The sequence below is a fragment of the Neltuma alba genome, unplaced genomic scaffold (assembly GCF_004799145.2).
Source record: "Neltuma alba isolate B1F8T4 unplaced genomic scaffold, ASM479914v2 tig00011239_pilon, whole genome shotgun sequence".
NCBI lineage: Eukaryota > Viridiplantae > Streptophyta > Magnoliopsida > Fabales > Fabaceae > Neltuma > Neltuma alba.
In genome coordinates this window covers 1-248,911 of record NW_021635958.1, presented here as the reverse complement: position 1 = coordinate 248,911, position 248,911 = coordinate 1, and the positions used below count along the sequence as shown (strand labels likewise).

The 248,911-nt window shown below is 36.8% G+C and overlaps 34 protein-coding genes and 3 pseudogenes across 58 annotated transcripts in view; 15 read left to right on the top strand and 22 right to left on the bottom strand.

Moving 5' to 3' along the window:
- Positions 1-66, bottom strand: part of LOC114762670 (vacuolar fusion protein MON1 homolog) — a 4,027-nt gene extending 3,961 nt beyond the window's left edge. The window contains 1 exon segment of the mRNA XM_028952209.1: positions 1-66. This exon segment is cut by the window's left edge and continues 531 nt beyond it. The gene's annotated coding sequence lies outside the window, so the exon portion shown is untranslated.
- A 2,403-nt stretch (positions 67-2,469) lies between these two features.
- Positions 2,470-3,295, bottom strand: LOC114762674 (uncharacterized). Its single transcript, XM_028952214.1, has one exon. It carries the CDS (start codon positions 3,175-3,177, stop codon positions 2,671-2,673), a length of 507 nt encoding a protein of 168 aa, XP_028808047.1. The 5' UTR covers positions 3,178-3,295; the 3' UTR covers positions 2,470-2,670.
- An 8,218-nt stretch (positions 3,296-11,513) lies between these two features.
- LOC114762675 (60S ribosomal protein L12-like) lies at positions 11,514-12,389 on the top strand. The gene has a single exon (XM_028952216.1). It carries the CDS (start codon positions 11,577-11,579, stop codon positions 12,075-12,077), a length of 501 nt encoding a protein of 166 aa, XP_028808049.1. The 5' UTR covers positions 11,514-11,576; the 3' UTR covers positions 12,078-12,389.
- A 7,553-nt stretch (positions 12,390-19,942) lies between these two features.
- On the top strand, positions 19,943-22,228 carry LOC114762673 (aquaporin PIP2-7). The gene is made up of 4 exons (XM_028952213.1): positions 19,943-20,340; positions 21,072-21,367; positions 21,468-21,608; positions 21,703-22,228. The coding sequence occupies exons 1-4, from the start codon at positions 20,028-20,030 to the stop codon at positions 21,814-21,816; spliced, it is 864 nt and encodes a 287-aa protein (XP_028808046.1). The 5' UTR covers positions 19,943-20,027; the 3' UTR covers positions 21,817-22,228.
- Positions 22,229-26,213: 3,985 nt separating this feature from the next.
- Positions 26,214-30,904, top strand: LOC114762671 (probable serine/threonine-protein kinase PBL28). 3 transcript variants are annotated; one of them, XM_028952211.1, is made up of 11 exons: positions 26,214-27,018; positions 27,700-27,778; positions 27,972-28,032; positions 28,259-28,346; positions 28,711-28,946; positions 29,034-29,236; positions 29,378-29,504; positions 29,732-29,803; positions 29,898-30,075; positions 30,170-30,293; positions 30,385-30,904. In XM_028952211.1, exons 2-11 carry the CDS (start codon positions 27,755-27,757, stop codon positions 30,625-30,627), a joined length of 1,356 nt encoding a protein of 451 aa, XP_028808044.1. In that variant the 5' UTR covers positions 26,214-27,018; positions 27,700-27,754; the 3' UTR covers positions 30,628-30,904. The 3 variants fall into 3 exon arrangements, with proteins under 3 accessions (XP_028808044.1, XP_028808043.1, XP_028808045.1); XM_028952210.1 differs by lacking the exon at positions 26,214-27,018 and having other exon boundaries at positions 27,466-27,778; XM_028952212.1 differs by lacking the exon at positions 26,214-27,018 and having other exon boundaries at positions 27,747-27,778; positions 27,885-28,032.
- Positions 30,905-31,241: 337 nt separating this feature from the next.
- LOC114762655 (vegetative cell wall protein gp1) lies at positions 31,242-37,917 on the top strand. The gene is made up of 2 exons (XM_028952188.1): positions 31,242-31,262; positions 36,976-37,917. The coding sequence occupies exon 2, from the start codon at positions 36,979-36,981 to the stop codon at positions 37,516-37,518; it is 540 nt and encodes a 179-aa protein (XP_028808021.1). The 5' UTR covers positions 31,242-31,262; positions 36,976-36,978; the 3' UTR covers positions 37,519-37,917.
- LOC114762654 (protein disulfide isomerase-like 1-4) lies at positions 31,371-35,325 on the top strand. Its single transcript, XM_028952187.1, has 12 exons — positions 31,371-32,027; positions 32,343-32,472; positions 32,831-32,996; positions 33,087-33,205; positions 33,329-33,409; positions 33,618-33,704; positions 33,846-33,920; positions 34,083-34,151; positions 34,310-34,390; positions 34,487-34,621; positions 34,758-34,814; positions 34,927-35,325. Exons 1-12 carry the CDS (start codon positions 31,471-31,473, stop codon positions 35,095-35,097), a joined length of 1,728 nt encoding a protein of 575 aa, XP_028808020.1. The 5' UTR covers positions 31,371-31,470; the 3' UTR covers positions 35,098-35,325.
- Positions 37,918-39,214: 1,297 nt separating the features above from the next.
- On the bottom strand, positions 39,215-45,801 carry LOC114762653 (4-hydroxy-3-methylbut-2-en-1-yl diphosphate synthase (ferredoxin), chloroplastic). 3 transcript variants are annotated; one of them, XR_003742272.1, is made up of 21 exons: positions 45,656-45,801; positions 45,072-45,300; positions 44,360-44,517; positions 44,129-44,235; positions 43,939-44,039; positions 43,778-43,854; positions 43,346-43,465; positions 43,040-43,270; positions 42,656-42,772; positions 42,476-42,553; positions 42,298-42,375; positions 42,111-42,170; positions 41,951-42,013; positions 41,649-41,793; positions 41,188-41,326; positions 40,615-40,692; positions 40,368-40,527; positions 40,154-40,252; positions 39,843-39,947; positions 39,521-39,677; positions 39,215-39,436 (listed from the first exon to the last, which is right to left on the bottom strand). XR_003742272.1 is itself a non-coding variant. In XM_028952185.1 (20 exons), exons 2-20 carry the CDS (start codon positions 45,277-45,279, stop codon positions 39,576-39,578), a joined length of 2,226 nt encoding a protein of 741 aa, XP_028808018.1. In that variant the 5' UTR covers positions 45,280-45,300; positions 45,656-45,801; the 3' UTR covers positions 39,215-39,575. The 3 variants fall into 3 exon arrangements, 2 of the variants coding, with proteins under 2 accessions (XP_028808018.1, XP_028808019.1); XM_028952185.1 differs by having other exon boundaries at positions 39,215-39,677; XM_028952186.1 differs by having other exon boundaries at positions 39,215-39,677; positions 42,476-42,550.
- A 1,962-nt stretch (positions 45,802-47,763) lies between these two features.
- Positions 47,764-50,495, bottom strand: LOC114762701 (yrdC domain-containing protein, mitochondrial). The gene is made up of 5 exons (XM_028952241.1): positions 50,255-50,495; positions 49,788-50,022; positions 49,031-49,206; positions 48,549-48,840; positions 47,764-48,169 (listed from the first exon to the last, which is right to left on the bottom strand). The coding sequence occupies exons 1-5, from the start codon at positions 50,331-50,333 to the stop codon at positions 48,103-48,105; spliced, it is 849 nt and encodes a 282-aa protein (XP_028808074.1). The 5' UTR covers positions 50,334-50,495; the 3' UTR covers positions 47,764-48,102.
- A 942-nt stretch (positions 50,496-51,437) lies between these two features.
- LOC114762633 (uncharacterized) lies at positions 51,438-56,267 on the bottom strand. 3 transcript variants are annotated; one of them, XM_028952153.1, is made up of 8 exons: positions 55,774-56,267; positions 54,163-54,657; positions 53,622-53,784; positions 53,135-53,432; positions 52,675-52,747; positions 52,511-52,601; positions 52,177-52,289; positions 51,438-52,020 (listed from the first exon to the last, which is right to left on the bottom strand). In XM_028952153.1, exons 1-8 carry the CDS (start codon positions 55,852-55,854, stop codon positions 51,772-51,774), a joined length of 1,563 nt encoding a protein of 520 aa, XP_028807986.1. In that variant the 5' UTR covers positions 55,855-56,267; the 3' UTR covers positions 51,438-51,771. The 3 variants fall into 3 exon arrangements, with proteins under 3 accessions (XP_028807986.1, XP_028807988.1, XP_028807987.1); XM_028952155.1 differs by having other exon boundaries at positions 52,210-52,289; XM_028952154.1 differs by having other exon boundaries at positions 51,702-52,020; positions 52,195-52,289; positions 55,774-56,266.
- A 4,961-nt stretch (positions 56,268-61,228) lies between these two features.
- On the bottom strand, positions 61,229-66,664 carry LOC114762660 (zinc finger CCCH domain-containing protein 24). Its single transcript, XM_028952193.1, has 15 exons — positions 65,955-66,664; positions 65,361-65,453; positions 65,208-65,283; positions 64,972-65,093; positions 64,771-64,843; positions 64,408-64,540; positions 64,187-64,340; positions 64,002-64,082; positions 63,681-63,803; positions 63,311-63,481; positions 63,091-63,225; positions 62,748-62,843; positions 62,241-62,528; positions 61,928-61,971; positions 61,229-61,845 (listed from the first exon to the last, which is right to left on the bottom strand). Exons 1-15 carry the CDS (start codon positions 66,507-66,509, stop codon positions 61,599-61,601), a joined length of 2,391 nt encoding a protein of 796 aa, XP_028808026.1. The 5' UTR covers positions 66,510-66,664; the 3' UTR covers positions 61,229-61,598.
- Positions 66,665-70,149: 3,485 nt separating this feature from the next.
- On the bottom strand, positions 70,150-72,404 carry LOC114762661 (F-box/kelch-repeat protein At5g60570). Its single transcript, XM_028952194.1, has 3 exons — positions 72,269-72,404; positions 71,990-72,055; positions 70,150-71,594 (listed from the first exon to the last, which is right to left on the bottom strand). The coding sequence occupies exon 3, from the start codon at positions 71,559-71,561 to the stop codon at positions 70,467-70,469; it is 1,095 nt and encodes a 364-aa protein (XP_028808027.1). The 5' UTR covers positions 71,562-71,594; positions 71,990-72,055; positions 72,269-72,404; the 3' UTR covers positions 70,150-70,466.
- A 9,469-nt stretch (positions 72,405-81,873) lies between these two features.
- Positions 81,874-87,514, bottom strand: LOC114762677 (serine/threonine-protein kinase GRIK2). 2 transcript variants are annotated; one of them, XM_028952218.1, is made up of 14 exons: positions 87,323-87,514; positions 86,917-87,108; positions 86,748-86,794; positions 86,305-86,653; positions 85,427-85,501; positions 85,300-85,344; positions 84,841-84,915; positions 84,186-84,273; positions 83,910-84,034; positions 83,605-83,700; positions 82,937-83,003; positions 82,730-82,845; positions 82,541-82,619; positions 81,874-82,419 (listed from the first exon to the last, which is right to left on the bottom strand). In XM_028952218.1, the coding sequence occupies exons 4-14, from the start codon at positions 86,620-86,622 to the stop codon at positions 82,292-82,294; spliced, it is 1,212 nt and encodes a 403-aa protein (XP_028808051.1). In that variant the 5' UTR covers positions 86,623-86,653; positions 86,748-86,794; positions 86,917-87,108; positions 87,323-87,514; the 3' UTR covers positions 81,874-82,291. The 2 variants fall into 2 exon arrangements, with proteins under 2 accessions (XP_028808051.1, XP_028808052.1); XM_028952219.1 differs by having other exon boundaries at positions 86,305-86,591.
- A 1,385-nt stretch (positions 87,515-88,899) lies between these two features.
- On the top strand, positions 88,900-92,046 carry LOC114762680 (probable pyridoxal 5'-phosphate synthase subunit PDX2; annotated as a pseudogene).
- Positions 92,047-94,274: 2,228 nt separating this feature from the next.
- On the top strand, positions 94,275-95,620 carry LOC114762678 (uncharacterized). Its single transcript, XM_028952220.1, has 2 exons — positions 94,275-94,745; positions 94,836-95,620. Exons 1-2 carry the CDS (start codon positions 94,304-94,306, stop codon positions 95,573-95,575), a joined length of 1,182 nt encoding a protein of 393 aa, XP_028808053.1. The 5' UTR covers positions 94,275-94,303; the 3' UTR covers positions 95,576-95,620.
- Positions 95,621-96,017: 397 nt separating this feature from the next.
- LOC114762676 (beta-galactosidase 8) lies at positions 96,018-102,852 on the bottom strand. The gene is made up of 19 exons (XM_028952217.1): positions 102,259-102,852; positions 102,076-102,171; positions 101,712-101,824; positions 101,561-101,627; positions 101,389-101,481; positions 101,128-101,277; positions 100,899-100,987; positions 100,690-100,795; positions 100,490-100,577; positions 100,176-100,294; positions 99,638-99,799; positions 99,187-99,389; positions 98,992-99,086; positions 98,780-98,880; positions 98,508-98,621; positions 97,905-98,006; positions 96,993-97,204; positions 96,581-96,917; positions 96,018-96,496 (listed from the first exon to the last, which is right to left on the bottom strand). The coding sequence occupies exons 1-19, from the start codon at positions 102,421-102,423 to the stop codon at positions 96,389-96,391; spliced, it is 2,520 nt and encodes an 839-aa protein (XP_028808050.1). The 5' UTR covers positions 102,424-102,852; the 3' UTR covers positions 96,018-96,388.
- Positions 102,853-106,155: 3,303 nt separating this feature from the next.
- On the top strand, positions 106,156-108,755 carry LOC114762682 (DNA polymerase epsilon subunit C). The gene is made up of 4 exons (XM_028952222.1): positions 106,156-106,672; positions 106,830-106,914; positions 108,197-108,238; positions 108,363-108,755. Exons 1-4 carry the CDS (start codon positions 106,220-106,222, stop codon positions 108,431-108,433), a joined length of 651 nt encoding a protein of 216 aa, XP_028808055.1. The 5' UTR covers positions 106,156-106,219; the 3' UTR covers positions 108,434-108,755.
- Positions 108,756-110,001: 1,246 nt separating this feature from the next.
- LOC114762679 (fasciclin-like arabinogalactan protein 12) lies at positions 110,002-111,212 on the top strand. Its single transcript, XM_028952221.1, has one exon. The coding sequence runs from the start codon at positions 110,069-110,071 to the stop codon at positions 110,831-110,833; it is 765 nt and encodes a 254-aa protein (XP_028808054.1). The 5' UTR covers positions 110,002-110,068; the 3' UTR covers positions 110,834-111,212.
- A 2,062-nt stretch (positions 111,213-113,274) lies between these two features.
- Positions 113,275-116,267, top strand: LOC114762649 (mitochondrial import inner membrane translocase subunit PAM16 like 2). Of its 4 annotated transcripts, none has more exons than XM_028952178.1 (5): positions 113,275-113,458; positions 114,306-114,402; positions 114,858-114,945; positions 115,636-115,769; positions 115,843-116,267. In XM_028952178.1, the coding sequence occupies exons 2-5, from the start codon at positions 114,400-114,402 to the stop codon at positions 115,942-115,944; spliced, it is 327 nt and encodes a 108-aa protein (XP_028808011.1). In that variant the 5' UTR covers positions 113,275-113,458; positions 114,306-114,399; the 3' UTR covers positions 115,945-116,267. The 4 variants fall into 4 exon arrangements, with proteins under 4 accessions (XP_028808011.1, XP_028808012.1, XP_028808013.1 ...); XM_028952179.1 differs by having other exon boundaries at positions 114,293-114,402; XM_028952180.1 differs by having other exon boundaries at positions 114,279-114,402.
- A 1,097-nt stretch (positions 116,268-117,364) lies between these two features.
- LOC114762665 (fasciclin-like arabinogalactan protein 11) lies at positions 117,365-118,525 on the bottom strand (annotated as a pseudogene).
- LOC114762663 (fasciclin-like arabinogalactan protein 11) lies at positions 118,405-122,513 on the top strand. 4 transcript variants are annotated; one of them, XM_028952197.1, is made up of 2 exons: positions 118,405-118,482; positions 121,371-122,513. In XM_028952197.1, exon 2 carries the CDS (start codon positions 121,406-121,408, stop codon positions 122,273-122,275), a length of 870 nt encoding a protein of 289 aa, XP_028808030.1. In that variant the 5' UTR covers positions 118,405-118,482; positions 121,371-121,405; the 3' UTR covers positions 122,276-122,513. The 4 variants fall into 4 exon arrangements, with proteins under 4 accessions (XP_028808030.1, XP_028808032.1, XP_028808029.1 ...); XM_028952199.1 differs by having other exon boundaries at positions 118,447-118,496; positions 121,438-122,513; XM_028952196.1 differs by lacking the exon at positions 118,405-118,482 and adding an exon at positions 118,500-118,564 and having other exon boundaries at positions 121,412-122,460.
- A 1,912-nt stretch (positions 122,514-124,425) lies between these two features.
- On the top strand, positions 124,426-125,804 carry LOC114762662 (fasciclin-like arabinogalactan protein 12). Its single transcript, XM_028952195.1, has one exon. The coding sequence runs from the start codon at positions 124,501-124,503 to the stop codon at positions 125,467-125,469; it is 969 nt and encodes a 322-aa protein (XP_028808028.1). The 5' UTR covers positions 124,426-124,500; the 3' UTR covers positions 125,470-125,804.
- A 2,127-nt stretch (positions 125,805-127,931) lies between these two features.
- LOC114762698 (zinc finger protein BALDIBIS-like) lies at positions 127,932-130,023 on the bottom strand. Its single transcript, XM_028952239.1, has 3 exons — positions 129,778-130,023; positions 129,248-129,644; positions 127,932-129,122 (listed from the first exon to the last, which is right to left on the bottom strand). The coding sequence occupies exons 1-3, from the start codon at positions 129,893-129,895 to the stop codon at positions 128,309-128,311; spliced, it is 1,329 nt and encodes a 442-aa protein (XP_028808072.1). The 5' UTR covers positions 129,896-130,023; the 3' UTR covers positions 127,932-128,308.
- Positions 130,024-135,942: 5,919 nt separating this feature from the next.
- LOC114762657 (NAC domain-containing protein 2-like) lies at positions 135,943-137,161 on the top strand. Its single transcript, XM_028952190.1, has 3 exons — positions 135,943-136,117; positions 136,231-136,523; positions 136,664-137,161. Exons 1-3 carry the CDS (start codon positions 135,943-135,945, stop codon positions 137,159-137,161), a joined length of 966 nt encoding a protein of 321 aa, XP_028808023.1.
- Positions 137,162-138,170: 1,009 nt separating this feature from the next.
- On the bottom strand, positions 138,171-140,790 carry LOC114762631 (syntaxin-71-like). Its single transcript, XM_028952146.1, has 8 exons — positions 140,610-140,790; positions 140,173-140,298; positions 139,319-139,481; positions 139,143-139,225; positions 138,956-139,024; positions 138,538-138,582; positions 138,372-138,434; positions 138,171-138,251 (listed from the first exon to the last, which is right to left on the bottom strand). Exons 1-8 carry the CDS (start codon positions 140,763-140,765, stop codon positions 138,171-138,173), a joined length of 786 nt encoding a protein of 261 aa, XP_028807979.1. The 5' UTR covers positions 140,766-140,790.
- Positions 140,791-142,036: 1,246 nt separating this feature from the next.
- LOC114762656 (protein transport protein Sec61 subunit beta-like) lies at positions 142,037-142,366 on the bottom strand. The gene has a single exon (XM_028952189.1). The coding sequence runs from the start codon at positions 142,364-142,366 to the stop codon at positions 142,037-142,039; it is 330 nt and encodes a 109-aa protein (XP_028808022.1).
- Positions 142,367-143,787: 1,421 nt separating this feature from the next.
- On the bottom strand, positions 143,788-148,096 carry LOC114762683 (MLO-like protein 6). Its single transcript, XM_028952223.1, has 15 exons — positions 147,919-148,096; positions 147,780-147,837; positions 147,452-147,696; positions 147,173-147,289; positions 147,016-147,076; positions 146,807-146,895; positions 146,037-146,111; positions 145,722-145,816; positions 145,506-145,555; positions 145,309-145,349; positions 145,049-145,222; positions 144,879-144,914; positions 144,719-144,786; positions 144,549-144,609; positions 143,788-144,443 (listed from the first exon to the last, which is right to left on the bottom strand). Exons 1-15 carry the CDS (start codon positions 148,042-148,044, stop codon positions 144,000-144,002), a joined length of 1,740 nt encoding a protein of 579 aa, XP_028808056.1. The 5' UTR covers positions 148,045-148,096; the 3' UTR covers positions 143,788-143,999.
- Positions 148,097-153,248: 5,152 nt separating this feature from the next.
- On the bottom strand, positions 153,249-156,815 carry LOC114762684 (proteasome subunit beta type-4). The gene is made up of 6 exons (XM_028952224.1): positions 156,685-156,815; positions 156,457-156,533; positions 155,764-155,893; positions 155,450-155,609; positions 155,171-155,356; positions 153,249-153,837 (listed from the first exon to the last, which is right to left on the bottom strand). The coding sequence occupies exons 1-6, from the start codon at positions 156,714-156,716 to the stop codon at positions 153,724-153,726; spliced, it is 699 nt and encodes a 232-aa protein (XP_028808057.1). The 5' UTR covers positions 156,717-156,815; the 3' UTR covers positions 153,249-153,723.
- Positions 156,816-164,958: 8,143 nt separating this feature from the next.
- LOC114762689 (protein disulfide isomerase-like 5-1) lies at positions 164,959-166,958 on the bottom strand. Of its 2 annotated transcripts, none has more exons than XM_028952231.1 (5): positions 166,792-166,958; positions 166,331-166,389; positions 166,071-166,246; positions 165,502-165,600; positions 164,959-165,355 (listed from the first exon to the last, which is right to left on the bottom strand). In XM_028952231.1, the coding sequence occupies exons 1-4, from the start codon at positions 166,903-166,905 to the stop codon at positions 165,509-165,511; spliced, it is 441 nt and encodes a 146-aa protein (XP_028808064.1). In that variant the 5' UTR covers positions 166,906-166,958; the 3' UTR covers positions 164,959-165,355; positions 165,502-165,508. The 2 variants fall into 2 exon arrangements, with proteins under 2 accessions (XP_028808064.1, XP_028808063.1); XM_028952230.1 differs by having other exon boundaries at positions 165,498-165,600; positions 166,792-166,952.
- A 1,344-nt stretch (positions 166,959-168,302) lies between these two features.
- Positions 168,303-170,204, bottom strand: LOC114762687 (vicilin-like seed storage protein At2g28490). The gene is made up of 5 exons (XM_028952228.1): positions 169,873-170,204; positions 169,612-169,793; positions 169,405-169,485; positions 168,890-169,309; positions 168,303-168,761 (listed from the first exon to the last, which is right to left on the bottom strand). The coding sequence occupies exons 1-5, from the start codon at positions 170,201-170,203 to the stop codon at positions 168,303-168,305; spliced, it is 1,473 nt and encodes a 490-aa protein (XP_028808061.1). The 5' UTR covers position 170,204.
- A 1,741-nt stretch (positions 170,205-171,945) lies between these two features.
- On the bottom strand, positions 171,946-196,637 carry LOC114762688 (tRNA ligase 1). Its single transcript, XM_028952229.1, has 27 exons — positions 196,407-196,637; positions 195,540-195,953; positions 194,771-194,821; positions 194,536-194,618; positions 193,033-193,132; positions 192,225-192,303; positions 190,538-190,661; positions 189,702-189,808; positions 188,889-189,017; positions 188,474-188,538; positions 188,193-188,357; positions 187,698-187,846; positions 187,512-187,555; positions 186,103-186,266; positions 180,509-180,588; positions 179,879-179,944; positions 179,374-179,663; positions 178,112-178,219; positions 177,761-177,858; positions 177,227-177,287; positions 175,752-175,828; positions 175,583-175,654; positions 175,309-175,385; positions 174,494-174,574; positions 173,582-173,684; positions 173,344-173,502; positions 171,946-172,629 (listed from the first exon to the last, which is right to left on the bottom strand). Exons 1-27 carry the CDS (start codon positions 196,587-196,589, stop codon positions 172,240-172,242), a joined length of 3,519 nt encoding a protein of 1,172 aa, XP_028808062.1. The 5' UTR covers positions 196,590-196,637; the 3' UTR covers positions 171,946-172,239.
- A 1,420-nt stretch (positions 196,638-198,057) lies between these two features.
- Positions 198,058-202,394, bottom strand: LOC114762692 (uncharacterized). 2 transcript variants are annotated; one of them, XM_028952235.1, is made up of 7 exons: positions 201,899-202,394; positions 201,286-201,486; positions 200,952-201,188; positions 200,215-200,432; positions 199,133-199,387; positions 198,612-198,878; positions 198,058-198,375 (listed from the first exon to the last, which is right to left on the bottom strand). In XM_028952235.1, exons 1-6 carry the CDS (start codon positions 202,212-202,214, stop codon positions 198,615-198,617), a joined length of 1,491 nt encoding a protein of 496 aa, XP_028808068.1. In that variant the 5' UTR covers positions 202,215-202,394; the 3' UTR covers positions 198,058-198,375; positions 198,612-198,614. The 2 variants fall into 2 exon arrangements, with proteins under 2 accessions (XP_028808068.1, XP_028808067.1); XM_028952234.1 differs by lacking the exon at positions 198,058-198,375 and having other exon boundaries at positions 198,406-198,878.
- An 11,111-nt stretch (positions 202,395-213,505) lies between these two features.
- Positions 213,506-215,077, bottom strand: LOC114762686 (LOB domain-containing protein 1-like). Its single transcript, XM_028952227.1, has 2 exons — positions 214,767-215,077; positions 213,506-214,216 (listed from the first exon to the last, which is right to left on the bottom strand). Exons 1-2 carry the CDS (start codon positions 215,022-215,024, stop codon positions 213,818-213,820), a joined length of 657 nt encoding a protein of 218 aa, XP_028808060.1. The 5' UTR covers positions 215,025-215,077; the 3' UTR covers positions 213,506-213,817.
- Positions 215,078-220,504: 5,427 nt separating this feature from the next.
- LOC114762685 (tetraspanin-3) lies at positions 220,505-225,279 on the bottom strand. The gene is made up of 3 exons (XM_028952226.1): positions 225,234-225,279; positions 224,640-225,197; positions 220,505-221,147 (listed from the first exon to the last, which is right to left on the bottom strand). Exons 2-3 carry the CDS (start codon positions 225,150-225,152, stop codon positions 220,803-220,805), a joined length of 858 nt encoding a protein of 285 aa, XP_028808059.1. The 5' UTR covers positions 225,153-225,197; positions 225,234-225,279; the 3' UTR covers positions 220,505-220,802.
- Positions 225,280-229,443: 4,164 nt separating this feature from the next.
- Positions 229,444-236,140, top strand: LOC114762703 (interactor of constitutive active ROPs 3-like). Of its 10 annotated transcripts, none has more exons than XM_028952248.1 (4): positions 229,444-229,649; positions 231,533-231,634; positions 232,599-232,770; positions 234,376-236,140. In XM_028952248.1, exons 2-4 carry the CDS (start codon positions 231,615-231,617, stop codon positions 235,936-235,938), a joined length of 1,755 nt encoding a protein of 584 aa, XP_028808081.1. In that variant the 5' UTR covers positions 229,444-229,649; positions 231,533-231,614; the 3' UTR covers positions 235,939-236,140. The 10 variants fall into 10 exon arrangements, with proteins under 10 accessions (XP_028808081.1, XP_028808083.1, XP_028808078.1 ...); XM_028952250.1 differs by having other exon boundaries at positions 231,528-231,634; XM_028952245.1 differs by having other exon boundaries at positions 229,444-229,658; positions 231,547-231,634.
- A 443-nt stretch (positions 236,141-236,583) lies between these two features.
- On the top strand, positions 236,584-239,020 carry LOC114762700 (40S ribosomal protein S23-like; annotated as a pseudogene).
- Positions 239,021-241,132: 2,112 nt separating this feature from the next.
- Positions 241,133-243,110, bottom strand: LOC114762642 (dof zinc finger protein DOF2.1-like). The gene is made up of 2 exons (XM_028952170.1): positions 242,786-243,110; positions 241,133-242,177 (listed from the first exon to the last, which is right to left on the bottom strand). Exons 1-2 carry the CDS (start codon positions 242,810-242,812, stop codon positions 241,317-241,319), a joined length of 888 nt encoding a protein of 295 aa, XP_028808003.1. The 5' UTR covers positions 242,813-243,110; the 3' UTR covers positions 241,133-241,316.
- Between the last annotated feature and the right edge of the window lie 5,801 nt (positions 243,111-248,911).

Sequence of the window (248,911 nt, the reverse complement as noted above, 5' to 3'; positions counted from 1 at the left end):
TTGATGTGGAATTACTTCGCGAATTTGAAATCTTGGGCTGCCAGTCGCAGGAGCTGCTTGGCTGGCTCTGAGCGCCTCTGACCAGTAGGTGGATGCGCTCGTTGTCACTGCAGCCAGGATCCGACTTGACCCTGTCTCGCTATTCCGAAAACCCGGTAACCCAGCAGACTAATGGACCCGGGCAATGGCTTTTGGGTTTTGAGGATATGGGCATCAAGTAGCCCACAATAGCGAATGGCTTTCCATTAATTCAGTTATTTTTCTTTTTTATAAAAAAAAATATTTTCCACATTATACTACTTCCCTTCCTTAATATAAAAATTATGATATTTTAGGAAAGATAACACATATTTATTACAAATAACTAGTTTAATCAGTCTCTCTATATTAAGGATCGGAGGGAGGCAGTATGTAGTATTTGATGCGTGATGTTTTTAAAATGTTTTATTAATTTTAATTCTGAAGCGTGGATTTTTAAAAAATTTTAAAAGAATAAGTAAAATGTAGTTTCTTATAATTCCGTACTAGTAAATTTCTTAATGAACAGTTTGGGCTTTGCCCCCGTTACCACCAAAATAAAATTAATGAATTATTAAAAACTAAAATGAACTTCACTGTCATGCGAAACAAATATGAGATTTACTTGAGCCAATATTAATATCAATTATAATTATAATGATAACTCATTTTTGACCGTCTAGACAAGAGAACTCAATGTAAAGGGGTGTTTGAAAAAAAACTTTTAAAATTTATTTTCATACCTTAAAACTTTTTTCACGTATTTACTTTATATATTGTAAAATCACTTTTAAAATTATATATATAGTTTAAGTGTACCAAGAGATATATACTTAAGAATTGGGTCTTATATTTATGATCAAAATCAACTCAAGAATTGGGTTCTATATTAAGAACCGGAGGAGTATTAAATATATGTAATTTGAAAAAGTAAAAAAGAAAAAAGAGAGAAGAGATGAGGGAGGAGGGAAGAATCATGTGATGACAAAACAGTCGTGAGCTCTCAGTCAACTAAAATTGGTCTGCCTATTTTGGCCCAACATGCTTGGATAAAGCTGTTTGTCCTTCCCTTCCATGTGTCAACCAGCCTTTTTCTACAACCGTTCAACTCAACTCATCGCGTGACTCCATGCTGCATCCGCATCAGTATTTTTCCAAAAAGATAACCCCTATTTGCAGTAAAACGATGCTCTGGATGCTCATTTTGTTTTCTCCGCTATGAATTCTATAGTTGCCCGCTATCCCAAACATCAGAAAGTTGTGCACGGTTGTTATTCTCCTTAATGTGAAACATATTTAACTAATTTTATTCGATTAAAAAAAAACTAAGTTAGCTAACTACAATAAAAATGACATAATATAATAGTCATTTGTCTTAATACTCTCCTTTTCTCTCATACTTCATTAATGTTCAGGAAGTAGCACTAAAAGTAATTTGAAAAAAAATAATAAATATGAAAAATAGGTTTTAAATTTAGGACTGAGATTAATTTCGCAATTAGATCACACATTAAATATTGACGGGGAATTATTTACATTGAAAACAAAAACTAAGCAATTTGAGCTTTGAAAGACTAAGCATAGCAATATGAGGTTTGGGCTAAGTGGATACAGCCGAATAACTGGCTTTAATGGTTGTGGTATGCGCAGGAGAGAGCGTCCCAAATTCTCTCTAATGACGCGGTGAGGCGAGGAGCCGTCAAATGCTGCGTCTGAAATACTATCTTCTCTCCTATTTATAAAATTTCGTTTGTGAAATATTATCTCCTGTTTTATTTATAAGATTTTGTTTGTAAACTACAAACAAGATTTTATAATTAAGATGATAATACAACGAGGGAAAGGAGCCGTCAAATGCTGCGTTTGAAATATGTTGTTATTGCTAATTTCTGCGTCAGAAACGCAACATCCTTATCCTTATTTTCCACAAAAGGTCAAGCTTCAAATTGTACACTTAGAAAAGGGGGGGTGCTTCCTGCTTTTCCTGTTTTCAATCCACTCCATAGACTTGGAATTCCTCAGTTGAGTTGTAGTGATATTAATAATAATAACCATCAAATTTAATTCCTCCCTCATCATCATTAAATTAAAAATAGGTAATCTGAAGCTTTCAAAGGAAAAGGGGAAAAAATCAGGGAACTATTTGTGAGCAAGTTTTGATCACGGAGCGGATCCCGTTGACAACGTTGTTTTATCAAAAGGAAGGGGGGAATTAGTTATGAAGTTGTGGGAGTAGTTTTCATGTAGCGATAGGCTTTGGTCCCAGACCTAAACTCAACCACTTCAAAGCCCCAACCCCACCAATCATTGAACCACCCAGCCCACACTTTCCATTTCTTTTCTCTCTCCTGCTATCAGGGCCCCACCACCCTCCTCCTTCTCTTTCCCCATTTCAGATTTCGATTCTTCAATACCATCACTGACTCACTCCTCACAAATTCGGGTGTGTTATTTGGATCCAATCGCACCCAGAATTTCTTCACTATTTCCTCTTGGAAGCCCAGTAAAAACTCAGATTTCTAATCAATCAATACAAATATTCAAAATTAAAACCTCTTTTTCTCATCGGGAATACACTAATACTCGCCAAAAAAAAACAAAATACAAGGAGGGAAAAAAATTTTAATCTGGACTTTGTTCTTGCGCGAAGAACTAGTCCTCGAACCCGGTTTTGGCCCAAATCGCATTTCGGACCCGGCTGAGATCTCGTCCCTTCAGAGTCCTCCCAACCCCTTCGTGCACCGAGAATGAGGCCATCCTCGTCCTTGCCAGAAACTCATGAGGAGGCACCCTCCCGCCGCCTCCGTCGCATCCATCTTCACTCTCGTCGTCGTCGTCGATGCTGTCTCTCCTCCGGTTCTGTCCGTACTCCTCGCCGAGGATCTTTGACCAGTCCGGAATGTTGACCGGGAGCGACGCCGGAGTCCCGGAGGCGCGACCTCCCGGATCCGATAGCTTGGACGAAGACGATTTCCTGCCCATGCGGGAGGCGTGAACGGGCTTGCGGAACTCGGGCGAGTTGTTGCGAGTGGAGTTATAAATGTCAGACTCGTCGAATTCAAAGATGGAATCGGAAGCCATGGGTGGGGAATCTCTGTCTCTGTCCCCAGGGAGGAAACGGTAGCTTGGTCTGGCGAAGTAGCCCTTACTGGTCGCCATTTCCAATCAGAGTCACGGATTTGTTTTTGGTGCAGTCAGTTTCACCGCGCCTTCCCTCCTTCCTTCTCCGTGTGAGTGCGCGTCTGTGACTGATATGGTGATCATTAATGGCTTCCTCGTTTGTATTGCATCTTCTACTCCGGGGCTCCATTATGCTTTTATAAAGGCCGGGTGGCCTTTAAAAAATTTTATTTTATTTTTTTCAAAAGAAAAGGTTGGGTCGCATTATGGATAAGGCTCCATCTCTCTCATTCTCCGCACCTTCATCGTTGCGAAATTACCATTACACCCAAATAAATACTTCTAAAACCCCGCGAATTTTGCTTTCTGGATAATATTTTAAAATAAGCTTACTTCTTGCTTTCTTCCATTAAATTAAATTGACGTCAATTTAACAGCGTTATTCTTTGTGCCTAACGTAACGCCGTGAATTAACGTAGCTACTTCAGTTCAATTAAATTTCCGTTACTTTATAAAACGAGGAGTTTAGATGGCAGTAAAAGGTCCCAAAAAAAAAAAGGTAAATCCAATAATATAACAGAAAAGAAAGCGCATCCACTTCCCCCATTTTAACAGGGGAAGCAGGCCTTGATATTCCGTGCTTTACTATCAACGGCGGGGATATGGGACACGTGGCGGGAGATACTGAACAGTGGGAGGGGAAGGGGAGGGTAGTTCAGGCAAAGCGAATTCGTCTCTTACGAGAAAGGATTGAATAGCAATGTACAAACGAGGGCAGAAATTTGTCGCGACGCGAGGGAGGGGGGGTTCGGTTCACCTGACCTGGTTCCAGGAAAGAGGGCAAAGACGTTCCTGTTTAGACGATCGAGGAGGTGCCACGTGTAAAGATTTTATAAGAAGGACACGTGGAAACCAGCATTGACGTGGGAGGGAGGAGGTAGGAAGGCACGTGAAATAGCCCCCCCCCGCACTCGGATCTAGCGAATGATAGCCCTTCCTGACAGCTGGTCCTGGCCTGATGATATATCTGTCCTCCCAAAAGAGACACGCGATGTTATCCCCGTTTTATCGTGCTTGAATTTACCGTGCCGCCATTTCCCATGCCCCGAGTTTATGAGTTGTATTCAAGTGTTAAACGCATACGTATCATCATGCTTTGCGAAGGAAAGTAGGAAACCCATCGTTATGGCGTAAATAATTGATACCACTATTTATTTATTTATTAAGAAAACAATTTTCTGCTGGCCTTATTTTTTGATCCCCATGAAGTATGTTCTGTTTATGAGAAAACGTATATAGATAGTCTCTTTGAATTACTTTGCATTCCCACGAGTATGGAACGCTAAATATTTAGAAAAAGCTGGTGAGAAGAACAAAAATAGTGAAAGTAATGGTTGCGAGGCATATGAGTTCAGGATCCCAGGGAAGAAGAAAGTGGCAATGGAGACTAGGGTGGACTCCACAACGAATATAAAATTAATGGTTACTGAGGTTTTAGATGTCAATTTTTCCTGCCCTGAAAAACGACATTCTAAAACTAGTTTTTTGGATTTCTCTAAAACGATGTTGATGAATTTCGAAAAGGAAATAAAGAGAAGCTCCCTTAAGAAATCCACGATTCTGAACAAAACGGGGGGCAACAATGAGATTTAAGTACAGGGTAAAACATTGACAATGAGAGCAATGGAGATCGAGAAGCATCAAATAATGGATTATTCGGCTATACAATAATGACAATAATATACTCAGGGTATACGAAGAGAGAATATATGCCATACAATCAATCCCAATACAACATATTTTAATTTCATGGGCATATATCCATTTCCAGGGTGAATGGTTATCTCTGCGTATTATAAATTAAATGTTATTGGGTGATGAGTTATGGATTCGATCCGTAAGCCTGATATATCAATAGCAGGAAAAAAAAAAAAAACTAAACATGACTGAGTGTAACGAAAAAGCTAATTTTTTGTAACACAACGAACTAATGTTTTAATAATTCTTGTTGAGAGATATGTTCATATTTAGTATTTAACAGTGTTTTGAATGGAATTATCTCCCACAAGGGAATACTTGCATTTAGCCAAAAAAATAGTACTCATCTGATCCTTAATACAAGATATATTTAACTAATTTAATTAGATTAAAAAAGTTAGTTAATTATACAAAATATGACATGTTTTTTCTAAAACACCATAATCATCTTTCTTAATATTTTCTTTCTCTCTTTTCCTTGATTATGGTTGAAGGAGTATTCATAGGGGTGATTTAGAAAATTAATAAATATTAAAAATAAGTCATATATTTAGAACCAAAATCAACTCAACATAGATTTTATATTAAGGACTGGAGGAGTATTATGAATGAACATTAATACGTTAAGATTATTTCTTCATTTTGTTCCATATATTAAATCACGACTCATGGAGTTAATTATAACAGGCCGTTGGAGCTTGGAGGGGGGAAATTGAGTAACCCGTGATGCCGTGGTTTGGCGTTAATTTTAATCGAATGATACTGGTTGCATGAATATATGGCAGATAACACGTGAAGGGTGATTCTACCTTTGCCTGTGTTGTGCCACTTTTAGGTCTCTAAAATGGAAACTGACGATGCATATATTTACACACAATTAAGAAGTAATGAAACGCATGCTTTCTCATGTTTCACGCTTGACCTTTCCCTAAAGGATCCACGCAATTCTTCCTTCTTCTTTTTTGAACTCTGATCACCAGATCGGCCCAATTTTCTGAAATTTGTACAGTTTTTTTGCTCATTTTTTTTAACGTTGTTTTCATGGGGGTGTGCTAACTGTTGTTAAACTTGATTATCTGAGTTCATTTCTAGTTAACAAAATTGCATGATGTGTCAGTTTGCTCTTAAACTCACGCTAATAATTATAAATCCAGTTAAACTCATAGATTGACTTTTTAAGACATCTGTTTTTATGAATTAAATAAGTTAAACATGCATTAAGTATAACTCATTCACAAAATGTGTAGGAAGACCCAATAAAAAAATTTAAAAGTTAGAAACTAATATTATCTTTGAACTTTAGAGAAATTTCACGTGGAGTATAATGAATTATGAATATTGATTTATTTAATTTTAATGATTTGATACTTTCGTCATGATATTTCTATATTTTCAAGGGACTATCTCCATGGTTGTAAACTTGTATTTTGAATATTTTTGTCTTTCACTTCATAATATAGTTGTTTTTTTTAATTTAAAATGTTTTCACTGATTTCATAATTTGAGATATATGTCAATCAAATTCTTGTTTTTTTAGTCATTTAATCACATACTTTTTGTAATTATTTGTTGTCCATGCGATCAAAGTTTATTATCTGAGTTTATGTTTTTATCATAAATTTGTGTTAAACTCGTGAATTTAATGACCTTTTTTCAAGTAATTGTTGAGCCAGGCAATTATTGCTATGTAACTTGAGACGTTGTTGCATATCCAGGTTTTAATTAATACTTTCTTCAATTCAGAAGAGTTAAACAGTAAGCTAATTTATAGAAACTAAAAAAGTTCATATAATTTCATTATTTGCAAAGAATGCGTGCCATGTTAAATATTTTGGATTTAAGCCTCAATCTAGAACTCTTGAATTTTGTTTAGACGAAAGGAGTTCACAACTACATAAAATATTACTATATATTGATATGCAATCGAAGATAAAATTATTAAATATTTAAATTACCTATTCAGTTTAACAGTGAAGAAATGCATGATAAATACTAAGGAAAGCAACCTGGTAAAAGGCCATACGACTCTCTGATCTCTTTTCATATTGCCGACAAGAATCAATGCTTGGAAATAATTTTTTAAATTAGGTAATGGTATCAGCGTTATCTAGAAAAAAATATTCCTCAACATTCCATCAAGAATATAAAATAAAAATTATTGTCGCTTTTCCTGCCCTTGATTTAAAGAGAAAATACTTGTAGATATTGCCCAGCAAATTTAAACACGGCTAAATAAAATCAAACCCTAACCACCTCACCCTCTGGAAAAAAAAGGAAATTCTTAACCACTATTTATAATTCTTTTTACCACCTGCGCTCTTGTGTATGACTAGTCATATCACACATACTTGTGCCTGCGTGCGTATACGACTGTATATCTTGCAGTTACAAGTATAATTGAATTTGAAATCTATTATTTATAAAAGAGTTTTTATACCATCAAACTACAAGGTAATTAACTCGAGTTTAAATTTATATGAGTATTTTAAAATCATCAGATCTGAATCGTTTATATCTAAGTTGAATAGTTTAGATTTTAAACATTTAATTAGTTATTTTTAAATATAAATTTTTTTAAAAAGAATGATAATTAAGAAATTATTTCTATTTTATATTCTATACATATTAAAATAATTATTTTAAATAAATAAAAAAAAAATCAAATCCAAGTCATCCAAATGAGATGTGGATAATCCAGATCTGATTATTTTAGAGTGTTCATCAAAATGATTTCCTATATAAAGGTGTGTGAAAGTGAAAGTGTGTGGTGGGTATATGGGATACGTGTGAGGGCAATATAATGCAAGTAGGAGTTTGATTATTGGGGGTTGCATTTCAGGAGGATTTGCATGCCACTGATGAAATAAGCATCTCAGGAAAAGGCCAAAGAACACTTAGACGTTGCTTGCAGCTTTTGATTTAGTGGGCTTTGTTTCAACCATTAAATTAAATAGTTAAAAAAAAGGCATCAAATTAGCTAGGATCATCTATCCATGTTGAACAAATTAAACCAAACTTATTCATATCAACTTCCAACTTATAATGGGATTCTTGCTGTTTCCCAGGACATCACCATATTGTAGTGGGACGCTCGTGGAGATTCCTATTACTCCATTATTTTACTTCCCAAAATCATTTCATCATTCTCATTCTCTCTTTCTCTGTCGTCCTGTTCGTTAATTATATCCACAAATTAACCCTAATTGCGCAGCTCTGTCATGCTGATTAATTAATTAACCAGCAAGTTTATGTGTTTTATTAAAAGGAAACAATCAGTGCTGGTGTTTCATATCTCCATGTGATTTGTACTCCTAATGAGGGAAAATTAAAGCTGAGAGATTATTAATGCGAAGAATTTGCATCTCGTAGTTTAAAATTTTGGGGGAGATGAATGTATCTGCTTATTCTATTAGAGATGAGGTACTTTTGGATCCAGCTTTATTATTTATTATATTTTCTTGACTTGTTGCTGATCAACGCATCTGAAATAATATCTAACATCAAATAATTACATCTCTCATTTTTTTGTCCTGCTCTTCAAAAAACAAAAACGGCTGGCACAGAGATGATCTAAAATAATAATAAATGATCTAAGTCTAAGCTAAATTAAAAAATTACAACTTTGACCCCTGCCCCCCGGCTTCTTTAATCTGTGCCTATTATCTTTTCCATTACGAGGCCTGCCTATCAGGTGCGTGCTTTATGCCATTCTGTATCATCCACTGATCCACAGGCTTACCCCATTCTCCACAAAAAGCTCCATTGTCCGTCACTATGCACTTTTTGTCGCCCATAGTTAATTTATTTGAATGTTGTTTTTTCCAATAGCAATCCATTTCTGCATGACACAATTAAATTGTACGATATTACAGTATATTAAATATAAATAGTAAAGTAACATGCACCTCATTCTCCGTCACGGTGCACGCACATCGGCATCTTTCCCGTACAATGATACAAGTGCATAATGACGAAGGGTTACAAGTCCAAGAGGTAAGTCCTCTTCAACTAGCCTGTATTCTAGGGAGATGAACGGTTTTATACTGCACTCATGTTATTTTTAATCTGACATCTAAAATTTGAAACCTATTATTCTGATTCTTAGGATTTAGTCTCATTTTGGTCTGCTTAAATTTTGATTCCTAAAATAGAATTTTTTTTTGGGGTTAATTTCAGGAATCAGAACTACTAGTTTCAAATTTTAGAGACAAAAATAGGATATGATAAAATTTTGAGAGATGAAGAACAAGTTCGCCTTTTTATATTGGGGATAGTTTGACGGGAGTTTCTTGTACTAAGGGAAATAATAACGAGGCTTTTCTAATTTTTGTGGTGAGGGGATAAGTTTGGATAGACACTACATTAAATGGGAATGTGTATTTTGTAAAAAGAATTGACAACACGCAAGTCCAGCTGGCCTTCTCCCCACAAACTCCAACCCATCATCTATCGTTTCACTCCACAGTGGAAATGCCTTTTTTTTTTTTTTCCTTGTTTCTTTTTTAATCAGGACAATGAAAATGCCTTTCAATACTGCCACTTGATTCACATTACGGTACTCCTCCTCTTATCTCTGATACTACCTCCGTTTTTTAATATAAAATTCTGTTTGATTTTTATTTTGATTATAAATATAAGACTCCAATCCATTTTGTCTCTCATATTTATACATTTTTTTCCTAAAATAGTCCTTCTAATAATAATAGTTATAATCAATACACTTGATTAGTAAGGATATTTTAGGAAAGACAACGCCTATTTAGGACAAATAACTAATTCAATTTATTTATTTAATCTCCTCAAATTAGTCAACTGGCTCTTATAATTAGGACCGGAGGTAGTATAAAATTTATTTAACTAATTTAATTAGATTAAAAAAGTTAGGTAAGTTAGTTGATTATAAAAAATATGAGATACTTTTTTAAAAATATCATAACCATCTTTCTTAACATCCTCTTTCCCTCACTTACTTAATTATGATTGAAGGAATATCTATAAGGATAATTTTAAAAAAATTATTAAAATATAAAAAATAAATCTTATATTTATGAATAAAATTAATTTAAAAATTAGATATATTAAGGACCGAGTATAATATACAAGTATTATTCATGGCATTAATATGAATGCGATATTAGCGTGACTCATTTTACATTTTATATTGCATGCCGCTGAATTGCCAAGCATCAAGCCGAGTACGAGTATTATTTACCTTGAACTTCTTGTGCCAGTCAAATGGCTGTGCTATTTTGTTTTTCCATGAATTAAACATTAATCAATTTTGATTTTTTATAGCAACTAATCTTATTTTCACCGCTGATAATTTATAAGTTACCTTGCAGATATAATTTTTATTTAGTTAAACTTCTTGAGAGTTCACCGCTTCTGCTTGATGACCCGCCACACCACCTTTGTCCACAATTATTTGATTTTCCTGGACTAACACGTCACCAATATGTGACCATTGTGAGCAGGGTGTGGAAGACACACTTCATATCTTTTGCTAGAAACTCGTGGAAACAGATTCTAAACCCCCAATTCCACACTTCCTTCTTTGGCTTTGCTACTAGTCTACAATAATGGCTTGCTATAAACCTTAAGCGAGATTTGGGATCTACTGTGGATGGGTCTCGGAACCTAATTTTGGAAGATATGGAAATGGAGGAATCAAGCTCTCTTCAATCTAGAATTTACACGGCGGCAGGGGAGCCCTGAATTATCATTCTACAGAGCCGGGAAAAACTTGTTCAATATCCTGGGAAATTATCATCTTTCTCCTCTCATATATGGAAACCTCCACCTAAAGAGTGGGCAAAACTGAATGTTGACGGTGCTGTCTCTTCGACACCTCTCAAAGCTGGATGGGGAGGAGTATTAAGGCATCATAATGGTCTGTGCATTGCAGGCTTTGCATATTTTATCGGAATCTGTGAAGTGGCGAAAGCTGAATTATGGGCGATCTATGAGGGCTTGCAATTAGCTTGGGACTTGGGTATAAAAAATATGATATTGGAGATAGATGCGCAGAATCTCACTCCTTCAATTCAGAGACATGATGTCTGCACTTTGGATAGTCTCCTAAATTGGCAGATTCAAAATCTTTTGGCTCGGCCTTGACATGTAGAGATTCAACATACTCCGAGGGAAAGGAACAAAGTGGCTGATTTACTGGCTAAAAGAGGACTAAACACCTCGGCTTTCTTGGACTCTTGTCCTTCATGGTCAAGCACTCTCGTTGCTGATGAGTCCATGGGATTCAATTCCCCTTTTGGTTAGCCGTTTGTAATTTCTGGGCCTAGCCCTCTCTCTTGTAGCAAAAAAAAAGGCCCGAGGCCGTTTCCTCATACTGCTCATCGCTCGGCCCAATACTAAATTGGGCTTCAGCCCATATGATAAATAACCCAGACCCAGAAATACACATGGACCCTAATGTTTTCATTACAGTAAAATGGTTTCCGCAGCTCCGCTCGAGGACCTGGACATGATCGTCCTTAAACTAGTTGACCAAAACACCCTCCTCTTTCACCCTAAAGACGCTTCCTTCAGGTAAAATCGCGGCCTCGCTTTGTGTTAAAACAGACATTTCAGGCTCTGTCTCCGCAAAACCCTACTCCCAATATATATCAACCTTGGCCATCGCCTCATTTTCTCTGAAACCCTAGCTCTTCCCCTCTGCAGCCATGCCTCCCAAGTTCGATCCCTCACAAGTCGTCGATGTGTACGTCCGCGTCACCGGAGGCGAGGTGGGTGCGGCCAGTTCTCTCGCCCCGAAGATCGGTCCTCTCGGTCTCTCTCCTAAGAAGATTGGTGAAGACATAGCGAAGGAGACTGCTAAGGACTGGAAGGGATTGAGAGTCACTGTTAAGCTCACTGTCCAGAACCGTCAGGCCAAGGTGGCCGTGGTGCCATCTGCTGCGGCGCTTGTTATCAAGGCCTTGAAAGAGCCAGAGCGAGACCGCAAGAAGACTAAGAATATTAAGCACAATGGCAACATATCCCTCGATGACGTGATCGAGATTGCAAGAGTTATGAGGCCTAGGTCGATGGCCAAGGACCTTTCTGGCACTATAAAGGAGATCCTTGGTACTTGCGTCTCTGTTGGTTGCACTGTGGACGGGAAGGACCCCAAGGACTTGCAGCAGGAAATCACTGACGGAGATGTTGAAGTCCCTCTGGAATGAGGTCAATTTTTTCTTCATTCTGTTAAATCAGTGATTTTTGATATAAAAATTTGAGAACAGTTGGAGACTTGTGCTTACAATTTCAGTAATCTAGAAGATTTGGAGATATTGTATTCGCTAGTTAAAGTTGCTTACGAGGACAATAATTTATTTTGTTATAGTGTTTATTTCATTTTCGTTTTCAGAATGTCATCCCTTTAATCGATGGATTATTTAGTCATTGTCCGTTTTAATCTTTCTCGTACTTATGCACATTGTCTCTGCATCTATGGATACTTGGATAACTTTTGAACCTGTGTTATACTTGTTTTTAATTCCCACTGTTTTCTGGTTTGCTGGATGTTTGTTTCTGCGTTTCTGTGCTTCTGGTATTGTGCCTGTCATTTCATATTTCATTCCTGCCAGGCTTTAGCTGGAACTCCGTTTTCCACATCATTTTTGCTGCTTTAGCCATTTGGCCGAAAGGTTTCTTTATGCATTGGCAATGACCTTGAGGGCTAATGGCAAGTCCTTATGAGAGCGAATATTGGAAAGAGGTTTTTCATTAACCATATCTGCCATATTCACTGCCGCCATTTCTGCTTTACAATTATAGAAGAACTTACAAATTTTTTGCCCGTTTTTTAAGAGCATATTGTAATCGATTTCCACTTGCACGTTTATTTGAGATTTTCCGTTCCGTTCTATTGAAGGAGAACATTAGCCATCTGTCTGCCAGGGCAAGGTCATATGATAATCCAGTTGCACTTCATCAAGAATGTAGATCAGTGAAGTTGTCTACTGATTTGAGCATTTCATTGTTTTAAAACTTTGGGCATGTAATTCTTTTGCCCCTTTTTTGGTAAAATACGGGGCAAACGCCCAATCAAGCTACTCTTTTTATTGATCTAGGGAACAAAGTCCTGTCAAGGTCACTGTACAAATGCAAATTAAGTTCCTGAGGTGGCACATCAAAAATATTCATTACCTCAGCAAGTCTAAAGCTATAATCTGCAAGAAAGTCAGCACAAACATTTCCTTTCCTATGCACATGTACAAAATTAACATCATCAAAATTAAACAACATTAAAAGAGAAGAGATGGTATCCTCCCCTTTCGCTATACTTTCAATCTTGTGTATTGCTGCACAGTGTACATGAATTGCATTCCGCAATAATTTTTTTTTATGTTTACATCATTTGCGATTTGTACTCCAGTGAGAATACCCTACGCATCAACTTTGATGGCCGGACAAGTACCCAACCTTGTGGAAAAGCCGCTAACCCGCCTTTCATTTGAATCTCTCAAAAGCCCACCAAACTAGCTGAGTTGCTAGCTTTCTTTGAAGCTCCATCCACATTAAGCTTAAACCACCCCTCAGGTGGAGGTTTCCATCAAATATGTATCCCTTGTCTATTCGATTTTGCACTAGTACAATTTCAACAATTCAGCAACACTTCCACCGCATAATTTTCTATCAACAGATTTGGTCCAGCAGGCATAACAAAATCAACTTCAAACAAACTTCTATTTCCCCAAGTGCAAAGGTACCAACATGTTATTCCAAACAAAGTATTACCATTTTTCATTCCCCCTTGACAGATTCCCCTTGAGCCGGTCAATACCCCTCAGCTGGAAAAACTTTCTCCACCACTGTTTCCCCCAGTTTTCCCCATATTTTCCTGGCCTCCAAACAATCCCTCACCACATGCATTAGATTCTTGACACTTGCCCTGCATTTATCGCATGGCCTTGAGTTGTTTTCAATTCCTATGTCCGAGACTAAATGGCACGGTGTTTTTGTCAGGCAACGAGTTTCGATCATGTTAGTTGACTTTTTGCTTGGCAAATGCATGTTGGAGAGCCGTGTAGACTTGGGCAATCAACTTACTATTTTGTGTTGTTATTGGGGAAAAATATAAAGTCTTAGTTAATCTTTTTAATTTCTTAATTTATTTAGATTTCGAGCTTAGTCCCTTAAATTGTCGGAACCTTCACGTGTAATTCCTCCTCAAAAAATTCAATAATTATTTTGTGAAAGCTTTGTTGTATTGTAGTGTCACGTTTTCCCCCCAGTGCTGTATTAGTTTTGGAGGCAGAATCTAGAGGCATAGTTTTATTTGTGTCGCTGCTTATCTCAAGTGTTCATACTTTTTTTTTATATAAGTTGAGACAAAATTTTTTTTGTATCTCTATAAATCATGATCTGCTTTTAAAGAAATTGTTTTTAAAGGTTCTGCGATTCCAAATAAGACAAGCCCTTTGTTGATGTGTGGCGTCTACAGTTCTGCTGCAACTCGGACCTATCATTATTGTTAGCAAATACCCTCACAGCTTCAAACCTCCCTCCTCTTAAGCTCTGCTTGCCTAATCCCTCTCTTAATCATTCGGTTGTTTGTGCAGTGAAGACATTTTATGCTTTCCTTAACCTCATCATTTGTTGAGGTGTTCTAAAATCAGATTTAGGCCGACCCCCATCGCGTCGATCATTTGTTGCATAAGTTGCGCGGGCATGTGTTTCTGTTTGAAGCTTTGAAGAGCAGACCGACACCTACTTGTTGAGGACTCGTCCTGTAAGCCCATCTGTATTGGGAGCAAGGCTGAGCATTCAACTAAACAAAAGCCATTTTCTTTATTCTTGATGGCGGACTCGTATAACTCACGAAACAGTAATGATTAATGATTAATAAATGATTGTGCCCGTTCTGAACTGGCCTGTTATTTAAGCTGCCTGAGGATATAGTCGGATGCCGCCCCTTGTTTTATGGTGATTTTAGGTGAAGCACGAAGTTGATACAACCATTATAGTCGCATGTTCATTTCAGTAATTTTAATGAAGGCCGACTGTTTTACCACCGCCACCAGTCCGAATTCGAAAAAGACAGAAGGAATGCGAGGAGAGCGATACAGGTTGAATTGCTTCTTATATAACAGAAAAATCTATTGTAATTTTACGGGATGAATGTTAAAAAGTGATAGCATCCAACCCCTGTACGTGGTTTCATTGTTTTAGCTGCGAAACCAAACTTTAGAACTGTGATTAGAATTCCAGATGATGCTTTGGCTCATGATAGAACATTTTCAAACTCAATCACCTGCATAAGCAATAATTCACAAGAATTGGAAGTTATATGATATTAATAGGGGTGGAATCTAGAAGATTCCCAGGCAAGGCAGGAACGGTAGAGGGTAATGGAGATGCAGTATGGAGGAAGCATATGGGACGAGTGATGACCAAGAAAGCAGCGAGAAAATGAGTGGGCAGTGTAAATGGAGGACCCGCAAACAAGGGTTGTCCGTTGCCTAAGCAAAGGGGCATCACTTGTCGTCCGCCAAGTCGCGTTGAGTGGGGAAGTCGGTGTGCCATCTGGCTGCGCAATCATTGATGATTATTGCACACGTGGTGCCCTTCGCCACCGCCCTTCCCTATCTCATTTATCACGCGGTCCCTCCGTTTGCTTCACGCCTTCCCTATATATACCCACGCGTCGCGCTCCCATTTCAGCGACCACCATTGATTCCGAGCATCCAAGTGTGTGCTCTCTCATCTCTGTGCCTGTCGATACTGTTTTGGGCTCACAGAGAGGGGGGAAAGAATTGGGATCAATCGTGGGTTTAGAAGAACATGAGGCGGGGCTTGAAGGTCTGGATGGAGGTGGCGCCTTCGCTTCTGGAATTCCCTCGGAGGCCTTCCGGCACTCCCAAGCTCGACACCATCCCTGAGGAAGATCTTGATTCTGAAGACGACTCTTCCGACTTTTGATCTCCCTCATTTCATTTCATTTCATCCATTCAAACGACCCACTCCTTCATTTTTGTTTTGTGATTTTGAACTTGCTGCTGAGGCTACGTGGTAGGCAGTAATTGCGTCCCCATTCTGAGATCATGAAATGGGAGACGTACGTTTACTCGTCAAGTTTATTACAAATTACGAGTAGTAGCGCTTCGTTCCTATACTTACCTATATATGTACTCATAGCTGTCAATTATTACAAATGAGCAGCTCAGATAATTATATTTGTGTTGATTATTTGTTGTGGAAGCCTGGAAGGGCTATGCGATTGTTTTGTGCTCACCAAGCAGAGGCGACCCTGCTTCTGACGTTTTTAAGAGGAAATACGCAGTAGATTAATGATAAGCAAATGCGCGTTACTTTTTGTCAAGACATTCTTAACACCAGATCCCACGGAATCACATGTCTTGGTGAAGTCACCCATCCTATAGTGAGTTCTCACTAAAAGGAGGGAATTCAAATTCTGTTCTGTCATTAAAAAGAGGAACTTGGATAGGTAGATTTCCCATCAGGTAAAGCACTTTGACTAGCTAAGCTTTTTATTTTTATTGATCTGCGTGCTCAAACCCTTGCCTAAACTGTCATTAAGGCTTTGTTTGGTTGGAGGGGAGGGAAGGGGAGGGGAAGGAAAATGAGTCCCTCCCTCCCCTCCCCCCTCCTATTTTGGCTCCCTCCAAATTGGGGGTTTTTGGAGGGGAGCCAAAATTTTGGACCATTATGCCCTTATATTTTTTTTTTAATATTCCACTTTTACCCATAAAATATATTATTATAATATTTATTTCAAATAAAAAAATATTATCCTAAGTAAAAAAAATAAAAAATCTATACATCATTATAATAAAAAATATATTATAAAAATTATTTAAAAATAAAAAATTATTTAAATAAAAATTATAATATTATAAAATTAATTGTTTTTTATAAATATATTATTTATTAAATATATTTTAAAGCTGGAAAAAAGGATAGCTTAAAGAAAATAAAATTTCATTTTTCTTAGAGCATATAAAATTTGTTAATTTGATTATTTTAAATATATTATTATATTAATTAGAATAAAAAATTACTGTACCGATTTTTTAATACACATATTAACATGATAAGACTGAATTTTTATTAAATTATATGATTTAAATTAAGATGTAAATTAATTTATTTAATATATCAATAAAAAACATAAACTAATATGTAAGGGTAAAATAGTAAATTGATTATTACTATCCCTCCCCTCCTTGAACCAAACAAGGGATCATTAAATACCCTCCCCTCCCCTCCTTTTTAATCAAACCAAACAAGGTGAGAATGAAACCTCCCCTCCCTCTCCCTACCCTCTCCTCCCTCCCCCTACCCTCCCCTCAAACCAAATAGGCCCTAAAAGAGCAAAGTTTTGGTCAAGTCATATCCCCATATTTGAGGTGTTTGGAAACAAATGTGCACTACTTATTATGGAATCACACATATTGCTACATGACCTTACTTTCATCAATATATAATCTATACAATAATTATATCGTTCATAGGACTCACTGTAAATTTTCTGTTTAGGAAAAAAGAATAATCTAGTTTAGTTTCCATCATTTAAATAATAAGGAAGTCAACAGAGCAAAACGAAAGAAGTGAATAATGGCGAAGATAAGTTTATCACAATTATAATATCAGTCAAGGCCACCGTCCAGTCCCCCGTCATTCTCAGAAGAGAGGACAAAAAAAACAGTGAGCTCATTCCGTGAAGCTTGGCGGCTCATTTGCATGCGTGGGCGTGGTGCTCTCTCACCCACAATATATCCCTCCAATTTCACAATTCAGCTTTCCCATGAACCCAATTTTACAAATACGATTGAACTGCGTGCCCTCATATTTCACGTGGCCGCCTATGCCATCTCCTTTCTTCTCGTTGTCACCATTTCATTCTCCGCTTCAATTTTTGTCGCCACAACCCCAGTGCTTTGCATGACTTCCATTTTCCTTGATAAAAAGTCTCTCATGGAGTGCCTCGGACTTAATTATAAAATTTTATTTATAAACTATAAACGAAATCTTATAATTAAAACTAAAAATAGTATAATATAAATTTTTTTACAAGCTTTGTTATTTATGATACATATGGATATGAGTTGCCCAATTTTTTTTTTAACAATGTCGAGATGGGGACATGCACCAGATATTAAGTAATATAAAAATATTTTTAAAGGGGAAACTTGGTAAAAAGTCCTTAATTACACAATTAATAGTTTTAGGCATTTGGCATTTGTCTGACGAGCACAGTATAAGTTATTTTTCTTTCTCAATTACGTGTAAATTAGAATATATTTTCACATGATTGACATGCACATAGATGAAGAAGAATTGTACCTGCTCAGGTATCTCGATTCTTATGCACATTTACACAGTTAATTTTCCAATCAAAGATTTTTAGCCAAATTTTCCTATTTTAAATTTTAAAAAAATAAGGTATATTCTCTCATTTTAATAGCGTATTCTTGGCCTGGACTAGAAAGAGCACCATTATTTCCGCTTCCACAATTGCCAAACGATGTAATTCTATGTTTAATGATTGGGGGTATGGTGGTCCTATTCTTGTTTTTAGGGCTGTGGTGTAGTAATAAAGCATTTGATTTTACAGCAACAAAGACAGACCTAGAAACATCTGCAACACTCATGATGAATGAACTGACGACGACGATGATGCAGAATGCATCCTCCACATCAAAGAAGCCACATGGGCCATAAAATGATCGCAACCCATAATCTACTTAATGAAGTGTTACCAGGCATCATTATTTAATATTCATATCTCTTAATTAGTCTTGATTGTTTAATTAAATCTTTTTTTTTTTTTAAATAAACTAGTTCAGTGGGATCAAATCCACTACCGCACCCTTATATTAGGGGGCAAATTTGTCACCACAACAACCTTCTGTTTTGGTAAATACCATTCCCTGAGAGGAAACGCATAAGCAAAAGCAAATTACTATCTCGCTTTCTTTGATCTTACCATTATTTCCTCAACCCGGGGAGCTCGATCAACATTAAGAGATAAGATTAATTAACACTTAAAATTTTAAATAAAGAGAAGTCACGAAACTTCTGGCTATCTCTGCTACATTAGCTCCTCCAGAACATTCGCTATTTTTTTTTTCTGGCTTAAATATTTATGTAGCATGGTATATTGGTGATTTCACTGATGTGATTAATTAGTTGAAATTAAGGTTATTATATTCCAAATGGTGGACTTCATAATTGCAGTGGGGATTATCTGAAAATAGATTCCCTACGTGTTTAAAATCCTTTTGACGATCCTATTAATCAGATGCATCCAGAGAAGTTCCCCTGGCATGCCTTCGTCATCCACCAATGATGACAACTACCTTTCCTCTTATTTTAATCACTTTCGTTTCATAATTCCCAATTTTCATCGTCACTGTGCCATTTTTTTAACATTATTTCAGGATAACATTTCTTAATCCCCTCCATTACTTTAACCCAACATATTTCTTGGCCACTAATTAAATAATTAACTTCTCGCCTCCACAATTATATCCCCCATTAACAAGTCAATATTCTCACAATAACAAACTCGAATTTTTTTTTTCTATAACAGAAATGTTTGGGCCAAGGCCTACTCAAAGTAAGTAAGAGGATGAGACAGACAGGACAAAAGCACATATGTATGCGTATCGAACGTTGCGTTGCTTTACCTGCTCCCTGCTTTGCCTTTCCATGATACGAATTAAAATTGTTACAGTTGGTCCCCAGCCACGTGTAGTCGTTAAGTGAACCCAAGCTTTCTAGGTCATGCTGGGCCACGTAATTAGAATATTAATCTTGATTGATTATTATAAAAAAAGTTACGGAGAGGGGAAAAAAATAGGGATGAGGGCGAGGAACCTTAGTGATCAGGAGCCGTTGGAGAGGCAATTAGTGGGCCAGTGCAAGCGAAGCCGAGCTAATAAGGGCGGCAAAATTTAATCACAAGAAAATACATGGGCACATAATTACAAAATTAGGGCGCTAATTATTTAATTAATTGTCAATACCCACTCTAGTTCTCTCTTTCCTTAAATACCCCTTTCTATTCGCCCCTCACTACCCACAATAGTATTGTGCTCTCTCTCCATCTCTCTCTGCTTACACACACAGCAAGGAAGTGGTAGTGAGGAACAAAGAAAGAAGAGATGGCGAAGGACGTTGAGGTGGCGGAGCAAGGGGAGTTCTCGACGAAGGACTACCACGAACCACCGCCGGCGCCGTTGATCGACCCGGAGGAGCTTGGGAAGTGGTCGTTTTACAGGGCGTTGATAGCTGAGTTCGTGGCGACGCTGCTTTTCCTGTACGTAACGGTGTTGACGATCATTGGACAAGGCAGCGTGACGGACACCACCAAGAATCCCAAAGCCACCGACTGCGATGGCGTCGGCACCTTGGGCATCGCCTGGGCCTTCGGTGGCATGATCTTCATCCTCGTTTACTGCACAGCCGGTATCTCTGGTACGTGTATATTTCTCATATTCTCCCTTCTCCGCGTATTCTCTCAGAAGCTACTCTGAATTCTCAGAGTTGATTCTGTTTTCTAGAGCTTTTCTAACATCACAAAACCACCACCTTCTTTACGCTTTCATTTTTAACTCTCGGTGGTTCATCTAAACGACAGCTTTGTACTTCAGTAACAGACAGACAAGTGAAATCACACACACACACGCACGCAACCCTTTTTTTTTTTATTTAAATAATTTAGATATGTGATAACACTTAATATTTTAAAGATAAAAAAAAGGGGTTAGCTTTACGTGAATTATTTGCTGTTATTTTAGTTTTTAATTGAGCTATATGCATGGGGTTAATCAGAGGGCCATGACTCCTTGTTTGGAATATTTAACTTGGATGATCACAGTAAATTGTTTATTTTATATTTTTGTGTATATAGTGAGAATGATGTAAAACATAAATAATTTAAACATAATTGTTCTCTTCTTTGTGAGGTTCAAAGAATTTGAATTCCTTTTATTCATAAGCAGCTTGAATGATATTGTTGTCTTTGTATGTGTTGATTCTGTTGTGAATTGTGCTCAGATAGATGAGTATCTTAGAAAGTGGGTGGTTAGTGAAGATAAGGAAAATGATTAAGATGTAAGAATTAAGAAATTTAAGGGAAAAAAATAATGGCAGTGGGGGGCGTAAGTTAGCAAGTGATGCTGAGAGTTTGTCTAACGTGAACGCAGGAGGACACATCAACCCGGCGGTTACATTCGGGCTGTTCCTGGGGCGGAAGGTGTCGCTGATTCGAGCGTTCTTGTACATGGTAGCACAGTGCGCCGGAGCAATCTGCGGCACCGGACTCGCCAAGGGCTTCCAAACAGCATACTACGACCGGTACGGCGGCGGCGCCAACGTCGTCCAGCCCGGCTACAGCAAAGGCACCGCCTTGGGCGCCGAGATCATCGGCACCTTCGTCCTTGTCTACACCGTCTTCGCGGCCACCGATCCCAAACGAAACGCCCGTGACTCCCATGTTCCCGTATGCCCCCTCCGTTCTTTTCATTTCTTCCCCCTCTCTCACATGTTTTTTCACTCGTTGGAGGTGACTGATCTTTTTATTTCTGGTAACATGATGAAAGGTGCTGGCTCCACTTCCCATCGGATTCGCCGTCTTCATGGTTCACTTGGCTACAATTCCGGTCACCGGTACCGGTATCAACCCTGCAAGGAGTTTCGGAGCGGCTGTAATCTATAACAGTGACAAGGCCTGGGATGATCACGTAAGTATTTTTACCAATCCATCTCTTTTCATCATGCCAGAACATTAGATTTATATAAATATCTCATGATGTTAATTGATGCTTTTGATTACAGTGGATTTTCTGGGTTGGCCCAGCAATCGGAGCTTTTGCTGCCGCAGTATACCACCAGTATATTCTCAGAGCTGGGGCCATTAAAGCTCTTGGATCCTTCAGGAGCAACAATTAAATTAAGCTCATCAGTTCTGTCATGTGTTACATGGTTTGTGGAAGAAGGGGATATTAATGGGTATGGTGTTTCCCAAAAGAATAACAATTTCATATGGAGGAGTGCTACTACTGCTAGCTAGTCTGTCTTCCGAGGGTCCCTTTAATGTTTGGCATTTCCCCCCCTCTTTATTTCCTTTCTGCTCTTGGAGGTTTTAATCTGGAGAGGGAAACAAAACCGGAAAGCTAAGGACCATATGAACTGTAGATATCGCATATCATATTGCCTGAGTCCAAGGGTGTATTTTGTATCCCTTTTGTCGTTTTCTGTTTCTGTGTATTCTCCTATGTGTTTGCTTTTCTTCTTCAATTTTTCGTCTTCACCTGGTTCTTCGTATATAATAAGTGCTGTATTCATCTGTTCTTGGTTTCCATTTCCGCCCATCATTACACAAAAAGGGGAAGAAAACATCTTTGTGTATGTCTTTTGACTTTGATTTTGGGACTCGAATTGCTTCAATACATATTAAATCAAACAATGAAACATGAACATAATGATATCATAATAGATATATACAGAGTTGAATGATTCAGCAACTGTAAGAGAATGAAGACCCCTTGAGAATTTTTCAGAATGGTGTAGAGACAAACTTGAATAGATGTTTCACCTTTTTTAATTTTTTTTGGCTGCCTTGACTACTATGTTCTAGAGTATTAGGTATGTGTCATTTTCCATCAGCCGATGATGACAAGTTAAATAAATATCCTTTCCAGATAGACTTCACTGTTTGAATAAACATGGAGCTCGAAGCTCAGAAAACACCAGTTTCTTGAATCTTCGAAACCGGAGGATGCCCACAGAGTCTGTGGCTCAAATTATGGTGCTGAGTATTATATTTTTAATTCGGATCCATGTCGTTTAGTGGGCTTTCCGGTAGGATGCTTATCTTAGGGGTGATTATTGGAATATAATATCGCGGAATGGATCATGATGGGAGGATGAATTAGTACCATATTCTTTAAACCAATGTGTAGTGCTCTCGAAAAGCTCCCACTTTATCCTCATTTATATGTTGTGAGTTGGCTTTTGTGGTAGTGGTTCATATACGTGATGTGAGGATCGATTTGTCCATTTCTTGAATGTAATTTCTGCTTCAAGGATTTTAGTTTAAAATAGATTTATACTATGAATTTTTGAATTGATCCAGAATACGAAGTCTTTAATAAGCACGATAAACATAAGCTAATTATTGTGTGATTTCTTCCTTTTATTTTGAGATGTAGATAGAAAAAAAGCTTTTGCATTACGGGGGCATCAAAATTTATACGTATGGACTACAGTTTCCAGAAAGATTAAGGAATGAGATAAATCATAGTTGAACTAGGGTTTAGTTTTATCCGAAAATTTTTGCATACAAGCTATAGATGTTTGCATTTTTTTTTAATTTTATGTTGCTCCAAATTCATATTAATTATTATACTTAGTAAGCACTCGAAAAGCAAATAATAATATATTTTTATAGTAATTTCTAATTTAAAATTTTAAAATTTAGTAGTTATTTTTTTTTTTTGAGATTTCTCCTGTCATCCTACTTAAAATGATGGACATGGATCATGAAACACGTGATAAACAAATACCCAAAAAAAAAGAGGAGATAAAAGTAAATGATATTAAACCTTCATTATATAGGACGAAACAAATTCTTTTAACATACCTATTTTATATTCTATAAATCAGGATTAAAAAATAGTTTTTAAGCTACTGTGCCTAAATCAAACTCTTAGTTACTATTGAAAAATAAAAAAGTAGTAGTATTAAATTTTTCTGTACGGTAGGATAGCCATGAAAACAGACTTTATTTCATGATCACCTAGGTAAAATTATTTCTCAACTTGGTACAGGCAATGCTTTTTTTTTTTTGGAGAAAAGTTCACTTTGCTCTTCATATCTTAAGAGAGGTTAATCTCTACTCCTGACAAAAAAAAAAAATCTCTACTCCCAATTAAAAATACTCATGATGTTTCAACCCCGCGGGGTTAGGTCCACTGGCTCGGGTCGTCCTAGCTTAATCACGGATCTCGGGTTCGAGACGTGTGAACGCAGCACTCCAAGGGGTCAGGGGGCGCGTCCGTATAGATCCTTGCAAGCTCCCGAATCCGGATTAGTCTGGGGACGTTGTCACGTCTGAAAGATCCCTATTTCCCTGGGATACTGGATGGAGTAATTCAAAAAAAAAAAATACTCATGATGTTTCAGGAGAAAAAAGAATAAATATTTTTTAAATTTGAATAATTTTATGTAGGTCCCAGACTTTTCAGTTTTTTCCCAATAAACTGCATGAACCTTTTTAATTACAACACGCATTTATTTAAAATGAAATGGCTGGGTGTCCTCCTTTTCTCGCCGCGGCATGCCTTGGGGTTGATTTATGCCTGGGCCCCTTATTTGTTAATTTGCATAATATTCGTAAGAATTAGTAAGATAACCACCTTATCTTGATCCTTAATTTATGTCTACGTCTTTTCGCTTTCACTTGGATGGCATATATTAGGTACAATTCAGGCTCCAGCTGTTTCTATACTTTTTTAAATCATGATTAACCTAATCGATTTTTTTTCAATAAATTAAATATTCCGTAAAAATTAATCTCTCCGTTTGATAATTTTGGTATTTAATATATACTTCTCATAGTCTCCCTTGCAGCATACAGAGTACAAATGAGCAATATAAATCTATATGGGGGTTGGCAACAATTTAAGGGATTTGCACTTATTTAATTGAGGGATATTCGTTATTAAATTATGATTTAACGGTGTTGAGGGAGGAATTACAAAATTCTTTTTTTAAAAAATAAATTAAAGTATCTAATTATGACTTCTTCCTCATTACCATTAAGTCACAATCGAATGGCTAATAATCTTCAATTGAGGGTATCTAAATCCCAGTTTAAGAAAACATTTATTTGAAAAAAAAATTGGACAACACCAACCCATCTTGAGACATCGGAGTACTGATCCACGAAACTAAAGAAGATAAGACTTTTTATTTTTTTCCTTTGTATAAAGAAATATGCAAGGTAAGCAATACCAATGATTTTACAACTTAAGAAATATACTGAAAAGGACGTCCGGGTTTATCAGAATCAATTTCTTCTCTCACAAGAAAGAATCCCAAAAACCAGATTGAAATGAAATAAAAATGATAAAGGACGATGTAGAAAGAAAGATAAGGAAGGAATAAGAAAAAGTTGAGCTTTAGCTTTGGCCGCATATTCTTCCTGTTAAAGGGATATCCAAGTGTCCATAGCTAAGGATCAATAAGGCAAAGCATCATGAGTTTACACTTTTGGCTCCCAAAATTAGTATCAGAACTTTTTGTCGTCTTCATATAATGATATGCATCTTAGAAAAATGAAAACAAAGTGAGATCAATGGGCTGAGACTCCTCGTTAGGAACTCATTATTCTTTGAGCCCATGAGCTGGGGACCATCATTAAAGCATTCCAAGCAGTGCTCCCATTGGCTTTCCTCTGTCCTTTCTCTTTTCTGGGGCTTTTCATTCCACTGTTATCACCCACCAAGAGCAACCTATTTACAAGGCTTGAATTCAAAATCTTGTTCAATTAATTACCTTTCATTTGATCTAACTCTGATTGGTATCTGATGTCATAGTATTGCTCTTTAACCCAATGCTTGATCGTGCATATTCTATTGATAAATTATGTAGTAATACTTCAAATCTTCACTGTACAATAGGGCTTACAACCCTTCCCTAATCACAACTCTTTTCCTTCTTCTTGGGTCACAGTTATGGCTGCTAAGTTATTCCACAGTCTGCAAACATAACCCAGAAGTTATCCGCCAAAGATAATTACTTCCAAATGCAGGGCACATGAGCCAACGTTGGAGGATCTTTCCATGTAGTGTATCTGGTCTCTCCCTCCCTGGACACCCAAACACATGGTGGTCCACCTCAGTACAATTTCGTAAATCATGCTTCATACATGATGTTTGAATTTATACAGCTAAGTTATGCGGAAAGGAAAAGCATACGCATAATATTTATTTTGACACAGAGCAAACTGGGGGTAAAATCAACAACAATAAACTCGTGCTAACGGATGAGATTCCATAAATAAGGGAAATGGGTAAGTAAACGTTAATTCCTTTGTTTGAAAAGCAATTGTCATTTTGAAATGACTTGAAGAAACTCACAGAAAGCCTGATAAGTTTAGAATTAGAATTTCACTGAAAGCAATTGCATGGCTCTAGAATGATGTGTGGTGTTTGTTTTCCAGTGGGAGTGTGAACATGCTAAGCATAGGTGTGGAGGTGACAGAGGAAGTACCTTCCTTCTAAGGACTTTATGACAGAAGGGGTTTGGCATGTGACTTGCCTGGGCCACTGCACAGCTTATCTCATGTGACCCTTTTTACTTGTGCTCTCAAGTCTAACATGTGGTCCCACCTTGGACCCTCTTGATTGGGACGCTTCTTTCTGCATCCCAATCCTCCATGAATTATATCCCACTGGTTCTTTCCCTTTTGTGCAGCACAGCATCATGGACAGCCCATTTCTCAGTTCTCACATTTTGTCATCAGACACACTCACCTCCTGATTCTTCACTTGTCCTCATCAGTCCAGAGAGGAATGCAGACAAAAAGTCTTTGATCATTCATTAGAATCGTGGCTTTAAGATTTCGTTTACAAACATATTCTAAGATTTGAAACCTATAAAACAAAGATATGCCACTGTTTCTAAGCCTCTACCAAACGCAATAATCATTCCCCATCCACCCCATTTCTCCTAAATACCTCTACATTATAATCTAATTAATTCTAGAAACATAAGATTGGAATGTTACGGGATGGAACATTCAAAATATGGTTTTTAAAATGTTGCATCTGTTCATTTGGACAAAACTTGTGAAAAGTGGAAATGAAATCAAGTCCAACCGTACGATGACTCTTTCCAACGACATGTGAAACAGAGGCGTAAATTCAACATTACAACTATTCACGGTGGAAATAATGATTTGGCTGGAGGAGCCATTCTTTTCAACGGCGAATGAATTGTTTGCATTCTGCACCATCATATGTATTTGTCATCTGAGAAGTCTTTGGTTCAAAAGCCAACGCAAAGGTAGGCATGTAGTCTTTTGGAACAACAAAGATGGAATCTCCCCTGTAAGCTAGCAGAAAAGAAAAATGCTGGCATGTAAATGTACTCTCTCTCTCTCTCTCTGCTCTTCACTATATATTTCTTTAACTTTGGGCAAGTAGTTATATGGCACCACAGTTGGTGACTTTCTCTGGGAATCTGTCTCTGCATCATTAAAATTCGCTACATTCTAGTTCTGATGTACTTGCCTAGTCTATAATAACTCCAGAGACCTAAAATTCTATAGGCCTATGTTTTTTGGCTTTCGTTGCATGCCTAACACAGAATTGTCACTTGTAGTGTATCCTTTTAGAGCATCAGTACAGTAAGGTGATAATCCTGCTTTTCGCGTAAAGGTTTAGGCTTTGAATGTATTAGTATTAGATAAGCATGGGTTCTTCCAAGCAGCGGAGAGTCAGTGACACAGGGCATCTATGACTCACTTTAGCTTCTAACTTTTGTGTTTTGGAAGTAGAACAGGTTTGGTCTATGTTCTGGCAGGCATTTGGAGATTCTTTTGGAATCTTTTGGGATTTGGAGTTTTCTCTGTCAGGAGAGTTTCTCGGGTTTAAGACCTTCAAAAGAAACTAGCAAGCAACTTACCTGTCCATTTCAATAAAGATAGCCTTTTAAGAGCAAATCTGCAACTTTTTCTCCTCCTTTCTTAGCTGGAATCATTCAAGAAAATCCACCGTTTGGTTTTCGAGATGCTAGAGTTTTAGAGTCTTACTTTCAAAGTTGCAGGTGTTCTGAACTCGTATGCTCACTAGGTACTGCTTCAGCTCGTTTGTAACAAACAATGCAACTAACAACCAGAGATATTGTAAGTTCCATCCGTCTATTATTAACTTCCGGTCATCACTCTTAACATTTATTCTTTGATATTACTGGCTGTTTTTGAGAGTTCCTCGTATTTTGATGGTAAATAGGAGCTAAGTATGCTTGTTTCGAAAGAGAATTTTATGTCTTCCTTCTGATAAACCCAATTAACAATGCGGTTGATCTGTTGGCAACAGTTACCTCTACTTATGGTGATCCAACTTCTATATCCCAACAAATCCAGCTCCACATTATATGGTAATCTTTACCCTCGTGTTACTGAACAAGCTTCATACCCTTCATGCTCAATTCCTTGATATTCCAGAACCATATACTATTGATCTTGGATTATTCTGTTTATCTGCATATCTATTGCAAAACTCGCTTCCTTATTAATCTTTGAACACCATGTGTTTGAAAATAGTCACGAGTGAGTCAATGAGAAGGACACTGGCTAGTTAACATGCTTGTCTGCTAACTGCAGCTGAAGCTCTGTTCACTTTCAAGATTACGCTTGGCAGTCCACAGCAAATCTCATGTAGTATTGCAAAATACCCAGGTGCTTTTCCTTTGTAAGATCCTTTTCTCTGTCTCTGACGATTTGTAGATGTAACTGCAAGTGTATGAATTTTAAAGGAATTATCTGGCATGAAATGATGATCCATTTGACATAAGACAAAACTGAAGTGCAGATCATAGGTTATCATCAGGTTCTCCAATCAATGCACAACAGATATTTTAACAAGATAGAAATATATTGGAGCTTAACACTAAATGATAAGGCCTTAAAAAAAAAAAAAAGTCTTCCCCTCTTACTATTTGATCGGAGAATTTACAGGAAACACTCAAGGAACTTTGCTTTTAATTCTTCAGTTCTAACATACTGGAAAATGTACAGCACAACAATAATCAGTCAAAATTTGTTTTGACTTTAAGGTCTAACGGGGTACCAGCAAAGATTGATGGGACAAATGAAGTTCCAACGCTTACACCTTTGCAAGAAGCTCAAGTTAAAAGACCTGGAGGAACGAGCGTTGCTGCCATTGTTGGTGGTGTTGCTGCTGCCGTACTTGTGATTGTCATAGTAGTAATTGTTTATGCCTGTTTGATGCGTGTTAAGAGATTAATAAGGCAAACATCTGACACTGCTTCTTCTTTTCCATCTCCAACTGGTAAAGTTTGGTAGATCTAGTGGTTCAATGTAGTTGACGCAACACAAGCACAAATTCTCAGATCTTATTTCTCTGTTTTTCGGACAGTTGAATTGGGAACACGCAGTACCTCACAGGACACAAGGCGGTTCACGATCATGGAACTTGAACAGGCCACAAGAAATTTCAGTGAAAGTAACCTTGCAGGTGAAGGTAGATTTGGTTTGGTTTACAAGGGTTTACTTCAAGATGGATCTATTGTTGCTATAAAAAGGCGCCAATATGCTTTGATTCACAGTTTCATCCCTAAGGTGAAACAAGGAAGGAGATGTCTCTGTATGCCACGGAAGCAGAGTTAGCTTCAACTTTTCATTAAAATTACTGTTAAGACCCCGCAACCAATTTGATCATTCTATTTCTCTCTTCCTTTTTTATTTTTAAATGGCGGGCAGGTGATGCAAATAGCTAACATTCACCACATCCATCTTGTCAAGCTTATTGGTTATTATGAAGATGGCTATCAACAGTTACTTGTGCATGAATATCTTCCCAATGGAAATGTAGGAAATCACCTATACGGTACTTTGACAATCTATCTTTCTGTATTATTGCATTCTCTTTAGCCTTATAATCCACCTAATCCTAATCAATGTTTTTTCACACATGTTGGCAAATATTTTTCCTTCTTTACTGGTACCTATTTCTCAATAGAATTAAAGAATGACGTAGTAAGTTAGGCTTAGTTAAGAAACATTCCAATCTTTGTCCACAATGCTAATATTTCAGCTCAAATGCTTGCTATGCAGACAATGAAGGTTTACCAATTGGAAGGTTAGATATGCAGCGAAGATTGTCTATAGCTTTGGGTGCTTCCAAAGGTAATTTCATGTTCTTTGTCGTAAGTTATAACTATTCTATGTTATAGTCAAAACAACATTATTTTCAACAAAACCGCTACTTAATTTGTCCCAGGAATGGAACATCTTCACTGCTTGGCTCCTCCAATGCTGCACACAAATTTTAGAACGAGCAATGTTCTTGTGGATGAAAGCTTCACCGCCAAGGTTTCTGATTATGGACTCTGCAAGCTGCTAGCTAACTCTGACCATGCTGGCTCATCCTCAAACACAGACTTCTTTCGTGACCCGGAGTACGTAGTAATTATATCTCCTTTGAAGGAATGGGCTTTGTTTTCCATCTTTCTCCCCATTCACTCGAGGCATATGGATCTTGTTTTTCCAAAGGTTGAATCAATCAAAGGATTTCTCAAAGACGAGCGATATATACAGTTTTGGGGTCTTCTTACTTGAATTGATTAGTGGACGAGAAGTGCATAAGTCAAACTCGGCAGAGAATCTGGTATTTCAGGTATTGAAACGCTCTTCCACGTTCAAAATTAGATGGACAAATGCCACGTTCATGTATGACTTAGATCTACTCTATGTCTTGGCTTTTGAAGGTTAACAACAGCCATGGCGTTTTGGAGGAGTTTGTGGACGCAACATTAGGAGGCCATGAAAAGCAAGCTGCGAAGAAGGTGATGAAGTTGGCGACGATGTGTCTAAACGAGAGTACTACAAGACCATCAATGGCACAAATTGTGCGAGAGGTGGAGCAGATTCAAAGAGAATTCAGCTCCTTACATTCTTACAACACTGAGGTGATTGGTGGGGTCACTCTTGGGAGTGATCTCTTCAAGTAGACCTCGGCTTGTTGCGATGTCAGTTTCACTAGTACCATTGATTTTTCCCCTTAAAATTATTGATATGGTCATTACTTGCGCACAGGCTATTGTAATAATCCTGCCGAGAATGGATATTCATTTGTAAAAGCATTCTTGGATCTGACTCTCTTAATTTCAGGCGCAAAGTTTCTAGCATTATTGAATCTGATCGCCTTGACTGACTTCAGGCGCAAAATATTCAAAAACTCCATTCCTTATTGTCAACTTAGCATTTACTGTACTTTGTCTTTTTTGATGTTCTCATGTCGGTAAATATTGATTATTTTTCGTCGCTGAATGCTACTCCGGTCCTAATTATAAGACCCAATTGACTTATTTGAGGAGATTAAGGAAGTAAGTTAAGTTGGTTATTTATAATAAATAAGTGTTGTCATTCCTAAAATATCATTGCTAATTAAGTATATTGGCTAAAACTATCATTATTAGAAGGATTATCTTGGAAAAAATACATAAATATAAGAGACGAAATGGATTGGGGTCTTATAATTAGGACCAAATAAAAAGTCAAATGGAGTCTTATAATAAGGACCGGAGGAGTATAATAATTATGGAAATGCTAGAAGGAAGAAATCAAGAAAATCTGAAAATGAGAAAAACCCGGGTTACTGAAGCTGCTGTGCATCTAAACGGCAATGAATGGCGTCGTTTGAGAACCCGGGAAGTTTTCCTACTTGAAGTCCAAAACAACAAAACAAAAACTGATACTCGCGCCGTTGGTTTACCAAGTCTCTGGAAAGCTGCGCTGCAGGTTGCTGAGAGAGAGATCTTACTCTCACACAGAGAAGCTTGAACACCTCCAGAATGCTACGTCGGCGACTCGTTGCTTTTCTTTTCCTCACTTCTCTTCTTCTCTTGTCCTCCTTCTCTCTCACTTTATGCAAGACCGTCGAAAACGACAACGATGACGAAGATCTCAGCTTTCTGGAAGAAGCTGATGATAGCTCTGCCTCCCACCATTACCCAGATCCGGATCATTTCGACGATGGTTCCGTCGGTGAAGATGATTTTGAGGACTTCTCCGGCTTCGACGAGTCGGATGCCGATGCGGAGGAATACAAAGAACCCGAGGTGGATGACAAAGATGTTCTTGTATTGAAGGAGAGTAATTTCAGTGACGTTGTGAAGAAAAATCAATTTGTGATGGTGGAATTTTACGCGCCCTGGTGTGGTCACTGCCAGGCTTTGGCTCCAGAGTATGCTGCGGCCGCCACTGAGTTGAAGGGCGAGAATGTGATTTTGGCGAAGGTGGATGCCACGGAGGAGAATGAATTAGCCCAGGAGTACGAAATTCAGGGATTCCCCACAGTCTATTTCTTTGTCGATGGGGTTCACAAGCCTTATAATGGCCAGAGGACCAAGTAAGTGCGATAATTTGACTTAGATTCGGCTATTTTTGTTTTCACGATTGCCATCATTTTGGTCTGTTTGATTGTTGAGTATCGTTCAGATTGGGACTTGGGATGGAATTGAGGATTTAAAAAAAATGAATTTTTTTTACTACAATTTCATGGCCAAGAAATCGTGAAACCATGAAATTGCTCTGCGCTAACGAATGGAGACATAATTTACACTGTAAATTTCCATAATTTTTAAATCTTGAGTACCTCGGCAAGTTTGAATTGAGCTAGTCTTACAATTATTTTACTGGACCTGAATTTCTTATTAAATTGCAGAGACGCTATAGTAACCTGGATTAAGAAGAAGATAGGACCCGGTGTTTCCAATATAACTACATTGGATGATGCCGAACGCATACTGACCTCTGAAAACAAAGTTGTTTTGGGGGTTCTCAACTCTCTAGTGGTAAGTATTCGGATTTCTTGAGCAGAGTTAATTTGTTCTCGGGTCTTCTATTTTTGTTTTGATTTTGTGTCACCTTTAAAACATGTCAACACGAGTCAGGATCATGCTGTCAGAACCAATCATGAAATGATATATTTTTGTAAGTAGATCTCTCAAGATGGTTTTGTCACTTCACAATGAAATATTATCATAATGTTGAATTGCATACTCAGCCAGTGAATATCTGTTTGAGCTGACAAACTTGTGTAAGCAGTCAACTCGTCGTGGTCGATTACTTGGGTCAAATTGGTGGGTCTGAGAATTGAAATCTTTGAATTTGTTAGTGTCTTACCTTATTTTATTCCATCAAATTATGCAGGGTCCTGAGAGTGAAGAGCTAGCGGCCGCATCCCGACTTGAGGATGATGTCAGTTTTTATCAAACTGTTAATCCTGATGTGGCAAAGCTCTTCCATATTGACCCAAATGTCAAGCGCCCTGCTTTGGTCCTGCTCAAGAAAGAGGAGGAGAAATTGAACCACTTTGGTTTGTTTATTTTTTTGTTTTTATCTCTTTTGGCTGAAGATCTGGTGTTTTTCCAAGAAAATTTGATATGTATTCATCATGTCTCTGCAGATGGCCAATTTGTAAAATCTGCAATAGCAGAATTTGTGTTCTCGAACAAACTTCCTCTGGTCACAACTTTTACAAGGGAAAGTGCCCCATCAGTTTTTGACAACCCGATCAAGAAACAGGTAATTGATGAATATAATATATTGTCGTTCTAGGAAGAAACATTTATTTGTATATTTTTAATTTGTAAAGAAGGACCCAGTGATCTTACTGACAATTTCATGCGTGCGAAACTCTTTCTTTAGCTGTTGCTCTTTGTGACTTCAAATGATTCAGAGAAGTTACTCCCAGTATTCCAAGAAGCAGCAAAATTTTTCAAGGGAAAGGTATATTTGTTTAAGGCTAGCCTTTTAAGATTCTGTAGAGTTCTTTTTCCGAATTGCAAATGTATCAGGTAAAAGAGGAAATAAGAAAATAATAACTTTGAATTCCTGTAATTTTTTACGTAAAAAACATAAATTTTAATCGTTTGCCCTAAAACATATTCTTCATTTTGGACAATAATTTATTTCAAGTTAAAATTATGTATTGCAGCTGATCTTTGTACATGTGGAACTGGATAATGAAGATGTTGGAAAGCCAGTTTCCGAGTTCTTTGGAATCAGTGGGAATGCTCCAAAAGTACTATTTTTCTCTCCCCCTTCTGCATTCCATTTCTTCGAAATTTCATTTCATTTCATTTAACTTGACATTAGTATTATGAAGGATTATATCCTTTGATTTATTCGGAAGTAAATTTAACCACTGAACTGCCCAATTCAGGTACTTGCATACACTGGAAATGACGATGGAAAGAAATTTGTGCTTGATGGAGAAGTGACTGTTGACAAAATTAAGGTACTTCTCTCTCTTCCTTGTCCCACTCCAACCCTGCTGGTGGTTGTACTGACATTCTGCAACATGGTGTGGAATATGCATATATGCTCCATTCTATGTTTATGGACACCGTGGTGGTAGGACTGTGGCTAAAACCAGTGGGTGATCCTTGTCTTGTTTCAGGCATTTGGGAACGATTTCCTTGAAGACAAGCTAAAACCTTTCTACAAGTCAGATCCAGTTCCTGAAAATGTAAGCCGTTACTTTTTCTCCTAGCCATCAAGTGCGCAACCATTTTGCATATTCAATAGTTTATTGAAAATTTTGGATGATTGCGCAAATATCAAGATGATAGTGGGGTCAACCTTTCCATCGACTACCTGTTAACATCTTCTTTGACTTGATGACAGAATGAGGGGGATGTGAAAATAGTGGTCGGGGATAACTTCGACGAGATTGTCTTGGATGAGTCTAAGGATGTTCTCCTTGAGGTACAATTCTGACACTTGTCGTTGCCAAGTCATGTTTGCCTCTGCTGTCTGCACCTTATCCAGGTTAATGTAATGGTTATCTGGGAAAAAAACTAGATTTATGCACCCTGGTGCGGCCATTGCCAAGCTCTGGAACCAACATACAATAAGCTTGCTAAACATCTACGAGGCATTGAGTCTCTCGTCATAGCCAAGATGGACGGAACATCAAATGAGCATCCAAGGGCAAAGGTAAACTCCAAATTTAACATGATGTATCTAGCACACTGAATCTGCTATGGCTTTACTATTGGAATGGCATCTTCGGCCCAACTTATATGCTAAGTGCCATGTAGCTAATGCATGTTTATTTATGTGTTCTCTGCAGACTGATGGATTCCCCACCATTCTCTTCTTCCCAGCTGGAAACAAGAGTTTTGACCCTGTATGTGTGTAGTAAAATCAGTGTATTTCCTTAATTCCTTTAGTCTGGTAACATATATGTATGCTCTTATCTTTGAATAATGATTATATGTGTGGTTCACTTTTGTGCACAGATTACGGTTGATACAGATCGTACAGTGGTAGCCTTTTACAAGTTCCTAAAGAAACATGCAGCAATCCCATTCAAGCTTCAGAAACCAACCACAAGTGCCAAATCCGCCAGTTCTGGTGCCAAGGAGAGTCAGAGTCAGAGTAGCAGCAACGATGTGAAGGATGAATTGTGAGGATATTTCAGTATCTTATTTTAGATAAAATCCAAGTTCCAATTTTCCCTCTCCTCTGTCCCAATATGAAGATGAAGAACAGGGTCCGGAAGGTGGAGAAAATAGAGGCGACATAGTTATATACTCTACACTTCCTTTTTCCTTAAATAGATGCCAACTTTAAACCTTTTAGATCCTTTTCGGGTGGCTTTTTTCAAAGAAGCCTCCCTATATTGTGGTTTAACAAAATCTTTTTTGGTAAAATAAATAATCAACAATTGAATCAAACTGCACAACTACCAGCGAGTTCCGAAAATCCAAAATGATCTGCATCCTTGAACCATGGCATCGAATATCAATACAACTTCAGCTTAATAACAAACTCATCGTCATCTTTGCGTCTATGAAACTTTATCTAAGTTGTGCTGTTCGTACTCATATGACTTCTATGTAATTTACCGGCGGCGTTCACAAGTGAATAGTCAGAATATCTACTGTTACGATTTGTTCATCGGTTTTTTCAAAAAACTTTTTGTGAATAAAAATTATATTGGATTCTAAGTAATTTGGTTTGATCTTGAAGATAACACAATGTGTCTTTTTATTATATTATATTATCATTTTATTTTCATTTTTTTCTACTGTTATCCATATGTTCATGGGGTAAACTCACGGTTTTAAACAAAAAGGATGATTTTTGACTCCTCAAATGAAGGGACGTTCGAAACCATAGAAAATCATTTGGTCTGGGAGTATGACGAAAAACCCAGCTTGAATGACATGACCTGAGAGAACGAATGGCCCAAAAAAAAAAGATGCGAGAAGGAGATGGAGAAAGACAGCTATGGGGTCTGCCGCCAGGTCATCCTCGCGTATAAAATAAGTAACTGACAGTAAATAAATAAAAGAGAGAACAATTAATTAAATGCAAAGATTTTGCATACAAATAGAGCAAAAATAATGCCAATTAAACCCTTGATTTTCACGGTCATAGTCAATATCATTAATATTGATATTAATATCAATTTAATACAAATTATATTTTACTGCCCACACTTTCTTAGATTCCATGAGATATATGAAAGATCCGCCTTATAAAATGCAAATTAATTTGAATATGTATGACACATTTTAGAGTTTATTTACACCAAAAGAAATACATTTTGATATAACTATCTGGTGATATCATTGTTCTAGATTTTTATACAACTATCATGTATAACTAAAGATATCTTTCCTCATATAATTTTTACATATAAAATTCGAACCCTAGAATTTGCCTAACTAAAGTCAAACAACTATTTTCCATCCAACCTAACTATATTCTAACAAAATAGATTGAGAATTTAAGCGAAGTAAAACTAATTGTTGGCGAAGAAGAGGGACTATAATTGTCAAAATCACTGTCCCTTCATGTTTAAACATTCTTCATAAAGTAATGACAGAAGAAGTTGACAGAGCAACAACGTGAAATCTCTCGGATTTGTGGCGTATTTAAAGCTCTGAGAGGCTCTTTTAATTTCATGAATTGATAATTCATAATCTTTCGCTACTCCCCATTCATTCACATTTCACATGCAACTTATATTTTGTTAGCTTGTTTTTCAAACCAGCATCTTATCTCTTTCGACGTGTCAAGATCTGAGTGGCCTGATATCCTAGCGTACCCCTCAATTTAGGCCCTCCGATATATGCCCCTCCCGCCTCCCCGAAGTCCTGCCTCTCCCTAACCGTCTTCTTAACCTGCGCGTTTACATTATATATATATATATATATATATATATATGATAGATAGATTCCAATTTCCCAGATCTACCTTCCGTCCTTCTCCTTCCAGTTTTGTTCTTCAATTACCAGATCTACATTCGTACTCTTGCTTCTGATTTTCAATTTTCTTCTGCAATGGCAGTTCCTGCTCGATTTTCTTTTCCTATGCTCTTTCTGCTTTCTTCGTTACTTCACATCAGCGTCTCCGCCGGTCCACCTCAGATCTCCCCCAGCCCTTCCCCCTCTTTGCCCGCCGTCTCTGCGTCTTCGTCTCTGGCTCCGTCTCCGTCTCCTCTCGTTTCCTCTTCTGCTCCTTCCCCTGCTCCTGCCAGTTCACCCTTGGGTTTCTCGCCTCCCGCACCTTCTCCCGACAATCAAAGTCCTACTCCCTCTCCCTCGCTCTCTCCCTCCCTGTCTCCGTCCCCGTCCCCGTCTCCGTCTCCTGCGCCGGAGCCTGCTGATGGTGATGTAGTTAGCCACACTGGTGTAGCCGACGAAGAAGGTCTAGTGGACAGTTCATCGGGAGGAATGAATGCTGGCAAGAAGGCCGGTGTAGCACTTGGAGTTATCGCGGCGGCCGGTGTGGTTGTGTTGGCGGCTTTGGTATACAGGAAGCGCCAGCAGAATATCCGGCGATCTCAGTACGGACACGCGGCTAGGAGAGAGATTCTGTAGGATGCTTTATACAATTGTATCTCATTGCTTTTGCCCGGAGGTTATGCTCTTCCAGCCGTCTCTATATTGTTACAATAGGTTCTTTTTTATACTCTTCTCCATGTTATATTCATCACATTGGCCCTACCTGATGATAGGAATTCATATTCATTCGAGATTCTTTATGTCGGTGATTTTGTGACTATTGAAACATTTGTTTCCGATCTCAAACTATCACTTTCTGATTTTTCGTTGGTACCGATTGTAATGGATGTGATGAAAATTCATTATGTTACGATCAATACGATTCCTCCATGGTCTCTACCGCAACTATGCTTTTTATTCACTCCTGGCAGTTTTATAGGACTCCTTATGTATCCTTTTATTATTGGAATCGAGCATTGAAAGAAATTGAAGTTGGTAGTACGAGCAACAGTGGCTCTCGGTTGGTTGATTGTAATTCTAAAATCTCACATCTCATTTTCATTTCATAGTTGAATTGGTTAATACATTCTCTGTGAAGTCGTCAATATGTTATGGATAGCAGCTGTAGGCGGCACGAATTTTAATGGCGGGGGTGAGAATTGGCACTCGCCAATTGGGGCCCCCTGCAGGCTGTATGCCTGGGTCATGGCCCACGGGTGATGCTGGAAACGATTCAGCCGAACTCTATGACGGTATTTACTATTCACGCTTTAGCGACATTTGTTTGGCGGGCAAAATCATAATCACCAGATATTTAAACTACAGTTTTCCCATAATAAAATTTATAGAGTAATTTATTATTCATTGTTGTCAATAAAAATAATCATTCTGTACTTGATATATGTTGTTTTTTAATTTATATTTTTAATAATTTTTTCCAATTGCTTTTGCTTTTGGGAGAATTTTCATCCTTTTATCATTTTGTATATTTTTTCTCGGTAGCTGGGTTTGTTCGTACTTAGAGAGTGACAAAAAAATTTAAAAAAAGAGACGCGTTGGACAAGTGAAATGAAAACTTTACGCATTAATTTTACATTCAATTTGATTTTAAATATAAAATTTTAATTCATTTTATTTTTTATATTTTTTCTCAAGTTAATTATTATAATAATTGCATGTGTTAAATGTTTCATTAAACGATATTTTTAACTGATACACATGATTAATAAAAGTATTTTGTAAAAAACAAAATATATTTACTACAAATAACTCATTTTTTTAATATACTTAAATCAATCAAGGGATAGCAATATCTAGTTGTATTTTATTAAAAGGTAAACAGCAATCTGCAACCGAAAGAAGAAACATATTCATCAACGAATCAAAATTCCCCAACGACTATATGAACATTAGCATTCTGTTTGGAAATGTGATTGAAAAAGTATCTGAAAACACGCAGTGCGATTCAGTGTTCCATGGCAAGCATGTGACGACACCTAAGATGTAAAGCCCCCAAGGCACGCCAATAGACCCGAGGCGCACAAAGGGCACCAGACTATATTTCAACATATATATGTAGTGTTTGTTTTGTGGGCCTCGCGCTCTTGAGGGACGTGTTGCCCTTCAGTGTTTTTTCCTACCGGTAGTTGACTCCCTGGTAGCTTGTTATTTTCAAGGGATCGTGTTCACCTTTACTTCTCCTTTAATTAATGTTGATAGCTTAACTATGATTTTATTTGACAAAAAGAAACTAGGTTCCTAAGGCATAAAGGCGCAGATCCAAGACCGCATATAAAAAAATCTGAATTATTGGAATGCATCCTAATTTATATATGTGAAGGTCGCACGTTCGTAGGATTCCAGGAATCAACATCAATAATGAGAGACCTGTATAACATGGAAACCTCTCATCGCTGTTCAGCTCAGCCTCAATTGGGAATGGGGAATCAATGGAAACTCCTCATTCTACTCCTATGTCGCTACTGCGTTTAACTCCAGACTTTTATGGCTCCAACTGGAAATGGGTACCACCCAATTGAGGTAGTCCAAAAAAAAAACAAAAGAAAAAAAAACGGATCTTATGAACTAAGAATCTCACTGTTTAATTTCCCATCAGCAAATCACTACCGTCGGTGTCTATGAGTTCAGTACTTTTACTCCTCTGCGGGTGGGTCCACCCAACGACCATGCTCTTTTATTAGATCGATCAGTGCATCGGTTGCTCCCTCCATTGCAATCCCACGCTTCACCACAGTCTGTATCAAGTTACGCTACGTCAATATCATCATTTAGCATGGATTTTAAGGTTTTACAACCTAAAAATAGCTCTCGTATCCGTCAAATTCTCAAATCAAGCTAAAATTTTAGAGACCTGAAATTGATGTATATAGAGTTTCAAAACCAAAGATCCAACGTGTTACCTTCCCAACATAAAGGTCAATCTTTCCAGGAGCACCTCCCACGTACCCGAAGTCTGCATCTGCCATCTCTCCAGGTCCATTCACAATGCAACCCATAATTGCAATCTGAAGAAGGAGAAATTTAAATTATGCAACATAGTATTTCCGTAACTTATCTTCTTCCCTATTATTCTAAGAGAATTGGAAAGAAGCTGTTTCTTGTTTTGTGCATAAGCAAGCAATTCACATTGTGTGGCGTAGTGCGTAGTCTAGTTACAGGAGACTCAAATATCAGCGCGGGTCCTCCAAGGACCAGATAAATAAGTAATTACCGAAACACCGGGCAGGTGTGATGTCTTCTCCCGAATTTCCGCACTTATTTCTTGAAGATCAAACAAAGTTCTCCCACAGGATGGGCATGACACATATTCCTGCAACACAGGTTAGGCAAATAATTTAAAATCAAGAGTCCTGCTTCTATAATCCAAAATAGGTCTTGTTTATGATGAAATACATACTGCCCTTTTTAGATAAAAAAAAACTTACCGTCTTAGTGTTCCTCATTCTGCAACCTTGCAGCAAGTTAAAAGACGTATCTCTCAGAAAATCTAAATCTTTGTCTGGAGCTTCCAAGAGAACACCATCTCCAAGACCATCAACCAGAAGGGCTCCGGCATTTGCACCGGCACCAATCACTAAGTCATCCCTGTAAGTAGAAAGGATAAAGTTTTACCATGACTATGTATTTCCGCATCTCAACTCAGAAGGCCACAATGCAAGTCTTAAAATATACCGGTGAATCCCGATGGGATAATTAATGTGATGAATGACTGGGAAGTTCAGAGAATTGTCTGCTAGGTACTCAAATAACCTGATGTCAATAGAAATGCCACTAATGAGAACTAGCATATGAGAAAAGAAAATATAATGATACAAAATCACAATGTAGAACAGAAGAATTGCCACATAGAACACTTGTTTGGATCTCTCAGTCTGTCAATAAGAAACTAACACATACAGTCCCAGGACAAAGGAGAAAAATTTGGCATTGATTTTGCCTATGTGCAATCATGTGATAACTTGGTCTGGACACTCCTGCATGTTCTTTACACACATTGATTTCTGCTGTATGAAAAAGGATTTTCAGCCAATGAGAAGCATATCAAGGACAGAAAGGCTTTGTGTGATCTGTAAAACCAAAACTGAGTCCTGTTTTCTTGCAGATTGGATCCATGTAAGTTACTCACTAATCAATATAATTGACTATTTAGAGTCTAGCACTTAAGTCATATGCAAGGAAGGCCCTCAAGAGATCGATTTTGTTCATGTTGCCAGATTTCTTCAACTAAATGAAGGACATTCTCACCTCCTTGCTGCATGCACTCTGCTAATTTTGTCTTCAGCATAAGGTAGGTCATGGAGAAGCATAGTAACATCAACACCTTTGAGGATTTCCAGCTCTTCATAAGACTCATCACCACGTACTGACACAACCAGACGTGTTCCTAAGAGGTCGTAAATGGCCAAAACATATTAGATGCATGCTTTGAAATGGGTGAGAACGATGTTAGAATAAATGTCACTTGTTACTACCCTAAGAAAATCAAGTTATAAAATTACATGGCCTCGCACATTTTAAATTTTAACTTGGTTTAGATCTCCCCTTTATTTTATGTTAAAATTCAAAATAAGGAGTGCACGCAAAAAAATCAAGGAGATCTATACTGTTTTCAAGACAAGGTCCAAGTTTTCTTATCAGAAAGTCCATGTCAATTAGTTAGACGTAATGATAATAATAATTAATTAGAAACTTAGGCTGAAGAACACCTTGTGGCAAAAGCTTGTGAGCACCAGTAGATAGTTCCTTCAGATTCACCAGAGCCATGGCATTGGGCAATGGCTTTGTTAACTGCTCTGACAAAGGAGTTATAACGCCCATACTTATATCTATCAGCCTTTCGAGAGCTAGTCGCTGATCACAATGCCATATGGAGGAAAAACAAAGGGAAATATATCACTCAAACTGTCATGATAAACTGACAGTGCAGCGAATTGTTTGAAAGGTAACGAGGCAAACTGGTATAGTCAGTGCTGCTCTTGCTAGTTGCTACCATAGCGAAGATTCTTACCGCTTCAGCATCATCTGCTGGAGGAAGTTCTCGCAACAAGATTGAATCTACTGTAGCCAGATCCTTAAAAAAAGTGCCAAATTTATCAATACCTTCCCATGTCACTCAAAAAAGCTAACATACCATATTTTTTTCATTTACAGAATAGTGGGAAAAAAACCTTAAATGGCATGCCAACAACGAGTTTGGCTGCAAGGGACTTGTAGAGGAGCTCTGGCATCTGCAGAAACCAGGGAATACATGCTTACCTCCTGAGAAAGAAGGAATAAAATAACATGCACCGCCATAGAAAGATGGACTGCCAGAGAGATAAGAGAGTAACAAGGGAAATGTAATGCAAATTTTACCTTTAACTGATCCAAGGAGACTGACATGAGAACAGAACCATCCCGGTGCAGCACGCCTCTGTAATCCACCTCCTCACCCTGTATCAGGATACAGAGACAATTACCTATTATAAACATATGGGAAGTGCAGTAATGAAACAATGATGTTAAAACAATTTCAGCAAGCTTAGAATCTAACCTCTTTTTGCGTTGGCAATTGACCAGATCGGCGCTGGAAGTCAAAATAATGTCTGTGCTTTTCTTCGAAAGGTTCCTGCTGGATGTAGCACCACACCATTAAGAGTTTGTTAGCTTTTCCAGAGTGACAGATTTTTGACTACTTAAACATGTTAAACTGAAGCATTATTTTGAATCATACCACCCCTTTCTGGAGTTCAGAAGCTTTCATTCCAAGATTTGCCAACCTTCTGCAAGGATCTATCTCCTTTTCTGGTGGTTCTGTGAGAGAAACCCTGATTGTATCACCCAATCCATCCTGCACATACAACGGTAGCGAATGGTATAACTTCATGCATATGATGCTCCTGAAAATGTCAAACTATGAAGAATAATGTTCCATAGAAGGGACAGGTCATGAATATGTTGTAAACCTCGTATCTACTGCAAATACCTTATTTCTGCAGAGGCTTCATGAACAGAATATTATCAAAACACACTATAATGGATGCTAAACAACATGGAGAAGGGAATCATACATCAGCACATATTTCTTCCTGAATATCCTTTTAATATTCAAGCATACCTGAAGAAGAGTTCCAATTCCAATAGCAGACTTCATCCGCCCATCCTCACCTTCACCAGCTTCGGTAACTCCCAAGTGCAATGGATAGTTCCAGCCTTGAACATGCATCTCAGCTACGAGTAAACGGTATGCCTGGACCATGACAACAGGGTTGCTTGCTTTCATAGAAAAGACAAAATTGTGAAAGTCCAATTTCTGGCATATCCTCGCAAATTCAAAAGCAGATTCAACCTGTCCAATGACTGTTTGGTAAGAAGGAAGCTTCTGTACAATGTTCTGTATAAAGAGAGAGGAAATAACTCTCACCATTCCCCTAGGAGAATCACCATAGTAGCTCATTATACGATCAGAAAGACTGCCATGGTTTGTCCCAATGCGCATTGCTCTCCCATATTTCTTACATTTCTCAACTAATGGTGTGAAAACCTGGCATTTAAAGTTTTTAATAGGTCAAAAAGCCGATATTTCATTTGCAGCGTAATCAATTTAAGTATCATATCGAGAGAGGACTTCAAAAAATTCAAGGTAACTACAGGCACACCGGTCACTCCTTAGCTTATATGTACTTCAACAGTATGAGCATTAACTCCCTGGAAAATTATAACTACTAGTTCTAACAGCTCACACACCTTCACAGCAAGGATGAATCATGAATGGAAGAACAAGGGCTCATAAAATAGCATACTGTAGCACTTCATCATAGAATGGGAAAGAAAACAACGAAAGATTAATTTTTACCCGTTCAATATGTTCAAGTTCTTTCTCGTAGTCTTCTTCTGTGTACTCAAGTTTTTCAAATTGAGCCCTTCTATCAGCTGCAGAAGACCACCATCATGAATTTAGAGCGCCTTAAAAGATGGGGGAAACTAAGACTAACAAACAAAGAAATAGAGGCATACCAAAATTTCCAGGGTTAACACGAATCTTGTCAAAGCATTCAGCAACACGCATAGCAACAGAAGGAGCAAAATGTATATCCGCCACCAAAGGAATATTATAGCTGGACATGGTTAAATAAAGACAATGTTGGACACTTACACAGTAAAGACTTGATAAATTGACATCCAAATAGCTAACACTAGTTCATACTTTTTCTGCACAAGTGAGTTTTTGATCTCAAAACATGCATCTGCTTCTTTCTTCCCCTGAACAGTTATTCGTACAAGATCAGCCCCTTGGTCTGCTATTTTCATCACCTAACAAGAATAAATAGAAGATTAATATACAACCCTGCTGTATCTAAGTGCAAGTTAAATTTTGGAAACATAAAAGAAAGGGATAGCCGTGCTAGAACAGAAACTTGTCTTGTAAGCATAAGACCTGCTCAACGGTTGCAGCAACATCCTTAGTGTCAGTTGTAGTCATTGTTTGAACTCTGATGGGATGCTGACTTCCGATGGCCACATTTCCAACCATCACCGTGCTTGTTTTCCTTCTGACAGTTTTGTGTAACGATTCGCAATACTTTTGCCTAGGAACTACATTCGAATCATGATCCATAGTCAGTTGAAGGTAAAATGAATAACCACTGAGAAGAAACACCTAAATGGCAACTAGAGATGTCAATATCTAATATCCCATGCAGAGGAATGAAAGTTTTAGGAGCAACACCATGTGGGAACTGAGGAATGAAAGTCCGAAGATTACAAAACATAAGGAAGGCGGTTATATTAGCGCCAAAACCCATTTAACGAAAATCCATGAAATAACAAGGACGGATTTCAAGTTAATATTAGTTAACTGCATTTTCGTAAGGTTTAATCTGTAAAGACAATGGAAATAGGTTTGCAGCCGTCACACGTCAACCTGTGGAGCAAGTCATCAACAATTGGATAGATTACTCAAAGACTGATTGACAGCGTTCGGTACAAATGAATCGGAAGTAAAAATTAAAAGCAAACCATTCTCCAATGCTGTAACCACGTTTGCAGAGAAATTGCAAGGGAAGATAATAGGTGAAGAGCGATGATTGCCGTTCAAACAAATTATCAGGTGAAGAGCAAAAAGCAGAAAAGCATCAAGAACAGTATACCTATGAGGCGAGTTCCTGGTGATGCGGATTGAAGTTCAGCAATATCCTGGCCAGGATTTGAGTTACGTATAACTGAGACCTTTGTCCTTCCAGATTTCATAATTTTCAAATCGGATATTCTTGCAAAATCCATGCCTTTTGCAAATCCTAAACTCGAATCTCTGCCCTTGAGGGTAGAAAACGAAGTTGGCGCAACTCCAGTAGCCATTTTTCAAGCGCAACACCTTACCTGCATCAAGATTAGAAAGAAGAGAAAACAGTAATTAATTGAACAATGAATAACTCTTTAGAATCTCGAAACCAATCTTCCATTGCTTTAGAGCATAAAACTTCAGAACAACTCACTATTCATATGTTCCAACTCGTTTGATAAAGTTCAACGTCACATGGCACAATAGATTAAACAAGAACGAGAGGGGAAAAAATCAGTCAACACTGAACAGGCATTTCATCTAAAAAACCAAAGACATGCATGATGAAGACTTCACCCAACACCTCTCAAATTGAAAATGAATACGTTAAAAAAGAATCAAACAAGAAAGGCAAAAAAAGGTGATCAAAAGCATTTCATGGGATTGCTTTACCGGAACTAACGGTATCGAGCCTTAAGATGCTAGTAGGGAGATATCGGTGATCGGGAGTGAAGAGGAGGATCTAAAGTGAGGAAGGAGAGTCAGAGGCCCCTGATCGCAACCATTTTCATCAAAATTATACAGCAATAAGAATGGAGGCAAACGGGACGAGTGGTGGAAGATGACAAAAACGTGGTCAGCGAGTCATAGCTTCACCTAAATTGCATTCAGCAGTCGCCATACGAAGATTGGGCGCGTGGAATTTTTTTTTCCCGCTTTAGGTCCTTGCATTTTCATTAATTTCTTCTGAAACCAACTAATCATTTATTTTTCGATCATTTTCACCCTTCGTCCTTATGAATACAATCTCATAATTTTTGGTACATAAGCCCACAGGCCACAGCCCCACATGTGGGAAACCAAACTAATTTATTTTACATTTAAATGATTTTAATGTGATACGTTGTTTGCATTACCTGAGTGTCTAAGAACATAAATGTTTTAAATAGATTAACAAAAAAATCACTGTATCCAAAATTAAAGCAAGTAATGAGCAAAATACTAAAATTGGATAATTCAACTTGGAGTAAGAATAATAGCTGTCAGTGAATACAACTGGAATTTCAAAATTAAATGTATAGAAGGTGGGATATGATTTCATACATGAACCCAGTATTATTGGGATGATTTGGTGCAATGAATCATAAACAAGGGAGTTGGGCAAAATAAATGAAGGGGGAGGGCTCAAAGCAGAAATAAGGAAAGTGAAAGGATGAGGGGCGCGAAAGAGTGAAGAAAGAGAAAACTTAAGCCGCCACCTTCTTCATGTGAGAAAAAAGTAAGAACGAAATATGTTTAAAAAAATGGAACGGTCAAGGGAAGATTTGGATTTGGAAAATAAGTAATCAGTGGAAATGGTATGAATCAACTATCAACGAAGAATAATTGATAATCGATCCGTAGGGTAATATGGAAAAACTCGAGGATTATGATAGGGTGGATGTGTTGGCCCAATGAAAAAAGGGGTGGGGGGAGATCATCGGATGACACGTGGAACACGAGATATTTAGGAAACAGAGGGACGCACGAGATTCACGACTATTAAACAATACATAATACTCCTCCAGTCCTTAATATAGGACATAATTTCTGAGTTGGTTTTGGTTCTAAATATAAGACCCATTTATCATATTTATTAATTTTTTCTAAATTACCTCTATGGATATTCTATCAACCATAATCAAGTAAAAGATAGAGAGGGGTATTAAAAAAGATGATTATAGTATTTTAAGAAAAACGTGTCACAATTTTTATAATTAACTAACTTATCTAACTTCCTTAATCTAGTTCTATATTAAGTACAGAGAGAGTACTAAATAGGCATAATATTCAACGAGTGATGGAGCCCACATGCCCACAGGCACATTGTTAACAAGTATTGGTGAGTACTGTTTATTTATTGGTATTATTTTAGTGATTTAGTCCGCAGTCAAGGATTGGACCTTGACTCGTACTCATCCCTTAAACCCGTCAAACTTTACCCGAGTCTATAAATTGATGAGTTGACAATCCGTGTTTTCTTTTATTTTTTATTTTTCCCTTAGCCCAAGCCCCTGTTATTCTGTTTTATTACGTACAAAAATCGTGGACGCAGTTTTTTTCTATTTCATTCTCTCTCCACTTCCGCTTTACTTTTCAGCTTAACCATGGAATTAAATTTTGAATAGTTGATATTTAATAGTAGTATTTTATGAAATAAAGTTGTTCAAATTCTTTTACTGCAACCTAAACCCATCAAATCAAATTTTAATGGTTTGACATCTCATCAGGCCAAGGCAGGGCGTTGAACTATTTTTTGTCATTATTAGTTTTATTCGCACTAACTTGATAAATAGAGTAAATCAGTTTTCCTCCTAATTTAATCTCCCAAAAATGATTTCTTCATGGAATAACCTCTAAGTTCGCTAAGAGATCATTTACAAGATGAATGGCACCCACCTAATGAGATGAATTATATGACCATCAGAAGGTAGTCATTTTTTAATTTCCCTCCGATCCCCTGAGTTGCTCGAAGCTTTGCGGAGGAGGGTACATGCCAGTGAGTCTATCGTAGCCTCTTATAATTATTTGGTGAAGTTATATTAAAAGTAGGCAAAGGCATAGTTTAAATAGTCACATAAACAATCAATAATAAAACACTCAATCATATGCTAACACTATGGTTGTGCTCAAACAACCCATCATTTATGTTGTAAAATTTTTTTAAAAAAACCATCATTTTAAAGATTAAACTCAAACATTTTTCACTGGCTGGATGGAAGGGAAAAGACCAAAAGGTAAATATCTGGAGAATAAAGGTACACTTTCCACGGGTTCATTTCTGGTAATGTAAAATGCGATTTAGCTAAAGGAAATGTGTGAATCACTACGTATCTCATGATGGAAGCACTCCACATCAATCACCGCTCATTTACTTCTTCAACCAGAAAATGCTTCTCCAAGATGGCCACTGTCTCTTCCTTTGCACTACACCAGAGTAAAATGAACATGGTTAAAGACGCTTGAATGTAACGCAACCCTCTTTCATAAGCATTTAACAGACTGCTTCCAAAGCTCAAGTTTTAATAACAAAATTAGCATGAAACCATGAGTCAAGTGTTACTTATTTTTCTTATCCCATCCTCAAACACACCAACATGTAAATCCCACCAATTCTATCCCGAATTTGACAGTGAAGCGTAAACACCGTCTAACTAAAATCCTATCTTTGGTATCATTACTATCTGACATTGAACATCCATTCTCTGGGGGGTAAAAAAAAAAAAAATGAACATCCATTCTGAAAGCACATTGACAAACTTGAAAGACAAGAAAAGAACTGTTCAATTATCCCAACAGAATGTACCTTCCAGCTCTGAGTATCTTGTACTTGGATGGTACGGTGAGGTCCACGATAGTGGAACCTGCGCGTCCTGATGGAAGCAAACCAGCATCATAGACGTAGGCACAGTGTCGCCAAAGGTCCTCAAAATCCTTGATGCAAACACTACTTGACTGTCCGCTTAGGTTTGCACTGGTAAGGGCCAAGGCAGTACCTGAACTACGAGCAATGAGCCGAATGAAATTGCTGTCAGGCACTCTGACCCCTATGCTATAAAATCCTGGGTTCAAAGATCGTTCAAGAAGGCTTGATTCTCCTGGAAGAAGTCCCCACTATACTATTAGACAAATACTTAGAATAAGATACAAACTAATTGCTGTTTCAAGGTCCAAATTCACCACTTGAACCGATCTAGTCTGGTTAAACAAATACGTGAAGCACTTGAAAAATAATGTTAGTGCCATATTCTTTTTTTAGTGTATGTATCGTGGCATGTGACTTCGCACCTCGTTTCAGTACAACAGTTACAGGACCTGGAAGGAGGGAATCAAGCAGATCGCGAGGCAAATAGTCAGTCACTGCAAAACGCTCTATGTCTGATACGTCCCCCAAACAAATTGCCAAGGGGCTTGTATGTTTACGTCCTTTAATCTCATAAATTCGGTTAACTGCTTCCAACGAGCTGCAAAATGTTCCGATAAAAGAAGTTCATTACCCATACAACAAAATCCAATTTTATGCAAAGAATTGAGATGTGCAGAAACTTATGAAATGCATATGATTTTTGTTCTTTAAAGAAGACTTTAAAAAGCAGTCAGAATAATGGAAATCATGTGGAGCCAACTTTTATAGCATCTGAGATATAAATAAGGAAATGATACAAGCACAACGTAAAACAATGACTTATAGCCTCTTGCTTTGATGGGGGATAAGGGAGTTTCACAAGGTACAACAAGAAGTCTGTCACTATTGTTCATCTTCCTTATTTATCTCTCATATATACAAATAGCTAGAACAGTAACTCAATAGTCTAAGTGCTTTAGAAACGTAACTTAAGGTTACCTTTATTTCCAAGAGTATAATTAATACGTTATGTTTCTTACAACGGGAAGAGGAAAGGGGGAGGGGAAATAAAACACAAGCACTCCATCAGCAACACATTAAAAGATCTGGCGGCCAGAATAAGAATAATAACAATGCTCGGAGTATTTTAAACAGACAGATTATGGGCAGAAGGAGGAAACATGAACTCAAATAGCATACCAAGCATCACAAGCAAACCCATAGAGTGTATCAGTGGGTACAGCAATAACCTTGCCAGCTTTCAAAGCTTCAACTGCTTCTGCAGCAAAAGCATCCTCTGCTGGACGAACGGCTTCAATCTTGCTTTCAACTTGTACCTCAGAATTCTCAACACTCCAAGCCATATTTATGGGCAATTTTCTGTTCAGCCTCCAACTCTGTTTTAACTGGGGCACAAACCCCAACTTGCGGACACCTAAAGCACAATTACAGTTTCCTCAGTCAGCCATTTCAACATCCAGTGCAGTGTTCGCTTAAAATATCTGAATGAAATGGACTACCACAAAAAAGTGATTTCTTAGGCCAATATTTGAGTGAAGTTGAATAAAAGCAAAAGCAAGAAGCAACAAAATCCGCAGAGGCAGAGAGAAAGAGAAAGATGGAGATGGGAAGAAAGGGAGTGAGTGACGACGGTAAGGAAAGGACACCTCGGAAAGAGAAGATGGGAACGGGACGAGCGCAGAGAAGGGGCGGTGCTTGTGCAGCTGTTCTGGTCGCAATATTCATTCTAGTTAGACCCTAGTCCTTCGTCAAACGACGGAGCCATTTCCAATGATAAGCGCGGTAATAAGATCACATGCTTCACCCTTTTTGGCTGCAACATGCGATGCAAGTAGCGCAATGGATGCTACGGTTCAATTCCCCCGAAATGTTGGAGGTGTGTTCGGAATCCATCGGTTCTTAGTCAGCGGAAGGAAAAGCTCCAACGATAAATTTCTGCTGAACGCTGATATTCAATATTTTTTGGATTTTTTTTTTTGCCGACGAATATTTTCTGGATATATGTATGTATGAAAAATAATTTAAATAGTTGAAAATTAAATACTTCTTTGCCACAAAAAAAAAAAAAGTCTATGCTGAAAGTAAATTATAACAACTCATGACCCCGTTTGGCATTGGGCTTATAACCATCGTTGCCAATTATTTTTTGGGCCTAAAGCCTTTTATATATTGGATGTAAGTAAAAAGAAGCTGCAACAAAACAAATTGGGCCTGCCAATAGTGTCTCAGCATTTTTTTATCATTTTATTATACATTGGACAAAAAAAATGCTCAGAACAGAACCATTTCTTTCTTTCTATTTTCCCAATATATTAATGTTTCCGTGCAACCCAAGAGGATATTTTCTAGTTTGAGATTAAGGTCAATGATATCCTTTGAAGTTTACATAGCGCTCAAATAAAGGAGAGTTGCAAAAAAGTAGAATTATACATTCAGTTTATATCTCCTCTCTTTTAAGTCCTAACTTAACTTCTATTGTATATTTATTTCTCTCTTCTAAACTTTTAAATTCCAGACCTACATATTCCTCTTTTTTTCATCTGAATTTATCAGTACCTAAAGAATTTAAAACTATTTATTTTCGGAAGAGTGAACTCTTAATTTTAATTGTCATCCCCCCATTAAATTATGAAGTTACTATAAACTTCTGAACTCTCAATTGTTTTCAATTATAGATGCACAAACATTAATGATTTAAAGTTATAACTGAGATTGAACATATGACTTTTTATTTATAAAGGCTTTCATACCAGTTGATCAAAATATTATTGAACTTGGTTGGTTCTTTTTTTGGCCGGAATATTGAACTTGGTTGTTAAATAATACTTGGCGTTAAATTTTTTTTCACCATGGATTAATTCCCTGTATATTTGGAATGCTTCACCAAATCTGGCATTAGCACATCATCATGCTATTCAAGTATGCCTCAATTCTTCTGTTGTCTTCTCCCCTAAGATTACAAAAAGACGGTCACAGGCCTCTTGATTTAACAAAGCCCAAAAGAAATGCTTACCAGCGATAACCACTATCCTGAGCCATTCTTTTCTCTGACAACACTACATTATCATTATCATTATCATTATGAGCTGTACAATCAAAGTCATGTGTAGTTGTTTCCGAAATACTGAGGGATGAACACAAATTTTTTATCTGCTCTATTAGCTTATGAAGAAGCATTCTCATTATTAGCTTGTGTCGGTATCTGACTCGAGTTTTGGTGATTCTGCGTCCTGGCTGTGGAAGAACCTGAATGAGGAGCCATCACTTGAGGACCAGTATTATTCTGCTCTGATGAAGCCTGCCATCTTCTTCTCCATCTGAAGAACTCCGCAAGAATTGAACTTCCACTCATTACCACACCAAACCCTGCGAAGGTTGCAAGAAGTATCGACATGATTGCCTGCACATGGATCTGCAAGTCAAACACAAATTAAAGTCATTCTTCCAGTAGGGTTCTCAGTTCCCAACAGTCTACATTTTGTTTCAACATATGGATATTGTCACTACTTGTTGAGGAAGAAACTACGGTCCTTTGAGCTTAACAAATAAAAGACCAAAAGAACTTAACATTATGGTCGAAGCGTACATCTTTCGCAATTACCAAGGAGTAAAATATATGAGCAAACAGAACCACCAGAGCAAACTGTGCTGATGCATAAATCCAGACGAACCTGCTCTTCACTGAACAACAATTTATGGTCAGGGTTTTGTAAAAATTTATAGCACAATTAACTATCATGAACTAAGCACCAAAAAAAGGGGGGGGAGCAAGTATTCATTATTAAAAACAATCTAATGACACTATCAATAGCCATATGATTTCAGATTATTACATAATGTAAAATGATGGTGTCAACCTCATGCAGCATGATGAAATTTCTCCAGACTATGTGCAAACCTACCCATTGTGGATGATGTCATGGAAGAGAGAACACCCAATACACATGAAAACGGAAGAGATATGGCAATTGCCTTAGTACCCATTTTCCCAACCTGCGCAGAGTCAAATAACTCAGAACACACTAAAAGTTTATAATTTCGACAGATCTAACTGCGCTGTTCTTACCAATAGCTGCTCAAGAAAACAGAAATAGGCAAGCATGCTGACAATGACTAGAACAGGTACTTCTTGCCAAACCCTACCAAAAAAAAGGCAGACAAAATGAAAACATCAATAAAGGTATTACTAGAACAATCAGCTTCAGATCTATGACAGGGCTCCAGTATTAGCTGCAGCGTTCAAAGGAAAATACTGACTTCGTTGCTTTCTAGGTTAGTTTAAGTGTGTAAGCCATGAGAATGAAGCTTCAAACATGGTTTTAATGGAATGAACTGTCATCACAGGCAACTCATACTTGATAGTTGTGGTGGCGTCTAAGTTTGATGTTGCAAATTCATGACTGGAAGTCCAAAACATATGATAAATTGACAAAAAGTCTATTGTATCCAGAGACTCCACAGTATCCATTTACTTCAAAATTGAAACATGTCATCTCACAGAGAGAATTGACCTATCATTAGCATACCTATATTCATTCACATCGTCCATCTGAGACCTGCTTGCTCCAGTATGTCGAGCCCGGACACTTTGGATCCGCAAAAGAGTGACAGGTAGGTTCCGAACCTCCTCTTTGCACACATCACATGTTTTGTTTCCTTTGATGCTAAACCACTTAATAGCACATTCTTGGTGTGCTAGAGCAAGTTCACCTTTGCAGCTGCATTCCAGCTTGAAAGTTTCACCCCCTTCACATAGATCAACCATACAAATTCTGCATACAGCCTCTTCTTCAGCTATGTCTTCACCATCATCAATATCGTTTTCTGAACCAAGACAAATATTTGAAGTTACTAACTGCATGTAGAATTTACAGACAATCTGCTTCACTGTTCATATTATTAATGCTTGGCATGTCATAATATGTCAATCGATGGATCTCAATATATATCTATGATATATAAAATTCTATTTACTTTTGAAGATCACATGACAGTGCTCATTATAAGATATACCAGAATCCTTTGTGGGGGATGCTGTCGATAATTCAACTCCATCCTTCACTCGTGGGGTGGAAGGAATAACACGGAAAAATGAATCCATTCTCCTTAAGCTTTTCTCTTTATTGTTGACAGGCACCGAAAGAGAGCGAACTATCTGCCTCTGAGCAGAGCTCCTCTGCAAAGTGCAAAAGACACTTAAAAGCTTTACAGCCAAGGGTAACTGGCCTCATGACATGGCTCAGGAATAACTGAATATAAAGAGGGTGCACTAGATAAAGACGGTTCATGATGAATTGGGTCTAAAGTACAGAAAAAACATTGAAATTTCTAAAACCTGAGGTTCCTTCATTCTTCAACCTATTGGCATATTCAAGACCAGGTGATAGTGGAAGAAGTCCATAAAAATTTAGAAATCATGTTCTAATCATTTGTCGATATGGATAAAAGCAAAACATTTTTCTTCCTAATCATATTGGTGAAAAGCCAAGATGACAATTCATCGTACATTGAAACAATCAAATTGAACTTAAGACTATACTGGTTGAAATGTTACCGGCAAAGGAGTGCCAACAGTTCCAGCGTGAGCAGATTCTGAATTTGAATGTGCAAATTCATCCACTGGCAATGATGAGGTCCTCTTAATCCTGGGAGTAAATATTTTAGTAAGGGACAAGGTTCTTGAGATTGAAGGCTTTTCTCGAGTGCCTGAAGAGGAACCTTCTGAAGCTACAGTAGAACCCTTTTCAACATCTGATGACGCCCGGGAAATGAAGTTCAGTTTTGGTAAGAAACTTCTTATGGATGGTCTTCCTCTTGATGTTAAAGGTCCCGGAGATTTATTAACGGAGGTATCAACAGAGAGAGAAGTCACCAGGAAATTCACTCTCTTGGGAGTTGGAGAAGGACTTGGAGTCTGGGGCATCTTGATTGTTACAAAATCTTGAGAAGACTCTTCTGATGTTCTTGAGGGTATTTGTAGTGAAAGATTATCTCGCTTCCAGCGACGAGTATGTGTGGACTCTTCACTTATTGCCATTGTATCATCAACCTATCGATCAAATTGTGATTTGATATTTATACGCAACGCAGCCCATGCATGCTAAAATTTTAACCATGAAATGTAATGAAATACGAAAAAGCAATGCAGAAATTATTATTGGAAAAAAAAAGATATTATGACTCATAAAAGCAAATGAATTACGACATGTAAACAAACAACCATTTATCATGCCAGAAGAATGGACCAACGTCACTTCAGATTATTAGCAATATAGCAAGCTACACATATTTTGCCACTCAGATTTTATGTAAATATAGAAAGACCCCGTGAATCTTGTTCGTTACAGAGAAGAAAAACATAAACACAAACACGCACGTGAAACAACTTTATTACGGTGAAATTCATCAATCTCACCCTGGGCAAATCCATCAGAATGAAAGTTAACAAGACTGTAAATAAGACAGCAAAGTGAATTCAAAATACAGAAGAAATTCAAGCACTTTTGATTAGGGAGAAAGGAGTGACTCTGGTTTTCATAAATTTGAGGCCCATGTTCTAGAAAAGTGTTTCAGGACTCCCAAATTCAAAGCAAATGGAAGGTAAAAAGACAGCTTGACCTACCTGCGCCTAGTTTGATCCACAAGCATTAGAAAGCAGGACAAACTTACCTACTGACGATTAAACGAAAAGGAAGATTCATGAAAAGAAAAATGTTATCACATTTTATCGTAGCGCATCCCACATACTCAGTTGACGAAATTCAAATTTACCTAGCCACGCTTATCATGAAGTAAGGGCGAGAAGGGCAATATCTTTCGGCATAAAAGCACTGTAGTATCAAAAACAATGTTTGTGAAAAAGGATAGCTGTACGATCATCGGGATTGTTTCGAGTGTTCAGACCTCAGACGAGGACCCATAGTAGAATTCGTTCAAATATGTCGACCATGGCTGTTAAATTACGAGACAATATTTGAAAGTTTTGATCGGAAAGAACAACTAAAACACGTAAAAGAGCATCAAACACATACATAACAAAGAAGAAAAGAAACTATTGGAGTCACAGATGGAACATGGAATACTATTCTGATCTCATGCCCTGGCATCACAACCTGAAATTAAGAAGAAGAAGAAGAGGAAGAAGGAGTTGAAAGAGCAGAGCTACCTTGTGAACTGGAAGAGAAGCTGTTCTCTGACAAGAAACCGCATCATGTACTTCACTCACAGGCTTTTTCTCTGTACTCATATTCTCGTAACAAATCACAAACACAACTCGGATATCACAGACCAACCAAAACACGAATAACGAATAAAGTTCAGTCCTTGCAGGCACGAAGCTTGACCATATCTTACTTGCTTACTGCTCAGCGCATTGCTTTAACCCCCCAAATAGAGAGGGACTGACACAGGCAGAGGGAAAGGGCTAAAAAAGGGATCTTGGGACGTCAGGAAGTGGATATGATGAAGACGACGACGACGACGAAACTTAGCATTTATGACAGAGGATGGTGGGAAGCCTGGCCTACTTACGCATACACAAAACCTCAGTCTCCCCCAGTGCGCACGCACTGTTTTTACACTGATCTGAGTTTTGCTAAAAGTACTAACTCTACTCAAATCTCAAACATGCGTCTCGTTCTGGAAGTTCCTTCATCGTCCCAATTTCTGCCCCACAATAATAAAAGGAAGGCCAGGATAAAGAGCAGTTAATCAAGTACGGATAAGGGTAATAAAACGCGGATTTGAAATTCTTGACAAATATAGTAATGTTTAATTTAATTATTATTTATGAATATGAATTTTGAGAAACAGTACACTTGAGTAAGCTCTCCACAAGATCATGTTAAAAGAAAATTCAAAGCGGCATACTTTCCCTTATTTTCTGCCACTTTTTGGGGTTTATTTCCTTTAAATCACTTTCGTTTCACGCAATTATGTGATTGTTAGTTTCCCAGCCAAATAGGGAATGGCCACAAATGAAATGATAAATTCTAAAATTAGGGAGAAGGACCTAAAAAAATTAGTATTTATTAAGATGGATCTTAAAAATTGTAATTAATTTGAAAGACCAAAAATTAAAATAAAATTTTACAATTACCAAATTATCCCTTATCAAATCCCTACATTATCTCCAACGCCCTCCTATTTCAATTTAACAGTTAATTATCAATTGAACTTGATTTCTCTATCTCTCTCTCTCTTTATCTCTTTTTGATGCACCTAAAGTTTTTACTAACAGCAATTATCTTCTTGTAAATCCAAAACAAAGAAGACAAATTAAAAGGAATCAACTAGCAGACTATTTATTGGACGGTATGTATATTTTGAACATTATTTTCTCTCCTTTAGTTTATTTGTACCGAATGTTTTCTAATTTTCTCATGGCCTCTATATAAAGACTTTTTGAATGAAAATAAAAGTATATATTTGTACCTTCATTCAATCCCAACCATACATACATATAAACACAATCACACTACCTATACAAAGCTTCTTAGATGAATATAAATATATTTCTTTGTGTTAACCAAAATATGAAAATCAAGTAAATAGTACCCCTTTGTAACCTAAGCTTCACTAATAATTTTTCCAACCACATCGGAATGAGGGGCAAAATCACAGTTGCGCAAGCTGGAAATTTTTCCAGCCATATTGGAATGAAAGGCTAGTAGATGCAGATATGAATGACTGAAAAATAGGACTCTAATTTTAGTTAATTGCTGTATTTAGTTTTTAATTTTAAGGGGGGGCAATTTAGTAATTATAAATTTATATTTCAATTGATAACTGATAGTCAAATATTGAGATGGGTCTTGGAGATAATGTAGGGATTTGGCTAGGGATAATTTCGTAATTATAAATTCATATTTTAATTTTTGGTCCTTCAAATTAATTACGATTTTTAAGATCCCTCTCCATAAATACTAATTTTTTTAGGTCCTTCTCCTCAATTTTCCCTAAATTCTTTTCATTATATTCAATCATTAAGAATCTCCACATTTCGTTACGCATCCGAACGGAATAAATTTATAGCCTTGTTTGGCGAATTTTTATCTCGATGGGGAATATTCATGGTTATTAACATTATTCTTATACTCTTCTGGTCATAAACATAATATCTCTTTTGTAGCGTGATTTTACACTATAAAAATGATTTTATATTTAAAACTAAAAAAGTATATAAAAAACTGAAATATTCGATTAAGAGATTTTAGTTCCAGTGAGACGTAACATATATTGGAAATAACTTGGGTTTTACTCCTGCAAATTTTCCAAAGAGAGAGTAAAGATTGTTAACTAGTGATTGTACGCATCGAAATTACTCATCTCACAAGAAGGTCAAAAGAACAAGATATTTGACTTGGTTTGACGAAGCTTTTGTGCACCCCCTGTCACGATACAGACGTAGATAATTGGGATTAGCGTAAGCATCAGGGGTGAACAACGCCAGATGTCCCCAGAAATTAAAAAAAGTGATAAACAACACAAAGACATATCAACTTCATGACCCCGCTTCTTTGATTTGAGTTTGTATTTTTGCACTGTCAAAAAAGCAAGTGTCAAGTGCCAGCAGCAGGAAACAGAGGGAAAAAGTGGGAAAAGGAAATCAACTTCAGATCTTTTACTTTAAAGGGGGGGAAAAAAAGAAAAGCAATTTGTGTCGAACGCCACACTGTGCTCACAGAGTTACAGTGAATATATAAAATTTGAATTATGATATGTGTGATTTAACTTGGCCACCACTATTAATCCAAAAAGGGCCGTACTTTGCTATAACCACTCGCCTTTTCTCTTTTATTCTTTCTTTATATTATATGCATGTCTGGTCGGATCAAATTCCAGTAGATCGTGCTGGTACATGCAGTTTTAGATTTACTGTCACTTCTTTTGGGGCGGCGAGGGGTTTAGCTTATTTGACGTGGATTTAATTTAAATATAGTTGTATTTCTGATAGATTAGGAACCGAGAGTTTTTCTTCCTTCACCTGAGCTTAAGAACTGAGATGAGGCAAAGTGACCGAAATGGCAGACATTTACATGAAGATTACAATATCCAGGAAAATTGATTAGAGACAGGCTCGATAGAAAAAAGACAGACCAGACCATACACAATGATTTATTTGAAAGCAGGCATTGACATTGACATTAACTTGGGTTGAGAAATTGGATTTTTTTTTTTTATCCTTCATTTGTTGAAAAAACCTCATGCATACCTGTTGAAAGGCTAAACCTGCAATGTCACATTTAAGATTTAAAAAAGAGTACTTAAGGTCATTGAGTTAAGAAAATTAAAACTGGACAGTATAAACATGCAAATGAACAAGCTTCAACTCTCACACATACACACAAATTTAAAAAAACAAGTCACATCAAGCAATAATAGATCATCAGGAACTTTTGTTTTACTTTTTTGAATGATAATAATAATTTTTTGTTGGGTGTGGATACATTACTCCATTCTCCATATGATACCCATATATAGGGAGTCAAATTGAAGAGGGGAACCAAAAGGAGATTTTATTTTCTTGTTCATCATTATGAAAGATGCTTGAGGAGGAGTTGAGGGAAAAGTTGTATCCTTTTTGTCTTGTCGCATACAGTTTTGAATTCAAGTATGGAATACCAGGCTGTGCAGCAAGCATCGAAAGTAGATAGCCAAACATGATCATGCAGAAAGTTAAAATCAAATATTACTCCTAGTCATACTACTTTGGGCGTCTTGCTAGGCAAGCCACAAGTCCACAACGCTTCCTATGTGGACATCTCATGAATGAATCATGGGGCCACACGATGAGGTGAGGATGGCGTATAGTAGTTGAGATTTCATGGAGATGGAGGGTCGCCATTAATGCTAAATGTTAAGAATTCAGTAGCAGATAAGCCTGTGCATGGATATTAACGGGATACAGTGGGAAGAGAGAAGTAGTAGCAGTAATGAATTAAAGAAGAGAAAGAGGGAGCAAAATAATGAGAACGAAGATCGAAAAATTAAAAGAAGGAATAGCCTTTTACACTCCCAAGGTGGTGGAGAAGCGGACCGATGAAATAAAGTTAGGAGTAGTAAATGATGAAAATATGGATCAATAACTCCAAACAGAAGTCAGAGATGGGTAGCCGCACAAAATGCATCGTTTCTTTGCTGCCAAAAAGTAGTACTATTTCTATATACTATGAAGCGCCACTAAATTTAGAATACGACCTTTCCTTCCACACCAGTCAAGGGACATCCTAAAACAAACTCCGACTGAAAAGAAAATCGTACAAGTTTTTCACTTTTTGATTCAATTGAGAGGAAGAAACACAGAATGGATAATTAAAATTTAAGGGTATTGTACATGCCGTCTAGTTAGCGTTTTGTTTCCTCAACAGTAGAATTATTGAAGACCAGAAAAAACACCGAAGGATTACCGTGCGTATTACTTCTCGTAGGAACCGATAAGAGTTACTGGGTAAATAAATATAATAAAGAGTAAATAATACTCCATCCGTCCTTTGTTATAAGATTTTTTTAAACTAAATTTCACAGTTTAAGAAAACAATTAAAATTAGTTAAAAAAAATTAATATGTAATAAATATAATTTTTTTTTCAAATATACCCTTTTATATAAATAACTAAATGTAAGAGAGTAATAATAAGATAAATGAAAAAAGAGAATGTATTAAATACATTAAATTAAAAATAAAATAGATAATAATGTATTAAATATTTAGACAAACTCAAAGAGGATTTTATAAAAAACAAAAAAATCCATCTAAAAAATTAGATTTTATAAGAAAAGACTGAGAGGGTATACCTAACCTCCACACTGAGGATAGAAGCAGGGAAACTGACTGGAAAAATGATGAGCCAAGGATATTTTTGATTATTCTACGACGAGCACTGCACCACCCAACTTTGATGTGGCTGCAATAAATTCGGGACACACCCTATGCAGCAACAACCCTCCCTCTACTTGTGCCACTTGTTATTTTTTAACAAGTCCAACCCTTCTTATCTTCCTGCCTAAAACCCTTTAAAGGGCCTTTTTTTTATGATTAAAAAACCCTTCTACCCCCCACCCCCCCCCCCCAAACCAGAGGAATGTCATAAGCAGGTTGAAAATTTTTGAGAAGGCAAAGAACTTCGAAATTAAATTTAAAAAAATTAGTCCAACAAATTATTTATCAAAAATACATATTTTTTAAATATCATTTTTAATCAATTGCATTAAAACTACTATTATTCAAAATGCAAATTAGTTTTTAAAAAAAGGTGAACCAAGATTACTTATTTAAAATCAAAATAAAGCCCATAACTAACTTTTATATCCAGAAACCGAGGTAGTAATAATAAAAGACGAATGGATTATACATATTTAGCATGGAGCCACATACATACTAAATTATTTTAGAGGGAATATATAAATTTAGTTTAAACCTGTCGGTAAATAAAATTGTGCGAAAAATGAGGTGGAAGCAGGTGTTCTTTTCATATCTAAATAAAATAGAGGTCCACCAACTACAGTTAGGTAAAGCGAGTTGGATGACTCGGTCTCCAACAAGGACTTGGTGAGGCATTATAGTTTGACAAAACATCCATGTTGACAGTGATATGCTAGAACTAAAACCACACATTGTGATACCCATCAATCACTACTGCTCCAAAGCCAAAGAAAACGTATCATCAATCAAACTATAAATATTTCCCATACAGTAGTCATTAATAAAATTAACCATTGAAAAAAGGCAGCAATCTCGATACTGATAAAACTTGATGCAGTGCGCTGCAAATATTATATGGCGGCTGAATCTTTTCAAGGTCATTTTACAGAATAACTCAACGTGCAAGATCAAAAGATCATTAGCAGCAATATCCATCAGTGACGAGTAGAAAGCAGCTAAAAAGGAACAAGGGGGTCCGCCACAAAAGTTTGAGATCCCACAAGATAAGAAGCCAGAAAATCTCAACCTGGCCGACGGACCAATCACCAATCAGCACCTTCTTGCTTCCTACCTCTCGAGGAGCATCACCAGTTCACAGTGGTCAGTATGTGGGAATAGATCAACAGCCATGGCTTTTATGGGCTGGAAGGCCTCCGAGATAGGCATGGACTTGGCCCTACGCCTTGCAAGGCCAGCACTGCTCATGTTTCTCCATCCTCTGTTGTCTATATTTCCTTTTTCCATTTTCACGGGAGATGGCGTGCAAAGCTCAATAGCATTTGCCAGCAAACTTTCGGGATTACAAGATATGTAGCTGCATATAAAAGCCTATCATTAGATCTCAAAGAATTGAAATTACCATAAACAGTGTATTGCGTTTCAGAACAAGGACTAACACAAGTCGCCGCAGTCCTTGATTAGTCCTCAGAGCTTTGATTACCTGCAATCTCAAATTTTTGATTTTCAGGAAAAGAAGGAGAAAGGAAAAATACAAACAGCAACTGAGCGGACAGGCGGATAAGTTAAGATAAGGTTCCAAAAGATGTGTAATATACTAATATAGCACTCGAGTCTGCGTATAATAGATATAACTAACCAAATCAAATTTCAACCGGGACGAGTATAATATAACACTAGTGCATTCATACTCACTGCGTCAGACACCTTGTCTTATTTTTTTCCAGATGTAATGAGAAAAATGATTCTTACAGTTGGATGGAGTCCAGCACGTGGAGGGTCAACAATAGCAACAACATTTTTAAATCGTTGCATCAAAGAATTCCCGTTTTCAGAATCGCTCCCTTTCTGAACCTCAATTTCATCTTCTTGCCTGCCATTTTCAGAACACCGAGATTCTCGTTCACCATTTTCAGTTTCGTGGCGTGTGCTCCCCTCAGAAATTTCGTCAACGTCAGTTCCACAGATACTGGGAACATTAACTTGCTCCTTCGGTTTATTTAGGTACTCCTTTAACAAAGATCCCATCACATCCTCCGCCTGTTGCCTCGTATAAATAGTCACCATGCAAAAGTTTGATTATCATAACCTGAGTCAACTAATAAACTAATTAAGTCGAATTAAACAACTTTACACCAGAGATAAGTTCTCTTGGTGTCATAAATTATGATACTATTACATTCTATTAATTTCTGACGACTTCTTGCCTGACGCCATAGCATAACTCAAATAGGAAGTAAACCAAAAAGTTGATCTCACCTTTGCACATATAAATCTACAATTCTTTATACCGTTAATCTCAGCATTCCTTTGAGCATCAGATACTGCAGAAGCATTCATTTCAACGCCAATCACCTAATAAAACCCACAAACAAATCAGGATAAGCCATTTCAAATCATAAAATTTTGGAAAATAAGCTAAGGCCATGCTTTATATGCAAATTGAACAATCAATCAATTCTCAGATAGTATTTGGAAAACTGAGTCATGTTCTATGCATTCATTTAATCTCACCGGGAGAAACCTTTACACACATAATCACTTCCAACAAGCTGCGATCTTAATTAATTGAGTCCATAGCATATTCAAAGATGATTATTACCATACCAACACGATGTGCTAAGGTCAGCCCAATTGTTCCTGTCCCACAGCAAATATCGAATAGCAATGTATCAGGACCTAAGCATGCCCAATCTCCAGCAAGTGAGTACAGCTTCTCAGCAGCTAGAGTGTTGACCTGCAGTAGAAATATATTCAATATTTTAACTACTGGGAAAACATGATTTTGCCGCTCTACGTACAACATCAGATGCCATCCTCACCTGGAAAAATGCAGTCGGAGATATAGAAAACTGGAGGTTACTAATATAATCATGGATCCGGACATCCATGGTACCATTTTTTTCATTTATTTGATCACCAACTGCCTTAGGAGTGAGAAGCGACCGCAGGGGGGCATCAGCTGGTGCTACATTGGATATTCCCTGGTGATCCTACATGTGAAGTCAAATTTCAGAATAGCAATCATTTAGAAAATTAAAGGGCAGATTAACTTGCGTTAAACATTGAAAACAGCATCACAACCTTCCAAATTCCAGGTATCTTTGCATGGGTACGCACACATAAGGCATTTAAGAGTTTAATGCATCAATCTGACCCAAAACATTAACTATAGACTAAAAAGATTCCTACCTGTACAACCAGAGCTGTGAGAGGCAATGGTGGAGAACATGCATTAGCTCCTGCAACAAATGCTTGAGCGAGTTTCTCAAGTTCACCAGTTACTAGCTCATTATCAAAGCCCATCGTAGAAACCTACATAATCAGTGTGGAAAAAAAAACCATGAATTTTAACAAAAGAATGACACATAAGCATGAGACATGATGCATAATCTATATATAATTAGGTCTTGTCTCCCTTTATAAATCATGTTCAATAAATAACACCACCATGAACCAGGCATTTCAATCCATTGAAGGTAGTTCTAAACATGATTACTCCTAAAAAGTAACCTGCACAATAAGCATGACCTCTGCAATACCATCAAAATCTTCAGCTTCAGCAACCTTTCCATTTGTCCTTCCTTCTCGAACCTTTAAGGAAAAGTTCAACAACCAATTAACGGCTGAACAGTTCTCTCACCAATGCCAATACAAACTTTTAGCAACATTCAATTCAAAAAATAGCAAAGTCATACCGTCAATTGACGCCAAAACCCTCTATTCTTGAATCTATTCCAAACCGGTAACTGTGAATGCTGCAGAAATTCCTGAAAGATAGAAGCATACCGGAGTGCAATTGTTGAAACATTGGGACAGTTCACAGCTTCCTCAACTGCTGTTACACCCTCCCTGCCGCAATACATTAGTAAACAGTTTACATGCCAAGAGCTTTATAAACAGAGTGAATGTAGTTTACCTGAAATTTCCAAGCATGAATCCTACTGTTATTTTTCCTTCTACAGAATGTCCAACAGAAAATTCACACTTGTTGCGATATCCATTGACCCTTGGTGATCCAATAATACCTTCTAGTTTGCAAGGAAGACCACCTGCGGATTTTTTTTTGGGGGGGGGGGGGGAGACAATCATATGAAACATTAAAATTACCATCTTGTGTTAGAATAAAACTAAAGAAACAGAACATCGGTAGTGAGGTAAATTATGGAGAAAAATACCACCGTATTAGGCAGTTTCTAAATAAGCCCCTCATAAGTCTTGAAAACCAAAATTACAGTTTTCCTGGGCATTAGGTTTAAACTTTCGAACATATATACACTACCTATGTCACTAGACTTGAGAATCCACTCAGGAAGAGAAACACCGCTTGGACAAGCTTTGCGAGCATTTCTAGTCTGCAACAAAATGCCTCATAGTTAATTTTCTGAAAAATCACTCTATACAAAATTAAGACATAGAATGCGGAGGTCTAACCCCAAAAAATTTACTAGAAAAGGCAGAATAGGAAACAGGTAAAACATACAAGTCTCTTGAGAATCTGCGTAAGATTGCCCTTTTTGTGCTCTAACTGATCAGCATAGGCCATATGAGCAAGAGGAGTCACCACATCGCGGAGGCTTCTTGTCTTTGACATGGAATCACCAACTGCCAAATTTGCACTATTTGTCTCACTATCTACATTCCCAACTGTATTCACTTTAGCTAATGCAGAATCTGCATTTTGGGCAGATTCTGCACAAAGAGTGAAACTTGAGTTACCTTTCTTATCAAATGATCGAGGAATAACATCTGCAACTTTTAAACTTTTGCTGCCAATTAATTTGCCTTCCAGCTCCTATTACAATGGCAGTCTGATCAATCACTAATTCCATTGCAGGTGAATTAAACAATGGATAACGGGATCATAATTACCTTTGTTGAGCTCTCCAACTGTTCTTGATCTTCAAAAGTGACAAATCCTACCAGCATGCCTATCTTTTTCTTTGCAGATTTAAAAGGTATACCCTGTATAGTACAAGAAGAATAAGAACCAAATATATCATAGTCTGTACATGCTACATAAATCATACCTCTGCCACCCTAAGCATAAGAAACCTTGATCACTGAACTAGCTTCTTTCTATATCTTTTTTTATATATTTTCAATTGAATAACATAAGTTTTGATCTCAGCAAAAAAGAGTCGGACACCTCTACAATATGGAATTTAAAAAAGGAAAATGAAAAAAAAGTAAATAATTATGAGTATTTATTAAGTTAGTTCAGAGTTTAGATCCTCATCCCCTCTGAAAGTTAACGATTTTATCACCAAAGTTACAACCATCAAGTCATGTTTGGAGTAGCTCAAATTAGCCAAGTACCTTATCTAGAGTTCAATTCAACAGACGCACATATACTACATTCAGTTTGTTCTTTGTACATTCCAACTACTTTCTCAAAATCGAAATCCAGAGAAATCTGGTACTGGTACAACTACAACTTCAGAACAGGTTTTAAACGAAGCTTGCCTCTTGATTGAGAAATTCCCTCAAGTTGTCCGAAGCCCACTTCCTCGGCAAATGCACCAAGCATTTGCTAAGAGCGTGATTGGAATCATCATTATCATCGCCATCAGCATCATCGTCCACAGCTTCAGTCATCATTACGCCCAATGAAACTGTACATTTCTCGCCCGTATCGGATTTCATCGCCTTCTTCGCCCGCTCTGACGTTGGGTCCCAGGTGTTATCGGGCCGAGGCCGAAGCTCCCCTTCGCCGTGGGCATAGCGGCACTCACTACCGTGGCTGCAGGAGCCATCATGTCGCCGGAAATAAGAACAGAGGCTGGTTTTCCACAAGGGGTTAAGGGAAGGATCTGAGACCCCAAAGTCTGAGTCCTCGCGCCTCCGTTTCTCGCCCGAGACGACATCGTCGGAAGGCTGGGCAGGGGGAGACGAAGATTCCTGATGGATTTGAGCGCTTTTAGCAGGCGATAGAGATGAATGAGGACCGTTGATTGGATCAGAAGGGTTTAGGGTTTTAGAGGTTGAAAGTGAGAGGTCAGTATTTCCAGGTTCCGCCATTGAGGGCCTCGTCTACTTTTGGGTTGTGCTTGTTGTTGTTACGGCTACTTAGCTATTCCCAAATATGATAACCAATTCCCGATTTTCCTTTTATGATCCTCTTCGTTAACCGCCTCCAAGGCCACGTCCCTCAAAATATAACCTAAATACCTCCCTCCCGAGCAAATCTGCTGATTGCATTGTACCAACCCTTTATATATGTATAGGGGGGCGTGTGCGTGCGTGCGCGCGAGCGACAAGGAAGGAGTGTTCCTTTTTTTGCTTCCAGAAGTAAGTTTATGGGAATTGACTTGAGGAGTACTATGTAAAGAAAATTGACATTTGACTTTTCATTGTGGTTAAAATTTCTTTTAATGGGAAGACCAGCGCCAAAGAGAGGAACAAGCATCTTACTCCCACATGCTCACTGGCATGCAAAATCCAGGCATTCATATTTTCGAAAACTCTAGTGTGTTCCCATCCCTTCATATTCCTACGTTGTCATGCAGTGAAAGTCAATCGTTCGTATGGAAGACTAAGCAAGAGATTGTGTATGATAAAGTGGATGCAGCATGAAAGTTTCTGTCCGCACGAATAGGCAACCAGCAAACTGCAGAGTCATAGACCACTGCGCCATAACGAGTTAGGTAAAGAGAAAAAGAAAAGAAAGGGTTCCATCCCGTATATAATCATATTATTTTACGAGTTTCTCTCTTTTATCGTATTCTCGATCTATAGTTAATTTACGAGTAGAGGGAAAAACGAATATATTAACTGGATGGGGTTAAACGTGTTTGGAAAATGGAAGACTTGATACATTGAGGGAGATTTACAGAGGTGGGGTGTGCTTTGAAGTTTGAACTGTATTCATATGATTTCAAAATCACATATCGTTCCCGTGAAGTATTCATATTTAGTGTATAATAATACTTCGAACAGCATTGTTTTTAATAGAAAGATGTTTGTGCTTAGTAAAAAAAAAAAATCACATATTGTCATATTGAGATAACAACCAAAATCACGTTGGGACACTCTCGAAACGTGCTTCCAATAATGTGCAAAAATAATCGTTTCTCTTGAACCTCTTTCTTTGTTAATTCGACAAGGTAGGGAAAGAAGAACAGCTTCTCTTTGAGCTAGGTTTAGGGATTTATTGGGCAGATGTCCTGGGCTAAGAGGCCCACAGTACACTGAACCTAGAAAGCCCAGATACCACAAGATAACCATAACCCATCCAAGTATAACATTCGTGATACATAATTGAGCCAACCATCCTCTAAGGTGCCCTGAAAAATTATCTTAAAAAGTTGAAAGTCTTTATTTGGACCTGCAGAGATCATGCTCTCTCTCATCCATCCACCCGTACTTTAAAAGTCTATCTTCTTATTGATTTATATAGGCACAGATCGAAAACATTCCTTTTTTTTTGTTTGCCTGAACAGGCCGAAAATATTCAGACATGTGAAATAAGCATGTTTTTCTTAAATTAAAATTCATTTAATTCAACGCAATACGTTTTGGATTGTATTTTTTCTAAAGTATTTTTAATTTAATGTAGGCTTAGAACGTTTTGTGCGTTTTGTATTATGCATTTCTCATTATTTTTAATAAATCAACAGATATAGGTGAAATATTTAATGGTTTGTGTACGTGTATAACATTAAAATGAATACACTAAACGCCTTCTACATATTTTCAAACGTAAAATTATAAGTTCAAACTCCCAAATATCATAAATACGTAAATTATGACTGAAAAAACTGTTTTCTCGTCCATCTTCAAATCAAAATATATTAGCTTCACACGCATGCGGAGTGCGTTGAATAGGAATACTTTACCCATCCCCGATGCATTATCTTGAAGAGCTGACATTTCTTGTTCCGTAGAGACAACAAAAACGAAGCAAAAAGGGTCATATTCTGATCAATGAGGCCCGCTGATCTTAAGAGACACGTATTCTGTACATTTGAAATAATTTTTTATGTTAATAATAAAAAATTATATTAATTTTCCGGGTTCTTTTTGGTGAACTAATATTCCGGTTTTTTTATTTTGAGAAGAATGTCAAGAATAAAAATGACTAAAAAAAAAAAAGATGAAATATTTCCGAATCCACGGGCAATCTCGAAAATCCAAGTTATATAGGTGGGGGTGAGGTAAATAAAAAGAAGTCCGATCCAATTCTAAAAGAGACCAACAGGAATAGTGCTGTCCCAGAACCAGGCACAGGTGGACCTATCATTTCAGCAGACAGAAAGGATCTTATTCCCACTCAATGTCTTTCTGGGAAAGCGTGAATCAATGTCACGGCACAAGCACCACAATCTCTCCAAGGAATCACACAACTAGGCACACTTATAAAAGCAGTTTACACCATGGAAGTAAAAAGGAGCAAGTAAGCCCAGTTTTGAACAGTTTCGATAAAGCTAGAATCAATCAAACAATAAACAACCAACATTGCTTGGATGTTTTCCTACGGAATTATGTTTTTTCGGTGGCAAATCCTTCGCCAATCCCCGCAGGTTCGATTGGTATGTATTTCATTCCCGAGCAAAGAATCGATGCATGAACAGTGTGCGGCACAAAATGGAACCCAAATCACAAACTGGAAACGGAAAGCAAAGTATTCCGTATTCCCTTCAAAACCTCCTGGACCTGGTTCTCCACTTACAGAAATAGTAGGCGAAGTGCAGTATCCATTATGATCTGAAAGTTACAGCTGGGTAACATACCTAAGTGATCGAGTACTGTTGTACAAATGAGTAAAGTGAGCTTTGCATTTGCACCTAACCTCCCCAATGATTCAATTCCTTATAATATTGATATGGGTAATTATCCTTGGTAGTAAAAATATGATTATTAAATGCGCCTAAACTTTGAGTTAAATGCGATGCCACCACAGTACCATTCACCAAACTCATTGGAGTAAAGCACAGAACAGAAAAAATAAAAAAGGGAACCTGCTAGGGATGATTAAGAGTGGTCCCCAACCTTGTTTAATCTTTCTTGATTAAAGGACAGAGAGCTTTTTATAGGTCTAAGTGCCAATAAAGCTTATATAACACACAATCAGAAAGAGAAAAACAAGATCTTAATCAAGGAAGTGCAGCTGGAAGCGTAGGCAAAGCCTATTAACACAACAAAGTTCCTGAGGGGACCTTAATTTCATAAATATCAGAGTATATCAGGAAGAAAACGACCTCTTAGGCTCCGCATACAAACATCTAAACTTTTAAGAAGTGCAAGGTCGACTTGGAAGTTCAAATTACCGACAGTGAGCTCATATGAGAAGTAATCTTTGTCATCATTTCACTCACCGCATGCATCAACAATATTATTATATAGAAACTCGACTGTGAAAGTTTCCAACCGGAGGACCAAATCATGAACAACCAAGAGTTCATTGGGTGCATTGGCAAGCCTAACTTAACTCTGAGGCTCTATAGTCTACGGAGTAATATACGGACACCGTCCTCATTATGACTTGAGCTTAAACTGTGGCTCCAACAAATCAAACAAAGATACATAATATCGGGAAATGGAACCTACAGAACAGACCCCCATTACATGGGAGTACTAGCATTTAGCATAGTATCATACCATTTGAATATTTCTCTCCGCATGAACAGTGGACATAAATTTTGACAAAGGCACAGAAACAGATCGGCAAACCATGAGCACCAAAATCATTAAACAATGAAAATCCTTGATTTATTGGTTTACATAGTTGGCTATTATGAAGAGAGAGAAAAAACATGACAGAAATATCTGTGTGAGCCTACTTAGTAATTTTAAAAACAAATGACAACCATCATAAAAAAGGGAGAAACACATCCAAATAAACCATGTTAAAAAGAAAGAAACCAAATTCTCCGCTAGAGCAAGCTCTCCCAGAGCGAAATGCACAGGGAAGCACCCTTGTAGGCTAAGTCAGACTGTAGATACCATCACCTTCTGTTGAGTCAATCTACAAACATCTCAACAACCCATAACAGCACAATTGTACACGAACACCCCAACATGCTCCTTCACAGCAAGAACTTGCCAATCTAAGGTGCCATTTTTTACCCCTGATGCAGGGCACCAGGAATTCAGCACAACAGCTTCACCTTCAGGACCTCTCTGACCACCCACGACCAGAAGGTGCTTCCCACAAGCCTTGAAAGCCAGACCCCATCCATTAGAAGAATCAGCCCGGACTGGAAGCCTTCCCAATTCATCCCAGACATTCTTTACCTTGTTATACTTCTTCACCATGTTGGTTAGATGCTCCACAGCAAATAACTGGTTATCCACAACTGCCACGAGTGGGGGTGCCTGAGCAGCCCCATTAACAAATGGATACATATCCTCTATTTTCCGCCAACTTCTTGTCTCAAGATTATACTCCTCTCCACAGGTCAATGAAACTGTAGGACCTGACATTCCACCAATCACATAGAATTTGCCATCCATGAAAAAACCAGAGCACAATCTACGTGGTGTGTGCATGTTTGGTAATTGTTCCCATCTACCAGACGAAGAGTCATACAACTCAGCTGATTTTAGAACATTTCCATTTTTATCACTTCCACCTGCAACAATGGCAATGGAGCCAAGACTACCAGATCCAAACAAACAACGCGGCCGATTCATCCCCTGGCATTTAACCCAACCATGAAGAATCAAGCTATACTTCCAAATAGCAAAATCCAACAATTCCCGACCAAATACCAATAGTTCACTGCCCACAGCCAAGGACTCCTTGTCTGCATGGTTGAAACATTCATCACACGGTATCTTAGGTAATGACATCCATTTCTTTTTCATGGTGTCAAATGCCTCCCACCCCCTTGGATCACACACCAAATAAACCCAATGCTCCACGAGTCCCAATTGTTTCCTCAACCCATATAAATACCCATTTTTAATCAGCTTATTGTATCTTTTATTTATACAAGATAGTGAAGCATAATCCGATCTACTAACCCAAGCAAGACAATTCAGGGCAACATCATCAATAAGACCAGGGAGAAGAGAATCATTTGGTTCAATTCTAGTTCGACCATCATTCACTCCTTCCCTTGAATTCATTTTCAAAAACTTTTTCACTTTCTCTTCATCTTCCTGCATAGAACAAGACAAACATATTTCCTTTGTCATACCAAAAGATCCCTAGTTCATCCCAACAAAACCATAGCAGATTAAAAGCAAGCTTCGACAGCAGTATCCAATATCCTATTATTGCCACAATTTTCTACTATGCGGCCTATGCCCAGAAAGTAAATTGCAGTATAAGCATACGACCGATTTCTAACTAGGTACTTTTTTCCAACAATTGAGAAACTTCTGTTAGGAGTCTCTACTTGTATTATCCTATTAATCAAATCCTCGCGGAACTTCTTCCAATTTGCATGTTACTATATTTACACACAAAACAGGATCTCGGAAAAAAAAAATAAAACAAAAAACGAGCACAAGATGAAATGAATCAGCATGAAAGCTTTAAATTCCAGTAGTACCAGCCAATTAGCGAGAACTCCCAGAAGTTTCCCTCGACCAAATTCCAGGTGTCGAGACAGAATAAACTGCAAATCCATGAGAACAAGAAATTAACATGAATTAAAAGAGTAAATGAAAGAAATATGCATGCAGCTGTAAAATATAAAATAATCCGATACTAGCAAAAGGGTATGTGATGATCCAATTCAAGAAAGAGAAGCCGGATACGGATCCAAATCGAAAGAATCAAATTCGCTTTTCAGAAGCGGAGATGAGAGTAAAAATGAATGCAGACATACCAGGAAGGAAGAAAAACGTTCGGATCTCAGACACAGAACCGCCGCATGATTGGACGAGAATAATGGTGGCGTCAGAGCATGATGCCGGTGACCGGCGATTGTAGGGAAGGGTGAAGGTGGGCTTTAAGATAACTTGGAACAGGGAAACACTCAAGTACTATATGGGTATATTTTGCCATCAAATTTGTTTAATTTGCACTGACGACCCCATGTTTGGGCGTATTTCTTGTTTTCCCCTTTGAATAGAATGATCATCAACAGTTAAGGTAATAGTGTGGTTTTCCCCGCTTTTCCTCATGAATTAGCACTCGGATTAGCAAGATTCAAATTCCCTTGATATTAGTAAAAACATACTACTCTCTTATTCTTAATATAAGACTTATTTAATTAATTTAATTAGATTAAAGAAGTTAAATAAGTTAGTTAATTATAAGAAATATGATATGTTTCTCCTAAAACACCACGATCGTTTTTCTAAATATCCTCCCTCCTTCACTTATTCGATTATGATTGAGAGAGTATTCATAGAGATGGTTTAGAAAATATTAATAAATATAAAAAATAAGTATTATATTTAGAACCAAATTAACTTAATAATTAGATCATATATTAAGAGGAAGAGGAGTATCATCTTGAAATTTTAAATTGCTAACATTAAATTGATATAAATAAAATTTCTTCTCTCTTTCTTTTTTTTTTTTTTAATTTGGCCGCCGTCTTCTTCCCGCTTGTCGCTGCTGTATTATAGCGCGTACATATTCTCTTTTCCCATGTGAAATTTCGTTGGGGCCAAAAGCAAATATTTCTTTCAAAAGTTCCTGTGCCTCAGACAAAATTATTTTAATACGGAATCTTATTAAACTATTTTTAAAAAATATAAATTTGCTTTGAAAATGTTCCAAGTGAGATTACGGGAGTGTTTGGATAGAAACCAAACCATGGTTTCAGAAGTGCTTTTAATTACGGATTACGAAATAAAATATGTGAAAGAGATTATCTCGTTTTGCGGAAAAGTGCTTCTAAAACCTAGTTTTGGTTTTGCTAAATTTCACCCCCCTACATATAAGGGTCTCATTGGCGTTTTTTCCCGATGGGTAGACGTAATTTTAATTCCTTATTTTTTAAACTATAACAACGAGACAGCATTCTATTTTGGATAGAATTTTTGATGGCGCGAGTAATGTCATAGACTGAGAGTGCTTGTTGTTGTCATTTCAGTGCCAGTTCTTGTACTTGCACAATTCATCCATGGGTTCTCAATTTTTCCATGGAAGTTTAGAAAATAATATTATATATTTTATTGGGCACAAGATAAATTTAAATATTAGGTAATAGCTGGTCGAAGATGACCCCCGACTTGTAAACGGGCAATGTTGATGGTCAAACTCCTTTTTCCTCTTGCTTGAAATGACAGTCAAACTTCTTAAAAATTATTACCTCCGGTTCTAATTATAAGAGTCAGTTGACTAATTTAAAGAGATTAAAGAAGTAAGTTAGTTAATTATTTGTCCTAAATAGATGTTGTCTTTTTTAAAATATCTTTACTAATTAAATGTATTGACTGGAACTATTGTTGTTAGAAAGACTACTGTGGAAAAAAATATATAAATATGAGACACAAAATAGATTGGAATCTTATCTTTGAGACCAAAATAAAAGTCAAACAGGGTCATATATTAAGGACATGAGGTAGTATATATATATTAACAGTATCGAATACGTAAGTTTTCTTCTTGAAATCATAGGTGAGCAAAATTGCGTCAGAGCTACAGAGGAGGACGCTAGAAAATTTAATGATGAAATTAATGACGATGATGGTAATCTTACAATTCAATCGTAATTTTATGCTCCTTGAGAACCAACTATGTCCTATTACTTCAATTGGTTTTTGGCCAAAAAGACAGATTATAAGCGAACATTTAATTACCGCCGTATTTTATAAATAAAATAATAAATAAAATACTTAGTATTATCGGGTCAAACAAAACTCCGGACGACCTTTGTTTAATTGTAAAGGTTCGTAGAAAATAATCACTTCACCATTTTTAATTAAATACAGACCATCACCGTCATCAATTCAATGAAGTATACAATTATATATGCATTATTTCTTTGGTCTGCATGATTATATGCCATTTGATTAATCAATAACGCAAAGAAGCAGGGATAAGTTTTGTTGCTCGACTCACATCACGTATTTTTTTAATTTTCTAAAAATACAAGATTGTCGATTTTAATATTTAATAGAAAAAACAAGATAGATGCGAGAGACAACCGAAGCATAGGGAGCATGCGGAGAGAGGGGGGAGAGACACGCAATAGAAAGGGTACTTAAATTAACTTTTTGAAAATATTTTTGAAGTAATTTTAAGAGTCCAACTGTCCAAGCTCTTTCAACCAGGCTTTTTACTGAGTGACCGTATCCGTTGATTGGCGTGGGCAGGTCATTAATCTGTCCGCCACATAAAATAGTAATAGGGTCACACCTATTACTAATTTATATTAAACAAGGTGACCATTTATGTGATGGGACTTGACACCGGACCGTTCTTATTAAATGCTTGAGGTTTTGCGGCTTTGATCCATCTTCATCAGAACTACCCAAGCTAACCTCATTAGGTTAATTTATTCGGAGTTACTCTAAGTACCAGCGTTGATTAATTAAATTAAAATTAATTTTTTTTAATTATTATGAGTTTTAAAAGTGAAATCCAGTCTCTTAATTCATTATAGAAAAAATTAAGGCTTGTTTGGGTCTCTGTTTAAAACGGACTTTTAAACGGATTCATGTAAATCGAGACAAAATTTTCTTTATATTTACCTCGTATTCTATAAATCATGTTTAAAAAACTACTTACAAGTCAGTCTAAACAAGCCCTAAATGTATGGAGAATTAAGAGTGAGTAGAAAATGCACATAACTTTGTCTTCGCACGAGTTACTCCCTCTTATTGTATATATAAAATAAAAATAATCAAGTTCCATAAATGTAAAAGTTGATTAAAAAAATTTTTATTTATAGAGAGTGGATGAGATACAGAGAGAACGAACAAGGAAAAAAATTAATTAAGACATTCATATAACAGGTAATTAATGAAAAAAGCTGGTTAAAATTTCAAATATCGTTTAAATGAAATTTGTGAGTATGATCATGACGACCTAAAAATTGTATTCATTGTATGTATAGGAGCAGAAAAGGGACACAAATAGTGGGAAAAGGGGAGGGTATTCACCGAGGGAATAAGGAAGCGGGAGGCAACCAATTGCGAAAGCGGACAAAAGAGAAAACTTGGTGGGGAGGAAAGAGCGAAGAAGGCGCCCAACTTGGGGGTGTAATTGTCACAATCGTTTTTGGCGCCGCGGAGAACAAAGGGCGTACTGCTCTTCAAACACGTGGGAATGGGAAGGCCCTTTTCTTTACGAAACACTGCGTATTAATTGGCGATCAACTCCATTTAATCAGCCAAACCTATGGCTTATCTTTCTCATTTTTTTTTATTTGGCCCTTGCTTCCTGCTGACGTGTTGACTTTGTCTTCGAGTGCGATTCCATCTCCACGCGTTTTGACTACGTGTCAGCTCTTCCCTCTACATCCGACCAAACCCAAGCTATTAGCCGCATCTAATTTCAGCTTACCCTTGCCTTCCCATCCACACAGGACAAATCTCTTTGACGGAAATTTCCTCAATTAATTCTTATTTATTAATTTTATCATAATAATAATGCTTGCTTAACTGTAACTCGTTATATGTTAATCTCTTACTTAAAACTTCATTTAACATGACAAATTTCAATTGAAACATATTAATGAGTTACTACTATTTATTGGTTCTGATAAATTAATTAAAATGACTTATAGAAAGTAATGTATTTTTATGTTTTTTTTCTCATAACTTACTTGCTCATCACTGCTTCTATTAAGAAATTAAACTCAAAACCGCATGTATGAAAATTGAAAATGATTTTAAGAAGCATATTTAGAAAGTATTTAAATACAAATCAAAAATAATTTAAAAAATAATTTTATGATATACAAAATAAATATATAAAAATTTATCTCAATTTGTAAAAAAAATTTTAGAAAGTACTTCTCCTAATTTCCAATCAACTTTTCATCGAGTTAGACTACAAAACCTAAATATATTATATATGTTTTCCAAGTTGATTTAGCCACTGTTTTCCTTTTAACTTGCTGTAGAATCAAGTGGTGTATGATGGTACCGAGTAACATTTATGGGATGGGAAGAAGGGTTTAACAAAATTGAGAATGGAGAGGAGGAGGGAGGAAGAGAGAGCTTTAGGCAATAAATGCAAATCTGAGAGGGGTGGATGCGTCAGGGTCTGCTTTCCTTTTTCCTTTTCAATCGACGGCACTCGCATGCAAAATAAGAAAGCAGCAATCATTTTATTATTAGAAAAAGAAGCAGAAGAAGAAGACGAAAAGAGACAGAGAGATGAAACAATATATAGAGTACATATACACACACACACATGAGCAGTTGAGAGAGGGAGAAGTACAAAGAAAAGGAGATACCAATGCTAACGAACAAGTACATGTACTCACCACGCGGTGCCTACCATCATCCCTCCTCTGACTGATTCCTCCCCCGCCCCGGCGCTTTTTTCTTTATTTATTTCACCTTTTCATGCCTCCTTTTTTCTTTTTGTGTTTTATTTTCCTTACATATGACGTCCCCTTCACTCCCAGTGCCATATAACTATGAATACATTTAATTGATTGATTTTAAAAAAAAAAAAAATTACTAAACTATTTAATAATAACATTTATTACATAATATTTTCAAAATATTTAGGTGTATGATTAAATTATCCAGTAATTTATAAAAGCGACAAATTAATTTAAAAAAATAATAAATATAAATATTTTAAGATAATTTATTAATTTTGTTAATCTTCTCAAATAATTAAGTTAACTTGATCTTATATTAATGAGCAGATGTAGTATAATTTAAAACCCTTTTTTTTTTTTTACTTTCTCTTCATTCAAAATAATAAATAGCTTTCATAATATTAAGGACAGAAACAAGCATGATGCCGTAGGCTCAAATGGGTATTGTAATAAATAACAAAAATTTTTAGTTAAAAGGGGGGGGGGGGAACCCTTTCAACAACCTTTCAGTGAAACTACATGCCTGGCAAAGGCTTGAAATCGACTCAAGGCCACCCTTTAGTAGTCCTAAAGCTTAACAGCTGAGTTATGTGTTCGTTGATGATAACCTTCATCTTCAACTTGCGCCTTTTTCTTTTTCTTTTTTTTTCCTTTTGGAAAATTAAAACACCATTTCTTCAGTTACTTATTAAACCATTATCTTGCTTAAATCACATTTTACATGATTTTAAAACTGGCTCTTCAACGGGCACCCAAAAAAATCAAACTTCTTGCCAGGTTTAAAAAAAAAAAAACTTAAACTTTAAGGTTTCGCAATCCATTGCGTTTAAGATACTATTTTTCTGATTCTAAATATAAAATCTATTTTATAATATAAATTATATTATAAAATGGATCTGATATATTTGGAACCGGAGTAGCATTGTCTTTTGGTTAAAACCTTAACGATCCTGCAACACTCTCACAGAATCAGCAAAGCTGTCTGGTAATTAATTAATCAAGGGCACACAGATATATATATATATATATATATATTTATACATAAAACAAGAGAGAAAATGGAAGAGAATCTAGTTCGCTTTTTTTATTCGATTAAAGTTAGACACGCATGTGAAACCAACCGATCAAAGAGATACCAGCGACCTGGTTATGCCACCTGTCCAGCTAAAAGAAAACTCCGACCTTTCTTTAGGGGCTATATTGTCATTTAAATTTACCTACAATATTACACATTTTTTAACACGCAGTTTTCAAAAACAAAGTTCCTTTTTAATTACTTGTCCGTCAGGACTTATGCGCGCAGACATAAATGCTGTGTCAATATGGTCTGGGGAGTGGGGATGCCTTTGATTTGGCATTTCAAAAATTGAAAAACACACACGCGCGCACACGCACACGCACGCGCGACTCTCCATATACGCCACCAAGACTGCCTTTTAGAGTGATATAAAAAAAAGTAAGTGAGCAGAGACCAAAATTGGTAGATGTCAGTTTTAGAAATGCTGACTAACCTTATCTTTTTGTAACCCAAGCTATGCTTGCCTTTCCACTCGAAAAAAAAAAAAAGTAAGTGAGCATAATTTTTATTTTAAATGCAGAATTTATAACATCAGGACGTATCAGTGAGGGAGGGAGAGAAACGATAACATGAAAGTGGTCAAATTCATTTAAGAAGGCGATAAGGACGAACAATATCACGGCTTGGAAAAAAGGTGCGGAACTTTTGAATATATATATAGAGAGAGAGAGAGATGAGATGAAATGAATAAATCAAATGTTTGTTTCATTCAAACTTTAGTTCGTAAAAGATACATTGTACCACGATGGATATATAGGCTGCGTGTTGAATTGTTAGGGTTGTCTCGCCACCCTTTATAGACCATCTAACCCCTAATATTAGCCACTCACGCCATCAATCCAACCCATTTTCACGTCTCAATACTGACATGTACATGGGACATAATTATTAAAACATTCAATGACAAAGTAATTTGCCAAATGCCAATAAGAATTAGTTTAATTGGTAAGAAATCATTATAATTTAGAAAATCATGAGTTTAAATTTCGCTACTTATATAAAAACTTTATTTATGGACAAAATCTGTAAGTAACTCTATAAATACTCTTTGATTTTAATAAACTTTTAAAACTCAACTCATCAAACTTTTTTATATAAAAATAGTTTTTTTTTTTAGGAATCTATGCTTCCCATTTTTTATTTGGGATAGTTTGGGTGAGGCAGAAACAGGAAAATCTACTGGGGTTTATATATATATCAGTATCAGGTGTCAGAAGACGAATTGTGTGGGAGCATCGTGCTCAGAGTTTTTCTTTTAGGTGTTTATGTCAGTGACTCACTGTTTGGCCTGCTCCGTCCTTCTTTTTTATGTACTTTCATTTCACCTCGCAGCCTAACAGCAACATGTTCAGTCAGATCCTGTCCATCCACTTTTATTCTCAATTACTCTCATCCTGGGTTTGTCAGAAAACCCCGTCTTCTGATCTCGACAATAAAATATAAGGGCCAAAAAAGAAACCGAAGGGATAAACATGAGGATCCATCTGCAACTACGTACTGTACAAATTGATGGGTGTGTGAGTCACGCAGGGATTGGTGCCGTATGAATCTTGAATAGACCAAAGTTCGGTTCTTGACCTAGTGGTTGCTGTGAAAAGAATTCAACTTTTTACAAATTTTCAACAAAGTGCCAATTCCTTCGCATGCCTTATCTACAGGGAAGGAGAGAGGGAGAGACGTGAGGAATTAGATGATGATTTGGGCAAAGAAACAGCTTCGAAATCGATGGGTCAAATATTATACCAAAAGAACAAGGTTAATATAATTTTATCCCAAAAATTTGAGTCTTTTTTATTTTAGTTACATAAATTTTAAATTCGTGATTTTAGTATCTGAAATTTTATCAATCTTAAAATATTAGTTCCTAAGATGCAATGGTATTAAAATCTGCTGTAGTATCATTATTGACGTTAAAAGTGATGACGTGGACTCACCAGATATCTAATTGGATCTTGTGTGAATAATAGAGTAGCGTATTGAATAACCATTGAAAATAAACAGTGAGGGAAAAAAAAGTTAAAGAACTGTGTTTTTAGAACCTGTTCTTGCTTTTTTTCTTTTCTTTTATCTATACAAGATCCTGCTAAGTACCATCTAATAAGTTTATATCACTACTTTAACGTTATTTATGACACTTAAATAGATTTTAATACTGTTACATATCTGAAGACTAAGGTTTGAAGATGGACTAAATTCTAGTGATTAAAATCATGAGTTTAAAATTTGATGAACTAAAATCAAAATAGTTCTAAATTTCAAAAACAAAAAATTATATTAATCCAAAAAATTAAAAAGAAACGGATATATGTTGTGCGGATGAACAAAGAAGGCTTTGGGAGGGTTTTTAACTTTTACGTTTACCACAGAAGACGCAACAAAGTGATGCAGACCAACACCCACTTTACGCCATCTATGCGTAACGAATTAGGATGTGTTTGGATTAGCGGTAGAAAAGTAACTTTTTTTTTTCAATCTGACTTTTATAGAAGTCAGATTGGATAAAAGTCAGATAGTATAATGTGATTTATGTTTGGATTGGATTTTATAAAAAAGTCAGTTTGAAAAGCTGAAACTTGTTTGGATGATTAATAAAAAAGTAAATTTGGATATAAAATGACTGAAAAGGATATAAATTTTATTATATGCAACAAATAAATATGGATAGTATGGTCATTTTCTATACAAATAGCATTTCTTTTGAAGTAAGAGAGAGTGTATCCCATTTTCATAAAGTTTATTTTTTCTCACCCCAACATGATACATCCCACAAGCAACAAAATATGACTTCATCCAAAAGCTACTTATTTTCATGAAGTTCATTTTGTTCCATGGTGATTCCAAACAAAAATTATAACCAGAAACTAGTTTTACTAGGGAAAAGTCAGTTTGGGATCACAAAACGTGATCCCAAACACACTCTTAGGGGGTGTTTGGGAAACCCAAAATCATGATTTTAGAAGTGGTCGGCATGTGCTGTTTCAGCTGGAGTCTCTCGCACCACCAAAAGCAGATTAAAGGCAAGCTGGTTATTTGGGGGAAAAGAAAGAAGAAAAAAGCTGGTAATACTCATTACCAGGCTCCAGTTTCCCATGTTAAAAAAGGTAGAACAACGACAATGGAAAGTTTCAGATGTGCGATAAAGGGAAGGAGTGGAGGAACAAGGCGGCATTCAATACAAAACAACTTATATTTCTTGCCATAACGAAAACACATAAATTCAGGGAAAAAAGGTCTAAACATCAGATAGAGATCTTTGTTGTAATTTTTTGTCACTCTTTCTGAATAAATAAATATAGTTGATTCACACATCCAAACAAACCACTTCCAAAACAGGGGCTGCAACGCACCAGCTTAACCTTCATAATTTGCGTCTTACACAGTATGACTGTGACGAAGGCAAATGCAAACATCAGTAATGACTCCTCATCTTGTTGGAAATGACAGTTAAATTGTGCTCATGAAAATTCACTAAACATATTGTTAACCACCACTAATAATAATACTGTAACTTGTCCTTTTGAGCAAATGGAAATGCGTAATTAGGGGGGCATATAACACAAGATAAAATCAATATTTCGCTCGGATACAGATAGTACTCGGAAAGTTTCAGATGTGCGATAAAGGGAAGGAGAGTGGAGGAACAAGGCGGCATTCAATACAAAACAACTTATATTTTTGCCATAACGAAAACACATAAATTCAGGGAAAAAGGTCTAAACATCAGATAGAGATCTTAGTTGTAATTTTTTGTCACTCTTTCTGAATATATATAAATATAGTTGATTCACACATCCAAACAAACCACTTCAAAACGCACCAGCTTAACCTTCATAATTTGCGTCTTACACAGTATGACTGTGACGAAGGCAAATGCAAACATCAGTGACTCCTCATCTTGGGGAATGACAGTTAAATTGTGCTCATGAAAATTCACTAAACATATTGTTAACCAACCACTAATAATAATACTGTAACTTGTCCTTTTGAGCAAATGGAAATGCGTAACTAGGGGGGCATATAACACAAGATAAAATCAATATTTCGCTCGGATACAGATAGTACTCGAACTCAAAACTTGACAAATGCAACAATAGAATCATGAAGTCTCTTATATACAAATTTCATAACAAAAACGAACAATCATTTCTCCCGTTCCTTCCTTGCCATTGCCAGCCAGAATGAGTCATATGAAGAGTTCCTGGAAGTCTGTCCCTCCAACCATAAAAGACTCCATAGAGTAAGAGGGCAAGTCCAGGCTTTTTCAATGTACATAAACGAGATAAAAAGTCAGTATAGGTCAGGCAAATATGTTGCTGCTATTTCAAGTCTTCTGCTCCTAATCTCTTGCGTTTGCACCAACACAAATATTCAGGAATTGGCCCATCATCTCCAATAACCCAACTATGCTGTGCAACATCATCCAATGTCATCCGATGATTTGGATCTGCAAAACACAAATTTCAATTGATACCCTATAAGAAGGTGAACCTCAGTTTTGGGGGGAAAAAATAGAATAACTACATCTTTAGAGCAGGAAACAACTGAAATTAGAATTTAAATTATACCTTTGCAAAGTAATCCTTCCAGTAAGTTCCTTATTTGGGGATTCAAATCATCGGGGAGCACTAAAGGATTATTGACAATCTGGATGAGAAAAGGCAACAGAAATGTAAGCTGAGGTTTCTATGACAGGAAAAGATAAATGAACCATGGAGACTGTGGGTTATTCACATATGAATACATGCATTGCATACTTTGTCATAAGTGTCTTGAAGTGTGTCTCCAAGAAATGGGTATTCACCCAAAATCATGCAGTACAAAGTAACTCCAACTGCCCAAGTGTCCGCAGCTTTACCATTATAGGTAAGGCCTATAAGGATATCAACCGACAAAACTGCAGTCAGAACATGTACTTTCATATATTAAGGTACATAAAGGAGTTTGGAAAAGAGAACTCTAACCTAAGCAACATTCTGGAGCAGTGAAAACAGGTGTCCCAGGTGACCGGCGAAGCTCATCATTGTCATCCTACATATGAAATCAATTAAAGCCTCCATACCCATCACTTACCTGTGTCTACCAACATACTAAAATTTCTCACAGAGAACCACCTGTGGGGAGGTGGGATATGTACAAAACATTACAGAGAAGCACCTGTGGGGAGGTGGGATATGTAGAAAACATTACAGAAGTCATAATACCATATAATTGATAGCTCCTTTTAAAGGGACATAGTATAACCTCCTGATCTTAAGTTCTCCTAGTCTTAAGTGGGCAGGGAGCCCTTCCCCCAGCCCCTTTAGAGGGGACAATTAGGATATAGTCCCAAGTTAGCACTTCAGCTGAAGTAAATGTCCAAGGAAGAAAATGTAGCGCATATACTTCTAGTAGCTAATAGCTATCAAAGAATACCCTCACACTGGATTACAGCAGAGATAGAAAGCCATGGACAGAATGAAGGATTGTTACGAGGGAGAGACATAACAATGGCTCTCAAGATTTAAAAAAGAAATTAATGGCAGAACCGCAGAATATATTCATTAGCTTTCACATCTTTTTGGTTTTTTGACAGCATCAACTTTCAGAAGGTATATCCTGTTTACACTAAAAGCTCAGTAATTAAAGTCACCTCAAAAGCCTGGCTGACACTGAAATCCCCAATCTTTACCGTACCATGACGTGTAACCAACAGATTATCAGGTTTAATATCCCCGTGCACTATATTCTGCATTTTAAACAATCCATGAAATAATGATCATCACATAACAAAGACAATCGATTTTAAAGCACATAACATAAACGTGAAAACAATTCTTACAGATAACTTTAGCCTTACACATCCATAATAATAATACCAAGGAAGGCATTAGTGAGAGTGCACGGGAGAGTTAGGAGTCAACAATAAGCACAAAAGGATTGGGTAAGAGATAATACATGAGCATGAAGGTATCTTAATCCTGAAACTATATCACGCAAGTATTTCCTAGCAGTCTCCTCACCCAAGCTACAAGAAGGACCTGAACCCTCACAAACCCATTTGCCTTCTACATATTCAAGTACTGTAGAAGAAGAAAATCAGCTGTCAGCCACAGAACTGGTAAAGGTTATTATCAATTCAGACTCGAGGAAACAATGCAGAGTGAGAATATTCAGCAACCGTTAATCATTTATTAACAAAACCAAAATGAAGAAGAAACAAGCTGTTATTACCCATGTAGAAGTGATCTGATTCTGGGTCATCAATCACCTCAATGAGATTGACTATGTTAGGATGTTCCAGCATTTTCATGATGAGTACCTGGAAAGAAGGAATTTATGTCTTTTAATCTACTGTAGGAAAAATAAGGAAAAAAGGCCCCCTTAAACAATTGAGTTAGCACAAATAATATATAATTTTTTTTGCGCAAAATAAGGAAGCAAATTGACACTCAAAACTATGCATAATTCCCAAAACTGGTCAATGTGCATGCTAGCGTACAATCAAACCCATAAAAAGGTGAATGTGATACAAGGGGAAATACATGCCTGGCTAGGAGCAGCAAAATAAATAGCAATGTCACAGGTGTCAGGAAGTTCTTATCTAACGGTGGGTTCGTTAGCATGGAGGAAAAGTCATAAGCAGGTAGGAGGTGGAATGAAGAACTCCCAATATACTGGTGAATAGAGATGAATGAAGTCATTTTCTAGTTTTCCTTCTATCCAAGTAATGTCCATAAGATTTATGCTTTAACAAACTCACATTTAGCTGTTACCAATAGAAAATAAGCAAGACACTTGGTCAAACTGGAAATCTTTACATTTGGTGTCTAATTTATCTGCATAGAATGTAAAAAAAGGGACAAAAATATATAGAGAAGAAATATACCTCCCGCAGAACATCAGTCATGGCAGTCTCTGAGGGTGCGACTCGAAGCTTCTGTAAATGAGACTTATGAAAGGCCTGCAGATCAAAAAATTTGAGCTCATTAAATGACTGACTGCAGCCTTAGCTAAAGAATGCCATTGTGCACGACTCTGCTAATGGTTTTTGGGGACTAGTACCATGATCATTTATCTTTGTTTTCTTTCTATTTCGACCTTTATACTTTTCACATATAACCATCAAGGCCACATTCTTTTCAACCTATCAATAGCAAACGAAGTCTATAAATTTTTATCCGCCACAGGATATTTCAATCCAGCTGCGTAGGTTACATTACACGTCCAAACTATAAAAATCAGAAGTAGCATCTTTTCAATCAGCTTCTATATTACAGAAACTGTGCCCAAATTCACTGCTATGCATTAAACTAGTATCCTCCCACACGAGAAAAAAGCCTCATACCTTGATTGCATAATGCCTTCCATCTACACGGCTTCGGTATAAAACCTATCATGCACGTAAAAGATGCTTTCAAAAACTAAACACAGTGATGACCGAGATAACACAATAGCACAAACAAAATGCTTACCACTTTCCCATAACTACCAGAACCAATCTTGTACTCCCGAACATATTCATTTACCATCTTGTTACCATTTTCATCCTGAAACACCAATAGAATTCACATAAAGCTTCTGACAGGAGATATGAAACACAGCAGAAGAGCTTCTCCTGAGACGACGTACGCAAATTAATACTGACAACCATTCAGGTGACCTCGAGTACACTGAATTTGACATTATCTAAAGCAAGCCCTAAGTCAAACTACTTCATGTCTAGCCATCAGATTGGTAAAGATAGTAACTAAGGGGGAAAGCTAAAACTATTTCAAAGTTCACCTGCAACTTCAGGGTGTTTCGATTAGCTTTTTGGAAGTGATTTTTTGGTCTCGAGATAAATGTGAGATGAGTTTTGCCACAACTTGTGTGAAAGCACTTTTTTTTAATTGCTTCTAAGGGTTCCCAAACTCCCCGAAAGTTGGTCACCAGATCGGTGAGAACAGTAACTTAGAGATCTATGAGTCGAACTATCAATATTAAAACTATCCCCAACACTATCTAGCAAGTTCTACGTCAAAGAAAAACAGATATCTTAATACTATTAATAATATATATATAAATACATAATCTCAGTTCATATACGGCATCATCAATACTGGTGTGATAGTCATCAGCAAATATGATGCCAGTTGCCATCATTAAAAGAAGATTTCTAAAGCAGCTGTTTTACATGATATACCATATATAGGACAGTTCCTAAGACACAACTATTGCAGTTTTGACAATAATGCCATCATGATAACCTCACTTTAAAAATCACTAATAGCTTAGCTAGTCTTGATTTTTCCCTTTTTATCAAAAATAAGCGTAGCACAACAGAAAACTACAAGACTAATATACCGATTACCTCTGCGCGAACAACTTTGTGAGTTTCCTTAACAGGAAACTGCCTACAAATCATATCTTTCTCTTCTCTCATCATCAAAATTTCCTCAGAACGTTTGGCACAAATTGGAACTTCACTATCGTCTCCACTGATGGTGTCAGTAACATCACCGTTATAGGATCCATCATCATCTCTGTCTTCAGTTTCATCCAACAATGGCTCCTGAGAGAGACTACTCTTATTGCCAGACTGATTTCTGCGCTGTTTGAATTTTCTTATGAAACCAAAGCAACCACAGCAGCCCATCGCTGTTGCAATAGAGAAACCCTTTTTGAACATTCAGACCTAAACACTCAGCCGTATATATGTCCTACAATTGGGGGGGGGAATTATTGAGAATCTTTAAACATCACGTCAAGAAGTAAATAAAGTGTCTCAAATTAAAGTGTCAATATCTAACTCACCTCAAACGCCCAAAGAAAACACCTAACAGCTATATTCTCTGCTGACCCTGCGATGGATTTCACAGCAAGAGTTTCATTACAGGGGTGAAAGCAAGCTTGATTTTCTGGACTTCGCGTGCATTACAAAATGAATGATGTTTCGCATGCTTCATGATGGAAAGATGCTTACCTGATTTCAGAGGGAGGAGAGGGCTTCAAGCCCTGTTAAGCGACGCTATTCTAAAGGATGCCATTCAGCTAGGTGGAAAAAAGGGCTAGATATGTTAACCCGACTATGATTCACATCCAACATTGTGAAAACTCCAGTTTATAACAATAGGTGCCGGCTGAACCCCCAATCTCCAAACAACAATTCGTTGACCTTTTCCATTATCAGGCATAGGGAAATTATTAAAAAAAATAAAACAAACAAAACCAACAAAAAAAAGTTATCCACTCGTTGAACAGATTGCATCGCTGAGCTTTAGCCAGGAGAATTGCATAGAACCTTCAGACGGCGTCAGGAAGGAACGGCAAGGGCAAATAATCTCTATTTGCTTTAAAAACATCTTTATAATTAATGTCCGTCAAGTTACCTCGTTTTTCTGGGCGAGGATGAGAAACTGAAACAACTAAACACGAGTCTTCCCGCCTCCAAAAGGCCTAAAATTCCAACACGGTCGGCGGCCTTTGGAGCGAAATTCAAAATCCCGACTCCAGGTGCAATCGCAAGCCTCCGGTCAATCCAACAATTAAAGAGCATCCACAATCAAAAAATTAAAAACCCTGTCCTCAACCAAATGGTTTTTTTATTTCCAACTTACATATAGTTTAATTTTCCTTCCATTTAAGGTCAAGAATGTAAGGTGAATTAACATGTTTTAAAAACCTTGTTTTCTAAATAATGGCTGATTAACGTTGTTTTTGCTCAGCGGCCCTCAAACTCCTCGCCTCGGGATTTGCTTTGACGGTTTTCGAGTTTGCAGTGATTAAAGATTAAAAGATATGCCTGAGGCGAACATTAGCAGTTCATTCACATGCCTATCCGATGGTTTGCGTTGGCTCCGACCATCATCTGTTTGACTTGCCATTGACAGTATCACCAGAGAAAAATGATCTCATTTTTGCCCAAGCCGCGCGCTTTTTCTTCTAACTGCGACAGTTAAGCCTCTTTTAGTAAATGCCCTGGGCCTTGTCATTAGCCCGTCGAATTTAGAGTTTACGGGCTTTCTAAGTACTCAAACACGGTGGTGGCCCAAACGGTAAATATTGCTTTTTGCAGGACCGGCATATAGTCGGACAGGGATATATTGTTTTTGCCGGAATCACAGGTGTAAAAATAAAATAACTTGGGCTACGCTTCGATTAGATCAATCCTATATATTCCAGGTCCAAAATTTGAAACTGCCCTGTAGGCCTATGTGACGTGTTTTATTTAGGCTCAGGGCCTGAATCTTTTAAAAATTCAGTACATAATTGAATAAAAAATAAAAAAGTTATGTTATGCGTGTAAGTGCATATACATGTATATAAACAGATTGGCTTAACATGTTCAAAACTGAACCTTATATGAATAGTCAGGAAAGAGATTGAGCTCGATGCAGTCGAGTTTTTGTGCAGATGTTTTTCAAATGAATAAGTTGTGGTTGAATTGATGGCATGACAGCAACATCTTAGCACAGCATGATTTCAGATGTAAAGAACATAACTGGAGTAAATTTTAATAGGCGTATATAACACTATACAGCTATATTTTTTGTATTAGAGTCTGTAAAAAAAACCCATGTTTATGAGATTTTATTCAAAGAGGCCAAAAAAAGTAATACATTCTCTGAACACAGTGCTTTTTTTGGTTAAATATATTTATTCTGTCTTGAAATGAAAAGAGGGCTTCGACCCTCGTTTGGTAGGCTCGAAAAATACTATCACATGGTTCTAAGCAGTTTGAAATCTCTTCTCTTTTTTTTTTTTTTTTTTAAAATTCTCTGTCTTCCTTTTAACTATTGAATTAATATATTTCAACAGTTCAAATTTTTATTTTTATAAATTATCTATAATTTAAAAATTTGATAATAGTTTAAAAACATTAATCTTAACCATTAAAATATTAATTAATAATTAGAAAAAAAGGACGGAAAGAGAAGAAGAGAGGAGCTCAGAGACTCTGGCCAATTTTTGTTTGGCAACGAAGAAAACAAGATTGATTTGTAAGGTCATTTGAAACGAGAGGACCAACTCCTTCAACGTATCGCGTCTCCTTGGTGTGTGTCGTGTTGGCGCGGTTTGGTTTTGGTGGCTCGTTTGGAGGAGTTGTGTTGTGGCGAGAATATGGCAATCGTTGGCGTCCTCGCGCTACAGGGGTCTTTCAACGAGCATATCACCGGCATGTTTTTTCTCCTCCTCCTCCACTTTCACTATATTTGGATGCCTTTAGTCACCTTTGATTCTTTCGCTCATTTTCTTTTTGGTGCTTATGGCAGCCCTTAGGAGATTAGGTGTGAAAGGCGTAGAGATCAGGAAGCCAGAACAGCTTCGCGATGTCACTTCCCTCATCATCCCTGGAGGAGAGAGCACCACCATGGCTAAGCTTGCCGAGTCCCACAATCTGGTCTCTCTTTCTCTTTCAAATAATTTTTTTGGTTGTCTTCCATGTTCAGTTACTTCTGCTCTTGCCCCTCATTGGGATGGTTATGTCCTTATAATCTGATAGGAGCTAAAAATAATTACATGGAGCTGATCAAGATTTATAAATCCGTCAATTGGTTGAGAAGTACATTGTATAATCTACGTTGTATTTTGCAATCTATCAGTTTCCTGCTCTGCAAGAGTTTGTTAAAATGGGGAGGCCTGTTTGGGTACTTGTGCTGGGCTAATACTATTGGCAAATAATGCCATTGGTGAGCTGTTTCTCTCCTCCACTTTTCATCACTGATGTTGAGTTCTAGGCTGCGTGGTAATTTGCTTTTCAACATAAGCATTTAAAAGAATGAATTCGTTTCAGGGCAGAAGACTGGTGGACAAAAATTAATTGGGGGACTTGATTGTACTGTCCATAGGAATTTATTCGGAAGCCAGGTAATGTCTGCACATATTATGTTGAACTATAGCCAATCAAATACATATAAAAGGAAGCCACTTTCAACATGGTACATGTTGAAACACTAAACATGAAATTTTATGCTTAGTGCATATTTTCAGCGAGAATGAAGGTGTATGCCCTCCTTCCGGTGATTGAGGATTCAAATAATCTCTAAGCACCAACTGTTTTAAAGTTCATGATTTTTAATATGACTTGCTTTAATTAAATTCTTTTCTCGTTCTAAAACATTCAATACTCCAGGTCCGTTACTTGATTAGACTCGGTTTTGTCTATAAATATCAATACATGATACCCGATGCAGATTCATCTGTTTAGAGAGTAATAAGTTATGGGTCATGGAAATGCGATAAATTTGGATGCCATCTCATACTTTTGGTCGTGCTTGTGTAATTAACCAAAGCTTTTAAATAGCTTCAAAGCTTTGAAGCAGAGCTATCAGTGCCAGAGATTGCTTCAAGTGAAGGGGTCCTGAAACATTTCGCGGAGTTTTTATCCGTGCCCCGGCAATCCTTGAAGTTGAAAAGAAGTTCAAGTGCTAGCTGATTATCCTGCCCCATCTAATGGCATATTAGAGGTTAGTATTTATTTCTATATGTAAAGAAAGCTTTCAGCTTTCAGTGTTATGGATGTATAATTTTGGGTTTGATAATGGTCGTAATTTATTTACTTGTTTATCTTGTTTTTTCTTTGAATTCAATATCTTGTGGAAGCAACTTTTTCAATGAAGGGATTTACATATTAACTGACAAATTTTTTTGAAAAAGCAAGATAGACTAGCTCTTGTGGAGGATCTAGATCCCCGCGACCAGATTTCCCCCTATGATTTTGCCACAAGCCTTTTACCCAGCCAACTCATACAATCCCCGCAGCCTCCTGCCTTCAGTGGCCCTCTTCTTTTTCTAACGCTGCTTTTAGTTTTACTTGATTTTAGGGTCTACCAATATCGGAAGCTATGTCAGTAGAAGATGGCGTGGCTGGTTTAGAGAATGTTAGAAAATGGTGGTGTCTGACGAACAGGATTATTAAAATAGACAGGATCATGAAATATCAACTCAGTCAATCTAGCAGTTTAGCTGGTTTAACATTGTATAGTTCTAAAAACGGGCCCTTTCTTATGAGGTTATTTGCTGGATTAAAGAATATATATATGCATATAGAGAGAGAGAGAGAGGAGAGAGAGGTGGAAAGGGAATACCTTTGTACATTTCTGTTGATGGAGGTGCTGTCCTGAGGATTGATGTCAGAATCGTGGTTGGGGTGGGAACTTTGTTATGGATGCTTAAGGCCATGGGAGCCATTGCTTCTTAGTTTCCTCTGTTTAACTTTCGTAGCCTGGGTTGGGACTATCGACAATCTAATGAATACAAGTTGAAACTTTTTGATGCAGGATATAAGATGAGAATTCCCATATTAATATTTAGGACAACTTATAAATTTTGCTATTCGTTATACCAAATATCTTATTAAATTTCCGATGTGCCAAAGACCGCCTCAGGTATTAGCATGACAGTTCATGATCATTGGAGCCTCTAATTTAGCTGATTTACTGGTAATATAAAGCATAGGTACTTCCATTCCACCTATTCCTTAAAGAATGTCTCTGAATACAATCCAACAACCAACTCAACATTTAATGATAATGATACAAACTCCACATGCTTCCAGAAATGATGACACCTCATCAATGTGTTGGTTTTTCCTTTATTATCTTTATTCTGAGAGGAAATGGTCACATCAGGAGAACGTTGAGGAGGAAAGGAAAGTTGTAGTTGCTGTGAGACAAGGGAACATACTTGCGACTGCTTTTCATCCTGAGTTAACGGCAGATACTAGATGGTGAGTATCAATTCTCTACTTGGCCAATTATTTCTACGGTTCTTTGTGAATTGAAGTACTAATAGTTTGATTTTGCAGGCATAGTTATTTCTTGAAGATGGCAGAGTATACTGGTGAAGAAGCCTTAAGTAGCCCTGGTCCAATCCAAGTTGATCTGAGTTGTGAACAACAACCTCGGAATGACCTCCCTATCTTTCAATAGGGTTAGAGGATGGCCCTCCCTGTCCCAGTTGATCATAGCTATTTTGTTTTCTTTTACTTCATCTTGTAAATTTAATGATATACAGCTTTACTGGTTAAATTTTAAAAGGTGTTCATAAGTAAGCATGTTACTAGGAACTGGTGTTAAACATTTGAGGCCACAACTTAAGGTTCCATTTGATATATAGAATGAAAAAAAAGGTTATGCCTACTATAGAAAATGGTTTTTAATAGGATGCCTAGTTCGCATTGGTGAGGAAGGGAGAGAGAGAGAAATGGAATAGTAGGATTAATAATAACTTATTTATCACTAAAAAAAAAACCAAGAAGACAACTACCAAAGAAGAATCATCTATCTCTCACCACTCCATTCCCCACCTTTTCTCTACCGGGTGGGAATGATGACGAAAATCAAAGCTTAAGCTACTCTATGGTGGGATTGTAGGCCTTGTTTATTAAAGTATAAATCCCACAAAAATGGAGGCGTTACTTTATTGCTATTTTTCTCTACTTCATCCCATCAAGTATCTAGAGGAATTCAAATTGCAATAATAGAATATAGAAAATGTTGAATAATAACTTTGAGGATGCAGAAAATATTATGAAATTTAAAACTACACATTACAGTAATTCTACAATATCAACTTATTTTAACTTTAAATGGCAAAATGGACAATTTTATCTTCTTAAAGGCACGCTTTTCTGTATATTATATAAAATTTGGAAAATATACCGAATTATTTATGTCTTAGAAATGATGAAATTGTTTTACATATTTTATTACATATGCTGGTTTATATATAATTAATTATGTTTTAGAGTAATATAACTTTTGGTCCATAAATTTTTTTTCAGTGACTGATTTAGTTCTTTAAGAAATTATGTGAACTGAGTTATATCAAAATCAACAAATTACAAGAATTGAGTTGCTTTAAGTCAATAAATAATGTTGGCAATAAAAAGGTCAACAAATTTTAAAGAATGGCTTGTTCCGAATCAAAGTACGAAGAATAAATCAATAATTGAAAAAAGTTCAGCAACCAAAAGTTATATTTTTCTCACGTTCTTATTTATTTCAATACCCTTTTAAGTAGAACTATAACTGCTTATTATTACTATTAACAAAGAAACTAAATAATGAGTTATTAACTTTTGAGAAATCAACTTATGTGCTAAAATATGATCGATAAAGGCATGTATGAAGGAAAATAATATACTTCCTTTGATAATGAATTAATGATGTTGGCATGAATTATTAACGGAGGTGGGTCGAAAAGAAACCTTTTTCTTTTTTGCTGGGGGGGGGGGGGTGTTGGGGGCGGGGGGTCGGGGATGAACCCGGAGAACAAAAAAGTTACGCAAGGGGCAGGACCTTGTCTTTCAGAGGATGAAGGAAGGGGAATATGCCAGTTGCCGTCGTCGCAAGGTCCGGCGGCATCTACGTTGCGGTTGAACGACTTGCGTTTTAAGTCATTGTCGTGTTGTAAATGAATGAATCCTCCTTCTGATACAAAGCCTCACGTGCCTTCCAATGCTTTGGGGTTCAACCACATTAACACGGCATACATTTTATGTGACAGCAACGTTTCCGTTATCTTTTCCAACACAAACATGGGACTCAGCTCTCTAATCCACATGGGAAAAAGAAAATGTGTAAACTGCAAATTTAAGTCCCCTTTCTATCTTCATCATAGAGCCAAAACCACAAAAGCCGGAAGGCTTTATTAGTTATGCATAAAGAGAATCAATTGCGTTCAACTGAATGTGTGGTGCTGTTTCTTGCCAGTACATTTAACACCATGATAGAAACAAAGCTTAAGGGTGTGTTTGGTATGAGGGATTTGGAAGGGAGGGGAGGGAGGGGAGGGATTTTAATCATTTCCCTTGTTTGGCAACACACAAATTTTAGGAGGGGAGGGAAAATTTTCAAAATTTCCCCTCCCCTCCCCTCCTCAACCTCCCCTCCAAAATTGGGAGGATTTGGAGGGAAAAGGTAATATTTTGTCATATTATGACCATTATGTTCATATTTTGTCATGTTGTGACCATTATGTTTATATTTGTCATGTTGTGACTATTATGCCCATGCCTTAAATAAAATAAGAGCAAAATTGTCCATATTAAAATATTTTTCCCTCCCCTCCCCTCTTTTTTTATAAATCCAAACAAGGTGATATTAAAATCCTTCCACTCCCCTCCCCTCCCCTTCCCTCCATTAAAATCCCTCCCCTCCCCTTCCTCTCATTGAGCCAAACATACCCTAAGGCGAACTTTTAGGCCTTTTGATACCCCGAACTTGCTCTATAAATACTCCCTTTCATTCTCATGCTTCCCATCTCGCCTCTGTCATTGATATTGAAGCAGTCTGAAATCATCAATAGCAGAGGAAGAGAACAGAGGTCAAAGGCTTACTTAATTAGCATTACAGATATTCAAAGATATGGCTAAACTCAAAGTCATAATCTTGGCTACCTTCTTCATCTTGCTCATCACCATGGAAGTGGCCATTGCTGCTAGTGAAGGCGAGGGCAATGGCAAAGGCAAGGGGGAGGAGAATGGAAAAGGCAAAGGCAAAGAGGACGACAGTGGAAAAGGCAAGGGCAAAGAGGAGGACAATGGAAAAGCCAAGGGGAAGAAGGACAAGGAGAAAGAAAAGGAAAAAGAGAAGAAGCCAAAGAAATCAAAAGATGAAGCATCAAACTATAAGAAGCTTTCGCCTCTGCCATCAGGACAAGAACGAGCTTTCTGCCAGGCACAAGGATCTTGTTATTACAAGACCCTTACTTGTCCGGCCGAGTGCCCACATAGAAAGCCTAAGAAGAACAAGATGCAAAAGGGATGCTTCATTGACTGCAGCAGCAAATGCGAAGCCACCTGCAAGTGTAAGTTCTATCTGTTCATCAGCTTTTGGGTTCCATGCAATTAAAATTATGAGCGTTGAACTAAAATATGAGATTCTTTTTGGTTGGCAGATAGAAAAACCAACTGTGATGGCTATGGATCTCTCTGCTACGACCCTCGATTTGTTGGTGGCGACGGTGTCATGTTCTACTTCCATGGAGCCAAAGGTGGCGACTTTGCCATCGTCTCTGACGACAATCTCCAAATCAATGCCCATTTCATCGGATCTAGACCCCAGGGAAGGACCCGTGACTTCACATGGGTCCAAGCCATTTCTGTCATGTTCGACTCACACAATCTCGTTCTGGCAGCGAACCGAGTATCTAACTGGGACGATAACGTCGACTCTTTGATGGTACAGTGGGATGGAGAAGCAGTGAGCATTCCTACTGGTGATGATGCTGAATGGAAGGCTAACAGTGAAGAGAGAGAAGTGGAAGTGGAAAGAACAGATGAAGTCAATAGTGTAAGAGTGAAGGTTTCAGGCTTGTTAGAGATGGACATTAAGGTGAGACCTATTGGAGAAGAAGAAAACAGAGTGCACAATTATCAGTTGCCCGCAGGTGATGCTTTTGCCCATTTGGAGACACAATTCAGATTCAAAAACCTCACAGATTTTGTTGAAGGAGTTTTGGGTAAGACTTACAGGCCAGACTACGTGAGCCCGGTGAAGAGAGGCGTTCCTATGCCAATGATGGGCGGCGAGGACAAATACAGAACTCCTTCTCTGTTTTCACCTTTCTGCAGAGTCTGCAGGTTCCAGAGATCATCTGGATTTGCTTCTGATGAAGGACTTCTCGCTCAATACTGAAAATCTTTTGAAGTTTAAAGATGAAGATATATTCTTTGCCAGGAAAATAAGGGCGCTAAACGTTGTCCATCGTCACCGTTATCTTAATTATTGAGATTTTATCTACTAAATATATGTAATAACCATCTATTGATCTTCGGCAATTCTTATTGTCATTGTTGTATTTATTCTTCCCAGTAATGATATGTTTAATTATCCCAAATTAAAATAACCCACCGCTTTTGAGAAGTAATTATAATTATAATATACCCATATATTTGAACCATGTCATTTATAAGGTATAAATAAATAACTAAGGGAAAACAAGACTGCAGATCAACAGTTTCAGGCCACAAAAAAAAAAAAAAAAACCGAATTCAGTTCAACGGACGAAAGCCTGACGCTAACTACAACTGTGCAAGAGCGCAGGTATACATATACGGTCGGATTAAGAAAGAAAAAGAAAACATCGAATAATCACTTCTTTTTGGGATTGAATATTCGAATAATCAATTTGAATCACATAGCTTTCCAACACAAATGGAATTAAGGCACATCGAGCAAGAGTCCTGTTTATCCAGCTTGGCCATACTAGTTGATGAAGACAACTTACCAGCTTGAAACTACCACTTCGAGTAGGGTTACTGAGTTGTATTTTATAACCCATCTGTTAAAATCTTTTCTTCGTCCTTGCCTTTATTTTAGGCAAGTAAGATTAAACTGTTCTACACGACTTTTCTTTTTCTTTGTTGAATTCCATTTCTAATTTGGCTATGCTTAAAGAAGCACATTAAACTAGATACTTGTGGCCAGCGAAGTGCGGGAGCTGCGTGATTATGTACAAGCAGCCTCAACTGCCAAACTCTTTGCCACATCACTGCATGGATTGCCGAATGTATCGATTGACACCCCAATACTGCAGCTTCTTGATCCGACGCAGGCCTGTTGGAGTTCATTCGAGTTAGTCTAAAACTGAAACTAAATAGGTATCAATACCAACTTGTGAAGTGATATGAAGATTCTGACCTTCTGTAAAATGGAGAGTGCTCTTTTGCTGGTGCAGCGGCCATGGTTGAAGTTCCCACAAGTGCCACGAGGGGTTCCGAAGCTAGCAAATTTAATGGAAGAGATAACCTGATCAGGATTAGGGCACTCGAGTGAAAGTACAGGCCCTAGTTTTCTTCCTGATTCGGTTTCTGTATTCCATGAGTCTACAGGTGGTGGGTGGGATTCTGAAACATGTGCGCACAGGCTTTCTATCTGCCTTGTAGCAAAAGTTATTTGAGTTGGATCCCCTCCGATTTCCTCAAACAACACGAGTATGTTACCACTTGGACGCAACCACGAGCGAGGTACATGGTATCTGCAGCATTGGTGTCTCCAATGAGAAATAGTATCATCGTTTTGAGTTATCTCATCTAGAATCTCTAAAACTTACATTGATTGTGATGGCTTTCCACAATTTTTGAGACATTTGTTGGAATTATAAGTCCCTCTGTAATTGCATGCCTCATTGCAACCACTCTTTGGAGCAATATATGTGGGCCAGAATCGACCGATGCTTTGTCCATTTACCCAAGCCTCACCTTTCCCCATACCCGTGAAGTCAATAGCTACTGGGTTAGAGCCAGAAGGAGCAGCGAAGTTTGTCTGGTCCAACATGTATTGCCATTAGTCAGAACAAAAAGGGTGTCGTAAAGAACAGTGAAAAGAAAGTTGAAGCAATTTAATGCTGGTTATTGTGAGATAATCACTGCATTGTCTAGCTACTAGAGAATCAAGTCCAAAACTCCAAAATACTTCTTTCCAATCAAACATGTGTACTAGACAATAAGGCTACGAGTTTTTCAGTATCATGGATTCATATTTGCTGAAGTTCTAAAGAATGAGCGATAGTGAAAGAAGAAGAATGCAAGTGGAAGATTGGCTAAGACTCGAAATTTTGTTTCCTTTTCTTTTCTGGCATCATTGGTTAAGAATCAATATTAATCTTATGCCTGAACTTCTAATGTTTCCTTTGTAAATGAAATACGTTAGGATCACATACTTAATCGTTTCACTCAAACAAAACTACGCTGTAGGGCATGTTTTCATGCTCTAACCCAAAGTAAGAGTGAACCAAACAGGTCCTGAAGGACCTTGTATGCTTAAGCTATAAAAGGAATTAGCTTATGAATATGACAACTTAACAATATATATCAATAGACACACATTATTGGTTGTATATAAAATGCAGGCTAGTCTCTGTATCTGGAAATGCAGGAAATAATCTGTGGCCCAATGTAAAGCACAGCCAGTCATACGAGGAAGACCATGTCTTTTTGTTCCAACACCAGGCAAGTAAGATTACCTTGTACCACGTCAATGGTTGATTCTTAGGTAAGGTGGACCCCGAGTTCCATTTTCCAGAACTTCCGTCAGAATAACCTAATTCTTCACCTTGAAGACCAACCTGTATCCACGAGGGGCGACAAAAAAGTGCATTCTCAGGCATTGATGAAAGAGAAGGGGAAAAACTAGAGTTAAGTTTCAAACTATTCAAATCAGGCTCTTAAATTGGTAACATTTTGTGGCGGGTTTTTTGTAGCATATCAATTGAATCAATCAGTTTAATGGAACTCGGTTCTTAATTATAATTACTCCAAATAAGCAAGAGTGGGGATCGAAAATGAATGTTGTTCCAGGACAAGCTTCTGGAGAGGTTTTATCTTTCTCAGTCTCTTCCTGCATCTTTCTCTTCTTTCCTCCTTAGAAATATGCTCCCACATGCATCACCAACCACAAACTTTTCGAAAGCTAAACTGGTCATTTTTAAGGGAATAAAGTGGGAGTAATCTTGCCAAGTTAAAAGGACTGTCAAGATTTTTATTCCCCAATGAAGCATGAATGTTATGTCACCATTTCAGCCTAAAGAGGAAGAAAGGAACAGGTTTTTGGTTAAGCTGAGAGAAACCTGATATGTCCACTGCTGGGAGGAGAGATCAAGAGTGCTCGCATTTTTCAAACCGTTCAATCTAACTGGGCCAGTTATCCCAGCACCCCATGTGTCAAAGAAGGCTCCATAGTTCTGTCGCACGCAAGTAAGATTCACATTAGCTTATGCAGCGTTAAGAAATGACTTCATCATAACGCCAGATCAGATGGGACATGAAAAATAACAGGCCAATGCATGTTGCAAAAGATAAGTTTTCTCTTAGGAGAGAAGTATAATCAGGAAATCTCAACCTGAAGTCCCACGGTGAGACTCAAGAGATCAATCGTGTTCTTCCCAGCCGCAAGAGTGACAGGAACGTCCAACTTTTTGGCAGCATCATGGACTCCACTCCCTGGAAAGTCAGAGGTTGGTATTTCCATATAATACGTGAAAAGTTTAATTGAAGAAAATCTCTACAAAATTACTGCCATGTCAGTTCTCATTTCTTTCAAATTTTATTTACCTGCAAGCTTCCCATTAATAAATGCATGAACGGCATGGCCAAGTGATTCGATGTGAAGGACAGTTTGAGGGCCGCCACCATCATCAAGATCAATGCTAAAAGAAGTAACCAAAAAAAAAAAAAGGAGAGAAATATCATCATGGAGATGATTATTACTGGTTAGAAGATAGCGGCGTGAACCAGAGGTCAGTGTACCTCAATGAGTACCACAAGTAGTCACTTCTATCTGCTGTTGTATTTATTTGCTCCAGTAATCCAGCTTGTGAGAATGCATTGGCTTTTGAAATACCTACTGGTTCACCTATCCAGCTCCATCCAGAGCTAGAACCTTCTAAAGAATTACCGTCTTCTTTGAAAATTTCTCTTGTGAAGCTTGAAATGGTAGATGGAGAATTAACCTGTCATGGGGAGAGTTGGAACTTTATTTCATGCCCTCCTTGTACTGGGAAAGAACATAAATTATCTCGACTGTAGACAGATTAATAGCAAAATAAACATTGAATGCAATTTTTAAAATACATTCAGCCAGGTGGGCCCTCTATTTCAATCAGGGAATAATCATTACCATCACATTTTTAGCCACAGGATCAGCCATCAATAAGGATTAAGACCAAGTGGCCATGAAACTGAAGTCGATGAGGCTAACCTTTGCAGTATTAAGCACTACATTCTTGCAGTCTGGTAAGATGCTCACAGACCAAGCGGGCAAGTGATAGGAATTGCCATTGAAATTTACTGTTGCGTCAGATGAGGTGCCCACATTGGCAAGAAAGGCAGCACATGTAGATCCTGCCTGGTAAACTGCAGCCTGGATTTAAATAATAACAATTGTATATTAACATAGAAACAAAAGATTAACCCTTTCTAAATCATACAAGAAGTGGAAGTGCAGAAAAAAAAAATGGCGGGAAAACAACATGTTGCTGCAATCACTAAACTCTCAAGAACTTGTGAAGGAATGGGATCTGTAGAAAATTATGAAAACAACTCACCACATATATAGATAATTATGCCAAAACTTTAAAGTCCAAACATAGCATTGCCAAAGGTAGAAACTAATAAATTAGATTAAAATTAAAATACGAAAAGTTTGAGCCAGTTTATCCAGAAACTCTATTGGCATACATGAGGCATGAGTGAGCTTTTTTAACAGGACCAATAATTATAGTGAAGATCACATATACCTCTAGATTTGGACCAAGTGATTTAATTTGGGGATCAGTGGCTATCAACGCTTCTTCACAAAGCATTATGGCCTTATGCACATCTTTGAGGTGCCCCCACTTAGGCTGTCTAATAATTCCTGCATCATGCAATTAAGATACTTTTTTGTTATCACTAATAAGACCTGTTAATCTAATTGTCTTCTATGAAAATAAGAAGCACATTTCATGTATACACCAAGCGGTTTCTTTTTGGTACTATAAAAATGTGATGTCTCAACTGTCAATGATAACAAGGCCAAAGGTTGACCATGGAAACTAGAAAGTCTGCATACCATACTCATCAATTGGTGCATCATAATCATAGCTTGTAGAAATGAACGGTCCGCCAGAAGTTCGGTCAAAGTTCGTCCCACCATGGTACTGTTCCAGAGCAACAAGAAAATTATGGCAAAAAATCACTACCATCTTCAGTTCAGCCCGTTTTATCTTGAAATGTCATACATGAACATAACTCCATGTAAGAACGTATTACCATATAATAATTCTGTAATGTTCCACCTCGCTGGAAAAATCGTGCCACAGCAAATGCAAGATCTTCTACAGGTCTGTAGGGAACCGCACCACCAAATGATCGAAACCTAGAAATCCATAGAATTCAGACACGGAAGCAATAGAAATAAAAAGTAAAATTCGGAAGAGAATACACGACCCTTCTGATCATATTTGGGAAAAAATGCTCACCATCCACTCCAATTCTCAGTCCAAAGTTTTGGTTTCGAGTTAGAGTTTGGTGTGAATTGATCACAGTAAAATCCATTGCAAGTATTAATCTGCAAGCAATGAATATGACAATTAAGTAACACGGAGGCAGAATCACAGAATAAGAAGATAGCTCCATTCAGGAGGAAATGCAATCTGCTAAAACATAGGCTTCAAAGCAGTTGAAGAGAATGGACGAAAGGAAACTTACAATGGGGTCCGGAGCATCTGCTTGCTGGCACATGACCCAGGGAACTCCCGTATTGAGTGATGTGGCCATTGCGGCCGCCCACTTGACGTAAGGTTTAGCAGCAGGACCATAGCGAGGCTCAATGTCACCGTTACCATATTCATTTTCAATCTAGCATTACAGAATACTCATTATTCTTGTATTCACTAGTACGCAGAGGGTTGCAGAGATTATCCATAAATCATAATAGAAGTATGTGCTTATATTGAACCACATAATTACCTGAGATAAAATAATAGGTCCTCCCTGAGCCGCATAGAGTTTCTCTTGCTTCATCAAGTCCACAATTTTAGCAGTAAATCGCTGCATTTCTCTCTGAAAGCAGAGTATGTGGCGCGGCGGTGAACACCAATATAACCAATCAGTGGGATGAAAGGAAAGAAAAATGAATTACCTTGAATGGTTCATTATCAGTACGGAACTGAATTCCAGGAATAAAATGCAACCAGAGAGGGAAACCACTGTCCAAAAGTTAAAATATTTATGAAATTATGAAGTAATAGACTGCGAAAAAGTATGCAAAGGAAGAAAGATTAGCAATTTACCCATAGTTCCATTCAGCGCATACGTACGGGCCAATCCGTAGATGCACGTATAAGCCCGCTGCTCCTACTAACCTCACAAATTTCACAAGATCGTTCCCACCTTCAAAATTATACTGCAATACATCTAATTCATTGTTACTTTGCTAGAACAATGTCTTCCTATAATTTTCATTTTTCCACAGAAAGAAAAGGTCAATGCTTTCAACTACGATGTTTATAAAAACCAATTAATTAAAAGATAAAATTGAGTGGAGGAACATCTCTTCCTTTTATTTTTGTCTACTGGCAAGTAGTTGAACAAACACACAAGTGTCAGAATTCAGATATATGAAGCAAGTGAAAAATATGAGAATGGTGACCAAACCTGGCCTCGCACTGGTTCGTGCTTGTTCCAGAAGACGTAGGTTTCAATCACATTCAGTCCTCCATCTTTGGATTTCTGAATAAGGTCCGGCCACATCTGAAACGACCAATTCACGATAGTTAAGCTCCAGAGTCAAGAAACAGAAAGATAAGACAGGCATTTCAAAGAGACAGAGAGATACACCTCGGGGGTACTGCGAGGGTAATGAATGGAACCAGAGATGAGGATACGGCGCTTGCCGTCGATGACCAATGCACGGTGGTCGTACGTGACATTGGCGCAAAAGGACCTGTAGGCCAGAACGCCCAGGAACCAAAAGAAAAGAAATAGTATCTGTGTCGTTCTCATGTCCTTTTCCGAGTTTCCCAGAGAACCAAATACCAAAACCCACAGAGGAGGGAAGAACAACGATTCCCTTTTGCTTCTTGTATTTAAAAGCCCGGATCTTTGTCAAAAACACACTTTCGATTCCGTCAAGTAAATGGCAAAAAGACAATGGCTTTAGAAAACAGTTACAGTGGATTGCTTTCCCAAAAGAATGCTTGGCTTAATCTGCTACTGGCTTTTCCTTTAAATAAGTGTAAATAATGTTGCTTAGTCGCTAAAGGGAATCATAAGAAGAAGGAGTAGAGGCAAGTGCTTGTAGAGCAGGAAGGGCACGCCACCTCAATTAATATCTTATAATATGGGAAAGCATGTCAGCGTCATTATCGTCTTCCTCAGCTGGTTTCTTGTCTTGTTACAGCAGAGTTTACAAATTTGTGATCTCACCCAGTTACCGCTTTGGCTTATCTTCGAGTAGCGAGTGCTTGTCCTTGCAAGGCATTTGGTTTTTTTTTTTTCACTTTATTGAAGAAAAGCACACAAAAACGGTGGCCTTCCTAATCTTTGTCAGCAATTGCGGTGGTATGAGGTGTGAACTCAGAAATTTGAGAAAGGAAAATTTGTAAGTGTAAACTGGAGAGATAGATTTACTCACGCTTAAGAGTAGGCTTAGCGAAGAAGATGGAAAATTTTGAAAATAGAGGGAAAGCTAAATGACGTTGCATAATATTAATCATGCAGGAGACAGGTTCAACGTATTGAGAGCCAATAAGAATGCTTAATGGTTGCGTACTTGCGTTTAGTGCTTGTGCTTGTCAAAAGTGAAAGTGACTCTGGCGAGAAGAAAGCTGTGGTAATTTTACTCTTGTGAGAGAGAGAGAAGAAACACAACATCACGGAACCAGTATTTCTTTTTTATTATTATTATTATTCAAAATATTTATTTTAATATGTATAAAATCTAAAATAAAAATAACCTATAGACTGTCATTGTTTAAAAAAATAATTATTTTTATTTAAAAATAATTAATTAAAAATTTTACATCTAAACCATTCAAATCATATTTAGATAATCCTATCTGATGAGTTTAGGCATTAAAACTAGTTCTCAACGTGACCGCCAATTGGTAAATTAAATGGAAATTTTTTTTGTTGGGAGGTTAACTGTTAGATTATGTTTAAAATTCGTTAATACGGCAGAAGAAATATTATCCATAGAAATTTAGAAGACTAAATTATTAATAAGATTAATAATGAGAAAATTGGGTGATAAAGAAAAAAGGACGTGGTTCCTTCATAAACATGTAGGGAGGATTTGATTAACATTAATAAAAGAAAGAAAAGGAACGTGGCAGTACGTAGGAGAGCCAGGATCAGGTGTGATCGACAAACAACCACTGAATATGAGGTCGGTGCAAATGTGCGCGTGCCCCGTAGCTCGACTCGTACCAGTCTCCTTCTCATCATTAGGCATCGCACTTGCTCGTCTTAATTTTTTTCCCTTATTTTTTTGGTCTCTGAAGGTTTTTTTTTTTAATATAAGAACTTATTAACAGTCTTAGAAAAAATTAAGCAGTTATTATTTCTAACATGGACGTGACTACTATTATCATCCGGATTGAGAGATGCAAGAGCCAAAAAGTTTGAAAATATTATTAATACTTTGATTAGTTAATGAATTAAAAAGTTGTATGATTAATTAGTGATATTAGGTTAAAAAAATAATACTTTGCATAAAAGATCCTCTTTTCATGATAAGGAAATGGAGGGTGTACCGACTAAATTACTATGTCTTGATAATTAAGTTGATGAATGAGACAACCTGTACGGTAATTTAAATGTCACGAGCCAAGTCAAATATGTCATGGGGGAGAAGTGAAATCTCAATAGTTGGCCCAAAAAACTAAATTAAAAAAATGAAATCTCAATTTTTATTAATTAGTGAATTATTATATTTAGTGGGAGGGGTGGGTTGGGGTGTGGGGGAGATAAATATTCATTATTCAAGTCATGCATGTGAGCAAAAGGTGAATTGGTTTTCAGATCTGTTGGTTCCAGAACCAAAATGACAAAAAGGCATGCGTGTCGTTTCTTGTGTTTCTCATCCCAAAGGAAACACTACTTTGTAATTTCACATTATTATATTATTCGTTGGTCCTTAATTCATTTCCATCGGCTTTCTTTTCCCCCGTCCCAAACTCGGCTTGCTGCTGACTGGGGCGTCCATAGTCCATTGATTATTGTGATTATGGTTAACAGGCTGCCATGTGATTGGGCCACTCCAAAGGATAGTACTAATCTTTTAATGTCAAGATGATGCGACGGAGCGAAAATCCTATTGAAAATTCAGAGATATTAGAGATTAGGGATAATGGTTGTTGGTTCTGGTTGTCTTCCACAACTAAACCATCCTGACCTAATTCCCAACCATTACTTTCTGGCCACGCAGGTTTGATCCACTAGGTCCCAAAAGGCTTATCGGGTGAGGGCATAATAGCCGGTTAAAAATAAATGTTGACATATTTAAAGGAGGATTTTCCCGATCTTATACTTGCCGTAGCTGAGTACAGCGTCAAGGTGAGAGGCGACTTTTATTTTAAGAATTGGTTGGGTGCTGGTAGACATTGAATGTGAGGAGGATCACAATCACAGGACTCTATATAAATGGGTGGGCCTTGCCCCCACCAAATGGCATACCATTCTCAGGCACACATTTGCATTAATCGATCTCATAATATCACACCGAAGTACATGAAACATTTCATTCATTCAGCTCTCGCGCGCGCCCATATATATTGTTATAATTTGTCACGCATTATCAACGGGAGTTGCTCTAAGTAGTAAGCGGTTTGGTTTCGCTTAAACGAGGCCTCGAGTTTGAGCCTTAGTGTATGCAGAAATTTCCGTTGAGAAAATCATCCGCCACAATCAGGTACGCGATATGAGTCGGATCCAAATATAGTCAAAATAAAGTTCCGATGAACTGGGTGGACAACAACAACAAAATTTGTCACGCATTCACACTTGCTCGATTGCTGACACATTTTGGTTCCTAGGCACTACAGATCAGATATGGACGAGATAGTGTCAGTCCGAATCACACATACTTCTATTATTTTCTTGCACACAATCATATTGTATCCCAGACTCCCTGAATCCGTACCTGTATCCTACTTCAAGTTCAAGATCTGCCACTGAACTACTTGGAGATGCCGTGCAAAACAAGATCCAATCGTAGAAACATGCATTACTATTGCGCATACTCATCGAATATATTATATATATTTATATATATTGAAGATATTCTGATCTGTCCAGTGATTAAGCGGCCCAAGTTTCTCACACACACACACACACACACACGCTCCTATATCGCTAGTGGAAACAGTCACGTGGAGTAAGGACAATTATTGAGCTATATTTTATCGCTCATTTTTCTGAAAAGTGCTGCGTTGGTTTTTAACTAGAGTCAAGGCAATAAATTCAGGACTCATAACAGATTTATCTCCCTCTAATTTCAATTGATGGAGATAGGTACCGCAGAAGATCCAAATTCGAGCATGGCTACGAAAAGCAACAAGTATCCAAAACGACACAACGGCCCGTTCTGCAATATCTCAAAGCCGTCGGCTCCAACAGCGGCCCAAATTTGTTTTTGTAAAAAAAAGCGGAGTCCAAGGGGCCCAAAATACTGAAATGTTTTTGCTCCGGAAATTAAAAAAGGGGAAAAAAGAAAATAAGCAGAGAGACTCGAACTGGAGCGAACGCTCCAAACGGAAAAACTGAAAAAGCGAAAACCCTTGAGCAAGCAGCAAACTCAATGGCTTCTTCCAAAAATTCGAAGACAGAACAGAAGAGCGAAGCTGCGGACAGCTCCAAAACAGTGAAGAAAGCCGCTAAGCCCAGAAAAGAGAAGCACTTGGACAAGAAAAACAAGAGTCGTAATAAGAAGAAAAAACTTAAGAATTCTGATGTGAATAAGGGAGATAAAGAGATCGTTGTTCCGTCTTCCAGCACCGAGTCCCATGAAAAATCCGAAGACGAAGGGCGCCAGGAAGACAAGACTGAGATCACAAATGGGCGAACCAGTGCAACGAAACCTGGAAAAGACAAAGTCAAAGGAATGAAATATGATGACGACGATGAAGCTGAAGGGAAAGGAGACGCCAGAGGCAATGTATTTCCCATGAATCGTATCCGGACGATAATTAGGGGCCAAGATCTTGACTTGCGTATTTCGCAGGAAGCCATATTTGTCATTAACAAAGCCACGGTTTCCCCCTCCCTCTGATTCCCCCCCCCCCCCCACTATATACCTTATTTGTTCATATTTCAAGTCTCACCTCTGATTTTAAATCTCATGACTTTGAACTCGTGAATTTGTGATCAACATTTTATGAGGCTGCCCTAACTGCCAATTTTGGTTGCAGGAGACGTTCCTTGAACAATTTACGCGGGACACTCACGCTTCCTGTGTTCGGGATCGGAAAAAATCTCTTGCTTACAAACACCTATGTAATCTCCCTCTCTTGCTAATTATTCATAGCTGTTAACTTGTTATGTTCCAAAGACCTTCTTTTCCCCATTCCGAAGATCATAGTATAGTTATCATTTGTATATCTTTTAGCAAAAAGGGCATCTAGATGGTTTTAAATTATTCACAAAATTAAACAAAAATAAAAAACTTGTTTAGGAATTACTATACATGCAATTTTACCTTCTTCATGCCTACTTTGAAGCTGGACTACCCCGGTAACGTTCCTTGTTCAGGGATGATCTTCTTTTTTTTTTGGGGGGGGGGGGGGATGGGAGGAGAGGGATGATCGATACTTGTATTCATTTTCATACTTTTGAGTTTTGAGCCTAAGGTTGGATGATTCTGTCTACCAAGGTCTCTTGAAATAGTTGGCAAAATCTGATTCTGTTATGCTATAATTAAGGATATTGTACCGATAGTCAATCTTGTGCAAGAGATCACAGGCAAGCAACATGTCATATCAAATCCATCAATAGTAGATAGGGGAAGCTCTCTCCAGAGAATGTCGATTCATGCGTCTGAAAAATGGAAGCATTTAGTTAGATCAATCTTTCTGAACGTTTATTCTTCCATACAGTAATTAAATAACATCTGCTTTCCATCTGTTGCCTGCATTCTATATTGGTATCTTCAACAGAACCAATTTCACCATGGAGAACCGTATCTGGCCATGGCCATGGATTCATCACCAATTCACCATCCTTTGGTTCCAGAAAACAGAAAATTGAAACTGATTTAGGCTAGGTCTAAATGGTGCGATGTTTAGTGAAATCATTCAACTTCCATCTGTTTTGAAGGAACAACTGCTCTTCTTCTGGACTTCTTTGTCACTTGAAGCTGTAACAGTGATTGCCAACTCCTACTGAGGGGAATATTGACAGCATTTTTATGGGGCCAAGAAAGAAAAATAAAAAGAAAAAAGGCCAACAGGGGTTCTAGAGAAAGAGAAGCACAATTTTCATTCATGATTCGATGGATCTGGAGCCATCTTTCAATGGCTGCAAGCCTTTAGTTTTATTAATTGTTCATTGGAGCCTACTGGTAGGAGATAAACTGAGATGGAGTGTGAGGTCAGAAACTCAACGTACCAGACCTAAAATTGTTTTCGGTTGTTCTGAAGCCTAAAACATTCACCATAAATCCTCATAATGTCATAACTTATTAGACGAAAAACTACCACAGAAATTTTTTTTTTTATTGGTGCTTGCATTTATGTCATTAACCATTGTCAGTTTTTAAGACGCCTGTATTTGTTTTCAGCATCTGTTGTTAGTAAGCAGAGCAGATACGACTTTCTATCAGGTAATTTTTATTCACATCCCAGTGCCATTCTTACCGTAACATACGATCATCTGAAGTTTTAAGTTCTCAATGCTTACTTTTGCTTTCATTGACGCGGTTTCCTACATTGCTTTTGCTTGTTCAGATTTCGTCCCAGAGAAAATAAAAGCCGAGGACGCTTTAAGGGAGAGAAATTCCAGTGTGAATGGTGGTTAGAACTCAGAAATAGTGTAGCATGTAAATGAAGAACCCAAGCGTGTAATTTATGCAATCTTCTCACGTCGTTCTATATCACGGAGTGGATTCATTATTTAATAGGATTCATGTTAGTTCTTACATCTCTTTCAAGCTCCCAGGGGCATTTTTGTTTTTTGTATTCTTTTTCCAGTGACTAGGGGTACTTGTGATCATAGTGATGGGCGGTTTAGATGTATATTTCATTGAAGGCGAAGTCTATTCACACGGTCGCTCGTCGGTTAAACTCTCATAGTAGTTGTGTTATAATATATTTAATCGGTGCTCTCACTGTTCATACACAGGTTTGAGTTTATATCTGTCTTGGTGTTGTCTTTATTGAAATGTACCGCTTAACAGCTTTTTGCACTTGTTATGAAAACAAGACGGTGCTATTCGCCCATTGAATTGGTAAATAGCCTTGGACTGGAACGGCAATGGAGAATGTGAACAAGGTCAAGTCCAAAAGAGCCAGTGTCAATTTCGTTTCAGTCCACGCATCTTGCATCTAATAGTAATTTTTAACTATTTGGCATTTTTTCCTCCAGACTTTGGCGAATCCAATTTGACCTTATTTAACAATGAAATCGAAACGGATGGATTCTGACGAAATCGACTGCATTTTTATATTGGAATTATATATTATTCTAGGCCTCATTTTTTTAATATCTTAGTTCATAAATGAGTTGTTAATTATATATAATATATGATGATTAATACCTAACGCTAATTCTCAGTTAGGAATAGTAAATATTTAATGTCGAGAGTTATTTTGTTGATAAAGAAATCATCATCCAGTTGAGTCCGAGTATTGAATAGAACTGGTTTGATTTTGCCCAGAGTATTAAGATAACATCAAATTTGTAGCTCTTCAATTACACTTGTTTGATTGGTTAGGGGAAAAGCACAACTGAGGAAGATTTAACGACGAATGCTGTGTGTTTAGGGGGAGAAATAGATCTCTTGATGAGAATGATCATGGCCTGTAAAAGGAGGAAATTTGTGATATGCAAAAGCAATAAAGCTCGTAATGATTTTTAAAAGCGGTAGGTTTTCCCTAATTAGGGAGATTGATTATCATAATTACTGCTAATTAAGAAGCAGAGGAGACCCGCAGACAATCAACACCGGGCAAGTAGCTATCCTCATCGTAGGTGATAGGCTAACATCCATGGGGTTGAGTTCATCATCAAACTCTCTCATTTTCTCTGGCGAAAAAACAAAAAATCAAATAATGCCCTTCTTCCTTAAGATAGTGGCAAGCAACTTGTTCGAGTTCCTTTTCTAATTTCAGAATACTAACAAGTAAATGCTACGCAATCATTCTTTTCTTCTCATCCTTGTTTGTCACACACCCACTCTCTCTTACTATGTTACCTTCCTTCCCAAGCAATATCCAACTGGCTACTCCACACACTTCAAACCAGCCCTTCTCTTTCTTTCTCTCTGTAATGCTTTGACGTACCACCTTTCCTCTGATGTATAGCCACAGATCCTAACCACTAACGTTTCTTAATCCTAACTTTAAGATAACCCCCTTCTCTATTTCTCCATAAATTCACCTCCTTCCCTTCCCCGCTACTCACAGTCGCAGACATCACTCTATTCTTGACGACGATGGCCACTTTGTTGAAACACGTCTCACTTCTTCTACTTGCTCTCTTTCTTTCCCCGACTTCAGCTCAGTCGCCTGCCGCGGCTCCGGCGGCTCCAGCAGCTGCGGCAGCTCCGGCTCCTACTCCGTCTTCGCCTCCCACAGACATCATCAGAATCCTCAACAAGGCCGGAGGATTCACCACTCTGATCCGTCTTCTCAAAACAACTCAAGTGGCTAACCAAATCAACTCTCAGCTTTTGACTTCGAGTGGTGGCATTACATTCTTCGCCCCCACCGACAGTGCCTTCTCCAACCTCAAACCGGGATTCCTCAATTCCCTCAACGACCAGCAGAAGAACGAGCTCGTTCAATTCCACATATTACCCTCATTGGTTGCCCTATCAAATTTCGACACTTTGAGCAACCCCGTGAGAACTCAGGCCGGGGCGGATCCGGATCGGTTGGCCCTCAACGTCACGGGGTCCGGCAACCAGGTCAACATGACGACCGGCGTTGTCAATGCGACCGTGGGTGGGACCGTGTATACGGATAGTCAGCTGGCGGTGTACCAAGTGGACAAGGTGCTTCTCCCGCGGGATTTCTTTGAGGCCAAGTCTCCCGCACCGGCGCCGGCACCTGCAACATCCAAGACGAAGGCCTCAAAGAAGAAAGCAGCCGAGGGACCTGGCTCACCTGCGGATGACTCTGCCGCGATAACCTGGAAACAGAGGAAAGAGATGTGGGGGGCCATTGTTGGAGCTGCAGTGATGGGATTTTGGTTGTAATCAGGAAGAGAGGATTAAGATGAAGAATGAAGCAACGTGCGTGTATGTCATGTGGATGTACTATGTGGTGCATGTAGGGTCCGATGTTTTCGTGCTGCTGCTGCTGTATGATTCCATTGAATTGAGGGCGAACGGTCAACATTTTGCAGTGTTCTCCAAATAAGTCTTTATCCTTCTCTCTCTCTCTCTCTCTCTCTCTCTCTCTTTTTCCGGCTTCTACTTTGTCTTTGTCCAATTCTTTCTTATGAAATATGAATCAAGTCAGTTTGTGGTGGTGATATTCGAATTTTGAAGGTTTATAAACTCTCTCTGTTCATCAGAAGGAAATGGTCACTTCTATGTATAAGGCAATAAATATAAGTCAAAATTATGCTGAAAAGAGATTGAATTTAGGAAAAATTAGGCTGAACAGTCAAAATTAAAAATTATTTACTCCGAGCGGCTGCAAATTTCTGAAATTACTCTAAAGGCAAATAAATAAACAAAACTCGTAGTACACTGGTGATAAAAACACATGGCGTCCCAGAGACATTTAAATAAATAAAAATAGAAAAATAAGGAAGGGCTCATGAATTGTTGTCTAGGCGGGTAATAAGTGATTTTATCTGTTTGTCACTATGTTATAGATCTCGTATTCTATAACAGACAACACAAGTCACTGAGATTAGCAACAAAAGGCAATAAGCGATCAGTAGAGTAGTAAAAAGAAGAGTATACATATTAGGTAATGAACATCATCTATTAATCATTAATGTCAGCCTCTTTTATACTCATTTGGAATGTAGTAGGTTCTTGAAAAAAGTAGTTTTTCTAATGTGTGTGTGTGAGAAGAGTTTTATTCCAGTTTTTAGATGAAGGGGTTCCCATTTTGAGACACCATTGTGGCTGCTGTAGATTTGTCAAGCTCTGCAAATTCTCCATGACACGAAGAGCAAATAAATCAGAACAAATATGGTATCTGTCTCAGATGATACTTATGAAAGATTTTCCTCTAACGAACCGTATTACTATGATGTGCCGACTGAAGCATAAAAAAGATGAACTTCATTCATGATGATGCAAATTATCAAGGGAAATATTAAGGGCTTTTAGGTTATATTACTCAATAATTAGCATCCCTTTTAATCCCTTTTAACCTCGGGTTCAGAGCAATTGCGTTTCTCCGTCCCAAGAAGATGCGAAGAACCAGGTGCAAGCGATGATTCAAAACTAAAGAAACAAGCTTCAGGCTTAAATTATACAGACGGATCACTCGAATAGTGGAAATATAAATATAAGGCCATAAAAAACTGTGGTGTGATGGATATCGTATTCGATAAACTCATGCGCTGTGGTGCTTATGGCTTTGTTATCAACTCATGTTTGATGAACTAAATAAAAACCTCATGTGCTGTGGTGCTTCTGCAATGTCTCGATGTTAATCTTCCCTTGGAGGAAAGAAATGCCATTAAATTTAGTGGTGGATAATGAATTTTGTAGGAAAGTCAGGAATGCTCAAACAGAGGATGGAATTTTCAACAAGATGAAGCAGAGCGGTTCGAGGACAGGGGCGTACTGTTCACAGCTTTGTGCGGTAAAAAAATAGAGAAAACAGGTCCAGTCCAGCATTCCTGTTAGACAATAGATTCACAGCTTGGGGAAATGAGAGGGGATTCAAAACAATTGGGCCATCTTAAGAAGAGCCTGCCCAAGCATGTATTAAACTGCCTTAGTTGCTTGAGCCCATGATCATCATACTGATAGCTCCTCCAAGCGATGAAATTATAATTAATTTTGATTAAAATTTTACTATCACCAAACATTATTATTGCAGCAACGTGCTCTTTTTTACCCAAGGAAGAACCAACATGTTATTGTCGCATGCATATCATTTTCTTGAGAATGTTAGTTAAAGTTTATTCTTAATTTTCAAGATTTTATTTTTTAATAAAAAAAACTATAGAAACCTCACCGTTAATTGAATACTAGTAGTTCATTAGTTCTAAGATTAAAGCTATATTTGCAACAAAAAAAAACAAAAAGAAGAAAGAAATCGGCGGTCAATTGATTGGGTCAGAATGGGGGATGGGTAAGTCACCAGCCAGCCATGCCCATCGAATGTGCTTGCCTGCATTTTTATTGTTTATTATTACTGTTTATTAGTTTGATTTTTAATTTAATTTTAAATATAAGATTTTTATTTTTTTAATTTATCTCTTTTTAAATATATTTTATTTGTTTAATTACACATATTAAATATTTTATTATATAATAATTTTAACTAATAAGTATTATTAGTAAAAATATTTTAAAGAACAAAATATATATATTTATTATACATAATTAATTGCTTAATATTTTTACTGTTTAAATTAGTTAATAAACTTTTATATTACTTCCGGTCCTTGGTGGTAGAATAGCAATCTTTTTTGATTTGGTTAAAATTAAACGCAGATCCTCCCTTCCTTCGTCACCGTAGGTCCTCCCAACCTCCAAAGTTCACCGTCGTCCGGTACCGAGGCCTCCGCTGTCCTCTCCTTTGCGGCCGAAGCTCGTCCTTAGTGGTGTCCTTGGTTTTTCTTCGTGTCTTCGTGAGCTCTAGCTCTGGTGCTGGTTCCTGGTAGCCTTTTCTCCTCGCTCCTTCAGGTATTTTGTCTCCCTGGTTCCACGGTGGTGGTTCCTGCCCGAGATCTCTCCTTCCCTTCCCATTCACCATTTTTGGAAGTTTGATAGGAGTTGGTCTCGGCCATGGCTTGGAATTCCATTAGATGGATGAATCATGGTCAGAGGTGATTAGAACCATTAATTTGTGATTTGTGAGTTTCACAATTTAGGGTTCAAGTGGTATGATGCTGTTTGGAATATGTTCTTAGATGACTTAGTTATTCAAGTTTTGTATTAAACTGGTTCCCAAGTGGGATTGATTTAAGGGGGTATTGATTTTATCTCTGAGCTCCTTATTTCTGCAGTATTTCTGGCTCTTGATTCTTTCTGAGTTCCTTATTGGTTTTGCTTCTCTGTTTGAATAATATATATTGATCATTGCATCAATCTCTGCTTCAAAGTTGCTTCTTTTTTTTTTATTTTTCCCCGCTTCTCTTGGATAATGATACATTGATCGTTTGTGGTCGCTGCTAAGCAGGTGTCTGTGAATTTTTTTTTTTTTTGTTGGGCGAAGCATTATCTGGTTACTTCCCTATCGTTTGAATTTAGTATGTACATCGCATAAGTACAATCTTCCAGAAATTTTCAAGTCGCTATCCATCATATACGTTGTACACGAGAAAGATAATTTTTTTTTTTGGGGAAAAAAAAAGCATAAATATTTTGATCTGCCATGTAAATTTACTGTAATTTGCAGATTCGATTGATAATGATATTTTCTCGCATTGAGAAGTGTGAACCTGCCTGCCCATTTCATTCTTCTACTGAGCTAATCTAATAGCATATCTGTTTCATGGATCAGTCATGATCTAAAAGACCTTGATTGCAGGGTAAAAATGACCTGCTGATATCATATAATCCCCAATTCACAGAAGAGAATTCAAGCCTTGGTGTCTAAGAGGCTTTTGGTTGATTCTCTTGCCATGGTAAGTTTTACGAGAGTAGTTATTATAAATTTTCTTATCTAGTTTTGAAGGAAATAGAGAAATAGAATAGAGTTGAAATTATGTTGCTTTGATATACTGAAAGCGCCTGCTCTCAGAGTGGCAGGCTCCTCCCTAGCGGTTTGGCCTGAGATCAGTTCTGCTTTGTAGTGATTCATTCAACTCCACTGTGTTTTCTATAGCTGTCACTTAACCAACTTGTAGTATATTTGCTTATAACTTTTGCTGAAATAATCATGTGGAAGCTTGATTGATGAATAAGCTCATTTTTTAAAGTATGTGTGACGAGGTGTTGGTCTTGGAAGTAGATGGCAGTTGATAGAATTTACTATTTGTATATTTCCTTTTTACAACCCTTCCCTGTGAGGGAAATATCTGTGTAGACAATATTCCCGATTCTGAATATGATCTTAAGTTTGATTGAATTGTTTGGACAGGCTGCAAAGATTCTTGCAAACCTAATTGTGATGGGCGGTGGTATTTTGGCTAGAGCATTTGTTCAAGCATATCGTCAAGCTCTTGCTAGTGAGTTTCTTATGTTATCTGAAAAAAAAAAAGTTTTCTGAGATATAATATGTCTATGCGTGTATTTGCAATTTGTGTCCTATACTTGATTAAAGGCAGTTTAATGGCAGGCTCTAGTTTTTTTTTTTTTTTTTTTGAATTGACTGTCATTATGGCACCTCTTGAGGATAATACGAGAGAAAGTTGACGGAGGTGATTTTGATGTGCAAAGAAAATTGTTGAAGACGTCATTAAAGGGAGTTGATCAGATAATCTTCAACCCTATAAAATTAAAGTTCCCGGGACTACAAAGAATTTAGAGATCTCCTTGGCAATTATGGAAGTAACTTTTCAAGCTATGGTTCTTCAATCTTGTTCTTTTTCCTCCTTCTTGGTGACCTTTTTATGGAATTTCAAGTGAGTCGTGGTCTTTGGCACTCTGCAGGCTAGACTTCATTATTTCTAATTCATCCAGAGCATTGACCTCTATCTGAATGCTTAATTATTATATTACTCTCCAGGTGTCGGCTTTTGTTAGGTTTGTGTTTGGTTAGGGAAACAATCTTTTATACAATAACCTGTGGGGTCGGTTGAAGTTGATTGATGAATGTATCTTAGTAGAGTCCTTATCATGCCATGGAGGAATTCAGTTCTGTAAGTCCCCTTTGTGGCTGTTTATCCTGTCATGTTCTTGACAAGAAGTTGTTGCAGATGCCTCAAAAAATGGTGTTGCACAAGAGACAATACAGAATACCATTCGCAGAGCTAACAAAGCCATGACAGAGCAAGAAGCTCGGCAGATTCTTGGCGTGACGGAGGAAACCCCCTGGGAAGAGATTTTGAAGGTTAGCAAGTGTTTTGCAGTTTCGCTTGTTGTCACTTATTATGTGTCGGTTTCTAAAACATTCTTCTGTGCAGAGATATGACAATTTGTTTGAAAGCAATGCCAAGAGTGGAAGTTTCTACCTTCAGTCAAAAGTTCATCGGGCCAAGGAAAGTCTAGATGCTGTCCATCGATAGAAGGGCCAGGATACAACGACTTGAGGACCTCTTTTTTCTTTGTTTCTTTCTTTCTGTCTTTTTTTTTTTTTTTTTAAAAAAAACACAGCATAACCTCGTGTCTAGATGCTGATTTATTTATAGATAGTGCCTGCCAGCTTGATCTCATGAACTTAAAAATTAATAGTCTTGCATTTGCATATACATTAGTTATGGCAAATGTCTCTAGAAAAAGTATATATTAACATGGCTGGTGAGCCAAGTGCAGTTAGGAATCCGGTGGATGATAACAATATTGGTGCTTCCCTCGTCCAAAGAAGAAAGATGATTGTTGGTTCTAATTAGTTCAACTGTGCGTTATCCCGTTAATGATGGTATTCTTTTGGACTTCGTGATCAAGACGTATGAGGCTGAAGAAACTGAATGCTTGAAGAGAAATGTTTGGTACAAGGTCGGAATAAGGATAAGAATAGGATTGAAAATAAGCATGGCAAGGGCGATTTCTTGAAAGCCCATTCTCATAAGTATGGTTAGAAGGTGTATCACTAATTTTCAACATATTAAACAGTTGAAATTTTCCTTTCTTATTTTCTTTTAAAAAGGATTTTCCGCATGGCAATTGTAACACAGGGCACACTCGATTATAAGAAGTTGGTTCTGGGAGGCTTTTCAATGCTGACTTTGGAGCTGTTTGAAACTTCATCAACGGTCATGTATGCTTTTGAGATGGAAACTTCGAAAAAGAAAGGGAACAGTATGCACTCCTTTATTATCAATACCCATTGTTACAGACAATACAGCAGAATCAATTTTAAAAATGACGTAACAAATAAAATTCCATTCATGCAAGGCCATGTTAATCTGTACGTAAATAATTTAAGGAGATCACTAATTCGGATTATAAAGATTGTAGCTCTGCTCCTAGTGGAGGCGCCCGAGAAACTAGAAAAACGTAAAATTCTAATCCCTTTCATTTGAAGTGGCACTTTTAATTATTTTACATGTATTACAACAACAAAAAAGCTAAATAGTTATTCAAATATTGAAGGTTTCCCATCAAAGCTAAATAAAAATAAGATAGAACGACTTATAATTAGGATAAAAAATTTCTTCTACAATTTGACTTGTATTTTAAAACCAAAAGGAAAGAAATAGAACTTCCAAATATCACTGTGAATGTTGAACATCTGCATTAGGGCCACTACCATTCCGTTTTGTTCAGTAATTTACCTAATGATTATCCCATCAGTAATCCATCTTTGGAATTCATGCTCAACTGTGCATTTTGTGGTTCATGCCTCATCCCTTAAATTCATCATTCTTTTCTTTTCTTTTTGTTTGAACTTATTCTTTTATTGTATCCCCACAATATTATCTCATTTCAATGGGATATTACCTCGTTCCGCCATCATGCGCTGCTGTAAAACCAATCCGAGTCAAATTGTCAAAAATCAAACGTAGCATGCAGCTTTTCATTATATTAAAATCAATTCATAGACATAAATGGCCATCAACTGGCAAAAACGCAAAAAGTAAATAAATAAATAAATAAACAAAAACAAAAAACCAAAAAAACAGCTCACTTGCCATCCCTCACTGCCAGTATTCTATCCTTCATCACTTTCTTTTCGATATCATATGAAATCACTTATATATATAGATATATTATAAAAATGGCCGGTAAATAAATTACGGATCCTAATCAGGTTTATGCTGTGAATACTGCAATGAAAGCAACTCCAAGGGACGCCCACATTCCGTTGAAGCTGATTAATCTAACATCACCCGAGTTTTCCTTGCTCGGAACAACCTGCGATGATGAATCTGAGGAATCCTCCGACGATGGCGGCTCCTCCTTATCTGCTTTAGGCGCCTTCGCCGCCGCGGCTGCCGGAGACAGTGCTGGAGCCGCCGCGGGTGTGTTAGCGGCGTAGAAGTCGAGAGGAAGAAGGACCTTGCCCACCTTGTAAATGGCAAGATGCTTATCCGCATACACAATGCCGGTCAGGGTGGTGTTCACCACCCCCGTTGATATGTTCACGCTGCCGCCGTAACTAATCACGTTTAGGTCCACCCTCCCCGGCTTATCTCCGGCCAGGTTCGGACCGGGTTCGTCAGAGTGTCAAAGTTGTTGCTCGTGACGTAGGTAGGAAGGATGTGGAACTGTAAAAGCTCGAGCTTTTGGGCATCGCCGAGAGAGTTGAGGAACCCTGCTTTGAGTTCTGAGAAGGCAGAGTCGTCTGGTGCGAAAATGGTCAAGCCCCCAGATTTGGTGGTCAAGAGCTGGGAATTAATCTGGTTGATGAGCTGTGTGATTTTGAGGAGCCGAATGAAGACATCGAACGACTTGGCTTTCCTGAGGATGCCGATGATGTCGGTGGAGGGAGTGTCGGGGGTGTTGTCTGAAGGTGTCTGTGGCAATGTGGGGACTAAGGCGGCAGGGGCAGGGGCGGCGGCGGGGGAAGCGACAGGGGCGGCTTTTACAGGAGCCATTGCCGGCGACTGGGCAACGGTGGTGGCGGAATAGTGGAGGGAAACCAGTAGAAGCGCGAATGAGAAGAAGAAGAGAGAAGGCTTCATGGTTATTTAGGAAATGATAGGAGTAATTGTTGCTGTTTGTTGTTGGAATGAGGAGATGAAGATGCATGAGAAGCAGAGAGGAGGGGAGGATTTTATGGAGGAAAAGAGAGGATGACAGGTAGTTGAAACGTTTGGTTGCAGAACTTGATATTGCGATTTGTGAGCAATACGTTGTTAAAGGGGAAGGAGTTTATGGTGCAAGCAATTCTACTGGAGAAGCCAAGATGTATATTGGAGATTCGTAGATTGTTGCTTTCACTTGTATTGTTAAATTTTGAAGAATTTGTGTGCTTCAAGCAACTCGATTCTCTAAGCATTTTCCAACCTCTTTTGGACTTTATTCAGCATTACACCTTTTTTTTGTTTAAAAAGTAAATTTACAGTGTGTGAATTTTGGGTATTATGAACACTCTCTAAATTGATACAACTCTTCACCATGATCTATTCATGCAATTAAAATTTTAAAAGCTGTGACCTTTTAGAGTTCATCTCTCTGTTTTGCCCCGTTGGATGAAAGTGAGAGTTTGCTGTTTGCAATATCTATGTACTGCGCTTACTTCTGAGACTGACACAGACACAGGGCAGACGATGGGTTCTTGGTAAATAGCAAGGATGGTTCAAGCTATAAGAGTTAATTTAGCGCATTTGATTTGCATCATGCCCTCAAAACATCCAAAGTCAAGGAAAAAAAAATGTCCTTAAAATTTAGCTGTAACTATGGAGTGTTTGGGTAAGATCAAAACCATAATTTCATAAATGTTTTTACGCTATATGAAATAAATATATGAAGGAAGTTACCTCGATTTGTAGAAAAATATTTTTGAAAAGTGAACGATAATGGGGAATAAACGTTTCGTTTTAATCATTTCGAATCAACAAGAGTTCCAAAAAAATGAATTGCATTTTAGCAGAGTTACAGCTAAAGCAACCTTAAACAAATGACGTATGCCTTTCCTTCTTCCTGGAGAAATAATTATTTCCATAAAATTGTGAAAGAAAGCAAACTTTTGGATTAATCTATTTTTCTCAGACCTAAATATAGATCAGTTCATAGCTATCTTAAAAATGTTCCTCTACAACCCCTGTTTACTGTTTAGCCCTGACCCGTAGGCCTTAGCCGACCAAATTCTTTGAACTCAGATGCAACACAGCAGTCGTCCTCATTTCTCTATTGTACCTCACCATACTTGAACCTCATTTTTATCAGAATTCATCAAAACAGATTAATCTGCATGACAGATCTGTTATACCCTAACCCAAAAAAAAAAATAAAAAATCCAACTACTCATCTTTTTCACCTCCCTCTCGTCACTTCCTTGTCCTGAAAAATACAGAAGTTGCGTTTAAATTTAGTTGCGTGATTTTCTTATTTTGTGGTATTTATTTGGTGTGCTTTCAAACTTATTTGCAATTGTATATGATTGATGAGATTTTGTTTGTTGTTTCACATCTTTGAAAAGAGAAATTAATTTTGTGTTACATCCATATATTGCTTAATAACCACTTGTTTTTTTTTTTTTCGGTAGCAAATTGCTGCTGACTCGAGGACCCCAACAAATGATATGGTGCATAGCGATAATGATCAATTACTCCAAATTAAATAAAAGAATACTTCCTAAAAGTTACATTTACACCAACCACAATGAAATCAACTTAGTAATAGTTTATACGGTCCTTTTAAGATATAGGACCATTTTATCTAATTCATAAATATTAAGAAAAAGTTTAAGTTAATTTTTTTGTAATTAATGTATCAATATTTATAATTATTATTTTTTGTATATCTCTTATTTATTGGACTATTGATTTTAATTTTTTTAAATTTACAAATGATATATTAAATAAGATTACTTTTAAAAAACATGATAGATAAACGCAAATAAGATTTTATACAAGGGATTAAACGAAAACTTTTAAAATGATATATTTGAAATTGGAGGGAATATGTTACGCACTTGCTAAAAAATAAACAAAAATGTTCTTCTTTTTGGGCCAAAAGAAAAACAAAAATGTTCTGAAATCGCCAAACAGCTTTTTGTGTGACCATATGGTAATCCTGTGAAGTATGAACTCATACCGGGGAAAGGCTTCTCCCAAGAAACAAGTTTGAAATATCTCCTTTTACTATGTTCATACTGATCAGTATGTCACCATCAGTATCAAACCATCTATTTCGATATATATGAAATATATAATTGAAAATAAATTATACTATTAAAAAATCATGAATATCATGACTCTTTTTTTTTTTAAATGTATAATATAATCTTTTGATCATAAATGTAATACTTATTTTTTAGTAAGAAGGGAGGAGCATTTGGGAATGATCTAAGATCATGAATTACTTTGGAGAGCTTTGAGAAAAAGTCATTTATGTTGTTACTCGTATTACCCTAAGAGAGTTCCTCAGTAGCATCGGAGCCGTTGCCCAACCACTTTCTTTTAAGATTTTAGAAAGCAGTCATTTTCATTGGTTCACTTAATTCACCAAGTCCGAATTTCATATCGTAAATTCATTTAAACTGTTCAAAACATTAAATCATAATGTCGAAAAATTTTAAAGGTATGAACTTTCGAAAATACATGAGAGAGGAAGTTGTTTGTTTAAGAAGAGTGATGGGTGTTAGATTGATGGAAGGGAAAGCAACAGATTCAGAAACCTTGATCTCCCCCCTAAATGTTATTTTGCTTCCAACATGGATGCACCACCTTAAACTCCTTACCACGTAACAATGTATCTTCTCACAAACCGCAATTTAAAGTTCTGCAACCAAACGTTTCAACTACCTGTCATTCTCTCTTTTTCCTCCATAAAATCCTCCCCTCCTCTCTGCTTCTCATGCATCTTCATCTCCTCATTCCAACAACAACAACAATTACTCCTATCATTTCCTAAATAACCATGAAGCCTCCTCTCTTCTTCTTCTCATTCGCGCTTCTACTGGTTTCCCTCCACTATTCCGCCACCACCGTTGCCCAGTCGCCGGCAATGGCTCCTGTAAAAGCCGCCCCTGTCGCTTCCCCCGCCGCCGCCCCTGCCCCTGCCGCCTTAGTCCCCACATTGCCACAGACACCTTCAGACAACACCCCCGACACTCCCTCCACCGACATCATCGGCATCCTCAGGAAAGCCAAGTCGTTCGACGTCTTCATTCGGCTCCTCAAAATCACACAGCTCATCAACCAGATTAATTCCCAGCTCTTGACCACCAAATCTGGGGGCTTGACCATTTTCGCACCAGACGACTCTGCCTTCTCAGAACTCAAAGCAGGGTTCCTCAACTCTCTCGGCGATGCCCAAAAGCTCGAGCTTTTACAGTTCCACATCCTTCCTACCTACGTCACGAGCAACAACTTTGACACTCTGACGAACCCGGTCCGAACCCTGGCCGGAGATAAGCCGGGGAGGGTGGACCTAAACGTGATTAGTTACGGCGGCAGCGTGAACATATCAACGGGGGTGGTGAACACCACCCTGACCGGCATTGTGTATGCGGATAAGCATCTTGCCATTTACAAGGTGGGCAAGGTCCTTCTTCCTCTCGACTTCTACGCCGCTAACACACCCGCGGCGGCTCCAGCACTGTCTCCGGCAGCCGCGGGGGCGAAGGCGCCTAAAGCAGATAAGGAGGAGCCGCCATCGTCGGAGGATTCCTCAGATTCATCATCGCAGGTTGTTCCGAGTAAGGAAAATTCGGGTGATGTGAGAATGAGCGTGGGAGGAATGTGGATGTCGCTTGGAGTTGTTATGGTGGCCGTATTAAGAGTATAAACCAGAAGAATATGAGGATATCCAAATTGTATGATTTTATTGATGAGTGTTTTATTAAGTTATGTCCAGAGGAGAAGGGATGAGGCGCCTGTGTGTTTATTTGAGTGAATCAGGACATCATGTACGGAGCGCATATATGGTTACGAGTTTATTATTGTTGCCTTTTTCTTAATCTTTGCCAAGCACGTCTGATGAGTATTATTATTGAAACAAAGAGTCGTTTCCATCTTACATTTCATTTCATGTCTCGGCTGTACATTTTAAGCTAAAACAGACTTCAATTTGTCCTAACAATTAAAGAAAAATTCAATGTCTCAATTCTCGAATGCCTTAGTAATTATTTACTCTAATCACTGCCAGGTTATATATAATTGTTGTATCTGGCAAAGAAGGCTTAGATAATTAAAAGCTTCAAGCTGGAATTCACTCCAACCGTTGTTTGTCTTTATCTCCGTGCTGTTGTTTTGCCGCTGACTTTATCTCGGTACGTGCTGGGAAAGACCCAATCGAAAATAATTTCTGGATTAATTAACATGCTTAAATCACAAATAATCCCATTCAGCAAAAAAAAAAAAAATCACAAATAATCCCAAGCTCGCATTGCACTTGAGGCAATGCTAGTGCCAAATCAAGCTTGGTTGATAATAGCACGGCGACCTCCTTCCATTAGTTCCATAAGGGACCCTCAATTTAGTGACACATGTATTATTAGTATTATCCATCTTTCCCTTTTATTATTATTATTTCATCTGTTTTCTCATTTTATATTCTCTAATATACCCTAACAAAACGAACATAGTCTAAATTTAATGAAGCAAATGCCCTTGTTTATTTACTTATTTTTTCCGAAGCTATTTCATTGCAGCTCTAGCTCTATATATGCATGTATGTATGCACGCGAGCGCGTGGGGGTTATGATCGACTTTAAGTTACTGATTTAACTTTTCTATTAAGGCGCATGTTTTACCAAAACCACGTTTTGAGGTGGCTGAATACAATCTAAAATGCAATAAAGATGATATACTCTTCCGGTCTTTAATATATGATCCAATTATTGAATTGGTTTTGGTCTTAAATATAATATCCATTTATTATATTTATCAATTTTTTTTCTAAATTACCTCTAGGGATACTTCCTCAACCATAATCAAGTAGAAGAGGAAGATGAGATATTAAGAAAGATGATTATGGTATTTTAGAAAAAACATATTACATTTCTTACAATTAACTAACTTACCTAACTTCCTTAATCTAATCAAATTAGTTAAATGAGTCTTATATTAAGGATTCGAGGAGTATATGGGTTTTATATGCTGTGGGCTTACAATATATATCAACCCTACGGGAAGAAATATATAATTAATAGATGCATGGCGTAATAAAAAAAAAATGTTGTATGAAAAACTTGTTAAAATCGTACATCCGTTGTAAGAGCATGATATTAAAAAACAGAAAAAAGGAAGTCACCCACTTCCATGATTTTGTTCCTCCATGGATCTCAAACAATAAAGTAATAATACATGCATGTCTTTCATTTTACAATGAGCCAGTTCATCTGATTGCCTTCCTGATGAGTACTGCTTAACATTATACAAGACTTGAAAGATGGGGCGTTAATGCTTAGCTTCAATTTTTCATTTGATGGGGCCCAAAAGAGATTGTGGCAAACCTTGGACAAGCAAAGGAGAAGTACGAGAAAGACACAAATTAAAATCTCATTTAAGTTTCTAGACTCCATTGGAAGAGTAGCGTGTGGTTATGCTTGCTGATACAAGAGTGAAATACAAGAGGCTAATAATGTTAATGTATTTGTTTAGTTGTGCAATCCTTGCCGAAAGCTGTCAGGACAAGGCCACACCACGCTAATGATTTGGTTACTTTGCATCCTGTTGATGGAAATACTCAACCTTTACAGTTACACAACTCCCACCTTTCATTTTTTGCCCAAATATACATTCGTCCAAATCGATCATTCCTCCCAACCAAACTCATATTTCCACTCCCAAACTTTGCTAATAAACTACATATCAATCACCTTCACAGGTAAGCAGACATAATCTCCAAACTCAACTTTTAGTTCCAATTAAACCCTTCCACCTACCTGTCCCATGCTCCCTTGCTCCATAAAATCCAACCCTTTTCTTCCCACTTTCCTCATACCAACTTCCTCCCTACTCTCAACACTTCAGAGTGTACAATTCTTTACCTGACACTCTCAAATCAAAATGTCTAACACTGTCTCCTTTTTCTCCGCCTCTTTGCTAATCCTACTTGCTTTGTTTTATTCCACCTCAGCCCAGTTATCTCCGGTTAAAGCTCCCACCGCAGCTCCTCCTACGACCTCGACAGCTCCTCCTGTGGCCTCAACATCGCCACCTCCCACTTCTCTGCCCGCCAAATCTCCGGCTGCCGCCACAGCGCCTGCCCCGGGGTTTAGCTCTGTTCCTCTGGTCCCAGTAACACCCAGCGCAGCCCCTGGGCCGGCCGCAGCTGTGGTCCCTAAAGCTCCCTCCACTGATGTCGTCCAAATACTCAGCAAGGCCAAGAGATTCACCGTCCTCATCCGCCTCCTCAAGACCACCCAGTTAATCAACCAGCTCAATTCTCAGCTGGCCACCTCCGGCTCCGGCGGGCTGACCATTTTCGCCCCCGACGATGCCGCCTTCTCCAAACTAAAAGCAGGCTTGCTTAACTCTCTCAATGACAGGCAAAAGGTGGAGCTTTTACAGTTCCATACCATATCCACCTACATTTCTATCTCCAACTTCGATACCCTCACCAACCCCGTTCAGACTCAGGCCGGCGACGACCCCAAGAGACTTCAACTTAACGTCACCACGTACGGAGGCAGCCAGGTCAGCATGACCACCGGAGCCGTCAACGCCTCCGTTACGGGAACCGTGTATACAGACAGCAAACTCGCTATATATCAGGTGGACAAGGTGCTTCTTCCGCTTGACATCGTGCTTCCTAAGGCTAAGGCACCGGCACCGGGCCCAGCTGCCGCCAAAGGAGATTCGCCAAAAGCTGATAAAACTAAGGCAGCCGGAGGGGATCAGAGTGATGGCGGTGATGACAGTGAGACGAACGGCAAAGCCGTTCCGGCGGGCAGTTCCATGGGTTTGAAGGTAGAGGTAATGTGGGTACGTCTTGCACTTGGAGTTGCATTTGTGGCGGGAGCCATGATCATGTGATGATGACAAGGTGGTGAAGGTTGAAGGAGGAGGTCGTCCATTATTTTTGTTGCCATGTTTACTTCTCTGCAGAGTTTAATTCTCCATGAAATCTCTCAGTGATTTCTTATCGTAATCGTCGTGTTTCCCAGTCTGTTTCCTTTCCTTTACTTTTTTGGCTGCGGATCAGTGTGCTCTGTTTGTATAGCATAGAGATTGTCATTATTTATTAGGGACGAAGACGACTATCTTTGTTTGTGTGTTTGTTGGTGCTTTGTAATTATTTTAAGATATTCATTTTATGTGTTCTTTGTTGTCCGAATATATCTACATTTTTAACTTTCTTGCTCTTTAAATTGTCATCTACTTAATTTGCTCTGGCGTTATAAGCTCATGCAATGGGAAGTTGGGGGTTGTAAATATTTAAGCTTAATTTCAGAGTATATTAGCATGTTTTATGAGAATCCCCTCACGGCCACAATTAAATAGTTTTGTGAAAATTTGGAGCGATTTTGTAGAAGAAAAAGAGAGTGATTCTGTTTTGGTATCATTCCAAAATTATAATATTAGTTATCGGACTGACTAAAATTAGTTAACTAGGTCGGCAATGCTTTTTTTCTTACTCCCTTCTATAAAGAAATATAATTATTTTTTAAAAATATCCGGGTTAAAATGTAAGTCCTATTTAAGAATATTTAGGATGTTCATTTTTTCTAATTTATCCTGATGTATATTATACGAGTAGCAGTTAATTCATCACAGAAATGTCATCTTTAAATTTAATAAAGAAAATTTTAAAAATTGTTATTTGTTGACAGATTTAATGAGTTAACTTTCTTTTAATTGATTTTCTTGATCTCTCTTAGAGTTGGATAAAGTAAGCTTATATTTTGGATCCAACAACATATATTACCTCTGTAGCTTGAAGCCTTTTTCTTTGTCGCGAAAGCTTTACGATCTTATTGTCACCAAAAAAAAAAAGTTTCATGAACTTTCTGAAAATTCAAAGTACTTTTAGGCACCGCAGATTCGCAAGAATATAAAAGAGGACACAAAATCACGGCAATTTTAAAATTACAAGGAAAAAAAAAGGTGCTCAAACCATTTACTTACCGCCGCTCCTGCTCCTAGTGTGGATTTTGCAAGTGACTTTTGGTGAAATAACGAAAATATAAATGCGAAAAAGTATACAACTTACTTCAAAAGTGGGTCCTATAAAAGTGAGCATCTTTTTTATTTATCCCTCCACTCATTTTAATTGAAATTTGGATAATGGTGCATCACCCTATTGATTTTTTTTCAGATGCATCTATACTTAACATCCTGATATTAACTTTTAGTTATATTTAGCACTTTAATTTTATGGTGTTAAGCATGGATGTACTAAATGCATCATAGATTATTAAAGCGTCAGATGCACTATTAACATATTAAAACTTTGAAGCCATCATTTAGGAGATCAAATCTCATTTTTGCAAGAATATGTGATGAAATCACTGATGCTTTTTGTACCGCCTTCGATCGTTTTCATTCTCTCGATTAAATTAAAATACAGCGAATGATGGAAGATGGCTACGCTTCTTCTTTCTTTGTACTGCGTCTGATCCTTAATATAAAATTCTGTTTGATTTTTATTTTAGTCTTAAATATAAGACCCCAATCTATTTTGTCTCTCATATTTATACTTTTTTTTTCAAAATAACCCTTTTAACAATGATAGATCTAGTCAATACACTTGGTTAGTAAGGATATTTTACGAAAGACAATATTTATTTAACACAAATAACTAACTTAACTTACTTCCTTAATCTCCTCAAATTAGTCAACTGACTCTTATAATTAAGACTGGATGTAGTATTTGTTTAGCGATCATGAGTGACGTTTTCAGTTGTACTAATTAAAAATGCAAAATAAAAGATTTTAAATAAAAAAAAGAACTTGGAAAATATAGATGGGCTCTGGGAGGCCTGCAACTTTGCGCTCTGTTCGTCATCGTTGGATTCATGCATCGCGGATCGTTCAAAAGATTATTTGGGGATGTTTGGTAACGTGAAAAAGTGATTTTAAAAAATATTTTTTTCATAAAACAAAATAATTTTTTTTTTGTAAATTGTAAAATATTTTTAAAATTATAAGTTGGTTTTCACTTAAATACTTTTCAAATTAGTCTCTCTTACTCCAGCAGGCAGCACATAGAAAAATGGGCCCCACCTTCAACTCACGAGATCCCCCTCTCTCTTAGTGCTTTAACAATCGGACATTATATTATTCATAATTGGACTGAAAAGTAATTAAATTACAATGATTCGATGATCATTATCAAATCAAGTTTAAATCTATATATATAGAGAGAGGGTGATCTAAATGCACGGTTGATATACTGATTCACAATTAATAACTTGATAGTACATATAATTAAGTGCTATATATTAATTCTATCATATATAAGCATATTACGAAGGGTGAAAAGAAAAAAACTAACAAAACCAGAAAAAGTGGGTGTGCGAAACTATAGTCCTGACCGAGCAAGCTTGTCAACATTTTTATTGATGTGTAAACAAGAACCATTTTATTTTTTTTAAATAAATGTGACGTAGCCTTCTAAAATTATGCCTAGTTAATTACCACTGACAAAGAATCTATTTTGACCTTGTAAAATTCAATTTGGTCGATCGGTAAAATACTCATCAACAGCTAGTTGTTCTATATACGTGTGATTAACCACTTGTAACACGTACTTTTTATATATAACTCGTTGTGTAATATTGCCTATGTGAATATTCCTCATGCCAGTTACTTAATTGCCGAGTAGGAATCTGCAACTCAGCGAACAAGTATTCACCACTGCACAGTCTCAGGCTCAGCTCCATGGCTGAGCAACCGAGCCGGCTGCATTAAACCCGGCTAACTCTTTCTCACCAACGCCTAGAAAATCTCTGGTTAAACCACCCAGTTCCATCTGATCTAAATTCTCCCCGCGGCTTCTCATCACAAAGTGGCTCGAGTTCGAATCATTCAGTACCAATCCATGACAATCGTCACCTCCAACTCCAACATTCGAGTTTCCTTTTGAGATCGTCACCAAGTCGTTCAAGCTTTGGTCATCAGTTCCATTTGCTGTATTCTTGAAATATAGTCCTGCCTCATCGCCGTTTCTGAACGACGAAGTGCTGCTGGAGAGTGATGGTAAGGAGCCGCCCATGAAGCCAAAAATGTTGACATGGTTGCTTCCTGTAGATCTCATCTGGTTTACTTTTTGTAACAGTGAAGTGGGTGACGACATGTGATGAGGCTGAGCCAAGCCTACTTGCCATGGGTTTTGATAATTACTACAATACAAAGAGCTCGCGCTATACGACAACCCCCCTTTGTTCTCTTCTTCTTCCTCCTTCAGTAGGCGATGAGATGCCCCAGACATGGCCAGATTGGCAAGACTTTCGAATGATGCTTCTGGGTATGGTTTCACCCAGGAGGACGACAAGGAATTCGGGAGCATGTTCATGGTTTGCATCAAATCAGGCATGCTTGAATTGACCTGGATCAACGTTTCTGATGAACCTCCATAGCCTGGATAAATCTGAGGGATTCTGGGTGCTTCGGGAACGAAGCTTATTCGGGCATTTTCTTCCGCCAAGACATCACAGAAGGCTCTGTGCGTCACGAAGCTGTCTTTCCTGAATTAACACCCACACATCAAATTCTTAATTTGGACAATACCAAACAATCATGGGAGAGCTAACTTTGAATGCTTCGTTAAATCTAAGAGGAAAAAACATTGAAGAAATGAAATATAAATTACCTGGAGAAAAGAGTGCCACAGAGACATTTGTACTCTCTTGTCCCACAAATCTTGATGTGCGCCTTCCAGTCGGAGTGAACGGCGTATTTCTTGGAGCACCTGTCGCAGTTCCACTTCTTCTCGCCATGTTTTCTGCTGTAGTGCTTCTTTATCCCCGTGAGGTCTCCCAGCGCTCTGGAAGGATCATGGTGGACGCACGTCTTTTCAGGGCACACGTACACTTTTTTGCCGGCTTCTTTTTCGCTTCTCTGCCGGAGCTTCCAGGGGAGGTTGTGTCCGCGGCGGTGCAGCTGCAGATTCTGGTCTCTCTGGAACCCCTTCTTGCAGATTTCGCACACGAAGCGGTTCGTGGCCATCAGGGACTTTGGCGACAGCGCTATCACTTTTGCATCTGGATCTGAATATTCACAGTGGAAACTATATTATAATCAATTCCTCCCCACAACTTTGAGGATTTCATCTGTAGTGCATTTATTGAAAAGCTTGATAGCAATAATAGAAGTAACAGAATCGAAAGAGAGGACACTTGCCTGGTGTTCCGGGGAGATTTCTCCTCTTCTTGAGGGGATTTGAATGAGTAGGGTTAGGGGTCGAGTGAGGGAGGAAGGTTTTGATGGTGGAAGGAAGAGAGAGGCCTTGTTCTGACATGTTCAGATTCGGTAGGGTATTGAATGCTGAGGAGAAGAGAAGCCTAAATCGGGAATGTTTGGGTGTTATATCTATGAACAAGAAAGAGGTTAAGCAAAGTAAGAATGAGGCAGATAAAAAATCAAGAAATGCTCTACTTCTATTGCTGGAGCAAAGCAGAAATATAATAATTAATAGATAAAGATACTGGGAATAAAAAGATTATACATAATTAAAAATTGATTTGCTCGAGCTATACAGAAGTAATAGTACGTACATGGTCCACATAGTTGGGTTGTGGTTGAGGTGGCCGGAAGGAAGGAGGAAGAAAATTCCAATAAGGAAAAAGGAAGGCTTGACTTGTGTACGGCTTCAATGGACTTAGCAGCCCTTTTCTCTCTCCTCCTCTATCTCTCACCAATCTTAATTATTACACAAACATTATTAGGCCCCCCTTTGATCGATATGACAATGATATATATTTTTAATCATCTACAGAATTACACTGATTATTTTTCAAGTACTACGGTAGATTTTATGTAGGGTTGATCCTTAAGAAATTAATAAGAACATCAATATACCTAACAGATAACCATAGAACAGGCGTGATAATATCAAACTACACTCATATATCTTCTTATTCTTGCTTCCTCTTCAATAGAAATGTATAGTTCAGTAAGCTGCCTTTAAGTTAGATTAGTTTTCGGATAGTATTTCATCAGATGCAAACATTGTGCAAATATTATAATGGATCTTTACCAACACAAAAAAAAAAAGAAAAAGAAAACAGAGCACACAATTTTTTTAATTTAATTAATACTTTTCCTGTTTTTAATGTGAGACGTATTTAATTAATTTGATTAAATTAAAAAGTTAAGTAAGTTAGTTAACTAATGATAAAAGATATAATATCTTTTTTTAAAATCATAATCATCTTTCTTAATATTTTTCTCGTTTCCTACTTGATTATGATTGAAAAAATATCTATAAGAGTAATTTTAAAAAAATTAATAAATATAAAAAATAACTAGTACATGAGAAGTATCTTGGATGGAACTTTACCTCGGAACATATTAAGGCAAACATAGTATCATGATTAGTTTTTTTTCCCTAAAAAAGTAGTAATAAACAAAGACAAGAGTGGATAACGGAAAGAGAAAATAAAGGGTTATTGATATGGGGGGTGGGGGGTGGCGCCGTCCGAGAGGTCTCACTGGTCGAGAGTGGTGAGAGCCCACTCGATAAAAGTGTTGACCACGAAAGATGCTGTGTTCCTCTTTTGTTATCGTTTATCAAGCGCGTCCACACACATAGATACATATTTTTTATGTGACAAAAATTCAAGATGGCATTAAACAAATAAAAAGGTCTGGGAAAACATATTATAAGGTCATATAAAAAAGAATATATTAAAAAAAATCTCACAACAAATGAACAGTATTCAATAGCAAATTTCAGTATAAAAAAATAACAAAAAATCATCTTGTTATACTTTTTTTTTTTTTTGGTGATTTTATCCTATTTGTGATTTCCCCAGAAGATATTGCATCGTTACTCAATTCCTGACATACAAGCCAGGAAACAGTACAAGGAGAATGAAAGCAGGAGATACTAGAGGCCCGACCCGGAAAGAAAGCTAAGTGGAGGATATAGATGCAACATATATTGTAGGTAGAAGAAATTAAATTATTAAATGATTTTTATATATGAATATGTCAGCTATAATAAGTAAGATGAATATATGACTATACAGAAAATAATTAATTAAATATTTTAATGATAAGCCAGCTAAGATCGCTGTCAAAGACTTAATCGATCGATCATGGAGTATCTTTTTTGTCCCGGCAATGTTATTTTTCTTTTCCCCTTCATAGCTTCAATAATTATCTCTTGACGCATGAATATATATATATATATATATATATATGTGCGTTGATCACATGCATGGGCATTAACACACAGCTTAATCCAAAGTTTTGACGACATAGACCAACCTTACAGTACTGCAAGTTTGTGGAATATATAAATTAAATCATTAATTAATTGTGATCAATTAAGTAGCCAGTTTATGGAATACGAGAATAATATTATTGTTGGTTACATAAATTGTGAAGATTATTCATGTAAGAACTAAGAAGTGAACGAGGCATTCCCTCCCGGCCCCATGTTTTGCTTTTATAATATAGTTTTATTTTTAGGGGATGAGAGGTCGGCCAGGCATGTTACCACCTAATCAATAAACTACTAATTAACCAGCCTTTAAACATCCATGCGCACGTAAGTCTGATTTTGAAAGAAAATTATTATATACAATATGTATATTATTGATAGCTAAATTTGCATTATTAGGGTAGGATGAGCTAGAGTGTTATTAAAAACGTGTATTATATGTGCACAATATATATAATCCTACTATTGAATCGAAGACTTTTGGGTTATTTGATTGGGAGATGAAGGAACTGAAGACCGCTGGTGAGTAGTGTTAGAATTTTCAAATACTTTTCGCTGGGCCTTCTTCTTGTACTGCCACGTCAGTTCAAACATTTTAGAGCTTCCTCGTCCAACATGATGGCTTCTACGCAAATTCCTCGTATTTTCCCTTGCTGTGTTCCTCTTTTGTTACACAAAATGCCCCCACAATCCCTTTTCACATCAAAATGATATTGATAAAGACGTCGTGTTTTGGGGTTCTGATCTTCCCTTGTTGGTTAATTCCCCTCAATTAATTAATTTCTAGTAATAGACAAAGCTAAATTATTTCAGTAGTCCCTTATCGAAGACTGTTCCTTCTAATTAGTTAATTAGACAACATGTTTCCAGCCTTATTGTGCTTTCATTTTGTTATGGTTAATTAATTCAAATCTAACTGTAATATATATATATATATATATATATATATCTCAGATAGCTGGTTGCTACGTGCACTGTTTAATTGTTTACCCTATTTGATATTATGTGTACAAGACTTGTCTCCACATTCCACGTGATGACCAACCCAATGATTGCATATTTGCATAACAAAAAGATTAATGTATGTAGCATCTCTAATCAACTTTATTATTACTGTTAACTTCATCTAATTTAACCGCCTAGCTAGGTGTCAATTTAAATGCTGATTTGATTTGATTCCATCTTTTTATATGCGAAGAGAAATGCAACACTTGTATATATCAGCGTGGATAAGAGTTACACACCTAACATTTATTAGTTATTTAATTGATATGAAAACAGAACCTGAATTTTTCATTTTAAAATTGTTGTTAAAGCTTGTATGAGATAAAGATATTCGTGTCGACTTGAATAAACAGTCATCATCGCCAATAATCGTCGCTTGCTAGCCATATATAAAAACCAGGTAGTCACAGGCCAATATAACAATCTGACGCTGGTTTCAACAAATGGCTATATAAATATATATATATATATATAATACTATTCTATTATTTTTAATATAAGAGTTAGTTGACTAATTTGAGTAAATTAATAAAGTTTGTTAAGTTGGTTATTTGTAACAAATATGCATTGTCTTCTCTAGAATACCTTTACTAATCATGTATATTAGTTAGAATTATTATTTTATAGAACATTTAACATATACAACTATTATAATGACTATTTTAGAAAAAAATGAATAAATATAAGAGACAAAATGGGATTAGAGTTTTATATTTAGGACTGAATTAAAATCAAACTAATTCTTATATTAAGGATCGGGACTAATATTTATTACTCATATGAGTGAAGCTTTTGTGTCTTCCACTCAAAGGACATGCATGAAAATTGCTTCTTCAATTTATTTTCTCTGATCTTCTTCAAATATTCGATGCTCATGTTTCGTCTACAATATGTGTTACGGTGATTAAATCACTCTCCTGTTAAGTAAAAATAAAAGATATATGCCAACCGCCTCTAGGCGGAGTGGCACCTAGTGTGTGCGTGTGTTGGTAATATACGGGTTCGATCCCGCCCCTCATGTAACCAAAAAAAAAAAAAAATGCTGTCAAATAAAATTAATCTATTAACTAATTACAATTATAATATTGGATAAATAGGCTGGGGATGAGTTTTATGAATAGACACACACGGGACAATATTCCGTCTGGGCTCCCGTGCGTAACATTCTCGTCTCCCTCGAAAGAGATTATATATATTGATTGGTTAATATAAAATTTAAAAAAATATTAGTGACGGAGACAGACCACCTGCTTGTAAATTATATTAACCCTACAGGTTATTAGAACGTGTGATTAATATACAATTATAGAAGTATTAATTATAACATTGAAAGCCAAATTAACATAAGCTTGCATTCAGAAATATGCTACTATTTCCGGTCTTAATTATAAAATCTTATCTGTACACTATAAATGAAATCTTATAATTAAAATAGAATATAGTATTATATAGACGTACTAATACGCAGGGATAAACAGAGGCATAGAGCAAGCCATCCCGTTCCCTTCCGTCTTCTCTTTTCTTATATTTGTGTAAACTTTGCAAATAAATAATTTCAAAACATTATATTCGTAAAGGAAGAACAAGATGAATAGAGTTGGGTGCGTGTGTGTCACATAGACAATGGGCAGTAAACTCAACAACTCCTGTGGTATGTGTGTGAGCAGTTAATTGGACTGTTAAAATCATGAGCGCACAGCCCACATAATGAGCCAACCCCTTAGATAATAATAATAATTATTATATAGCTATTTTCTTTTTGCCAACTACATGGCTATGGTTTAATCATAATTAAATGTGTCAATTACTCTAATTCACACTTAGTTATTATTATAATTTTCAATATAACTTTCATCTTTGGGATTTAATAATTACGTTGGGGACAAATCACAGACTACTTCAAAGTTGTTGGTAATTTTCCTTTGCCCCAACTACGGGCCGAGTGAAGAAACTTCAGTGGTGAGAAACGAACAAATCTGAGGTGATAATGATCAATTAATAAGCATAATTTACTGGACACTGAAAAATGTACAATTGCTTAAAGCATATTATGACCTTGCCTATGAATACAAAACCCGAAATTTCTGAGAAACAATATGAATGAGAATTTCAGCTTCATGCACAAGGACGTGTAAATTCACACGTGACCGTACATTCACTTTAAACCATAAAAATTCACGTGCGGCGTTGTATAGAACATAAATGTAAATGTGATCAAGTTCGAAGCTTGTCTCGAACCACCAGAATTTGGGCCTCTCCCTATTCTCTAGGCCCATATACAGATCTGCGAACACCTCTTAGGCCCATATGTAGATGGGCTCTCGCCACTTACCCTGGGTTTTATCAGTTTGTGTGAATTATAAATGTTGGCTAATCAAACTCGTCCTCTTTATCAGTTACTTGTCTGCAAGATTCCTACCCATTGTCATTAAATAGACATTATTCTTATTCTCCATCTTTCGCTTCTATCGGTTCAGTCTTGGAAAATGCTTATGGGACGGTATCAACTGTGAGCAGTCAGGTTCATACCTGAGAGCTTGTACTTTTAGCTTCATGCATTACAAACAATAACAGTAACAGCTAAGGACAAGCTTTAATCATTGATTCGTAGCATCTTTTGGTTAGATACAATCGATTACTAGCACGAAAATATAGCTTCCAATGAAAACACATTTCTCTATCACCCCCTACTCATAGTCATGGCGATAGGATTAACTAATGGGCTGGTCATTGGCAACCAAAATAAGTTAAAATTACTTAATACTCCTCATTAAATAAAGTTAAGGACTTCAAAAAAAATCAATTATACCGATAAATTAATTAATTATAATTAAATTGGGAGAAAATGATGACTCAATGGGAGGAGTATAAAATATTTGCAACGCCGCATGATTAAGACATTGATCGTACTGACTTATAATGCCATAATATCATATTATCACTTTCAATTTTTAGTTTCTCTAAGCTGCGATCTATGAATAGGGACAAATTGGTCGCTGCCGCCGTTTTCGCTCAAAACCACACCTACGTGTGTGCGTGTGTGTGCCATGCAAGTGACGATTCTCGTTCTCATATTTATTGCCCATTCGTGTTGAGATTATCGTCTTACGATGATGGCGAAGGATCAAGTGCGATTTAACAACACGTTCCCACCTGGTTTTCGATTCCATCCATCTGATGAGGAACTCATAGTTCATTACTTGAAGAAGAAGATCAACTCGCATCCACTTCCAGCGCCTATCGTTGCTGACATTGATCTTTACAAGTTTAATCCGTGGGAGCTACCTGGTTTGTTCTTCGATTCCCTATTTACTCCTTCTTAGTAATGTCTCTTTTCCAATTAATTTAGCTTAATTAGAAGAAATGAATATATCTTTCCTTTGTGTCTGTAAACTGTGCAGAGAAAGCTTTGTTTGGAGAGGATGAGTGGTATTTCTTTAGCCCCAGAGATAGGAAATATCCAAATGGGTTAAGGCCAAACAAAGCAGCAGCTTCTGGGTATTGGAAAGCCACAGGAACCGACAAGCCAGTTCTCACTTGCTGTGGATCAAAGCTCATAGGAGTGAAGAAAGCTTTGCTTTTCTATTCAGGTCGTCCACCTAAAGGGACTAAGACTGATTGGATCATGAACGAATATAGATTGGCTGACACAATCAGAAAACCTTCTCCTTCTAGATTCAAAGGTTCCATGCGAGTAAGTCTCTATCACACGGAAATGCATCCGTATATATATGCCTCTGTAAAAGCCATAAATAGACTAAAATAACTATGAAATGATGCACAAACGTGTCAAAAAATGCGAATTCTAATGAAGTATACATTATGCGCTGACAGTTGGATGATTGGGTACTATGTCGGGTTCGATATAAAGGCTACTCATCAAATCATAGAGGTGAGAATCAGGAGAGTCAGTGCGGCTCAAAATTATTGAACCTGCCAACGATCACAGATTATCGAATATTAGCTTCTGCTTTTGCCGATGAACCTAAGCTTCCCTCATCTGACCACATGTCTGGCATGAACTTTGGAAGCAGCAAAGGCGACACTTACACTTCAGTGAGTCCTCAGATGACAATCCCTTTGTTGGACTACAACAGTTGCTTCGACTCGCTGAAAAGAGCGTCTAATATCGAGGATAGTCGACGTGGAAATTTCATTTCTTTTAACCGTAGCAAGCCAAACCCTGAGAACAAGATTGATAATCTTCCAGACACAAACTGCTATAGCCAAAGTCTTTGTAATGAGGGAGCTCCTGGCCCCAGAACACTAGATCCCGCCATCAATTTTCAAGAACTCAATGAATTACCCTTCACAGGGGGGTTCATGCAATGAAGCAAGTGATTAGACGTAAGCCAGCCGATGATCAAGACTCCAAGTTTCAAGTGAATCATTGTATGCATATCATTATTCTTGCTACCACCAGAAACATGGGACAATAACTAAGATTACAAGGTTATCATATATTCATGAGATTACTTAGTAAACATGAATCAAACAGGGCCGGATAAATAAGCTCATACTTCGGCTGCGCTGCTGTCAGGGGAGAACGAGTGGGTAAGATTATTCGTGTATTCATAATGTCTGAGCCAAACAAACAAGCTCATTGTTTGGCTCCTGTTTGGATGAGATTGGCAAACTCATTCATTGATGATATGTACTTTACTTTATAGAGGTTGCACTTTGCAATCTCAAATAGATTAATTAATATTATACTTAGCAATTACATTTTCCATCCAACTGGCCTTGTGTGTTAAATTATATGACTGAGCAGAAAATTTTCAGTTAGAAGTTGCAGTGCGACAAGTCATTGTGAACTTATTAGTAAGCATCATAATTATTATATGCAGACATCGAAATGTCACTTTGGAGAAATATGGATGAAAAAGGTATGTAAAAGAAAGAGTCATGACATTTTCCATCCAAACATTATACTACACTACTGGGCAATTACGAAGCACATTGATAACATATATGGAACTTGCCATCAGAAACATAAAAGATAAGGAAAATGAAAAAAGTTACACAGGAAGTCCAAGAAAACGTAAGAATGCATGTAAAGCCATGGTGCAATTAGTGGAAGCCTTCCTGATCAAGTCACTGCCTCAGTACACTGTATCAAGTAGAAAAATGTTTAATTAGGAACGTAAGAGACAGAAAGGGAGAATATAGAGTTAGCAAGAAGCAAAAGTCGCGCTAAAAAAACTAAATCAGTAGAGTATTTTCAAATTTTACAGAGGCATGTGATTTAAGAAGTGGGCTTGCAAGGTGTAAACAGTAAAAGGATGCCAATGGAGTAGGACACTTGGATCTTCGAAAGATTGATGAACTTCTCAATCCCAACTTACTTGTATATGTAGGAAACGATGCCCAGGAGAACACACAGCAGAATGATGTCAATGCAAAAATTTCGACTAGACCTCACCTGTAAGGGGAACAAAAAAATGTTAATTATATTGGAAATATTGAGCCGCCCACCCCGAAAGATCTTTTCTTTTTCTTTTTTTTTTTAAAAAAAAGCAGAACAATTAATCACGCCAGAAACCTCGTTGAGAGTTTTCCTCAGCCTCGTGTTATTATTTCTAAGCTCGGATGTGGCCTTATCGACCTGTATATTAAACGCAAAGCACATGAAACGTATTCATGAAAAACTTTCACTCTCATTTCATGAAACAATCTAGTTGATAGAACTGAGGTTTTTTTTTCCTCACCTTTGTACCAATTTCATCCATTAATGGAACTTGCCGGTCCAATTCCTGAATTTAAACCCAAAAAAGAGAACGGTTATTATCTTGGACTTCTAACCTACTAAAAGACTTTTTTGAAATGCACAACATGTCGAAACTACATTAAAGCACCCCCATGGCACATAAAACTGCAGATAGAGACCCTAAGCAACACAATCAGTCGGTTGCAACTGGCACAAACGAAGGTGCATGGCCCCTCTCCCCGTTGAGTTTAAATGCAAACTAACCTATCATGGAATACACATACATAAACAAGGACCCAATCCATTCTGGGCCTAATATTTGAAACAAGACTTACCATCCAATGAAGTCCCGAGTTATGTTCCAATAATTATTAATGCTAATCTACAATAAAATTTATTAAAATTCCAAAACAACCAACCTCATTCATATCGAGGGCCAAATTCTTCAACGTATCCAATCCTTCTGATATGATATCAAGCCCTTCATCCTGTTTTGTTTTAAATCATGTAAGATAACAGATCAGCTGGCGAGAAATGCCTTTAATTAGCCGTAAATTTCTAGCCCTTCCAAATTAGTTGAAATTAATAGCAATGAGTCTTACATGCCTGTTTCATTTTTCGCATCTCATACTCTGATCTAAACTGACTTGATTCTTCTGTTTGTTGGTAATATAAATCGTCCTTGTATCCTTCTGAGGTTGGGAATGTTAAACAGATATTATTAAATATAAAATGAAAACAAATAAAAGTCAAATGCATTTAGCATCTGCTGTACTGGTCACCTGACGAATCAAACATGATATTAGGATGAGATGAGGGAGAAACACCCCCTGCAGCTTGATTAGCTGCACCAGTGATACCATCTGGTATTGCTTGAATCCTTTCTGGCAATGCTAAAACCATATCATTTCGAATGGCCATGTCTTCACTTGTGAGACCCTTAACCTGTTATCGATAGAATTGGAATTTTAATTACAGACGGAGGCAAAAGCAGTCTTTTTCAATTTTTATTGACCAAAGATACCCAACGCATAATCAATCCGTACAAATAAAACTTTCCCACTTCTTCTGAGTAAGCTAATCCCCATTGGTTGCCATTTCTGCCCTTCTTAGAAGATGGCTTGACCGATTTTAATTGACAGATGAGGCAAAACCATCAAAACATAGCAATTTTTTCTTAAGTAGATTTAGTGATCATTGCTAGAAATCGTACACAGATACAAAATAAAATTTTAGGAAGTGTATGAAGAGATGATGTAAATGGAAAATCTGAAAGAAAACCTCAGAGCTTCAGGATGCATGTAACCAGTAAGGCAACATTACATATCATGCACTGGAATATGTCTTCTCCAAGCTCTATGATTTGCTTGGCTTATGCTGATATGCTTATTTTTCAGTCAATGAACAATTAAGCTAAAAGTCTTTCCTTCCACACACACACACACACAGAGACAAAAGACAGGAACCATCCCCACAAAACCATTAATAGGAAGTAAAATCAAGAGGTAAAGAAAATGAAAGGAATGAGAATTAACAATGCATCAGTAGTCAATGCATGTGTCGTATTCAAACCCATCTATAAATTAAAAAGCTGAGTAATTCCAGTGTGCCCTCAAACTTTTCAAACAGGATTTACCTTCTTCTGCGCCAGTTTACGAAGCTTAGGGACTTCATCCATGAGTCGAGCTTTTGTTCGACGAACTTCCGCATTCAATGCCGCTGCAGATGCCCTGTTCTTCTCATTAGAAGCAATCTCTGATTTCTGCATTAAAATGAATAATAATATTTCATAAAGACCTCGAGTTGGATCTGCTCTACAATGCGTTAAATTCCATGCATATTGTTTCCGCCAGAGTCAATTTTCAATGACTTCATCTTCATCCATGGATCAATCATAACTTGATAAATTCTAAATTCTAAAGATAACAGAGAAAATGCGTACTTTATTGCGCAAATGACATTTGTGAAATCTTAAAAAGCGGAAATATCAGGACCTCATTTTCTACCAATTATAAGCAACGAGATGAAGAACACGATTACAAAAGAAACCAAAAGGGAGAGAAACAAACAAACATTAAGGGCGGCTTGGATGTTGCTTTCCACGGCAGCGTAGAGGCGAGCAAAGGCATCATCACCGTAGGCATTGAGCTCCCGCTGCTTATCGATGTCATATTTCTCGTATTTCTGGCATATGGAATCGACGCGGAAGATAATATCAATGACGCTCATGTTTTCTGTACAGTTTCATGCGATGAAAATCTGGAACAGTTGACAAGGAATCGATACGATTGGGTTCTGAGAGAGAAGGCTGTGGGATTCCTCTCTGATTCATGAAAAGCTTCTTCGCATTCTTCGATTACCATACCAAAAGGCCCTTCACCGAAAAGAACGCTTCCACAAGTGATTTGGCCATCCACAGTGACGATAGCGTGGCATTAATCATCGTTTTCTAGCTTCTTTTTTCGCGGGTACTTGTTTCTTCTATTTTTAACTTTTCCTCGTTAAACGGCTATATGTATTGGTCATATTATACACACACACACACACACACATTGCTCGAAACTCGAATACAGTACAATTTACGATTGAATCGGTTGACCATAATACGATAGAAAGAGTTGGATTTAGATTCTAATTTTTAATCAAATAACTTTAAATTGACATATAATGCTTTGAACTGATTTATCATTTTATTTTTAACCCTTCGATTTCCTTCTGATTTATAAAATATTAACATCATAGCCATCATATCAAAATCTTAGCTTGTATATCTTCTCTGTTTGATCGATAATACAAAACTTTTGAATTTTGAGTAGATCATTTTCACACTTTAAAATTGAATCATGATGTCTATGAAGCTTTTCAATTTTTGAAAGAAGTACAGTCTATAATAAGAATTATCCACTCATGACTTAAAGCAAAAAAATTGATTTTTATAAAAAAAAAAGAATAAAGTTAATGAGTTGATATCATTTACGAGACATATTTTATCAATTAATGGAGTTGGAGTTTATCAATACCGCCAACAACTTAATCAAGTCCTCCAATAATGTTAATGTTGTGTTCTCTTTCATTGTTGGTTTTGTTTCTGGCTTTCTACGTTAAATCATCGCAACTACGTACTCCTATTGCCAAATCTTCAACCTTCACGAACTAAAACAACAAATCCAGTGCCTGACAACAATCAAGAAGTTCAAATATAAACCTTTTTTTGGTAGCTTGGCATTGAAAAATAAGGACGTACGTGATTTGGATTGGTTTGAGTCATAATTAATTGCTGAATATTGCATGCCATAAAGTGGAATATAATGTGGCAGTAACGCCAAAACTAACTTCGGCTGAGCCATATTCCCTTCTGAAAATAACAAACTCTAATCTAAGAAAGAAGGAAGCAAAACGAAAAACAGGTTTTTCCGTCACCCAGAGGAGGAGAACCGAAAATGGCGCGCTTCCCTAACGGATCTCTCAACTGTAAATTCAGGGGATCCACGCGCGTCATCTCAATCGCTGCCAGATCGAGAGCGGTAGAGCTTGCCAAACACGTGCAGAGCCGTAACGAATCCGATGAAGCACAGGCTCATCACCAGCACCATAGTCGGCGAAATATTCAGCCCCGGGGCGTCGTCTGTGTAGAACCTTAACATGTTGGCGCCAGCTCCAGAACCACCTCCGACTCCGCTGCCGGAGCTGCTTCCTGCACCACCAGCTCCTGTCATGCGACGGCGGCGCATGCCAGCTGTGGCGGCAGCAGAGCCACGTGGAGCCATGACTCCTGGGCGGGCGGTCGATGCCATGGTGGCGGATTGAGATTGAGATGCCCCTCTCGCCATGGTCGTAGAGCAGCGAATTTCGCCGAGGGAGCAATAACGGGGGGAAAATAGGGCTGTTTGAATTACGAGTGAGAGAAAACAGAGACTTTCATATAAGGAGGAGAAGGGCGTGTGATGGCATGGGATGATTTCCTCTCAAACAACTTAATTTTTATACTTGTTCATGCTCTTTTTATATTAACTAAGATATAATAAATTCACTGTTATTTTAAAAATCTAATATATTGTGTTTAAGTCCAGTCTTTATTGTTCGTTAAGTCTTTCAAATTTAATTTGGGATTATTTTGCTTATTATCCTGACAATATGTTTATGCGTTCCAATTACAATAGTACTAATAATAACTATTAAGCTTATTATTCTTCCATGGAAATCAAAGAATTAAATATCGATCGACCGCATAATATCTAGTAATTTTTATTTGTTTATCGTTATATATGTTGTTTATATTTTTTTTTCGTGCTATTAATAGCTCTATTGAAATGCATTGCTGATGCTAATTGAGGTCCTCGTAAAATGTTATTGCTGATTGTATTATTAAACAATAATGTGTGTGTGTGTGTGTGTGTGTGTAGTTGACACATATGGTCAGCAATGTGATATGGATTGGAACATTTACGTTCTTTCAAGGCCATAGCCATTAATTATTAATTACACGGCCAAAATTACCTCCGGCCATTTGGTCTGTGTGCTGCATTTAAATTTATATAAGTAGGAGGTTCGAGCGGGCAGTGAAGAAAGAGAAATTATTATTGATTACACAGCATGTGTGGGGGGGGGTTTAAATATATTACTCCCTCCAATCTTAAATATAAAACCCATTTTATAGTATAAATTGCACTACAAAATAGGTCTTATATTTAGAACCGGAGGAGCATTAACTATTAATCAAAATACTTAGGACTAACTGGAGTGATAATATAGACATGTAAGATGATGAATAGGCAGTGATCAAATCAAATGTTCTGATTAAAAGAGCAGCCATATCTAGCTTCTCAATATACATAGCATATTTGATACTAACTGAAAAGACACGATAATATATCACTTGACCCTTAATTCTAGTTGTTAGTTTAATATTGGTTTGATCACCTAATCAAGAGTTTAAAAGAGTATTGATGCTCCTCCTGGTCCTATTTATAGGGCAGAAAGAAAAGACATTTTTTAATCTTATTTATAGGATATTAAGAAAAATTTTATATATAGATGTACAATATTATCCTTTATTTATTACTGTGTTAACTTTATTTTCATGAGGTGTAATATATATTAAATAGAAATAAAGTTAAAAAGTTATTGAATTTTTAATGAGAATTAATACAGTTTAAAATTTTTCTTAATCTGTACAAAACATGTTAGAAGTTACTTATAAATAGAATCAGAGAAGTATTTTTTTTTTTTTAAAAAAAAAGATACCAGAATGTGAATGAAAGATTGTGATGGAACTATTGTCCCTGACACATAAATGTTTAGACAAGAGTATACTCGTATAAACGTTTTACAAATATGAATATAAGATGTGCACACAGATAAAATTGGCTCGAAGCTCTCCCGACACATTCACAAAACCGGGAATTCTTTTCGCCTGCAATATGCATGTAGGCCTGCATTCGGAAGTTGATTATTATAGGCACTTCACTGGGAAAGGAAATTCGTACGTTTGTCAAAGGAGAATTCTTTGGTAGGGGCAATATCAATCTCATGTTGAGGTACGTTAATGGAGGAAGGCGATCGAATTTCAGGTTGACGGTGACGGCGTTGAGGCTCCATTTCCACTTGCTGCTGCTGATAACTAGACGAAGAAGCCACATTAACCTTATTCATGTAATGCGGTGGAGATGCAGAATAATCAGCTTCCACGCTTGATCTCCTGGGAGACGTGTGGACGCTGATGTTTTCCACTTCACTCCGGTGGTATCTTAAGAGAGACGCCGGAGACATGGGCGGCGACGGCGTTTCCGACGCCGTTCCCACTGAACCACGCCTCCTCTTAACCTCCCTCCTGGCTTTGTGGTGCCATTTCCTGAGTGCCGCCACTACTCTTTCGCTAAATATCGTCGCCCTCATGCTCGATCCCATCTGCATGCACACGTTATTTCATCTCATATTTAATCACTCTAATTTTGAACTTTGATTATTTTGAAATTTCTGAGACTGATCATCAACTATATATATATAATATACCTGCGTTACGAGAGCATACAGAGGAAGCGTGACGTAGCTGCAGAGGATTTGAACGAAGACCCTAAACATGTATATACACACACATCACCAATATATTAACAGTGTGTGTGCGCAGTATATATATGAAATTAACTGTGATTCTGATGAAAATGAGATGTGTTTCTACTTACCCCATCGTGATTCTGATGATCAAGTCTTCCTTTTGTGAATGAAAGCAAGGTTTCCCCCCGAATTGTAACTGATGACGACAACAAAATTGAAAGCATCTATCAGATAGTGTCAACTTCTTCATCATCACATAATAAAGTGGAAAGGGGAAGTAAGTATTACCTCACTCCAGGAAAAGAAAGCGAGCTGGAAAGCATTCTGTACGTTTAGGACACAAGGCCGGGGAATATTTAAAAACAGGATTAGTATAAGAGGAATAGGATCATGCCGTTTAGTTAATATATATGTTGATGTTGATAGGGGAATAAGGAACAAAAGTATAAGATGAGTACCTGAAAGAGCACAAAGTGGATGAGGTAGAGAAGGAGGCGAGGTCGATTGAACCAGAAGAGGTCATCCCCTGGTTGCACGAGTGGCACCCCCTTCACCACGTCTCCTCTCTCTTCGATCTTAAGTCCCATTTTTGTTATTATCACTTGAAGCTTCGTCCCCACCAACAATATTATCTACATTTATAAATATTCACCAATGATTATTAATAAATTTTCACCAACATTTTTCTTCAACTCACAACCCAACCCATTTCACTTACCACCAAAGGGATAAATGGAAACCACAGATACGCGTACCATCCTGTTCATATTTGGCATTATATCTATCAGTACCATTCACTCTGTGCGTGTGTAATTACTTCTCCAATTACATAATTCTACGATGGTGCCATATATGACTCGAATGTATAATATAATGACAAGTTAAATTAAAATGTTGGTAATTGTAGTTACTTACCGTGAGTGTTAGAAAGGAGGAACAAGACAGCAAAGGCCCAGATTGGAGGACTAAAAATTAGAAATAATGGATCATCATGTTAGTTATTAGAAGTTTATTTGCTCGTCAAATTAAGAACGAAAATGGCATTGGCTTAGCTAGCTATAAATGTACAGGACGTGTTGAATATAGCAGCAGTACACAAGTTTGTCTTGAGCCTGCAAATTAAGTACAAACCTGATTCCCACGACGACTTTGAAGTCTTCTTCTAAAGACCTCTTTATATATTTCCGAAAATCGAAGCTCTCTTGACTCTGAGGCGATAAATGTGCCTGGATATATTTCATGAAATTAAGTTCTCCATTTTCTTAGTGAAATAAATGGAACTAGGCCCAAGATTATTCCAATCTTTTTTTAATATGTCCTTGCAAATTAAAATAATTTTCTACAAGTTTAAAAACAACAGGTGCATGATCGTTTGTTGTTTTAATAATGTAGAACCTAAACTGATGGGGTATGGCCTGGGGTTAAAATTAGTGGGAGAAGAATTACCATCATAAAGCCATGTCTCAGGGTTAAGTAATCTACTTTAGGAACTGACCTCACGAACTGTCTGAAGAAACAAACCTGCATCACAATTAAGTGGTTTAATTTGGGGGGAAAATAAAACCAAAAAAAAAACGAAGAGAAAAGAAATAATGCTTTGTGCAAGCAGCTCAAATAGGAAAAAAAAAAAAAACAACGAAAGTGATCATCACACGCGAATAAGCAAGTAACTAATTCCTTTGAAGCTGAGTGTTCAATTTTTTAATTAACTTGACAACCTTAAAGTCGCCAACGTACGGGACCATATATAGAGGGATTTATGTACAATTATTGTTTGGCGAATACTGCACGGCACGTTGATGCTGACTTTTAGATATAATTACAAGAGTATAGCCTTGAACAGTACTCATAATGGGCACAACAGATTAGTTGTCTTCAATATATAATAAATGATACTCCCAAAAGAAGTGAAATGTGTTCAAATGCCACCCAAACAGTTTTCCCATTCTGGGCCGTTATTGACTTATTAATTAAACAACAACAATATCAATATTTTTCTTATTGACTTATTTAATTGTTTGGACGTTGACAGGTTGGATGATTCCACGTACCTCCCTCTTATTTATTTATTTATCATTTAACATCATATCTTATAGCATAAGCTAATATAAAGACCAGAACATAACTATATATTTACGCAGCATCCATATTTTTTTCCTCAACATTTTTAAACAGTGCATGAGAGAGAGAGAGGGAGAGTTAATCAAGTGACGTACAATCCAAATGAGGAGAGGAGTTTTCGTCCAACAGCTCAAGTGCCTTCTTCCGAATGAAGTGTCCTTTGCAAATCTGAATCGCTCTGGATCTGCTGTCACGTGTGTGTGTGTGTGTGTTTAAATATTCAAATAATTAAACACTGCATCCTAAGGTATAAATATAATATTAATTTTTGATTCACATGTGTATGTTAAATGCAAACACTGACCGTTCGTAAACTGGTACTCAAGTGTTCTTGTTTCCTCTTCCCATCGCTTCCACCTTCTCATCTATACATATAAAGTTAAAACGATCAAACAGTAAATTTGCAATATCATCTAGAGACACCAATTGCAAGTCAATCGTCGTGCTATGTATTTACGAACCTTAGCACGACCCAAAGCCAGAGTGAGGATGCAGTAAAGCACATGAAAACAAGCGAGCACGAAGATAAATATATGCAGCTGATGAATCCCATCTGACGACACAAACGCTACTTTGCCCTGCCATTAATTAAACAAGATTAATATCAGTGAATCCTCTTGTATAATTACGTCCAATTAAGTATGTGTTTCCTAATGTAAATTATATATGGATGGTTGGTTTGGCTTATAATTCGGATGCCTATATCAGTTATCATCATATATTTACACTTACACACGCACCTCCGCACAATTGTCGTCTCCTCCTCCGGCTGCCAAAACACGCCGGCTTTTTTCACCCTTGGAATCAAGTAACGCCGCCAGCAATCTCCGGCCGGTGGTCTCGGTATCTTCCGAGTCTTGTGCCTCGTCTTCGTCGTCGCTGCAGGGGTGCCACGTGTTTGCCACTTTTTCTGGTATGCATATTCTTGTTATAAGACTCTGTCCTACCGTCAGCAGCAACGATATGAACCCTAGTAACATCAGCTCTGCACCAGTATTTATCCAAGTAAGCAGCGAATTTAACTAAGAAAAGTTGCCCAAAACCTGAATGTGTGTGTGTAGTTCGAACCTGATTTGATCTTTTCCAGTGACTCGTATAGAGCTTTCTTCTTCTTCTTCTTCAACCACTGCAGTATTCCGTCGCTAAGATTTCAGTATAATTCTGAGGCATTTTATGAACTTGATTGTGGAGCGGTAATTGTACATACCATTGCCATGAGATGTATGATATGCTCGATGATTATGGAAATTAAGATTAAAACAAAACACACAACAGCCACCGCCCACGTCGGCGTTTGCTCTAAGTTTCTTCCTCCGCCGCTTCCTCCTGCCATAGCTCTGATCCTCTGTGATTGCACAGTTCAGAAACCAAATACACAAAAATAAGAAGCCAGGTCTATATATAAGATCGCGGAAGCAGATAGATGCGCCAAATGGAAGTTCGAAGTATTAACGGTGGTTAATAAAAATATGACGGGTGCGTGAGCGAAAATTTTTGAAAGGTTGAATTGTTATTAACCCATTTTAACTATATGGCAAGAAAAACATTATTAAAGATGTAATCAAAAGAGACTAGTTACTTGAAACGGCAATAATTTCCTCTTCATATTATTATAATATTTCGAGAATGCTGAATATTGATTTTTTCGATTTCTTCCTTGAGGAAAAAAGAAATAAATAAGATAAGGAGGACCAAGTTGGAAAGAGTTGACTTGAAATGCGAAGAAACGTTAAATGGGCGACCAAAAAGATTTGTAATTAAATATATATAAGTTGAAATATCCTTTGGATTACTGAAGTTTAAAAGATGTTAATTATTAGAACAGTGATTAAGACGCATGCTAATTGTACTGGATCTCACAAGTGAAATAATGTTCATTAAGAGATGACTATTCAAGCCAAAAGATTTGAATGGATGAAATGGGGCGAATGTAAATCGGGGAAATGGCAGGAATTTTCTCTGGAAATTTAAAATCAACAGGCTACAAAGAGGTGCTCTGTTCATAATCAAATGCATGAATGCTTCAAGTTAGACTAACTATATGAAGCAGAAGAAATAATTTTATTTCATGAATTCCTGTTTGTGTATAGTAGACCGAAATTTGAGTGCCCAATCTCGGCTTGCAAATGAAGCGTACAACAGAAATGCACGGACGTTAGAATATTATAGATACTACCTCGAGTTGTCAATATAGGAGTTAGCTTGACTAATTTGAGCCGATTAAAAAATTAGTTAGGTTAATTATTTGTAATAAATAAGCATTCTTTCTTAAAATATCATTACTAATCATATATATTAGCTAAAATTATTATCTGATAAAATTTTTAATATGTACAATTATTACAAGGATTACCTTAACAAATTAAAAAATACATAAATATAAGAGATAAAGTGAATTAAAATCTTATATATAAAATTAAATTAAATGTGATGAACCTAACTTTTTATATTAAATGTCAACCTAACTTTTATATTAAATACAGGACCCGGTGCATTTGAAGCGTTCATATCGACGTAAAGGACGAATGGGCAAATGTAATTACCCACCGTCATGTTTTGAACCCAACTGCGATTGCGGGCGTAACTATTTTGATTTCACCATCATTCACCGCCGACTTTTTCTAAAAATAAATTTTTATATTGTAACTAAATGGTTATCATTGCATTGTTTTCTAACTTCTAAATAGTAACTGACTCCTCTTTTTGGAATTTTATGTTTCACGTGCTTTGTTCATGGTAACGTGATACTATTAACATTTTTAGATATTCAAATTCTTCGTCTGACCTATAACATTGAAAATATCAAAATAAACGTTTCAGCTAACCAATGGGTTGGACTCACTTACAAGCTATGTGCAGCCGCATGTTGGGTCAGGTACAACTTTGGCCACGCTTTTTAACCACTTAGAAATTAGCTTCAAATTTCATGCTTTGCTCTGGTAGGGATGTCTCTCCCCCAACACCGCAATGATCTCAAAAATCGAATTTGTTCCTCTTGATAAACTTGTGCGGACCGGACCATTCCATCGCTTGAGTCCTGGAGCAAGGGTAAAAAATATAGGGTTATTAAAGATATTAAAAGTTGCATTCAATCCTATGAAATAATTTAGCCATCTAATCAACAAGGAAAATTTGTATCTCTCGATGTATGATGAATTTGACCTGCTAATTTCTATGAACTAATAACGTTTTAAATTAGATAACAATTGCAATGATATGTTAGTTAACGAGGACGATGGATGTACGATCACGTCCTGTTCAAGGCAGGTGACCGACCATCTCTTGCACTCTTCGTGCCACACACAGCACAGACCTTTCAAATCAAAACCAACTGCGGCATCACGCAAGTCTCACACAGTCACCGCGTGTCGGAACTTAATTGGCCGAAGGTGATATGCTTCATTTGGACGCTCCGATTTTGGGTTGCCGAGTCCCACCCATTCGTACAGGGTTAATGAACCGGCATTCAATTATTTTTGCCCAAGACAGGAAAGAAAAATGCAAATTTCCAAGTTACCAGAGACCGGAGGCGGGAGCGTGAGTAATTCGATATTTTTGCAAATGAGATTGTGGATTTTTATACTACTTTCGGTAGTTAATATAAGATCTTATTTGATTTTTATTTTGATCCTAAATATAAGACTTCAATTTACTTTTTCTATCATATTTATGCATTTTTTTCCCTAATATAGTCCTTTTAACAATGATAGTTCTAACTAATATATTTGATTAGCAAAGATATTTTAGAAAAGACAACATCTATTTATTACAAATAACTAACTTAATTTCTTTTTTTAATCTTCTCAAATTAGTTAACCAGCTTTTATAATTAGGACCAGAGGTAGTATTTATGATAAAAAAATTATATCGAACAAGTTAATCTTAATTATTTTTGCGTAACAAAGAGCCTATTTTTTAATCATAATTTATTAAATACGACATAACTAAAATGTATTTATAAGTCATGTCATACAAGTGCTTAAAGAATAAAACCACTGTATGTATGGCTTTGACAGTTTGAATTAAGAGAAGGGCCTTAGCGGCCAGGGTCTACTTTGATTTTTTTTTTTTCTTCTTCTCTTTTTTCAAAAAGCAGCTCTGGTGTGAATTGAAACTGACATTGATTCACAGATCAATTTTGTGATGAAATTTCAAATGGAGCCTTTGATAAGCAAAATGAGATAAACAATTAAAGCAGGTGTCATTGTTGCCAGGATGTTTGAAATGGAGACGTTTACAGGGTGGCATGCTGGGATATTCGTCTTTTTCATCTTTCTTTCTTTTTTCCCCAAGTCCAATTTTTTTAGATGAAAATGTCTCTTATTAAAGATAATTCTATTAGAGATATTGTCAGGTAATAAATATAAAAACTTTTTTTTAATAAAAATTTAAACTTTGATTCATTGATATGCTATTCCCACCCAATGTCAAAAAATGTCCAAGTTTGAAAGAGAAGAAAAGGCTCTATGATAACCCGCACTCACACATGTATATATTTCAAAGTTTGAAGTGCTCCTTCTAGATCTTATTATAAACTTCAAATAACTAATTTACATCTAATAGATAATTAGTTAAAAGTAATAAAGAAATTAAAAATATATTTTTGTTTTCAAATATGCCCTTATAATAAAATAAGAAAAAGTATGAAGAGAATATATGAAAAAAAATGTGATAAGAGAAATTATGACAAAAGAGAGAGAATAAATAATTAAAGATAAAATTGAAAAGAGTAAATTAAATATTAAGACAAATATCAAATTAAAGCTTATCAAATAAACCACATTCCTCCTCTCCGCATTTGAAGCTTACAAATAGGATTGGATGGAGTTTTTGGCGTGTGCTGGGCCTGTGTTCCGACTGTGTTATAAATGAAAACTAAAAGATAAGCTAGTATAATATATTTATAACTTAGGAATAGTTTGAAATGTTATAAATTTCATATTTAATGTTAACATTATTTGCCATCATGAGCCAACGTTGGGGTTGGAGTTGGAGTGTTGAATTAAGGGTATGTTTACAATTGGAAAAGTAGCTTATTGAAAAAGTAGCTTATAGAGAAGTGAAATTGGATAAAAACTAAATTGGATAAGTTAAATTGTGTTTGGATTATAGTTCAGAAAAGCTAGATTGTAAAAGTGAGATTGGTAAAAGGTTGTTTGGATTATAATTGAGTAAAAGTAAGTTTGGTTGTAAAATGACCAAAATAGATATGAGTTTTAATAAATAATGAAACATGATTAAAAAAATAATTTCACATAATACAATGAAATTAAAATAATTTAATATGAAGAAGTCATAAAAAATATTTTAAATATAAAGTGAAACATAAAAAAATAAAAGTATATTTTTAGGAGCATATTTAAAAATAAAAATATATTTCTAACTTATTCATCACTTTCAACTAATTTTAACTAATTTTTTATTATCTACAAATTAGTTATTTGAGGCTTATTATAAGAACTAAAAGAGGTAATAAATTTCTCAACTTTTTCTCTCTCCATATTTCAAAAGCTATAAGCCATAAGCTATAAGTCATAAGCTGTTAATTTTAGCTTATAGCTTATTGTAGCTTTTCAGACAAAAGCCCAATTGCAGAAAAGCTGATCCAAACAGACCCAATTTTGTCAATTGAGCTTATAGAGCTTATAGAGCTTATAAGCTACTTATAAGCTCAAAATAAGTGATGCCAAACAGGCACTAAGTAAAGTTGTAGATTTTAAGCCATGCATGCAAGGATCGATGGTGACCTATGAGATGACATTTTAGATTAAAAATGACAATTGAAAACCCAACATTTATCAAAAGAATTAAAGTTTAATTTATATCAATTGACTCCTCAAATTTTTAGAGGACAAATGAGACACGGAGTTTCCAGTCTTTACGAACGGTTACAGTGAAGCCGTACAGAAATTGTTGGACCCCGTTTCCGTGACAGCTCATCACAACAATCAAACTTCAATTGGTTGTCGTATCGTATACTCTTCTTGCTAAAACGACAGAAAGGAAAAAGAGGAGACGCTGTTTCCTGTTTGCCTCCACCCTAACAACGCAGCAAGCCCAGTGGTGTGCGGTATAGAACTGGACTCGGGCGCCCACTAGATCGGGCCCAGTTGTTGTTTGTTGCGGAAGGCACATGAGATGAGATAGACATAACATGTTAAAGAGAAAAGGCATTAAAATCTATTATCTATTTCAATATTTCAAAATAATTTCATAAAAACGATTTTTTGATGTTCTATTCCCTTCTTTTAATTTTTTAAAATCTAAGGTAAAAAATTAAAAAAAGTGATGTTTTGATTTTTATCTTTCAAGACAATTTTTAACCTTTTATTTTTCAGAATACATGACCAAAAATATATTTTTTTAGTTTTTTTTAATAGAAAACTATAATGAGAACAAGAAATCAAACATGTTAAACTATCAAGGCTATATTTGGTTTCCTGTTTCCAAAACATTTAAGATAAAAATTAAAGGAAAAAAGACTTGTTTGATAATTTGCTTTGAGTAAAATATTCTCTAGATAAAAGAAAAAAAGTAAACGTAAATACTAACTAGATATCAGCAACCATTTTGTTCGTTTGGATCTGACAAACGACAATGAGTCTCGGCCTTCAAGTCGTTCCGTGGAAAGGCACAGACACAAATATGGAAATATTTTTGTACGGCCAAGCAGTATTATACCCTATCCATGTTGGCAAAGGGAAAAAAATTATACCCTATCCATCGTCTCGAACAGCACTCATTCACTATGATCGCTGGAAACAAGAAAGAAAAGCAAGCGCCTCCTTGATTGATGTCAAAGGAAAGCATAAAGATAGTAGAACAGGGCAGAGTCCATGCCATGGGAAATAGAGGTTAACATAAGTGAAATCCAAATTTAAACGGGAAAAAAACAGCATCTTTCTCCATAAATAGCTGAATCGTACGATGAAATAAAGATCAACCACCTCATATCCATTTCACGCAAGACTCGTCGGAATGTTCCATGGAAGTATTGAAGGTTGCGAGACAGCTACCATGAACCCATAGCACCAGCCGCTGGGTTCCTGAAAGCAGAGAACTCCCAGTATGTTTTCAAGGAGAATGGTGGGAAAACAGTTGTACCTTCCTCAGTAATTTTAGCTATCTGCAAATTTTGCAACGCGTTGTAAATATCACATGAATAGACAACAGACTCGAAACGAATAGGAGAAACAAAATCATTTAATTCTGATTTAGGCCTCATACTGCACCGTGCACTTACATACGGATGACAGATTGTAAAACATATACAATTCTCCTACCACGTCAAAGCATTTTCAACATTTCTTATTCATTGAGTCACACAAAAAAACACACAAACACAAACACAAACAGTTGGAAGTTGGAACACACAAAATGCAACGCTTAAGTTAGCAGTCATAATGACCCATCCTTTTCCATTTCTCCAGACAACACATCGTCCATATAGGAACCAAATGCATAATTTTCCACAAAATATTAAATGTGAGCTTGTATTATAACTGTTCCCCTAGTCCTGCATCAGCACAAATCACTATTTCTTTCCTTCCAGTACAGGATTCTATGGCAAATCCTTCGATTCTTATATGGTCAGGTTTCTATGCCAAGCTATGTTGAGATGAGCCGACCAAATTAATTAGTCTTCTTGAAACATAGACACTTTTAACGTTTCCTGGCTAAAGAGGTGTTATTAGATCCCGGGAGGATCCGACATGTGTAGAGAAGGTCAAGTGATGAACTAGATGCAAAGCAAATCACTGCTTAGCAGTTATCAACCTACTTGTAGAACTGCCTTAAGCATCTGCCAAATGATACCTCAAGGCATCGAATTTAATAAATAAAACCTCTAACTGAAAAGGAAACAGAAATGTTTTCTAAAGAGATTTAGCAGAAATTCAGGAAGAAAAAAAATCATGATTAAATGCCCCCATCTCCTTTCCAAATTCCACTGGTAATCCAAGTGCAACAGAACTCTGAACCGTACCAGTAGATGGAAAAAGAGACATCTACTTGACAATGTATATGGAGTATAAAGTAAATGAGAGCTCTAGCATCTGGAGATGGAGTGAAAGAACCATATTAACGTATCAGCTAATTCGATGAGAACATTTTGACGCATGAGCATTGTGCCTGGCCCAAAGTCAATGAGCATGCCAATCCTGTGCGATGGACTGATGGTTGTATGCTATTAACGACCAAGTTTTGAAGGATGTGTCCGTGTTTTATTCATATATTAATAAAGGAGAAATTATCTTTCTAGTTTCTTCATTGACACTTTAATACCTTTTCCATGCCCTTGCTAATTGACCAAAATAGGGTGCACTCTCGTTAACAACCTCCATATAGACAATGCTCCCTTCCAGCATGCTAATGGCAGCTACCTATTAGTTGGGTTGGGTTCTATTTTGGAAGCATGGTGGAGGGAGGAAGGAAGAGGAGGGAGGGTAAGAGAAAAAAACCTGAATCTTGTTGACTGCAGACCTATCACGATATAAAAGTACCCGCATGCACTTCTCCAGCAACTTGACACCTTCTTCAAAGGTCAAATTTTCATTCCATTCATCACGAAGAACTGGCCTTGCAAGATGGTTGCCAAGCCCAGTTGCTACATGGTCGTCATCAAAATTAATGCCAATCATGTTTACCTGGAAACAATTCACAAAACTGAGTAAAAACTAACTCTTATAGGTAACTCACTTTCACATTGGAATCAAAGACGGAGATAAACTAGTGCATACCATGCCTAGGTACTTCTGCCCGTTTTTCACACCACCAATTACAAGTGAGTTCCACAATGGATTGAATTTGTTACGTCTATTGTACATCACACGAGTCAAGTAGTTGTGCACTTCCTTAGGACCCAAAGAATTCCCATCATCCCACATATTGTCATAAAGGCTGCAGCAGTCACAAGCCAAAACATACAACTACTCAGAAATGTTCCTTAACTGATCTTAAACGATTAGGGATTCACTGGTATAAGGGGATAAAACATGCAGAATACAAATAAGCCAATCCAAATCCTTTTCTGATATGTGACAACTAGGCTTACATGAGTTCATCAAGGTAGCGAAGAATCTCCTGAAAATCACTAATTTCCCCGCTGGCACCAAGAAGAGTATGCTTTCCAACAGGCTTCAAGCGCTCAATACTCTTGTATCGCAAGGTAGACCCATATGAACCTATCACAGTGGATCCATCATTGCCATGAGATACAGAGGGAAGCTTTTAGTGCGAAAATTCAATTCTATAAAGCTGATAAATTTAGGACCAGAACTTCAGAATAGTCACAATCAATATCTTAGAAACACCCAGAAAAGCATTAGAACCATGTTCAGATGCTATAGAATATTTTGCATGAAAACGAAAAACAAGTAAATTTGTGGGAAATTAAAGGGAGCAATGTCTACCTATGACCGCAACATCTCAGGAAAAGTGTCAGCGCGTATAGTTATGTTAAATTATCAAATATCAGCATCAACGCAAACAGTCAAGATACGAGTTTCATTTCCACAACAGCATACGATTTTTTTTTTTTTAAAAAAAACAAAATTAAAACACAGTCCAAATTCCATCAGACAAGCTGAAGCTGACTTAAACTGATCCAATGTCCTATTTGAAGATGACAAGAAACTCCAATGCTCAGATTTTCCGCAATAAAGTATGAAGCAGAATGACCAAGTTGCACAGTGAAGATGCAGCAGACTATTAATGGACACATGATGAAGATTGAGTTGCAACTGACCTCCCATATCGGCAGCCATAAGAACGCCATCTTTATATTTGATGGCAACTACTGATGATCCGGTTACGTAAGGGTACCTGCAATGAAAACGATATACAAGGTTAGCACTAAACATTCACAATGAAAACAGAATTTCGAGCCAAACTGAAAATCGAATAATCTGGTTGGGGGCTCTGGAAACCCTAAAATTTGCGCATTATAAACATGGGCCAGAGGGAGAGGACATACAGAGTTCTCTCTAAATCAGCCTGACAGCCCATATTGCTTGCGGTTGTTTGGGTTGTGCGAATGCAGAAAAGATTGCGAGTTCTCTTCTGTGACGAAGCTCTGGTGCTTTTCACGGGTATGTTCTTTCTTTCGTTCTCTCCAAGAACTCTCGGATTGTATGACTGTATCCGCCAGGTAACCCTCTGAACAAGAAAACTGCCTCGAAAATAAATTATAAATTAAAAGAATAAAATTTATAAACATTTTTTTTTTGCCAAATATTACATTTTGATTTATAAACACAAATCATTTATATTTAATCATAAATATATAAGCTTGACTCGTCGGCAAAACAAAAAAGCTTGACTCATAAATATACTTTTTTAGAATCTATTCATATTTCTTTTTTTTACCGGATTTTTTCCCAAATACCTAGTATCTATATTCTATACATAAGTTTGTTCAAGGATCTTTCCGGTGTATCAAAAAAAAAAAAGTTTCTTTAAGGAAAAAATATGGAGAATTACAATGATCCCAAGTATTAAAAAAAAGTCCCAAGTTGTCATATTGTAAGACTATTTAGCTCATGTACTTGGACTTTGTATGATTATTTTTCTTATGTCTTATGTAATTCTCAAAAAATATTACCCCTGTTCAGTCTCTATGCCTAATATTTGTATTGAATAGCCTATGTTTGTCACAATAATAAACACGGTCCGGTAAAAAATGGATTTCTTGTTGCCTGATATTTAAGGCAATATTTCCTAGACAATTTTGTTAGAATCAGAATCCAACCCTGTTGGTAAGTTACTTTGCTTTTTTCCTTCCTACGCATAATTTTTTTTCACTGGAAGTAATTTTGTTTTGGCACCTTTTAATAAGAATTAGAATCTTAATTCATGATGCTGTAAGAAATCAACTTCTTTTGCTAAATATCACCGTTCTTAACCACATCAGATCAGATGGGTTAAGAACGGTAATGCAAATGTGACATAAAATGAGTAGTATTCTCTGATCAACCAAAAACATAAAAGTCCTGTTGATCCCAGCGTGCACAGTATGCTGAAAGAAGGTTGGCTTGAGTTTGTAATTTCGTCTGATACCTATTTTTGTCTAATTGTATGCTTCAGCTATCATTTCTTCCCACATTTTGCCAAGTGAATATGACCTTTAATTGTTTATTTATTTTATCCACTGAAATAAAAGTTTTTTCATTACATTACATTCAAATGACTACTTCTCATCTTTAATATAAAAATTAGTTTAACATTCAATTTGATTCTAAATGTAAGATTCTAATTCATTTTATCTCTTGTACTTATATATATTTTTAAAATAATCCCCAAACTAGTTGCACATATTAAATGTTCTATCAAATGATAATTTTGACTAATACACATGATTAGTAAAGATATTTTAAGGAAGATAGCACCTATTTATTACAAATAACTAACTTAACAAACTTCTTTAATTTACTCAAATTACTTAACTAGCTTTTATATTAAAAACCAAAAGTAGTATTTATTTATTGGGAAAAAGACACTAAAAAGCCCTCAAGAATGCTAAAGGACAAATCAAAATGGGTGAATTTTAAGGTCCCAAATTACACTCTTTGAACTATTTCAGAATTTTAAATATTATGAAATGACAACAATGTCCTTATTCTTAATGACTATTTTCATATAGCTATTAACTACTTTAGTTTAATTACTGGCTATTTTTGTTTTAAAGTTTTGGTGATTATTTTTATATAGCTATCGATTACACAAGAGTAGCAAATAACCAAACAAAAACTAGTCAATAAATTTCCAACAACACACTGGTGCATTTTTTTGAATTTTTGAAACAAAAGTAGTCAATAACGAAACCAAAGCAGTCAATAGTTAAATATGAGCAGTCACCAAAATTTTAAAAATAAAACTATTTAATCATAATACTAAAGTAGCCAGTAGCTAAACAAAAGTAATCATGGAAGTTCTAAAAACAAATTGAGTCAATAAAAAAAAAGTAATCAATACATAAGATAGAGTAGTCACCAAAACTCTGGTGACATGTCACCAGAACTTCAGTAGCCGAAAGTGCTAAGATGACAATATTTATATAAAAATAATAATAAAAGATATTTGCATAATTTTATAAGATTTGAAAATTTTCAAAATAGTACAAACAGTCTTAATTGAAATTTTAAAATTTAATCATAATTTGTCATTTAGTAATTTTTAAAATCTTTTATTATTTTTTTCTTATTTATTTATTCACTCTGTTGAAGCGAATAATTTTCACTCAAAACCACGTATAGCAGAAGAAATGTATCCATTACATTCCAAATTTAACGCAAATACTGGGTGAATCTTAGCAATCCCTCAAAAATATACTAGATTTTCTTTAAAAACTTTTTTTGTTTGATGATGAATTGATGATCGAATTTTAACTACTCGATGTTATCCAGATTAGCTGTTTGTTTGGAATAATACGATGAAATTACCTATCTCGTGTTCGACCTTAGACGTCTCCTGTCGGAATGTTACAGAGTCGTAGTCGACAAACGGTAAAATCGAAGGAAAACAAGATTAAAAGACGGAAGCTTTGGATAATAATGGCGAATAGTTATCCCAGTAGAGCTTGCTGCGACTAATAGGACTGATTTGACATCACATTAAGCCTAGAAATAGACACAGACACTGACGTTTACCTTCCTGCTCTTCTGAATATAATTTATGGGACTCAAAACCACCAGGTGGAAGCAAGCATTTACGACTAATAACTCTGATTAATTCTACCTCTAATTCAACCCCCTTCAGATAGAAACAAGGATGGGCTAAGCTTTTCTCACTCTGGTTAATGGCTTGATACAGCAAAATATTCTTAAAAAAACGATGTAATTGCAATCACGGAGCTACTTGGAGAGGGCTCCGGCCATGAATATAAATGATCGAGAACTTGAGCTAATTGGTTGCATAATCAGATTGAGAAGGGTGTAACATATGCTATATTATATCACATGGAGAATAATTCTTGAGAACAATTAAAGAAACCAACAACTGAAACAGAACAAGGACGAGGCAAATTCAGAACACATAACAATTTCGAAGGTGAAAACAGAGCCTACAACATGAGGATTTCACAGGTGACCGGTGAGAACCACAAACGGTGGTGATTCCGGTGAACAAATCACTACGCAGCTTTAGCAGTTAAACCCTGAAACAGATCAAGTAGAATAGAATCATCCAGATCTCCATGTTCGCCATGTTTGATGTCCACAGAGTTTGTGAGGAGAGCCATTTCTTGATTTGCATGACGAGGGTGCGTGGGCAGTGATCTGCGCCTTCTCAGTCTCATGATCTCCCTTCTGCGATCGTGATCTGCCATCCTACACCGCCAACACAACGCAAATTGTGAGAGACAGAGAGAGAAACAAAAAGATCATAAATTTGGGTGCGCAGAGAGAAAGAAAAAGAGGAATTACTCTTGGGGAAGAGAAGCATGGAGGGTTAGGGTTATCCCGGAGAGACAGAGAGGGACGCCATAGGAGGCTCGGAGGTTAAACATGGACTGCATTTTTTTTCTGGGAGGAGTTGGGAGAAAGAAACAGGAGAGATGGAGAAAGAGTAATTGTCAATGATGAGGGCGAGGTGAGAGTATGAGGGAGAGCATTTGGGGTAAAGTGTGCTGTGCGTCGTCCTATCCAGAAGGCATTTATGGCAGGTGGACGACGGATCAGGGCGACAATGCAACAAAAGGCAGTAAGGTACTGTAAAAATCTGCGACTTTGGTGATTATGGACGCACTCATGGGCTTTTCCCCAGCTTTTCTCCCCTCTCTTCATTTTCTTTTATTTCAATCTTTGACTCTAATATAGAAAGCTGTCCTAATTTTCTTAGTGCGATAGAATTAATTAAGTATCGATGTTTAATAGATGTGGATAATTCTGATCAAAAAAAAAAAATAGATGTGGATAAAAACAAAATAAAGTATCAGAAGTATGAACCAGTTTGCGAACTTGTTTGTCTCTCAACATAATTATTTTCTTTTACAGAAAATAATCATATTTTGTAAGTCATAGAAATTCATAAACACAATTTATGTTATATTTTGATATATTCAATATTAAATATATTCTAATATTTTCATTTTTAGTAAGCGTACATTTATTTTTATAATCTTAATAAACAAAAAAATAATTCGAATAACTGGATGAATTTTTTATTGAATATAATAAGAGTGTGTGTGTGCGTAAACAAGCGTGCATGATTTTAAAGAATCTCTTCGTCTCTCTGTTTCGTTAAGACCACTAATAATATTTTCCAACGATAGCATGACAATGCTTCTCCATTTTTTAAAATTTTCATTCAACAAAATAAACTCAGTTACCCATCATATTTATTAAAAAAAAAATCAAACTCGCAATTTTATTTTTAACAATTTTTTAAAAATATTTAGTGTCACTAAATTAGTAGTTCTAACAACAGTGTTTCTCAAATTGTAACACATGTATGTGTGACATGACATTTACTATACGTATCCTGAGATTTCTAGATGAAAAATAAAATAACATAACCCGTTAAATATATAAAATAATTTATCACATGTTAACTGTTAATTGTTTTTCTTTTAATTTATTTAAAATAATATATATTTTTTTGGTTGGGAGGTAACAAACTGATGGTGAACATGATCATTACGCATGGGAGGAAATTCTGAGAGAGCATAAAATACAAAGGGACGAGAACACCAACTTTAGTGCGATACGAAGTTTTTTTTTTTTTAAATACCAGAATGCGATACGAAGTTAAACAGCACGTTTCATTTGAGGCCAATCCAAACGTTGGAGGGTTCTCTAACACCAAAATTGTGTGGGCCCCGCTGTATTGTCCATGGGAAGCCTCAAAACTAGGTTATAATATGCCCCTTTTTTGGAACGATGATATTCGCTTCTAAACATTGTGATTTTTTATACAAGATTAATTAAATCAAAATTTAATGTTCATTAATCAGTATATAAAAATAAATGTATAAGGGTACTTTACTTTTTCAAACCCCTTCCATTTTCAGAAATGAAAAACGTGAAATTGTCAATTTACTTCAGTCGATTTATTAATCTGCGAAGCTCATGTTCAAGACATAGAAAAGGATAAGTATTATATTTTCGGTCCTTCGTATGAAAACTTATTTGACTTTTATTTTAATTTTAAATATAAGATCTCAATTCATTTTATCTTTCATATTTATTTATTTTATTCTAAGATAGTCTTTATAATAATGGTAGTTTTAATTAATACATTTGATTGGCAAAGATATTTTAGGAAAATTAATATCTATTTATTATAAATAACTAACTTAACTAATTTTTTTAATCTATTCAAATTAGTTAACTGGCTTTATATTAAGGATCAAAAGTAGTAATTAATTTTAGTGTAATCTTTTTATGTTTATGAATAAAATTGCCTTTTAATAATTGAAAAGAAGAAGTAATTGATTGCTTATAGATATACTTGCAGCAGAACAACATCAAAATCTAACTCTTAACCAATTGCATCTTGATCAATATTTAGAATGAAAAATCAATTTGAACAAAGAGGTATGTGTGTCTGTGTGTGAAATTCTTATCACAAAGAAAAATTGGACCAAATTCGCCAACGCGGCGATGACAGGGGCAGTGGACCACTCTTTCCAAAAGCTCCAATGAACTTTTACAGAAGTAGATTAGTATTGTTTTATTTTAAAAGTAACAAACGGTGCTTATATTGCCACATGATTATGAACAATGGGTCAGTAGCGAGGCGGAGTCCGGACCTTGTGTCCGGAGGTGCAACTTAACTTAAAAAAAGTAGTTAAAGTTTTGAAAATTACTAATTTAAATAAATCAAATTCATACAAGATTTTATTTTGATTTCTAAATTTTATAAATTATTTTAGCAAAAAAATTCTAAAATTAAAGTTTTACATGTTGATAAAATATTCTTAAATATTGATATAGTAAATTTAATTTGATTGTTACAAAAATAATATTATTTGAGACTAATGGGATTAAGGACTGAACATCCAAAGGATACTTTATAAAATTAAGGACCAAATTAAAATCAAGTATAAAACTGAAGAATTAAGTGTGGCTTTTACAAAAAGAAAAATTTACTTGTTGGCACTTTCCTCGTTCAGAACTTTAGAGGCTTGATTTTTTGGGGCCAGCATGTGCAAAATAGCACTAATTTTCTTTGTGTTTAAAAGACAATACTTAGAGCTAGATGACAGAATTATTTTGATGTTAAATATAAAACATCAATATTTTTTATTCTCTATATTTATTAGATATTGATTGCACACATTAATAGAATTATTGCCCTTGCAAAATTATTAAAAGGAGGCGTTTTTAGGAAACTAACATACTTTTTTAAATAATTAATTTAACAAATTTTTTTAATATATATAAATTAGTTATCTACCTTACATTTAGAAGTAAGAATAAAAATAAATTCACAATCAAGTAACACTTCGAAAATGAATGAATGAAACAATTTACATCCACGTTACTTTTAGAAGACGCATGGCGGGCGGGTTGTAAGCAGAGGACTGAAGCTATTCAACGTCTGCACTCGCGTGGTTGAAAGACTGGACACTTTGGAGACACATTTAATAAAAAATAAGCATTTAATGTAAAGATAAGCAGTTCCAAACAAAACCCACAAACAATTAATTAAAAAACTAACACAACCAGTGAGGAAAAAGCTAAGCTGTACATCCAAATCATGAGGGTGGAAAAAGAGAAAAAGTAATAAATGGGAGTGTTCAATGTAAGTGGACATGGTCTCTTGGCCTTCATCCAATATTATTCCCATAGCTTTCTCCATTTCACAAAAGTAATCATGATTACAGGGAGAAAATGCATTATTGGTGATGATGATGACACTATAACTAAATCATGCAGAGAACACAAGAAAAAGCGACCAAAAAAAAAAGGGTGGAGCAGCCTCACGACAGGAGCCGACATCAGAGAAGTGACCTCATCACAGAAGAACATGACCACATAAGAATGACAACAAAGGTGATGTGTTTGGGGGCAAACGTATCAACTGTGAGAACAAGATATGAAACAAGTGAATAGAATCTATAAATGAGGGGTTTGGCAGATAGGGTTTAGAATGAATATAAGAGAGAGAGGGAGAGGGAGAGGTACATACTATAGTATAGCGTAATAGGTTAGCATGAGAGGTTTGCTATGCAGGAGAGATGACGCCGTTGTCTCTGACCCATTTTAGCATCGACACCACCCCGCTAGTGGCTCTGTGCCAATGGCGTCCTTTCTCCTGCCTAATAAACCTTCCTCTTGCAATCGCTCGACGGAATCAATCCCCAAAACAAAGGGCCACTTCTTTGCTTTCCACTTTCCTTCTTCATTTCGGTATCTGCTTATTCACTCTCCTGCTTCCTTTTTCAGGCATTACGTAACATTCCGCTTTACAAGAATATTTCAAGTTATTGAGTGAGAGCTTACCTTTTTGAAATCCATGAAGCATTTTATGGCAGTCTTCTACCCATGGCCTATATGTATGGCCTCCGCTGGAATCATTGTTGCCTGTAATCGATCATACCATGCCTTGCAGCGTCCTGAAGCTGGCGCCTGTCTATGATCTTTACATAGAAGCAGCTCGAATGGTTTGAGTTTCCAGATTTCTTCAGTCAGAGAATCGACTCGCGTCTGCAGTCTACGACACATTGGGCCCATGAGTCAAAGCCTGCATCCAAAACCCCCCACCCCCCCAGCGAACAGCATCCAATTTGCCAGGAAACAGGGGACGCACCAGACCAAAGATTCCCCAATCAGAGAGAAGAGAACTAACAGAACAAAAGGGGTAAAATTAGCTTGTACTTTAAAAGAGGATGCCTGAACCGAGTTTAGTTCTAGGACGGCCTTGCTTCCCTTTGTAACACAATTCTTGTAATCATGTCAAATTGATTGGTCATATACGGAATACAGAGACCCGAACTATGGACATTTCATTGGTTTCTCACTGTACGAGTGGTCCTGGCTGATACGTTTCAAGACATAATTTAATTCCGCTACAACATGCCAAGCGGAAAATTAATCAAACAACTCCCATAATGCTGTACCACAACTACATCGTAGCTTGACGTGTGCGCTGAAAACGACCACCAATTACAATTAAACATTTTTTTTTTGCATTTACTAATTTCTTAGGCTAATATCTAACAAGCTGACGCTATTATCTACTGTTACATAAATCTGGATGACAATCATGATCAGTTAGGCAGATTACAAAGCTAAAGCGAATGCCATGATATTTTTCAATATTTAGCCGTTTATGCATTTATTTACTTGATAACATATTAATCGCGCAGGTCTCAGTAAAAAATCACGAACAGTCAACGAGAGATGGACATGAAAAAAAGGAAAACCCTGCAAGAATGATTCAAGATTCTCAACCTGCCAGCATCTATATCCAAAATTGAAACTCGGATGTTTATCAGTTTTATGAACTCGGGGGGTCAAACTAGACGGGGTAGAATACAAACTAATCTTCAAAATAACTACTACTTGGTAGAATAAACAAATGATGTTTGGAGCAGAGCAAACTGTATCTTCACTAATCTCAGCTCAAGCCCAGAGATAATCAGTAATGTGAAACCTGCAGCACTTGTGGTGAAGAATAGAGAGCAGTAGCATCCCGGGTTATGGCTGCACAAAACGCAATTCTTGATCAATTGCCATTCCAGAAGAAAAAAAAAGTGAGATTCAAGTTTGCCTACATGCAGTACAACTAGAAAGACTCAGAAGAGGAGGAAAAAAAACCAGCACTGGCGTGAGATTCAGAGTATACCCACAAAATTGTTACAATTCCTTATCAATGTCAAGTGCTTTTGCCGAAGCCTTCTCAGCTTCTTCCAAAACAAAGGTTTTTAATGATTCAACATCCCTTGGGCCTGAGCATTAAACAAAAAGGCAAAATTAATACCGAATGAGAGGGAAGGAGGAAGAGAGGAAGTACCCAATACGAGTATCCCACAACCAAATCAAAATAAGACTCAAGAAAGCTTAGACCAAATATGACAAGGACATACACAGATTTTTTCAGGTTAATGATCTAATACAAAATTATTAACACATTACTCAAATCAACCACCTCTGACTTGAATAATTTTCAATGTCAATAACAAAATTTCACCAGAAATAAGTTTTGAATTTCAATATTATCCATGATCCTTAGAAATAGACCAACTCTAAAATCGAAAATTGTAATGTGATGATGTATCTTTGGCTACAATCGAGCTCATCCGATCACCTTCTTAATCACAAGCTTGGATCATATGGGTCAAATTGATAAACAGTAACAGTGAGAATAAAGTGGAATCTATGAAACACATCTTTGGCAAAACGGAAAGATTTTAATTACCGCGGTATCTAGCAACTTCTTCTCCATTATAAAAGAGCTTAAAAGTGGGATATGAGTGAATATCAACTTTGCCACATACGGGTTTGTTGATGCTACAATCTACTTCTCCAATCTCTATTGCATCTTCCCCTTCCATCGCTTTGCCCAAATCATCCCATAATGATCCCAGATTCTTACTGACATTAAGTGTTACCATTACAGGTCAGTAAGCAGTTGAAAATTTAGTCAAGCTTATTGCAGAGTAGGAAAAAGAAAGTTACCAATGCTTGCACCAGGGAACGCAGAATTTCACAAACCACGCAGTGTGTTGCTCCTTGATCTAAACGAAACAGACAAATACGCAAAACAAAGGTGATTGAAAAATGCGACCCTAAAACTAACAACTGACGTGCAATTCAATAACAGCTTCATGAATACCCTCAAGCACACACATCCGTATTCTACAGTTTTTCACATCACAATCTGCACCTGCAGAGGCAATCATCAACCGGCGGCAACTAGAACATTGTTTACAGTAATTTAGGGTAAAGGAATGTTTCCATATGATTGCCACAAATAAATAGATAGCATGGGTCCGTAAATTTCTATCGATGATAAACGATAGAGAGCAATTACCGCGGAATTCAGGAGTATTTCTTTCGAAAAATAAAAAAACAAGGAGGATTTTTCATTCAATCAAGTTTGAGGTATCGGGCGAGAACAAAGAGCGACGAGTACATACCTTATCAGAGAATGTGTCGGCGGTTAACGAGATAACCTCGGATTGGGCATGAAAAGCTAGATTGAGGAGAAGGAGAAGGAGAAGGAGAAGGAAGGAAGTGCCGCGATTTCTCATGGCTGATCTGGGAGGTCTAGGCGGTGCTGAGATGTCTCACCCTCAAAAGCACCGAGGACCTGTTCGGAGAGTCTTGTTAAAGACACGTGGGTTGCACGTGTTGAATAGTTGACGAAAGGAAGCAAAGCTAGCACCTCAAAGATTTTTATGAGCACAGCGTTCCCTCAAGCAGCTCTATAACATTAGAAGAGTATATCTCACTCACCTGCGTCGATCAAACCATCGCCAATTCTCATTTATAACGACGAACACCATTCTGATTTGAGGAAATGTGGTTGAAGCCTCGCAGATTCAATCTTCTTCGTCACAATTTTTTTGTTTCGCTCCAAGTTTTCTTGTTTGACCTGATTTTACATTAAGAAAAATTAAAAAAAAAAAATAGTGTACTGGTGAAGAGGACGAGAGCAAAAGCAACTATAAGGTCAAAACCGTGAGTGAGAGAAGGCATAGCAGAACGTAATGATCCTGAAATGAAGATAATTTCAACGTGTAAGTAGATTTTGAGATATGGTGGTGGCATTGAGGCGTCACGTAATTCAAAATCTGTCCAAAGTTCACATCCTTAGCAACTTTGAGAACAGGTAGAAGAATTCAATAAAGTTATGTTGAGAACCAATAACCAACATGGACGTAAAATAAGATGGTGGAAGTTACAGACCACTTTATGTTGGTTGTGTGATTGCACGTAATACTTTGGTTTTCCCCTCCGGCACGTCGTAAAAAATTACATGTTTAACATACTCATGTAAAGTTATGTTGTCGGAGAGCATCATTGAATAGCATACAAGTGAATTTGATCCTGTTAAAATATCAACTCAATCCCACATTTTCTCTTAAAATCCTCCAAAACTTAATAAGCCTCTAGCGTCTTAGGATGTGTTAATCAGTGTAGAGCGTCCAAAGATTTGACGACCAATCCAACCTCCTTCATATGGTAGTTTCTCACCCAATTCTGACAAGCCACGGCGACTCCGCCACGCAACCACGCAATAAGGGCTGGACTTGTTAATCTCTACTCTACTTTCACGTGAGTATAAATAAGATTCCTCTCACATAATCACAATTAAGAAACTGCGATTCCAATAAAGTTGCTTTAGGGGAGGGCTATGGGCTTAAAAAATAATTATAGTATAAACAAAATTGTTTTTAAGTTCGTCCAAGATGAGGAGGCCACGTCGGGAGATGAAAATTTTATTGACGGCGAAGGAAAATTCGTGAAAGTACTGAAACCTCTGAAAGAAAAGGAAAAAGAACATCAAAATGAAACGGACTAGGCAACGAGCTTCTGGCCGGCTAAAAGCTAAATTATCGTTTCTCACTAACCCGACCCTCTTATTCTCTTAATCCTAATTATCTTAATCTAATCACGTCTCCTAATCATATTACTCTCAAAGTTCTTAATTACTCGACCAAGCATCTTCCCCTCGTTCTTCCCTTTCGTCCCCTTCTTCTCTGCGTCTTACGTCCACGTCTCCAGGCGAAGCGCGTTCAGCTGGCAGTATCACAGATTCATGCTGAGCTCTCACCAACCGCCGCATTGTTTTCTCGCTTACGCCGAACGATGCTGCGAGCTCAGGCCCCATCAGGGTGTTGAGAAGCGACGTTCCTCCCGCCAGAAACTGTGGCCTGTTCTTCCTCGCCGATGTTGTGAACCCGACGAACTCTAACGATCCAGATCTCGATGCGATTTGACAGAATGGGAAGTATCTAGGTACGAAGAACACATCCCCTTCTCTGACTTTGGCATTCATTGCCGCAGTTCCATTTGGAAACACGACTTGAACCCTTCCGGTTCCGTACAATACGATGCCGTATTCTGTGGCCCTTGGATTCACATGCGGTGCCATCATGGACCCCTGCCATAGTAATGGAAAAGAACTGAAACATTGCCGGGATTTTGGCTTTGTAATATAAAGTGTAAGTCTCACAACACATCACTTCAAGATCTAAGTCCAGAGGGTCAAAATGGAGTGAGTTTGCTTACGGCTGTGAGATTGACGAGATAAACGCCGGTTCCGGAGCGTTTGAGCGGGGAATAATTGTAGCCGTCCAAAGCAACGCTCCAACCAAAGCGGTTTCTGAAATCGGGTTTCCTGTCGTAGAGATTATAAGAGTCAGGAGATTTAACGATCTCTCTCTTTTTTGTTTCCTTGTTCACATTTCCAAAGACAAAGTTCAAGAGCTTCCTCCATGACCAATCTGTTCGCTCTGCCTCCTGCTCCTTCTCTTCGTCATCGTCGGATTCTGCATGGACGTCCAACATTTTCTTGAGTTGTTGAAGCCTGTCTTGCTCCTTCGGTTGAAGGAACTTGGTCCATAGGCTTGGGGCGTGAGAGTCATCCACAAACACGATTGGCCCTCCTTGTTGCTTCGTGAGGATTTTCCTTAGCTCAAAGCCTGATGTCTGTATGATAAACAAAATCGTTAAGTCTTTCGTGCCGATGATGGAAGTTTGGCATTTTTCTTAGCTGTTGCTGTTGAGTTAAACTTGCAGCTTACATTTAAAGCAGCTCTAACGACTTCAGGCTCGAACCCAGAAAGAACTGATGGCGGGTAGGCTCCTCCTCCAATGTAGAAGGACTACGCAGAGACCGAGAGATTGAGAATTTAGCTATGAAAATCAGTCTTCATCAAAGGCAATGATATAATGGCACTAGACTGTCTGTTGATTATGAAAAATAGATATGAGTAACACAATGCATGTACCTGGAAAACGCCTATTCCCAAGCTCTCAGAGGGGTCGATGCTACAGATAATATGAAGTCTCTGACCTCGTCCTGTGTTCACCAAGTAGAACACAGAGCCTGCTGGGATTGTGTACACATCCCCAGTCTTCAAAAGCCTTTCTGCCAGTTTATCTTTGTAGATGAATCCCAACTTCGCCTCCCCTGCAATTAACTGATATCTTTAAAACAAACTGAATCTGACAACCACGAACACAAATGGGAGAAACAGAGATCGTAATACCTCTACGGATGAAAAGGATCAAGCTAGAGTCGAGGTACTGAGGAATGAACAGGGACTTTGGTTCCATATTGATGAAGCCAATGTGCATTGGCCTGTCCACAACCCTACCGCCATAGCTTTCCGTAACTTTCATTTCCCCTGCATCAGTCTTGATCAGTTGCCTCGAGCGTCGCAACAAGAACCAGTCACTTGACTCTGCAGGCAACCATCTTTCTTTTCTCTCTGGCTCCTCGCTCCTCCAATCTTCTTCTTCTTCAACATAATCCTTCCCCATTGCCAATCCATGGCACAGAACAAGAAGAAAGACCAAAAGGGTAGCTCTGTTTAGCATAGTTTCCTCTCTTCTTTTATCTCCTGTGTGTGGGAATTGAGCGATGGGGGAGTAATGGAGGGGGGAAGGGTGCTTATGAAGAGAGGAGGCAGGGAATGCGGGTAGATACGTGGCGTGCATGTAAAATCAAGGGAGCTTTGCTGTCGATTCATGGTGTCGACGCGGATGGGTATAAACGTCCGATCACGAGGGCTAGACGCAGTCCATGCTCTAGAACACTTCATTTAAAAGATCCTTTTGGGTCAAATTTCCTTTAAAAAAATCATGAACACTTTGTTTAATAAAACCATATCTCGTCCATTGATTAGATAATGTGATAAATTTTTGATAAATTTTAACTACATAAAGAAACAATACATTTTATTTTTATTGTTTTAATTTCTTTAGTAATTTTAATTTAGAGAGAATGACAATTAGGTATCAAATCAGAATGTCAATTTAGTTACCGTTATCCTACAAAATATTTTGTAAGAAAATTGAGAATAAAAATTCATATTGTTTTAGATTTAGGGTCTTAATAACAAATTAGATGTTTATAGTTGAAATATAATTCTTAGCTTGCAATTGAGATTCTCATTTGCAACTGTTCAGGTTCGTATTTTCAGAAAATTTTGCTGGGAAATTATTCTACCGTTATCTTGATATTAAATATTTTTAACTGAAAAATACTATCACAATTCTTAATATAAAATCTAATTGACTGATTAAAAGAGATTAAAAAATTAGTTAAATTAGTTATTTATAATTAAAAAATTAGTTAAGTCAGTTATTTATAATAAATAAGTGTTATTTTTTCTAAAATACTCTTATTATTGAGTAGCTAAAACTACTCTTTAATGAAATATTTAACATATATAATTATTACAGAGGTAATAAATGAATATAAAAGACAAAATAAATTGAGGCTTTATATTTATATTTAAATTAAAAGTTAAACTAACTTTTATATTAATAAGTGGAAGTAGTATATGAATTAAAAAAATTTTAAATTCAAGGCCATAAAGTCACGACGAGGGCGAAAACCGCAACGTATATAAAGGCGATATTATTCATGGCTGAGGTAAAGAGTAAGGCCCTATGGCTTATGAAGCGTAAATCATATGACTTATAGCCTTGTATAAGATTTTATAAATATATATACTTTTTTAGTTCTATTTATAAATCACTTTCCACATGTTTTACACAAATTAAAAAAACCTTTAAACTTTATTAACTCCTATTTAAAATTCAACTATTTTCCAATTTTATCTTTATTTAATATATATTATACTTCATATAAACAAAATTAATACAATAATAAATAAAAAGTAAAATTATACATCCATACAAAATATTTCTCTCATATTATATAAATAAGACAAAAATATATCTTTTCTCTCTGTCTTATAAATAAAACCAGAAGAGTAGACGTTATTAATTTTCAAACAATTTTGCTTTCTTGCCAAACTTTTGGGTAATCTAGGCTGCAAGAAGTGTGAGAAATGAAAGTACATTATTCGTAGCTATCAAATATTATAAATAATATATCTTTTTTTACACTAACTAAAGAGAGTTAATCTAGTCAGTAAAGAGTTTGTTCATAACTCAAAATTATGAATTCAAATCCTACTACCGATATATTTGTTGATAGACGATCTGTGAATACTTTTATAAGATCAACTATGAGAATTCTAACTAAGCTGTCATGAAAAGAAAAGTTATGTTCCAAACACAGCGTAGGCCCTGGATCGAGGAAGCAGGTATGAATTCATCTAAAGACGAAAGTGAAATAATTAGATGATATTATTTTACATCTTGCTGTATCAGAATAAAATGTTTTCGAACAGATAACTCCGGGGGCAACAAGACATCACATGTATGTGTGCCGCATACACAGGAGAAAATGCTGGCTCCTACAAAATTTTTCCCCATCAACTCTCACCATTCTCTATAAAACCCAGTGCAAGTCTACTCATCTGGTTTTGCTATGCACGAGCATGTATTTTTATTCTATTCTTTCTTATTTTTCAAGAAAGGAATGAATAGCAAAAAGAGGCTTAGAAAAACTCAACTGTGCTAGTTACGGCGACGGGAGGATTCAAGTCAACGCGACATGCTTTGCCCTGCTTAAACAACTCCGGTAACGCGTTGGCTTCTTTGGCTAAAACCCCTTCAGCAGTCCACAGAGTGATATGAGGCCATGCATTTTTGGAAACTATCTTTTCACCTTCCAGTGAGCCAGGACAAGCTTCAAATGCAGCCATTTCGTCTGAGAAGAGCAAAGCTTTCAATTCCACCGGCACCTTTTCATGCAAGAACGCGCCATAATCCGCAACAGCCTTCACGCCATGACTTCTCTTGTGGGCAAGAGTCACGTGGGCTCTCTGCAGATTCTCTAAATGCTTGCCTTTAAGAAAAGCTTCCACTGAAGGATCACTCGAAGCTATCTGCATATGTATCATTAACGATGAGCGTCAGGTGGAAGTGCAGTGATGTATGCAGCTGAGGCATCCTAAAATAGATACTATAGATCAGACAAGGGTCCTGATTTCTATATTGTTATGACTTACGTCTGTTCTTCAAGTTCGATATCAGTAGGGAGTGAATACCGTGAATGGTGGCTGCATGTTGTGGCATAGAAACACGAGGAAAAAAACTGTATTGCACTGAAAGTAGGTGCAGACAAGAAAAACAAGAAGGGGGTAGGGGACAAATGGGCAAGTGGGCTTGAAATTTTTTGTTGTTGCATCTTGTATACATTGGTAGTGTTTCTACAGTGAAACTTCTATTTAGACTGCTCGTCTGAATTTATATATATATATATATATATAAAGAAATCTGCCACAGTGACTCATTTCTTTCTCAGAAAACGGAACTCAACACATGATCCAATTCAGGTCCCAGTAAGGAGAGAGGAGGAGGGGGGTCCAATCAAGAAGCACCGACATAGCTACCACCTTAACGGCAAAACATGCGGGCTAACTTTTAAATAATAAAGTTGACATGAGCATACATTTTTCACTTCTAAATGCCCTTTGATACATAATTAAAGGATAGTAAATAAAAATAGAAAATAAAGAACGCTGACAAAAGCAAAGTTTTCAATCAACACATCAGGAAAAAGAATCAATGGCAACTAAAAGAGAAGAAACTTCACTTACATTCTTGAGGACTCCTTGAATTTCTGTAACGGGCAGACTGAGCGCAGCGAAAACAATGGATCCAAATTTCCTCTTCTCAGTGTCCGGTGGCGTATAATCACCCTTGGCAATGGTCCTTAATTGTTCTGAGACTTCTTTGACAGCAACCTCAAATGGAACCTGCAGATGTTCAGGGAAAACAATAGCATTTTAGAATACGATTCTTTTTTACGACTTTAGAAGAAGAAGATTTACCAACCTGAATTGAATTAAGATACTCATCATTTCCAAAAAGAATCTCACGTAATTTTCTCTCCCACATGGTCCATTCCTTGGCATAGGATCCCTTGGTAGACTCTAATCTGTTACAATAGTGATCAATTTAAGATTTCTGTAATCTCAAACATTGAACTAAAAATCCCAAAGGCAGGGTCTAAAGTAGCTTAATCCGTAGCCATCCATCAATAGCCAATAATTAAAATAAATGATATTGCATGATGCTACACATGCTTCAATTATATGATGGGAGAAAAAAGTTCAGTGCACTGTAGCCAACCTTGAGGAATCATGGGGGAAAACAGCCATGTATTAACGCTTAAAAAAACTGAACACTCTACGAAGAACATCTCAAGACTCCCCCACACCACACCCCCCCCCCCAAAAAAAAAAAAAACCGAAATATCTCAAACCTGAAATATCTGCGGACTTCAAAAACCAACTTAATTTCAAATCGCGATAGATGTATAAATGTGAGGCTAAGGTTTACATTTTAAAATACGGGCAGAAAAGTAGTTCTTGCTGCAGCTCAGATTACAGTCGCGAAAAATACATGCTGATAGGCAGCAACATCCTCATAATATGATGAAAGCAGAATGAGGCAAAGAAATGCCTTCCTCCGACATTCTGCTCTCTTCATACTATAGGCAAGTCAAGAATTTTTTAGTGCTTTTACAGATGAAACAATTACATTTGTACAAAGTAACTATTTGTTACTGGTCTAGAATAAATACAGAGGTATCTCAGTATATGCATTTATTCTAATGTTGTCACATCCTAACATATGTTAACTAAAGAAAAATATTAAAAGCATTCACAATTCTCCATTGAACAGCGGGAAAAATGGAGATGTCATTATTTCCACATTATGCAAGTGAAAAACCATAACATTGACCTGCCATGTCTCTTGGTGTGAAGCTTATATAGATTTATGCCCTCCTCCAAAATGGACTGTACTTGCTGAGGAAGGGGATTCCTGCATATTTGGGGGGGAAAACAAATGAATTCTAATTATGTATGGAATAATCTATTTCAGATTGTTACAGAGTTCTTCATTTACAATGAAAGTTTGATCTGGGTATCTTCATAAAAATAAAGATGTAATCACAAAGAGAGACTTTAATATGAAAAGCCTACAGCAGCTATAAGAAACTGTAACGACAGACATAGATAGTCATTGCAATATAACAAACTTGAAAATTATAGTTCATGCAGTAAGCATTCCTGACAAATTTTACAATGCTACTGATACCAGTGATCAATATACCTCCCTCAAAACTAACAGCAACCTTTCCATTTACGATGTGTGAAGGAAAGAGCTCCAGCTGTGATAGCGTTGTTAAAAGCCTATAGGAGATCGTCTCCCTCAAAACTAGAATGTTAGGAAGGTATAGCCTCCAAACTTATAACCCAACTCAGGCATTCCATATTACCCAATGTGACACTATTGGATTTTGACAAAGTCACCCTAAAGCTTACACACCCTTTAGAACTAAGGACTGGCATTTTCTGTCCTTGCCTAAACCTATTTCTTATCTCTAAATATATCAAAATTTCCAGGTTGGAAGAAATAATTATAATGTACAAGGGATGAACGGAAGACAAACATATGTTGAACAAACAATTTGTGGCTGTTAAACTTCAAAGAGTACATGAATCATGATGAACAGACTACAAAGAGTATTAATAATAATTATAGGAAGGAAGTACCTATCTGACTTTAACAAAGGCATCTTGACAAGTGAGCCAAAACGCTCAATTAATTCGCCCTCAAATTCTCGACGACTCTGAAAAGCATCAATACATGAATTAAAAATATAATTTTCTTCTACTATTTTTCTACAATGAAAAATACTAGTTATTAAATTTTTTAAGGCTGTGTGCAGCTGATTTAAGTTTCTTAACTATCCTCTGCAATTGCAGAGGGTTTCTTCTAGTAAACAAAAAATAGCTCAAAATTGAATGCAAAACAGAAACGCTCTACCTTGCCTTCATAAAGATGATAAAACATTAGCAGCACGTAACCAGCATTTGGAGATGCTTTGTCAAGACTACCCTAAAATAATTTGAAGAAAACACAAAGATTTATAAGGTAATTGTAATTCTGGAGAGTTATGAATAAAATGTATATCCAGTGAGGCAACAAAGCATACCGGATGGTTGACTCGTTGAAGCACTCGAAACATGAAAACAGCCAATGCATCAAGGGAATATGGATTTGAGTCAGTTCCTGAAGAAAACAACATAAAGAGAAGCATACTTAAATAACATGAAATTAAACTAGAAGCCAATCTTAACTATCATCATGAGCTTCATGAAATATCTTGGAGTAAATTTCTCTCCAGCACTTGAGAGATATCAAAATTACAGTCGTTTCATCTATCTTGAAAATATACACACCCTTCTGCTGAGATGCATTATACTAATCTTCCTTACAAATAAGCTGTAATTACATTTATTTTGACCAAAATACCATTGTAACTATTATATAATACAACAAGTATTTAATTATTTTTTACCAGTATAAAATGGTGAATTTAAAATTCAGAAAAATGTAAAAGCAATTTGATTGGAAAATATCTTAGAAACAAAAAAAACTCATTTCAATATTAAATCTAAAATATAATATTTTGATTTCAAGAATAACATTCGCATTAAATATAAATTCTTGCTTTCTAAGATGAATAAATATTGAAATAGAAGTTTAAGAAAATACATTTTTAAATGATAAACAAAATCAATAATATTCTTGAGGATATTTTGGTTATCTTGTGGTCTCAGGGAGGTAAGTATATATTTTCAAATGGATAATACTTGCATCAAGTTCCTTATATCTATTATGTCAAGTTCTCCAATCACACACGGCCATGTATCCTATTTTTGAAATATTAGCATTTGATTATAAATCTACATCAAACAAAAAAGAATACATGACTATATGTGATTGAAGAACTTGACATAATGGATACAAGTAACTTGAACTAAGTTTTTTCGGTTTCAAAATACTATGAAGGATCATATAATTTGATCATCTCTCAGGAAGGGATGATAATTTACCAATATCATATGGCATGACACTTTAAATCATGACCAGGCCAAATCAAATGCATTTTCTTTTACCAGAACTAGACGGGTAAACCTAAAAAGGCGGACTTGTACTGTGCTCTGATTCATATATTTCCATCTTGAAGTGTGGGTATATGTATAATGAGTGTGGCTAACAAAGAGAAGGCAGAAGTACTTTCCAAGAAAGGAAACAGACAGGAGAGATAAAAGGCAAAATTATACATAATGATAAACCACATTGCATGACAAGGGGAACCCAAAAAAGGAAAGGATCCGTTTTAAATCACAAAGAATATGTCACGTGGTAAACAAGGATAATGAGAAGACAAGCATCCTCAAGTCAAGCCCGACAGACTCCAACATTGCATTTTTCGTTAATTCAGATTTCTAATCAAGATATATACTCAGTTCACTCAAGTTACTAAAGAATCCGCAATAAGAAGACAGCCAAATGCTTTCAAACAGATTTCACTTGGAGATATGATTACTAAAACTACATTATGAAGCATTAATAGCAGGCACAGTCATTACAAACAAGTCCGGGATTTGCAGCCAATATAACCTTCAGATTCAGGCACAACTGGAACAGCAGAGGCTCTCGTTTTGTTACAAATGTCTTCTAACTGCATATTTGACAAGTAAGATTTAGTCAATGTAAAACAATATTGACAAGCAGATAAAATTATGGTTGATGAGAGGAAAATTTAGAAAACAAGTCCTAGCACTAAGAGTGAATAACTAAAAATAAATCAGCAAATAAATCCTTCAATTGATTGTAAAGCATGCCCCCCAACTGAAACAAACGAATTTCCAACAACAAAAACATAATTGCATATGGTATCAGTCTATATATCAACCATAATTCTATTTATCATTCTGTTGATAACATGGAATTGATAACCTCCCCTGTAAGGTTCCACTGAGAAAAATGAAGTAAATATTCCAGTACTATTATCAAAAGATGGGTAAAAACAAAGAAAAGACCCCTCTTTAACTTGCATCATACTGTCATGAAAGTTATCAAATTACATCTCCTCCCACAACCCAAAGAACTAAATCAAATAAACCATATATGGATAATAGATAGAGCATTAACTTGTCTCCAAACTTCTTCATTGGGTGCATTCTTGTCAGCAAGCATTATAGAATAAGGCTTCTTCCTGCACTCGTCAGCCACCTTCGGCCAATACTTAGCTGATGATATGCCACACAAGCACATATTAGTTATTGAGTAGGAAGTGAATTGGATAAAGATACCTAATTATTGAGGCATTATAGGTATAATAAAACTGAATCTCAATAGAAAGTATAACTGGTCTCTAGGCAGGATCAACACATACTAATGTTCATCATCATCTCTCTTTACAACTTTTGTAGATAGGGAAAATGACAGTTATATGATAAACAAGAACTATCATTTCTAATATGCCTTCTTAATAAAACTTACCTTTAACCAGATCACCCATAAGACTATGAACTAGTCGGTTATCCCCAAATACATCTGGGGAATTTAGCAACTCTTTGCAAAGAGCAGACTTAGCACATCCAGGAATTCCTGAAAGGGAAAACAAACAAAAGAGTTTAGAAGCGAATGGGTATCCACAAGGGTGAGAATCATATGCAAAAACATGGAAAATAGTGTGCTCATCACGGACAAAAAGCTACATCAACACCAGGATCTGTTGAGTCTAAGTTACATTCATAAGAACTTCGTCCAAAGGGTTGATCTAAACCACAAACATAGGGCTTATTTAAAAAGTATGAAGCAAATAGGTCTTCTGGGATTTCAGTTTCCTTAACTTCAGCAAGTTAATTTACTGAGCCTTGCTTAAAAAATGTTAGCTCATAGAATTAGTTTACTTGCTGTAGGCGCCTTTATTTAATTTGATCAGTCAAACACAAGCACCAGAAAATCTAGGAACGAAGAGTTAACACCAAATTCTTGTTCTTGAGGGGAGGGCAGGCATCATTAGACGCAGAAATTGGTTAACTTAGCGCTATCCATCCATCCATTTATTCATCAATCCATTAAAAATGAAGAAACACGGAGCTACTGCAAAGGGGGCTTTTTTTCATTTTCTTGTTTAATGAAGAATGGAATATACCAATATATAGGTTGCTCAACCGTAGGCTAGCTTATCCTATCTCAATAAAATGAAAAAAATTTAATTCAAACTTCACTAACCTCCTGGCCTAAATAATAGGAAACAAACAGGAAAGATGAAGAAGCTAAAAAATACAAAACTAGAAGTTTCAAACACAACCAACTGCTTTTCACCAGAGGAGTACATGGCCAGGCCAAGAGTCTATATTCACCAGAGTACATGGCCAGGCCATGAGTCTATGTTTAGTTATATAGCCAGGCCGTATGACTCTCTATCCATATGTCTGATGCCTGCACCAGCCTGTGATTCCACACAGATAAGCCATTCCATCTTCTATCCCTAGCACTATGCTCTCCAACTAAAAAAAAAAAAAAAATTCTTCCCATTCAGTCTTCTGTCAGTTCATCCGCAATATTATTAGTGAAGATCTATTTGACATGTTATCGATTGAAATCCTTCTTATACTTCTCAAGTTCCAGCCACTATAAATGACATGTTAATCTTGAAAATCATAGAGTGAGGAGGCTAAGCAATAAAAATCTATCTGTTGGGAATTCCAATAAGCTCGTTAAATATGGCTGAAGCAAGTTGGTAAACTGCTTACCAGGAAAAAATACAATCAACCCGTCCTGTTTTGCAACAGTGTTCATAGCCAATGTACTAGACTTTGGTGATGGTATTTCCCGCTCTACCTCAAGATCACCTTCTTCATCGCGCCCTTCATCAACAATGGCCATAAAATCTTCGCTTCTCACTAAATTACCAGCAGAACCCACTAAAGCTTGGTTTTGTGGACTGCGTTTTGCAAACTGCTCAAGGAAAGGTTCAGCTTCGCTAAGATATATTGATGATGAGAGCTGTTTATTTCCATATTTCCTTCTTATATACACAGCCCTGTAAACAGAGAGAAGAATTTTTCATCTGCTGCCCCATGCCCTGCTATAGCTAGGGAAATTGTTTTGCAATTTTCCTTTCATTAATAAAATATAGCTTTAAAGTGAGGAGTCTAAGCGGAAGCCAAAAATATAGTTATAGCTCATACAGGATTCTTTTTTCCCCTTTTCCCTCTTTCAATGTTGATTCAAGCAGAAGAATGATTAAGGCATTACCATTCGTCAAGCATCTTGCTGAGTTCTCTCTGCTTTCCAGGAGAAGTGCCCCAAATTTTCATTTGCCTGTAACATTAAAAAAGTTGTTTAGGATATAAGCTTTGGTGATGCTAGCATGCAAACAGCACATCGCTTCCTCTTCTATAACAGTAAAATTGCCATCAAAGTAGGTAAGATGTCAGAATTCCCACCTTCCCCGTTTCAACATCATTTAAGGAGCTACATACAGCATCATGCTCTGGAGGTAATCGAACTACATACGCATATGATTAACATGCTTAAGAATTGAACATATTTTCTAATGTATAAGGAACTATAAATTAAGTTCAAAATTAAAGAAATCTCTGTCTTTCTATAAAAATCCTGCTTAGTATTGCTCACACCGTTATAAAGCAAAATGAACGATATATACACTTTATCCATTAGGAAGCAGACTTAAGGTTAATGAGCCTTATTGCCTATCTTAGAACGGGCATCTGTCTTGATCCAACACCAATACGAGGCTATTTCAAAAATACATAGTGTAATCAGGGAATTATTCGTTGTTCCATTTATCAAGGAAAATTGAGCAGAACAAACAATATATACCTTAACGTCAAGGAAGATCATTCACAATTTAAATCTACATACCTAAGGTAATAAGCCTTGTAAGCACCTGGACCTTCTTTAAATAGAATAGACAGACCATTTCGAATCAAAAAGGTTCGCAACTGGAACAATAATTAAAAAAAAAAAAAAGGAAAAAAATACGGTGATAAGAACATAAGCAGATGGTATCAAACATAAGACAATTATAAGCTGCATAGCCACTTCTAATAAGCAAAACTTCAAGAACTCTTCTTTTAATGAAAAAACTTAAAGAACTCCCAGATATATATTTCTAGAAAGCAAGTCTAACGCAATCATAAGAGGATATAAAAGGAGGCAAGAAATCAAAAAGATTATTAAAGTCAGGGCACGTAATAATTTGTAAAAAGGAAGTTGCTTACATTGACTCTTCCAGAGACACTGATTTTAACTAGGCACAGGGTAGGCGGTTTCAAAATCTTATTTAAAAGTGTTCAAACTGAAACTAGTTTAAAAGAGATCAATCACAGTTGGTTTTCTCCTAGTCAGTGTAGAATATGTTGCGGATTATTAGGAGAAGATATAGCGATTTAATTGTAGATATGGGTAGAAGATTTTAGGGATATTATTTCCTGTTTTACGCTGATTGTAATCGCATGAAATCAGGCCACATTGATCGGCCTTGTACATCTCCTCTGTGTATATATTTGACCGAATCATACAATGAATATACAGAAGAATTATTTCAGCATTCTAGAGTTGTTACCTTCTACATGGTATCAGAGCAATCGTGAGGGAAAACAACGATGATGACTGAATCTTCTGGCAGCGAGAAGGAGACACTCCTCCAGCCCGAGCCGAACCCGTCGCCGGTGACAGGAGGCTCCTCTGTTAGTGGCGCATCGCGCCTTGTACTCGCTGGGTTCGAAAGCTCAACCGTTCTGATCGTCCCGGAGAAGCTTTCCGGCGACAACTATCGTGAATGGGCACAGTCGATCCGACTTGCCCTTGAAGGTCGTGGCAAGCTCGGGCACATCACTGGTGACTCGCCGCCCCCACCGTCGTCCGATGCGAAAGCCGTGAAGATCTGGAGAACCGAGGACGCTATGGTCTGTTCGTGGTTGGTGAATGCCATGGCTCCGGCGCTCAAGCGATGCTTTATGTTCCTTTCCCCTGCGCGCGAGATGTGGGAGGCCGTCCGTGAAGCTTACGGGGATGGATAGAATGCGTCCCAGGTGTTTGACCTCAAAGCAAAATTGTGGGACCTAAAACAAGGGTCTCTCTCCTTAGGGGATTATTATCTTGCCAAAACTACCCTTTGGCAGGAATTAGACCTCATTAGTGACGACAGTCCGTGCTGTGCCTCCCATGCTGCCAACAATAAAAAGAAGCTTGAAAAGGAGCGCCTCTTTGAACTATTAGCTGGCCTCAACCCTGCCTTTGATGATATCCGAGGCCGTATTTTAAGCCAGGATCCTCTCCCTTCAGTTCGTGGGGCCTTTGCCATACTAAGAAGCGAGGACTCCCGTAAGAAGGTTATGATGAAAATTGACACCACTCCTCGGCCTCCCACCATAGAACCCTCTGCACTTGCCGTTCGCTCCGCTGATCAACGCCATAGCAATACCAAACAGAGACCCACATGTGAGCACTGTAACAAACAGGGCCACACCAAAGATACATGCTGGGATCTCCATGGAAAGCCAGCTGATTGGAAGCCCCGGAAGGGAAAAGGCCGTGGTTATGTAGCTGAAGCATCTCGAAGTGAGGATTCTGCCTCACCAAACCCAGGTCGCCCTGATGATGCATTGAGCAAAATCCTCGAACGTCTTGCTGCACTAGAAAACAATCAACACCCTAGAAAGCCACCGGTTGCCACAGTAGTTAAACGAGGTAACTTTTTTAAGGCTTTAGCCACAATCAAAGGTATGAGTTCTGGACACTGTTGGATTGTTGATTCTGGAGCGTCTGATCATATGACTGATGATATCACTCTCTTCACTTCTTATACGCCTACCACATCCTTACCACCGGTTAAAATTGCTGATGCCTCTGATTCTGTAGTTGCTGGTATTGGGAGTATTAAGATATCTGCCACACTCACTTTGCATGCTGTCTTACATGTTCCAAACTTGAAATGCAATCTATTATCTGAGTCAACTTTCGAAAGAAGAAAGATGCCATGCTGATTTTTTTGCCACTTATTGCGTTTTTCAGGATCTGTTGACGGGGACGACGATTGGCGTTGCTAAGGAGTTTGATGGTCTTTACTACCTGGATGATTGTGTTGATCACCGTGTTAGCTCTTGTAATAAAGTGTCTCTCCCTAGGGCTAGTGACTTTGAGTTATGGCACAAACGGTTAGGACATCCCAATTTTCATTATATGACTCAAATGTTCCCTTCTATTTGCTCTAATAAAGATTGCTTCGAATTTTACTGTGATGCTTGTGAACGTGCTAAACATCATCGTACCTCCTTTACAAGTGTTCCGTATCGTGCGTCCAAACCCTTCACCGTTATCCACAGTGACCTATGGGGACCTGCTCGTGTTCCAAATCGCACACAGTCAAAATGGTTCATAAGTTTTATTGACGATCACACCCGTGTGAGTTGGGTCTTCCTGTTGAAAGATAAGACTGATGTTTATCACACTTTCGTTGACTTCTATCACATGATCCACACACAATTTCAAACAAAAATTCAGATTGTTCACACTGACAATGGCACTGAATACTTCAACACCAACCTGTCATCCTTCCTTAAAGAACATGGCATCCTCCATAAAAGTACCTGTCCACACACACCCCAACAAAATGGCATTGCCGAAAGGAAAAACCGCCACATCCTAGAAACTGCCAGAGCCATCATGTTTAGTAGCAACGTACCCAAATACCACTGGGATGATGCCATCCTCACTGCCACCTTCCTCATCAATCGGATGCCTAGTAAACCCTTGTCATACAAAACACCCCTGCAGGTCCTTCACACCCACTACAACCTCCCTTACTTGGAAAATACCTTGCCTCTCCGTGTGTTTGGGTGTACCTCCTATGTTCACCTCCATCACCATCACAAACTTGATCCCAAAGCCATCCGTTGCATCTTCCTGGGCTATTCTAGCACTCAAAAGGGGTACAAATGTTACGATCCTAACTCCAAACGTCTTCATGTTACATGTGATGTCACCTTTCATGAAACCACTCCGTTTTACTCCCAGTCTTCAATTCAAGGGGAGCATTGGAGTGAATCTCAGACTGATAAAGAAACCTTAGGCCATAAACTTGAAAAACTTGACACTGAGCTCCTATTTGACCCATTCCCTATCTTTGAAGATCCTGAGAGTGAACCAATACCCACAAGTAATAAGGAGGTTCCTGATTTAAGGGGAGACACATCTAAACAAATACAAACCTATGCACGGAGACACAAGACAGGTACTGTTCCTCAGGCTACTGAAATAACCCATGAATCCGAACCAGAAGCAGGTCCTGACCAAATGCAACATGAAAGAGAAGAGGTTACAGAGAGACAGGAACAAAATGATCTTGACCTGCCTATTGCAGTCCGGAAACAACCCAGAACATGTACTAGACATCCAATTGAGAGGTTCGTCTCTTATCAGGCCCTCACATCAAAATATTGTGCTTTTGTCTCTCACCTTGATAATGTCAGAATCCCAAATGACATAGAAGAAGCCCTGGCCCATCCGGAATGGAGACAAGCAGTTATGGAAGAAATGAAAGCCTTGGAGAACAACCGTACTTGGGATATAGTTGACCTACCAAGAGGAAAAAAGGCAGTAGGATGCAAATGGGTGTTCACTCTAAAATACAAAGCAGATGGCAGCCTTGACAAATATAAAGCGAGACTCGTAGCCAAAGGATTCTCTCAAGTATACGGCATGGATTATACAGAAACATTTGCACCCGTGGCAAAACTAAATACTATCAGAATTCTATTCTCACTGGCAGCAAACCTAGATTGGCCACTCTATCAGATGGATGTAAAGAACGCCTTCCTCAATAGTGAATTGAAGGAAGAAGTATATATGAAGTTACCCCCAGGATTCCCTGGAAGAAAGGCAAGCCAAGTGTGCAAACTAAGGAGGTCACTGTATGGACTGAAACAGTCTCCCCGAGCATGGTTTGAAAGGTTCACTGGTGTCCTCAAGACACAAGGATTCAAACAGGGACAGAGTGATCACACTATGTTCTTCAGGCATCTAAATGGGAAAATCACAGTACTTGCAGTATATGTGGATGATATCGTGCTTACAGGAAATGACCTATCAGAGATTGATCGTATCAAGGGGGCTCTAAGTAAGGAATTTCAGGTTAAGGACCTAGGAGAGATGAAATATTTCCTAGGAATGGAAGTGGCTAGATCAAAGAAGGGAATCTACATCTCACAGAGAAAATATGTCCTAGATCTCCTAAAAGAAACCGGGATGTTGGGGTGTAGGCCAAGTAACACCCCCATACGTACAGACAAGATTGGGGATGATGAAGACCTAGGAAAGACAGTTGACCTAGGAAGATACCAGCGAATGGTGGGAAAACTGATATATTTATCTCACACACGACCAGACATTGCCTTTGCTGTGAGTGTGGTAAGCCAACACTCACATGACCCAAAACAGAAACATCTAAATGAGGTGTATAGAATTCTAAGGTACCTAAAGGGTTCACCAGGACGTGGTCTCCTCTTCAGGAAAAATGGCCAGCGGAACATTGAAATGTTCACAGACGCAGATTGGGCAGGGGATCAGGATGATCGAAAATCAACTTCGGGATATTTCACATTTGTCTGGGGTAACTTAGTCACATGGCGCAGTAAGAAGCAAAATGTGGTGGCCAGAAGCAGTGCTGAAGCAGAGTTTAGGGCCATTGCCCTTGGAATTTGTGAGGGTATATGGGCAAAGCGAGTGCTTGAAGAGCTAAAAATAGGTGTAAACCTGCCTATAAAACTTTACTCCGACAACATGGCGGCGATCAACATCTCTCATAATCCCGTCCAGCATGACCAGATGAAACATGTGGAAATTGATAGACACTTTATAAGAGAAAAGATTGATGGTGGATTGATTGATCTCAGGTATATACCTTCAAGGGAGCAGACTGCTGATGTCCTCACAAAAGGACTTCCCAAAGACAAATTCGAATTTCTCATAGGTAAGTTGGACATGATTGATATCTATGCTCCAACTTGAGGGGGAGTGTAGAATATGTTGCGGATTATTAGGAGAAGATATAGCGATTTAATTGTAGATATGGGTAGAAGATTTTAGGGATATTATTTCCTGTTTTACGCTGATTGTAATCGCATGAAATCAGGCCACATTGATCGGCCTTGTACATCTCCTCTGTGTATATATTTGACCGAATCATACAATGAATATACAGAAGAATTATTTCAGCATTCTAGAGTTGTTACCTTCTACAGTTTTTTTTTTTTTTAGGGGGGGGTTGCTTCTCCCTCCCCACTTTTTGAAGAAGGAAAAAAATAATACGGAACAAAGTTTCAGACAAAATAAATAGGATTTAGACAAATTCATTCAGATATACTGAAAGTTTTTAAGTCAACAGTTCCAAACCATTTTTCATAAATTGACCAACTTTGTCTTTGCCTCAGAAGATTGTATGCAAGGACATGTACCTTATATGTAAGAAATTTCAATTTGACCATCAAGTTAGCATCTTCATCTGCAAAGTCATTTCCAGAGGTGCTGGTGCCATTTTCAACCACATTGTCATTGCTCTTGGAGATTTCACCAGATCTCTCCTTGTTTGCCTTGAATAAATTGATATCAACAAAAAAACCTGAAAAAAATTGTGAAGTATCACAACATTTAACCACAAACAGCATATATTAGCTTTGCAAATTCAAAATTGTTTGGGGGGAAAAAAAACAATAGAAAATGTCCAAGCATATGATATTTCCACTCATTGTTGTTGTTTCTTTTATGTAGTTTGATCTTCTCCAGTTTTATTATTTATTTTGTTCAGATAGGATTAGCTGGCGTTTATCTCCCATGTTTTAGCTGCTTATTTTCTATTGCTAGGATGGGCTTTATCGCTTGGTAACTTGAGAACTTGAATCTCTCTCATCTTTTAAGAAAGTATTGCGCTGATTCAATAAAATTAGTTCAAAGGAAAAATAAACCCCCAATTTATATGGGAATGGTACACCATCAATCTGTCAATAAATTAGGCATAAGAGTCCCAAGGATCGAGGTAAATTTTGATAGTAGTTTATCATAGAGGACTGTCTCATACCTAAGTCTGAAAATGTGCTTTCACTCAAAAGTCCAAAATTTGTAACATGCTGAAATTTGCAAGAAATATCCGAGGATCAATTAGCCATCTTCTCAACTCTTTAATTCAGTGTAAGCTTAGAAAGGAAATTTTTATTATGGATTATAATAAAATTATTCCTAGGCATTCACTTAATGGTTTCAGCCTTTAGGTAAAAGTGGTATTTGACATTGTATCAAAATCTTTATGACTAAATTATTAAGGATTCAATCCTCGTCATCCCTCATTTTCTCAATTAAGATTAATTTTCAGCAAGAGGTGTAATAGGACTGTGTTTTGTCGAGACCTAAAACCCAAAAGGCTTTCTTGAGGCAGCATTTTAGAGATTGTAAGTTATAAAAAAACTATAATTCACTTGACATTTAACCTTTTGAGCCATAGTAGTCTTTGACATGTATCTCTATGCATTCACATAACAGTACATGGCATTAACCTCAAAGTAACTTCCCACAATTAGAACCCTACTTAGCCAAGCTCAGTTTAGTCAAAAGCATCAATTCATCCCAAAAATGACCATATCACTTGCTTTTAATATTTTATTGATCAGCATCTGTCACAATATACTGAAAAATTCAGAATTTTTTATTGCAAATACGATGGCCTATGTCATCTACACACTTTAGGATACAAATGTTCACATTTGTTCGATAAAACTTCAAGCTCTAAACAAATGACTGGGGAAAAAAGGCCTGCAATCTGATGTGTCAATTGTAAATACAGATGTAGATGTTAAAAACGCATAATACTCACCTCGATATAGTGGCCATAATCCGGGTTTATGCCTGAAATTGTGAAATTTTTTATAACTCAAGATTTACAAAACAAAAGCATGAAAACAAAAATGAAAAAGGTCTTGAAGGTATTTCTTTTCTTGTCTATAAAACTGAGCCAGAGTATCAAGGAGATAATCAGATTAAAACAAGACCTCATCTCTTTTGGTATCGTCGAAAAGCAGAATCACTGTGTACATGAATAACCATTCTGTAGAAAAGGTTATCACGTGCCATAGCATCTACTTCATGGAAGTTATGGTAACATTTGAATGCAGCAGGGTAGCGTTTTTCTCTCATCAACCGAACAATTTCCTGAAAATGATTTAAATCGAAGCTATCACTATGTAATGAAACCCAAGAAAAGGAGGCAACACATTTGCAAAACAAAATGGCAATACTTCTCGAGCATTGGAGATCTTTCCAAACTAGATATATAGGAAGATAACAATAATTGATCACTAATTAAGCGAGAAAGAGACTGCATGTCAACTTTTTTTATAAGAAATTATAAGACAGAAAACATGTCATTAACTAAATGATTTGACCATTTTATTGAAAAACATGAGATAATGACTACCATATGAAAAATGAAAAAGTGCACGGATATTATAATGGTCAATTTAAAATAAATAAAAAATTGTCATGAGTCTAGATTGACCTGCAATTTCCTAGTGGAATAGTCCGCAGGATTGGCCTGTAAAAACTTTGAAAGAACAGATCTATCAGCGTTTCTTGAGTGACCATCAGCACCATCAGGCCCAAACCAGTCTGAGTGGTCTGAGCAAAAGGAACTGCCAACACTCTCGAGAAGGGCTTTTATTTGCTGCAAAGGCAATCCAAATGCAAATTCAAATCACCAAATTATCTCAAAAATTTTCTAAATCAATGCAGAAGAATGGCCTCCACTAAATAACGGAGATAATGTAGTTTATGATATACCTGCTTTTCATCGGACCTATTTGCAGCACAAATTTCTCTGAGATTCGGTCCAAAATCAAGGCCAACTAAAGGAAAAAGAAATATTCATTACAAAGTCCAAAATCCGAATTGCAATTTTTATTTTGACTACCACTTGTAAAACCCTAGTCAACAATGTGCACTTGAGCACTGAGAAGCACCTTATTCATCATCACATCACAATTTTTCTTTTCAGAGAAAAAAAAATATTTTACAGACATATATTGACTAAACATTGGTTACGTGATGCCCACCTTTGACTTATCAAGATACCTTGTTAAAAGGTCAGATAACATTCACATAAAATTAATATTGACGAACAACAGAGAACAAGGATCCAGAAAAGTAGATGACACAATAACAGGCACACATTGCATAAGAAGAGTAAGAAACATGCCTCCATCAGCAGGAGGAGGAGGGAATTCTTTTAAAACTTGTTCCATATGGCTTGAGCTCTCCCGAGCAACAATACGGGCCACAAGACCCTCCAAGATTTCACCTTGGGCTTTTACATGATCCTTTGAACCTGCGTTTATTTAAACAAGTATAAAAGCAGCGCATTTGATTAATGGCTCATGAGAAGGGAACCAGTCCGTCAGTTGAGACTTCCCAACATGAAATTCGAAGACCAAAAAAAGAATTTCTGATGAAATATAAACAGAAAAATATGAAAATAAAATTGTAAACCAAGTCATTACCCTCCATGATACTCGAAACATGAAAATAAGCAAACAACAACAAGAAGAAACCTTGTCCCTCTATGTAGGGTATTGAAAATGAAGAAATTACAAACTAGTGGACAATGACTTCAGGGATATATTGGTATTACAAACTAGTGGACAATGACTTCAAGGATATATTGGTGGTGAGAAAGGGAAAGAATGAGAGTACTAACGCTGCAGTACGGTGTTCATAGCACACATAACAATTACAGAGGTACTCAACGTGATTTATGTTATGGCCCAGCAGTCTTGGAGTGTCATTTTACAAACATCCAAGCACCATAGTCCATTACAGAGATTTCTCATATTCTTCACCGCAATGCCAACTTAATTGCTTTACACTCTCAGTCACCATGGCTAAAGCGAGAACTTGTGAAAATGATTTATAGGGGAAAAGAGTCCTCAAATAGCCTTTCAAACGTATGATTTATGAAACCATGAGACACAAAGGTCAAATTCATCAAGCATGTTAAGTTTAAAAACCATACCTGGTATGGATGTATCAGCAATTTCGTCAAGAGCCTTACAGACAGGTGTAGCAGTACCCTCTTCACATAAGGCATCAAAGGCAGCAAAGAAGGATGAAACTGACTTCCTACATTTAGAGAAAAGCAAAATAAAAAATTCCTTATGCTCTGGCGGACTTGAATCTGACAAGAAAAATCCACATCAAAATGTACTGCTTTAAATAATGGAGGGAAAGACTCAAACTTTTTTTATAATATAAGAATAAGTATCTTGACGGCAAGTATCATATGGAAAACGAGAAATTGTGTTATAATGACTATGTAAACAAATATTTGTCCAAAGAATGCAAGACTATAGGCTCTGCACCAGCAAACAGAAACGATAATGTAACAATGACCCAAACAACCCATTGATTGTCCAAAACAATGCTTGTGGCCAAAAGGTTAGACCACAATATAAAATCTGACTAATCCCAAGACCCATAAAACTTACTAAATTTTAAAGAAAAAAATGATGCCAAAAATGTGACAAGTTTAATCACATAATAATTAAGAAACAAAAACCAATTATATTAATGATGAAAGACAGGGAGTCAAATGTTATATAAACCGGGTATAAGTAGAAATGAAATAGAACACCAAATGCTGCTCTAATCATTTGAGTATGCCAGCATTTGTGAGGCATATGAGAATAAGTTGTTACATTTTAAGCTGTGTGATGCCCAAAAAAGCATGCCTGTGGCAAGCGACACTATTTATAAGCATGAATAGTGCAAGTCATTCCTTAAATTCCATACAATGCACAGAAAAACGGGTCTAGCTTACAACATAAAGCAATGCAGCTCCTAAATTTTCACCTTGTAGAAAACAACCACACATGATTTGTAGGTAGGCGCCATTTTCTGCAGAAAGCAATTATCTCAGGAGTCGAATAAAACTTAGGCTTTCCTTTGCCCAGTTCAGTGACCGCTGTGACTACCACTGCTCACATCAAGAAATATAATGAATCATTATATACAGAGGATTCTGTAAAATACTGAGCATGAGATAAATTTTGAAAACCACAGTTTCTGGAAGCATGCCTTACTTACTAAAAGGAGTAGAATATTACATGTCACAAGTAACTCAAATGCTACATCAAAAATTTCATCAGTTCTTTCAAATACAACAGAGAAGTCTAAAATATGCAAGCTTTCAATTACGCCAAAAGTAAACACTGCAGATCAGATGACTGCAGCAGCTACCAGGAGATCTATCGCATTCTTAGTCTGTCTGATACAAACAATAAAAGTTTTGAACACGCCAACACTTGGAATTTGCAATTATACTTACAATCATAGTTCACTGTCTACGTCTGCAAGCCAACAATTTAGCATCTAAATCTAGGGTTGATGTGTTGAATCTCAAAAAATAACATAACCAAGACTGTCAAACTTGCGAAATTAGATGAACTCATAAAGAAAAGGTAAACTTATAATGTAAACTCAAGAGGGTTTATCTTCATTGATAAATGTTAATATGTAGCTATTAAAACTTATATAGAAGTAATTTCAAATAACAAAAAACATAATGAAACATATATATACAATGACTAAAATTTATGCTGCATTATGTAAAATAATACTTTTGAAATGCACAATTATGGAGTCAAAATATAATATGATATAATAAAAATGTATTTAAATTATACTGGTTTTAGATGTTGGTAATTTTTTTATCAATAATACTTAATATAGAAATTTTAATATAATGTATATTGAAATAGTTTAAATAAACATATTATACAAAATAATCTTTTATCTTTTTTGGCCTCCTATTATTAAATAATATTTTTGTAACATGTTTAAATTATAATTTGCAGCTAGCATCAAAGGTGTTGGACTCTGAGCTATTATGTTGAAGTTAGAATCCTATTAGAATATCATATCATATCATATATATGTGTGTGTGTGTATATATATTTGCTTACTAATAACAAGAAGGCTTGTTATTAGGATTGGGTTGTTGACAGAGCACGATGGCGTCGTGTGATTCATGTAGCCGACCCCACCTAGTGGGATAAGGCTTGTTGTTGTTGTTACTAATAACAAGAAGCTTTCATGGCGATGGTAGTGCTAGAGCAAATCAATCCCTTGTTTTCAGTTTCTGGGGCAACTATTTAGCCAAATTCAAGTTAATGAATTTAACTTGCACTCATTCATTGACTTTGTGACTGAGTCAAAAATATTCATATGAGTTCAACCAGTCACATGCAAGTCTTCAATGCTGCAAGTTGATGAGCAACTCAGCTAATTTTTCTTCAATAGAATCGCCAACTCACAAAATCAACCGAGTTGATTCATGAGTTTGACAATAATGGTGATATTCATGAGTTTGACAATAATGGTGATAACCACAACCAATGACCTGACCTCAACTAAAATCCTATACAAAATGTAAAAGTAATTCTTTTCACTGATTAAGCTAAAATCTAAGTAAAAGGAACACCAAATGGAACAAAATATCAAGAATTCCTTAAGTCAATCAAATGAAAATTTATTTTACCAAAATCTTCATTAGGACGTTGTCCATGGTCTCCAAGAACAGCAGTTACTAGTTCCATCGATATGCACATATGGTTTCTCTGAAAGACAAAATAATAATAAGGTCCATTAAACATGACTCAGCTAAAAAGTCAAATGTGATGACTAGAACAAAAAGTAGAGATAAGGTTTACAAACAATTCTAGGCAAAGTCATTGAATATGAGGGACGTATAGGCACAAAAGTAAATGCCAGAAGGAGTGAGAAGAAACATCAACCAAAAAGAAATTGCAACTAAGTCAAGTTCCAAGAAAAAGAAAAGCAGGCCATAAAATCGTCATAAGCCTACGTGTTAAAAGGAATGCAAAACATCTCACCAGCTAATCATTATAAAATATCTGATCCTCGATCTCACAAGTGACTAAGAAAATAGAACAAAAATACAAGAGATAGGAGCAATTAAAGGAAATTCTGATCAACAAGCAATTGTTGAAGCAAAGGAATATAAATTTCACATTAAAACAATTTTTATCACAGAAAGTACTGTCCAATCGGGCAAGCAGAGTTTCCATGATAAAATGTAAAATTAAATCCACAGTTTGGTTAGCAGATCTTAGACCCCAGTCACATCTTAATCCCTGAATTTGCAGACATGTCATGTCATGTCATATGAAGCTTTCGCAGGGCATAGTTAAGTGAAATTTAGAGTGGAGATGTCTCTTTTCAACTTTTATTCATTAGTTTCATCCTTGGAGATGCTTATATGAATATTGAATAATCTTATGGCATGCTAACATATCTAATCTCCATTTTGCTTTTTAGAGTATCACCTCAAGAAACTCATTAAATTCAACTTGCTTTTTCATCGCTTCAGTGCCCCAAGCCTCATGAAACATCCGTCCAAGAACAAATACACCCACAGCAGTATATCTGTGCCAGACAAAATAACATTATAAATATATTCTCAAAAACCAAAATAATTTGAAGAATGCAGCGATATATATGGCGTAGAATAAATAAGAAGCCTTCAGAAAACTTGCTAAACTCTAGTCAATAATGAATAAGGATACAACAGCAAGAAGAAGCCTTTTGAGAAATCACAAAACTATTGAGAAATCCATCTTGGGTGACAAGGATGATTGTCACACACAAACCTTAAGGCAGCAAGTGGAAAGCGTCACAAGTACAAAAATAGGCTTTTTGCACACCAGTGGATTGACACCCTAAAATCAAAGCTCTTTGTGCAAGTCAACGATGGCCAAAAACTTAAAAACAAGCAGTTATAGCAATGATCAGGGGATACGGATAAGAAATCCATTCTGAACTCTTTCTACTAGAAAGAGGCCACATAGAGAAAAGGATGAGGAAGATCACGAGTGGGTGGGCAAAGAAGTGGGGAAAGTAGGGAAGAGAGCACAGCCACACCAGCTATGAAGTAGGACACATAATCACCGACATTTTCCCACTCCTGTGAGAATTATTGCTTTGATTAGGCAAATCCTAATTCCTGGTTTTAGCATTATGAACAATCACTCCCTAAGTGTAGCATAAGTGGTCAATTCATTGGTTAATCCTTGTGTTGTAGGAGACTCTCCTAGAGCTGGTAGACTTTGAGAGTAAAAATTCTCATCTTTAATTAAATTAGCATTTTTTTTCTCAATCAAATTCCATTCCTCTTTTCCACAATCTATTGGATGCTCAGGGATATTTGCGGCTACTCTATTCAAATTGGAAAATGGCACAACAAACTAAGGTAAGGTTTGGCGTGAAGATAAGGATTTAGAGGAAAAAATGCAATCCCAAAATGTAGCATAGGAAGATTGAATTCGAGCTTTGATAGCAATTTAGTATATAATCAATAGGAAGCTCTTAGTGAACTTTCTAAACGCAACTGAATATTACGAATGAATTTAATTAATAAGAAAAGGATGGATAAAAGAATAGTCTAAAAATTCCTATTTATAAGAATGTGGGCTCCAAAGTTGTAAATTGAACACAGTTCTAACATAACTAAAGCTCCTAACAAATATACTTATCCTAAACATAGATAAACATCACCCCACCAGTAAAAAATAAAATAAACTCTCATAAATACTAATCAATCAAAACTCCATTGGCAAAATGATTTCTGCATCTGAATCAATGTAAGTATAGAAACTGGCCGCCATGGGAATGGTACTTGAGTATTCTACTTCGAATAAAATAATTTTCATGTCATAAAAAAATTCTCATATGCTAAGTTATCTCATGGCCATCATGGCAAACAAAAACCGAATTTGAAACATAAAACTAAATAATAATGTAAAGCTATAAAGGTAAGACATCATCCATACATATTTCCAAAACTGTTTTTCGCATAAGCTCCTCCCTTGTGTCCAGCATACATAAAAAGGGAACCAGAGTGTTTAAGTGAGACCTGCAGATCAGCTCAGTTAAGACCAGCACAGAAAATTCTTTAAATAGAGGTTTATCCACGAGGTACTTTTATTGTTACTCTTGAAACTTAGTTAAAGAAACTTAAACAGTCTTCCAATTTGACGAAGAAAAATAAGTTAAGCACTATAATACCTCTAATGTAGCCAAACCTTTAGATACCATCTCAATCATCCTTGTCCTGATCTGCAGGGATATAACAATATAAATCAGTAACAATTCCATAAAATGGCATGGTCACCTGCCTGAAAGGGGAAAAAAATGATCTCAGAGTACACAGTAATGCAATTTGCAGTAATGGAAAAAATACCAAAGGAAAATAAGAGCAAAATCTGGAGGAAAAAAATGAAATGAAATCTTTTATAGATCGTTTAAACTTTCTGGTTATAAGATGGCTTCAAAGGAACGATAACCATATGCAACACTAGATCATAATCATGGGGTCATACAGGTCACTTCAAAGAATCTAGGCTTAGCTATCTGTGGTAGCTGCATCTACAAGGACTCTTTTTATGGTTGGAGGAGTGCTTTTGATGCTAGGGAAAATTTCAGTAATTGGAGATTTATTTCAGCTTTCATTCTATAGAGTGTTTGGCATGAAAGTCAACAAAGAATCCTCAATTGCCAAGAAAAATACTTGGACAGGATAAATTATGTTTCGAAATTGTTTCTTTCAGCCTCTCTACAATCTAGAATCCTTTCCAGAAAGCCTAACTCAGCACAGAAGCTTCCTCATTAACTGTATCACTTTGTCGGTAAAATTCCGCAGAATGCAACCATGTGAGCATATAGTTTGAAGACCAAGGTCATGAGGAAACTGCTTCAAATGTGTACATGACATAGTTCAAAAATTTGAACAAAGAAGAGAAAATTAGAAATGAAACAATATGAAAAAGGAATATACCTCTTGATCTGACTTTTCATTTTCAAATTTGGGGTAGAAAGTAGCTCTTATACGAGCAAGTGAGTATGCGGAGTTGTCCACTGTAAAATTTTCTATCAGATTATTCCTACTCAAAGCAGCAATACTATTTTTGGTTGAAGCCACTTCTGCTTCAACTTTATCTACTGTGGCTCCGCTCACTGTTCCATAGGATTTGGGTTTCGAGGCTGTCTTTGGACAAGCAGGTTGGACGCCTCCAAACTGTATGGCTGCAGCTGTAACACCGGTTTGGCCGCTGTTTTCAGCAATACGCATTTCAGCCAGTCTGTGAGTAACAGCTTCAGCCGCAGCACCTGTCGCGTCTGCGGTGGCCGATGAAATCCTGTCAGGTTCAGGTTTCTCTTTGGATTTTGGTTCTTTGTGCCGACCAGCTCCCTACAAACGAAGAAACATGGGCTAAATTAAAATAAATCAAGAAAGCACTAATAGTCCATTTAAATTTTAAATAAAACTCGTAACCTTAAGCATATTCGATACTACTTGTAAATTATGAGCTCCAGTTAAGTGAAAACCAACAACTCGACATTATATAGCACATGACAGCTCAAAACTGTTCAGTAACAAAGAAACGGTACAAATTTCAAATACTAAACTATAAGCAGCAATAACAGACGGATGGTAAGAGAAGGCGCTTTAGCCACCAAACAAACCACCACGGATCATTTAAACATGTTTCACCGCAATTAGAACAAACACCGACCAGTCATCGAAAGCAAACCATCATCCTCAACAATTCCAACGCGATAACAAGTGCAAGACCAATGAAAGCGCATTTAGAAGACAGCACACACCGGAAAATCGAGAGAGATTCAGCGGCAAATTACAAACCTGATTGCGAGGCATTGGTGAAGGAGAGATAAGCACGGAACGAGCTAAAATCCTGTAATGACGAGAGAAGGGAAGGAAAAGAATAGGCGGAGATTTGAAAGAGGAGGAGGAAGACGAAATAGGAGGAAGTGAACGAGGGAAAGAGTGAGAAAGAGCGCAGAGGATCCTCTGCGTGGCTGACATTCAAGTGGTAGGAGTAAACCAGCAGCAAGGTTCTTATATAAGGGGGAAACTTGGCAGCTTTCCTCGCGAAGAACGCGAAAGTTCGGAGCTCACACTCGGCGCTCTCCGGAGGCCGCTGTGCGTCCTATATATGCACTAAACCGATTGTGGGCGTTAAAGGGAGACCCGGTAAACAGGGGTCCGTCCAGCTTGGGGACTCAGCAGGGTGATGATGTGCATTGTGCACATCACCAAACGCACCGTCTCACTAAAGCAAGAGGAGCGTCGGGGCCATTCGGCCGCAGGCGCCCATTTCATCGTCGGACATTCGGACTTGTTCGAATTTCCTGTCTGGGTATCCAGTAAGTACAGGTAGGGGGCGGGGAGTCTTGGCGCGAAACGGCGGAGCAAGAGGCGAGCTGAATCATGAATGCACCATATTAGTACTAGAAGAAGTTGGGTATTTGACGATTGTGAATTGTACAAGTGAAATTGGCTAAGAAAAGAAGAATATGAACTTAGTAACACTATTTATATGTTCACAATTTAATAATTGACGTGAATATTTAAATATTGTTTTCATTCTTGTATCAAAAGGAAAAAAAAATTGATTTAAGAGCAGGGGGCACTGCTTTCCCTTTTGTTACTTACTCCTACTATCGTTGCAATTGCATAAATGGCTAGTTAGTTGTGACTGATTTTATTTTGAATCTAAATGAAGAGTAATAAATTTATATTTGATATCCTGGTTATTTTATAAAATATTTAAATTCCTTATAACATTATTTTTCTCATAAGTAAATTAAACAAATTATCAATAATGTTTCTTGGTTATTTTATAAAATATTTAAATTCCTTATAACATTATTTTTCTCATGAGTAAATCAAACAAATTATCAATAATGTTTCTTGGTTATTTTATAAAATATTCAAATTCCTTATAACATTATTTTTCTCATAAGTAAATTAAACAAATTATCAATAATATTTTTGTGAAGAAAATAATCATAATTTTTTTTTTGGCCAAACAAGAAAATAATCATAATTGTTAAAGGGTTATCAGTGCAAGTACTGACGTCACATTTTTCCCCTTTTACCAAAAAAAATATCCTAAATTTCCTAAATAAACTTATGTTTAATAAATAAATCTTACATCTACATGCCACTCTTTTTTTCTTTTTTATATATATACAAAACAACTATGGGCCATCCTATTTCTATTTATAAATCATTTGTAGAAAAAAAATCCTAGATATAAGTCACTTGTAGGAATTAATAAGTTTTCTTTTATTCCATCCATGTTGACTTAATAAATATGTAGAAAGACAAAGTAAATAGGTGAGAAAAAAATATAAAACATAGTTTTAATACCTTTTTGATAACGACATATGTGAAAAAAAATTATCAATTTAATATATTTTTGAGTTTGCAAACCCCGGATACAAGTAAGTGATTTATAAATAGGAAAAAAGTAATAAATAAACACGTGAAATATATTATTTTAATAAAATTATCTTTTATTACATTTAAATAATAATGTAAAAAGATGAATTTAATCTGTCCATCCTATGAAAGCAATTCACGGCCAGTAGATTGAGAGTAAGATGGGGTGGTGATGGAGCAATGTGGCATTGTGTTCTTGGCCCTTATCCCGTCGGGTGATATGTTGAGCAACGCACCTGCTCTCCAGGCTTCAAGCATTGGAAACTAGCGTGCGAAGAAACCATGTCACCACAGTGTAAGAAGTTTGTGCCATGTCAATTTTCATGCGAGTTCTTTGAGATGACTTCGGCAAAAAGTTCCCCTTCTGGGTTGCAGATAACGAAAACGGGATTACGGCATCATGGGAGTTCTTTGAAGGGCATTATACAGTATTTTTGAACAACAGATTAGTTCAACAGCCCAAAGGAAAGGGGCGATAATGCGTTTATTTTTCTCTTCTATACGGCTCCATTGGCGATGAAACAGAACTAAATGATATATACATCGTAAATTATGTTCTAATGGAAAGGGAAGAAAGCGCATTGTCACCCCTTATTTGACCTTTTAATCCACGGTGGAGTCACCGGCGTCTGCTGCTACTTCTTCTGACTGTTCAATACGGACATGTAAGACAGTTTGATCAAGTGTAATGCTGACGGGTCCTTGCGGGGTTCCAAAAAGCGTAGTAAATATCTGCCTGTGGCATTCATCACAGAAGTAGATGTAGGTAAAGTGGCCTTCGTATGGTAGTTTATGTACTGCAGCTCCCGGGAGGACGCGGTGCACAAAATCAGTCATCGACGGAGGAACCACTTTATCCTCCATTCCCTGTTCACATTGCATTGAAATAGCACAAGTCATATGCTGGTCCAAACATGACTAAAGCAAAATCACCAATATCAATCTTCTACGTTCATAAAAACGAATGTAGTATACTTGAAAAGTAATAAAATAAAAACAAGATACGTTACCCCAAAAGAAAAAAAATATTAGAAACGCAGAGAAGAGATGCATAAAGTCATACTGTATTATAAGCAGTAGGAGGGGAGGGGAGGAAGGGAATCAAATAAAGATGTGCTAACCTGCCATATATGTATTGGGCCAAGAAAACCCATATACTCCTCTTGTTCAGCTATGAATATTGACTTGAGCCAACTGAACACATTATGTCTCCGTTTTCTTTTCTGCAACTTGAGGTCTACAAGGCTGAAACCCCAATTCGAGACCTGCAAAGCAGATTCCTCAACGAAGGGTTTCACATTTCCTTGCCTGATTGACTCTTCCACGTCCCTTTGCCAGAATTCCTCATAGACTGGATCTTCCATTAGTGCTTTATCCTAGAAGGGAAATTAAAATCTTTCATGATGGGATGCATAAGCAAAATCTCTTTCTTTTGGTCAAACATATTTGGACCCGTTTCTGTGAACTTTAAAATAACTGATCAGATTAGCTTGATGAGCTTGGGCTCTGATTAAAGGACGTGCAAATGATAGCATATGCATTAAAATTGCATATGGTAGAATCTTCCATTAGTTATTTATCCTGGAAGGGACATTGAAATCTTTCATGATGGAATATACAAGTAAAATCTCGAAACTCCTGTACAACAACCATCGAGACCTGCTTTTGCAAATATCATGATATCATGACATAGGATCACCTATAGCTTCATGAGCTTGGGTCCTTTAATGCCAGTATGTGCTTTAAACTTGCACAATAGCACCAAGTGAACAGACATGAATCATATTTAAACATGGCAACAATTTCCAGCAGTCACACAAAGCCCCTTTATCTGAGAAATTATTAAGCGTACCCACAACACATACTCCAGACAGCTAGGATCACCCTTAATGTGTGCATCCCACATGTACGACTAGATCTAAGCCTTCTGAAGTATGTGCTGTATGTGCTCTGAGTGCAAGTTTTCCTTCCATCTTCAGTATGTTCTCTGCAGATGTCCTTCCCTAATCTCATCAGAATCAGCCACATCATTACTTTTTAAAATATCACAACGTTTATTTATTTTTAGGGTGAAGTATTGTTGGAAGCCTGGGATATAGGTGAAAGATGGTGGGGGCAATATGGAAAAACTAAACATTTCTTGTCATATAAATATCAAATCTACTCATAGACAAAAGAGGGAAAGAAAACAAGTTCAACTCACCCTCTCTCCAAGGGATAACGACAACCACCTGTCAATCTGGCCATGCTTTCCCGACAGAAAGCTTCGCTGATAGAAGAAAGCAAGAAGCCTAGGAAAACTCCGAGCTAAAAAGTACATGAATTTTCTTTTCCTGTTCCATTTCCCCCAAGTTTTTCGCCTCTCTTCCTTTGTCATGATGGGATCATATGGGTTCATCATGGGAGCAAACATTGCTGCACCTGCAAGTTACTACTTGAAAGATCAAGACCAACATGTATGGCACATTAACCAGACGCTTTTTCACTAAGAACAACTTTGTGCTGACATGACACAAATGGTCGTGTATGATAACAGAAATTTAGATATGTTTTTCATTCAAAATTAACAAAAATCAGAAGTTTGTTCTTGTTCAAAATAATAACTGGGGAAAAAGGTGCTAATTTGGTGCTGGAAGCTACAATTGCATAAAATTGGATTTTGAAGAAATAATTCCTCCATCACCAAAAAATTTACGGACAGTCTGGCTCGTAACCATGTGAACTTCAGTTGCACTTCACACAACATTATGCATGTGTTCCAGTAGGCGAAGAAAGAATACATGCCCATGAGACAATGTGACAGAGGAACATCAAAGCATAACTATTTGGACATTGACAGACTATCAAAGCTCCAATTTCCATGAAGTCAAGATGATCCATAAGACTGTGTACAGAAATAAGTAAAACAGAGAGCAAGTCAGATAAAAGAGCTATTAATACCTGCCAGTCTATCGGGAATGTATCTCAGCGCAGCCCAAGCATGCATGCTTCCACTTGAGTAACCAACAACCCAGAACTTCTTAACACCCAAAGCATCTGCTAGAAAAGACATATCTGTTGCTGAGGATTCCAGATTTCTGTTGGGGTGAGGATCACTCTCGCCAAAACCAGGAAGATCATAGGTCAACAAGTGAATGCCAAACTCTTCAAGCAGGGAATTTTTAACTCCAGGTATTCCTAAAATTAGAGATGGAAGACACAAGTGGAACTGGCTGTTTATGCATAAATAACAGTTTGACATCAAAATTTGATTCAATCACAACTTAGAAAAAACCTGCAAGCCGGGAGGAAAGAAAAGGGTGAGGAGCAATAATTGAAAATCTAGCTCTATCAGGTGGAACACCTCGTTCCTTGTATGCCATGTATCTACCATCTGGAAGCACTATTCGGCTAGCGCTAGGAGGATGTACAAATGTTTGCTTCGTCAATGGGATGGAACCAGCAGATGGATCATGCTCAAAATTTACATATACAGCTGCAAATAAAATCAGGTAATCAGTCATTGAGAGGTTTAGCGGCAAGGACGCTATGCTTTTATAAGCGACTCCAGTGAATAATTATGAGGATTACAAGAGAACAAACACCTTTACTAGAATGACTGAAACAACAAGGTATATCAATATTTCGTTTAAAAAGAAAAGAAATATACAGCAAACCATCATGTTTTGATCTAGTCTATAGCAAAGGAGCACATATCGCAATTTATGGGAAAGAAAATAAAGGTTCTCATCTCAGTTAACACTCCCACTTCCCTCCTCCTATCCCACTAGTCCACTTCTCAAGTGACCCCATAAAGAATCCACAATTTTAACAATGCCACTCTTCAAATCCTCAGCCCCAAAATGACACATAAATGTTTAACAAGAAAATATGATATTCAACTCCACCTGCAAAGGCGATCAACGAAACAAAGAATATCACCGACCATGCGTGAAGCGGATCCTTATCCTCCGGCAAGTACTCGTTGAAGAAACTCAATTTCCCGCATAACTTTTCACAGGGTCCTCTTACCCTCTTAGTAAAATAAGAATCCCTTCCAAATTTTCTCGCTACATACGAATCCTCGTTCACCAAGCTCTGCCTCACGATATCCCTGCAACCTTTCCCACACTCCACTGCCATCTCCGTCGCACCTTTAATGAACTCCGTGATACACTCCTTCCAACTCACAGACTCCCCCGTATTGCCTTCTGCCGAGCTCATATCGGCAGCAGCGGATAAATGCGTATGATTCCAGCAAAATAAAACCACGAAATCCAAACAGATGTGAAAATGGAGATTCTGATCTGAGGGAGCAAAGGGGAAGTAGAATCTCGTGGGGAGGAAAGAACGATGGAGTGCAGAGTAAGGCAGAAGACTAGAAAAAGGAGAAGAAGTGAGAACTTTGAGACTTGAGAGGCATAAAACGTTGACAAAGCTCAAAAGAAAAACTCTCCAAAAAGAAATGACGGAGTAAAGAGGCGGGTGACTGGTGAGAATCGTATCAAAAAAGAGGTGGGTGAGAAAATGAGAGTGCCTTTTGGAGGTTTGGGTGGGGACGTGGAGCAAGCAAAAAAGTGAAGTGGCCCACCGGAAGCCTCCTAACGCTGTAATTGTCGTCGGCCATGAATGTCACTTTTGTTTTTCTTCCTTCTAATAAAACGATCTCCCACTCGTAAAAGAAAGAAAGCTAAAAAACTTTATAATTTTATCTTCCATTTTCAAGGAACACTTGAGAGCTGTGAGGGCCAGCGAGGACGGTTGGGAAGAAGGGCGCTGACAGTTGGCCACGTGTCAGTTGGATATTAGACAGAGATGAAAAGTGGAGAACAGTTTAAATTTAAAATTTTTTAATTAATTATTTTTAAATAAAAAATATTTTTTGAAAAAATGATAATTAAGAAATTATCTCTATTTCAAATTTTATACATATTAAAATAATTATTTTGAATAAATAAAAATAAAAACTTAAACTTAAACCATCTAAACGAGATATGAATAATTTAAATTTGATGAATTTATAATGCTTATTAATCTGGTCAAAAAAAAATATAATGCTTATTAAAATAACAAGTATTGAAACTGATTCAGGTGTGGGCATGAGTGTGGGAAAAACTCACTTGTCCTCTAAGATTATAAATATTTTTAAATAAAAAAATATTTTTTAAAAGAATAATAGTTAAGAGATTATTTCTATTTTAGATTCTATACATATTAAAATAATTATTTTGAGCAACTAAAAATAAAAAAATTAAATCTGAATCAGATAAATGAGATATGAATAACTCATATTTAATAAATTTTGAAGAATATTAAAACGGGTGTGCGAAAACTCACTTGTCTTTTAAATGGCAGCCCATGTTTCTCACCAAAATAGCAAACGCGGCCCATGTTTACTGCTAGACTCGTCAGTTTGTTATTACAAAAAAATACTCACATGATTCTTAATATAAAACTTATTTAATTAATTTAATTAGATTAAAAAAATTATATAAGTTAATTAATTATAAAAAATATGAAATATTTTTTCTAAAACACCATAATCATCTTTCTTAATATTTTCCCTCCCTCATTTACTTGATTATGGTTAAAGAAGTATCGATAATGGTAATTTAAGAAAAATTAATAAAAGTGAGAAATAGGTCTTATATTTATGACCAAAATTAACTTAATAATTAGGTCCTATATTAAGAACAGGAGAAATGGCACTGTATTTGGTTCGATATTATTGCACACAAAAATTTTAAGAAAATGATTTCATTTATCCACATAAATAACAAATTTAATTTCATTCCAAATGTATTGTTGTAAAAGAATAATATTATAATTAAAAGTGATTTTCTCTAAAATTATAAACATTTAACAACTATACTTTGTTTTTGCATAATATTAAGGTTAAAACTAATCCAGATTTTAAGTTAAAATAAACTACTAAAATTAATTTATTATCTGATATATATATTTTTAATTAATGTGCCTATTTTTTTCCTTCTCTTCTCGGGATATGAAAGCTTTCTCTCTTTTTTCCCACTAAAGCATAAGTATCCTCCTATTAAAAATAATCTATTTGAGACACTATCAAACACTAAATATAAGCACCTCTCCTAATAGAAATTCAAACTGTAGTTCGCTGAGGAATTAGTTTTTCCTGTTAAACCTAATTCCTAGTGACATGAAAGCTTTCGTTCATACGACGTAACTGTATATTTTCCCCGTCATGCATTGATTATGCAACCAAAATTTCCCATGAAGGCCGAAGAGCTGAGTGAGGATGTGAGTCGCACATGAGATTCGATGTTTCTCCCCTTCTATGGGCCATGGCCCATTAGGCTTACTCTATATGTATATATCTGTTTGCGTGATCCCAATGCCGATTCAATCTGTTTGTAACAATCCACCGTGAGCATAGTTAAAACCTTATGGGGAGAAATCAGAAATTAAGAAGGGAATATGGTAAAAAAAAAGACCATTGGAATAAAAAAAAATTGAAAATAAGGACCCATGACAATATTAGCATGGATTTTAACAACAATAACATGATTTTGACAATAACTTTTTTTATTTCACTGGGTTTTTTTTTTTGCCATCTTCCCAATTCAGACTTCGAATGGTTTTTGTAGTATTTAAAAAGTTGAGGATACAAATCCAAATACCAAATCCTTAGTCCAACATGTTCCCAATTACAACGATCGGCCGATCGGCCCAAACCATTTTAAACAGTTTACATGGCAAACCAGAAAAGCGAACTGGTCGCTGAAATAAAATGCTCAAGCCCGGGCTACCCACAGAGGCAAAACACTTGTACTTACAGGCCTTCCCACGTCCAAACTGAAGTTTTCGACTTTTCGGTTTCCTCCTTTCATCTTTCACTTGAAATATTTTTGAGTGTTGCGACAATGGTAGTTTTTTTTGTCGGCTCTGCTACAATAACACGTTTTTTTATAAATGCTACAATAATACTTGGATATAAACAACGCCACGAATTAGTGAACAAATGGCTGATCGAGTTACGGGTATATTTTTAAAAAGTTGCAATACGTGAATATTTGAGAAAAACACGACGTTTTCGCTTTCCATGCGTTGGTTGGGTGGCACCGACAGCCGGGGAACAATTTTTTGGGGGAAAGGTGATGATTTTAGTGGATAAATAAAAATATTGAAGAATGTGAAATAAATTCAACTCATTTGAATATCATAATCAAAACAAATTTAAATACTGGCCGCCGTGGTAAACCATCATTAGAAAGGGTTAGTTTTAAGAAAAACTACAATCAAATCGTAAATAAAAAATTAATTATCTATTCAGTCTCATTATGTTTACAAGTGGTTACGATTTGTCAGTAATTAGCTTTTTTTATTTGAGACACACATGTGACTTTTCCTTAGTTTTAGTACTAAACATGTTAAATTTGCTTTCCCGTTTTGACTTCCGTCTTGATATCACCCCAAAAAAAAAAAACAAGAACATTATGGTCCACACATCCAGCTAGTCATTCTCATTCCCCTCATTTCCTTCTTTTTTTTTTTATACTTTCCTTTTATTTTTCTTCTTCTTTTTTTTTAAAATTCTCAAACAAATAAATATATACAATCCTGTAATCCTGCTACGAAATTTACAGAAGATAAGTCCAAATCAAATTCGTACCGTTTCTAGAACCTTTAAGAAGAGGGGGCGAAAACAATATAAAAAATGGATGGCAAGAAATTAACGTTCTCTTCATTTTATTCAACTAAAAGGACAAATAAAATTATGGCATATATAGAAAATAAGGAGGGAAGGGAAGAACTTATAAGCAGTTGAAGTTGCCAATTCAGGTGTGCGCCACTTCTAAGTGCTGGACTGTTTGGTGCTCAAATTCAAAACGTGTGAATTTTCAATTACTTAAGATAGTTAATTACGTTATATCAAAAATGGAATTAGAAAATGAAGATATACACTTGCCTGCTTCGCCGAGACTTGTTGACTCCTCTGACTATTCCAAATCCCGTACAGAAAATATCAGCGGGATTCGGTATGCTCGAAGCCAAACATGTCTGCTAACATCTCGCGTCGTGCGGAATTTGAGGCAGTAACACATCCTAGCCTTAAATTCAAACATGAGCATTTAATTCCACGGACTCTATTGACTCCCAGAAAACAGATTCCACGGACTCTGACTTAAAACTGTCTTTTAAGACTTGTGAATTTTAATTACTTAACAAAGTTTATTATACCGTTCCACTGCCTTTTATTGCCCCCCCCCAAAAAAAAAAGAAGCGGGGTGGATTTAAAACTGCCTTTGACTCGGCCAATTGCAAATGCGCGAGATTAATACGGAATTGAAGAATAAGATTCCTTTCTTTAAGAAAAGATTACAGCAAAACCAAGTTTTTTTTCTAAATTATTAGTTAAGACGTTAGCGAGACAAGTTTAATATAGCAAAAGTATCTGACTGATAAGAAGTAGCATATATGTGTGAAAAATAATTTTTGGCATAGCTCATATATATTGTTGAATAAATTTCTTATAAGAATCTTTTTTTGAGAAAATTACAATTAGGTCCCAAGAAAATAACTTAATTATCTTAAATTTTATTAATAAGTGAAGAGTAAGCAATGACAAGTTCTAGAATAGAGAATGACAACATGTTCAGGCTGATCACTTGTCGTTAGAATTTTTTGGTAATTAAATTTTTTATTAGGACCTCTTGATAATTCTCTCATATTTTTTTTCTTTGGTAAAAATTTTCCTACAAGAATCTTATTTCACAGGCGCGTTTTATTGCATATATAAAAATGATATCAGCAGTTAGCTTGATTATGAGACAATTCTTTACTTGTATAATAATATAGCATGCATTGCTAGGAAGCTAATAAAGAAAAATGAAAACAGATAGGCCAGCTTGTTTTTCCTGGTCATATTTATATAATCAATACAATGTTACAGCATTGACTAGAGGCTCTGTCTGCAATATGATGTCGAGAAAATATTGAAATTACTTATATTTGAATGCAGAGTCCTCGATCCTAATTATAATATATTATATTCATATGTTCAAAATGCGCAGAGCCGACGGACTTGAATAATACAATTACCTTAACTAGTTTCTCAACTTTGAAATTTTCAAGTGCTTCTTAATTAATTAGTAAAGTTGTTGTTATCGATCATATATTAGTTCAACAAAAGAGATGGCTGAAAATGCGTTAATTTACAATTAACTGTCATCGAATTTCCATTAACGAATGTTCACAGAGCTGCGCTAGAGAGAATGAGAGTACGTTGGAATCTCGAAACTAATCAAATTAATTATGCAACTGGGTTTTCGCAAGAGAAAAGCGAAAGAAAAATAACAAATGTAAACATGGATATATACAGTAGTGTAAATGCCGAGCTTTTCATGGGGGGAAGAATTCAAACCGGCATGTTTGAAACTTGGAAGCTGTCTTCCGAAAACAATCTTCTGTAATAGTAAAATGAACACAAACACGGGGATGGCGGTTCGTGTGCTCAAATAAAGCTATCTAGGCATGCCAGTGGACAGTGGCAATTCCATGTTTAAACTTTTAATTCAAAGCTGCATTATGTAGGTTAACAATTTGGCGGCAAGACTAAACAAGTATTAGAGTGATGAAAAATTCCGAGCAATTAATTTCATTAATTTGTTCGGAGAGGTATATTTCACAACTATAATGAAGCAGACAAGTTAAAAGATGAATATTATCAGTCGCGAGAATTGCTGTACACTTGGCCAGGTGGTCAGCGATTCATGCGTTGATGTCGGTTTCACTTTAAAAGTGTATACTAAGTTACTAACTCCGATCCTAAATACAAAAGTTAGTTGATTGACTTGAGAAGATTAAAAAAACTAGTTAAATTAATTATTTGTAATAAATAAGTATCATTACTATATATTAACTAGAATTATCATTATTATAAGGACAGTCTAAAAAAAAAGATAAATATGAGAGACAAAGTGAATTGGGATATTATATTTATAATCAAAATGAAAGTCAAATAAGCTCTTATATTAAGGATCAAAGATAGTATATGCTGATTTTGATCCTTAATATACGAACTAATTGACTGATTTGAATATATTAAGAAAGTTTGTTAAGTTAATTATTTGTAATAAATATGAGTTGAATTTCCCAGAATACTTTTACTAATCATATATATTAGTTAGAACTACAAATTAATCTTGTACAATCACTACAATGATCATTTTGGAAAAAAAATAGATAATATGAGAGATAAAGAAAATTAGAGTCTTATATTTATGACTAAATTAAAAGTCAAACTAGTGTTTATATTAAAAAGAAGAGGTAATATATATATATATAAGCCACAAATGACTGCGCATTAGTAATACAGAAAGTGCGCATAGATAATTTAGACATGAGAGTATGCTGGTCCAAAACTAACGACTTTTCAAACAATAAAAAGCTATGGCACAGAAAAGAGAAGGAAAAAGGTCAGTGTTGGAGGTCTATGGATGGATCACTTTCATTATCTGAGACAACCTTTAATTTTCAGAAGAGAGACATATAAAATTTCAAAAGCAGCGTCTGATTTCCCACTTTTTCCCACTACATACACCAACTCTTTGGTGTGGGATGCTTTGATTCCATGTTCCTTTAATTTTGCAGTGTAGAAGCTAGGATCCCGCTTGATAACCTGATCCGTCGTATCGTCTTAATTCGTTTGTTTCGAGCACATGGTTTTCCTTCCTTTTTTATTGCTTTATATGGATGAATGACCTCTGGGACAAAGCTTCAACCTAATGCCACTAGTGATGTGGATTGATCCATACCCGCCACACAGTACAAGCTAGCTCGATCATTGACCTGCCCACCAAAATTTTACATAAAATTTATTTTCTTTTGATGTTAGCTTATATATATTTGAGATCTTATTAGCAACTCTTATTTGCTTTTGAATTATTGGGATCAAAAAGCATCGTCCAGTAACACTTTTCATTAAACTTTCTATGGACAGAAGATTTTGATTAAATGCTTTTAATATGTAAGAATTGATTTATTTTAAAAGTTAAGATGAGATTGCAAAGGACCTAAATGGGTGTATGTGTATGCGAAGGAAATTATTATATAAAAGATCCACATATAGAATAGCTAGACGTCACTCCCTAACATCTCAAATGGAACCATAATATTAATATGATACAAGCACAAGCAATTGAAATACATTTTAACAGTGGAGACATGTGAATCAAATTATAGTAGGTTCCTGAACGATGACTGATAAAAATGATCATAGAGTGTGAAGCCGAAAGAGTACTAGCAGGGAGGGACCGATTATATTGCTGGCCCTCTCAAAAGTGAAGAAGAACAAAACTTTGCATGGTGCTTTATGAAACAACAATATACGATGCTTGCAGCTGCCTATATGTATAAAGCTTTAGCCGTTTTAAAAAAAAAAAAATTGACTGAGGGTTTTCTCTTTCGAAGCTCGGAACACAAAGGATTTTCACCTCTCTCAACAAATGTGTTTCCAAGAAATTAAACTTGTGTTGCCTTTTTACTATATATATGGAAAATCACAGTGTACTGATCGTTTGTTGTGGTAATTAACAGGAAGAAGGAAATAATTAATCATGGTGTAGCTGTTGAAGAAGAAGCCAAGTTAGCTATCACTCTCGAGGGAATTCCACTCAGACTATGCCAGCCACATGCTGATATCTCTGCCGCCTCATATTAATTGTTAAAACACTGCTCCTTTCTAATTTTTTTTCCTGAGGTATAAATAATCGAACTACGCAAATAAAAAAAATTAGTTGAAATTGATTAAAGGTAATAAATATGTAAAAAAAAATGTAATCTTTAAAAATACTCTTATTTATAGAGACTAGAGAGAGGTCAATAATGAACAAATATAGAAACATGGAGTAGTTAAGGACATGTTTAGATTGTAGTTAGAAACTGCAAAGGTATCTTGGAATCTATGAAATTGAGATTGCAAACTGGGTTGGACAAAAGCTATTGTTTGGCTGGGCCAACTTTTCTAACCAACTTCTGGCTTTCAACCTCAGTTGGACTCAACAAAGAAAAATCTGATTTTTTAAACTACAGTTTCAAACAGTGATTATTAAAAATGAGTATCTCAGATTTACCCTCACATTTTTCCTTCTATCTCATCTTCTTTGTTATCATAATGAGCTTTTATTTAGGCCAAATGAATTTTAATTTATATTCATGTTTGTCTATTATGTATATTTAATTAATTATCTACAGTGTGTTTTCAAATTTTTCTTTGTAACAAATATTTTTATTTTATAATTTCACAAATAAACTATTTATATTTTATCACAATAATTTTACGTATTTTTTAAATTACTATCACATTAAAAACATAAAATTTCAAACACTACTATTTAATAAAGTCTATGTCCTTTTTCAGTCATTTTACAATTAAATTAACTTTTCTATTAATCATCCAAACAACTTTCAACTGACCTTTTAAAAACATATATCCAAGCATACGCTAACTGACTTTTACTCTAACTTCAATTACAAAAGTCAGTTGAGCTAAAAGTCAGTTTTTTCCAATACCAATCCAAACATACCCAGGAGGTGGCATCAACAATATAATGGAGGCTTGCCTTTGGTTCAAAAAATAAACTAATAATTAATGGGGTAAAAATAAAAAACTATATTAAAAATTTCAGATAACATGCATATTAATAGGGACATGCTATTCTACACATATATAAGATCCAAGGGAGTACTCCTCCACGAAACGAGTCAAATTATGTACGTTCGTGAGGAACTAGGAAATTAATTAAGCCAACTTTAATCAATCTATTTGCTAAAAAAATTTTAAAAATTAATTAAGCATCCCCTCTCCCTCTCTCTCTATTTATATATGGCTTCCATATATATATATATATATATATAGACACACACACAAGTGATATAGATCAATCCTTAACTTCAGAAATTCCCATTTAATAACTTGAGCAATTTTGGGAAGAAGAGTTCGACCTTTCAATGTTAATAGATCAAATGTCTTTTATTATAATACATTTTGACCTCTCCGGCGGGGATAAAATGATAATTAAAGGATCAGCTGTATCCTAAGCAAAATTCGTTGCCTTTAATTGGATGTTGCCTTTATACTAAGCAAAACCTTTAAATGACGCGCAAAGGGAATTTGTTGGTGCTTTTAAGGAGAAAAGGGGAAAAAGGGGGGAAGTAATAATATTGTTGAGAAAATTATAAAGTACTCTTTTGGTTCTATTTATAAGATAGATAAGAAAAAGACATTTTTTGTTCTATTTATAGAGTATTGAGAGAAAATTTTTTATATGGATATATAATTTTATCCTTCATTTATTATTGTGTTGACTTTGTTTACATAAAATATAATACATATTAAACAGGTATAAAATTAAAAAGTTGTTGAATTTTAAATTAGAGTTAATGAATTTTAAGATTTTTTTTAGTTTGTGATATATATTAGAAGTGATTTACAAATAAAATAGATCAGAGAAATAATTGATTGTGGTGAATATATGGGGATGGATTATTATGTCAAAGGGTAGATACGCTTTGAGTCAATAAAAAGCGAAGAAGTTTCCTTTACCCCATGATTATCAAAAGGAAAAGAAAAGGGCAAGTGTGCGTTGGGCAAGTGAGGAAAGATATTTTCTGGCCTCACAAATGAGTTGCCGGCAAGTGTGACATTATCGTTTGTGGTTTTGGGTTTGCCTCCTTCGGCTCTAGGATTATGAGCTCACCAGCTCACGTGGAGGACACGTGATTTGAAATTCTCGAATTGCCCAGCCTAACAAACGCGTTTTTGGGAGACACGTAAGCCATCATTACCATAACGGTGTTTGATTATCCCTCCTCAGGCACGTGCTCTGTGAGGGTTGATTTCTCACAGTTTTGGCCACACAAAAAAAAGGTTGATTTCTCGCAACCGATTAAAAAACGTATCATATTATTATCTAAACGAGAAAATAATATAGATTATTTTTACAGGTAATTATCATGCACGTCAATTTCGGTACAACATATATATATATATATATATATATGTGTGCTATATATGTAAGCATTGAAATGTATCCTTGGATATAGCTATAGCTAGGGCGCGTACGTTGATGTATACATATAAGTTTATTTATTATATAAATCTTAAAACATAATTTCTTATTAAAATTATATCCTAACCTGATTAGATCATTGATTTTAATTTCACCGAATTAACTTGGCATTATTTACTTAAGAAAATTTCGCTATTGATAATTTCAACCTCCATGGGAGTACATAAACTAGCCAAGCGCGGTCTGTTTTTTTTTTATCTTATTTTCTAACTTTACTGATATTTAATATTTATAATAATGTCGCAAAAATTTAGTTTTCAAAATATTCCTTCCGGTCCTAAATATAAGACATATTTTTTGTGTGTAAACTACACTATAAAATAGGTTTTATATTTAGAACCGAAAGGAGTACCATGTAAATCATTAGCTTAAGTTAATATGACTCATATAGATAAAAGCAACTGGCTGGAATTCGATTTCTAACATTTTCTCACCCCGCTCTCAAAAGGAATAGTTTCTACTCATCACACAAAAAAGAAGAAAAAATTCCTAAATCAATCTCAATAAATAATTGAAGTGTTCGTTGGGGAATAAATTTCCTTCGACTTTCTTTACAAAGCGGGAAAAGATAATATTTTATTTCAATTGATACAGCGGGGGATAATGTTACTCCTATAACTTGTGTATAATTAATATGACGGGGCATGAAAAAAAAATGGCATGAGTACAGTTCGTTCTTATCATATTGAATTTGACTTTTGGAAGTTGATAAAGAGGCAAGTAGTGATTAAGTATATAAATGAAGCAGTGAAGCATTTATATGTACTTCTTTGTTATTGAGTCGTCCGTCAGGATGTGGCCATGTGTTGGCCTTTGATTGGTCCAACATCTACAAATGGGAGATTTCCGCAAGAGCCAGCCATAACGAATCCAAAGCCAAGCGATGAGTCAAAAGCTACTTTGACAAGGAATTAAGCATCTTCATCAACCACATCAATTTCTTTGAATTATTGTTCCTATATTAGGTCACCAAAAAGTTGTTCAAGATTTAAACAATCATAATCAAATTCCTATTAACATATTACTAGATTTAAGTACGAATCCTTCCCTTCCTTTTTAGCCATTATCTTTTGTAATATTATTTCGGTTTATCAATCACTTTTTAGGACCCATTTGAAATAGTTTATAAGTAGCTTTTCAATACTGATTTACAGAATACAATACAAGTATATGAGAAGCATTTTATCTCGATTTACGTGAAACGTGCGTATAAAGAATTTTTTAAACCCTCCCAAACATGCCCTTAAGGAACATAATTACTTGGTTTAATTTTTTTATCATATTCCTCGCGTTTATTAACTTTGAAGGTCCGAATATCAACATTAATTTCTAAAAGTAAACTAAATGTATATTAGAGAATTAAAAAAAAAAAAGAAATTCCAACATATAAATAATCAATATGCTAAAATCTTAAATAGCATAAATGGACGACGGAGTACGCTTTTTTCCTCTAACATTGCTGAAGAGAGATTACATGGAGTAAAAAGCACATATAATTCTAACATATCTATTGGCGATGGGAGGCCCGCAGCCGACTACACATTTTCCTTAATACTCCATAAATCCTAGCTACCAAGCTGCTTTTATTAGTAGTTCTAATAAATTCATCCCTTCAAACCTTGTCTCCTTTGGAGAAAAGTTATGGGAAGAATAAATTTCCAATCTCTCTCCCCATGGTACAACACTAGTTAATTAATTAATTAATCAATCAATGTAAATGGGTCATATCCAAAGTGGCTGCTCCCACAAAGAGTTAAGGCCAGAGCTTTCCGCGAAGAAGTTGAGGTTGCTTGAAGTAATGAAGTTCGTATCTTCGAAGGATGATGATGGCGGTGAAGAATATTCCTGAGGAGTACTTGTAGGAGACGTTTGATGATGAGTCTGATCAGTTTGAGTAGTTTGGGCCATTTCCATGCAGAGAAGAGCCACCAGATTGGCTTGCTGTAACTGCATGTTCACTAGCTCTGCTTGTGCCTTCGCCAATTGAGCTTGAAGCTCGTTCACTTGTTTCTGAAGCTGACAAATCGCACCTGCACAACCATAAACCGGGTCTCTTATTCTTGCACCTGCCTCGTACACCATACTGCTCACCGCATCAGCTCGCTGCGATTCTGGAAGTTCCTGAAAGTATTTGGTTTATTAGTTAATGAGTAGTTTTATTTAAAGGACCACAGAATTGAATAGTTGTAAAGTGACGACTTGGAGTTTTATATACAGTTTCTTTTTTGGTGTGGCTCTAGCTAAGAGGCAATTGGGAGGCCCACATTAGGTATTCGTTAAAAGTAGGCCTTTGAAAACGCAGTTACGTATTATTATGACCTCAAGCATGGGGCTTCATACATTTTTTCGTCCAAATGGGTTTTACTTTTCCAAGTTTGAATGCTATTATTGGCTCCATATAAATTGACTGTGTGCACACTGTGCCGTTTCTATCAAAGATTCGGAAGAGACATTAAAAATTGGGCACTCCTAGACTAGTCCCACGGCCTACATTTTGTCCTCATGAGCACGGTTCTACGTCTGAAACCGGTTCACGAATATGCTTCGCCCGAACCAATTATAGCTTCCCAAAGATTGAATATGAGCCGCAAAAACCTCAAACGGTAGAGATAGAAAATGATGATGAAGAAGAAGAAGAAGAAGAAATGATAATATAATGCTTTTTAATTACCTGCAAGAACTTGATGATGTTGCTGGCACCGAAGACTCTGTGAGCAATGGTGAACTTAGCAGGCTCAGAAGGAGGGAAATAAGGGGCGAGAACGCATTTTTCTGCACATCTGCGCCTTAAAATCTTACAAGCAGCACAAGGGCTTACGACAACTTGCGGAGTGATATTTGGAGGGGAAGACGAGGAAGAAGGAGAGTTAGAGAGAGGGACGGAGGAAGTAGGACTTGGGGTGTTTGGGATTGGATCGCTGGACTCCATGTTTCTCTCGCACGCTTAATAAGTGGATTTGTTTTCTTGTGTTTGGCTCTGAGTGTGTGTGTGGTGGAGGAAGGGAGTGGGGTTTGTTTGGGAGGGAGAGAGAGGGGTTTTATAGGAGAAGAAGGAAGAAGAAGGCACGTCATCACTAGGAAAAGTGACGTCACTGTTGAAATTCGTTATCTAACGTGGCTGCGCTTGTTTTCCCACTTCTCCTCCGTTAGGTGCTCTAGATTGTGATGCCTTTTGGCTCCTCGTATGAAAATGAAACCCCCCTTCTCCGTTGAAATTTGACCATCCTCTTTTCTCACCGTTTTACTTTCGCCTCCCCCATTTATTTCTTTTTGTCTCAATGTCATATATCATATATATAAATATGTATATCTTATCAATAATAGTCATTTTAATGTTCAAATATGTCATCATATTCGCTCTTATTACTAGTATAAAATATTTTTTTTTATAATTGCATTATTTATATACAGTTATCAACCGTCCAACTTGGGACTTTGATGTAATAATGAATAAAACTCGTCGGCCAAAAAAAAAGAAGAAATAATGTACAATACTCACCTACTTTACTCATTCCGTATTGTTTTTCTCTTCTCTCGGTATATTTATTTTTTCCTTTTTTATGAATTTTTTATGTGCAATTTTATCAAATTAATGTCCTGCGTATTGTAAGACGCACCAATGAATATGCTAGCCAGATGAAATACTGAACAACATCGCGGCGCGGTTAAGTGGAAGGGACTCATTTTCTTGGAGTAAATTTGAGGGTTTGAACTATTATTTTTTACTGAGTTTAAAAAAATTTAAATATAATTTGATAGCAGTGGGTGCTATATGCATATATAACAGTCCTTACCGGTAATTAATTCTCTGCCCTCTGTGGAGGTAATTAATCTTGAAATTTTACTGGTAGTTTGCCCTGAGATTTTTTTTTTATGTCTATAATATCTTTCCATTCGAACGGTAAGAAATTAATTTCTAAAAGTATTGTCATACGCCGTAGTGAAGAACCCTCCCAATAATATTTTTTCCATATACACTATCATAAGTATCAAATTCAGAACATAATATTTAAAGTACTCAAGTCCCTTCTGCTGCTTATACTGTTGGTAGTTTGCCCTGAATTAGATGAGGAACATGTCCCTCTCATTCCGAAAATCTTGGACTCGGCCCAACAAGTGTCCTGCCTGTCAATGTGTCATGCTTGTCCGGATTTTTCAACAACTGCTTATTCCTCACTTCAATTATTTCATTATTTATCAGTAGTAGTTCAAGTGTTAATCTAATTTGACTTCATCTCATCTCCTTCCGTCATGTTTAAATTAAAAGGCTTAATCATGCAAAAAGCAAAATTTAATTTGTTCCTTTAACGTACGGCGGGAACGAGGCGGGAACGAAAGTCGCATGATTTAATTAATTTACTTGTTTTTAAAATATGAGTACCGGCCATACTGACATGTTCGATATAATATATAAAAGCATACAGTAAATAAGCTTCCAAACACAGCACAGAGCAAAGATAAATATGCCATCTCCTATGGGAGAACCTTTGGTTCAGCTGAGTCATCTATGCAAATTTTTTATTTGCCGCGATGTCAAATCAGCAAATTACGTTTTAAACACAAACTTTTTCACCTTGCTACTCTGCTTCACACAAGCTATATGAAGCTGACATGGTATCCTTATCCATGTTTGCCGCGCTTGGAGTTTGTAGTTGGGAGAATTAGAATGCGATTTCATATGAGTAATCTAATTACTCTTCCAGAGTCCTTAATATATGACCTAATTATTAAGTTAATTTTGTTCCTAAATATAAAACTTACTTCTTATATTTATTAATTTTTCCTGAATTATCCTTATAACGCCTCCTTAACTATAATCAAGTAAGTGAATGAGGAAAGATATTAAAAAAGATGATTATGATGTTTTAGAAAAAACATATCATATTTTTTATAATTAACTACCTTACATAATTTTCTTAATCTAATCAAATTAGTTAAATAGGTCTTATATTAAGGATCAAAAGAGTATTAAAAAAAGTTATAACAAGTCAGTAGTATGGATTACTTGTCCTTTTTCAATATCAAAACTTGTCATTGCATGTTACTCACTTATTGTGAAATTTTTTAATAATTAAATTAGGACCGCGCAATAATTCTTTTTATAGTTCTTGTGCCTGGTGTATTGGGTGCGTGAATATCCATGCCCACATCGAAGGGGTCCACACTAAAACTAAAACGTTACGACCGTTTTCGGCCATGACAAGTGGCTAATACTAATTGGAATCGTGCGATTAATTTGTTTATAGTATTGCTACCACCACTGCGACAATGCTATCTTTCTACTCTCTCTTACCCGCCACCTACTTCGATTCGAGTTAAAGATGAAAGTTCATCTCTTTTTCTTTTTTTTTCCAAAAAAAAAAGGAACTAAGTGAAAGAATCCTGAGAGATCACTTCATTATCAGTATCAGGTCTGTTTTTATTAAAAGAACGGAGGCCAATACGATGTTGACATTGAAGTCTTCAATTTTCTTACGTCGCTTTGGTGTCATTATTGGAACAAAATAATGGTGTATTAGGCCATTCAGAGAGAGTAGTTTGATGAAAACAAAAGGATATGAAGTATACAGCACATAAAAGTTAACGAAAGTGCAGCTTCTGAGAAAGAAGCAATGTGTCTGTTTGCAGAATGGAAGTATCTGTGAGAGGTAGAGGCAGAGAGGCAATAGGGCACAGAGTGGGGGCAAGGTTGGTGAAGAGCCGGTCAGCTCGTTGGACACATGAAGTGAGAAATTAGGGAAGCTGCCATTATGGATTCGACCTTTCAAATGTCTAGAAGTGTATGTAGATACAACAATATGCTGTTTTAGATTTTTCTTTTGAAAAAAACTTAATTTGAAAGGTATATGTTGGGCACATAGAATTAAAATATGTATTGTTAGTTTGATTTTGAGCCGTAGCTAGCTTATCTCTAAGGTGACAAAGCTTTCTACGGCTAAAGAAAAGGGGGGAATTTCAACTAAGCGGTGGAAGTAGTTGGACCTTTGTTATTTAGCAGCAATATTTTTCTTTCCCATTATCAATTTAGCACCTTCAAAGAGTCTTTAGCGCGTGGACCTTAACGAAAGCAAAGAAATTAGAGAACCACTAGCCAACTCACTTTACGGTTCACTCCCACTAAAACCCAGCTTCTCCTTAATGTTTTTCTCGCCTCTTAAAATACACGTTCATATTGATGATATAACGTGACCTATAAAAGGTATATACAGAAGAACTTGTGTATGGAACATGGATAATCTCTTTCCTTCTTTTGCTCCACTACTTCGCACGTTCATTATTGATCCTTTCAAAAGGTCGCTTCACCATTAAAAGAAGGTCTTGGTTAGTGTGCGAGCGTGTGTGTGTGTCTGTATATGTGTGTATATAGTTATAAAAGATGTCCTTCATCTTTAGAGACAGTGTCACATCTGAACACAAAAGGATGGTGCAAGGTGTTTACAAGTCTAAAGAGGAACTTTAGCGTGGAGGGGTCCGCAGTGGGATAATTATGACCTGCCCAAGGAAAATAGAAACAATGTCGAATGGTCGTGTGCTGCTATTATCACAACATGTGTCGTTGTAAGCTCATAATTATTAACGAACTACGGTCATCCCACTCTCTTTGCATCGCCGTTTAGCAAAGTCCAACGATATGAAAAAAGATGTTTTTGTACCTAGTCCACGTAATGAATGCAAATTCCTCAACTCCTTCTGAGGCTGGTCCTTGATGAATCAGGAACAGAAATTTAAACCCCGCTTCACAGGGCACTGAGATTTGTAACATGTGTAGGCTGTGGAAGGGAAGAAGAAGACCGCAGGGGAAAGATTCTCCGGTCATTATCAACTCTAAGTTGAATTGAATAATAGTAATTGAGTACTGAATATTGATGCAGGCCTCGCTAAGTTGGGTAAATGATTTGTTGTGCAAAACAGGAAAGTAAAGGATAAGAGAAAATTACCGTGGTTTGATCAGTGTGATGGATCCACATCCGCTTGTAAGGAGACACTTTGTTTACTTAATTCGTTTTGTTATTCCTCTGAGAGTTTAGCGCTTTGCCTCCAGATTCTCTTTTTTCTTTTTTTGGCCGACACTTTGCTTCCATATTCGTTCATAATTCTTTCACCATGCTTCTCAAGTATTAGATAGGGCCCACACGGTCACGGCGACAACTCACAGCAAGGAGAGGTCCTTTCACTCTAGCCAGTTCCGTACTCAGACCGCTTAGACTTGTTTAGCTCATCTATGATGTCTGTCGACTTAACCAGCCAACCCATCAATCTGCAAAACAATGCTGCAGATTAAACCAGTATAGCAAAATGTTATCTTCGGTTCTATTTATAAAATCTTATTTCTATTTCGATTTTAATTATAAAACCTCATTTGTAAGTTACAAATAAGATCTTATAATTAAAATAAAAAAAGATAATGATATCTTTCAATTGAAATATAGATAGATAGATAACTGTGACGTGGCCTTGGTGGGATTCAAATAGTCTTGTTTTTTTTTTGGGGGGGGGGGTTGGGAGTCAAAGTTAACACACTGTCTCGCACAGTCCTCTATCCTAATCCCCACAAGTTCCATAGAGAAAGGGTGCCACGTGTGGCAGGAAGCAAAATCTAATGATGAGAATTTGGACTAATTTGTTAAGATGTTTGGTTCTACTTTCTCTTATCAGTAAATGTAAGAATCTAGCTTTCTTTCAAGAGTTCTGCAGTTCATGCCCAACGAAATTAACGAGTATTTAAATTCAGGGCAAGGTATCTAAATTACCCCTTTTAATATGTTAGACACTGAAGAACCGTTGTTTCTGATCCTCTACCGACGACATTGCAAACAAAGGCAGATTTCTAGAATTTGGATTAAGATTTGAGCGTACCAATCACAACAAATATACGTGGTAGATTATTCTTGAGAGCTTGCAGGTTCATCAGCATGTGTATTCACTGACTATTGTCACTAGTGATCGAAACAAACAGGAGCCATTCCATGTAATCCTTACCCTATGTGATCATTCACAGGCATGACCTGTTTGATTTCTAATAGAAGTTGCTTATCATATGAAGTGGATGCGATTTTTGCAAACCACTTAAACCTTCAACCTTTTCTATTGTCTCTCTCTTATGCCAAATACTCAATTCAGCCTTTTCTTCTGCAAGATTTGTTCGCACGTGGATCTCTGTGAAGGAGAAGAAGATGAAGAAGAATCTGAAGCTATAAACAGAGTATTACTTCATTTCATCATTCTGAGCTGCATCAGTACAGAAATCAGAACGTCTACGCCACCAGTACATGCATGAAGGACGCTATTAACTTAGTCCTAAACTGTATTGCATATTTGCATTGTTCATAACATTGGACCTGACTGGGAGCCAAACAAGAACTGGAGGCCCATATCATTGGGCCACATACATTAACTGGGTTCGAGTTGAAGATCTAAAACACCCATAACACCTCCGAAAGAAGTTATAGACTAGTTCATATTTCGACCCAACAAAATGTATAAATGATCAGTACTTTCCGGCTAAAGAAAAGCTTTTCCTGCACGAACTTTCCTTCCTTGTGTAAGTAATGTAGGATATAACAAACACATCCAGCCTGTTTTTCCCCCCAAAAAAAAAAACTGAAAATAGATTCAGAATGTTACAAGGACATTTGAAACAAAACAATACAACCATCTAATAAACATATTATGGCCTTTGAAAATTTTGGCTTCCGATTCCACGGAGCTAAAAACTGATTCTGCTGGGTTGTGCCTTAGTCATCCTGGCTTCACCGGAGGGTTCATCGTTATCGATCCTGCGGTCGTTTCTAAAAGCAGCATAGGCAATTATATAGAAGATAACAAGGATGATCATAACGACAATGTTGATCACAGAGACTTTTCTCCAGCTCTTCTTGATGCTGGCAAGCACGCCAGCTTTGCAAGAATCGCAAGCATAGCATAGTTGCTCTTGGTCATTGCTCCACCTGGTGCAATCCTGGTCGGGCACAGCCACTCCGGTTGCTTGGCTCCAATACGTTTCGTTTTGGTACACAAATCCACAGTCTGTTGGGGGCTTGCAGCATCCAGACTTCAATCATGCAAAAACAGGACAATATATTTGTCACTTCAATGAACACAAACAAGTCTAGCTTATAAGAATTGTTTGTTGAACACAAGTTTCTTGGGAGTAGAACCCCGAATATTTTTTGTCTCGTAAATAAATAAAAATTATGAACCTGTTTCTTCATGTTTGTGCCCCGTTTGAATGATTTATTTTTTTGGGGGGGGGGTGTCAGAGTGAGTAACATGTTCGGATTAATTATTTTGTAGCATGTAATATGAGGAAAGGTAGACTACTCATGTCAAAAAGAAAGATATTATCACATAGCGGTTCTGTTATTTTAAATAGTAAGTGGCATGCCAAAGATATTTATACTTAGTATACTAATAATATGATGTTCGAAATGTTTCGCGTCGCTTGAAAAAATCATGTTAGATATAGCATGAGGTCATATCACTGATTTAAATAGATTCCCAATACATGAAAGTCCTAGGTCAGAGTGTTTTTGTTTTTCCTGTTAGTTCTCATAAAACATCATTTGTGTCATTTTTATGGCATCTTTCATCATCTCATCCGACACGCATGATTAAAATCTTAAATATTATTGCATGACATATTATATCTGCATCATAGAAGCTGAAAGAACGATTAAATTCCTTCCAGGATATCCAAAGTTCTTATGCTCAACCTCCAAAAAAAAAAAAGCAACACAAATATCATCAACACGTCATCACACGGTATATTTATCTTTAAATTAAACCCAATCCTAAGCTTCGATTCAGGGGGAGGAAAAATTATCATCCTCTCACCTTCCACCAGAAAAGATAAGATCAGATGGTGTGCTACGATAAGTTCGAGCTGCGTTTTAGAGAAAAGGACAAAGAAGAAAAGACTAGAGGCAGTTATGTTATCGTTGAAAGTAGGAACTAAGGGACAATTACTTTGCTGTTGTTTTCATCTACCAATTGAAGCAAAACACGTTTTTTCTTTGTCCTTTCTGAAATACGAGAGCTGAGTGAGACACAACGCCTACCTTGTGCCGCAAAAAACAAATCATACATGCCAATGGGCTTCTTCAATCACTGACCCATTGATAATGGGAAAACTCGTTTTCAATCACAAATCACTACCCATTTTTAATATTAAATTATTATTATTATTATATATATCAGTAGTATGATAAGTTCTGTAATATAAATTAAGAAGACAGAAAAATCAGCTGGAAGGCAAAAGGGACATGAACATAAAGTACTATTATTCTTTTATCCATCTGTTTTCTGATGAATCTATCTGTCCATGTTCATAAATCATAACAAACAAAGGATAAAAAGAGCATCCCACCCATCTAAGAAGATGATCATGCGGTAAGGAGAAAAAGCAGAGAGCACATATATCACCCACTAGTTTACATAATATTATGTTTGCTCATATGCAAAAAGGAGACCTATAAATGCAACTAAGCGTGTGTTTGGATTGGCGTTTTCATGATGAAATGCATATTGGTACGTGTGAAACGCTGGTTTGAGGGTGGCTTAAAGATTGTGAGTTGTTTGGGTGGACCTTTAGCCCAATCAACTTTTACGAACTAAGTCAGATGCGCTGGGAAGCTAAAATTTTTAGCTTTTACCGTTGGTAAGGTGGGGCGACGCGGAGAGAGAAGATAATAAAAATAAGAAGAAAAATAACGGTATTTAAGTGATTAAAAAAATTAACTGATGAAATTTAATTAATTTAATTAATTATTTTTCTAAACTTTATCAAAGTGATATATTATCTTCATTCCTTAATATAAAACCTCAATAGACTAATCTGAACAAATTAAAAAAGACAACATAATCTCTTTAAAATATCTATGCATATACTTTATTTTTTTACATTGATTAACTGAGTCTTACATGTAAATTTACGTTTTGATTGTCCATCTAAACTAAGTTTAAACTTTTTATAAACATCAATCTAAATATAAATTATATTAGACTAACTGACTTTTACTCCAACTCACATTTGCAAAATGTCATATGGAAAAAAAGTCATTTTTGCCACTGCTAATTCAAATACACCCTAATTTATACTTTAATATACAGTGTTTAAAATATAACTTGGACGGTGTGATTTGGAAAATATAATTTTTTATAGCATTTTATAATATATATTGATGGTAACCCATAGGTAAAAATATGAAACTGAATGGAAAGTCCATAAATATAGAATAGAACAAGTTAATGAAAAATGAAGGTTCGCAGCACCCGTGGCTACCCCCAAAGTTGATGTTTTTTAATTTTTCCTTCTCACCTGAGATTTCTCTTGACATCGTCTCAATCTTTTATATTTTTTAATGAATCACACATATATTTTAAAGTTTATGAAAACTAATTTCTTACTTTTTAAATATATACTTACTTTTATACTCTAGGTACTAAACTATATATAAAAATGGATAAATTAATTTTTTAAATAAAAAAGTGAAATCAAACTCTAAGTATATTTTCATTTTACGATCTTCTAAAAGAGTCCCCGCATAAAAATGTTTATACTTGTGCTTGCTATATATTGCTAGCTAGCTTATGTCGGCAAAAGTTTGCTCAAAGTCTCAAACGTAAACAACAGCCATGCCCATACGCAACTTTTTCTGCCTTTGTAATTAGGACCGGAAGGAGTAATATTTTAGTATTTCGTTTTCTACGTTAGTTAACGTGGCTTGCCTCTGATTGGTTGACGAGCCCATAACTTTCGGAGCTTCATCGGTCAATATGCCTAAAACCGATCACCCCCCTCACATGCCACCGACCTCAAGCTTCCTTATGCTCAGATCTCCAACCAACCACCCCTATTTTTTTTTCCCTCTAATAAAAACAATTCTATTTAAAACACTCTGAGACACTAAATATTGATACTTCTCTCAACAGTCGGAATTAACCCCTTCCTTACCCAAGCCGGTTAGCCCCCCACCCCTATTTAATTAATCTATTCTCTCCTTCAACTTCCTCCTACGTCTACACCCCCACAGGAAAGGAATAATATTCATATTATTTTTACTCTTTTTTCAATTTAAAAGGAAAAAAAACCTCCAAGTTTTCAAGCTTCAACTATTACATGTATCTCTTCAGCTAAAAATTGAAAAAAAAAAAAAAACTATTACATATATCTCACGTCGCTATCCCCTCTGTACAATTTTTCGATGTGATTTCTATAAAAGTCCTTATAAGACAAAAGGGATCAAAGTGAGTGCCCAATGCTGAAACTCACAACACAAGCTTCCTCCACACTAATTCAATTCGACTTCTCCTAAACTTGTTACCAAAACATAACCCCCAGCAAGTAAGCAAAGGCTTGATGAAATACTGGGATCGATCAGGTCAATAAAGGCAGAAAAAGAAAAAGAAAAAGAATTTAATGGACTCGATCATGTGATCCTAATTAATTAAGTTATTCAATGAACAAGCTTTTTATGTGGGAGAGAAAGTAGACAGAGGGGGAAAAAAAAATAGCAAGACCGAAATCGGAATCATTTAGGCGTACCTGAACAGGAGAGAGTCGCCGGTGGGAGAACATATCAGCAGACTCAGGAACACCGCCAAAGGTTCTGCCCATCCTAGCGCACGCGTGGGAGTCCCTAATACAAGAGCTTATCTTCCCCCAGTAACTGTCACTCGACACTCTCTCCGCCAGCCAACCCGAGTAGTCCTCCAGGTGATACTCCAAGTACGCCCGGTTCATCACCACCCGACCCGAACCCTTATCCGTCACCACGTACGCGAATATTATGAACCCTACCAGCGCCGCTATCACGAAGAACATCGCCACCAGGTACAGCCGCATGAGGAAGGTGTTGCGGTAGCACGCGCCGGCGAATCCCGCCAGCGACACCACCATTATGCAGACTCCGATGACGATGAGCGGCCACTGCAGGAACTTGAGGCAGTCCGTGTTGTTGGCTCTGCTGCTCAGCCATATCCCGCCTCCTAAGATTGGGATCGACAGCAAGAACGTCAGGAAGTTTACTAGACCAATCAAGTTGTTGCTCGTTCTCATCTCTTGACTTTTTTTTTTTTAACCTTCTGAGTATTTTGTGTTTTTGGTAATACTATATGGTGAGTTCTGCAAGAATATTTCTCTCGTTACTGAGAGGCCTCTGAAGATGGAGCTATTATGATAGGGGAAGGGAGTTTGTTGGCGTGGGAGGCGATGCTGGGAGGGTGTATTTATTACCACTATCCATGTGGGCTCTGGAGTGCCCGCAGCTCAAAGACTCGAACTCGCTGTGCATCTTGGACAGGTGTCTATTTTAGTCAGACTGGCTCAAATGACGTCAATGCCCTCGACTGTTGGAAAATGAAAGCGGGGATATTCTCGGACATTCCACAGTAAAAGCAATTATTCATTTCTTGCCTGAAATGGAATCAAATTATGAAATGAGAAAAAATTAGAATAGAATACAATTTTATCAAATCTCTAAACTTATGCATGCACAAGGTCGAAATAATATCCCCTAAATTCCATGCATGATGCAAAATTTGAAATAAATCACATCATTAAAAATTTACAAATAATGTAATTTCTTGTGAATTTTACATATATATGTATATATGCTTTTTTTCATTCGACATGATGGATACATCTATATTGATATTAATTTTGACGGTTTTTGGATGTGTTAAACAAAAGTAAATAAAGATATGCAATAGATTTGCTCTTATTTGCATCATTCTAGCTAATTTTATCGAAGGCCCAGAAGGCACTGTATATCATGCAATATACTGTCGGGAAGAATTTGACAAAACACATAATAATTTATCATGCAGTACTCTCTTCCATTCATAATATGAAGTCTTTCACTAATTTAGATATACCAATTAAAATAATTAATAATATTAATTTGTCATGAAATTTAAATAATTTTCAATATTGCTTTTATAACCACACTAAATTTTAATATCATATTAATTTATATTCTCTCTCGCTACTTTTATCATGAAAAAATTTTTAATGCTCATTGAAAAAAGTCTTATAAAATGTCAGGCAAAAAAAAAGTGTTATGGAATGAATGTTTAATTAAATTTTCAACGCTGTCTTTCCCAAAAAAAGGATTAGGGACTTTTTTGCCCCCCCTTTTCAATCCGGGGATCGGATGCAATAGCTAAATGATGGTGTGCAATATCGGTCAGCCATAGACCACCAGTTACTGGATCTAATCCTCCACGAAAAGTAAGAAATTCCGCGTATTTTGACCAATTCAAGGTGAAAAAGGGGGTTGCTCCCTCAGCAAAACTCCTTCGGTTTGGCAAATTTTGGTGTGGGCTGCGGAGGAGAAGAATAGAAAAGATTGCGGAACAAGTTACCGACATGGAAGCTGAATAAGATGGGATGGGCAGGTCGGCAAATGCCAAATATTGTCTGTATCTCTGGTTTCCACGTTGGTTGGGGGCCTTTTGAGATGGGTGCGTCACTTGTAAGTTATGAGGAGATAAGGGAAAAGGATTATGGGTCAGCCTAAGCAAAATCAATTTTCTTTATCCGCCGGAAAGCAACCACAATTTAAGATTCCATGGGTTGTATAAAATATCACTCCTTCCGTCTTTAATATATGATTCATTTAACTAATTTGATTAGATTAAGAAAGTTAGGTAAGTTAGTTAATTATAAGAAATGTGACACGTTTTTCCTAAAATATCATAATCATTTTTCTTAATACCCCCTCTTCCTCTTCTACTTGATTATGGTTGAGAGAGTATCTATAGGGGTAATTGAGAGAAAATTGATAAATATGAGAAATGGTTCTTATATTTAAGATCAAAACCAAATCAATAATTGGGTCCTATATTAAGGATCAGAGGAGTATTATTTTTACTATTGATGTTGCGATATTTTTTTTCAGTTTTGATGGTTGGATCTTGATGCCAATTTAAAGTAACCTTCCACCTCCAATTGTAAGACTATTTTATAATGTAATTTAGATTATAAAATAAGTTTTATATTAATTAAAATATTTTTTTTATACTGATTAAACACTCGTATGTTAGACCATACTCGCTTTGATATGCTAGTGATGTAAAATATATTTTTCTGTGCTGTATAATATATGAAAAATATTTGTTGACATATGTTAACACACTGAAATAATGGGTTATCATCAATTTTAGTTTTTTCGTCCCATCTATTTTTTCCCGGCCAGTGATTATTTCACGGTTATCAGTAATTTTGTTTATGATTTTAAAAATAAACAGAAAGAGAGCACAGTGACGTGGGCTTCGATATTTTTTAATAAGTTACGATACTGCACTTATATTACAAGAAGCAACAAGGCATGGATAATACTCCTCCGGTTCTTAATATAAGACCCATTTAACAAATTTGATTAGATTAAGGAAGTTAGGTAAGTTGGTTAATTATAAGAAAAGTGACACATTTTTCCTAAAACACCATAATCATCTTTCTTAATACCCCCTCTCCCTCTTCTACTTAATTATGGTTGAGAGAGTATCTATAGGGGTAATTTAGAGAAAATTGATAAATATGAGAAATGAGTCTTATATTTAGGACCAAAACCAACTCAAGAATTGGGTCCTATATTAAGGACCGGAGGAGTATAACAATTTCTGATTTATAATCAGTGCTATTATTCTTTTAGATTCGGCGTGATGTATTGAAGGCTGATATTTAACTTTTTTTATTCATTATCTTGTTAACGTGTCAACTGAGTTTTGGATGTCACGTTAAATCTGAAGAAATTTAAATATATTTCGATTGAACCACGTGAGTATAAAATTTCCCTCGCATAAGAAGTAGGTATTGATCCAACTCGTCAGTATCGATCTCGGAACCAGATCGAACGAAGAAGAAGCAGAAGCTCATTGCTATTCATCTGTGAGACTGGTTGGACTCCATCAAAATTCATTTTTGGGTTTGATCCATTAAAGTCGCTTTGCGTTTTCCAGGCACCGAATTGGAAAATCGGAGTTTGACTATGGGCTAAAACGGACTTCGCAAGAAGATGAGCTAAAACTATGGGCCCCACTTTAGTCCATTGGGCCTGGCCATATAAGATAGGAAACGCTCGCCTGTCCCTATGGATGGTCTTTTTTTCGTTTTTTTTCGTTTTTGCTTTTTTAACCTTCATTAGGATGGTCCTGATATCCAGCACACAAATTTATTTTTTGTATTTTTATAATGAAAAGCCTGCGAGCAAAATAACATTATATATAAGATAATTTTTATTCTCTTCTCGATGGTGATATATTATTATTTTTGTGACTGCAGTAATTGGAGTCGTTAATGAATCGTGATAACTAATCTCTTTGTCCTATTCAAAGGTCCCTAGCATTTCAAGGTTATAATAAAACGGTTTAATTAGGCTCGTTGCAGTCTTGGGTGTTATATAATCCTCACACTGAGATTGATTCCTTTTCAGAAACATCAAATTCCACGATGGCAGACACAAACAATATATATCCTGATGTTTTATTTTGCATACTTTATTGAAAAATCCTATTCTCCTCCTTCCAGTGCTAATGGTGGCATAATACATTATTTGTGAATTTTTATTTCTTAAGCGCAACCAAGGAACGCACTGCTGAATTTGAAACAGTATTTTATTAAAAAAATTGATGTTGCAACAGTTTTTTTTTTGGGGGGAAAAAAGAAACATAATGATAGTGCGAATACTGGGTTTCTACCCATTTCTCACCATTATTGTTGCCTCTGAGAATTCACTTCGCAATTACGCGCAGGGTTCTCAGTTCTGAATTTTTAAGTGACAAAATGAGCAAAGCATCGTGTTTCGTCATATTCATGGTTGTCGTATATTCAGTTTTATTCAGGGACAATATTCTCCTCAGAAAAGCATTAACCTGAAAGAAACACTTTACTTCCTAAAGATGCCAAGCTTGTACCCAAGTAGAACTTTCACCAAGATTGGACTGCACCTCACTAACTTACTTTCTTACCCATCATTTCTTTTCCTTTTTTTTTTTTTTTACGAATTTCTAAATACACTTCAACTTAACTCCCCCAACGCATCATTCTCACACCACACTTCTCTCCATTTTTTCATCTAACCTGAGGTCAGCCATTGGAGGGGGTGTTTGGGGATAAAATAAGTTACTTCACATATTTACCTGTAAAAAATTTTTAAGGTGGACTCTTGTTTTCTTCCTAATATAATCTAATCCTTTTTGACGATAGCAGGGTGAGGGTATTCACTGGTCCGTTTATATATAATGGCGCCAATCCCCAAAGGCACCAAGGTGGAAAAGAAAAGGTTAAAAAAGGCAGAAGAGGGATAAGGTGGTAACCCGAATACAGATATGATATTGTAATCCCATGCGGGGATGCGGACGCAAGCTCTTTCTTAAAACCGATTTAATCGCTGTCAGTGCGCAACGACAAATCGGTACTCTATACCACCACCTCCTCCTTTCCCTCTTTCTCTGCGTTTGCCCGTACTCTATTCCTCCCCACTCCCCCCGCCGGAAGCCATAAGCCACTTACGGATACAACAGCTTTCACCATCTTCTGCAACTCCATTCACTGGTAGTAACGGTTCGTGAGTTTCTATCGACATTTATGTTTTACATTACTGCTCTTGTTTGGCTTCTGGGAAAATGCGGAGTGGCTCCGATATCGTCGTCCTCACGCACAGCCATTGCTGTCTAAACATTAGTTTTCTTCTTCTTTTTCATTTTTCTTCTTTTTTTGGGCTGTTTGTGGTGCTGGTTAGTTCTTTCATGAAAACTATGACCCCGCAGCTCGCAGCTCTGCTTCTTTAAGGTCTGTCACTTGGTTGTAGGCTTGCAGTTTTAAATTTCGTCCTTTCCATTTTTTTCATTTTTCTTGGAAGATCAAGCTCTCCTCCTCCTCCTCCTCTCCCTCCCCCTTCCGTTTTTCTTTTATTTGGAATTTTTTGTGTTTGGACATGTTTCTATGTACTGAGCGTAATGATGCATCTTTTCAATCACTTTTTGTGATTCTCCGGGCTGGAGCGGAGGATTAGCCGGTAGGCTTTGCAACTTTTTTTATGTTATTCAGACCTTTTTTTTGAAAGCAAATCGAATAGTAGAATATCTTTTTAAAAAGAGTCGATTCATAGTGTACTTCTTTTGTTTGTTTGTTTCTGTTTCTTCCTCTTCTTTTTATGCTTTATTTTATATTTCCCTAAATACTATTACCTTCTCTCTTGTTCCTTTTTCCTTTTCTTAATTAGAAAATGTCTTCCACTATTACTTCTGTTGCATATTTCAATGTCGTTTTTTTTTTTGGGTCAGAGCATATTTCAATGTCGTTAACGTCTTAACGATGCTCTCAGGTCTGCTGTGGATCTGATTCACTCTGTTCCTCAGGAAAATCCTTAGTTAATAATTATCTGAGGTGATCTTTCAAGGATTTTATCTTTTTTCCATTTTGTCATTTCCTACTTCAGAGAACAATGCTTGAGCATAACCTGCGCTTATGGAGCATGTCTTGTTACAATCATTTTGTCTAGGGAATGATAATTTTTATGTTTGCTCGTTGGGAAAAAAAAAAAAAAAAGACACTTGCGCAAATGTCAAATAAGTGAAAGCAAAAGTTTGAGCAGTTTTTTTGGGTAAAGATATTTATGTGTTTGTCCATTATCAACGCCTGGCACTCATTTGTCGAGCCGTGCCCTTGTTTCACGGCAAAATTGGAGGTTCATAACTTTGTATTTACAATTACGAAATTGCCCATTGCTCATTAATGAAATCCAACTAGCACACATGGGTAAATTGGCATCTTCATCGTCTCATGGGTAGGTCATGAGCGTCTCTGTAATTTTCATGTTGTGTTTGTAGTTTTAGGGCCCCCTTGACCATAATGGTGGGGCCTGCTTGCTCTGAAAGGGCTTATGAGTTATCATAACAGCAGTTGGTATAAAGTTAAAATTTTCTTCATGAGTGGTTGACCTAGTGCTAAATTTTTACTTCACTTTCTTTTCCGCCGTTTTATGCGGTGCTCATGTCTCTTTCCATCTTCACATCTTCTTCAAGCAAGATTTACCTTCCTGGTACAAAAGCGATATGTTAAGTATTTACGCTTAAAAATGGGAAGGAACTTGAATTCTTAAGCATATTCGTTCCGTGTAAAAAAAAAAAAGTGAGAAAATATGCTAACTAAACGAATTACGTAGAAATGTTTAGCATTTTAGATAGATATACTATTTAGTGAATTTAGTCTGTCGACTTTATATAATTCTTCACATTTAGTTGAGTCTCTCTCACTTATTTTTTCTGCGAGTAGGGAAATATAGTGAAAATCGCAGTTACAAAATCTGGCGCATTTATGGTTTTGCAGCTTCTGATATGGGAGTGTATCCTTTCTGCATGAACTCATTTATTTGCTCATAACTTCATTTACCTTCTCATTGGATTCTCTTGTGATATTTTGCTGAACTAGTACAGTCCTTGTGGGCCAGGGAACATTCAAGGCACAGACCAAAGTTATTAACCCGCTTCACTTTCCTTTCATACAAGGCAGTTCAAAATGCAGACCCCCAAGACAAGGTAATTTTTCAAATGCTTTGCCTGTTAGTAAATTGGCATTTTTCACTTTTTCATTTTGCTCTGTTGCTTTAAAAAGTATCCAAAAAGTTAAATCAGCAACATTACCTCAATAGTGGTGATAATTATTCTCTGAATGGGCTGTTTACATTCAAGGACATACTAGCTCTCGTCTCCACTAGTTCACCCTTTCACAGTTTTTCTCCTTTGGAACTGAAAACTTAACTGTCCAATTCACCATTGAGTTATTGTCATTTTCCTTGTCAAGCTATGGGAGAGAGCCAATTTTGGACGGTAAGAATTATTGATATTGATGGTTGCGCTGCTTTTTGCATCTCATTATTTACAGGGAACATTCACGTGCTTGTTCATTATTTCTTTTTTCTGCTTTTCTTTTCATAAATTTATTTTTTTATGTCCTTCTCTGAAGTAGTTATTCCTATTGCTATTTGAGTCCACAATGGCGGTCAAATGATGTAAGAAGAATTGGCTGTAAATGGCATCGTGCAGCTCCATTCCTATTAAATGAGAGATTACTACGTACGAGACTTTATTTGACAAATATAATATAGAACTGAAAATTCATGAAGATGACAGTCTATTTAAAACTTGCTACTAACGACGAGTGTAAACATGACTTCATTATGGTGGCAGTTAGAACTATTAGCTCTAACTGAGACAGTACCCATTCCCGCAATATTATTGGTTTGAAACTTAAAATCTCTGATTCAAATATAAAGTTGGCATATTTAAATTTATCTGCTCAAATGGTTCAACCACTCTCTGTGCTTTACCAACTAAGCTGAAGGCAGTAATGAGTGGGCAGAATCCAGAGATTTAGAGATATTGCCTTATATGGTGAATACATTAATTGCAAGATTGGAGGCTTTTTAGAGATATGTATATTCACTTTCCGTATGGAATTTCCCTCCCTCTTACCTCATCATGCTACTTATTTTGATTTCAGAAGCGGATCCTCTGAAGTGCCTCAAAAGGTCTCTCCTCGCGCTGTTCGCCAACTCAGGCCTAGTCCTCTTGAGACTAACTCTGCTTCTTCGTCTGGTCAAGCTAATAGAGCATCAAAAGAAAGAAGCCCCAAAGTGACTGAACGCAGATCGCCCAGAAGCCCGGTTCCGGAGGTAATCATTATTTTTTCGTTAAGCTATGGACACGGCTTTTTTTTCAAATGTTAATTTGGGTCTGACTAAAATTTGAAATCGAATCCTTAAGCATAGGATCTCTTCCATCTAGCCCATCCGAGACTACGTCAAACGTTATATTTTAAGGCCGATGTTCTTTTGGGTTTTCTTTTAAAATTTATTTCTCAAGTGGTGCCTTAAGTTAGTCGGTTGAGGTTGCTTTTTTTTTTTTAATATTTCTTTTATTTTTGTTCTTAGTCTAACTCCCCCTTTATTAAATGCTACACATCACTTCGTATGACCCATCCACCGTATCAAAAAACAAATAATTAATTTATTGATGTTAAGAAAATTACTTAATTTAATTATTTGTAAAAAAAAAAAAGTATTGTTTGTTATCGAACAAAAAAATTGTATAATTTACACTGGAACTGTTATTGATGGGCAGCTCCTTTAGGCCGTGTTTATATGAAGGGAAAAATGGGAGGAAAATAGAGGGAAGGAAAGTATGCTCCTGGTGTTCTTTCCTTCCTAATTTTCCCCATCCAAACAAAGGATTCATGTGCGTAATCAATGGAGATAGTCTGGGTGAAAAAAAAATTGAATTTATGGAGCAAAATAAATTGAAATTTTACATTTAAGATCAAAATAAACTTCTCAATTAGTTCTCGCAATTGTATATTGCCTTGGAGGACTTTAAATTTCGCCATATTGCTAGCCTATGATGTTCGAGCTTTTAAGTTTATGCCTAAAATGTGGACTGAATAAATGGCGTAGATCTCGATGAGTTTGGTTGAAATTATAAAGACTTTTGCCTTATGTATTGAATATATGCACTGATCTCCCATGAAAATAAAATTTATGCTGCATTTTTTTCCAATTTAATTTTTACCTTTTTTTAATGGAAAAAAACTCTCCATTGACCTGAATGAATTATTTAACCAAAATATCCCCTTGCATATTTTTTATGATGTGCTTCAGTGGAAAGAAATAAAAGATAAACTGAAGTGTGTATTTTAAAAATAGAAAGAAAGTTCTTAATTTATAATGGATAATATTTTATATAGTATAAAACCTATAGAAAGGTGCACTATTCATAAGCCATAAACTGCTCAACTCAGGCTCTGTGAAAAGCTCGGAGTCCATATTCTAATTCATGACTTACCATGAGCTGTGTGGCTTCATATAAATTTTACTAGTATGTTTTCATTATTTGCTTACACTTACATTTAGGCATGAAAGAGTCATTTTCAAATATCTGTTGTCAAGCATACAAGTGTATCTACGTTAATACAGAGAGTAGGTGAGCAGAAGATATTAGAATACCGCCATAATAACTTCTGATCGGCTTTAGAAATATAGATGTCATTGGACATGCAACACTTGTGAGTTGACAGCTAACGCTTGTCTGATTCTGTGCCTCCACATTAATACTATCATCCTTTGTCTTGTCTCATTTTTTAGATTCTATTCTACTTGGGTTTTTGTAATCCCGGAGGAACTACCATGGTTGATATTGTTTTCTTCGACACATCATTACAATTTTCCATGTTTTGGTTCTTGTCTGCGGTCCTAATATCACTATATGTTTTTCTGTTGCTTAAGAGGAAGCGCCCTAGCAGAATCTCTGAATTGGAATCTCAGGTTTCTCAGCTTCAGGAAGATTTAGAGAAAGTAAGGAATCAGCTCAGTCTATCAGAATCATGCAAAAGACAGGCCCAGCAAGAAGCTGAGGAATCCAAGGAGCAACTTCAGTCGCTGTCGGAAAAACTCAGAAATTCTCAAAAGCAGCTTGAAGAACTCTCAGCCTCTAAAGAAGTTGATGTGATTGAGCCTCAGAAAAACCCAGAAGAACATGGCGAAGCTTGGCAATATGAGGTCAAGGCTGCCATGACTGAAATTCAGCAGCTCAAGGTCCAACTTGACTTGATTATTACTTGTGAGAATGCTCAAAACCAGCATACAGAATCAGCCAATGTGGAACTACTGAATCTGAAAGAAAGTTTGGCAAAAACCCTTTCTTTTATAGAGGACATGAAGAACCAGCTTAGAGAATGCAAGCAGTCAGAAGCTCAAGCCCAAGCTTTGGTTATTGAAACTCTGCATCAACTTGAGGCTGCAAAAAGAACTGTAGAGCTGTTAAGGGCTGATGCTGCAAAAGCTTTAGAAGGCTACAATTCCATTGCGTTAGAGTTAGACCAGTCGAGAGCAAGAGTGAATTCACTAGAAGCATTGGTAAGCAAGCTTGAAAATTTGAAGGCAGAGGATCCAAATCAGATCGGAGGGGATATTTATTCTCTGAAGTCTGAGATAACAGAGTTGAGATCTGCACTAGAAATTGCTGAGACTAAGTACCAAGAAGAACACATTCGGAATACAGTGGAGCTCAGAAATGCCTATGAGTTGCTGGAGCAGATAAAATCAGAATCAACGCACAATCAAACAGAGCTTCAGGCTGAGCTGAATAAAAGAAAAGCTGAGATTGAAGAATTGAAAGCAAACCTAATGGACAAGGAAACCGAATTGCAAGGTATAGTTGAAGAGAATGAGAATTTGAACTTGAAGCTTGAGAAGAGCCTATCAGCCCGCAGAGAAAACGAGCTCAAAAAGGAAGTTAAACGATTAGAGGAATGTGTGGCTGAACTGAAAGCTGATTTAATGGACAAAGAGACAACATTACAAAGCATATCAGAAGAGAATGAGACGCTGAAGATAGAAATCAAGAAGAGGTTCAGTGATGGTGGGAGAGATAAAGAGGAAGTTGAGGCAGCCAAGAAAGCAGAAAGAGAGGCTCTTATGAAACTAGGAATTGCCATGGAAGAAGCAGATAGGAGCAAGAGAAAAGCTGAGAGGGTGGGAGAGCAACTAGAGGCGGCCCAAACGGCAAACTCGGAAATGGAAGCTGAATTGAGAAGATTGAAGGTCCAGTCTGATCAATGGAGAAAAGCAGCAGAAGCAGCCGCTGCTATGCTTTCAGCAGGAGGAGGAAACAGAAACAACGGGAAGCTCGCAGAAAGAAGTGTGTCTTTGGACAGCAACTACAACAATAACCCTCTTATGGGCAAGTGCACATCTTATGTTGAAGATATTGATGAAGATTTTCAGCACAAGAAAAATGGCAACATGTTGAAGAAGATTGGGGTCTTATGGAAGAAGCCTCAGAAATAATCTTCTTGTCTAATATTTTATTGCCGCTACTTATACGGTTACTATGGTGTTTATGTTTTGCTCTGTAAATTATGCGTCTGCATCTATATTTCTGAACGAACTTGGAAAGCTTGCGATTTCTTGTTTAATGAGTTAAGCTCTACATAATCCCCTGCTTCTTCAGAACCTAGAATATCAGATGCCAAGCTTTGCCCCGGTAAAAGTTTTTGTTTGCCCTTCATGATTCTTCCTATTCTTTGTGTGGCGGTGATTAACACCCAGTTTTTAATGTATCAAAAAATTGAATTTATCCTCTTTTTTTTGCCTTTTGTTCGGGAAAAAAATGATTTTCAACTAATAGCTTTCGTCTAATTTTTTTGACTTAACTATTCCTTTTTGGTGACATGTTATTCACTTGTAGGGAATTAGGGCTTCATATATAACTTCCCATATTTTACTTTATTTCCGCTTGTACTTCATTAAACTAAAAATGTTAATTCATAAATAAAAAAAAGGTGGACCTAATATCTGAAAAAATCCATCGGGAAATGGTACGGACGCCCGCGTAAACTACTGCCAAGAAATCACATCCGCAATCGTTCGATCAATTGCTAATATCTATGTAGTTAGTTTATCATGTTTTCCTATAAAATTTCTAGATTTAACCAGAGGCTAAGAAGGATAGTTTGATAATCTTAAATCTAAAGTTTAATTTTATTTGCATTTTCGTTAGTTATCCGATATTTCATTTGATAAGCGCATCAAGGTTAGGGCTCACTCCATGGATTTGGCGGCATAGCAGGGAGTAGCTTCTTCTCGGCTCTTACTTCTTTGTCCGTCTCCGATCCTCCGCACAGAGCGGTTCGTTAACTTGTACTCTTCACCATGGGGTGAGTTTCGCTTTCCAGCGATGTTCCATTTTGCCTGCTCTACGTGTTTGTTTACGTCCAGAATCTTCGCGACAAAATTACTTGAGCGAATCCCGCAGTTGCTGTTAATTACGTATCATTTCGTTGTTGGGCTGAGGTGATGTTACCGATACCATCTGCTTGATTCAAAATTTCAATGTTGTAAAACTATGTTATGTGGTAACTTCGAGGCAACTCTTTTATTTCGATACCTCTCTTGATGTTTTCCATCTCCAATTTTTATCAAGTAATCATAGAATCCATCGAGTATATATTTGGCTGCGAATTGACAATATTTCAAATATCCTCCTTGATAAAACTATTTCAATATTGTTCTTAGAAGTTCCTGCATCTCGTCGTTTTGATGTCCGAGGAAAAGATCAGTAACAGTTTTGCAAGTTTTGCACATATTGTATGGTTGTTCTATGGGAAGTCGGTAACCTTGCTTTAAATTTTCTCTCTTGAACAAAAAAAAAATTTCGGGCGACAATACGAGTATTTCGTAAGGACATGGATATGTTCTCGGAAGAGAATTTTTCTTGTGATTACCTTGCAACTAATTATAGTAACCTACGTTATTCAGTTGAGCACTCACTTGGAGCCAGTCTCGGTGCTCATCACTTTGATGAGCATTCTAAACTCATTAAATTTAGATCGTTTATATCTTAATTAGATGGTTCAAATTTGATTTTTTTTTATTTGTTCAAAATAATTATTTTAATATATATGGAATCTAAAATAAAGATAATCCCTTAACTATCATTTTTTTTCAAAAAATAGTTTTTTATTTAAAAATAATTAATTAAAAATTTTAAATTTGAACCGTTCAAATTAACTGTAAACAGTCTAGTTTGATGAGTCTAGGATGTTCATCAAGATGATGAGTACTGAAACTGATTCTTTTTTTAATATGTTTTAACTATTGTTGGCTTCATTGTCTAAGATTATTTCTTTTTTTTTTTTTCAATTTATCATTCCTGTAGTCTCTTTTGCTTATTAACCGGTCATTTAGCAGTACTTTATGAAATGGGAGATAATTGATGTCTGGTCTTTCAGGTTCTTGTCATGTTTAATGGTATTTTTAGTTATTAAAGGTTGCAGCTAGCGTAGAGTGTCTGAATGATGGCATAAATAACAGTTATCTGGGAATTTTGTCTTAATGTCCATCTTTGCATTACCATTTTTGTCGAGCAACCTTATCTTACATAACTTTTTTAAGAAAATGAAGTGTCTACTCTTCTTTCATAAATTTGATTTTTGGTTGTTTCTCAAGCATGCTGCAAACGATGTCTTTGGTTAAAGCTGTGACTAAGTTCATATCTGCTGACATTTTTCTCCTGGTCAGGAAAACACGTGGTAAGGGAGCTGCTCGCAAATTGAGGTCCCACCGGAGAAGGCAGAGGTGGGCTGACAAGGCATACAAGAAATCCCATCTGGGTAATGAATGGAAGAAGCCATTTGCTGGATCCTCTCATGCTATGATGCTAGAGGCATTGTTCTCGAAAAGATGTGAGCCTAATCCTGTAGACGCTTTTTTTTAAAAATAAAAAATAAAAACTAATTGCTTAAAAGGCATTTGCACTCGGAGATTTGATATAATTTCTTACATAATATTCAACTCACGATCGCAACCCTTTTTAGTGGAATTGAAGCTAAGCAGCCAAACTCTGCCATCAGAAAGTGTGCTCGAGTGCAGTTGATCAAGAATGGGAAGAAGATTGCTGCCTTTGTGCCGAATGACGGTTGCTTGAACTTCATTGAAGAAAATGTAAGATTTCAGAAATTAAGATGAACATTAACAAGAGAGGAGTTGTTTTCGGTCTCAGCTCAAAAGTGCATGTTTGTTTATATGCAGGACGAAGTGCTGATGGCTGGATTTGGTCGAAAAAGGCATGCTGTCGGAGATATTCCCGGAGTTCGTTTCAAGGTTGTGAAGGTATCAGGGGTGTCCCTTTTGGCTCTCTTCAAAGAGAAGAAGGAGAAGCCCAGGTCTTGATTAATGTCATTTAGAAATCCTATCTTTGCCTTGGTAGGGATTTGAATATAGAATTCAGAAGTCGAATTGTGTTCTTTTTTGTCCGCCTTGTATGTTACATTCAAGTGCCTGATGCATGTGGAACCCGCTATTTCGATCATAACTTACGTGTTAGTTTATCGAACGATTTTGGGAGCATAGCGAACTCGTACATTGTTTACCTCTGCTTTCCCGCTTTTCTTAATCTCTGCTGTCGTGGAAATTGGAAACATGGCATCCGCCATCTATGTTTATTGCTACGCTTAAAAGAGTGATTCTCATGAAAATTACTATTCAGCCTATAGCAATGTAATAACCCCGAATGGTCTCAGACTTCTTAAAGATCAAAAGCATTTGTGATGTAGACGATGTTGACGCTCCTGACATATAAAGCATATCTGGAGGAATTTTTTGTTTTCCTTGGGAACGGGGAACTCTGTAGGCGAATCAAACGAGGATGATGTATGAACCTGCATCCCTGGATTTGCTGCTTCAGTACTCTCACTGGCAGCTTTCAATCGATTATTTTTTGGGTACCCACTTGCAAGCTTCATGATGAGATTCCTAATGTTTCCCTTCTCACTTCTCACTCTGCATATTCCATCTTGTATCTCAAATCTCAATGTTTATACTTGCTTTTTGTTTTTCCATCTTGGAAGAAGCGTTTTCCCTCCATGTATGTATTTATATTTGGTTGCTACTAAGCTAAGGGACAATTTTACTCGTTTTTGCTCCAATATGATGTGTAAAATTGGTTATTGAGAAACTACCACCATTTTGTTCTACGGAAAGCCTATAATGAATTCTTAAAAGTCCTCGTAGGAATTTACACTTTCAAGCTCTTTTGTGAGAACTGGGGGTTGCAAAGAGCAACCATAGCTCCAGAGTCCAGGGCGATTCAGATGGCCTTTTTAGTTTTTTTTTTTTTTCGGCCGGGAATTTTTAGTTATTTAATTAGAGGGGCTTTTTTCTTATCAATTAAGTTGTTTATCAGTTCAGTAAAGCGGCAGGATTACTTAACGGCGTGTCAACTTTCAAGAAATTTGAAATCCTTTATACTCTCTCTAATCCTATATATAACATGTAATTATGAATCATCGAATTATATATATAGATAAAAAAAACTGATGAATAGTAACAAATATATATTTTTAGAATATTCTTTTTTATAGAGAAAGAGGGAGAATGAGTAAAAAAAGAGGTGTAAGAAATGTAAGTAATGCAGTGATATATACTGTGAGATATAATGAATAAACACAAAAACAAATCATTAAGTATATTTTATAAATAAATAATCCTATGGTTTTCTGGACAGAGTTGAAAAAAGCATTGGCGGGACGCCCGGTGAATTTGCAACGCCCACCCCCCCCCGGGGGCGGATTAAAAGGAATTTAAAACGCGATCCAGCCAATACGGTTGATTTGTCATTGATTAGAGAGGCAAATTCAAATAATTTTCAAACTGATTACTGACGTTTTCTCACGCCCAAATCCTAACATAGATTTGGTCTGCCAAGAGAGACAAAAATCCTTACCGAAGTTGGTGCACATGCTTCCCTGAAATTTCTACCGCTTAGGGACCCGAGAAATTCTCCATCGCATTCTTCTTCATTACATTTACTCTCTTCTTATGACAACAAAGTAATTATTCTCACGGTTTTTCACGCTCGAATAGTCAAATCTCAACATAATTAATATGATACTCTGATTATTGAGTTAATTTTATACTAAATATAGCATTTATTTTTTTTATTTATCAATTTTTTTAAATTATCTATATTAGTACTCTAGCAATTATAATAAATAGGAAAAAAAGGAAGGATATTGAGAAAGATAATTATAGTATTTAAAAAAATATATATCATATTTTTTATAATTAACTAATTTACTCAATTTTCTTAATCTAATCAAATTAGTTAAATAAGTATTCCTTTAAAAGCTGGAGTATTAATTTATAAAAATATATTATCCGCGGGTCAGCAGTGTGATAATGTATGGCGGTACGACATGTTCTCACATTCTGCCTGACGCAATCATAGCAGAATATCTCGAGAACATCACTGTATTCAAAACTCAAAGGAGCTAAAAATATCGATTCCAACGGATCAGAGAGTTCAGACTCAGTCTGCAATCAGCCATGAAACATGACTTTCATTCTTTCTCCCTCCCTCTTCTTTTTGTCAAATAGGGAAATAATGATTCTTCATCTACTTTCTCTCCAACCCCCTTGACTATGATTGAAAAACAAAACAAATCCGAAATTTTCCTTACTCTCTACCAAACGGAAAAAGAGATTAAAAACTTAATAACAGCTGTTCATGTGAGAAAATTTGAAAACAAACAAAAAAAGGAGGCAAACAAGAAGACATGATGATTTGATTCAGAACCCAAGGAATGTTGAAAGTTTAAGACCGATAAATTCTAGTCAAACATGAGGGGAAATCATCACAGCCCTCTAATTGTTCTCTTTCGCAGTTTTTACATTAGGGGACTATTAAGAAGCCCGTGCCAAGATGACGTGAGACTGTTCCAATTCGCTCTCCCGGAATCAATTTCACCCATGCTTGTGTCTCCATTAAGCTGCCATGGAAGACCCCACAAAACCTTGGTATCACCTTGTTGTCTGCCATTGTAGATTTCTTGCTTCATGGTAGTGACAGTGACTGCCTGAGTAGTGGCTTTACTCACTTCTTGATCAAATGGAAGCATCATCTCTCCACTAGCCCCTGTAATTCCACAAGCATTACTGTTACTTCCGTTGTCCACCTCTCCCAAGTCCCCATTTCCATATCCATAGTACAGATTCTGAAGATTACTACTCTGTGTTTCAAGGAATCCACCGCGAAGTGCATCTAAAAATCCAGTATTTGTGGAAGAGAAGTTTCCAACAGAATTTCCCATCCCTGAATAATCATGGTCATCAAAACCCATGTGTCCGCAAGACTGCTTCTGGAGTCTAGCCAGTGCAAGAGTGAGGTCATTGGGGTCATATGATAATGGACGGAGTGTAGTGATGAGTGGATTGGAATTGGGTGTTAGTGATTGATCCTGAGCCCTTTTTGATGATGTAGAAGATGACGAGGACCTTTTGTTCTTCCTGCAGCCTCCACCCACTGGAACATTCCTCAGAGTTCCTCCTTTGGTCCAATATCTTCTGCAAGACTTGCAGAAATATCGTGGCTGGGAGAGGCTGTAATTGTTGTAGTAACAAAATTTGGTGTTCGTAGAGTCGCATCTCGGACAATTCAGGGCTTGTTCAGGTTGAGGTCTTGGCTTTCTCTCTTGATTCTGTGCCTTTGAACAAGCCAACATATTTTCCAGTGACTGGCTAGGCATTTGCTGCGAGATTGATTGAAAAAGAAAAAACGCGATGAAATCAGAAATGCATCTCTAAATCTCAGTTCAATCTAAGTGATATGTACATACATAGAATCACAAAGGTAAAGTTAAGGTCACCGGCCTGCCTTTTTTTTTTTGGGGGGGGGGGAAGAGAAGGAGATCGAGGAGGCGCAGATTCATCTTTAAATTATTCCAAGATTTTAAAAAATAAAAAGCATAAATTTCTTCAAAAGAAGTTCAAAAAATTCTGGTTCATAGCTAATTTCTGTTAACTTTGTTCACAAAGATTACGATGGGAAAGTTTGCCCTAACTTTCCCAGCTCAAAAGGAAATATATTATGTATAACAGCCATACAAATTAACTGCCAGAAGTTTCTTGTATATGCTCACTCTAAAATCTTCCCAGAAGAGGGGTGACAAAAATGAAATCGCTTAGAAGTTCGTTCGCTCGTTCATTATATTCTTCAGATTTCAGAATATACAAGCAACAAGCAAAATCATTGGACAAAAAAACTAATGTAACATGACTGGATGAAATTAAAGGGGAAGGAAGAAGAGGCGTGAGTAATTGCGAGCTATATATATATATATATATATAGAAATCGTACCTGGTGTTGTCCATTAGAAGGATCCATCCATACAATAATCAAATGAGCTGGCTTCAGTGATCAGAGGAAAAGATAAGCTTGCTGCAGAGGTAGATGTGTGCGTTTCTGTGATGAAGCTAGTTCGGGGAGAACAGAAGCGTAGCGAGGGAGAGAGGAGAGGGATCGGGGAGTTAAAGGAGCTGGGTTCGATGCATTTAGGCATGCAAAGTGAGAGGGAATGGAAGCACAGGACGGAAGATATATAAAGGACGAGGGAGAGAGAAAGAGTAATGATGGGGTATGCCGTACGAGATGATGGATGAGGTTGGCTTGCACGCAGAGGAAGCATTAAAGAAAATTCCAGTCCTTCTAGTTCTAATCCCAAATCTCTCTTCTGCAACGCTTTCATTTTCGTTTCATACGATGCAATCAGCAACCTTACAAATCACCCCCTCTCTCTATCTGTGGGTGGCTGGCGGGTCCCACTCTCGCGTGGATTCAACTATCAGCGGGGTCCACCTCACATCCCTCCACTACCGCTGCCCTCTTTGTCCTCTCTCTCGCACCTCCCCAATTCATCCGCCTGCGATCTACTCAGCCTCTTAACGCCGTGAGCCTCGTGTGCTCCAGTTCCCATATAGTGTATTCATTTCATCTTACCTTTTTTTTTTTTTTAAATTCCCCGTTTTTTGAGTAAAAATTTAAATAATTGGCTCCAAAGACTCGTACACTCAAGAAAGATCTCACATTTTAATTATACTGAGAAATTATTAAGTAGTAAGATTGTCACGTTAGCAACAAATAAAAATTATTTTTTTAAGTTGGGTGTTGTGGATAAAATATTTGTTTAAATGAGTAAATAAAAACATTTGTTTTTTTTTTGAATAAAAAAACATTTGTTTAATTAATTATTTTGACGGAATGATTTTGGGGGGTGCAGGGGACCCAGAGACAGAGAGAGAGAGAGAGAGAGAGATGAGGGGCGATGTTGGCGGTGGCTGTTTATGGCACAAAGCGGGTGGGACCCAGTGGGGGAAGAGAGAGAGAGGCCCTTTGACGCAACATTCTCTGAGGGGAAGAATTGTCGTGCTTTGTTTGTTGAGTGTCTTGGCCGATGTGAACTCTTCATCATTTCTCCGGACAAGCTCCGGACACCCCCCGACCCAAATTTACTCAACCAAAAAAAAAAAACGAAAGAAATTTCCACCCATATCCTGTGGGCCTCTTCTATTTGTTTATCTTGAATATTTTGAGCCCCCATATTTCACCACAATTAGGGCGCACCTAAGCTCAAACAACGTTCACGCAGAATATTTGTATTTTTTCAACAAAAAAAAGCGACATGATTTTTGCATAACAACAGTAAAAAATCAATTTAGTTAAGTTTAATATTTAGAATTGGAAAAAAAAAGTACTCGATGTTGATAAAACAAAAGCACACGTATCAATAATTGAATGGGTAGTTTGGGTTTTGGCCTCAAGGGGTGGGGTCGCCTCACCCTCATTGATTCCCGTCAATTATAATATGTGCGCATTCCTCCTGACTAGTCTCACCCGCAGCCCCTCACGCTCACACATGTATTCCGCCCCTTCTTTGCAAACGCATAAAACTGTATATTTCTTTAGTTTTTAATATAAAAATTAGATCGTTAATTTAAAAAATTATTTGGTCAAAAATTAAAAATATTAATTAAAGTGATTATTTATAGTAAATGTGTATTCATTTTTTAAAGTTATCGTCTTTAGTCATATACATTTAAATTATTCTTTTGTGAGAATCCTTACAATTATTATGAATATTTTAGAACAAAAGCTATAAATTTAGGAGACAAAATGAATTAAGGTTTTATATCTAATACCAAATTTAACTTTCAGCTAGTTCTCATGTTAAGGATAAGATGTATTACCATTAAAGAGATCACGTCCTTGGGTCACTTGTAAGTTAAAGATAACGAGATTCATCCTAAATGTTGTATCACGCATGAAAAAATGTGTAAATTAATTTTATGTGATCAATATAGTACACGATGATGACATGTGAAAAATGAGGGCCACGAAGTGAAGCAACAAGCCTAGTGTGTGCGTGTGTATATTTTCTTCTTCTTTTTTTTGCCAACATATATATTTTGGCTATATATTACTCTCTCTTTAAACACCCACTAGAATATGCTTATTAAAAGAGTGCAGAGATTAATTAAGACAAGACAAATTTTTATATATGGTACTGATCATAATACTACCTTCGGTCTTAATTATAAGACCTAGTTGACTAATTTAAAGAGATTAAAGAAATAAGTTAAATTAGTTTTTGTAATAAATAGGTACTACTTTTTTTAAAATATCTTTACTAATCAACTACATTGGCTAGGACTACCATTATTAGAAGAATTACCTTAGAAAAAAATACATAAATATAAGAGACGAAGTAGATTGGGGTCTTATATTTAGAATCAAAATAAAAATTAAATAAAATCTTATATTAAGGACCGGAGATAGTATATTTGAAAATGAGGGAATGATCGTATGGTAGTCATCATCATTCCTCGCCAATACAGAATGATTAATTTCGTCTTTCAGCTTCCTCTGATTATTCTTACACATGCTGTTTTGTCGTTTTGCTGTTGTGGAAAAGCATTATTGTCCTTTTTGACTCATCATTTTTATTGAAACTTCATTCAAAAGCTAACTCCCATTATTAAGGCATCAGATTCTCATTAGTTGTTGATTTTATCCCGTAATCCATCTCAGATCCATCCCCCTTCCAATTTTCTTTCAACTTCCAAATGTAGTACTGGCACTCTCTATATTTGTCCGATAGTATATAATTCTGACATTATGCATGGATGCATGAATGTTATAATTGATTAGCAATAGTCAATATGCTTTTACAGGATGACAGAAAATATGTGTGTGTGTGTGTGTTTGAAACAACGCATCTAATGCCAAGTCACAGACAATGCAATTTTTGTTAGCAAGTACAATCTTGCTTCCTATGCTAATTAACTTTATAAAAATAGGTTTATTTAAAAAATCCATGTCCGCGAAACCAGATAACTAAAATGGAATAAACAGTTTCTGGCCCAAAAGAGAGAAGATAACAACTAATAAGAGAATTTCAGTACTCTGTCTCTTGTTTCTGATGCTGATTTCAGCGCGAGTGAGAAAATCTTTGCTGGCTAATTAAATAGTAGACTGCGACATTAATTCTATTTAATGTTTAGATTAAGAAAATGCGCAAGACAATAAGAAATAGCTGGCAATGAGATTTAATCATCTAACACGAAAGGCATCATGCATGAACAATACCGTGTTACGTTAGTCGTGGGAAATAATTAGAGAAAGCGAACCCTTTTTTCAGCATATGACATCATAATATATTCTCTTGTACTTAATATAAGACTTAAATTCACTTTTATCTCTCAAATTTATAATATTTCTTTTAAAACATCCCTATTATTAATTGTAAGGGATTTTTAGCAAATGATAGTTTAAATAAATGTGATTAAAGATGGTAGTTTAGAGAGATCATTGTTATAATTAACCAACTCAATTAATCTCTTCAATCTCCTAGATTGATAATCTCAGAGGAAGAGTAGCATGAACTTCATTATCGTCATGTATATATGACTATGGACTTAATGGTCCCAACCACCATAATGTGCATCGAAGAGTAAAAGCAGCGCTGCCATGATTTCCAATTTTTATGGGTTGTCAACCATTACTATTCAATTGCTGATTAAAAATTGACCAAAAAATGGGTCATTAAAAATTTAAAAATGCCGTCGTTGATTTGGATTTAATCACCGCATCATTGGCGGAGGATAATGAAGTTGAAGAAAGATGATTGGAGGAAGCAGGAATATGTGGTGGGCCATGGATTGTAGGGTGGGGCACAGAACATGAACATCATGGACCTCAGTCATGTTCGGTTGACTGGTCAAACAGAAGTACTACTAGTCAAAGAAACACAGGGAAACGAGGGGAAAGTAAAAGAGAGAGTATATATATAATGTAAAGTAAGTAATGGGAAATGTGCGCCCAACATGGCCAATACAAGAGATACGGTGATGTGGCTCGTATTGGCATTTCTGTGAAGAAAAGAATCTGGTGTTCCCACTTCCTGCTTTCTTTTCTTACACAAAGAATCTTTGTCTCTTTGCTTTGAAGTTGATATCTCCTCACTTGATTTCTTGTGCCACTTTCGGTCTAATCTGGAAAAAATTTCTTAATTCCCAAGTGGATGCTATGCGATTCACATTTTAGTATATACAATTTTTTTAATTAAAAAGAAAACGCATAGCTAGTCGTCCATGAAAGAATATAAAAATTCACACAAATTATGCGTGTTAACATTGATAATTCAATATGAGCTGCAAAGTAAGGGATAATTCAATTATCCAGTAAAAGATACTACCTCCACACTTAATATAAAAGCCAGTTAATTAATTTAAGTAAGCTAACAAAATTAGTTAAGTTAGTTATCCGTAACAAATAGAAGTTATTTTTCCTAAAATATCTTTATTGATCAAATATATTAACTAGAACTACTATTATTAGAGACTACTTAAAAAAAATATAAACATGAGAGATAAAATGGATTGGAGTTTTATATTTAAAATTAAAATAAAAATCAAATAAGCTCTTATAGGTACTATTTTATTTACAACCTTTCATCATTGGTTTTAATTTGGCCAGAGCACCCGTTTCAATTATATTGTTCACGTACAGGTCTTAGGAGCGTGGAAGACTAGATATCGATGCAGAACATACACGCATGCCAAAATGAATAGTTCACAGATTCATATGAAATAAATCTGATGAGAATTTGTGAGTTAGATGTGATATTTGATGGAAAGAAGGAAAAAACAGCTGAGATGTTTATTCAAGCAGGCATAGCTGGCAAGCAGGGAGCAAACTCGATGTGATACGATTCTATTGTTCTTTAATTTCTCCCAAGTTTCTTACTCTCTCTTAACACAGATGGCATGGCAGTTTCTTGCTCTCTCTATTATTCTTCCTCCAAGGTTCTTACTGTCCCTAACACATGCAGATGGCGTGGCATGGAAGTGGGGGGTACAAGAGTACTTGTGAATGTGAATGGGAAAAAGGAGGGAGAAGATCCTGGGAAGGGATATGGTCGGTGATAGTGGGGCCCATGTCACATGAGAATGGGACACGTGGCAGATGGAATGCGGCCACGAGGCTTGATAAGAATATCTCAGTTTACGAGGAAATAACAAATTGAATGAGCCGTAGGAGACTATTAGGATTGATAGGTGAAAAATTGTTTTTTGGGTGGCCCCTTTGGCAGCCAGTCACTGGGGCCCCCTTGTCTGGATGTAAATAAACGATATTTTAGGGCATCAGCCACAATGTCCGTTGAGTAACAAGACAACGGAAATGTGAACAAGAGTATGAAGGAATCTAGTAGCAACAGAGGTGAACTCACTCATGACTCATGAGTCATGATAGGTTTACTTGAGGTAGAAGATAGGGCAGGATGCTGTGTCACGTGGACACCATCATGATGATCATGATGATGAATGAAAGGCTATACGCGGAGACACGTACCAAGCCAAACGTCATTCGTTTTAGTGTCGGCGTAATGTGAGATCCAAGAGACGATGGAGAAGGATTGAATGAATGATGAATGCGTGGACGGCACAGAAACGGAACGGCGTTATGATTATATCATCATCATCATCATCCGTTATTCCAGGCTCTGAACTTCACATTCCTTTCTCTTAATTTTTCCAACGTGATCAATGCGAAGCCCTGGGCCCCTCGCCCAAGGGTGGGCCTGCTTTATTTTATTTTGGTTAATATAATGCCCTTTATATCATTTGCCCTTATTTTAGTCTTGGTATTGATTTTGACTTTAGTCTGTGTAGTTTAATAAGAACTATAACTGAAGTTTGCTGGTGTGCCACCAACCCTGTTTATTTGTTGACATGAAATGCTGACTTGGTAGGCTGACTGTACATGATTTTAATTGAAAAAAACATCTTCTTCTTCGTGGAATCACTGTGTTCTTACAGTTGTTTCGTTGAAGTTCAAAGCTCACTCTTCCACGAGAAGAATAAGCAACAGTCGACGTCCTCCATAGATCATGTTGTTAGATCAAAGCTCCAAAGATATGGCCCTGCA

Bases quoted from the DNA above. Each gene is read 5' to 3' on its own strand.
- LOC114762663 (XM_028952196.1), top strand. From the start codon at position 118,517: ATGATAGGAGTAATTGTTGCTGTTTGTTGTTGGAATGAGGAGATGAAG. The intron at 118,565-121,411 runs ATGCATGAGAAG...ATAACCATGAAG, and splicing joins GTTGGAATGAGGAGATGAAG to CCTCCTCTCTTCTTCTTCTC.
- LOC114762633 (XM_028952153.1), bottom strand. From the start codon at position 55,854: ATGAGTACAGAGAAAAAGCCTGTGAGTGAAGTACATGATGCGGTTTCT. The intron at 52,290-52,510 runs GTAGGTTTGCAC...ATTGTTGTTCAG, and splicing joins CATGACATCATCCACAATGG to TGAAGAGCAGGTTCGTCTGG. The intron at 52,021-52,176 runs GTTAAGTTCTTT...TTTGACTTGCAG, and splicing joins ATGTACGCTTCGACCATAAT to ATCCATGTGCAGGCAATCAT.
- LOC114762683 (XM_028952223.1), bottom strand. From the start codon at position 148,044: ATGGCAGGAGGAAGCGGCGGAGGAAGAAACTTAGAGCAAACGCCGACG. The intron at 147,838-147,918 runs GTATGTACAATT...GGAATACTGCAG, and splicing joins TCATACATCTCATGGCAATG to TGGTTGAAGAAGAAGAAGAA. The intron at 146,112-146,806 runs GTACGTCACTTG...ATTGTGATGCAG, and splicing joins CTCCTCTCCTCATTTGGATT to GTTTGTTTCTTCAGACAGTT.
- LOC114762692 (XM_028952235.1), bottom strand. From the start codon at position 202,214: ATGAGCTCGGCAGAAGGCAATACGGGGGAGTCTGTGAGTTGGAAGGAG. The intron at 201,487-201,898 runs GTGGAGTTGAAT...TTTTATTTGCAG, and splicing joins TTCGTTGATCGCCTTTGCAG to CTGTATATGTAAATTTTGAG. The intron at 199,388-200,214 runs GTGAGTTGAACT...TTTCCCTTCTAG, and splicing joins CGTTATCCCTTGGAGAGAGG to GATAAAGCACTAATGGAAGA.
- LOC114762698 (XM_028952239.1), bottom strand. From the start codon at position 129,895: ATGTCAGAACAAGGCCTCTCTCTTCCTTCCACCATCAAAACCTTCCTC. The intron at 129,645-129,777 runs GCAAGTGTCCTC...GTGAATATTCAG, and splicing joins AAATCTCCCCGGAACACCAG to ATCCAGATGCAAAAGTGATA. The intron at 129,123-129,247 runs GTAATTTATATT...GTGTTAATTCAG, and splicing joins TGTGGCACTCTTTTCTCCAG to GAAAGACAGCTTCGTGACGC.
- LOC114762657 (XM_028952190.1), top strand. From the start codon at position 135,943: ATGGCGAAGGATCAAGTGCGATTTAACAACACGTTCCCACCTGGTTTT. The intron at 136,118-136,230 runs GTTTGTTCTTCG...TAAACTGTGCAG, and splicing joins TAATCCGTGGGAGCTACCTG to AGAAAGCTTTGTTTGGAGAG. The intron at 136,524-136,663 runs GTAAGTCTCTAT...ATGCGCTGACAG, and splicing joins GATTCAAAGGTTCCATGCGA to TTGGATGATTGGGTACTATG.
- LOC114762676 (XM_028952217.1), bottom strand. From the start codon at position 102,423: ATGAGAACGACACAGATACTATTTCTTTTCTTTTGGTTCCTGGGCGTT. The intron at 99,800-100,175 runs GTATATGTGATC...ATTTAAATCCAG, and splicing joins CACTTGGTCCAAATCTAGAG to GCTGCAGTTTACCAGGCAGG. The intron at 98,007-98,507 runs GTTTCTCTCAGC...TCGTGGATACAG, and splicing joins CCCAGCAGTGGACATATCAG to GTTGGTCTTCAAGGTGAAGA.
- LOC114762671 (XM_028952211.1), top strand. From the start codon at position 27,755: ATGCAACTAACAACCAGAGATATT. The intron at 28,033-28,258 runs GTAATCTTTACC...TGCTAACTGCAG, and splicing joins ATCCAGCTCCACATTATATG to CTGAAGCTCTGTTCACTTTC. The intron at 30,076-30,169 runs GTACGTAGTAAT...GTTTTTCCAAAG, and splicing joins GACTTCTTTCGTGACCCGGA to GTTGAATCAATCAAAGGATT.
- LOC114762701 (XM_028952241.1), bottom strand. From the start codon at position 50,333: ATGAATATTGCGACCAGAACAGCTGCACAAGCACCGCCCCTTCTCTGC. The intron at 50,023-50,254 runs GTGTCCTTTCCT...ATTGTGCTTTAG, and splicing joins TCCCATCTTCTCTTTCCGAG to GTGTCCGCAAGTTGGGGTTT. The intron at 48,841-49,030 runs GTGCGAAGTCAC...GACTTCTTCCAG, and splicing joins AACTGTTGTACTGAAACGAG to GAGAATCAAGCCTTCTTGAA.
- LOC114762685 (XM_028952226.1), bottom strand. From the start codon at position 225,152: ATGAGAACGAGCAACAACTTGATTGGTCTAGTAAACTTCCTGACGTTC. The intron at 221,148-224,639 runs GTACGCCTAAAT...GCATGATTGAAG, and splicing joins GGCGACTCTCTCCTGTTCAG to TCTGGATGCTGCAAGCCCCC.
- LOC114762703 (XM_028952248.1), top strand. From the start codon at position 231,615: ATGCAGACCCCCAAGACAAG. The intron at 231,635-232,598 runs GTAATTTTTCAA...TTTTGATTTCAG, and splicing joins ATGCAGACCCCCAAGACAAG to AAGCGGATCCTCTGAAGTGC. The intron at 232,771-234,375 runs GTAATCATTATT...CTGTTGCTTAAG, and splicing joins CCAGAAGCCCGGTTCCGGAG to AGGAAGCGCCCTAGCAGAAT.
- LOC114762679 (XM_028952221.1), top strand. From the start codon at position 110,069: ATGGCCACTTTGTTGAAACACGTCTCACTTCTTCTACTTGCTCTCTTT.
- LOC114762688 (XM_028952229.1), bottom strand. From the start codon at position 196,589: ATGTCAGCCACGCAGAGGATCCTCTGCGCTCTTTCTCACTCTTTCCCT. The intron at 193,133-194,535 runs GTATGGATGATG...TGTCTGGCACAG, and splicing joins AAAAACAGTTTTGGAAATAT to ATATACTGCTGTGGGTGTAT. The intron at 189,018-189,701 runs GTATGGTTTTTA...AAATAAACGCAG, and splicing joins TGCTGATACATCCATACCAG to GTTCAAAGGATCATGTAAAA.
- LOC114762674 (XM_028952214.1), bottom strand. From the start codon at position 3,177: ATGGCGACCAGTAAGGGCTACTTCGCCAGACCAAGCTACCGTTTCCTC.
- LOC114762655 (XM_028952188.1), top strand. From the start codon at position 36,979: ATGGCAGTTCCTGCTCGATTTTCTTTTCCTATGCTCTTTCTGCTTTCT.
- LOC114762653 (XM_028952185.1), bottom strand. From the start codon at position 45,279: ATGGCTACTGGAGTTGCGCCAACTTCGTTTTCTACCCTCAAGGGCAGA. The intron at 43,466-43,777 runs GTAAAAATTAAT...TTTAAATGCCAG, and splicing joins AACTTGAACATATTGAACGG to GTTTTCACACCATTAGTTGA. The intron at 40,693-41,187 runs GTGAGAATGTCC...TATTGACATCAG, and splicing joins AGAGTGCATGCAGCAAGGAG to GTTATTTGAGTACCTAGCAG.
- LOC114762661 (XM_028952194.1), bottom strand. From the start codon at position 71,561: ATGAATTCAAGGGAAGGAGTGAATGATGGTCGAACTAGAATTGAACCA.
- LOC114762660 (XM_028952193.1), bottom strand. From the start codon at position 66,509: ATGGCGGAACCTGGAAATACTGACCTCTCACTTTCAACCTCTAAAACC. The intron at 65,094-65,207 runs GTAACTCAAGTT...CAAATTTGGCAG, and splicing joins TCGATCATTTGATAAGAAAG to TTGGTGATTCCATGTCAAAG. The intron at 63,482-63,680 runs GTAGGAATCTTT...CTTCACATGTAG, and splicing joins TCACAGCTCTGGTTGTACAG to GATCACCAGGGAATATCCAA.
- LOC114762677 (XM_028952218.1), bottom strand. From the start codon at position 86,622: ATGTTCAAAAAGGGTTTCTCTATTGCAACAGCGATGGGCTGCTGTGGT. The intron at 84,274-84,840 runs GTATATTTCTTC...CCTTCTTTCCAG, and splicing joins TGACTGATGTTCTGCGGGAG to GTACTCATCATGAAAATGCT. The intron at 82,846-82,936 runs GTTAGAGTTCTC...ATATCCTTATAG, and splicing joins TGCTCCAGAATGTTGCTTAG to GCCTTACCTATAATGGTAAA.
- LOC114762689 (XM_028952231.1), bottom strand. From the start codon at position 166,905: ATGAGAAATCGCGGCACTTCCTTCCTTCTCCTTCTCCTTCTCCTTCTC. The intron at 166,247-166,330 runs GTAACTTTCTTT...ACTTAATGTCAG, and splicing joins GTTCCCTGGTGCAAGCATTG to TAAGAATCTGGGATCATTAT. The intron at 165,601-166,070 runs GTAATTAAAATC...TTTAATGCTCAG, and splicing joins AGAAGTTGCTAGATACCGCG to GCCCAAGGGATGTTGAATCA.
- LOC114762687 (XM_028952228.1), bottom strand. From the start codon at position 170,203: ATGCTAAACAGAGCTACCCTTTTGGTCTTTCTTCTTGTTCTGTGCCAT. The intron at 169,486-169,611 runs GTACATGCATTG...GTCTCTGCGTAG, and splicing joins TGGGAATAGGCGTTTTCCAG to TCCTTCTACATTGGAGGAGG. The intron at 168,762-168,889 runs GTAAGCAAACTC...TTACTATGGCAG, and splicing joins ATCTCGTCAATCTCACAGCC to GGGTCCATGATGGCACCGCA.
- LOC114762678 (XM_028952220.1), top strand. From the start codon at position 94,304: ATGGCTAAACTCAAAGTCATAATCTTGGCTACCTTCTTCATCTTGCTC. The intron at 94,746-94,835 runs GTAAGTTCTATC...TTTGGTTGGCAG, and splicing joins ATGCGAAGCCACCTGCAAGT to ATAGAAAAACCAACTGTGAT.
- LOC114762684 (XM_028952224.1), bottom strand. From the start codon at position 156,716: ATGGGCTGTCAGGCTGATTTAGAGAGAACTCT. The intron at 155,894-156,456 runs GTCAGTTGCAAC...CCACTGTGATAG, and splicing joins TATGGCTGCCGATATGGGAG to GTTCATATGGGTCTACCTTG. The intron at 155,610-155,763 runs GTAAGCCTAGTT...TGACTGCTGCAG, and splicing joins CGCTACCTTGATGAACTCAT to CCTTTATGACAATATGTGGG.
- LOC114762656 (XM_028952189.1), bottom strand. From the start codon at position 142,366: ATGGCGAGAGGGGCATCTCAATCTCAATCCGCCACCATGGCATCGACC.
- LOC114762673 (XM_028952213.1), top strand. From the start codon at position 20,028: ATGGCGAAGGACGTTGAGGTGGCGGAGCAAGGGGAGTTCTCGACGAAG. The intron at 20,341-21,071 runs GTACGTGTATAT...ACGTGAACGCAG, and splicing joins CTGCACAGCCGGTATCTCTG to GAGGACACATCAACCCGGCG. The intron at 21,368-21,467 runs GTATGCCCCCTC...ACATGATGAAAG, and splicing joins CCCGTGACTCCCATGTTCCC to GTGCTGGCTCCACTTCCCAT.
- LOC114762654 (XM_028952187.1), top strand. From the start codon at position 31,471: ATGCTACGTCGGCGACTCGTTGCTTTTCTTTTCCTCACTTCTCTTCTT. The intron at 32,473-32,830 runs GTAAGTATTCGG...CAAATTATGCAG, and splicing joins GGGTTCTCAACTCTCTAGTG to GGTCCTGAGAGTGAAGAGCT. The intron at 34,152-34,309 runs GTAAGCCGTTAC...ACTTGATGACAG, and splicing joins CAGATCCAGTTCCTGAAAAT to AATGAGGGGGATGTGAAAAT.
- LOC114762631 (XM_028952146.1), bottom strand. From the start codon at position 140,765: ATGAGCGTCATTGATATTATCTTCCGCGTCGATTCCATATGCCAGAAA. The intron at 139,482-140,172 runs GTAAATCCTGTT...TATCGATAACAG, and splicing joins GTAAACTGGCGCAGAAGAAG to GTTAAGGGTCTCACAAGTGA. The intron at 139,226-139,318 runs GTGACCAGTACA...CAACCTCAGAAG, and splicing joins TATCATGTTTGATTCGTCAG to GATACAAGGACGATTTATAT.
- LOC114762682 (XM_028952222.1), top strand. From the start codon at position 106,220: ATGGCTTCTTCCAAAAATTCGAAGACAGAACAGAAGAGCGAAGCTGCG. The intron at 106,915-108,196 runs GTAATCTCCCTC...ATTTGTTTTCAG, and splicing joins TCTTGCTTACAAACACCTAT to CATCTGTTGTTAGTAAGCAG. The intron at 108,239-108,362 runs GTAATTTTTATT...TTGCTTGTTCAG, and splicing joins CAGATACGACTTTCTATCAG to ATTTCGTCCCAGAGAAAATA.
- LOC114762649 (XM_028952178.1), top strand. The intron at 114,946-115,635 runs GTGAGTTTCTTA...AAGTTGTTGCAG, and splicing joins ATATCGTCAAGCTCTTGCTA to ATGCCTCAAAAAATGGTGTT. The intron at 115,770-115,842 runs GTTAGCAAGTGT...TCTTCTGTGCAG, and splicing joins CCTGGGAAGAGATTTTGAAG to AGATATGACAATTTGTTTGA.
- LOC114762675 (XM_028952216.1), top strand. From the start codon at position 11,577: ATGCCTCCCAAGTTCGATCCCTCACAAGTCGTCGATGTGTACGTCCGC.
- LOC114762686 (XM_028952227.1), bottom strand. From the start codon at position 215,024: ATGGAGTCCAGCGATCCAATCCCAAACACCCCAAGTCCTACTTCCTCC. The intron at 214,217-214,766 runs GTAATTAAAAAG...AAATACTTTCAG, and splicing joins ACATCATCAAGTTCTTGCAG to GAACTTCCAGAATCGCAGCG.
- LOC114762642 (XM_028952170.1), bottom strand. From the start codon at position 242,812: ATGGATCCTTCTAATGGACAACACCAG. The intron at 242,178-242,785 runs GTACGATTTCTA...TCAATCTCGCAG, and splicing joins CTTCTAATGGACAACACCAG to CAAATGCCTAGCCAGTCACT.
- LOC114762662 (XM_028952195.1), top strand. From the start codon at position 124,501: ATGTCTAACACTGTCTCCTTTTTCTCCGCCTCTTTGCTAATCCTACTT.